General features: G+C 46.5%; 7 protein-coding genes and 1 pseudogene across 14 annotated transcripts; 2 read left to right on the plus strand and 6 right to left on the minus strand.

Annotated features, from left to right (window-relative positions):
• Positions 1–1347: 1347 nt before the first annotated feature.
• GALP (galanin like peptide) lies at positions 1348–6504 on the minus strand. Its single transcript, XM_058707521.1, has 5 exons — positions 6348–6504; positions 4856–4904; positions 4054–4134; positions 3020–3097; positions 1348–1682 (listed from the first exon to the last, which is right to left on the minus strand). Exons 1-5 carry the CDS (start codon positions 6429–6431, stop codon positions 1627–1629), a joined length of 348 nt encoding a protein of 115 aa, XP_058563504.1. The 5' UTR covers positions 6432–6504; the 3' UTR covers positions 1348–1626.
• Positions 6505–20221: 13717 nt separating this feature from the next.
• ZNF444 (zinc finger protein 444) lies at positions 20222–36319 on the minus strand. Of its 4 annotated transcripts, none has more exons than XM_058707510.1 (4): positions 36221–36319; positions 31576–31917; positions 22763–22847; positions 20222–21300 (listed from the first exon to the last, which is right to left on the minus strand). In XM_058707510.1, the coding sequence occupies exons 2-4, from the start codon at positions 31885–31887 to the stop codon at positions 20714–20716; spliced, it is 984 nt and encodes a 327-aa protein (XP_058563493.1). In that variant the 5' UTR covers positions 31888–31917; positions 36221–36319; the 3' UTR covers positions 20222–20713. The 4 variants fall into 4 exon arrangements, with proteins under 4 accessions (XP_058563493.1, XP_058563491.1, XP_058563492.1 ...); XM_058707508.1 differs by lacking the exon at positions 36221–36319 and adding an exon at positions 36082–36214; XM_058707509.1 differs by lacking the exon at positions 36221–36319 and adding an exon at positions 36045–36156.
• A 21861-nt stretch (positions 36320–58180) lies between these two features.
• On the plus strand, positions 58181–73594 carry ZNF787 (zinc finger protein 787). The gene is given in 4 exon segments (XM_058707517.1): positions 58181–58472; positions 62151–62239; positions 72383–73410; positions 73412–73594. Coding segments are annotated over 3 exon segments (1149 nt in total). The 5' UTR covers positions 58181–58472; positions 62151–62160; the 3' UTR covers positions 73454–73594.
• Positions 73595–87374: 13780 nt separating this feature from the next.
• On the minus strand, positions 87375–119790 carry NLRP5 (NLR family pyrin domain containing 5). Its single transcript, XM_058708825.1, has 11 exons — positions 119487–119790; positions 116562–116640; positions 107241–108896; positions 106029–106199; positions 103647–103814; positions 101619–101789; positions 99487–99657; positions 96473–96643; positions 94477–94647; positions 92736–92906; positions 87375–87917 (listed from the first exon to the last, which is right to left on the minus strand). The coding sequence occupies exons 1-11, from the start codon at positions 119773–119775 to the stop codon at positions 87785–87787; spliced, it is 3351 nt and encodes a 1116-aa protein (XP_058564808.1). The 5' UTR covers positions 119776–119790; the 3' UTR covers positions 87375–87784.
• NLRP13 (NLR family pyrin domain containing 13) lies at positions 90598–200050 on the plus strand. 5 transcript variants are annotated; one of them, XR_009255610.1, is made up of 16 exons: positions 90598–91185; positions 106050–106294; positions 169212–169577; positions 175151–175219; positions 180199–181786; positions 183198–183362; positions 184807–184974; positions 185425–185595; positions 186176–186346; positions 188461–188631; positions 189252–189422; positions 191596–191766; positions 192777–192856; positions 195041–195129; positions 198236–198352; positions 199578–200050. XR_009255610.1 is itself a non-coding variant. In XM_058706255.1 (13 exons), exons 3-13 carry the CDS (start codon positions 169277–169279, stop codon positions 192898–192900), a joined length of 3213 nt encoding a protein of 1070 aa, XP_058562238.1. In that variant the 5' UTR covers positions 90598–91185; positions 106050–106294; positions 169212–169276; the 3' UTR covers positions 192901–193875. The 5 variants fall into 5 exon arrangements, 4 of the variants coding, with proteins under 4 accessions (XP_058562238.1, XP_058562237.1, XP_058562239.1 ...); XM_058706255.1 differs by lacking the exons at positions 195041–195129; positions 198236–198352; positions 199578–200050 and having other exon boundaries at positions 191653–191766; positions 192777–193875; XM_058706254.1 differs by lacking the exons at positions 195041–195129; positions 198236–198352; positions 199578–200050 and having other exon boundaries at positions 192777–193874.
• On the minus strand, positions 128894–155323 carry NLRP8 (NLR family pyrin domain containing 8). The gene is given in 12 exon segments (XM_058708826.1): positions 128894–129499; positions 132759–132933; positions 141025–141135; positions 142676–142825; positions 145457–145624; positions 147511–147681; positions 148497–148516; positions 149260–149289; positions 150036–151370; positions 151373–151589; positions 153791–153866; positions 155032–155323. Coding segments are annotated over 12 exon segments (2919 nt in total). The 3' UTR covers positions 128894–129325.
• Positions 198170–234312, minus strand: NLRP4 (NLR family pyrin domain containing 4). Its single transcript, XM_058706258.1, is given in 10 exon segments — positions 198170–198349; positions 201144–201314; positions 202202–202372; positions 208067–208237; positions 211230–211397; positions 216409–216576; positions 218178–218339; positions 219394–219601; positions 219604–220962; positions 234033–234312. Coding segments are annotated over 10 exon segments (2952 nt in total). The 3' UTR covers positions 198170–198255.
• Positions 234313–251570: 17258 nt separating this feature from the next.
• LOC131500089 (probable mitochondrial glutathione transporter SLC25A39) lies at positions 251571–257761 on the minus strand (annotated as a pseudogene).
• Positions 257762–288358: the final 30597 nt, after the last annotated feature.

A 288358-nucleotide genomic window follows, 5' to 3' on the forward strand; every position in this document is an offset into this window, starting at 1 on the left:
GCCATGAATAATTTTCAGCAGAAGTATGTCCCATGCAATGGGGATTATCCGAGTATACAATCTATTGCACGCAATACAAGCCCATGTGCTCAACATTAGGACAAGCCCTCTGCGGGGTTCCGAGCCCCTGTCAGTGTGGGTAAATCCCCAGCACCTGGGCAGGACCCCTACCCTTTCTCTCTCACCTTAGAGCTCACAGACTTACCATTCTCTGCCTTGGGGCCATCAGGTCTCATCTCAATCTATCCTTTACTTGTGTTTTTATCTGGTTCCCAAACAAGGCTCATTGTCCCCTGGCCACCCCTCAGCCCCCCGGGCCCCAGATGAACCTGACTCCAGGTATCCCCTATTGTCCCCCACTTCCTGAAGCGTCTTCTCTGAGGAGAACCCTTCACCCTCAGCCTCCTCTCTGAATGTACTTCAGGGCTCTCACCCAATGGGTCCCTGTGCTACTGTCCCCACACCACCTCTGTCCCCCAATTTCTGTGGTTTCTCCCCCCCATGAGATCTTTGAAGGCAGGGCCTGAGTGCCTTTTTCGTGCCTGGGGCTTGAGGCTGTCTCTTGATTCTGCAATTTAAAGTTGCTAAGGGCTTACACTGAGATTTCTGATAGTGCATTGCATCCGGCCAGAGATCCAGGAACCCCGTGTGAGTGATCCCAGCCACAGGGCGCTGCTGAGGAAGGGGCGAATTCAAAGGACAACAGCGACTCAGAACGTGTGACCGAGTGCCTACCTCCGCCTCTTCCTTTATGCTGTGTTCTTACGGGGACACGTGCCCCCAGCTCAAGAGGACCGTTCCCCACCTCCTGCAGGACTCAGAATAGCCACGCACAGGTGTGTGAGCCAACACAACAGGTGCTGTGCAGGGACTTTTCTTTAAAAGAAGTGGGTGGGCCGGGGCGCCTGGGTGGCTCAGTCGGTTAAAGTGCCAACTTCGGCTCGGGTCGTGATTTCACGGTTCGTGGGTTCCGGCCCCACATCAGGCTCTGTGCTGACAGCCTGGAGCCTGCTTGGGATTCTGTGTCTCCCTCTCTCTCTGCCCCTCCCCCGCTCACACTCTGTTTCTCTCTCCTTCAAAAATAAACAAACATTAAAAGAAGTGGGTGGGCCAGGGCGCCTGGGTGGCTCAGTTGGTTGAGCATGGGACTCCTGATTTTGGCTCAGGTCGTGACCCTGGGGTTCATGAGGGGATTGAGCCCCACATCGGACTCTGCGCTAGGCACGGAGCCTGCTTGGGACTCTCTCTTACTTCTCTCTCTCTTTCTGTCTCTGCAACCCCCACCTCATATGGGCTCTCTCTAAAAAAACAAAACAAAACAAAAAAACGCACCAAAATGAAAACAAATGAAAGAATACAATCACTTTACACGGACTACGGAAATATTCCCTGATTACATTAACCAAATGGTTCCAGAATTATTCTTGAGCTTGTTAACAATGCCCAGGAAAAATCAGTGAAACCCGAGACAGTCTGGGAACTTTTGAGGGAAATTCTGCCAACACTCCAAATTTTCGACATAGGATTTGGGGACTTAATTTCAAGATCCTAGTCTCAGTGGAGGGAGCTAGAGGGGGGCTCAGGAGGAGCTGGAGAGAAGGATGCAGAGGAGAGGTGTGGAGACGTCTAAGACTGCAGGACCTCTCCCTCCCTGGGAGCTTTCTTGCTGAGCTCGCCCGGGTCTGTGGGAGAGAAAGAGGCAAATTTTTAATAGTTCTGTTCACTGCCACCACCCAAACCAGGTCCTCGAGGCTGGGGATGAGGAGTTTGGCTGCGGTTCGTTCCATATCCCATCACCTTCCCTGTTCGCTCTCCCTCGATCCTTTTTGCTCTGCCCTCCTTTCTTTGCATCTACCCACATATTTCCCTTTTCCTCCCCATTTAAGATGGCACGTGATGGTGGCGGGTGTTTTCGAGAGCCAGAGGGCTGTGAAGGTTGGCGTGGGGCTTAGAGGGTTGAGGAGGTCTGTCACGAGCAACACCGGTAAGATGTGCAGTGCTTTCCAGAGGGGCTAGCACAGCTGGGATGAAAGTATGCTGTTCGTTTCCAGAAACAGGGCTGGGGTTGAAGGAACTGGGGCGAAGTCCAGCCGGAGGAAGGCAGGAGAAAGCGAGCCTTGATCATTGACTTGGGTTGTGGTTGGGTGGGAAGCCAGCACTTGGATAATTTAATCCATTCCTTTAACAAATATCTCCCAAGAGCCTACCACATATCATCCATCATCGTCCCCTGCACTAGGCAGCGAGCAAGACAGAGAAGGTCCCTGCTCACGTGGAGCTTAGATTTTATCGGGAGACGACAGAGAACAAGCAGAGAAATGTGCAAACCAAAGACGAGGTGCATCCTGGCAAATATTACTATGAAAATAAGAGAAGATGACAAAAATGGAGGGAAGGTAGGTTTACATCAGATACAAAGGTCAGGGGCAGGCCCTACAGTGGAGGAGTTGGCTCAAACGGTTTCTGTGTGAGGCGAAGGACGCAGCCATGCAAAGCTCTACAGACAGAACATTCCAGACTGAGGCAGCAGCTGGGGCAAAGGTCCTCCAGGGAAATGGACCCTGTGTTCTGAGGAAACCGGGATTCAGAACGGGAGTCGAAGGACATGCCTGATCGTGAATGCAGATGAGCACAGGGTCCAGAGGGAGTTGAAAGGCCGGAAATAAAGATCTTACTCCAGACACAGGTCAGAGCCAGAGGTGACCCATGGGGTCCAAGTGAGGGCTTGAGGTGAGTGTTGCAGCAAAGGCCTGGGGGTGGTTTTAGGGCAGATCAAAGTTTGGGAGTGGGGTCATGCCTGGAAAAGCGCCAGGTTGTGGGGAAATATCTGGTGTTGGCTGGGAAATTCGTGTTGGGCCGAGAGGCAGGGAGGGAGGCAAAGGAGCACAGAGGGAGGGAACCGTCATGGCCGCGATGGGTGTTCAGAGTTGACCCTCAAAGCTCCTTTGGCCATTTCTCCTGTCCCTGTTTCCTGTTCCCGTCTGTATCTCTTTCTCTCCTTCATATCTCCCATGCTTACCTGCCGTCTCTGGTTTGGCCAAGGTCTCCCTCGGACTCTTCTTGGTGGCCTGCTGAGGGTGGGGATTGGGGAGCCCGTCTAGGAACAAAACCAGTTCAGGGGTTTGTACCAAGTGACTTATTTCCTGGGAATTTCCTGCAGCTCTCTTATTCCCTGGGAATCTCTCGGTACTTTGTGGTACCCGTACAGGGTCATTTTCTCCAGCCCGGGGATACTTGGGAATGTGTGGGGACACCTGTGGCCCGAACACCGAACCATCGGCACCAAATACCAACAGGGCCACCGGCGAGGAACCAGCCCTTGATATGCCTCTATGGCCTGGCAGGTGACAACAATGAGACTCAGTTCAGGTCACAAGCTGCGTTCACAGTGTGCCTGTCCAGGTGTCTGAACCCCCGTGCACACCCGTGATTCTTTCCCTTCAGATGAGGGTGGGACAGAGCGGGGAGTCTCAGAGACGAGATGCGGCCCAGTGAGCAGACGAGGTAACAGCACCAGGGATGTGCAAGGACAAAGTGAATGTGGATCTTGCAGGGAGAGAATATTAAAAATGGCAACCATAGGGGCCCCCCGGCTGGCTCAGTCGGTTAAGCGTCCGACTCTTGGTTTCGGCTCAGGTTATGATCTCATGGTTCGTGATACTGAACCCCGAATCAAGCTCCGCACTGACAGTGTGGAGCCTGCCTGGGATTCTCTCTCTTCCTCTCTCTCTCAAAAATATTTAAAATAAATAAATAAAAATTTAAAAATAGATAGATAATTAAACCAACATGGCAACTGTGACTCCTTTAGTCTCCATCACATGCCAGACTGTTACCTGCCTTCTGTCGGCGAGCCACACAACAGAGCCGTTGGGCCTTTCCACTGATACGTTCTGCAGGTGGACGTATTTGAGGCTGGAAAGAATCGCCCTTCCCTGAGCTCCCCCAACCCGTAGGTGGCAGAGCGAGGGACGGAGCCCACACCTGCCAGTTTCCAAAGCCAGCCGCGGGCAGGCAAGGGGGGTGGTGGAGACAAATGCCCCACGCGCTCACCAATGGCCTTCCACAGGTCCAGGACCTCCAGGGCTGTCTTCTTCCCGTTGCCGTGGTCCCTGCTCTGAAGAAGGTGGAGCTCTGGGGAGGGGAGGGGGGAGGAGGACGGGGGGGAACAGGACCCATGGATCTGTGAAATGGCAACATAACGGGGAATCCAGCAATCCTGTTACGCTACTCCCTTGATGGAGCACCGCCACCAAATCCGCGGGACGGCGTGCATTTGGCCCGTCCCGACAGGCAGGTGAGAAGTGGAGATGGCTGCCCGGAGTTACTACACTGCTAAGTGGCAGAACTGGGTTCTGAACCCGCCTGTGTCTGGATCCAAACCTCAAGTCCTTCCTGCTTTCATACGGTCCCGGGAGCCTGGGTTTTCCTGGACCACCGAGCGGCCCTGCCTTGAGCATCACAGGGACGCAGTGGCTGGAATTGTCCCCGAGCCCGGTACACAAGTGCACAGTGAGGAAGAACCAGGGGAGACCGGGAGCCAGCGATGGAGGAACATAAGTATGCACTGGGGATCGTTCCCGTTCGTCTAATCCGCACAACATCCGCGTGAGGCAGGGGACCAGCACGATGCCCACTGTCACAGGTGAGGAAACCAAGGCGTCCAGAGAATTAGGCGGGGATGTGAACACAATGCCATGGCTCCGTGGCCCACACGCCCCTCCCTCTGCTACACTAACTCTCGAGACGGGTCTGGAAATAAAACCCGTGGACCCCAGTGAATGTGAGTCGAGGGTCTTCCCGGGCTCGCTGAGCCTGGCCGCTGGCGGGGACAGCCCTCAGCAGGCTCACTCACCGGGACCCAGGAGGTAGCCGGCACTGTTGAGGGTCCAGCCTCCTCGGCCCTAGACAGAGACGGAGAGAGCGAGACTCAGACGGGCAGAAAGGGTGGCAGGCAGCCCTCAGCTCTGGGGTCGCGTGCACCAGCCGCCACGGTCCCGCGAGCCTGGCAAGCGGGTTCACGGAACCCACATTTCACGAGCGCGGAAATCGGAGTCTTCCTGAAGCACGGCAACTCGGAATGGGAAGGGGCTTTAAAGAGCACTGCCGTAAACCTTTCCACGCCGTCACAAACCTCACAACACGCGCGTGTGCGCACGAGTGCGGGATCGAACCAGGCTGCGTCACTGGGTGGTTTTAGCCACGTTGCTGCGTCCCTCTGATAATTACAACGGCCGACATTAATTGTGGGTTTACTACCTGCCAGCGTCCGTTCCAAGCAGGACTGGATACACGATTTAGGGGGCCCAGAACAACGTGAAAACATGGGGCCCTCTTGCTCAGAGGCAATTAAGCGTTTTGAGACGGCCGCAGCGAGCGTGGGCACCTCCTGGGTGGCGCACGCCCGCATCCCGTCCTGGTTCCAAGTCCTTGACGTGGTTACCACCTGGTGCCCACGACTCCCCGAGTCGGGCTGAAACTCTGGTTTGCTTCATTTAATGAAAGTTGCGTGAAGAGGTCTGTCAGCTTGCTTAAATCAAGCCAGGAAGCAGCTAGAGCTGGCCGGCAAACCCAGGCGGATTTCAGACTTCACGGCCACGTGTACCCAATACTCACGCCTCCCTTTTCCCTCGTGCAAAATGGGGAGTAACGAGGCCGAATTGCCGGACGGAAGTGGTGTAGCCCGGGTTCTCGGGGCCGAGAGAACACGCACACCCACCGACCCTCATCAGACCTGCCTGGCACCTCGGTCAGAGGGTCACCGTCGGCCCCCTCGTGACACAAGAGCCAGGGACGCTCCAAGACACTGGAGCGCCAAGCCTGGGCCCTCTGGACTGGGCAGTGCACTAGCTAATGAGCCTGAGACCCAGGAGCTCAGTTAGCCCTCGCGGTGCTGGCATCTCACAAAGCACTTGGGGGACAGAGATCAACTAGGCACCTTGTCAGGAGGCGTGCAGCTAAAAGGAGAGAGCCAGGATTCCAAACGCCACAGGGGTCTACGGTCTCCGCAGCCCCTACTCCCAGTCAGGACCTGGACCAGGGACTGGCATCAGGCTCCTCAAGAAACCGGAGGGGCGGGACGCAGCCCCTGCTGACAACTTGGAATGGCAGGGAGCTGTGCCTTTGAAGGCATCTTTTTGTACCTCTGGGCCATGCTAATCCTCAGGACGTTTGTGCTTCCTGACTTCTGGGTCGTGGGTGGGTTCGACAGACCCCCCCACCCAGGGCCAAGGCGCCCCCACAGCCCGTGGCTCGTGGCTGGGCTGGGAAAATTAGAAAACTCTTCTAGGAGGGCAGTGACGGGGGTGGGGGTGCCGTAGGTGCAGACGGCTGCCGCGGGGTCCCACCTGGTGGACGGGTGCAGAGGCGGGGGTCACCGCCAGGCTGAGCAAGACGGCCAGGAGGAGGACCAGACAGACAGAGGGAGCCATCTGAGGGCCGGAAGGGTGGGCGCTCGGACCTCCAGGACACTGTCAAGAGAGAGTGGTGAGTGTATTTGTTCACGTCTAGTTTCATTAGGTATAATTGCTGTTCAAGAAATTTCCTGTCTTTGGGGCGCCTGGGTGGCTCAGTGGGTTAAACGTCCGACTTCAGCTCAGGTCATGATCTCACGGTTCGTGAGTTCGAGCCCTGCATCGGGCTCTGTGACAACAGCTCAGAGCCTGGAGCTGCTTCGGATTCTGTGTCTCCCTCTCTCTCTGTCCCTCCCCTGCTCATGCTCTGTCTCTCTCTCAAAAATAAGTAAACATTAAAAAAAATTTTAATTAAAAAAAATTCCCTGCCTTTAACATGCACATCTGGAGGCATTCGTACACAGGCATACACCCAAGATATGCGGGAGTCATATCCATCACCCTCAAAAATGTCTTTGCATTTTTTTGATTGTTCGTTTCAGTTTCTTGTTTGTTTCGTTAACACGAGATCTGTCCCGACATACTTTTTTTTTCTCTCAGTCTTACTGAGATACAACGGACATCCAGCACCGCAAGTAAGGTGTGCAATAGCAGCTTCACACATATACACCGCCAAGAGGGTCACCTCGTAAGTCTGGTTAACAGCATCTGGTACCTCGTACAGGTGGGGAAAAAATGACGTTCCCTTCGTGGTGAGAATTTTCAGCATCTACTCTCTCTCTCTCTGGGCACCTTTCAAATACACCACACGGCCGCGTTCACGACAGCCGGGAGCCGTCCATCACGTCCCCAGGACTACGGGTCCTACAGGGGGTCCTACACGGGCCCCAGCCCCGCCTCTGGTGAGCCACCCATCTGATCTCTTTCCCCGAGTGGGTTTGGGTGTTTTTCTCCCCGTCCACACATAAGTGAGATCATATTCATCTTCCTCTGTCTGACTTTTAACAAACTATAAAGTGCCTAACACTGTCGAAGGTTAACCTCTGTGTCTTTCTGCCTTAAATATACGACAGAAAAATAAAACCAAGGCTTCTGAGTTCATCGCTGGTTTTTCTGGTGGGGCTCCATTTTGGAACGCTTTTGTTTAAGTAAAAAAAAAGCCATAAAAAACGAGAGAGTTGGTTGAGGGAAAGGGCCGAAGGAGGCAGGTAAACAGTAGGATACTGGGTGCATAACCACAGAGCCCCACGGTGCAGGAGTGACCAAACTTTAAGAGTCACAGAGGCGGGGGGCGCCTGGGTGGCGCAGTCGGTTGAGCGTCCGACTTCAGCCAGGTCACGATCTCGCGGTCCGTGAGTTCGAGCCCCGCGTCGGGCTCTGGGCTGACGGCTCGGAGCCTGGAGCCTGTTTCCGATTCTGTGTCTCCCTCTCTCTCTGCCCCTCCCCCGTTCATGCTCTGTCTCTCTCTCTGTCCCAAAAATAAATAAAAAACGTTGAAAAAAAAAAAAAAAGAGTCACAGAGGCGTTAGCCCCTCTCCATCCTTCCGGACCCCTGGTTGCCATCCCCCCTCCCCCCTCCGCTTACCTCACTGGTGTTGGCAGGTGCCCCCAGCTCTCTTGGGGTCCAGCTCCTCCACCTCCTCCACAGCAGCTTTTATGCCTCCCGAGGAGAAAGGAGGCGGGCAGGGCAGGGGAGAGGGAGGGAGTCAGCAATTAGGGGGGAAGACGGGAGAGAGTGCCAAGGCTGGAGGAGGGGTGAGGCTTCACGGACACCAGGGGCTTTTATGAGCTGAGCTCAGAACCGGGTGCTTCCCGCAGGGAAGTGTTTCTGTGCCTCACCTCAGTTTCCCCTGCAGACCCTCTAATCCGACATGTACATGACCCTTCCTCCTCCCCTCCTGCCCCTCTCAGGTGTGATTTGCGCTTCAAGCTCTGTGTTTACTCGAGCAATCCCCCGGCCTGGATCTGCCCAGGCCAGGCCTGTCTGGGCCCCTGCACCCCACCTCTACCCACGGCCCCGCAGCGCTGGACTCCCTTCAGTCCCTCCTGCTCGTCTGCTTCTCCCTTGTATCATGCACCTTGTCCGTATGTTTCCTTCATTGTTATGTGTCTCCTGCTCCCTGGAAAATAGGCTTGGTGAGGGGTGGGAAGGTGCCTTGCTCACTGGGGGGCATTTGCCCACAGGCTTTCTTTTTTTTTTTTTTTTTTTTTTTTTTTTTGCTCATCATGACTTGGGGGTGGGTACTTCTGTGTGATCTCCCTCTCTGTTTCTGTTTCTGTTTTTTTTTTTTTTTTTTTTTTTTTTGGGACAGAGAGAGACAGAGCATGAACGGGGGAGGGGCAGAGAGAGAGGGAGACACAGAATCGGAAACAGGCTCCAGGCTCCGAGCCATCGGCCCAGAGCCCGACGCGGGGCTCGAACTCACGGACCGCGAGATCGTGACCTGGCTGAAGTCGGACGCTTAGCCGACTGCGCCACCCAGGCGCCCCTCTGTTCTTTTTTTAAACCTGTCTTTTTGTTTCTCTCCCTCTTTGCCCCAGAGATCAGCAGGTTTCCAGGGAAAGGAGCCCTGGCATCAGGGAAGGGCATGCACCCCTGGCTTTGCCCTCTGCCCCCTGGAAGTCCTGGTCCTCACCAGACACGGTTTCCCCGTCTGTACCATGCAGAGCTGGGGCCCATCGGTACCTTCTTTCCATCTCACATCAACCCCACCCCCACAGAAGGGACCTTCCTCATCTCAGTTATAAAATGAAGTCCCTGGGGGACGCCGGGGTGGCTCAGTCAGTTGAGCATCCGACTTCAGCTCAGGTCATGGTTTGTGAGTTTGAGCCCCACGTCCAGCTCTGTGCTGACAGCTCAGAGCCTGGAGCCTGCTTCGGACTGTGTCTCCCTCTCTCTCTGCCCCTGCCCCACTCACGCTCTGTCTCCCTCTCTCTCAAAAATAAAAATAAACCTTAAAAAAAAAAAGAACGTTAAAAATAAATAAATAAAATGAAAACCCTGGACCATGGGTAGAATGAGAACAAGAAAGAGGACCACTGGACCACATGGACTGTTTGCTCCCATTTTCATTTCCGGGCATCCAGGCATCCGTGGGTCTCTTCTGGAGGAGGAGGGGAGGAAGTGACAGGAAGGTGTAAATGGCTTTGCTGGGAAAGAGGGTGAAGAAGGAGGGGTGTTGCTCACAGAGGAGGGAGAGAAGGACAGACGTTGCTGGAAACCCAGATGTGGTTACCTGGAGACCGATGAAGAGTCAGAGGACAGAGACCTCGCTTCCTCATTAACCAGGTCTGGAGAAATAAATGGACTCCAAATCTCATGCAAAACAAAACCAAGGTGTGTGGGAGGAATGTCACTTTCTTTGCACTTCTGTGGCTGAGCCTGCTGTCGTGAGTCTGCATCCCTCTTAGCAACTTGGAAACGTTGCAGTTTCCCGTCCGACCTTTCTTTGCTGCTATTGGTGATGAGTCTTCTGGGTTTTATCTGAACATCCACAGCCTCGCTAAGTGTCCCAGTGCTGTGGAGAATGCTAACACATGCCTGCCCCTAGCAGGTGACGGGAGACTGGGGTCGAAACTTATCCTTCCTTCCAAAGATGGGTATTGGGTGCCTAACTGTACTCTGTCCCTGCCCACAACCCAGTGAGCCAATGACCCAATTACTCCGGCTAGCAAAAGCAGAAAAGATACTTGCTGGAGCTTCTGGGAACAAAACAAAACAAAACAAAAATCTTCCTTTTTTAATGTTTTATTTTGAAATAATTTTAGACTTCCAGGAAAGTTGTCCAAATCATTCCCCAGTACTCAGACTCTCCAAATGTTTACATTTTTCTGCATTTGATTTCTCTGGTACACCCTCCCCCACCCCGTCTGCCTCTCTCCTCTACGCATATGCACATACAAATATTCTGAACTGTTTGAGAATAAGTCACAAACATTATATTCTCTCAGTACTAAATTCTTCCACACGTCTTCCTAAAAACAAGGACATTCTTGGGGCGCCTGGGTGGCTCAGTTGGTTAAGCGTCCAACTCTTAATTTCAGCTCAGATCCCGATCTCATGGTTCATGACTTCAAGCCCCGCATCGGGCTCAGTGCTGACAGCATGGAGCCTGCTTGGGATTTTCTCTCTCCCTCTCTCTCTGCCCATCCTCTGCTCACTCGCCCTCTCTCAAAAATAAATAAGCTTAAAAAACTATTTAAAAATTTTTTTTTTTCCAACGCTTTTTATTTATCTTTGGGACAGAGAGAGACAGAGCATGAACAGGGGAGGGGCAGAGAGAGAGGGAGACACGGAATCGGAAACAGGCTCCAGGCTCTGAGCTGTCAGCACAGAGCCCGACGCGGGGCTCGAACTCACAGGCCGTGAGATCGTGACCTGGCTGAAGTCGGACGCTTAACCGACTGCGCCACCCAGGCGCCCCAAAACTATTTTAAAAAAGAACATTCTTTAACATAACCACAGTAAGATTGTCAACATTGTAGAATGAATGTTGACACCCCACTAGTACCTAAGCTACAGACCTTACTAATATTTCACCAATTGTCCTAATGGCTTTTATAGCAAAACAAACAAAGAAAAAACAAAACAAAAAAAAGCAAAAGAAACACCTCCACCCCATGCCCTTTGTTGGTCTCCTTTACAGCTAAAGATTGTCTCTACTTTATCTTTCATGACCTTGATGTTTTCCTTGAAATTTTGGTGAGAGTACCAGTGAAATATTTTGTGGAATGCTTCTCAATTTGGGTTTGTCTGACACTTTCTCGTGTTTGGGTTGTGCATGTTGTGCAGGAAAGTCACAGAAGTGATTGGGGTGGTGTTGTATAAATTATGTCCTCCTGGGTGCATCTGGCCATGGGAGCTTGGGACATCAGTTCATCCTGCTCCTGGTCAATTGCCTAGTTAAGGCGATGTTGGCCAGATCTCTCCACTGCGAAGTTACTTTTTGTCCCTTTGTAATTGATCACTGTCTTGTGGGGAGATACTTGGAGATGACGTAAGTGTGTTTCCTCAGTCTTTTGAGAGAATTTCTGGAAGCATATCTCTAGATAGATATGTATTCCTCTGTATCTCTTCCTTGAAAAGAAGCCCAAAGCCCCAGGAGATGTTTGGTGACCCGGTCACCATGAGGGGGAACAAAACACAGGATTGGAACTGCAACACAGAAGGCAGGATGGGAAGACAGAGAAACTGAATCAGGACAACACTGAGAAATCGAGTCACCCAGATCTGAAAACTCACCCCATTCCTGCATTTCCAATTACGTGCTCCTATGCTGTCATTAAGCCAATTTGAGTTGATTTTTTTTTAGAGAAACAGAGACGGTGTGAATGTGGAAGAGGGGGAGAGAGATGAGAGAGAGAGAGGGAGAGAGAGAGAGAGAGAGAGAGGGAGAGAATCACAAGCAGGCTCCGTGCTCAGTGTGGAGCCTGACACAGGGCTTGATCCCATGACTCTGGGATCATGATCTGAGATGAAACCAAGAGTCAGACACTCGACTGACTGAGCCACCCAAGCTCCCGAGTTGGATTTTTAAAAGAACAGCTTTATTGAGGTATACAGATGTACAAAGAACTGCGCATATTGCTAAATTTAGACACAGACCAAGGCCCATGGCGCCATCACCACAATCCAGGTAACAGACACACCAGCACCTCCCGGAGTCTCCTGTGTCCCTTTGTGTTGGGACTTGCGCACGCGCATGTGTGTGTATGTGTAAGAACACTTAACATGAAGTCTGCCCCCCTAGCAAATCTTGACGTGGGCAAGGCAGTTGTATGGCAGATCTCACAGCGTCTAGAGCAACTGAGAGTCTTCCCCGACCGCAAGTTACTGTTACTACAGAAGGTAAATGGGAGAGTTCACAAGCATGTGAACAGCCAACAGGGCCGAGAAAAAATTGGAAGGGAAATCAAAAAGTGTCTTGAGGGGCTCCTGGATGGCTCAGCTGGTTGAGCGTCAGACTTCGGCTCAGGTCACGATCTCAGGGTTCATGAGTTCGAGCCCTACATCGGGCGCTGTGCTGTGCTTGGGATTCTCTCCCCGTCTCTCTGCCCCTCTCCCACTCACACACACTCATTCTCTCTCCTTCTCTCTCTCAAAATAAATAAATTAAAAAAAAATGTCTTGAGTTAGGCTAGATGACTTGGATTTCTAGAACTTGTGGGGAACACTTCCCAAGAGACCAAACCTCCCATCTCCACCATTGCGTCCCAGTTTTCTTGGGGTGGGCGTGTGAGGTCAAGATGTCAACGGTGGCTCGTCCTCAGTGCTCTGAAGGGTGGAAGAACACGGACACTGGCGACTATGAGCTGCAGGCACTTGAATCCTTACTCCCACCCCTACTCTCTACACACACATTCTGCTTCTGCTGGGAACACTCATCAACATCCAAATAACTGACTGCACACTCCATTTCTTTTCCATCAAGTACTAGAGAAACGAGGGAGGAAGATTCAGCCTGCCCCCAACTAAAAGTATATTTGAGGGTCTAAAGGATGAAGGTTGTGAACTGAGAGAGTTGAGAAAAAATAGGGAATTAGAGATGATAGATAGATAGATAGACAAAACAGACAGAAGAAAAAGATGCAGAGGGTCAGTGAGAATATTTGCATCTAAGATTAGATCCACGCTGTTCCTCAGAGCTAAGGGAATGGAACAAACATTTGCAGAACAATGCTAAGTGGATGATAAAAATAATAGCTTCTGATTCAGACCTTTACTCTGCCAGGGATAGAGTGTCTTTATATGGGTTATCTCATTGAATCTGAAAAACAGCCCTATAAAATGGGTAGTACTGTGATCTCATGTATTTTAATTTATTTTTTAATGTTTGTTTATTTCGAGAGAGAGAGAGAGGGAGAATCCCAAGCAGGCTCCACAATCAGCACAGAGCCCAACTTAGTGCTCGATCCCACAACCCTGGGATCATGACTTGAGTCGAAGTCAAGAGTCGGACACTCAACTCACTGAGCTACCCAAGTGCTCCTGCCTTGCGTTTTCATTTTAGAGGGGGAGATGTAGGTTCTGAGAGTGGAAACAACATGGCCAAGATCACACACCTCCCAGGGGACAGGGGCAAGCTTGCTCTTTGGCCGGCACTCCTCACCACTGCATTAGGCATGTGTTCAATCACATGAAGCAGGCAGTGACCATCGCAGTACATCAATGCTCCCACACACGTCCAATTCTTGAGTCTCAAACCCTACAAGGCAACTCAGTCAAAAGCTGTGTACGTTTTGAGATTCTGGACGTATGTTTCCAAGTTGTCCTTTAGCAAGAGTGTACCAGTTTCTGGTTCCACAGAGCCACAGAAAGGTACCATGTCGTCGGAGAGAGTGACAACGGTCAGGAGAAGTTACCGGGAGGGCTGGGAAGCACTAGGCCCTGTTGGTGCGGGAGAAAGACCTACCTGAGTTACTGAACCAGAATTCATTGAATTCTCAGATTTTTAAAGGGGGTTGGGCTGGTGAAGCTGTAATCGTGATGTCAGAAGGATCAAGCACAGCACCTGTGGCCAGAGCGGACTCCCCCAACAATGTTTCTGTGCAAAGCTGAGGAGAGCCAGAATGGAGTGGGGCCAGTGGCCGTCAGGTGGGGGTGGTGCGGCTGACTCATGGGCCAGAGTCACCAGAAGTGGAAGGGCGTCCTGGGGTTGGGCGGATGACAAAGGTGGTGATGGGGAAAGACAGAACGAGTGGATATCAAATGGTGAAAATTTGAAGAGTGAAGAGGCGGCAACCTGTCTGGATTCCGAATCCGAGGGCGCGTGGAGAATGGTACAGAGATGGTTATGTGGGCGGCGATGGGCTCCTTCATGTTGGTGGGGTGGGCCGTATCTTTCTAGTTTCTGCTTTCCTCGTAGGTGCACAGGTAATATTAGTAGAATATTGAAAAGGGGGTAGTGTCCCGCCAAGGATGGACAGAAAGGGCGAGCATTCTGCTGTTGGCTCTGCCTGGAATGTCGCCGCCACATATTGCGTGGGTGAGTCTGCAACACAGCAGACTGAAAGAGGGTAAATAAAATAAAATGAAAGAAAAGATCATAATGAAGAGACAGGGTGAGACCTTGGCACAAGCACGGCAGGCTACTCTTTCCTGTTGGTTAACTCTGGCTACCATGAGGTTCGGGGAGGTGCTGTAATGTGGAGGGATTGTTATGCATCATCACGGAGACAGGTACACGTGAATGTCTTTGGATTTTACCCCTGTGGAGTGAGGCAGGCTCTAAAAACCCATAAAACCACTCACAAAAGTCTCCTAAGGTTTACAAATTTAGACCCATATTTTTTTCAATCTTACCAAAGAAATCCCCTCACAGACGTACAATAAAAGTGAAAAGGGGGTCCTTGTACAGTTCAAAAACAATTTTGCACGGAAGCTTTATTTCTCCTTCCCATCCAAGGAGGTAAAAACGAGCTTGGGGGAGTTGGGTGCATGCTTCCTTCCTCCTGCAGGTCAGCTTTGAGCACCCACCTCTGTCCATTGTGCCAAATTTTCAAAATACTCTTCACTTCTTTATTATCTTGGATCCAAATTAGGGAATTGCAATTAATCCTCTAAAGGACATAGGCATGCTATTGTTTGGGGTTGGGAACCTGGGTTAGGATTAAGACCCCCCTCCCTTTACTGTCCATAACCCCAAGATCAGTGTTGTTCCAACACCCCTGGGTTCTCCACTCGTGTGTCCACTTAACCCCCGGGAAAAGAAGGACTCAGTCAGTCGCCTTGAGTCTCTCAGACGTCTTCACGTCTCACTGACCTGCCATGCAGTTGTGGGAGAGTCACGACAGATCTCTGGATCTCCATTGCTTTACTGGTAAACTGAGGGATCAGGTCAGATGTCGTAAAGGGGTAACCCCGATCAGACCCTCTTCGGGTTCCTCTGCAGTGTTTCTGACAAATCGCCAAGCCGAGCCACCCGCGTGTAGAGTTCAGGAATTTCAAGTACAGACCTGATCTCTGGCTTCTCTCGATGTGTCAGTGGGTCTGTACATCCCCAGATGGCAGCCACCGGCCAGGGCTGAGTGGCAGCTCTTGACAAGGTGTGTTCTTTCCAGTTCACTGCAGACCTCACCAACCCCTACTGTGTGCCCCTCGCTCCTTCACCTGTTTCTGCAGTATCTCTGGTTCCCATTATGTCACTTGGGACCTCCTGCCCTAGAAACCCTCCGATGTCCTGGATTAAAAAGATGAATCTGGGGCGCCTGGGTGGCTCAGTCGGTTGAGCGTCCGGCTTCGGCTCAGGTCATGATCTCACGGTCCGTGAGTTCGAGCCCCGCGTCAGGCTCTGTGCTGATGGCTCAGAGCCTGGAGCCTGTTTCGGATTCTTTGTCTCCCTCTCTCTCTGCCCCTCCCCTGTTCATGCTCTGCCTCTGTCTCAAAAATAAACGTTAAAAAAAAAAAAAAAGATTAAAAAAAAAAAAAAAGATGAATCTGAGACTTTTCCTTGGGCTCTGTGATGGGAAGGGGATATGTGCAGAGGCTTTGAACTGGCTCCCCGCCCTGGAACTCAGCACTTCCCGATATCTTCGTGTCCTGGCATCTCTCATTCCCTGGGCTGCTCTGTGTTTCTTCGGAGGAAGAAAGGGACGTGGAAAGAGAGCTTTGGAACCGGACGTACCTGGGTTTGAATCCCAGCTCTGCTGCTTCCTAATTAGCCTACTGTCGGCTTCTTCATCTTTAGAAATGATTGTTTTTATTATAAAAATAATAATATCTCCACGGAGTTGTTATTTTATTTTATTTTATTTTATTATTATTTTTTTTTCAACGTTTTTGATTTATTTTTGGGACAGAGAGAGACAGAGCATGAACGGGGGAGGGGCAGAGAGAGAGGGAGACACAGAATCGGAAACAGGCTCCAGGCTCCGAGCCATCAGCCCAGAGCCCGACGCGGGGCTCGAACTCACGGACCGCGAGATCGTGACCTGGCTGAAGTCGGACGCTTAACCGACTGCGCCACCCAGGCGCCCCTTATTTTATTTTTTTTTAACGTTTATTTATTTTTGGGACAGAGAGAGACAGAGCATGAACGGGGGAGGGGCAGAGAGAGAGGGAGACACAGAATCGGAAGCAGGCTCCAGGCTCTGAGCCATCAGCCCAGAGCCCGACGTGGGGCTCGAACTCACGGACCGCGAGATCGTGACCTGAGCTGAAGTCGGACGCTTAACCGACTGAGCCACCCAGGTGCCCCTCCACGGAGTTGTTATGAGAACAATTAAGTATTGAGGACTCTGCATATAAGGCAGGCTGGGAAGGGACCCACTGTGGAAAGGAGCCTTCGTCAAACATCATGGTCAGGGGCGTATGCACAGCTCAGTTGGTTAAGTGTCTGACTCTTGGGTTCAGCTTAGGTCATGATCTTGTGGCTTCGTGGGTTCGAGCCCTGCATTAGGCTCTCTGCTGACAGCAATGCAGAGCCTGCTTGGGATTCTCTCTCCCTCTCTCTGCCCCTTCCCCACTCATGCTGTCTCTGTCTCTCTCAAAATACATAAACTTTAAAAATAACAATCATATTTACAGTAATCACACGCACTAACTGGGCTCTAAGTGATGTGCTAAGGACATTGTGCATCTGACCTCACTGAACCCTCCTGATAACCCTGTGAGATAGGTATAAACTTCACTGAACCAGTGACAAACACAAAGGCTCAGAGAGGTTAAGTAACTTCCCCAAGATTGCACAGACAATAAATAACCAGATCCAAACCCAGGTGTTGCGACCCCGGAGCCTATTTGCTTACCCATCATGCAGCCATGCCTGCAAGTGAGAGTCTCCCCTGTTTGTGTGACTGCAGAATAGGGGACGTGGTAGGATCCAAGGTCACGAGTGAGGAAGCGGAGGGCGCTTTCTTCTCTCCTGGACCGCACTCACCCCCTCCTGCATGTTGTCTGCACTGAGCAATGCCTCTGAGTTGCCTGCTCTCACCTTCTCCCCACCCCCACCCCCCAACCTGTTTCCCACACGACGGCCAAAACAGTGCCCTTAAAATACAAGCAGGATAACGCGGGGCTTGCCCAAAACCTTGCAGCGGCTTCCCAGCGTCCCGAATTTATAATTAACCTCTCACGGCAGCCCGGACGCTCATGGCTCATCCTCCCTTCCTTCCTCGCTCCGGCCACTCTGGCCTCCTGCCCACACCAGGCTCTCTCTGCCCCCGGGGCCGTGGCCTGGCTGTGTCCTCTCTCCATAAGGTCTTCCCCAGGCCTCACCCGAGCCCCTCCTCAGACCTTCCCGACTCTTCCATCTCCACTGTCTGCCCCCAAACGTGCCCTGGACCATCTGAGCGTAAACTCAGCCAGGCAGGGACTCCACCTGGGCTCTCCTCCTTCCATGGGCCACTTGACGTGGTACCCGGCCACTGTGCGTGCTCAGTGAGCACAACAGTCTCCCTCCCTGTCGCTGAAGAAGGAAGCAGGGAAGCCTCCAGAACCACAGCCCAGGCTCTCTCCGGGCTGTGGTGCCCATGGGTGAGTAAAAGCTTGCAGATAAGGCGGCCTGTGGTAGGACGGCTCTAACGTCGCCCAGCCTCATCACGGCGGCCTCTGGGGGGGCGCAGTGCTGGCTTTTACCTGCTCCCTTCTCTTGAGACCAAGTCTGCGACCCTCACGCCCTCCCTTCTGGGATCCCCATCACTGTTGGTTTGTGCAAAACCATTTTATTTAGCTCATTTGTGGCTAATGCCAGAGATCGTAGGGAAGAGGCATTCGAGGGCCAGACTGCGTGGTTAGCGGGGAGCCAGGCTGCTGCGTCCAGACGGGTGATGGACCGCAGGACAGTGAACCGTAACACCCTGGGCTTAAACCTGGTCTACCACACTCAAGAAAGACCTCGCAGGAACCAGCTTGGAGCACGTTAACCTGGAAACGGCGCGAGTGGCAGACAGCAGCCTCCAAACGATGGTTGGTCAAACATGGTTTCGTTACAAGATGACCCTCAGAGAGGATTTATTTTTGAATGCTCTAGCGTGATTTTATAAGGAGGCACCGTTGAATTTTGTCCCTATTTCCAAGCCTTGGGCTTTTCCCAACAATGTGGGTGCACCCCTCCCCCACTCTCCAGGGGATGGACATTTACGCGCCCCCCCCCCCCACTCGGTGCCGCCCCAGCCACATGGAGTGGGTGTGTCTGGTGACCCCCCGGTGACCCCGTCTGCAGCGCTCTGCACCACCAGCAGCTGGCACGAAGCTTGTTTCAGCCTTCCAGCATGTCCTTCCGGTCGGGGGGCGGCCCCCAGGCCCACCTAGGGCTGTGGAAGCTGAGGTCAGACGCATGTGCCCCCTGGCGGGCACTGAGGGGAGAACACCTGGGTGCCCATCTCCCCATCTCCTTAGTTGTCTCCTAGGGCGTTCTTCAGTGGCCCCTCCAACCCTAACCAGGACGGAGGCTCACGAGGACACGGGGGGAAGCGGGGGTCCACACCGATGGACACAGTGTGTGTGAGTGGGGGAGGAGTGGTTCCCGGAGCAAACCAGGGTATAGGGGAGCTTGTCCGAAGGGACGGAGCAGTGTCCGCGCTGCTGGCAGAGGCGGGGAGCCGAGTGACACAGGAGCCTGTCAACGGTCACTGCGTGATGAGTGGGCGCAAGGCACTGGGGTCAGACCGCCCGGTTCACACCCACGGCCATGACCCAGTCGCTTCCCCTTTCGGAGCCTCAGTTTCTCCATCTGTGAACGGGGGTGGCAGCAGCGCTTGCCTCGTTGGGTGCGGTGGTAAGTGAGACGGTGGATGTCAGCACGGGACACAGGACTTGCTGTTCTCACAGGAACCCCGTCCTCAGGCCCCGCCCCCACTCCTCAGCTCCCCCTACTCCCTGCGGAGGTCCTCAGAACCCCCCTCTCCTCCCCCTCCCCCTCCCTCCCTGCTGAGGTCCTGCAGCTGCAGACGCTGTTTCTCCAGGCCTCTTTCCTCAGGAGGACAGCGGGCACAGGGACACGGCGCCCTGGCCGTGAGGAGGGCACCGTGACAAAGGCGTGTGCGGGCCGCTCACGCTGACAGTGCTCTGTGTCCGCGTTCACTGACCACTGGACTTCCGACTCACAGGCGTGGGCGGAGACCTCGGAGTACACGCTGGACATTCCCAGACGCTGCCAGCCACCCAGACCTGCCTCAGTTGTGGGGACGGTCCTGCCTCACAGGTCTCGGAAGGTGGAGCCAGCCTCTGGCTACAGATGCCCCACAGTCTAGCTGGCCACTTTCCTAGACCCGCTTGCAGCTAGGGCACGGAGTGTGGCCTGGGTCTTGTTGGTCAGATGCACCAGCACCTTCCTAGGGAAGGCACCAGGGTTTGGACCCCAGGACTCTGCACTGAGATGAGGACAAGGGGTAGGGGAGACAGCACCCTGACGAGGCTGCCCAGGGACTGCATTCAACAGTGAGCCGCACCCAGGCCCCTCCTCAACCACCTCTGCAAGGTCCCAGACCCATGGCCCCCGAGCTCATACCCCATCCTCAGCCACAGACTGGATTCCTCTCTTCGCAAACTGGGTTACCCCAGACCTATTGAAACCGGTATTCGGGGGTCCCCATGAATGGGTGGCCTCCCACAATTAACACTCTAGCAATGCCCATTTAAATCTGCTGCTTACAGATGTGAACACGGGAGCCCAGAGCGGGTGAGATCTAAGATCACGCGGCCAGGAAGCCACAGACTGACTTCAGAACCCCAGCCTCCAAGGCTCCTCCAAGGCCGGCCTCCGTAAGAGAGCAGTGCGCGAGCCACACCCAGGCCCTTAGGTGGGCCGGATGGAACCCACCTCCCCCTGGTCTCCAGGCGCAAGGATGAGGAAATGGTGCCCACGGCCTCCTGGCGATGGTGGGCGTCCAAGTCGGGCCTGGCCACAACAGAACCTGGGACTGCGGGGTGCACAACTCAATGACTTTATTACTCTCCATATGCCGAATTGTCTCCGCAGCGCCTCCCAGGAGCAGCCATCTGTCCATCAAACGCCTCCAGCCGCAGAGAGGAGCAAGGCCAAGAAGCCAACTAGCAGAGCCCGACCGTCCTGTGGGAACCACTGGCCCCTTCCCGTCCTCTCCCCCCTCCCCCAGACGGGGAGGGGTCTCCCTCCTTCAGCCCTTCTCCGGATCCAGGCTCCACTTCTGGGCTCCTGGGCCTCGGGCGTCCTTCCCGCCAGGGCGGGGAGGCAGGTGCGGAGGGAAGGGGAGGCGGGGCCTGTGGGCGCACCGAGTAGGGTGGGAGGGGCTGGGAGGGCTCTGAAGCCGTAACACGAGAGTGGGGAGGGGACAGAAAGAGCAAAAGAACAACGTGAGAGCCCGGGCCAGCAGAGGAGCCGGCGCAGGCACCGGAGGGGGCTGCGGGCCCGGGCAGCACCGAGGGCAGAGGGAGGCGGGCACTACCCCAGGGGCCAGGCCGGGAACGCGCCCCCGCCCCCGCCCCCCGGGCCCGCCGCCGCGCCAGCGCCGCCCGCCGCCCGGCCGTGGATGCGCTGGTGGCGCAGCACGTGCTCGCGGCGCCCGAAGCCCTTGCCGCACTGCCAGCAGGCGAACGGCCGCGCCCCCGAGTGCGTCTTGCGGTGGCGCACCAGGTGCTCGCGCCAATAGAACGTCTTGCCGCACTCGCAGCAGGCGTGCGGCTTCTCGCGCGCAGGCAGCGGGCGCAGGGCCGGCCCCGGGCCGCCGGGGTGCGTGCCGCGGTGGCGCCTCAGGTGCTCCTTGCGCCGGAAGGCCTTGCCGCACTCGGGGCAGGCGTGCGGCTTCTCGCCCGAGTGGCTCTGCCGGTGGCGCAGCAGGTGCGCAGGCTTCAGGGCGGCCTTGCCGCACTCGGGGCAGGAGGCGGTGCCCGGGGCCGCCGGCAAGACGGGCGGGCCGGGCGCAGGTGGGGCCGCCGGGGCCGGCGGAGGGCTGCCGGGCTCCTGCTTGTAGGGGCGCGCGGCCTGGGGGTCCCCCGTCGCCAGCACCTCAGCCCCGGGGACGGCATCTCCTGCCGGGCAGAGGCACAGGGTGAGGGCAGGTGGCTCCGCAGACGGCGGGGGCGGGGAGGGCAGGGGCAGGCCGGGGATGAAGGGCCCCCTGCTGGAGCGGGTGGGGAATGCTTAATGCCTGGAAACCAAGGGGCGGGAGAAGGGCTGACTGCAGGCTGCTTATTCACCCCCAGGAGCCCTGTACCCAGCACGGTGCTTGGTACACACCGCAGAGTCATCGCCAAATAAATGCACGGATGCATGGATATGAGGGAGGATGGGTGAATGGATGTGAAATTCGTGGTGTACAGAGGAGGGGCTTGATGGGTGAAGGCAGGTCAGCAGGTGGGTGGACGGAGGAGGAGGAGATGGGCAGATGAATGAATCCAAAGTACCAGGGTGTAGATGGATGGGTGGGGGGATGGATGGGAGGGGAAGTAAGGAGACAGATGAATGAATGAGCAGGGAGGCAGACTGATGGGTGAACAGTGGGTGAGGAGGGAGTAGACGGCTAGGTTAGTGGGGGGTGGTGGGGGGGATGGGGGGGTTGGTTGAGCGAGTTAGTGGGTGAGTGGGCAGGCTGACTGCTTGCCCCGGGAAGGGGGTGGGCAGCAGGCAGCGTCCGAATGGGTATCTGGGTGGACAGACAGATGGGTAAGTAAGCAGGTAAGTCAGGTGGACGAATGAACCTCATTTCCTTTCTCCCGGCTTTCAAACTGCTCTATGGTGTTCCAGGTAGATACGCAACCCGTTTCTATCCGACTTGCCTCACAAGCTTCCAGCTCACGACTCAACTTACAAAAAACAGTTCCAGCACAACTGAAGAGTCTGGTCCCCCTGTCCCACCCTTCCACGCCAACCACCAGGTCCCAAGTCGTGCTGTCCTGGCCTCCCCCCAGCCTGTGGAGTGGGTGCAGAGACACCTACTATCGGGCAGAAGCCCCAATCCCTATCTGGCTCTGGCCCTGACTTGTTGTGTGGCTTCAGGCAAGCTGCTTGAGTTCTCCTGGCCTCGGGTTGCTGCTGTTAGATCTCGGCTTCTGGAGAGCCGAGTGTGCCAGCTGGGCAGCCAAAGGTGACGTGGGCTTGGTGCACGGCAGTGTATTTAAAAATACAAAAAACGTTTAAAAATCAGGCAACATCCTAGAAATCTACACTTCTGTCTTCTCTTGAGGAAAAACCGTAGACGTTCCGTGCCCACGTTCCCATGTGGCAACGCAGGCTGCAGGAGACTGGCAGGACAGTGCCTATCACTCGCCAACAGCTGGTGCATGTCACCGGGCACCTGCTATCCTGACCCCCCACTCACTGTGCCCTCCATGGGGGCGTGTCTGACCCATCTCCAGCCCTGGTGCCCAGCTCAGGGCCTGGCACACGGCAGGGACACCACGAATGTTCACTGAACGAATAAATGGCAGGCAGGAGGAGAACACCTTCAGGGTAAGAGGGGAGCACAGTGTGAAAGGGGGGTAAGCTACTCACCTAAAGGCATCATCACACCATCTTCCTTTCCGACAGCCACCCCAGAGCCTTCCATCACATCCTGAGGTGCCCTCATTGCTGGTCCCTGAAACGAGAGATACGACACTCAGAACTGAGAGACCACAGCGATAGCCTCTACTTTTCTCCCCTGTGACCCCTGCTACATTCAGACAGTCATCAGGTCCTATCACAAGCTCCGGGGGAAGACGGCCACCAGGTCTCCTGCTGGCCACCATGTGAGGGACCCATCTGGGGAGTGGACCCTCCAGGCTCAGCCACAACCTGAGACACTTGTGCCAGATGTGCCCCAAATTCCTGACCCGTGGAAACTGTGTGGACAACAAATGTTTGTTGTTGCAAGCTGCCAAGTTTGGGGTGACTTGTATGTAGCAACAGACAACTGATGCACCTTCTTTAAATCCTGCCTTAGCTTTTTACTGCCCTTCGGGTAAAGTGCAAACTCCTTGACAAAATACACAAGAGAAACACATAAGCTACCTTTAAGTCAAGAAAAAAATAAAGTTTTTTTTTTCCATCAGAAGTGGATTTTTTTCCCAGCACAAGTGGTGGACTGCTTCTGAGCACGATGGTGCCAGCCAGGAACACCAAGGTTACCGAAAATGTCTCAGACTAATTTAGGTTCCTTTACGCTATTGTCAATGTTTCTCAAGCCCTTGCCCCCCAAGGAACAGATCAGAATCCTGGTGCTGATGCAGTTGACTACTGAGTTCCACACATCCAACCCTACCTCTCACGTTTTACTTCTTTCAAGTGTAACGCTTAGGATGGAAGTCAGCAATGCCTAAAATCTTTTTTTTTTTTTTTTTAAGTTTATTTTCAGAGAGAAACACAGAGAGTGAGAGAGCAAGCGGGGGAGGGGGAGAAAGAGAGAGGGAGAGAAAGAATTCCAAGCAGGCGCCAGTGTCAACACGGAGCCTGACGTGGGGCTCAAACACACCAACCATGAGATCACGACCTGGGCCAAAACCAAGAGCCGGCTGCTTCACTGACTGAGACACCCAGGTGCCCTAGTAATGTCTAAAATTCTCTCACCTAGCAAGAAGAGTCTTCAGGAAGCTTCTGAAGCCTTTCTCAAACGTGCGTGGTTTGGAATCTGTGACGCCTACGTTGCCTGGTGGTGGCAGGATGAATACTTTGTGTGGTCGCCTTTCTGCTCCGGCAGACTGAACTGGTTCCCGGCCACTGGTGCAGCTCAGGGTGTCATGGTGCTGCCATCCCGCTGCTTGCTGCTACTGTGGCCCATGAGGCCCGCACGCCCGGCCCCGCCTCTCGCCAGGGTCCTGCCTGGAACCCCACAGTAGAACGCTTTCGGTGCCGAGTGTGCCAGGCTCTCTCAAACCTCTACTCTTCGTTGTTCTCTGCCTGGAACCCACTCTTCGTCCCCTTTCCCCTGTCTACCTTCTACATGTCCTTCAGGACCTGGCGGAGCCCACATCCCTGCCATTACACGCAGGCTTAGGACCCTGTGTGACTTGGGAACAGGCCCTACCCTGGTCCCCAGCACACTGCACTTCACAACAGCTTTACTGAGACAGAACAGACGTACAATAAATGCACACGTTTAAAGCATACGATCAAGTGAGTTTCAACACGTGTACACGCGTGAAACCACCATCACAATCGGAATGGCGGACACATCTAGCAGCCCCTAAAAGTCTCCTTGTGCACATCTGTGATCTCTCCGCCTCCTCCCCATTACGCCTCAGCACCTGCTGGTGCGCTTCTCACCGCTACCAGGCAGTTTTCACGTTCTAGAACTTGACACAGAACCACACGATAATTAGGTACTTTTCTGGGGTGGGGGGGGAGTGGGCGGTTCCTGAAATATAATTATTTTGAGATTGGGGATACTGGCCCACAGTTTTCTTATCTTGTAAGCTCTTTGGTTTTGCATGTCAAGGTAATGCTGGCCCCGTAGAAGGAGCTGGGAAAGTTTTCGGAATGTTCTGGATGCTGCATTAATGGAATCTTGCAACACACGGTCCCTTTCGACCGACTTCTTCCCTTTCCCACGTTGTGTGTGTGACGGTCGCCCCAGCTGCATGGCTGCTTCCACTGCGCGTGGCTGAGTATTGCTCCATTGTGAAGCTGGATCACATGTGTTTATCTGTTCGGTGGGTCCCCACAGGGGTCGTTTCCGCTTTCTGGCTGTCACAGATGCCGCTGTCCTGCCATTGTTGACCACACAGAAGGGACGAGTTCCATGTGGACGACTCCCAGGAAGGGCACTCGTGGCTCACAGGGCGGCCCCGTGTCTAACCATCATGGGAACTGCAGACACCACGCCAAGCGAGTGAACAACGGACGTATCAAAGGGCAAAACCGTCTGCCTTCGCTCTGATAAAGGAGGGTTTCCTAAAAGGGGATGTTCTGACATAAGGGGGAACCGAAGCGTGGGGTCAGGGTTTGGCCCGTGACCGACTACGTCCATAGGTGCCTCCAGCCACACACCCACTTGTGGGACCCCGAGCAAGTTCCTGCCCCTCCAGGGTCGGTGCACAGGGGCTGAGGTGCACTCGGTCTCCCCGAGTCCGAGGGCACAATCTGGGGTACCACCTGCTCCCTGGCCCCCAGCGGGGCTCCTGCGGAGGTGCCCGCCCTCACTGGCCTCCACTGCGGCCGGGTCAGCACTGCCAGCAGGCTCCCCTGGCGGTTCTGGGGCCCGCACAGGCTGAACGCCCTTGCTTCCTCTGGAGGACCCTACGGATGTCCTGCGGCTCTGCTCTGGGCTCCCAGACAGCGGATGCTAGACCGTGCGGAGACCAAGCACCGTCCACAAGAAGATACCCAGGCAGACTAGCAGTGGGGATAAGGCTGACGCCCTGGGCCAGGCGTCGGGGGCTCAGTATCCGGCGTACAGCAGGGGTCAGAGCAGAATCTAAGCGAGGGCCTGCGGGTTCTTTTCCTCCCGCTGCCCCCTAACTGGCCATGTGGCCTCAGGCAGGTTGCTTGGCCTCTGTGGGACTCATACCTTCATCTGTGACAGAGGATACTGAGGCCCCAGGGCCACATGCAGAGACAGGGAGGCCGTGCTGACACTGGGATGTACGGGGACTTGTAGCCTCCAGAGAGGTGGAGATGAGGAGGAGCCATGAGGTGGTCAGCTGTGTCTATACGGCTGACCCCCAATAAAAACCGTGGATGGCAGTCTGGGGAGCCTCCCTGGTTGGCACGAGCAGGCGTCGTCCACACGGCGCCCCTGGGCGAGGAGCTTCACGGGCCCCGCCCGCGGGCCTCTCGCCTTTGCTAACTGGACTCCACGTCCTTCACTGAAACGCATCTGAAGTCCTGAGTCCTTCTCAGGAATTACGGAACCCAGGCTGGTCCTGGGGATCCCCAGACTTGCAGGTGGTGTCACAGCGAGGGCATCCTTGGGGGAACCCCTGAGGGCTGTGCACTGAGCCGCCTGGCAGTCAGGACCCCGGGGTGCACGTCCACACTTCCCATCCTGGCGCTCGTTCGTGTACTTACTTGAGCTCTACCGGGCGAAGGGTGGGGGGTGAGGGCCACGGGCCCTGCAGGCCACAGCAAGAAGGCAGGACGTCCGTCTCGCACGGATTTGGGGTCTGGCCCAAGTCCTGCTAAGCACTCAGATGCGTCGCCTCAGTGAGCCCCGCCAGCCACCCTGAGCCACGGCCACGACGCCCCCTCACCTTCCTGCCAGCCCCACAGGTCCATCTGCCGACCTTGGCTTTCACATCTGACAGTGGACCTGTGCTCTCTTCTCTGAAGCCTCAGGACTCCCCTGAGTGCTGACCTCTGAGGCACAGACTGGCGGGTGTTTCCTGTTGTGCTGATCACAGCTGGGCCTCCCCGCTCCTGCCCGCCCACCAGCTTTCCTCCGGGCTTCCCAGGCTGGCGGACGCCCAGCCCCTTGGCTACGGTGTGCCTGGACCGGACTCGGGTGACTGACAGCAGACAAGTCGGTCCAGCCCCATCCACCTCCGCATCACCTGCAGAATAGACCAGGCTCTCCCTCAACAGAGGTGACAGGAGACCTCACACCGCTGCCCACGTCAAATCTTCTCTCCCAGGACAGACGAGGGAGGCCGGGGAGGCTACTCATCCACTTGCTGGCAAGCACCTTTTGGAGCACCTACTATGCACCAGGCACTACTGAAAGCAGGGAAGCACTGGTAAACGAGACAAAGGCCCCTGCACCCTGGAGTCTATGTTCTGGCCATCAGACAAACCATAAAGAAGTAACGAGTTCCATAAGGCTGGCTTAGCCAGGTAGGGATTTCTTTCAGCCCCCGGAATGGGGGGGGGGGGGGCAGGCAGTCCTTAGAAGCGTGGAGTCTCGTACGTGGTTGCGGGGACGCCAAGTGAGAAGCCACTCAGGAAGCATTTTGGCAACTTGTTCTAAAATTACACACACTTGGGGCACATGCACCCCGATGTTTACAGAGCACTATCAACAAAAGCCAAATTATAGAAGGAGCCCAAATGTCCATCGGCGGATGAATAGATAAAGAGGATGTGGTGTATATACGCAATGGGATACTACTCGGAGATGAAAAAGAATGAAATCTTGCCATTTGCAACTATCTGGATAGAACTAGAGAGTATTATGCTAAGTGAAATAAGTCACAGAAAAACATATGGTATCACTCATATGTGTAATTTAAGAAACAAAAACCAGAACATATGGGAAGGGAAGGAAAATAAAATAAAAACAGAAACAGACCATAAAAGACTCTGAAATATAGAGAACAAGCTAGGGGTTGCTAGAGGGGAGGTGGGTGGGGGATGGGCTAAATGAGTGATGGGCACACAGGGCCCCAGGGTGACGGGGCCGTGAGGGCAGCACTTGGGGCCCTGGGGTGACTGCACGGCTCTGTGTCCTGACTGTGGCTGTGGTTACGATTAGCCACCGCGTGTTAACAGCAGAAAGAACCATATGCCCCCTGGAAATGTTAGAAACACACAGCGAAGGGGCGCCTGGGTGGCTCAGTCGGTTAGGCCTCCGACTTCAGCTCAGGTCGTGATCTCGCGGTCCGTGGGTTCGAGACCCGCGTCGGGCTCTGTGCCGACAGCTCAGAGCCTGGAGCCTGTTTCGGATTCTGTGTCTCCCTCTCTCTCTGACCCTCCCCCATTCATGCTCTGTCTCTCTCTGTCTCAAGAATAAATAAACGTTTAAAAAAAAAAAAAAAAAAAAGAAACACACAGCCAAAGCCACAGCCCCTCGCACTGTCACAACCGATTCAGCACCTGAGCGTGAGACCCTCCAAGAGTGTTTCTTGAAGATTCCACGTGCTCTAATGAGCGGCCAGGTCTGGAGACACAGCCGGACACCCGAGCACACACAACTCGTCCCGGCAGGCTCCGCCGAGGATGGGCACGGACCCACAGACCAGAGCAGCCCTAGTCCTGGGGGGGTTTCCCAGATGCCAGCTCTCCCTGCACCTCCCACAGCGTCACCGCAATGGCCTAACACCCTAGCGATAACCACTGTCCACAACTTTCACCTAAATGGTCGTGAGTCACACCGGAAGTGGGGCAAGGGCATCACAGGGACACTGTGGACAATTCAGCGCGATCATGTAAAATGGCATCACCCCAGAGCCCTGAGCCCTGGACGGCTCTGAGCCCGAGTCCTGCTGTCCTACCAGAACGGGAGAGAACACACAGAAGGGGCGGTGAAGACACCTGGGCACACAGGGAGGCCTCCTCCAAGCGGAGGCCTCCTCCAAGTGGAGGGTCATCAGGAACCACGACTCCACGAGAATCGAGGACCCCCCACTTCCTTGTGCACACACCTGCCTCTGGCCAGGCACAGCAGTGCCCCTGACGACGTCCACACCCTGATCCTAATCCCAGAGCTCGTGACTCTGTGACTTCACGTGTCAAAAGGGCTGGGACACTGAGGATGTGACTGACTTAAGGATCCTGATGTGTGGGGACAACCCCAGATCATCCCGACGGGCCCCATGTCATCATGGGAGTGTTCTGTGTGAAAGTGGGATAGCTTAGGGTCAGGAGGGGATGTGACCTTGGAAGCAAAGGTCAAGTGAGGCACTCTGCAGACAGAGGAAGGGGAAGAAGGCCACGAGCCACAGCACGTGGGCGCCCCGGAAGCTGGGAGAGGCAGGAGACGGATGCCCTCCTGGGGCCTCCTTCTGGGGGCGGACCCCTCCCGCCCCGGACTCCCCCGGGACCTCCCTCTGGGGCTTCTGGGGATGGATTCCACCCCACTCCTCCACCTGCTTCTGGGGGCGGATCCCCCCTCCCCCTGGGCCTCCTTTTGGGGACAGATCCCCACCCCTGGGCCTCCTTCTGGGGACGGATGCCCCCAGCCTCCTTATGGGGACGGATCCCCACCCCCCCCGCCCTGGAGCCTCCTTCTGGGGACAGATCCCCCCCACTTCCTTCTGGGAATGGACCCCCCCCACCCGCCGGAGCCTCCTTCTGGGGGCGGATCCCTTCCCCCCACCCACCCAGCCTCCTTCTGGGGACAGATCCCCCCCACCCTGAAGCCTCCTTCTGGGGATGGATTCCCCCCGGAGCCTCCTTCTCGAAGGAGCACAGCCCACACCCTGGTTTCAACCAGCGAGATCCGAGTCAGACCGCTGACCTCCAGAACCCTGAGTGGGTAAGTCTGCATCGTCTTTAAGGCACGGGGTCTGCAGGAATTTGTTACGGAGGCAGCAAGAAGAAACACACAAGCAACCCTGGGACACAATGACCCAGAGAAGCCGCCTGAGGGGAGGAAACGGAGGGGTGAGGCTCGTCCCAGGGAAGGGTGGACAGGGTATCAGAGATGCAGGAAGACACAAAGGACCACAACTGCGTCCCTGGCAGCCGACAGTGCCCCACAGACGCTCGCCACGACATCCTGCCATCTTTCCAACTCTTCATTCCCCCTGTCCACCGGCCTCTGACCCGCCAGCCTCTGTGCCGGCCTGGGCTGGGCTCCAGCTGCTCCCTCGTCTTGGCTGCTCTCCTCCTGGTCTCTGCACGGCGGGTCGCTGCGCACCACGCGGCCACATGTGGCTGCTGAGCACCCGGAAAGGTGCCAAGTGCCACGTGCCCAGAGGGTCACAACCTGGCTATGCTAAGCTCAACCAAGTCACCTATCAGGATTAAACCGACTGGTTTCTCTTCAGCTCTCCCAACCTGCTCCTAGAAGGCGCTCTTAGGCCCTCCCAACGTGCTCCTAGAAGGCTCTCTTCGGCCCTCCCGATGTGCTCCTAGAAGGCTCTCTTCGGCCCTCCCGATGTGCTCCTAGAAGGCTCTCTTCGGCTCTCCCAACCTGCTCCTAGAAGGCTCTCTTTGGCCCTCCCGACGTGCTCCTAGAAGGCTCTCTTTGGTCCTCCCGACGTGCTCCTAGAAGGCTCTCTTTGGCCCTCCCGATGTGCTCCTAGAAGGCTCTCTTCGGCTCTCCCAACCTGCTCCTAGAAGGCTCTCTTCGGCTCTCCCAACCTGCTCCTAGAAGGCTCTCTTTGGCCCTCCCGATGTGCTCCTAGAAGGCTCTCTTCGGCTCTCCCAACCTGCTCCTAGAAGGCTCTCTTTGGCCCTCCCAACGTGCTCCTAGAAGGGTCTCTTCAGCTCTCCCAACCTGCTCCTAGAAGGCTCTCTTTGGCCCTCCCGATGTGCTCCTAGAAGGCTCTCTTTGGCCCTCCCGATGTGCTACTAAAAGGCTCAGGATCCCAGAACTGGCCTGAGTCCTACTTCTCACTGGACAGCACTGCTCTGAACCAGGAACTGGCAGGCTTTTCCTGCAGTGGCCGGAGTAGTGGATCTTGGCTGTGCTGGCCCCCCGGCCTGTGTCCCCACTGCCTCACCTTGCCCTTGTGGTGAAGGCGGCCACTGGCAATGCGCAGGACAGGCAGGGCTGTGCGTCCAGAGAGGTCCAGGATGGGTGGGGGCAGGGCTGGCCCACTGGCCAGTTGGGCGACCCCTGCATTTACTAAAGGGTGCAGCCTCACCCAAAGGGATGGCTGACCTTTGTCCTCAACCACCACCAGGAAGTGACCTCCAAGCCCCTGGGGCATCCTACCTGCCTGGGGGCCTGGGCCACACCAGCGGGTCCAACAATACGAGGTACAACGGTGACTTTCAGACGGTGACTTTCAGACGCTGCACCTGCTCCCTGCAGGGGGGCTGGAGAGCGAGGTGGGTCGTGCCTGTAGCCCCAGTAAGCACTGGGGGCACCACCATGGCTCAGGGAGCCACCCCCCACTCCAGCCAGCCAGACTGCACACACGTGGTCATATAATGTTGCCGGTAGGAGTCAGCTGCCCTCATGCCGTGTGAGGGGGCGGTGGGAGGCTCCTTGTGAGTGGGGCTCCTCCAGACCCCACCCCTGCATCTCTCCTCACCTGGACCCACCCCTGCATCCTCCCACTGCCCAGACCCCGCCCTTGCGCCTCCCGCCTCTGCTGAAGCTGCATCCTGTCCTCCTGCCAACGTGAGCAGCATCACCACCACGGTAAACAAGACGGCTTTCACGGAGTCCTCCTCCTGACTCACTCCACATGGGTCTCTGGGAGACCCCAAAGCGGCACGACGGTCCGCCGGCAGGGTGGTCTCAGGGACCACCCCCCTGCACTGCTCTCCACGCCGGACTCTCTCTGCCCCACGGCCAGCCGCCCCGGTGCTTGCCTGGTGTGCTTGCTGACGCATGAAGCGTCACTCCTACCCGCTGAGACCAGCCTCCTTCTGTAGGTCTGCAGGGGCGAGGCGGGAGGGAGGCCAGTCTCTGAGCCAGCCGGCGCGCGCAGAGGTGGCGGCCGAGGGGCGCGCGTGCGAGCAGCCCCCCCCCCCCCCCCCCCTTCCCGCCCGTGGCTCACCCAGAGCTCCTCCAGCAGGGCCACGGCGTCCTCCCCGCTCTGGGGCCGGCGGCTGCACACCCAGGCCTGGATGTCGGCGGGCAGGGCGCTCAGGAACTGCTCCAGCACCAGCAGCTCCAGCATCTGCTCCTTGGTGTGCACCTCGGGCCGCAGCCAGTCCCGGCACAGTGCTCGCAGCAGGCCCAGCGCCTCGCGGGGGCCCGGCGCGTCTCCCAGGTGGAAGTGGCGGAAGCGGTGCCACGGGGAGTCCAGGGCCAGGCCCTCGGCAGCCTGGCCTTCCTGCTTCACGGGCTGGGGACACGGGCCCTCCATGGGGTCGCGAGCCCCGCAGGGACAGCGGGCCTGTGGGGAGGGAAGTGCGCGCGGTGAGAGCTGGGCCCACGATGCTAGAAACCGCCGCCTCCTCCCACCGTCACCGTGAGGGGGGCACCCCCAGGAGCCCAGTGACCTGCAGTGAGGGGCGGCGTCTCTCTGTGACTCAGTCTCCCCTATCTTGCTCGGCGGAGGGCCTGCGGGGGAAGGTGCCTGGGGGCTGTGGCACCCAGTGCCCCGCACACAACAGGTGCCCAAGGAATGGACATTCGGGTCCCGGTCCTGGGACACAACAGGCTCAGACCCTGGCTCTGCCCTCCCTGCGGGGTGACCGTGGGCACTGCGGTCTCTTCCCCCCAGTTCAAGTGAGCAGAGCGGGGCACCATCGAGAGCGCCACCATCATCATAACGGCTCGCCCGCATGACGCACAAACCCCACCATCCCCAGCGTCCCCAACGGCAGCTGCTTCGGGACGCCTACTGCAAAGCCACCCCCAAATCGTCACGCTGAAGCTCTAACCCCAGCACAACATCCGGATGTGGGATGTGGGGAATGGGTCAGTCGTGGGGGGGGGGGGGTCTAATGTGTGCGGTGACCGTGCCTCCTGCTAGAAGCCGTGAGAGCCGCGATCCCCAGAGTTCTCGTCACAAGAAACAAGTCAGCCAACGAGAGGTGACGGACGTCAGCGGAACCGACTGTGGCGAGCGCATCGCAACGTCTACACACGTCATCGCATCACCACCTTGCGCGTCAATCACACCTCAATACAACTGGGGAAAGACAGGAAGTCACGAGGATGAGGTCCACATCCAACAGGATCGGTGGCCTTGGCGGAAGAGAAATCCCCACCACCTGCCCTGTGAGAACAAAACCAGGCTGCCGTCCGCAGTCAGGAAGAGGGTTCTCCCCAGACACCCAGTCTGCCAGCACCTGACCTTGGACTCTGGCCCCAGAACCGAGACAGACAGATGTCTGCTGTTAAAGCCCCCAGCCAGTGAGGGAGCGGAGGAATACACGGATGGGCCCCCAAGCACATCCACGAATTGGGAAACGTGGCAGACTGCAGGAGTTCACCCATGTCCATCGTCCCCTTCTCCTCTGTGTGGTCCCCCACTTCTGCTTTCCCCTTCCTGAGGGAGGGAACCCAGACGTGACCCCGGGAAACAGCTGGAAATGTCTGGAGAGTTTTCACTGTTGGTTGGGGGAGGGGAACAGTGCCTCTGGCGTCCAGCAGGCAGAGGCCAGGGATGCTGCTAGGTGTCCTAGAGCACACACGAGAGCCCCATGGCACAGAATGGTCCAGTGCCAAGGCCGAGAGACCCCGGCTAGGGAGAGAGGTCCTCGCCTGGTCCGGGGACCCCTGGGTCTTGGCAGGTCAGAAGGATTTCATCACAAAAGACACTGCCCGTTTTACTCCCGTTCTCTGGGTGTGCCGTGGGGTCTTCAGAGGCTGCATGGACACGGGCTGTGAGCGGCTGAGCTGAGGTAGTCCCCTGGATAGCCTGAGTGCAAAGCCCTGATGCTTAACCACTACACCACCGACCACAGGCATCATCTCATTGCTGGGTCGGCTGTCACAGCCCCCGCAGCATCTCCCTGCTCCTGAGAGTGTCGCTGTAGTTGCAAATCACCACAACACTCAGGAAGGGGTTTTTTCCTTAATAGAAATCACGTTGTGACACTTCCCCGCTCCAAACCTGCTGACTGCTTCCTCGCCTACTTTTCTGATTTCTTCCTTCTATCCCTGGCTCTCTATACTCAGCCACACTGCCTCCCTGATTATCTTCTTGGACCTAAGGCAAGTCCTATCCCAGGGCCTTTGTACCTATTTTCTCCTTCCTAACCCTTGCTCAGCCGGCTCCTTCTCATATTTGAGGCCTCCTTGTGATTCCCCCCCCCCCCCCACTGGAGAGTCTCCTCAAATCATCCGATTTGCACAGCATCCACACACCATTCCCTGCAGTTACCTTTCCCTTTAGTAATTCCCTTTTAGCGTTTAACAAGATGGGCTGTCGTGTTTGTATGCTGTTTTCCCTCACAAGAGTTGAGAGCAAGAGAGCCCAGGAGAGCCCAGCATGCTGGCTGGCACTCAAAGGAAATGTACAGGATGATCTTTCCTCTGAAAGGAGTATTATGGCCCCCGTTTCACAAGTGGAGAGAGTGAAGTTACTCAGCTAGTAAGAGGCAGAGCTCAGGCTCTGCAGGACCACCTCCTGCCTACCCATCCCTCCATCTAAGCACTGACTGGGCCTGGGAGAGGTAGGGTAGGGTTTCCAGAACACCTGGGCCAGAGCTGAGTCTCGAAGGGTGCACAGAAGCCTCTGTACTGTGACAAACACCCTCCCCCCCACCCCCAAAGGGAGTGGAATCTGACCTGAGGGAGCCAGGCCCCAGCACCAAGTGGCAGGGCCCTGCAGTCATAGGTCATGGGTAGCCACGTTCCCATAGCTGTCCACGCTGAGTTTCTCACAGCAGGGCCAGCGGGACCCTTCTCTGGGTCCCGGGGTCACCACCCTGAGAAAGCACATACTAAGTGCTAAGCAAGTTCATGCCACCCTGTAAACCAATCCTTACCACCCACTGAGGGTCCAGTGCCTCCTGCCACCGCTACAAAAGCATCTGTGACACTGTTGTCTGTGTCCAAGGAGTATCGTCCCGCCCGACCAGGCACCCTGGAGGCCTTGGGAGACAGCCACTGAGTGGCCTCTGTCTCACACTGCTCCCACCCCACCGTCCCAACAGCCCTGTGAGCTGGGTACCATGGTGAGCAGGAGAAATGAACACTTACAGGCAGTTTTCAAACCTGGAACCGTTCTGACTCCAGAGTCCCAGCACCTCTGCACAGCACGTTTGGCTAGCTGAATGCTGAAAAGATGGGCTCTGGACCTTGGCTGCGTGCCCCACTGTGTGACCTTGGACACATGGGCTTCACTTCTGCACCTGCACTTGGACACAGGACTCGTGTAACAGCTTCTTCCCCACAGGGGTTGCTGGGAACCTGAACTAGAAGCGGCCCAGCTCCTAGTACACTTGAGGGTTTCCAGACCTCAGCACCAGTCATATCCGGGGCCAGATAATTCCACGTTGTGGCAGCCGCCCCACGCAACGTAACGTGTTTATCGACATCCCTGGCCTCTTCCCCCAGATGCCAGTGGCTATCTCCCCAACTGCGACAACCAGAAATGTTTCCAGATATTGCCACATGTCCCTGGGAGGCAAACTCGACCCCGGTGGAGAGCCACAGGTCCACTGGACAAATATTTACTCAGAGCACAAGGGCCCTGCAGCAAATCCCAGTTCAGCCACCTACCAGCCATCTGCCCTTGGACGAGATACAACAGCACCTTTTACACGGACTCTCCACAGCCCAGGCTGTACAATGGGGAGAAAAATCAAACCAATCCCAGACCGCAGGAGGAATTCAAGATACAAGGACAACAAAGACGCTGAGAATAGCACAAGGCTCTATGCAAGTCCTCAACTGGAGTCAGAGCTGAAATTCCTGCTACTTTGTGGAGTGCTAGGGGGCACCGCTATTAACCAAACACGCATTAAAATCCAACTCTAAACGGGAACAGGAGACGCAAGAGGGCGACTGGAGGGGGGCGAGAAGGGGCAGTTTCAGGTGGCAACAGCAGCAAACGCAGCCTCGAGGCATCTTGCACCCACTAACCAACTTCCTCCCCTGAGCACTGCCACAGAGGTGGGCGCTCCAGTCCACAGGGAGCGCAGCGAGGGGACCCACCTTGTCCCGGGGACTCGCAGAACTCCTGGGAGCGCGTGTGCGCGCGCTCGAGGTCGAGGCAAAATGAACCACCTGCACCCCTCCAGAGGGGCGGGCCCCCGAGCCCCCGGCCCCACCCCTGGGGGGGCCCTCCCCCTTCCCGGCCCCTCCCCCCTCCCTCGGCGGCTCACTTGCCTCTGCGTTCCCCACCTCCAGGGGCCACAGCCCCCTCCCACTTCCCGGCCCTCCCCCAGCCCCTCCCCCCCGCCCGTGCCCTCTCCCATCCCCCTCGCCCACCTCCCGCTTTACTCGCTCCCCGTCTTCTCCCCTCCGCCCCCCCGCTCCCCATCCCTCCCTCCTCCGGCCTCCAGCCCCCCTCTCCCCAAAGCGCGTCCAACCACCCCTCCCAGCCCCCCTTCCCCCCTCGCTCACCTCACTCTCCCAGACGAGGCCCCCCAAGCCCCCTCACCTCTTCGCACATGCGCACAAAGCTCACGGGGACTCCATGCCCCGGCAGGCTTTGCGCCAACTCATCCGTTCCCCCCTCCCCCAACTCTCCGAGACCGAGTAGTCCGTTCCAGCCCACACCACCGCCTTACAGGCCTCACCCAGAACTACACTTCCCAGGAAGCATCGCGGCAAGGGACGCGTCCCGTTGGACCCTCGCAGTGGCGTCCCTCGCACGCGTGTCTCCGAATGGCTCTAACGGCACCAGAACTACACTTCCCAAGGTGCATTGAGCACCGCCAGCGGCCTATCAGCCCTCGCAAACAAGGCCTCTCAGCGCGCCGGGCTTTGGACTACATTTCCCAGAATGTACATAGGGCCTCCCATTGGCTCGCGCGCGAGCCCGTGCATGCGAAGACGTGCCGGCGGGGTAGGCGGTGGGAGGGAAAGGGAGGAGCGTTGGCGGCGCTGTCCTGAGTGGGGGAGGTTTTGTGCTGGGAGCTCGGGAGTGAAATCCTCTGGCGATCTGGGCGATAAGAGAGGAGGGCCCCCGCCAGAGTTCTGCGCCTGTCTGGCCTGCGGGTTGTCTCCTTGACAATGGGTCGCGTTTCCTCCCCTATAGTACCCGGCGGCGCTGACCAGGTTGGAGGTAGACGTGCTCGGCCCGGGGGCGCCCTGGGCCCTCTGGTTCGGCTCCTCTGGCGCAAGCCTCAGTGCTTCAGACTTCAGTGTCCTCTCCTGCGTGAGTCGGGAGAGGAGGCTTCCTGCCACACGTCCATGGCGTGCCCCCATCGGATAGGGCAACTGCCTCAGTTTCCCCATCTCGGAACCGGAAGAAAAAGTGGTTCTTGGAGCGGGAGGAAATCTTAAGAGATGGGTCGAAGCTTCGTATCCAGACGGATCCAGGCCTGGGGACGCTCACACGAGCCTTGGGGGCCCTGGGACCAGAGCCAGACGCCATCCCCTACCTCGAACAGTAACTTTCCCCCCGGGTTTCACAAGTGGTCAGTGGCTGGATCAGAACTTGCCCAAGACCGGTGAAAACCATCGCCCTCTTTGTGGCCCACCCTCCCCCAGCCCAGCCCTCTGCCCCCTCTTCACTCTTGCTTCTTGTGTTCCAGCCACGAGGGCCTGCTTATGCCCCCAGGAACTTGCTGATCCCACTCTCATCAGATTGCCCAGTTGACATCCCCCATCCGGTGGGGGGGGGGGGGGGGGGGCGGCAGAAGTTTTTGCACCCCCGCCTCGCAAGGACACACATCTTCCCTCCTACTCACCGTCTTACAGAATGAATCCTTTGTCCACCCAAATGTCCAGACCAGCCATGGAAGGGTCGTCTTTGGCCCTGCCTTCAAGGTGGTCACAGTTGTACATTTCTCTCCTTCCACAGCTGTCACCTGGCCTCCTCCCACTGTTGCACCCCACCCAGTCCCTTCACACGGCAGCCAGAGCGATCATTTTTGTGTGTAAGAAAACACATAAAATTTGCCATTTTAACCACGTTCAAGTGCACATTTCGGTGGCATTGAGTACATTCACATTGTTGTGCAACTATCATTACCATCCATCTCCAGGACTCTTTTCCTCTTGCAAAATCGAAAGTGTGTCCAGTAAACAACTCCCCATTCTCCCTATCCACCCCACACACACACACACCAGCCCCTGGTGCCCCATAGGAGTGGAATCATACAGTATTTGTGTCCTTGTGACTGACTTATTTCATGTAACATAACGTCCTCAGGGTTCATCCATGATGTGGCATCTGCCAGAATTTCCTTCCTTTTTAAGACTGGTTAATACTTCATTATATCACATTTTGTTTTCCCACTTATCACAGGGCTCTTAAATCTTAAACAGGAACACATCAGGACTGTTTGGCTTTTAAACAGGACTTTTGCTTAAAAGTCTCCATTGCAAACTCTTGATTCTGGCCTGCCAAGTCCCATATAATCAGACCCCTTCAGATCCAGAATTACTCTAACTTATATGGTGCCTTGGTGCAAATCAGAAAAGAGTGCTCTTGAAGGACGGTGGGCCTGAGCCAGGGCATGGGTCCCACAAGTATGTCAAGAGGAGGATTCGGCCACGTCTTCCCACCTGGCCAGGTACTTGTAGGTAGGATACAAGGTTCAGCCCAGCCCTCAGCCCAACACCACTTTCCTTCATTCACGACCACTGTTGCTGCCACATTGGCCTAACCCTCCTCTAACAGAAGGGTTCTCAAAGTCGGGTCTCAGACCAGCTACAGAGCATCACCTGGGGGCTTGTTAGAAATGCAAATTCTTGGGGCGCCTGGGTGGCTCAGTCCGTTAAGCGTCAGACTTCGGCTGAGGTCATGATCTCACAGTTTGTGGGTTTGGGCCCTGTGTTGGTCTCTGTGCTGACAGTGTCTGGTGCTGAGCCACCCAAGCGCCCCAACCCCTTCATTTAAACACGTGGCTGTGCATTTTCATTCTGCCCTGGGCCTCACAAATTAAGCAGCCATTCACGTAACACCACCTCAGTGACCTGTGCAATGTCCACACAGTGCTGTTTCTCTAGCACTGGAGGGCACCATAAATACTGGTGAGCATTGGAAGGGACGACTCCCTGGATGTCCTTCTTCCACCTCTTCACCTGGTAACATCATACATCCCTCAGTGAGTTACCTGTTCAGATGCTGCCTCCTCCAGGAAGCCTTCCCCCACTCCCAATAAATCTGGACGAAGCACCTCATCTGAACTTCCACGGGGCCCCTTTGCTCTCCATCTCAGCCTTGGACTTTTTTTTTTTTTTTTGTAACTGCCCTGCCTCTCCTCCTCCAGCGAGCAAATCAACTTGGGGCCTGCCTGTGAACCAGTAAATAAGGATTGAGGGAAAGTGTTTCTTCCCTTACTTCCCACACCTGAGGGCAAAAATTCCTTTGGCAGGAAATTTGGCCCACAATCCTCCCAAAGCTTCTAGGCTCCTTTGTAGCACCGCTATAATTATTACTCAAAATAATAATTAACGTTTTCTCTTTTGTATGGGGCTTTAAAGCAGGGAGATCCTCCGGGGTGGGGAGGGGATTTGGTTCATCTCAGGGTGCCCAGCCCCTGCACCCGGAGGCTCAGGTGTTTATTGGATAAATGGGTGAAGGATGATTGGTCTGTGCCGCACAACAAGGGCTCCTGGGGGCTGGATGGCGAGTGTGAGTCATGGTCGCTGGGCCTCAGGAAACACCCGGGAATGAATAGTTAAATTATGAATGAATTGCTTAATGATGGGCACACACTGCCTATTATATTATTCCACCCTACGTGCTCTCGGTGAGGCTGCACAGCAGATCAAAGCATCAGCCCATTTTACAGTTGGGATGAGTGAGGCTTCCCCAAGAGACACAGCAAGAGAGCCAAATCCCACAACCAGCAGTGGGTGTGGGGAGCCTGCTCTTCTGTTCCAGGTCCTTCGTGCGACCCAGATGTTCCACTGGCCACGAGAGCCTAGAAACACAGACGGTGAGCGGGGCCGACAGCACGAGGGAGTCAGGCAGACCTTACCCTGCAAACACAGAGGATTCCCTGGCAAGTTCTCCCCGGCTCTACGTCCACACATCTGCCCAGCTTCTCAGAGGTGGAATCTTCTGAAAGCGTTTGGTTCCAAGGATCCAGGATCAGGGAAGTGGGGACCAGGTCTGTTGGATGGCATCAAGAAGTAGGGGCAACGCGCAGAGTGGGTTCCCCTGTGTTTGTCCTGGAGGCTCTAAGGTTAGTGCAGGGAAGGGTTGGTTCCCGGTGATGTGGGTCATTCGCGATTTCTGCTTGAGCTGACATAATAAAGCACCTCAGACCTGGTGGCTTAAACAGCACAAATTAATTTTCTCCAAGTTCTGGAGGCTGGAAGTCCAAGATCAGGCTGTCAGCAGGGCTGGTGTCTAACACGCACTGATGTGGGGGGTAACGAATTTCAGCAAGTAGGCAAATTCTCGGGTACAGAATCCAGATATAATGAGGATCGACGATTTTTTTTTTTAATAATTTTTAGTTTCATTTTTCAAGACAGAATTCCAACCAGGTTTTAAAATAGCATTCTTGGGGCACCTGGGTGGCTCAGTCCATTGAGTGTCTGACTTCAGCTCAGGTCGTATCTCACAGTTTATGAGTTCAAGCCCCACATCAGGCTCTGTGCTGACAGCTCAGAGCCTGGAGCCTGCTTTGAATTCTGTGTCTCCCTCTCTCTCTGCCCCTCCTCCACTCATGCTCTGCCCCCCCTCTCTCCGCCAACAATAAATAAACATTTCATGCTCAGTCGGCTGGGCATCCAACTTCAGCCCAGGTCACGATCTCACAGTTCATGAGTTTGAGCCCTGCGTCAGGCTCTGTGCTGACAGCTCAGAACCTGGAGCCTGCTTCAGATTCTGTGTCTCCCTCTCTCTCTGTGCACCCCCCCTCGCCCCCGCCACCCTGCTTGTGCTCTCTCTCTCTCTCTCTCTTTCAAACATGAATAAACATTAGGGGCATCTGGGTGGCTCAGTCAGTTAAACGTCTGACTTTGGCTCAGGTCATGATCTCGGGGTTTAAGAGTTTAAGTCCCACGTGGGACTCCGTGCTGATGGCTCAGAGCCTGGAGCCTGCTTCGGATTCCGTGTCTCCCTCTCTCTCTCTGCCCCTTCCCTGCTCGTTCTCTCTCTCTCTCTCTCTCTCAGTCAAAAATAAATCATTAAAAATTAAAAAAAATAAGCATTTAAAAAATAAAATAAAATAACATTCTTGTAGAAATATGAGATTCAGGTGGCTGTGTGAACTGGCCTTTCCCCAGTGACACTGAGTCTGGGATGCTGAGGCCCTCACGTGCCATTCAGGGCCTTCCACAGAGGCCTGCAGAAATTAAAAGGCTCCCTCCACCACTCTGGGCAGACTCGGGAGGGAGGGCTGATGATTATGCCCGCCTGGGCAGTCTGAGTCCAGGGCAGCGCCCTTCATCTTTACAGAGACGGGATGCCACCCCTCCTCTAGCTCTAGAAAGATGTGAGATCAGATGTGGAATCAGCAACTCCGAACATCCAACGTCCTGGGATAACACCAGGAAAAACTGCCTGAGATAAACACACCATTATGTTAAACGTGAATCCTGCAGCAGCGAGGACTGTCTCTCCTACCCTTACGCCCACTTAGAACGTATGCGGAACATTTACAGCTCGGAGAACAATTCGCTGCCAGAAGAGGAAAGTGAACAGGTTTTACAGTTTGTTTACACCAACCGAAACCACTTACCGCCTCTTGTTAATTTTCTCATGACATTTTATAGTTGCCAAATTAGGTTTCCCTTGAAATGAACATAGGAGGTCATAACATATGTTCGTTTTTAAACAATAAGATCATATATATATATATATATATATATATATATATATATATATTTACTTGTTTTTGAGAGAGAGAGAGAGAAGAAGAGAGAGCCAGTGGGAGGTTGGGCAGAGAGAGAGGGAGACACAGAATGGAAGCAGGCTCCAGGCTCTGAGTTGTCAGCACAGAGCCCGACGTGGGGCTCGGACCCACAAACCCGCGAACTGTGAGATCATGACCTGAGCCCAAGTCGGACGCTGAACCGACTGAGCCACCCAGGTGCCCTTTGACTTATTTTTTTTTTTACTGTGTATTTATTTTTGAGAGGTGGGGGAGGGGCAGAGACAGAGGGAGACGCAGAATCCGAAGCAGGCTCCAGGCTCTGAGTTGTCAGCACAGATCTGACATGGGGCTGGAACTCATGGACCGTGAGATAGATCATGACCTGAGCCCAAGTCGGAAGCTGAACTGACTGAACCACCCAGGTGCCCCAAGGCCATCATATAAATCAAGTTTATTAAAAGCGTTTTAGCTTTTGGCGCCTGGGTGGCTCAGTCGGTTAAACCTCTAACTGTTGGTTTCAGCTCAGGTCATTACCTCACGTTCTGTGTGATCGAGCCTTTTTTTTAGCTTTATGGACACCTTTGCCTTTTTGTTTTGTGTTTTTCTTGTTTTGTTTCTGGTAATCTTTTTCCTCTGTGGGTGTCAAGAGTTTTGGGAAACAGAGTCCAGTGTGTAGCCAGTTCCATCTGAGGGGGTGAAGCAGGTAAAGTCAGGGTGGACAGGACAGAGTCTGGAGCAGCGTCCAGGAGCTGCATTCAGATGCCAGTTCCCACTGACTGTGGGGTCTTGACAATATTATTCGACCTCTCTGAGTCTCAGCTTCTTTGTCTGGATTCAAACAAGAGTCTCTCCCACTTCAAGCAACATTGTGAGTTTGAAGATGAAAGTCTTTGAACACATGAGAGTCTTTTTTTTTTAAGTTTATTTATTTATTTTGAGAGAGAGAGAGAGAACATAAGCAGGGGAGGGGCAGAGAGAGGGAGAGAGAAAATCCCAAGCAGGCGCTGTGCTGACAGCACAGAGCCTGACTCAGGGCTCAATCCCACAAACCGTGAGATCATGACCTGAGCCGAAATCAAGAATCAGATGCCCAACCGACTGAGCCCCCCAGGTGCCCCTGAAAACATGAAAGTCTTGAGTGTCTCCATTGGCACAGAGCTTCCCCAAACTGGCTGAACAGGAGAATGGCTATCAGCATGGTCTTGGGTGTCAGACAAGCCTAGAATTAATAAGGCAGCAGGGTGACCTTGGGCACATAAGCTCCCCTCTCCTGTCACCAGTTTCCTCCAGTGTGAAATGGAAGCAACGATCGTTTCTATCCATATTAGTTGACATGCGTTCAGCTACGGCTCCTGGAAACTTGTTTCCAACTTGCTCAAACTCCAGGGAGAATTTATCAGCCAGTAGGAAAGTCCCGAGAAAGGGACCAGCTCCAGAGTCAATAGGATTCAGTGACTCAAAAATGTCACCAGGGGTTCGTCTTCTTTCCTACCCTCTGCTCTGTTGTCCTCAAACCTGCATCCCTTGATGTGGGGCCTCGAGCAGACCATCAAGAAAGAATTCTTGAGACGGGGCTATTTGTATAGTGTGGGGGCAGGACCCACGGGCAGAAAGAGCTGCACTTTTGCTGTGTGAAGCCCACGGTTATACGCTTAGTGCTCGAGGCAGGAGGGGACGTGCAAGGGAGAACTAGATCATAAATGACTCCTTCAAATTTCTACTCGTAAGACTACTTTCGCAAGATTTCTCTGGTCCTTATCATTCAGCTCGGTATTAACTACCTGTGAGATGTCCAGGCAGTCATGAGACCCTTCGGGAATGTATCAGCCAGCGTGCATTTCGTACTTATCGGAACCGTGAGGGCTGTAGGTCAGCTTTCGGGGCGAAAGGTGAACATTTCTCTGCTTCTGGGTCTCACCCTGTCACTCATGGGACAGCAAGCCGTTTTTGTCACCATTCCAAATATCACATCCCGTATTCCGCCATCCAGGAAGAGAACCAGGGTCAGCTTCTTTGTTAAAATCCCACTGAACGAGGGCACCCTGTACACCCTGTGTGTTAGCCAGTTTGACAATATATTTAAAAAAAAAATAAGAATGCCACTGAAAACACTTCTTTATCATATGGGCATGAATTGGGTTACATCCTACCCAGAGACAGAGAGGCCACAGGGTATGATTTTGCTTGGATTAGCTTGGCCCCAAGGCACCTGTCACTCCCACTTTTTAAAGTGCAGGGGATGGAACTCTGTCCTTCCCGTGCACCCCCTCCCTGCACCTGAGATACATGGAGTGTGGAAATCTGGGGAAACCAGTGACGAAGAGGGCGTATGGTGTCATAAAAGCACCCACAATGTCCTCTACACAGGGCGACCAGATTTAGCAAATGAAAGTGTAGGATGTGGGGCACCTGCATGGCTCAGTCGGTTAAGCGTCTGACTCGATTTTGGCTCAGGTCATGATGTCACTGTCATGAGTTCAAGTCCTGTACTGGGCTCTGCACTGTCAGATTCTGTCTCTCCTTCTCTCTCTCTGCCCCTCCCTTGTGTGCTCTCTCTCAAAATAAATAAATACACTTAAAAATATGTATACACATGTTTATATACATATATATGTGTGTATATATATGATGCACAGTTCCATTTGTATTTGAATTTTTTTTAGTATTTATTTATTTTTGAGAGATACAGAGACAGAGCACGAGTGGGGAGGGGCAGAGAGGGAGGGAGACACAGAATCCAAAGCAGGCTCCAGGCTCTGAGCTGTCAGCACAGAGCCTGATAAGGGGCTCGAACTCATGGACTGCAAGATCATGACCTGAGCTGAAGTTGGACACTTAACCGACTGAGCCACCCAGGGCCCCTGATTCCTTTTGTGTTTAAAATAAACCAGATGTAATTTTTTTCGATAAGGATCAGTACGTTTTTATACTAAAAAATAAGTCATCATTTACCTGGAACTCAAATTTAACTAAATTAAACTAGTTAATTTAATTTGGCACTCACTCTTTGCAGACTTTCTCGTGGGTAGGAACTGCTTGAGGACCGGGTTAAAATGCACAGTCTGCCCCCGTAGGTTGGAGCGAGGCCCGGGATCCTGCATTTCTTATGGGGTCCTGGGTGTCGGGGACTAGGCGTGTGCGAGGCCCACACTTTGAGCGAGGGTCTGCGCTACGTCACGGGGTGGAAGTGAGCAGGAAGCACGTTGATTGGAACAGAACACTCAGCTCTGTGTCCAGCCCAGGATGAAAACTCTCCAAGATTGCTCATTATCATAATAATGAACATCGGAGGGGTGTGTGTGTGTGTGTGTGTGTGTGTGTGTGTGTGTGTGTGTATGTTCTCCTCTGTGTCTCAGGGATTGGAAGGACAGCTGCAAACTCTCCACGTGCACCCTGCTCTCTGCAGCTGTTCTGGCCGCTCCGCGTAGGAGGGAGCATCAGGGGGGACATGTGAGGGGGTTGTCAAGGGTGCCAGAGTGGCAGCTGCTGCTTGCCCCACGCACCCTGGCGTTTTTGTGAGGACAGCCACGCTGGAGGCTTACACAGCACCTCGTCTAGCCCTCCTTCAATCCCTCATTTCAACCCTGAATGAGGCTCGCGTGTGCGCAGTGCTTTGGTGACAGTGACGCGAACCCAAATGGCCAAAATAGGGATTTCCTGGAAGGAGTCTGGAGGGACTCACTTGAGCGGAAGGGGGAGAGCTGAGGTTTAGGGGATGCTGGGGGCACCTGAGCTCAGCCAGGTCATTTGACCCCCACCTCTTTCTTTTTTTGATATTTATTTTTGAGAGAAACACAGAGTGCAAGTAGGGGAGGGGCAGAGAGAGAGGGAGACACAGAACCCGAAGATGCTCCAGGCTCTGAGCTGTTAGCACAGAGCCCGACCCGGGACTCGAACCCATGAATTGCGAGATCACAACTTGAGCCCATCAGACGCTTAACTAACTGAGCCACCTGGGTGCCCCTGCTTATTTATTTTAAACCACATTTTGCTTATTTATTTGTCAATGGCCATTTGTTTCCATCTTTTGTGAATAATGCTGCTGTAAACATGGGTGTACAAACTGGACATTGATTTCTTTTTTTTTTTAAGGGCGAAAGATTATTTATTTATTTATTTATTTATAAATATTTCTTTTTGAGAGAGCGAGTGAGAGAGCGAGAAGGGCAGAGAGAGGGACAGATGATCCAAAGCAGGCTCCGTGCTGACAGGCTGACAGCATAGAACCCAATGTGGGGCTAGAACTCAAGAACCACTTGGTCATGACCTGAGCCAAAGTCAGATGCTCGACCCACTGAGCCACCGAAGCGTCCCTAGACATCTATTTCTTGATGAGGTAACAGCCTTGGGTGGGTGTTGTGTACTGGTGGTGGAGAATGTCTCCAGAAGGTGGCTGTTGAGAGGCCCAGTTTTCTTGGAGTTCCACTATGCCCTAGGACCTGGTTATTTTCTGTATCCAGCCAGCAGGAGCAAAAAGAGCACAGAAGCATGCCTTTTTTTTTTTTTTTTTAATGTTTTATTTTTGAAAGAGAGAGAGAGAGCATGGGAGGGGCAGAGAGAGAGGGAGACACAGAATCTGAAGCAGGCTCCAGGCTCTGAGCTGTTAGCACAGAGCCTGACACGGGGCTTGAACCCATGAACTGTGAGATCATGACCTGAGCCGAAGTCGGATGCTTAACTGACTGACCGTGACCCAGGCACTCCAAGCATGCTTGTTTTTTTTTTTTTTTTTTTTTTTTTTTTTTTTTAACATTTTTTATTTATTTTTGGGACAGAGAGAGACAGAGCATGAACGGGGGAGAGGCAGAGAGAGAGGGAGACACAGAATCGGAAACAGGCTCCAGGCTCCGAGCCATCAGCCCGGAGCCTGACGCGGGGCTCGAACTCACGGACCGCGAGATCGTGACCTGGCTGAAGTCGGACGCTTAACCGACTGCGCCACCCAGGCGCCCCAAAGCATGCTTGTTTTTAAGAGCTGTGGCCTGGAAATGGCCTGTGTCCCTTCTGCCCCCATCCTCGTGTTTGGAGCCAATCACAAGGCCACACACAGATGTCAAGCTGTAGTCCCTGGATGGGAAATAGCATTTCCAGGGATAATTCTATACTCTGAAAGGGAAGGGCAGGTTTTTGTGATCAATGAGCCATTTTGACTACAACCCCATCCTATGACTTGGAAATACCCGTTATTGGTTTGACAGTCTTAAGAGAGACACTCAGAATTATGAATAGTTTAAAATCAGATAGAAGGGGGTTGCTTGGGTGGCTCAGTCGGTTAAGCATCGGACTTTGGCTCAGGTCATGGTCTCACAGTTGGTGAGTTTGGGCCCCGCATTGGGCTCTGTGCTCACAGCTTGGAACCTGGAGCCTGCTTGGGATTCTGTGTCTCCCTCTCTCTGCCCCTCCCCTGCTTGTGCTCTGTCCCACTTTCTCAAAAATAAATGAACATTAAAAAAAATTTAAATCCGATAGAAGGTAGCTTTTCTCATGTCATAGCTCTGCTGGCACAGAACCTCTTTCTCGTAAAGCCACCAAGTGTTGACCTGGCCCCTTCTAGCTGTTGCCTCACCATCCTCAATACATGGCTTCCGTCTGGCGATCAAGAGAGCTCTCCAGATCTCATCATTGGGTTCTCAATTTGGTCTGCTGGGAGGGTGGAAAGGGAGAGGGAGGAAGCTGTGCCTTCCACTTTGCCCCCCTCCAGGCCACTGCAGACACACAACAAGTGATCTGATTCAGAGGAGCACTGATGAGTCTTATACTCAGGTTTCATGATGTAAAGTTCTTACTCATAGTAATAATAATTAGTATTTAAAAATTTACTTTTGCGATATTTCTGAAGGTGAGACACAGGCATATCTTACTATTTACATATACGTTTAATACAGTACTATTTTTTTTTTAATGTTTTTTATTTATTTTTGGGACAGACAGAGACAGAGCATGAACGGGGGAGGGGCAGAGAGAGAGGGAGACACAGAATCGGAAACAGGCTCCAGGCTCCGAGCCATCAGCCCAGAGCCTGACGCGGGGCTCGAACTCACGGACCGCGAGATCGTGACCTGGCTGAAGTCGGACGCTTAACCGACTGCGCCACCCAGGCGCCCCTATACAGTACTATTTTTTATCCTGAAAAGATGTCATTAGATCAACAACACACATCTTATGATTGATGCAGATTGAGATATGAGGGTATTCAGCGGCCACAGCAGAAATAATAGCACTAATAAGTCCTGCTAATCACTGGCATTTTCACTGAGACTTTGCTAGGATCAGGTCCTAAATTAAGCAATTTTGTACAGATTCTTGAGGCTGTGAGAGGTGTTATTCAACAAGGGAATTGTATATCCCCATCTTCCTGACTCCCAAGCTCCGTAACTGTTTCTCTTTTCTTAATCCGTCATTTATGTTTATTTATTTATTATTGGTGACTGTTTCAGTGATGATGATAATAAAACACTTATAAATAATTACGGTAAGTCATCTGCCACTGACGTGAGAGCCAGCCAAGTGTGTGGGGTGGGGAGCGTTGGGGGTAGGGGGGTGGGCAATGACTTGGCCTGCCAGCACACTGTGGTGTAAACAATAATTTTAAAACATCTACTTATATGAGAACACTGAAATAACAGTTGACATTCAGTGAGTGCTTCCTAAGTGCCTGCCTCACATGAGGAAAGTAGGTGAATCCTCAGCTACTGGGATCAATGGTCCATTATGGGAGGCAGTTTAGGCACGGTCAAATACAGGAATCGGGAGCGAGCCCACGGTTGGAGCCCAGTCTCTGAATTCTCTGCATGAGACTTTCGGCAGGTGCCTTGAGCTCTCTGTCCCTTGTTATCTGCAAAAGAGGAATAGGTTATTAACGGATCCTAATGTATGCAAAGACCTCGCAGGAGCATAACGTGTTATTACCCCCTTAAAAGGGAGGGCACTGAGGCCGGTGGGGGGGGGGGGGGCGGTGAGCCCTCTCAGCTCCAGGGTTGGCTTCAGGTGAAACCTGAGACCAGCATTCCCCTCTCCCACCAGAGGGCAGGGACCCAGGGAAGGAAGGGGCTGGCTGGTCGCCCGGCTTGGCAGGTGGCAGGTGCACTAAACGAGGGCACTGGTGGGTCTTGCCTTGGGGGCAGCAGGTTCCCCCGCCGCCAGCCCCACCCTAGAGATTCGCTCCGGGACCCTAACTGGGCTCAGTCGCGGACACTGGGCAGGGCTCGTCAGGGCTGTGCCCCGGAGCTGCCTACACAAGCGGACGCTGCCACCGCCTCGAGCCCCGGCACGGAAGGGGTTACGATGATAGAGACGACAGGAGGACCTGGGGTGGCACGAACGGCCCTAGCCGCCACTCTCTCCCACACCTTTCCGCCCCAGGCTGGCGCGGGGCGCCGACCGCGCAGGCGCGAGCGCCGGGAGCCGGGTTGGGGGGGGGGGTACCTCCCGAGCACCCGGAAGTCTCCGCCTAACGGGCCGGGCCCGCGCCTCCTGTCCTGGAAGGGGGCGGGGCCCGAAGCCCCTCGGCGCGCGGCGCCATAGAGCGGGGACGGAGGACCCGTGTCCTAGACGTGTCCGGAAGTGGCTCCCAGGGGCGTCCGCTCCGTACCATAGAGCTTGGGGGGCGGCGGCTAGGGGGTCGCCGGGCTCGCCTTCCTAGAGCGGCGAGGACGGGGTGGAGGCTGGAGGGGGAGTGGGAAGGGGAGGGGGAGCAGCGCGGGCGGAAGCGGCCAGGAAGGTCACTTCCGGCCTGGGCGCCCGTCCCCCTGACCCCAGGGTCTGAGTCGCCGCTGCCGCCGCTGCCACCATCCGCGAGGGAGCAGAGAGGAGGAGTGCGGCGCGGCGGCCCCGGGACCGAGGAGGTGAGGGGAGGGCGCGGGGGCGGGGGGCGTGAACCCAGGGCCGGGTGGGCGCGCGCCTCGGGAGCCGGGCTGCGGGCGGGGGGCGGGCGGGGAGGCGGGCGGGCGAGCGCGACTGGGCGGGAGAGTGCGCGTGCGCGTGCTGGGGGGGCGTGAGTGGGCGCGCGGCCGGTGACGCGGGCGGGCGAGGGCGCGCCAGGCGGAGCCGCGGGGAGCGCGCGTGCGCGGCGCCGCGCCGGGGCCGCGCCGGGGAGGGAGCGCGCCTGCGCAGCGCCGGGGCTCGGGCTGGGGGCTCGGGGGTGGGGCCGCCGCAGCTTCTCCGGCGGGTCGTGGCCGGAAGTGGTGGCGATTCCCGGGGGAAGTTGAGGCCCCGGTGGGGGAAGGGGACGCGCGGGCTGGGCTGGCCTGACCGGAAACGGCGGCCCGGGGGGCGCGTCTGGGTCCCCGGCTTGTCACCCCACCTCCTTCCCCTTTTCAGAGAAGCCCGGGTTCCGCTGCTGCCCTGGGCGGGCTGCGTGCGGCCTTTGATCCGGCCGGTGATTAGGGCATTCGCCCGGCGGGAGGCTCATTCATTCGCTCCGGCGCGGGCGGCGGGCAGGAAGCGCGTGCGCCGCAGGGGAAGTGACTGGGCCAAGGTCAGGCACCGCGTGGCCCGCGGGACAGGGGCGGACGGTGGCCCGGCCCGAAGCCGACCCCGAGGCCTCCCGGGCGTCTAGCTGTGCTGTTTTATACTCCAGACCCTGTCCCGGCCTCAAGGGGGGGACACCCCAGTTCCTGGAGATACGTGCCACTGGCCCCGTGGGGTTAGGCCAGCCCAGGATGGCGGCATCACGCGATGGAAAAGTGACCCACAGGCTCCTCCAGGGCCGGCCCCGTACTGGGCGCCAGGGCAGAGAGATGAGCAAGGTCCTGGAGCAGGAGGGCAGAGTCCCCACCCAGATCCCTTATTGGGAGGTGGGGAGGGCTGTGGGAGCCCAGGGCTGGCATCCCTGCACAGCCCAGTCCCGGGGGCTTTCAGGAAGGGAGTGACTCGGTGTGTGGTTTCCTGGTGCCAGGCCCCGCGTCGGGCAATGCCGAGGATCCAGTTGGGAGTCAGAGCTGGCTTCTGCTCTGGGGACGCACTGTTGCCATTGATCCTGGCTTATCTCCTCTGTAAGGCTGTAAGCCTCTTTGGCTAAATGCAGCTGGCATTCACCTGCCTGCCTTTGCTGTAGTCCCCTCTGGCCCTCCGGCCTTCTGCCTCAGCCCTGACGACACTCAGATCGGATTCCGACTTGTGTTATCTCATGTCTTAGTTTTTTCCTTGGAAGCCTTCCAGATCTATCCCCACCCCCACCCCAGCCCAGCTGAGGAGCTGGAGCAGGGCTAGGGCTTGTCACCCTGCCTGGCCCATGAGGAGCACTGTGACCAATTAATTAAGAACTCTGGGGTCAGACAGACCTGCGTTCACATCCCAGCTCCACACCTCATACTTTGTGATTTTACAGCATGGATGAATGTTAACATCTCAATTTCTGTCCAGGTGAAATGGAATGTTAATAATAGTATTGATCTTGGTAGGGAAGCTCTTAATGCTTTCCGTTTAAAGTGAGAACAAACCTCAGAGAGGTGACCGTAAACTATGTGGGAATGGCTCTGGGGCCAGGCCTTCCTAGGCCAGGCCTTGTCTCCTGTCTCTTCCATCTTGGTGACCTTGGATCTGTCACTTCCCTTTTTCATGCTCCGTTTCCTCCTTTCCCCTAAGATAGCACAGCCTAGCGTTCCCTGGACAACTCGGCTGTGTGCTGGGCCCACGGGTGCATTGCTCTGCTGTGGGGTGGGAGAAGAGGCTCCCCTGGCCCAGAGTCAGAGCCGGGCGGCACTGGCAGTTCCTGTCCTGTAGCAGCTTGGAGACCTTTTGGGGAGACACAGAAGCAGCAAAGGACTGGGGGAATTTCCCAGAACAGCTCCCAGGAACTCTAGAAGCATGTCCTGGGGAAGGTGGTGTGTCCGAGTCTTGAAGGACAGGGAGGGATTGGCCAAGAGGACCCTGGGACTCCGCGGAGGAGGACGGTGAGCTCCTTTGGTTGTCCTCCATGCTGCCCAAGGCCTTGTGTGTGCTGGGAGCTGGGGCCTTGGGAGTCAGCTATGGCCCTGCCCTCTTGGTGGAGACAGACTAAATTTGCCGGCACTTGGCTTTCTGAGCGCCTGGCGGGCGTCTGGTCCTGCCTGCGCTTAGTACTCGCTGTTCTGAGCTCTGAGAGGCCCTGGGATGGGGGTGACTACCCCCAGTTTAGGGGTGGGGGATCAAACCCCAGGCCCCACAGCTGCATAGGAGCACCAGTGTGTGCGAGAGTCCAGGACCTGGCCCTTCACCATCATGCCGCCGCCTGGGGTCTGGGGAGATACAGGCCGTCATGAAGGCCTCTTAGGTATCAATCGTAGGGTTGGGGACTCTGGTGTCCCTCTGCCATGGGTGCGTTGTCACGAAGGTACCTGCAGGGTCACTGGCTGATTCAGGGTACTCTGAGACCCAGCCCCTCATTTCACGTGTGACTCTGACGCTCGTAGTGTCGGTGGTTTTGTTGTAGTAGCACAGAGAGCTGTTGCCTCATGACTGCTGAGGAGCCAGCCACGCCGAGCCTGGGTGGGTGGACCAGGGCCTTGTGCTGCTCTGCCAGGCCACCCGGGGAAGTTAAGGAAGCCGGGGCTGGCGTCCTAAGAGCGAGGAGAAAAGAAACGGCCTTGGAGGCTGGCCGACCCGGCTGGAGTCTGTGCTCCTCGACTTCATGGTTTTGTGATGACAGGTCAGCCACCGAAGTTGTCTGAACCCAAGTTTGAACAGTCCTCTCAGGGGTCACAAGGCACGTACTGGGCATCTGGCTCCCTGTTGAGCTCTTCACTCACGAAGAGCTCTGCTTTGATCTTGATGCAGGACTCACGAGGGTGAGGAGGCTCACAGGCTGAAGCACCTTGTCCAAGGTCACATGGCTGGGGGGTGGTGGGGCCGATTCTGACTCTGGCAGCCTGCCCAGAGTGCCTGTCCTCTCTTCCGCCTGGGGTTGTGGGGATTAGGATTATGAACCCACAGCACCCTGTACCCAGGTCTGAGATGTAGTTGTGCTTGGTGAGTGGGATTTGTTACTATTATTTGAAAAGAGGACAGTTGAGCTAAGGGAAGGGAGAAGTCTGGGAAGGCTTCCTGGGGAGGTGCTACTTTTGCTGGGCCCTGGCAGCCCGTCTGCAGGTAGAATGTGGACAAACAGGCCCACTAGAGAATGGGGGTCTGGCCCACTGGTCTGATTGACCAGTGACACATAGGCGGTCTGTAGGTGTGCTTGCGTCTTTTTTTTTCTGTCCTGGAGAATATTTTTGTTTGTGTAAGCAATGTTTAGTTACTGGCGAAGATTTAAGAATCAGGAGTGTTCACAGACATCTCTAGATCTGAATGCTGAGCATTCCCGGATGGTGGCAGGTGGCCTCCACACTCCCCACCCGCCTGCCGCCATAACAGCACAGCGAGGTTCTGGGAATTCTAGAAACTTTTCTCTGGGACGTAGTGGGGAGTGGTGACTAGGGCCTCTGGAGTGTGCCTCCTGCCGGGGCCCCTGGGGTGGGCTGCACCCTGGGTGGGCCACGAAGGATTGGAGGCAGGGGTGCGTGGTGCCCCTGAGGATGGTGGCCAGTCTAGACGGGAGGTGGACGGAAGCGACCAAGCCATGAGGTAGACTCCCTGGGAGGCAGTCCAGGAAAAGGGGAAGACAGCGGGTGGGGGTGGGGGTGGGGAGGGGACAGAAGAGCAGGATCGAAAGGGACTGCTTTGCTCAGCTCTTTCTGAGAGCACTGGACATCCCGGATGGGGTGCGGGTTACATTCTGGGGAAGTAGGGTCTACTCAGCCGACCCAGGTAAGGTGGAAAGAGTCTGAGCAGACCAATCGTTGTGGAAGGAATGGGACGGGAGAGGTTGACAGAGAGCTCCCTGTCCCCACAGTAAAGGGCTTGCATTTCCCATGGTGCTGCAGACTATCCCTCAGTGTTCAAACCACAGGGGAGTCTGACAGGCCCAGCTGTGGGGGTCGGAGGTGATCCAGGTCGGGGCAGAGGAGGGAGCGCATGGATTTTCAGGCCTGGAGTGAGGGGTGAAGCTGCCCACAGAAAAGGGAAGTGGGTAGGAGCTGGTGAGGAGAGTGGAGGGGTTTGTGGGCATCACCATCCTGGCCGAAAAGGTGCCTGTGGTCCGAGTGGCCCCTGCTGAGCGAGGGACGTGTGCACCAGGCTGCTTGCCGTCAGTGAGCTCTGTGCACAAGACAGGGTTCCAGGTGGTGGTGCCCAGCCAGGGGAACCGGGGCGGGGCCTAGGCGGCCTGGGCGGTGACACATGAGTGGACCCTGGAAAGGTAAGAAGGTGACAGGTGGGTGGAGGACAGGCCATGGGCGGGAGGTGGGGGTGGGATTGAGGGGCTGGGTGAAGCGCAGTGGGCACGTGCAGCAGGGTAGTCGAGGCAGGGCAGTGGCGTGAGTCCTGTTCCACCCGGGTCCCCCGCTTACAGTGCACAATTCGGTGGTGGGTGATGTGCTCACAGATAGGTACGCCCATTGCCCCAGAATGTCATCGTCATCCCAGAAAGAGGCTGCACCCACTCCCCTTCTCTGCCCCCCGTCCTCTGGAATCCCTAATCCACGTCCCATCTCTGCATTTGCTGTTCTGGGTATTTCATGTGAACGGGCTCTCCATGTGTGGCCTCTTCACACAGCGTGAGGTTTTCTGGGTTCATCCATGAGGCGGCATGTGACAGGATAGCGTTCTGTCGTGTGATCGAACCACAGTTTGTGTATCAGTTCGTCTGTCGATGGGCAGTTGGCTTGTCTCCGTGTCTGGGCGTCATGGTTTATGCCTCTGTGACCGCACGTGTGCACACTTAGTGCGGACCTGTTCCTGTCTCTGTTGGGTGTCTAGTCAAAGCCGGTGTGACGCGATCCCGCGGTGGTTCTGTGCTTTACCTTCCGGGGCTGCCAGTCCCTTCAGAGCCGCTGCCCCATTTCCCAGCCCAGCCAGCAGCCTGTGCGGGTTCCAGGGTGTGCTCCTCCTCGCCAGCTCTTGATGTCTTCTGCTTTCTGTCACCTGTGTTCTGACACCATGGGACCCTGTTGTGATGGCGAATGAGGCTGAGAGTCTTGTTACGTTCTCCTCAGCCCTTTAGAGGACGTCTGTTCTGGCCCATTGCTCATCTTTAGTTGGGCGGTTTGAGTTGAGTGGCTTAGAAAGATGAGTGGGTTGGTGTGGGGAGCAGACTTTGAAGGGGTGTTGGGAGGGAGTGGGCATGGGGAGGCAGGGGGAGGGTGGATGGGGTGGGAAGGAGGAGGCGGGAGGACTGTGTCCTAGGCGGCTGGGCCATGGAGCCCTGTGAGGGGAGGGGAACGTGTGCTCGCTGCCAGCACAGGGGTTAAATAGCCCTTGGATTTGGTGACCCAGAGGCTGGGGGAGTGGTTGGGAGTGGGTGGGAGGTAAGGCAGGAGGTGGAAGTCACAGCCCAGCTCTGAGGGGGGAGGAGAGGGGAGGGCTGGGAGGTGAGGGAGGAAGGCAGGCAGGGGGGTGTCCTGGAGGGAAGGGCCCTGCCAGGCACGGGTTCCGAAGGGGTGGTTTGGAGCTGCTTGGCGCGGGGGAGGGGAGGCAATGAGATTGGCAGCAGAAGAAAGAGAGGGGCTAATTGGTGGGCTGGCATCCAGAGCAGGTGGGCGGGATCTCATAACAACAATAATAACAATAATTTGTCTGAGCTTCATAGCGGCTGGGCCCTGTCTGCCCCTGTGCTAATTGGATCGCTCAAGGGCCCGGCTCCGGCGGGCTGGGGGAGGCCCGTTCTTCATCTTCAGGAATGGGCGAGATCACACAGAGGCTGTGGGGAGAAACTGGGGGGCTGGGAGGGAGCATGGGGGGTAGGCGGGTCTCCGAAGGTGTCACAGTGCAGAGTCTGGCTTCCTCCACAGCAAGTGGGAGGTGGGTCGGGGGCTGCAGCCCTTCCCCCACGCCTCTGAGATCCTGGGTGTAGGACCCGTAAGCCACAGGCCCCCAGGGTCTGTCTGGAGGGCTCAGCAGCTCCTTGAGTGGGTGAGTGAGTGAGTGAGTGAGCGGATGAGTGAGCTAGTGAATGAATGAATGAATGAGCCAGCGAGTGAATGAGTGAGTGAGCAAGTGAATGAGCGAGTAATGAGTGAGTGAGTGAGTGGATGGGAGAGGAAGGGCCTGGGTACGTGTAGTGAACACCCTTCCTAACTCTTCACAAGGACCCCTGGCTCCTCCCTGCCTTGTGTGCTCACCCCTGGGGCACCTGCTGGTCATCCCAGGGAGGATCACAGTGCAGGGCAGTGGCCGGCAGGGCCCAGCTTCCAGGCCAGGGTAGCACCACTGTGGGCCGTGGCCTCACCCCGATAGTTTGCTTAAATCCCCTGGGAGGTGGTGTAACCCGGGAGTGTGCCCTGCTCCTGGCTCACCCCTGACTGGCAGGTCCAGCGGGAAACCTCCTGACCCCTCAAAAGTCAGAACAAGAAGGTGAGTCATTTTTTGAGAGCACGAGTGAGCACACACAAGCTGGGGGAGGGGCACAGAGAAAGAGGGGGAGAGAGAGAGAATCCCAGGCAGGCTCTGTGCTGTCAGCAGAGAGCCTGCCTCGGGGCTCGAACCCACGAACTGTGAAATCATGACCTGAGCTGAAACCAAGAGTCGGCGCTCAACAGACTGAGCCTCCCAGGTGCCCCAGAAGATGCATCTTTGTCTTTCCGAGGCCTCTGCAAATCCTCTGTGAAAACATGGTTTCCTGCTGTGTTTGGATTAACGTGCAGACTCCTGGCCAGGGCCTGTGTGACCTGTATGCGCTCGCCCTCATTGCCCCCAGGGCAGGCTCCATAATTTTTGGGACTCTGCAAAATGAAGAGGTGAGCCCCTTGCTCGTGCAAAAAGCAGGAAAAAAGCTTTTTCCTTTCTTCTGGGGTCTCGTGATCTGTCAGGGCGATTTCACTTGGTATTTGCCGTTGAGCTCCCTCCACGTGGAGATGCCCACGGGAGCCCACACACTCTCTGCCCGGGTTTCTCAGGCACAGGGCCTGGCCCGGCTCCAAGTGCCCGGTGCACACTTCCTTGTCCTGTCACACTTGATGTGCCAAACACAGATGCAGAGAAAATTACTGGGGTTTCGGGACAGTGCCGGAGCTCAGGGCCTCTTTCCGACTGGCATCCCTGCTGAGGCCCCTCAGGCACACTCCTCTAGCCCTCTCTGCTTCCCGCGGGAGGCAGAGCACCTCCAGGCCTGGCCAGGGAGTCTGGGTGGCCCTCGTTCCTTTATATCAGGGTTGGCACACATTTTCTGTAATGAGCCAGAAGGTAAATATTTTGGGCTTTACGGGCCAAGGGGCATGATTGAGGATGTGGCGTAGCTACTTAGATATGTTTTAAAGGGTGACCATTAAAACACTCAGGTGAAACCCATTGATAGCAGGGGGTAGCTGATGGGCGGGCGGACCATGACTATGACTCCCTCTCAGTCCGGTCTGTCCCACAAAGAGGCCTTTCCCAGTGGTCTGTGGGGGAGGTAAGAGTTTCCCCTGCCCTCTTAGGGTTTCCTGCTGTGACTAAAACACATCAATGGGAGAAAAGCACGCGGATTGTGTTTCCACAAACACGGGAGCCCAAGCAAGAGAAGTGAACACCCAGAGAAGTTCGGAGGCCAAGGTGCTGCAGCCCCTGGAGGACAGAAGGGTCCCCCTGGAGGGGACTGGAGGATAGAAGGGTATGTTAGGAGGTCCGTTTATACACACTTCCTTCTCTGGGGTCTGGAGGGAAGGATGGTCTTTCCTCCTGGTCCAGGGAGGGCACTTTGCTGTGCGGGTTTCATTTCCTGCTTCCAGGAAGCAAAGTGGCCTATTTGGGGTAGATGGCCGTGGTGGTGGCCCTGATGGAGCCCTGCCTCTGCTCTGTTCACGGGGAGCCCCATGTGTCGCTGCACTGGCTCCCTCACTGCCTCCATGTGGGCACCAGGCTCCTGGCTCTGGGTGACCATCTGCTGGCTGCCCGGGAACCTCATCGGGCCGTGGGGCAGCCGCTGACACCTCGCTGTCCGGCACAGCGAGAAGGGGTTCCTGTCCCTGCCGCCCGGCCCAGGTGCCCCAGAGCCCAAAGGTTCCCTGGGGGGCGGGGCAGGACAGGGACAGGAAGGGGACGGAGTGAAGGCCGAGGCCTTCTTGCTGCAGGAAGCTGGCCTGCGGTGGAGGCCTGGGGCCGGGAAGTCCCTGCTGTCAGCGACTTACACATTAATTCAGGGGAAGCACAGCATGCGCACTTGGCAAACAAGTTTCCGTGCACAGAGGAGGGAGCCGAGCCGGCTGTCCGGGCCCACCTCCTTCACCCCAACCCCGCAAGCCACAACCCTGTGGGCACTTACCGGCTCTTTCCTGTGGCTTACCTCGCTTTTCTTGAGGACACAATTGGCTTTGTTAAGCGGTTCATGAATGGGGCAATGTTTCATTTAGCAAGTAGAGATGCTCCCTTCTTGCCTCATTTTTAGCATTTGTGGCCTTGTTATCAGGGGGCCCTTACGTTTTTTGAAGTCTGTCTTCTTTGTTTTTTTTATTTTTTGAAGTTTTATTTATTTATTTATTTATTTATTTTTTGAGAGAGAGAACACTAGAGAACATAAAGGGCAGAGACAGAGAGAGAGGATCCCAAGCAGGCTCTGCCCTGCCAGCGGGCGAGGAGCCTGATGTGGAGCTGGAATTCGTGAACCGTGAGATCATGACCTGAGCCAATTGAGAGTTGGATGCTCAACCGACTGAGCCCCCCAGGCAGGTGCCCCAAGTCTTTGTTTTTAATTGAGGTGTAACTTACATGTGGTGAAATTCACCCTTTGACACGTACAGTTTAGCGGCTTCTAATATATTCACAAAACGTTGCGCAACCGTCACCATGGTCTGATTCCAGAATTTTCTCATTCCGTAAAAAGCGCATTAGCGGTCCCTCTCCGTCTCCACCCCCCAAGCCCCTGGCAGCCGCTCCTGTCTGTCCTGGCCATCCGCATAGATGCAATCTGCTGTCCGCATCCTTTGTGGCTGGTTTCTTCCTCTGGTGTTTATGCTGCGAAGGGCACTGCCGTGAGTGTTTGTGGGCTGGTCTGCGTGTGGACACGTGCTTTATGTCTCGTGGGTGTATGCCTAGGAGCGGAGTCGCCGGTCACAAGGTAAGTCTGTTTACCACGTGAGGAGCCGCCAGACTATTGCCCACGGCGGCCGCCCCGTCCTGCACGCCCACCAGCCCAGCATGAGGGTTTTTGTGGGTTCGCGGTTACCCTGTGTGACCCGAGGGCCATCCGGCTGTGTCCACTTAGCCCCCTCAACACCCAGCGAGTTTCCCGTTGCCATACGCGACGGCTGTCCCAGAAAGGAATCAATTTTTAGTCTTTCCCCTGTTACAGAAGTAATTACCCGTTAACGTAAAAAGAAAAAATAGAGAAAATGAAGATAAACAAAAAAAAAAAAGTTAAAATCACTTGTCTGCTATCATCAGGGGGCATCAGGACCATTGTCTGTGAGGCTGTGACATCTGTGGGATTTACTTTTTCTTAAAAAAAGTTTGTTTTTAATGTTTATGTTTGAGAGAGAGAGACAGAGAGAGTGCAAGCAGGGAAAGGGCAGAGAGAGGGAGACACAGAATCCGAAGCAGGCTCTAGGCTCTGAGGTGTCCGTGCAGAGTCCGACGCGGGGCTCAAACCCACAGACCGTGAGATTGTGACCTGAGCTGAAGTTGGACGCTTCACTGACTGCCCAGGCAGCCCTCTGTGGGATTTTCTTAAGCTCTCCCACCGGTGCTGATGGCTTCTTTCCAGTTTTTCCCTGCTCTAAATCTGGCTGTGATGAACTCTTGTTCCCCTGCAAGCAGCGTTTTCCCAGGTTCGGGTTTTCCTCTCTAGTTAGTTTCTGGAGAAGGGGGTTATCTGGTCAGGGTCAGAGCGTTTGCGGCTCCACAGCCGAGTGGCCGGACTGTGCCAGCCTGGTTTCATCCGAACCGTGTGTGGCACTCGCTCTTGGCTGGGGCTCACTGGGCTCTGGGGTGCAGTCCGTCCTCCCTGTGGGGTGTGAGCGGGTGGGTGGGCAAGGGGGACACCGTTGCAGGGCATTTGTTCCTGCAGCCTCTGTTCTGTTCATGCCCATTCAGGCGTGTGCCACGCGCCTATCCTCAGCCCCCATCGGCACCTGGTGCTGTTGTGGGTGCCGGGCACCTCGTGGGTCCCAGGGTGGGGCAGATTGGGGGCTGGGAGGCCTCTGGGGAGGTGATGGCTCGGGCAGACAGGGTGGAACATTGCTCGGGGGGCCTCCCTCCCTCATCTCCACACCCTCCTGGACCTTGGGGGACCCTGTGGCACTGCACGTGGCACTGTGCGTGCCGAGTGAGTCCTGGCTGCCCACCATCGGTGCTCCTTCCATTGCTGCAAGGGACCTCCAGGACCTGGCGCCCCTACATCAGTGACCCCCAGTGTTGTGACGGTGCCCAGCTCAAAGGGATCAGCTTTGGCCTTCGTTTGGCCTTCTGGGCTCTGCAAGAGAATCCTCCTAGCCCTGCATCTCCAGCCTCGGGGCCTTTGTACCTGCTGTTCCTGCCACCAGCATCCCTCCCAGTCCACGCTTCTCCTGCGGCCCCTCCACCTGCGAGATCCTCTTCTGATGCCTTGGTGCAGCTGCCTGTCTCTCCCCTCCCCTCCCTTCCCCTTCCCTCCATGAACTTCACTGTCTCACTCACCTGCTTGTTCATCACTGGCAGGGACCTCCCGTGAGGCTGGGCTGTGGCCTGTTCACCACCCCGTGCCCGTGGGGTGGGGGTGGCAGGGACAGGTAGGCAGGAAGGGACTGTGCCACCGAGCACATGCCGGCCCCTGCAGAATTGCTGGCGCTCCCGCCTTGTCTTCTGGTTAGTCCCATAAGTGCCCTGTGTGGAGGGGGAGCCTGTGATCAGTCAGGCAGGTGCCTCTGGGTCACAGTGGGCGCTCTGACCACGTGTGGGGGTGAGAGCCTCCACAGGGCACCGTCTCCTGACCTGGCCCCACTTCATGGTAGTTCCCTGTTGTGGTCGGTGGCACGGTGACCATGAGAAGGCCTGGGCTGGGGGCTCCGACCAGGGGCTCCTCACTGCCTCCCCGCAGCGCCTCCGAGTCAGCTGCTTTCCATCTCTTGGCCAGTGTCCTTTGCCCCCCGCCCCCCCACCTTGGTCTTTGGTTACGTCCTGTGCTCTTACAGGTCCTTGTGACGACTGGTTGGGTGTCAGGAAGGCAGAGCGGTTGGGGCTGGGGGCTCTGTGGCCACACTGTTGGCATCTTGTCCCTGCTCCCTGGTGATCTCACCTCTGCTGCGATGGGATGGTGGTTGTTCAGAGCGTGTCTGTGCAGAGTGATGTGGAGCCGGGGCTGGGGGGCGGGAAGCTCTTGGGAGGCGTGGGGGGACAGCAGCATCTGTCTTCCTGCTGCTTCGCAAGCCCTGCGGGGCGGGGCCGGCTGGGCCAGGCTGTCCTGTTTGCTCGGACCTGGCCTGCGTGTTTGCGGTTCTCTGCATGCCATGTGCCTTTGGATCGCTGCCGCTCCTGCCTCAGTTTCCTCATCTGATGGTGGGGCAGCGGTGCTGCCTGCTCAGAGTTAATGGTGTCCGTACCATGTAGAACAGGGCCCAGACCCAGGAGACGTGTCTGCGTGTGTCTGTTAGCGGGACGGCCGGTTGCCTGGCTTCCTCTCAGATGTCAGTAGAGGCCACTGTGGGGCGGAACGGGTTTGGAACGGTTGGTTCCTTTGGTGCCTGGGTGGTGGTGAGCCCCTTGTCGGTGGGGGATTCAAGAGAAATGGGTCAGGCCGGTTGCGAGGAGGTGTGTGGTGCTGGGGGGCCAATGGCTGCTGTTCCCAGATGCTGGGCAGCAGGTGCTGCCCTGTGAGGTCCTGTGGCGGGCGGAGGACCCCGGGGCGGTTTTCTCAGAGCTGCGTGTGCTCACCTTAAGGCAGCAGCTCCCTTGGTTTGGGGCCTGAGGGCCTGACAGTGCAGAGGAGCCCCTTGCGGTCTAGTCGATTGCTCCTGGCCTGCTACAGCCTCCTGCCAGAGGTCCTGCCCGCTGCAGGCTTCCTGCCAGGGAGTGAGGCCACACCAAGGAGCGGGTCCCGAGGGGCCGAACGCCTGGGGCTGGGTGCCGCCTAGGTCTCCCACCCTGCCCGAGTCTAAGACACAGGGTAGACGCCTGCCCAGCTCTGCTCAGTGCATCATGGAGGCCGGAGGGGGCAGGAAGAGGTGGGGGGCTGTCTGCCCCAGGAGCCAGGCCTTGGCCCTTGGGGCCAGTAAGGAGGTAAGGGGTTAAGAGGGCGTCGGGGGCTGTCTGGCTGCCCCTCTGAGTGCAGGTGTCCTGAGGACTCAGCTACCTCCCCCAGGACCCTGATGTGGACTCTGTCTTAGTTCATGCACGTTTGAGACCACAGAACGTGACCCCGTGGGTGACCTGTGTGCCTGCGTTGGTCTGCTTCCCCGTGACGTTGGGCGTGGGCCTGGCATGCCAGCCCTTCAACCCTGTGACTGGCGGGGCGTCGTGGATGGAGGGCTTCCTCGCTCCTGGGTCCCCGGCAGGTCCAAGGTGGCAATCATGTGTGGGGCGGCCATGGAGGCCCAGGCGGGAGGCGGTGTCTCACCCTGGCGGTTCTGGGACATGAGCCTGGTGGCAGCCGCTCCTCCCCAGATCGGGTGTGGCCTTGGGCTGGTCCCCCATGCAGGGTCCCTCAGGTACCTGCTGCCACATGCCTTCTGTCTGCCGGGGCCGTGCTTGAGCGCGGATTGGAGCCAATGCGGCGCCTGGCATCCTGTAAACTCTGTCCTTCCGTCTCATCCTCTCTTAACAGGGACCCAGACATGGAGCTTCGGGAAGAGGCCTGGTCTCCGGGGCCGCTGGATTCCGAGGACCAGCAGATGGCCAGTCATGAGAACCCAGGTGAGGTGGCCTTGGGCGGTTCTTGGCCGATCCTGCCCCCTTCCTGGACCCCGGCTCCCTGCACCTCTCCTCCTGTGGCTCTGGGAGCCCTTGGGGGCTGCTGCTGTCCATCCCTCCTCCTGCCCTCATGGCCCGGCCCCCTCACCCCCCAGCGGCCTGGCCACGCTGCCCTGTTTCTAGGTGGCCTGTGCTTCTCCCAAGCAAGAGACTGTAGACCAGGGGGCGGGTGTGACAGGGTTGGGGTGGGACTGTGACCTGAGCTGACAGGACTACAGGGGCGGCTGTCTGCTTGGTTTTTGGGGAAAGCTGGGTATCTGGGTTTTTATGGGAAATGTTTCACTTTTTAAATACTGGTACCTTGTTTTATTTAATAAAGCATTATTTGGGTTGAGTAAAACTCCTTTTTGAGCTCGTGGGGCCTGGGGTTTGCTTGTGGGGGGCTTTCCCGTAGGGCAGCCGGGAAATAAAGCACGGACGTTCTTCTCGTGCTGCTGATGAAGTGTTTTCGGCCGGGCCGGCACCGAGTTGGCAAATGGCTTTTACCGTAAAGGGCCAGAAGGGAGATACTTCTGGTTTTCTGACCCTGTGCCCTGCCCTTGCAGCAGGAAAGCAGCCGGACCATCTGGAAGTGAATGAATGTGACCATGTGCCAATAAAACTTTATTTACAAAACAGGCACTGAGTTCACAACCTTGTGCCAGTGTACCATAGTTGCCAAGAGAAGGGTTATGAGGGCCCGGACCACACGTGGGGGTAGATGTTATTATGAAGCCCCGGGCTCCTCCCGCTTCTTTATTCTAAGATCGTCTGGAGGAGAATGAAGAGAAACTCCCTGCCGGGAGGTCCCCAGCAGCCTTGGGTACAGAGCAGGAAACCGAGTCATGGGGGCTCTGTGCTTACTCTGACCCAGCTGCCCCCACAGGGAGGACCCATGCCTGTCCTTCCCCGGTGCGCCCCTGGGCCTGCTCCCCCTCCTTCTCCTGATCCATGTTCTTGCCCTTCTAGCCCTCCCTCCCTTTTTTTTTTTTTTTTTTAAAGTTTATTTATTTTGAGAGAGAGAGTGAGTAAGAGAGCACAAGCAGGGGAGGGGCAGAGAGGGAGGGAGAGAATCCGTGCTGTCAGCATGAAGCCTGACACAGGGCTCGAATTCATGAACTGTGAGATCATGACCTGAGCTGAGATCAAGAATCAGACACTCAACAGACGGAGTCACCAGGTGCCCCAACCTTCTAGCCCTCTTAAAATTAACTTAAAAGCCTGTTTTGTTGTGGAAATTTGAAACATAAGTGGTGTAATGACTGTTTATTTCTTCTGAACTCTGGCGATCAGAGACCCTTCACCACTCTTAATGTCCCCACTTGTGCCCTCTTCTCCCCCTGGAGCAGTTACAGAAAATTCTAGATGTTGTATCATTACACCTGTAAGTTCCCAGAGGTGCAGGCTCTATAAGAGCACGACCAAAACAACAAGGACACAGTGCTGACCCCACCTAATGAAACACCCAGTCCCTGTCCAAACACCCCGTTTTCTCCAGAGTGTACGTCTGCCTTTGAGTAAGTTAGTTTTAGTTTTATGAGGCCTCCGTGAACTTATTCTCCTTATAAAACCTTGAAAGTGTACAGGTGGGTTGTCTCATCCCCCTTGTCCAGCCGGCTGTCCTGAGCCTGTGCTCCCCATCCCCCACTGCGGTGTCACCACATTGTGACCTTCCCTTTGCTCAGCTCAGCTAGTGAGCCCCATGCCCGGATGCTTCCGAGCTGCTGGGCACTGCTGGGCGTCCCATTGTTGTGGACACCGAGCTGCTGGGCATCCCATCGTTGTGGGCCCGCCAGGTTCCTGCCTCCCTGTGCACAGAGCCTCCCGTGGTACCGTTACTGTGCCGGACTCCTGCCCTGATGTCCCGAGGCCCCGGCTGGCTGCCGCTGTGGTGTCTCTGGTGGTGTGATTCCCTGGGCCTGCCCGAGAGGGATGTTGGGCCTTCGGGGTGGGGAGGACACATGTGCACAGGCAGGCTGGGCTCCGCAGAGAGTGGAGAGGAACGGGGCCTGGTGAGTGGTGAGTGAGAGGGGTTGGTGTCTGCCGACCCCCGAGAGCGAGCTGGAGCCGGGAGAAGGCAGGTGGGGTGGGCCTGTTGTCCCGTCCCAGGGCCGGAAGATGAAGACTGGGAAGTGCTGTGACGGCCCCGAGTCGCAGCCACGTGGCCACAGGCATCCCTGGCAGTGGAGGCTGGGACTGCACCCTGGAGTCTCCCCGGTCCCCCCAGCTGACTGAGCTCCACGCAGTCCTGTGTCCACCCTTGTCCCCAGCTGCCAGCGGCAGCTCCTTGAGGTAACCTGCAGTGACCCCCACGCCCTGCCCTGCTCACCTGCCGGGGTCACCCGGGACACCATCTGTAGCTCGGGGGTGAGCTCTGCCCTCTGAGCCCGGGGCTGTCGTCCAGCGGCTGGAGGGGTCCCCGTGCACAGCTGGAGGCGGAACCACAGGGAACCGTCCTGGTGGCTTGGACAGGAAGGACGGGAAGGACGTGTGGTGTGGGATGGCAGGCTGCAGGCAGGGTGCTTTCAGGGGTGGTTAGCTCAGCCACTTCTTTGTGATTCCTCCACGAGCCGCCGCGTCCTGGCCCTGGGTGGCCTTCTGCGTGCTGTCCGGCTGCCCCCACGCTCCCGAGTGGGGCCTCAGCTCCATCAGGTCCACCCAGGCACCTGCCCGAAGTGAAGGACGGGAGAGGCACGGCAGATGCAGAGAGGGCCGCCCAGGCCTCTCTCCCCGTCAACCCCGTTTGGGTCTGGTTGGCCTGATCGGGGACGCGTGACGTAGGGGGTGGCTTCAGGGTCACCATGCCTGGCTTATCCCAGCTCAGCCCTGTGCTGGGGATTTTCTGGTGAGGAAGACAGGACTGACTGTGGGCAGCACCCAGCAGGGTCACCCCAGGGGGAAGGGCCTTCTCTGGGGCTCAGGAGTGGTGGGGAAGCTGTCTGGGCTGCTGTGGGAGCAGGGGTGCCTTGTACTTCCCTGGAGGCCGCCAGCCCCTCAGGAGCTATAGGTCATGGGCCTGAGGCTCGTTCAGGCCACGCATTGGGTGGTGGGGCCTCAAGGGGCAGACCAGGAGGTGGGCTTGGGCTCCAGCCCATGGTGTCTGCAGGACGTTCCAGCTCTCTGTCCCCACAAGTTTGAGCGTGCCCGCCCCACCTCTCACACGCCTGCACACTCGCCCCCAGCCCCTGTGTGTGTGTGTGTGTGTGTGTGTGTGTGTGTGTACGTGTGTGTGTGTGTGCCGAGTGTTGAGGTAAAAGTCTCGGATCAGTCCTCGCTGCTGGCGGCACCCAGGCTTTTCGTTTCCCCTGCTGCTCTATTTCGGGCGGAATGCCGCCATCTGGCCCCTGCTGCCGAGCTGGCCCCTGCTGCCAGGCCGTGACCCAGTTTGAAGCCCGCTGCTCCCAGGGCAGGCGGCCGGTCACCCGGGCGGTGCTTGTCAGGCAGCTCTGCACACACGAGAGAAAAGAGCCAGGGGGTCGCGTTTCCTTTCCCTGGGGTGCGCTTGCCCCAACCATCTGTGAAACCGCAGGAATTTCTGTTTTCCCCCTGTGTTGGGATATTTTGGGGAATGATGTGCAGGCTTAGCTGGTGCCATTGTCAACAGAGGCTGGTGTTTTAGAAGCACTTCTGCGTGTCCCGGGCTTGTCCGGCCACTGGCCGTCCTGGGAGGCTGGGATGCCAGAAACAGTGCTGGGCGGGGAGGCTGGGCCACCTCCAGGCAATTTGATGGTTCCCAGGAGTGCCCAGGAGAAGGGCGCCTCCTGATGGCCCCAAACTGGCCGTCCAGGGTGGAGTTGGCCAGTGGTGTGGGGTCAGGCAGTGGCAGGGCGGGAAGAGCTGTCCAGGCCTATCTGGGCTTTAGCTCCAGAGTAATCCAGAAAAATGGGTATGTGAGTAGAAAAGACCTCGTGATTCTGAGGAGGGCACCCTCCCAACAGGAAAGATGTCAGCTGGCATCCGGAAGTCACCTGCCGGAGGATGGGTTCTGACCGCCCTCTGCTGCGCCCTGGAGTCATTCCATAGAGCTGCCCTCAAATGCTGCTTCTGAGCCCAGCATGATGGCAGCCCTGGACTCCTCCCAGACCCACACATAAAAAGCCACATGCCCCAAGCCATGCTGATGACACACACCTTAGTGTGAAGGTGCCCCCGTGAGCCCCCAAATACGGTTGGGTGGGGACAAACCAACTGCCCCAGGCCTGTGTGCTGGTAGCATTGTGCTGGAGGGAAGAAAGGGAGGAAGAGCCCCAAATAGCCCTCAGGTTCACTGGAAGGCTTGGGGGTCCCACCGAGGCCAGCACCTGAGATTGGAGGTGTTCTGTCCAGACTGGAAGCAGGGAGCTCGGGGCCTCAGGAAGGTCTGAGGGGCTGGAGTGGCCTGGGGCCCACGCATGGGCTCTGGTGCCCACCAGGTCGAATGCCCTGCCAGGGCAGGACCCACGCAGGGTGGAACCTTCCAGGAGGGGACCCAAAACTGAGTGGGAACTGTTCTTGACCACAGATGAAAACAGGGGTGGCCGCAGAGCCAGGAATCCTGGGAGAGCGTGTCACAGACTCTCAGCCATGATGCGAGGATGTTAGAAGCCAAAACACTACCCGGAACCTTGCCCCCACCCCGAAAAGCTATTAGAATAAAAGGGTACATGGGCAGATAACACCTCCCCAGATAGGGTCAGAGGGCAAAAGTCATAACACTCAGAAGCAGGGGTGCACGGCCCAGCAGTGAGTTTGCAATATGAGAGATTTCACAGTGATGCCTGAAAGAGAAAAGTCAGGGCAGAATAAAACAACACATTCCCCAAGAAAAATTGGAGGTAAAAAGGAGGGACATTTTATTTTATTATTTTATTACTGTTATTAAAATTTTTTAAATCGTATTTAAATCCAAGTTAGCGAACATAATAGTGTAATAGTGATTTCAGGAGTAGAATTTAGCGTGATTCAGCACTTACATATAACCAGCGAGAAAGGACATTTTACGATAAAAAAGGGGGGCACCTGGGTGGCTCAGTCGTTAAGCGTCTGACTTCAACTCAGGTCATGATCTCATCGTTTGTGAGTTCGAGCCCCGCGTTGGGCTCTGTGCTGACAGCTCAGAGCCTGGAGCCTGCTTCGGATTCTGTGTCTCCCCTTCTCTCTGCCCCTACCCCACTCATGCTCTCTCTCTGTCGCTCTCAAGAGTAAATAAAACATTAAAAAATACCTTTTTTAAATAAAAGAGAAATGAAGAAAGATTAAAACGGACTAAAAACTGAAGCTAGCCAGAACCCCAGTGATTGGAGGGGGCAGTCCTGCAGAAACCCAAAGCAAAGACAGGGAGTAAATAGGGAACCTTCCTGGAATGCACAACTTAGGTGTTGAAAGAGCAAATCACAGATCTGAGTGTCGCGTCAGGAGAGCAGGCCCCGTTCTGTTTGGGTCACTGGCTGCTATGGAAAGCAGCAAACCTCGGGGCCTGTGGGCAGAGGGCGGGTGCTGGCAGTGTGTCAGCAGCCCTTTGTGCCCAAGAAAGTGGAGTCGTGTGTAGGATTCCTGGGGAAGGCAGAGGGAGCCAAGGGTCTTCTTAAAACTGACGGGGGCGCCTGGGGGGCTCAGTTGGTTAACATCTGACTTTGGCTCAGGTCATGATCTCGGGGTTCCTGAGTTGGAGCCCCTGCATCAGGCTCTGTGCTAACAGCTCAGAGCCTGGAGCCTGCTTTGGGTTCTGTGTCTCCCTCTTTGCCACTCTCCCATTCACACACTCACTCAAAAATAAATAAACATTAAAAAACAAAAAACTGACCCACAAGTTGGAGGCGCCTGGGTGGCTCTGTCCACTGCATTGTGGGCCCTCCTGAGGAGTCTTAGCAGGTGAGGCTCGGACAGACAGGCAGTGAGCCTGCTGGGCTTCGTGAGACCCCGGGAGGTAGGGTAGGTTGGGACCGCACACGTGGCTGGCAGAAGACCGGCTGTGAACAGGAGTTGCGCACCCAAAGCCACTCTTCGTTTGTGTTTTCAGGAATCGTAATTGGCAATGGTGGGATCTCTCTCCGATTCTGGGCCTGGCGTCCAGGTCTCTGGCCCGCACTGAGGCAGCTACTTGCTCCTCGGTGGTTATCTCGAACCTAACGTGGGGTCAGCAAGTAAGTAACTCTGGGGCATTCAGATTCTCTCCTCCCCTTTGAAGAGGGGAGATGCAGAGATCACAGAGAAGACTCTAGAAAAACCTGTAGGTCCGGATTTGTCTGGGAAGTGTCAGTGTGAACTCAGAGGAATTTTATTGTAAGGGAAGAAAACAAACAGTGATCCTCTCCTGATTTTGGTCTTGAAGTATTTTCCGCCAAAAGAGCCCAGGGCCTCCTGGAGAAACAGCGTGTTTCACGTCCGGGTGGGACACGTAGATGAGCCTGGAACTTCTCAGTAGGCTGGGTAGCAGGGAAGCTGCCAGAAGACCACCTGGGCCCCGTCTGGGGGGTGTGGAGCCCCCTCACCTTGCTGTGGATGGGACACTGGGAGGTCCACTAGCTGTAATGACGGCAGTGGAGTGAGACCCACCATATACGTTTACATCCAGAAGTTCATGGCGACGTTGAGAAAGGGAGCTCTGTTCTGCACACTCAGTGAGTTGGGCCACCTGAGTGTTGAGTGCCACTGGCTGCTGACCGCACAGACAGGCACTGCGGACGCCGATGGCACGGACAGACAGGCATGGCGACAGACATCTGTACCTTTGAGGCAGGGGCAGGGTCTTCAGACAGCAGGTCTGGGGACAGAGTCACCTGCTGAACCGCATGCAGCCTGCGCTCTTGGACAGCAAGACTGTGAGCAAAAGCAAGTCACAGGGGAGTCTGGATTGAAAGAGACTCTCAGACACTCTGAACTGAAAAGTAATGGACCACAGGGTCGCCTGGGTGGCTCAGTCGGTTGAGTGTCAGCCTTCAGCTCAGGTCATGATGTCGCCATCCGTGAGTTCAAGCCCCGTGTGGGGCTCTGCTGACAGCTCAGAGTCTGGAGCCTGCTTCCGATTCTGTGTCTCCCTCTCTCTCTCTGCCCCTCCCCTGCTCATGATCTCCCCCCCCCCCCTCAAAAATAAGTAAACATTAAAAAAAAAATTAAAAAAAAAGTAATGGAACAGGGCCACACTGCAGCTTCCAGGGATGCACATGGGCAACAGAGCCACCGAGAAATGCAGGGGCACATGGTGGGAGGGGTGAGTGCGGGAGGGGCTTCCCTGTGGGTGGCCAGGCCCTGTGTCTTGCTTGACCTGGGCACTTGTCTGTCTGTATTTCTGTGTTCAGCTCCGCAGTCCATTCTGGGGGCCTCAGAGTCCCTGGCTGTGTGTTTTACAACAGCAGGGCTAACGTCGAATTAAACCACCGGCTTCAGCCCCAGAGGGTGGTCCGCTTGAGGCCCTGAGCTGGGCCAGGTCGAGACAATATTTGCTGTGAGTGCTGGTGCCAGGAGACCCGTCTCGTCTCGTCTCGTCTCATCTCGTCTCCTCTCCTTCCCTCCCCTCCCCTCCCCTCCCCTCCCCTCCCGTCCCGTCCCGTCCCCTGAAGGGCAGCTACTTCTGCTATTTTTGTGGAGTGAGCTCTTTCTACTGGTCACTACACTCCTCTCTTTCCAGCAGTTCCTTGAATCCTCTCAGAGAAAAGCCCCTAGTGAGGAGGGGGGTCAGAGGGCGGCTGCTCACTTCCTGCCTGACCCCCAGGCTGGCCCTTCACCACCACCTCCGAGCCCAGAGCCAGCCGGTGCTTGGAAAGCAAACACCAGCATCCAGAGGTCCTCAGAGGGCCAGGAACCCGCAGGTTGGAAAAGAACCTGCCTCCCAGAGTGATGAAAACCCTCCCCCCTTAGCAATTTCTTTAACACCTGCTTGAAAAAGCAGTGGTGTGTGTGGGCAGCTGGACACAGGCAGAAAATTCACTCAGCCTGAGCTGAGGCATGTCACAAAACCCAGCCGCCCCATCGGCTGGAGGCCACAGCCCGTCCTCCTGGATCTCGTCCCACTCTGGCCCAGGTGCCCAGGTCTCTGGCCCGCACTCAGGCGACCACACTGCTCTGGGGTGAGGACGAGCCCTCGACCTGGGGACCAGCGTTTCACAAGCCTTGATTGTACTCAGAATGTGCGTGGTGGCTGCGTAAACACCCTTCGTAGCTGAAGATTTAGTGAACACAGCGTACTGTGAAACGTTCTCCACAACTTAAAAGGCAAAACGTCTTTTTTTTAAAGTTTATTTATTTTGAGAGAGAGAGAGCGCGCACCTGTGCACTCATGAGCAGGGGAGGGGCAGAGAGAGGCAGGGGAGGGGCAGAGAGAGGGAGTCCCAAGCAGGTTGCCCACTGTCAGCACAGAGCCCGATGTGCGGCTCCATCTCATAAACCATGAGATTGTGACCTGAGCTGAAATCAAGAGTCAAACACTTAACAAACTGAGCCACCCAGGTGCCCCTCCCACGTCCATTTTTGTTCTCTCTTTCTTTCCCTCCTTCTATCTCTCCCTTCCTCCCCCTCCCCCCCCCTCCCTCCCTCTCTCTGTCTCTGTCCCTGTGTCTCTGTGCATCTCCACCAGCCGTGCTAGTAACTCCATTTGTTGGTTGATGTTAACACCAAAATGGGCTCTACCCCGTTCTTCGGAAGCCCCACCCCTCCCGACTTCCTACCTGCACTTTTTTGCTCCAGATGATTCCGTATCCGGTACAGGCCAGATCCCAGGCTCCCTGCCGTGGAGTGGTGGGTCTTCAGAGCCAGGGTCACGCAGTGCTGGGCCCCCTGCCCTAGAGCTGCAGAAACGGCAGGCCAGGGGCAGCTGAGCGAGACCCTACCTTCCCTGCTCGTTCTGATGCCACTGTCGGGGGCGGGGGGGGGGGGGGGAGCCTTGGAGGAGCACTACCTTAGTGTGTGGTGCAGGGGCGCGGGGCGGCTCTGCCTCTTCCAGGTTTTGATTCGTCTGCGTGGTGCCTCGGGTTCTGTGCTGTAAAGACCCGATTCTTAGAGCCCTGCTCACAGGACCTAATCTCACTGAGGCTGGTTAAGTACGTAGTGCCGGCCTCGGTGCGTCCTCTTGCTTCTTTGTGTGTTTGCCAGTGTTCCCCCGGGTTGGTGTGTGAGCCTGTGGGCCCGGCCCGTGCCCGGTTGTTGGATGCAGGACCGGTCTGCCCTGGGCTGGAGCATGTGGTCTGGTGAGGGAAGGAGCGGGGAGAGCAGTGTTTGAAGGGAGCCTGCGGGCGCACCCGTGGAGGTCATGCTGATCCGAGCGGCACATGCGGGGTCCCGGGCTGAGGCCCTGCTGGCCGGGGAGAGCAACAGTCCTGGTCGCAGGTGCACAGGGGCCTTCTCTGAGCTGAGCCAGTTGTGGTGGGGCGGGTGGGGGCGCAGCTCCCTTACCGTGGGAGATGGCTCAGGGCCCCACACTTCTTTATTGTTTGTCTGTGCGGGGCAGACAGGGACCAGTGTGAGGGCTCTGTAACAGAGGCTCTGGTGTATGGGGTCACACTCCAGGGTAGCGGGACTCCCGTGCTGGCCTGTGGTCCCTGATTCCATTAACCAGGCCAGTTCCTCCTTCCTGTTTCCTCACCCGCACCAGGACAGTCTTCCTAGAGCCCAGGTGTAACACTCTCTCCCCCAGGCCTGCCTTTGCTTTTGGGCTGCGGTCTGAGCGCCCTAACTCTGGGACCTCCCTGCCCCAGCCTGGTGCTTGGGGTTTCAGGGTCATTTCCTGGACTTCCACTCATGTTCCTTCATGTTGACGCTGTTTGTTTCCAGACATTTCTGGAGTCCCTGCCGTGTCCCAGGCATTGTTCTGGGTGTGGGGGAAGCAGCTGGGAGGGAAGTCTTGAGTGTTCAGTAAAGTCATGAATGTTCAGTAAAATGGTAGGGACTGAGCGATGCTCGAGGAAAACAGGGCGGGTAAGGGAACGGAGACCGAGAGCGTCTGCTCAGGCGGGTCTGTGGGCAGGGCTTTGCGCTGACCGGGCCTAGCCGCCCTCTGCGATCACAGGGGGTCCCTAGGCCAGGCCCGGTGGAAGCCCCAGGTTCTCGGTCCTGGACAGCCCCTCTTCCCCCCCCCCCTCCCCCCCCCACCCCCAGCCGTGACTTCCCTGACTCTCCTCCCCTCTTGCCTTCTAGTGGACATCCTCATCATGGATGATGACGACGTCCCCAGCTGGCCCCCCACCAAGCTGTCCCCGCCCCAGTCGGCGCCCCCCGCCGGCCCCCCGCCCCGGCCGCGGCCCCCGGCCCCCTATATCTGCAACGAGTGCGGCAAGAGCTTCAGCCACTGGTCCAAGCTGACGAGGCACCAGCGCACGCACACGGGCGAGCGGCCCAACGCCTGCGCCGACTGCGGCAAGACCTTCTCGCAGAGCTCGCACCTGGTGCAGCACCGGCGCATCCACACGGGCGAGAAGCCGTACGCCTGCTCCGAGTGCGGCAAGCGCTTCAGCTGGAGCTCCAACCTCATGCAGCACCAGCGCATCCACACGGGCGAGAAGCCCTACGCCTGCCCCGACTGCGGCCGTAGCTTCACGCAGAGCAAGAGCCTGGCCAAGCACCGGCGCTCGCACAGCGGCCTCAAGCCCTTCGTGTGCCCGCGCTGCGGCCGCGGCTTCAGCCAGCCCAAGAGCCTGGCGCGCCACCTGCGGCTGCACCCGGAGCTGTCGGGGCCCGGCGTGGCGGCCAAGGTGCTGGCGGCCAGCGTGCGCCGGGCCAAGGCGCCCGAAGAGGCGGCGGCGGCGGACGGCGAGATCGCCATCCCGGTGGGCGACGGCGAGGGCATCATCGTGGTGGGCGCGCCCGGCGAGGGGGCCGCGGCGGCCGCCGCCATGGCGAGCGCGGGGGCCAAGGCGCCGGGGCCCCGCTCGCGGCGCGCCCCGGCCCCCAAGCCGTACGTGTGCGTGGAGTGCGGGAAGGGCTTCGGGCACGGGGCGGGGCTCCTGGCCCACCAGCGCGCCCAGCACGGGGACGGGCTCGGGGCGGCGGGGGGCGAGGAGCCCGCGCACATCTGCGTGGAGTGCGGCGAGGGCTTCGTGCAGGGCGCGGCGCTGCGGAGACACAAGAAGGTGCACGCCGTGGGCGCGCCGTCCGTCTGCAGCCGCTGCGGACAGAGCTACTACCGGGCGGGCGGGGACGACGACGACGACGACCACGAGGCGGCGGGGGGGGCGCTGCAGCGAGTGCCGCGGCGGGGAGGGCCGGTAGGGGCGGAAGCCCGGGGGGGGGGGGGCAGGGCCCCTCGGGCTTGGCGGGGACGACGGTCGGCGCAGGACCCGGAGGAGGCGGAGACATGGACAGAGGCGGCGGGGGGCGGTGGCCTCCTCGTCTCGCTCCCCTGCACCGCCCGGCGGTCGGCGCGGTGCATCGGGCGCCCCCGCCCTGCACTCTGCCCCCGGCCTGGCCCGCCGTCCCGGTTCTCTTCTCGGTGAGTCCGGGACAGAGCGTGCGGAGAACTGGAGACCGGAGACCGAGAGAGAGCGGCCCCTGGCCTCTCTTCCTCTTCCCCCGCCGCCTGGGGCGCTCGCGAGGGATGGAGAGCAGCCGGGCCCCTCCCGTGCAGGGGAGCCTGGGGAGGGAAGGGAGAGAGGGCCCTTTTCCCTTTAGAGTTTTCGTTTAATCGCGCCCACCCCCTGACTCCCCCCTCCCGTTGTTTTTTTCTCTTCTTCCCCGCGGGTCCTGTTTTTCTTGGCCCTCGTCCCTCCTCCCCTTCCTGGGTTTGGGGTCGTGGAGGAGCGCTGGAGCAGGACTAGCCCCTGTTCCCAGGGTAGCCCTCAGAGAATGGGGTCCCGTCTATTCCCGGGCCTGGACGGGGCTGAAGGAGGCGTGCGGGGGCAATAAATCGCACTATCTGATTGTCTTCGCTCTGCCTGGTTCTTGAGTTGGCAGGGAGGGGGGAGGTCTCTGCCCAGCAGTCACGGCGGGGGGGGGGGGGGGGGGGGGGACAGCAGCAGATGGCTGAGCAGCTGGTTCCCTCCCAGGCCTGAAGAGTGACCTGACCGGGTCACCTGCACTGGGCTGTGGGCCTTCCGGACCGAAGGTGGCTTGGCCGGCCTGGGAGGATCTGGGGCTGGTTCAGAGTAGGGCCTGCTGACTGCTGCCTTTAAAACGAAGGGACCCACGGTCCCTTCCGGTGGGTTAACACAAAGTGGGTCTTCACACGGGACAGAGGACAGGGGCAAAGGAAGCCCCCTGCTCCTGTCTGTGGTTCCTCCACTGGCCCCCGAAGCCCCTCCCTGCATCCAGCTTGTTGGATAACCTGGCCTGGAAATGACACATGTCTCCCCCCTGTTCACATCCCAGTTAGTGTGTGTGTGTGTGTGTGTGTGTGTGTGTGTGTGTGTGTTGGGGGGGAGGAGCAGTCACGGGGTCACATTTCCCTGCAGAGGAGGCTGGAGATGTCCTTGGTCAGGCCACTACTTCCCAGTGACAAAACTACATGGTGGAGGAGGGAGAGGGACTTTGGTGGGTAGTTGTCTCCCCTACAGGGCTCCAGGTGACGGGGCCAGCAGAGGGGCTGGGGGAAGAGGACAAGGACATTGATGGTAGTTTCAGGGTGCTTCCTGCCCTCGGCCTCGCGCGATGTGCCCGACCGACACGGTCCCGTGGAGTCACGCAGCATCCTGTGAGGTGAGGCCCACTAGTAGGTCGTTCCTCAGGACCAGGTCCCCCTGATGCCGATTCTGGTTTCCTGGTTGGTACCCGCAGCCAGAGTCCTGGGATTGTGGGAGGAGGGGACCCACCAAGGGGTATTTTCAGCCTGGCTGACCGGCCAAGGCCAGGCTCCTTGTTCCTTTGACCTCTGGGGAAGGAGGAGCTTGCTAGCAAAGGGGAGTGAGATTTCCAGCCTGAGCCCGGAATCCACTACCTGGTGTTCCGCTGGCCTAGGGCAGCGCATGCTTCCCACGTCCCCTGATGTCCCCTGGGCCTCATGTCCTCATCTGGAGGGCGAGGGGCTCAAAACCAAGGTCCTGGGTGGCCGTGGGGGGTGGGGGGGCGAGAGGCCGACCCCTGGGAGGATCTCTGAGACCCTCTTGGTCATGACTGTAGGCCAGAAAAGCATGTTCTCAAGTGACGTTGCCTTGTTTGGAGAATGGTGAAAGCAGTTCAATTTGTTTCGAGGTCTCGAGGTCTCGGTCGCTTTAAGGCGGGGAGGGGCAAAGTTGTTCGTCCAGAGAGCGTGTGTGTGTGTGTGTGTGTGTGTGTGTGTGTGAGCAAAGCCTTGAGAAAACATTGCCTAATGCCCTTGGGTCCCCTGTGTGGAGTGGTGACACCTTCGGGGGTGGGGGCGGGAAGGTGAGGAGCTGTGGACGCCCGCGTGGTGCCACGTGCCTGTCCCACGGGTGGGAGGAAGCAGTAGGGTCCTGGGACCAGTTCAGGGTGGATGTTGTGCCCTCAGCCCTGCCTCTTCCGCTCCCGACCCTGGGGGGTGGGGGTGGGTGGGAGCTGACACCCAGCGCAGGAGAGATCCTGCACCAGTCTCCACTCTGCCACCCTGGGCAAGTGAACCCTGACCCTCGAGTTCCTTCTCTGCAAAGAAGAGCCTGCCTGTCCCGCATGACTGTGTGTGCCTGGCGCCCACTCACGGACAGTTCATTCCTTTCCCGGGAGGGAGTGTCCTGCCGTGTCGGGGAGCCGAGGTTCACATCGGGCTCCACCTGCAGAACTCCCTGCCTTTCTCGGAGCCTCAGCTTACTTCACGTACCACAGGACCTCGACAGATGTCCCTTCGTCGTTACTAGCTAACATCCTCATCGTTGTTGCCACGATGCTTTCCAGAAAGCCGAGTCTCAGACTCAGGGGAGCGAGACTGCAGATTCGTTTCCCCACGATGTCCCAGTCGTACACAGCAAGAACTTATACCGTTGGTGCAGTTACTGTGATGTATCTGCCACCGTTCTCAGCCCTGCCCCTCCAGCCTGCTCTGCGACGCAGTCTACTCTGGCGTGGACGTGCCCATACGGAGGGCTAGTGCCCAGAGGGGGTCGGGCCCTGTCAGCTTCAGCACCGTTGGCATTTTCAGCTGGGTTATTCCTCGTGGTGGGTAACCGTCCTCGGCCTTGTGGGGTGTTGAACAGCATCCCTGGCCTCCACCCAGTAGAAGCCAGGAGGGCCCTGCAGACAGTCCACCACGTCTCCAGAGATTGCCAACATGTCCCCTGTGGGTGAGGAAAAATCACCCCGAGCTGAGAACCACCGAATGGCTCTTCGGCTCTTGGCAACTTTGTCCTCTCCTGGAGCGAACATTCCCCACCTTCCCTCCTACAGCACAGTCTGCTTCCATGCAGTTAATTTCTTGGCCTCAAGTCACGGTGGTGCCTGCGAGTTCCTGTTCCGGTCTCCTAAAACGGTCACCTGTGAGCTTCAAGCTTAGATTCTTGTGGGGACCAGGCAGGGGACAGGAATGGGCGAGGGCGTTGGGAGGTCAGGGAGGCCACCCCTGGTCTGAAGCGGGCTCCTGCTCAGCTCAGTGACACACGCCCCTGCATTGTCAGGGCTGGTTTTCCAGGAGAGAGCGGAATTAGGATGTTTTAAAATGGGAAATTCCCATGAAAAATTGTTAGCAACTAATTGAAAGAAATTTTTTTTAGGTTTATTTATTTTTGAGAGACAGATGCCAAGTGGGGAAGGGACACGGAGAGAGGGAGACAGAATCCCAAGCAGGCTCGGCGCTGACAGCACAGAGCCCAACTCGGGGTTCAAACTCACGAACGGAGAGATTGTAACCTGAACAGAAACCAAGAGCCAGAAGCTTAACTGACTGAGCCACCCAGGCGTCCCTACTTTTTAAAAATGTTTATTCATTTTTGAGAGCATGAGTCGGGGGTGGGGGGACAGGCAGAGAGAGAGGGGAAACAGAATCCGAAGCAGGCTCCAGGCTCTGAGCTGTCAGCATGGAGCCTGATGCAGGGCTTGAACTCACAAACTGTGAGATCATGACCTGAGCCAAAGTTGGATGCCTAACCGACTGAGCCACCCAGGCGCCCCCAGAATTCTATTTTATTTTTAAGAAATGTTTATATATTTTGAGAGAGAGCGAGTGGGGGAGGGGCAGAGAGAGAGAGAGAGAGAGAGAGAGAAAATCCCAAGCAGACTCCTTGCTGTCAGCACAGAGCCTGATGTAGGACTCCATCTCATGACCATGAGATCATGACCTGAGACGAAATCAAGAGTGAGACGCTTAACCCACGGATCCACCTGGGTGCCCAGACCCAGAATTTTAAATTGGAACATATCGCATAAAAACATATGGATTTCTGGCTTCTCTTAGAAGTTCTGGCAACATGGGGCATCTTGTTGCCTGGAGACCGTTGGCTGGGGTGCAGGTATATGTGTTAGTGTGTGTAAGATACTCACCTGTACACCCCAAGCCCAGGGGGAGGGACTTGTACTGTGCTTGGTCACAGGACCCTGAAGCAGGCCTTTACAATGTGCAGACCCAATATGTTTCGGGTTTCCATTTTATTTTATTTTATTTTTTTTTTATTTTTTTTTTTTTTTTTTGGGACAGAGAGAGACAGAGCATGAACAGGGGAGGGACAGAGAGAGAGGGAGACACAGAATCGGAAACAGGCTCCAGGCTCTGAGCCATCAGCCCAGAGCCTGACGCGGGGCTCGAACTCACGGACCGTGAGATCGTGACCTGGCTGAAGTCGGACACTTAACCGACTGCGCCACCCAGGCGCCCCAACGGGTTTCCATTTTAGATGGTAGAGTTGGTTCTGGAGGCCAAAGATTTTGACTCTGGGGTAAACCATCCTGCACGGCAACTGGGGAAGGTGGTGGTGGCCTTCGAGAGCCAGGACTCTGCCAGTGCCTCAGGTCAAAAACTAATATCCCCAGTCGTCCCCAAGAACTCACTGCAATGCGGGTTCCCGGGAAGGCTCTGTCCTTTGCATTCAGATTCTGGAAGTCGAGGCTGGGGTCTGATAATCTGCCTATTAATGAGCTTTTTGGGGGGCGCCTGGGTGGCTCCTTGGTTAAGCATCTGACTTCGCCTCAGGTCAGATCTCACACTCCGTGAGTTCGAGCCCTGCATCAGGCTCTGTGCTGACAGCTCAGAGCCTGGAGCCTGCTTCAGATTCTGTGTCTCCCTCTCTCTGACCCTCCCCCATTCACGCTCTGTCTCTTTCTGTCTCAAAAATAAACATTAAAAAAAATTAATTAATGAGCTTTTTGGGTGGTTTTGGTGGCTGCCGTAGTGGGGAAGCTGTCTGCTCCAGAATGAACTCAGACTTCTCCACTGGGAAGGAACACTTGCTCTGTGTTTGGGCCTGCTGTCCTCAAGGTTTGACGGACATACGGATGTGGAGGGGCATTGCTGGTCAGGCAGATACCTGGGTCCTGTCCCCAGCGGTTCTCATGCAGTGTGTCTGCAACAGGGCTCGATGGCCCTCGTGTCTAACCAGCCCCTGAATTCCGGCCAAACTGGTGGCCGGTGCGGGAGACATGTCAGCTTCCACAGGACCAGGCACCAGACCTGTGCTTTCATGCCACATTGTGCCATTTATCCATTTGTCCACACACACGCACATTCACTCAGCCCCTCACTTCCCCAGCAAGTCCTTATGGAATATGCCAGGAGTTGGTTTGGGCGCTCAGGTAAAAGAAAGAGATGTATGTTCTCTTACGGATCTCACCGTGTAGTCTTCATGGTGAGCCCACACCGTGGCCCTTCACCCACTGTGAAGATGGAGAAATCGGGGACATGGGAATTTGGACAAGTTTTCAATCCCATGAGCGCACAGTGGTGATAGTGCCAAGAGTCTTGTTTGCTGCCATGTATTCAGTGCCCGCTCTGGTGCAAGACTGACTTCCTGTTCCTCACTTAACCCAGTCCTCACAAAGGCCCGGGGGTGGGCATTACTCCTCCCTTGTTGGTGATGGAACTGCTACCAGATCACGGTCTGTAAAGCAGTAGCACTGACATCTGAACTCAAAGCCCCAAACCTCATACTCCTTCCACTGTGTCCACATCTACCCCCTTGTTCATGTTTATTGAGCACTTGCTACATGTCTGGGACCCTGCCAAGCACGGGGGATGCATTGATGAACATGACAGGCACAGTCTGCCCCCCTGGAGCTACCCGCTGGTGTCTGCGTGCATGTGTGTGGCATCAGGGAGTGACCCGTGGGTGAGGATTGATGTGGAGAAGGTCCTGGGGTGGGGGAAGTGGGGGAGGTGTTTGTCTGAAGAGGTGGGGTCTCAAGGGGTGGAAGCCAGACAGTCATGGGGTGACTGTCCAACTCCCTTCCCACGTCTCCCCACATCATGACCGTTAAGTGAACATGTATTAAGTTGAGCACAGATGGTGAGCTGTGGTTCAACAGCAGACAAGAGAAACTGAAACAGAGAAGTTTATTACTTACAGGTCATGGAGGAAGTATAACACACGTCTCAAGGGGCTGTGTGGGGAGGTCAAGGCAGAGTGCAGACAGAGGAAAGATGTGGGGTACATGCTTTTACTGGGGGGTGTTGGGTGGAGTGCTCTGGGCTTCCCAGGCTAGGGCTGGATTGGCCAATTCAAACCAAGAGAGTGGGGTTTTGGTGAGCCCCATAGCAGCCTCAACCAAGGAGAGTATAAGGCATATAGGCTCTGGAGTCAGGAGATACTCACTCATAAGGGTGCTTGTGTGAGTCACCAGGAGCCTGCTTTTGCTTGTGACTTGAGGGCACATGCTCAAAGGAGGGGTGGGTGTCAGGTTCAGGCTCCCACAGGCCACTTGGCCACACAGAAAGGATGCCAAGGCAACAATTCCCTGGAGTCACTTAGCTAAGCTCTGGACAACACCTTTCCCGAAGTGCGCCCTGGGGAATGTAGGGTCCAGGGAATGTTGATTAGATATTTGGAGAAAATAGGATCCTGTGTTCAAGTAACTTGGGAAAATGTTGTATTTGAATTTTTTTTTCAACACATAGAACAGTGCTGGGCACATGGTAGGTGTGGAGTTGAGATTTTGATCACCGAATAAATCATTAAACAAGTTTTTGTTTCTTTGTTTCCCTTCAGGAGCCTTTTAATTGCAGAGGTGGGAGTGGAGGGTAAGTTATAACAAGCAGTATTTCCTGAACTTGTTTGATCATGAAACCTTCCGCTAATAGAGCGTCTTGGGGACTGGTGTGCTCCAAGCCATCCTTAGAGGAGTGAATGTCGTGTGTGTGTATTTGTGTGTGTGTACACACACGTGTGTGTGTGTCCCTGTGTGTCTTTGTAGTCCCACATGTCTGTGTCCTTGTGTGTATGTATCATTGTAGGTGCCTGTGTCTGTGTATGTATCTGTGTCTCTGTGTATCATACACCTACTCATCTTTTCTCTTCCACTGACCTCCCAAAGAAATTATGGGTGGGGAGGGATTGTTTCTGGCCCCATCTATGTTGCCTTCTCTCCTGCATTGAGAGACAAAAAAAGTCTATTCCACAACCCCCCCACCTCGTCACTTGGCTAGATCCTTCAGCACCACGGACAGAGCCTCGCCGTTGGGTCTAGAGTGTTGGAAACCCGCTTAATCCACAGACATCATCTGAGGCTTCCTAACCATCTCATGAAGTGGTATTGTCCCCATTTTACAGATAAGAAAAGAGGCTCAGGGGAGGCTTTCCCCAGGCTATCCTAGCTAGTAAGTAGCAGAGCTTAAAAGTCCAAATCTAATACCCGTCCTCACAGTGGTCTCTACTCCATGCAATGCTTGTGAAATGGATGTGGCCCCCAGCTAGCAGAGCAAAAACACTATCTCGATATGGCTGCTGGGGGCTATGCCAAGGGAACTTGTGTCAGGAATTGATACGTGATCACAAATAAGATCTTAAAAAAAAAAAAAGATACTTGGAGGAAAAACACCAACTCTCTTTTATCTCAATTCCCAGGTTCCTTATCCCTCTTTCTACATTATCCTTTAAGAGACTCCGTGAATAAAGTCTTAAATAAATACTTAAAAAATAATTTATCAATGGGAGCACATCATGCATATCATACTGCCACTTGTTATGGATGTATGTATGGACGTATGTATATATGATGTTTCTATGTATCTGTGTACCTACGCATCTATGTATATCTATGTATGTATCTATGTTTCTATCATCTATGTGTGTATTCTTGCACCTGTATGTCTATGTGTCTATGTATGTGTCTGTTGTCTACCTACCTGCCTACCTACTTGTGTATCCAAGATTGTTCCAGAGAGGCCCATATACATTATCTTATTTAATATTTTAAAAAACCATTTTATCATGGATGTAGCATTTTATTACCCAGTCTCAGTCAGATGCACACTGAGATGCTTTCTCATCTTCTGCTATGAAAAAATACTCCACCAAAATTCACTCTTCCTCTCCTGGCATGAGGGGGAATGTGCATTTGAATTCTGACAGACACAACCTCTCCCCAGAGGTTAGACTGATTGTGTCCCCAACAGTGCATGAAGTGACTCTTTTTGCCTGCTCTCCCCAGTGAGGGGACACACAAGTGAGGCTTGTTATCGAGATGGCTGTTATCTAAGAGACTCTCCGGAGATACAATTTAATGTGAATCTACTGTGTGTCTGGGGCTCCATAGGTCTCATTTTGCCTAATATTCACACTAACACCAGGAATCAGGAACTATTTCCTCCATTTGGCAGAGGGAGAAGCAGCCTCAGAGAGGTGAGGCAACACACCCAAAAATATACAAGGAGACACAGTAACACCGGGTTCCAGTCATTAGGTTCTGCCACACACTGCAGAGACATGGCTACATTTTGTTAAGTGAGGCCACTCACTCAAGATCTGGTGATGTTCTGATACACTATCATTCCCAATGGGATGGAAATACTGCCCAGAATGCCATCTAGTTTGGCAGCTTCCTTCATCCTCCCCCTTGCCCCTCATCCTGGACCTCAGAGGCTCCTGTCTGTCCTTAGCTGCATTCACTGCTGTGGATAAATCCAGAAAAATTCGGCAGTAGCCTTCTACGATGCAGAAATGCTCCATGCAACCAGGCAAGGTGGATGTTCCCATTCTGCAGCCTCCTAGGGTCCTCTAGGAAAATGCTGGTCTCTGCTGCCACTGTGTGGATTCTTGAGAGTAGCACAGTGTTTGTGAAATCATGAAAAGATGGCTCCAGGGTGAAGAGCAGTAGGGGATATTATATGTCATATCATTTATTTTTTTTTTAATTTTTTTTTTCAACGTTTTTAATTTATTTTTGGGACAGAGAGAGACAGAGCATGAACGGGGGAGGGGCAGAGAGAGAGGGAGACACAGAATCGGAAACAGGCTCCAGGCTCCGAGCTATCAGCCCAGAGCCTGACGCGGGGCTCGAACTCACGGACCGCGAGATCGTGACCTGGCTGAAGTCGGACGCTTAACCGACTGCGCCACCCAGGCGCCCCTATGTCATATCATTTAAATGCGTGGGTCTGGGTTCGTGAGTTCGAGCCCCACATCGGGCTCTGTGCTGACAGATCAGAGCCTGGATCCTGCTTCAGATTCTGCGTCTCCCTCTCTCTCTGCTCCTCCCTTGCTCACACACACACTCTCTCTCCTAAAAATAAATACACATTAAAAACATTTAAAAAATTAGCTTTCTAGGGGCTCCTGGGTGGCTCAGTCAGTTGAGCATCTGACTTCAGCTCAGGTCATCATCTCACGGTCTATGAGTTCAAGCCCCGTGTTGGGTTCTGTGCTGATAGCTCAGAGCCTGGAGCCTGCTCTGGATTCTGTGTCTGCCTCTCTCTCTGCCCCTCCCCTGCTCATGCTCTATCTCTCTATGTCAAAAATAAAAATAAAACATTAAAAAAATGAAAAAAATTAGCTTTCTGGATTTTTTTTTTTTAATTTTTTTTTTCAACATTTTTTATTTTATTTTTTGGGACAGAGAGAGACAGAGCATGAACGGGGGAGGGGCAGAGAGAGAGGGAGACACAGAATCGGAAACAGGCTCCAGGCTCCGAGCCATCAGCCCAGAGCCTGACGCGGGGCTCGAACTCACGGACCGCGAGATCGTGACCTGGCTGAAGTCGGACGCTTAACCAACTGCGCCACCCAGGCGCCCCATAGCTTTCTGGATTTTTGTCTCTCCTCTCCCCCTTCAATTTTTGATCATGGTCCCCAGTGATCTGTGGCAAAAAGATGAAGAAAAACCATTTGACTGACACAGGTATTTCCAGACTATAGAAGGACCTGAGTTGGTTTTCACTAAGAATTTAAAAACTCTGCAACCAGACTCTTTCTTTAAAAAAAAAAAAAGGCATTTTAGGGCAGTTCTGTGTTCACAGAATGCTAAGTGGTAGGTACACAGATTTCCCACATACCGCCTGACCCACCTGTGCACAGCCTCCCTCCCTATCCACATCCTCCCCCAGAGTAGTGCATTTGTTAATTGATGAACCTGTACCAACACATCATTATCATACAAAGCCTACAAGTTACATTAGGGTTCATTCTCTGTGTTGTATATTCTATGGATCGGGACACGTGTATGTTGTATCATACAATGTCACTGTCCTGACCTGTTCATCCTTCCCGCCTCCCCCCACCCTCTGGCAAGCCCCGATCTTTTTATTGTCTCCGTGGTTTTGTCTTTTCTGGAATGTCACATGGTTGGAATCCTACAGCACGCACTCTTTTCAGATTGGCTTCTTTCATTTAGTAATGCGCATTTAAGGCTCCTCTGTGTCATGGCTTGATAGCTCGTTTCTTTTCAGTGCTGAATGATGTTTCATTATCTGGCCGGACCACAGGGTATTTATTTATCCATTTGCCTCCTGAAGGGCATCTTGACTGCTTCCGGGTTTGGGGCAGCTACTGGGGCAGGTACTCGGGTGCCCAGTACACAAATGTCCTGAAGCGGTGGTACCCTCAGCACTGCATACTGATATGGGATTGCCTGCGAATCGATCCAGTCCACTGGGGTAGAGGCAAAGCCACTGAGGATGCTTCTGAGGGAGGTGTTCCGGCTTAATAGAGAGCGGTGGTCTTCAGGCGAGGGCGACTGTGTCCCCGGGTGACATCTGGCCGTGATTGGAGTCAGTTTCAGTGGTCACGACTGGAGGCAGGCGGGTGCTCCCCCTTAGCGGGAGGAAGCCAGGGATACTGCTCAATATCCCGTCTCGCACAGCCCCTCCCCCACAACAAGGCTGACTTGAAAACCTCGCTACTGGGAGGCGTGAGCACATCTTTCTGCAGTTTTAGCTTTAGAAATTAAAGTGCTCCACTGCCATCTCGTGCACATCCGGGGACGTTCAAGGGAATTGTGGAGCCATGGAAAGGCGGGCTCGGGATCCTGACCTGAAGCCCCTATCTGTGCTACACCCAGAAACAATTCCACGGGCGGCCAGTTCCAGGTTTAGTTAACTCAGCAGCACAGGGAGGTTGTGGGGAATAAATGTGGGGTACAAACGGGCATGAGGGACTTTTTGGGAAGATGAACTGTTCCGTACATCTTGGTGAAGGCTATCCAGTGTTTGTCAAAGCTCAGAACAGCACACTAAATGGAGAAAAGCATATCCCAAAGCCAGCTTTAAAAAATACAAACAGAAGAAGAAGACACATGGCCTTCTCAGGCTCCAAAGTCAAAACGGCTGGCCCACTCTTGCCAACATGCCACTACTGTCTGATTCTTTGTAGGATGTTTGATTGGACATTTGCAGCTTGTACTGGTCTCCTCGCTATAATGTTAGAGAGAGGAGAGACATTGCTGGCCTTGCGTGCTGCTGAACGGTCAGCCCTGGCCCAGCGGCCAGCACATAGGGGCTGGGCATTTCCCCTTCTTTTGGAACTTGGAATTAAATGAGAAATCACGAATCAGATATAGATCATGATGTCGCTTCTAGTGCTCAAAACGCCACTGGTCGGATGGCCTGTACTTGCAGATTCCTAATACTTTCCCTTAGAGTCCTCCAGCCCCTGGAGGCTTGCTAAGGACAGGCTGCTTGGAAGGAGTGCCCAGAGGGGCTAAGCCACACAGGTCCGGTGTCTTCCTTCTGGCCTTACCAACTAAATAACTTCTTCTCTACCCTTGGAGATGGCTGGGGGAAACAAGACAGAAGCTGCCCTTTCCAACACACAGAAGTGAGTTGAGAGTGGCTTCCCTCTAGAGCATACAGCAGAGCATTGGGCAGACTATAAGGTGGCCCCATGCTCCCTTCATCCCGATGTTCATGTCCTTGTGGGGTCTCCTTCCCTTGAGTGTGAGCAGGACTTGTGACTTATAGCCAAATAGAATAGGGCAAAGTTGATGGGACCTTGCTTCTGTGGCGACATGAATTTATAAGTCTGTTTTGCAGAGGGACTCTCTCTCTTGCTAGCTTTGAAGAAGCAACCTGCCATATAGAGGGGGCGATATGGCAAGTAGCTGGGAATGCCCTCTGACAACCAGCAAGAAAAAAACTGAAGTCCTCCGTCCAACAGCCTGCAAACATATGAACACTTCTGGGAACCACTTGAATTTGGGAGAGGTTCCTTCCCCAGTTGAGTCCCAGATTAGACCACAGACCCACTGGACACATTCATTGTGGCTTCGTGAGACCCTGAGGCAGGGGATCCAGCTAAGCCACTCCTGGACTCTTAACCCATAGAAACTGTGTAGATAATGTGTTTTAAGCTGTTAAGTTTGTGAACAATATCGTGAACTGCCATAGATAACACAGGTAGGTACTTAATATTTGTGGAATGAATGTTCTAGCTGCTGGTGAGCTTTTCCAAAATTCTTCTTCTCAAACTGATCCTAAGAGGCAGGTACTATTTTCCTTATTTTACAGATAAGGGAACAAAGGCTGATGGAGGGTGACATTTGTCTAGTGTCATTTAGCAGAGTCAGGATTTCAACACGGATCTGAATAAAAAAGTTGTTGCCTTCACTCTTTGACCTCCCTTTTTGGTGGGAATTTTCCAAAGTGGGACATATCTACTGTCAGGAGAGACAGGGACAAGCAGTGCTCAAGAAACTCCCATTAAACACAGAAGGCGGGCATTAGGTATTTTTAGCTATAAATAACATGATAGTCTTTAAAAAGACTGAAAGAGTAATGCTTTATTAGCTTTAACACACGCATTAGTGGTACTGCCTCACTGGGTCTGTAGGTCAGATAGTCATGTGTCCCATGTGATGTTCTGAAGACTCCAGTTTAGAAGGTGTCTCTGTGACACCCCTCCCCCATTCGTATCCCACAAACCCTGTCCCACTGGCCCAATATACAGCATGATGTACTGTGAACACTCCCAGAATGTGTTTAAAAAGTATTCCTGGGGCAGCTAGGTGGCTCAGTTGGTTGAGCGTCCAACTCTTGATTTTGGCTCAGGTCATGATCCCAGGGTCATGAGATGGAGCCGCTTGGAATTCTCTCTCTGCTCCTTGCTCTCTGCCCCTCTCCCCTCGCATGGACTCTTTCTCTCTCAAAATAAACATTAAAAAAAGTATTCCTGCAAAGACACCACAGATTGAAGATAATGCTAACTGCATAAACCCAAGGAAACCACAGGGCTGACGTTTCTCCTATGCCTGGCAAAAACTTTTCGTCAGCCATATTACAGGGGTGAGAGGAGGCAGGCCAATCACCATCTGATTTGAGCTGACAGGGAACAAGCCTAAAACATTTCCAGGTTTGAAAAATCATCCTTGGATTTGAAGACCAAATGGGTTGTAGATTGTGCTTAGGATAGAGCCTGACACACAATAAGGACTATGTGTGTTAGGTATCATCATCATAGACTAGATAAATATGAGGAATAATAAAAAGAAGTACATATTGGTGAGAATCCCAAGAATTTCCCACTTGCCTAGGAAGAGACTGATTGTTCTGTAGCCATGGCAACAAGTAGCTACCCAACCAGGTGTAAACCCGTTAAATGGATCCAAGACAACTTGCCTCGGTGAACATGCTTTGACGAGCCATCCAAGGACTCCCCTTAGCTTCTGAAATCCAGCCAATCAGGAAGGATTCACTCTGGTAAACACACCTGTGAATGCTACATGTCAACTCACCCCAAAGGTCCACCAATCCCTGAACCCCATGCTCCCCCACATCCCTGCCTACATGAGATCAGCAGTGTGCTCTTCTCAGAGAGATGGTGGTAGGCCAGTTCTTCACTACACTAAGCAATGCGCTCGGCTTTGTGTTTAAGTTTAGATATTGATAGTCACACCTTCGTTGACTTTTGGATTGTGCTTCAATATTTTATTTTAACTCCAGCAGAATTGTATCACTAACATTTGGGGGCCACTTTGGGGACCTGTTTCCCCACTCTTCTCCTGGATCATATCTCCACTGCACAAGGCCACATGGTACTTATTCCCCAAATGCTCTCAATGTTTGATTTTCTCCATATGCTCTGAGTAGGACAGACATTTCATAGATACAGAAATCCTAGGACTTGAAGGTCACAGGCTATGTCAGAGGCAAATCCAACAGCCAAGATATATTGGACACACAAGAATAACTACCAGTGAGGGCTTTGTGAGAAACAGAAATCATATTCCATCTCCGAGAGGGAAGTCCTGGGCACAGCTTTCAATGTTCCTCCATCAGAATGCGTGTGGGTGGGGAGGGTTTTCGCATCTTCAGTTTTTCCACCAATACCGGTCATCTTCATCAAAAGAATACCAACCATCCCCAATTACAATGTGTGGCTTGAGTAGCTGCACCTCCTTCAGTATCTTCCTTATTTGAGGAGGATATTGCCATTTCCACAGCCTGGTGAGGCAGAAGGGGGACATGTTACTCTGGGAATTTGCTTTTTTTTTTTTTTTTTAAGTTTATTTTCAGAGAGACAGAGACAGTATGAATGGGGGAAAGGGCTGAGAGAGATGGGGAGAATCCCAAGAACCCACAGCCGGCAGTGCAGACCCTGACATGGGGCTCAACCTCATGAACCCTCAGATCGTGACCTGAAGTGAAACCAAGAGTCAGTCACTTAACTGACTGAGCCATTCAGGCACTCCAGGGAATTTGTTTCTGACGCTTCTTTCTTTAAAGTTCCCGGAAACCCCACCAAGGATTTGAAACCTCTTTTTGTACTCTTGAGGAGAAACAGAAGGTTCCCCATAGAACAAGAGTAAATCCCTACGTGGAAAGGCACTCTTCAATGTGTTAGATGCTACACTGAGCTTTTAGAGGCATCTGCCCTTTGCCATGATCCTAAGAGTCAGGCATGATTATTCATCCATCCACAAACTCCTTGAGAACCTATTATGAGCCAGGTCCTATTATAGGGCTTGGGGACATAAGTAATGAACAAAGCAAAGTCCCCACCCTTGTGAAGCTTGTATCTTCTAGGACAGGAGAGAGAAATAGGTGTTCAAATAGATACAGAGCAGCTTCCCCATTTTGCAGATAGGGAAACAGGTTCCTGAAATGTCCACTAGGAAAATCTAGGTCTGGCTCTTTTATGCTAAGTCCCAAGGTCACAAGCTGAGCTTGTCCAAGCCTACACTACTACTATTTATTTTTTTCCTTAAGTTTATTTATTTGTTTAATTTTGATTGGAGCATTGAGTCCATTGACGTTTAGAGTGAGTACTGAAAGATATGAATTTATTGCCATTATGTTGCCGTAGAGTTGGAGTTTCTGGTGGTGTTTTCTGATCCTTTCTAGTCTTTGTTGCTTTTGGTCTTTTACTCTTTCCCTCTTTCTCGCTCTCTCTCTCTCTCTCTCTCATCTTTTTTCCCTTCAGAGAGTCCCCCTTAAAATTTCTTGCAAGGCTGGTTTAGTGCTCATGAACTCCTTTAATTTTTGTTTGTCTGGGAAACTTTAACTCTCCTTCTATTTTGAATGACAGCCTTTCTGGATAAACAATTCTTGGCTGCATATTTTTCTGATTCAGCACGTTGAATATATCCTGCCACTCTTTTCTGACCTGCCAAGTTTCTGTGGATAGGTCTGCTGCAAGCCTGATCTGTCTTCCTTGCAGGTTAAGGACTTTTTTTTCCCTTGCTGCTTTCACGATTCTATCCTTAACTGAGTATTTTGTGAATTTGACTATGATATGCCTTGTGGATGGTTGGTTTTTGTTCAGTCTAATGGGAGTCCTCTGTGCTTCCTGGATTTTGATGTCTGTGTCTTTCCCCAGGTTAGGAAAGTCTTCTGCTATGATTTGCTCACATAACCCTTCTACCCCTATTTCTCTCTCTTCCTCTTCTGGGACCCCTATGATTCTGATGTTGTTCCTTTTTAATGAGTAACTGATTTATCTAATTCTTAAATTCTGCTCTTTTGCCTTAATCTCCATCTTTCTTTCTGCTCCCTTATTCTTCCTAAGTTTGTCCTCTGTTGCTGATTTTCTGTTCTGCCTCATCCATCCTGGCCGCTGTGACACCCATTCAAGATTGCAGCTCAGTTATAGCATTTTTTATTTCATCCTGACTAGGTTTTACCTCTGCAGAAAGGGATTTTAATGTGTTTTCAACCCAGCTAGTATTCTTACTATTGTGATTCTAAATTCTGGTTCAGACATCTTGCTTGTATCTGTGTTAAACTTCTGGCTGTCATTTCTTCCTCTTCTTTCTTTTGGTGAATTCCTTTATTTCATCATTTTGAAGAAAGAAAAGGAATTAATAAGGTAAAAAAAATTAAAAACAACACACAAAAAAATAAAATAAAGGATGCTTAGATCCTAGGTGTGTTCTGGTCTGGTTGTTGAAAGGAGCTTGATATATTAGAGAAAAAAGGGAAAGATAAGAAAAAAAAGAAAATATTTGAAAATTTGAAAAAATGTATACAATGGGGAGTGCCTGGGTGGCTCAGTTAAGCATCCGACTTCGGCTGAGGTCATGATCTCACGGTTTGTATGTTCGAGCCCCGCATCAGGCTCTGTGCTGACAGCTCGGAGTCTGGAGCCTGCTTCGGATTCTGTGACTCCCTCTCTCTCTCTCTCTGCCCCTCCCCTGCTCATGCTCTGTCTCTGTCTCTCAAAAATAAATGTGAAAAAAAATTTTTAAAAATGTATACAATGAAAGAGAAAAAAATAAAATGATGGAAGTAAAAAAACAATTTGAAAATTTTACAAAAAAGTAAAAATATAGTAGAAAAAAGTTAAAGAAAAACTATTTTTAATAGAAATAGAAAATAAAAATAAATTTTTTCTTTCTGTATTGAAGAATAAGAAAAGAAAAAAAAATTGAATAGATGGACCAGCAAACAGACTGAAATACGATTGAAATTACATCAGTTTCCCCTAGATGTTGAACTATGAAGCACTTTGTAGTCCATAAACTAAGCAGGTGGAGAGACTCATGTTGTTCCTGAAGAGCGTGGCTGGCAGTTGGGTGGGGCTTAGTGTAACAGCCCGGTTCTCCCCTAGATGGCGCTGCTTAGCTTACTGGGGTGGATGTTGCCGCGCACCTAGGCGTGTGCCCGCATGCGCGGAGGGGCAAAAATGGCGTCACCCAGGTAGCGGGTCTCTAGTATGGAAGTTCTGTTCTCTCTGGCCAGTGATCGCGCACTCATCCTCTGTGTCCGGCTTCCGTCCACCCCCCACTTCCACACTGTCCGTGAGCAAGCTGTCAGGTTGCCAGGCGGCTCCTCCCTCCTGAATTTTATCTCAGACGCGGCTGTTTCCCGCCGGTCACTTCTGAGGGACTGCGGCTTTGTCCCCGCTCAGACCTTCTGCAGGAGGGTCTCACCGAGCAATGGCTGGTGCCTGCCGCCCCCAGGAACGTTCTCGAGACCGTGCTGCTGCCGACGCCCAGAGACCGCGGCCGGGTGCCAGCCCGCCCCAGAAAAAGTTCACGCGGGCGTGTAGCAGCAGCATTTTGGGGATTCTGGAAAATCACAACTCACATCTGGCGCCAGGCTTCACCCCCAACGGCCCTGTTCCAGCACCAGCGAATGTGGTTGTTTTCCAGGATCCGCTGGGACCTTTGCCCGTGGGGATTCCTCCCAGAAGGGGAACAGCCTCCCATGTGGCCTGAGGACCTCGCTCTCTGCTCCTGGGGATTCGCCCCTCCCATCAGAGCCCCACCAGGTATGCAGCTGCGGAGCTTCGGACTCTGAGCTTCCCCTGTTTACAGAGTTTAATGGAATTTAAACCCTCTCCTTCTCCTTTCTCCCTTTTTTGTTCAGTCCCTTGCATACACTTTCTTTTCTCTCCAGCTGCTTTCGGGCATTGGGGGTGGGGGGAAGCGTCCTGTACTCTCCCCTAACTCCATCCTCTCTCTGCAAGCACAAACAGCTCCCTGCCCTCGGTGACTTTCTCCCCCAGTTCAGCTCTCCGCGCCATGTACCTGCTGAATTCTGTGATTCAGGCTGTGCAGATTGTTGTGTTAATCCTCAGATCAGTTTTCTAGGTGTGCAGGATGGTTCAGTGTTGATCTGGCTGTATTTCAGGGTTGCACAAAAACCTTCCATGCTGTTCCGCCATCTTGGCCCCCTCCAAGGCCACACTGCTTTTTGAGTAACTGATACAAGTATGCTCTTTTCCAACCCAGTCTTCAGCCTTTTCTGCTCATTTGCTGAAAAGATCCCTGTAACAGTTCCTGGCCACGTGGAGATTTCCAAATCCACTCAGCCAAGCCTCTCAATCTTCCCCCTCAGATCCCACACGATAAGCCTTGTGTTCTTTCTGGTTACACCCATATGCCAACACGTGACCCCTGCATAAACCCAGCTGCTGCAATCTGGGCCATTACAGCCACCGACAGGTTCTCAGTTGGGCAGTTTTCTACCGATATAAATACAGGACAACCAGCCTCAATGGGTTGTCCATCTTAACCGTTTTTCAGTGTACATTTCAGTGGCATTAAACTACACCCACACTGTTGTGCAGCCATCTCCACGTGTAGCTTCGTAACTTTTCATCTTCCCCAGCTACAACCCCATGCCCGTTAAACACCAACTTCCCATCCATCTCCCCCAGCCTCTGGCAGCAGCCCCTACTTTTTGTCTCTATGGATTTGACTCCTCTCGGGACCTCACTTAAGTAGAGTCACGCAGTGTTTGTCTTTTTGCATCGGACTTATTTCATTCAGCATAATGTCCTTAAGGTTCGTCCATGCGGTAACGTGTGTCACAATTTCCTTACACTTTAATGCTGAATTTTATTCCATTGTGTGGCTATACCACAGTTCATTTGCTCATTCACCTGTCAACGGATGCCTGGGTTGCTTCTGCCCTTTGACTGTTGTGAATAATGCTGCTATAAATGCGGGTGTACAAATAATTCTTCTAGATCCTGGTTTCAATTCTTTTGGATATGTACCCAGAGCTATAATTGTTGGCTCATCTAGCAATTATATTGTTAGTTTTTTAAGGATAAACATCTTATTCATATGTTGTCTCTCCACTGTTTCTAAACCCATCCAAAAGTAAGCCCTGTGAAATCAGGCACCTTGCCTCTATGTCTGTGTCCCTGTATCCCCAGCACAGTGCCTGGAACACAGTGGGCACTTAGTGGTTGAATAAGTATCTGGTTTCTGAGCCACAATCTCAACTTCTGGGGTAAAGTGTTTGTCCACCAACTAGCATGCCTGTAGTACAAGGAGGTTTGTATCTCAGAAGACAATGCCAGGGACTTACCCAATTATTTGTAGATTAGATGTGGGTTGTGCAAAGGCTGGACATAACTTCATCATTCCTGCAGGGCTGAAATTGTTCCGCATCAGATTTAGGCTGGTCAGGCGCTGGCTGCAGAGGAGGGCCGAAGCGAGTGCCTCACAGCAGTCTGAAGTCAGTCCACATGCCTCCAACCTGCAAAGCCAACATGCCAAGAAATGCCTCCAAAGATTAGTGACTGATCCTTCAACCCATCTGACTTTCACATCAATGTTTAAAACTGAGTTGTGGGCACTACCTGTAGAAGTTTCTGGTTTAGCAGTTCTGGGCAGGAACCTGAACATTTGCTTAGTTTTTTTTTTCTTAATTTTAATTTTTTATTTTAAGGAAAGAGAGCAGAAGAGAGGGGCAGATGGACAGAGAGGGGGGAGAGAGAGAGAGAGAGAGAGAGAGAGAGAGAGAAGAGAAGAGAAGAGAAGAGAAGAGAAGAGAAGAGAGAATATGAATGAATGGATCTCAAGCAGGCACCATGGAGCCCAAAGTGGGACTTGATCCCACAACCCTGGGATCATGACCTGAGCCAAAATCAAGAGTCAGATGCTCAATCAGCTGAGCCACCCAAGGGCCCCAACCTGTCCCAATGTTTGCATTTCTAATGAGTTCCCAGGTGATGATGCTGCCATTGCTGCTGGTTGTGGTGGTAAGAATCCCTGAGTGACTTAATTATAGTTGTGGAAAGAATGAAAGATAAAGGTTGAGAGCATCTGTCACCAGGGAACCAAACAAGACACATGGAGAAAGACTTGCTGAGGAACTGACATTTCATGTGAGACTCAAGAGACAAGAAGTAAGCCCAGTGAATGGGGGCAGGAAGCAGCAACAGAGCTTAGGACACTGCACAGCCCTTGTGGAAGGAAGGGGTGGGACATGTCTGAGACATGGAGAGTCGACCAGATGGCCAGAGGGGAGCCAGAGGCAGTGGCGTGAGAGGAGGCTGGACATTTTAGGTCATATTAAGGATTTAGGATTTTATCCTAAGAGCAGTGGAGAGCCAAATGGCATTGTTGGATGTAAATATGGTATGGTGACCATGTTCTCACATGTTGGAGATGTATATTGAGGTTTTTAGAGGTACAATGACAAACCCTGTAACTCGCCAGAGCAAAATATTGATGATTGTTTAAATTGGATGGTGAGCATACAGTTTTTCATGTCCCAATCATTCTAGGTTTGGTGTGTTTGGGAATTTTTTGTGATAGAGTAAAAAGTCTGTGGCATGGAGCTCAAGTAGTTTTAGCTGCCTGTAGTTAGATGGTGAGGTGGGATTGAATAAGGCTTATTATTGGTTTTGCTTCTGAAATTATATCTAAGCATTTATGAAAACAAAATCTCTAGTGGGGTGTCTGTGGAAGGAGACAAGGGGAGGTAATTCTGTGATAGTATAAGGCACTTTGTAGATGCTTCTTGGATTCCCAATGTGAGCAAAGTTACCCTCTGATAGAGGTAGGGATTCCTCCTTTACTGTTTATAAAGAAGGGAATGTGGGTGCAGATATTAACTGCTTTCATGGTGCAGAGTCTAGGACTTTCCTATGAAGTAGCTTTATGCTGATTTGAAGGGGGTGATGTCATCTCTTAAGCACCAGGAAGAACAAAGCAAATTCAAGTGGAATCAAGAGAGAACACCGTCTTTGTTCAAGCAACTTCAGGCTCAGGTCCCCATTTCTCTTCACCCAGCCCTCAAACAGGTGGCCCCAGGAGCTCACCCAAGCCTCCTCAGAGAAGCCTTCTTGTGCTTTAGTCCCTCGCACAGCTCTACGATGCCATGATCACCCAGGGCGTTGGCGGCAAGATCCAGGCTCTTCAGGTATTTGCTCCTTGAGATCACCTGGGACAGATTCTTGCAGCAGGTGGCAGTGAGATGACACTTAACCAGTCTGCAAGAAGACAGTCCGTGTAATTTGAGGAGAGAGTGCTTCAAGGGGATGATGCCCAGAAACATCAGTGGGGCGTTTCCTTTACTGTTTCCTAACTGGTAACCTTTCTGTTCATCCCTGGTAATGTTTTAGACTGTGCAAAATCCACTAGCTCATGTGCAGAGGGATGATAGTGGCAGGTGGGGAAAGTATGTGATGTGGCTGGAGGTATCTTTGGAAAAAAGAAACAAGCACATCAGAGCTTGCTTCCCACCTGGAGATGGGTAAGGATTCTCCCTGGTGGATGAGAAGAAAGAGACAGAAAAAAAAAAAAACCACAAGAGGGAAGTTGGTAGAGTCCGTGACAAAGGACAGAGCCCTGAGGGAGCGAGAAAAGATGACAGAGGACAGAAGCTACTGAAATGCGAGTTAGGTTTGGGGTCTGAAAGGAGAGGCGTCTTGTGCTTGTGTTCCCAGTAGGAATGATGAAGGTGGGAGTCGAGAGAGCCCCTGTAGTAAGGACCGGCTGACTCATCTGAGTAGAAATGATGGGAACAGCTTCACTGTCTCCTATTTTCATTTTAAAATGAACGATCCCATCGGGGATGAGAGAGTCCTTCTTCATGAGGCATTCACACCAAGAATGAGCAAGAACATGGTTGTTAGGGCCCACACCTGCAGATCAGGTGGGAATGACCAGGTCTTGGATGTCAGCATGGATAAATGATGAGGTGAGGACCAGATAACCCCCCAGCACATAAATGTAATCCCAAAGAGATGTCATCTCCAATTGATTAAGCTTTAGTTTCTACTCCATACAAAAGTAGGGCTTGATATGCCAATTTCATGAAAACAAACATAAGAATTAATGCTTGGGGGGGGAGCGGAACTCTGATTTGTGGGCTATGATCTCTATCCAATTCCTCTCTATTATGTATTATTGGAGAGGAAGAGGTCTTAAAATGGTCTTACTTTTTGGTTCATTAATTCTATTTTTGTAATTGAAGAGAAGGTGCTACCAATTACATAAAGATTTGCAAGGTACATATGACTAAAACATTGGCCATAAGCTCAGTGTCTAGCTTTAGGGTATTTTTTTTAAAGGTATCATGCCTCCTTAAATGGAATACTTAGTTACTACTATGGTCTGCAGATCCTTGGGGGACAGAATGTGAGACCAAAGGCAAGATTTTGGCTCCTTGGGAGTTCTGGTTTCCCCTGGGAATGATTGGTAGGGGAGCTACATGAGACTTCACATGCAAAATATATAGAGCCCTGTGCCTGCCACGTGGGCAAGAAAGCCTCCAGTGGTAACTGCTGAGATCCTTTCTTTGTAACACTAAATGCTATTTATGCATCTGGGAGGAATTTGCCAAAGGAGTAACAGCGCTTACTGCTTGGTTATGAATTGGGGATTTATCTCCTCTCATTGAGACCTTTTAACTTTCCTGTCGTCTGTTTAAGGATGGAATAGTCTTATTAAATAGAAACGTTCCAGTAAAAGGGAGTGAAAAGGTATTGAGAGAGAGAGCCCCTCCGTTTTCGCCCTACATACAGAACGAACAGCAGAAGAGTAACTTAGGACAAAAAGAAGTCCTCTGAGAAGTGAACAGGTTTTAGAAACCAAGGGCGACCTAAGCTGCAAAGATCCTGTCTTGGGGCTTCTGTTTGGACTCATCTCTCCGTCCTTCCCACACTCACTGTAGTGTACCCCGGAACACATAAGCATCTGGTTGACCCCAGAACTGATTTTTGGTATCAGTCTTCCTGCTCACATCTCTTGACTTTCTAGGAACCCCAGGCCCCAATATGGTAGAGTTGGCCCCCAACAACCATTGAAACTTACTCCAGGTCCTGGAGGCGACAAGATGGCTCCATCATGACCTCACACAGAAGGTTCACCCCGTCATCTTCCAAGGGGTTCATGCTGAGGCTCAGGTGTGTCAGATGTCTGTTGCCCATAAGTGCAAATGCAAGAAAGCCACAGCCAGCGACATCCAGGTTACATTCTTTTAGTCTGCAGGGAACACACAAGGGAGAAAGGAAGGCGTACTCAGGACTTGGGGTAACCTTGGGGAAGCAACTTCTGTTGGCCCCAATTTATTCCTGCTTTGGGAGGGGGATATTTATGGGGGTACTTACGAACCTTTCAGCTTGCTCTGGAAAACAGTATGGAGGTTCCTTGGAAAGTTAAAAATAGGACTACCCTACAACCCAGAAATTGTACCTCTGGGTATTTACCCAAAGGATACAAAAATATAGATTTGAAGGGGCACATACACCCCAATGTTTATAGAAGCTCTATCAACAATAGACAAAGTACAGAAAGGGCCTAAATGTCCATTGACTAATGAATGGATAAAGAAGATGTGGTATATACATACAATGGAATATTAGCCACTAAAAGGATGAAATCTTGCCATTTGTAACAACGTGGATGGAACAACATATTATGCTAAGTGAAATACGTCAGTCAGAGAAAGACAAATTCATATAATCTCACTCATATGTGGAATTTAGGAAACAAAACAGATAAGCATATGGGAAGGGGACAAAAGGGAAATAAACCACAAAAGACTAACGATAGCCAAGAAACAGGGTTGATGGAGGGGTATTGGTTGGGGGGATGGGCTAGATGGGTGTGATGGGGATTAAAGAGGGCACTTGTGATGAGCCCTGGGTGTTGTATGTAAGTGATGAATCACTGAATTCTATTGCTGAAAACAAAATTATGCTGCATGTTAAGGGACTAGAATTTAAGTAAAAGCTTGATGCCCGGTATGATGCACGTTCTGGATGCCGTTCAAGATCCCCTGTTTTTAATTTTCCTTCACGCTCAATGTGTTAGTTTCCTATTGCTGTTATAACAAATCAGCACAGTCTTAGTGGCTTAAAACACACATTTATGATAATGTGGTTCTGGAGTTCAGAGTCTCACGGGAGCAAACTCAAGGTGTCCGCAGAGCTGTGTGCCTTCTGGAGGCTCGAGGGGATAATCTTTGCTCCTTGCCTTTTCTAACCTCTATAGGCTGCCCGTATTCTTTACTCCCAGTCTCCAGTCAGCAGTTATATCCTCTGGCCTTTGTTACCACATCTCTTCTCCTCTTCTCTCTTATAAAATCCCCTTTGAGGGGCACCTGGGTGGCTTAGTCAGTTGAGCATCTGACTTCAGCTTGGGTCATGATCTCGCGGTTCGTGGGTTCTAGCCCTGCGTCGGGCTCTGTGTTGACAGCTCAGAGCCTAGATCATGCTTTGGATTCTGTGTCTCCCTCTCTGTCTGCCCACCCCCGCCCCTGACACTTGTGCTCTGTCTCTGTCTCTCAAAAATAAATAAATGTAAAAATATTTTTTTTAAAACCTCTTTGATAATATTAGGGCTGCACAGAGAATCCTAGACCATTCCCCATCTCGAGATCCTTAACTTAATTGCACCTGCAAAGTCCTTTTTGCCATGTGAGTTTATGCATTTACAGGGGTTAGGACACCAACATCTGGGGGGGGGAGGGGCACTATTCTGTCTACTATACTCCATACCCCATCACTACTTAGAACTCACTCTAAGAGACATGAACATTAAAGTTATATTCTTTAACAGAATTTATGGCTACAGGTACACCATCAGCCTAGATCAGTTTTTTGCTTTTACAGAGTTATTGGTGAACTGATTGGTCAATGGGGTGAGATGGCGTAAAGCAAAATGACCCCAGCAAGGCAAACTGATGGTATGGAACAGGTGTAACAAAACCCTTTCGTTCTCACTCCCACACCAAAGATGGAGGCTAGAAGAGTAATTTGGCAACATGGGGTGGCAGTTTTTAAAGCAGTTACTGAGACATCTTCTTGTAACCCAGCTAGAGTACACAGCATCGTCTGACTGTGTGCGGGTCCCTCCCTGGAGCCGAGGAACGCTGCCTCTGTGGCTCTCAACCCTGTGCCACCATTACCATCGTCTAAACATCTCCCTTATCCAGCTCTCCCTACCAGAATCTAAGCTCTGTGAACCTAGAGAACACATTTATCATCTCTGCATCTCTAGCAACTAAGAGAGTTTATGAATGTGGCCGATCCTCATTATTCTTGGATTCTGTGTTTGCAAATTTGCCTGCTCAAAGTTATTTGCTACCCTGAAAACCCCTAAGCACGGTGCTCACGGTCCTTCACGGACACGCGTGCACGTGCAGAGCAGAGAAAGTTTTGAGCTGCCCAAGGCACCCGCTCCCAGCTGAGGCTGAACTCATTTCAAATTCATCATAAACAAGTATCCTTTTCACTCAGTGCCATGTTTTTTCGTGTTTTTGTGGCTTTTGTTGTTTAAAATGCAGTGGTAATGTCTAGTGCTGAAATGCTGCCCACTGTGTCCACGCACAAGAAGGCTGTGCTTATGAGTGGAGAAAATAGCTTCCTCCAGGCATGAGTTATGGCCCTGTTGGCCCTGAGCTCAATGCTAACGAATCAACAATATGCATTAAATAAGGGGTCTTTAAACAGAAACGCACAAAGCAAGGTTAGGCACTGATCGACTGGTAGAGGAAAACGTGACCAGAGGCACCCAGGAACCTAACCCCATGTTTCCCATGGGAGCAACGGTTCTGTGTTTATGGTGACTTTTCAGAACGTGACTGTGGTGACAGTAAGGAGAATTGCCTGCCTTTGGGTGAATGATGATTTCCCACTGAAAGAAAACAGAGGCAGAAATGGAATGTTCCACGGAAGGAGGAAATCGGGGTGCGGGACAGGACACAGCCCTTATAAGTTCCTTTCATCATGACAACAGTGTTCCCCTCTGCTTTGTGTTCGGCAGGTGATACATGCTGCTTGTAATAAAACAGTGCACCTCCCAGGGAAGGGAGTCGGACTCACATCAGCCTCTGTAGCCCACAGTTGGGGGATTTGATGGCTCGACACAACAGATTCATGCCTGCGCTCCCCAGGCTGTTGCTGGACAGGCACAGGTGTGTCAAACTCTGGCCGCTGGTGAGGCATGAGGCCAGGTCCTGGCAGTCGGCAGCTGTGAGGCCACAGTTCCCCAGTCTGCAAGGAGAGAGCCCCCCAGAAGGGAATGGTGAGGTTGTTCTTCAAGTTCCATCCCTCCCTCCCTGGCAAGGAGGGGAAGGAGAGGTCACCCCGGTGGCCGGCATGCCCCTGCCGCTATAGGGCGACATCACATTATATCTGCATTTAACTTGCAAAGTCAACGCCACTTAAATGATGTGGGTGACTAGATCTACCGTGAGCCCCAACAGGAAACACACGGGCGATGCCAGCCGCTCTCCGTCCAGTTGTTTTGCTCCTCGCACGTACTGCGGTGGGAGGTGTTGCTGGATTAGTGACCTTCCTGTTTGGAAGCTGACCTTCCTATCCCATTGGTTTCTCAAAGCTTCATAGGCAGGAATACTTGCAGAGAAGAGTTTAATGGTGCTTCTGGCAGGGGCTCGTGATCAAGTTAGATGAGTTAACCCCTCTCAGGTGCTCAGAGCTGTGCATACAGCAAGCACTTCCTCCATATTATTGACAGTGATTTATTTCGATGAAGAAATGCTATGTGGGTTGGATTAGAAGGGGGTCAGGATATGTAAGCCTGAAATATGCCACTTTGGCATAAGGATGATCTTGAACTGAGAGCACCTGAGAAAAAGCAGAGACAGGAAGAGCTCTCTGCTCTCCCTCACCTGCCTAAAAACAGGGCACGAATTTCCCTTGTGCATGCGTCCCTCCTCTTCGATTCCAGAAAGAGAAGGACACTTGTCACCAAAGATGGGCATGACATTGAGGTGACTTATCCCATAAACTTTATCTACCGTTAGGTCCCCCCATATACTTCTTAGTCACCTACCCACAATTTAGCAGTTCCTAGAAGCTCCATACCCCTTTTATCTAGTTACTCTTCCACTATTTATCATATGTTATTATAATGATATATAAGCTCAAGTCTGCCCGCTCCTTTGGGTTCCTCACATCTTTTCTGTGAAGCCCCCAGGCACATTCAAAAAGAAGTACCACCAATAAAACTGGTCGGTACTTTCCCCTGTCAATCATCAGTTTAATTTGCAGACCTCAGACATTGCACCCAAGAGGATAGAGGTAAAGTTTTTTCCCCCTCCCTTACAGACCGAGGAAGAGAAGACGTGTTGGCTTCTCATGTGATTCTCTTCCCCCCCACCCCCCCACCCCGAATCCCACTCAGGACTTTGAAGGGTAGTTTGTGCCACTTAGTTTTCCTTTTTTGGTACGACTTTAGCCACCAAACTCCCCATGAAAGAGGGAGGTTATTGCCACGGCATGCTTTGAGAGTGGTGAGGGAAACAACTTTGCCCAGATGGCAGGTCTTCGAGGGGGAAATTTCCAAGTAATAGATTAGTCCCTTAGGTATCCAACCAGAGCTCATGTTCTGGCTTTGCCTTTTATTCCCCACGTGACCTTAGACAAGAGATTTCCCTTCTTCTGGATTCTCTTTTCCTTATCAGCAAACGGGATGAAAATAATTCCTCCCTGGCAGTTGTTTGTGAAGATGGGATTAATGAGAAGAGAACATGCAGCACAGAGGCTGGTGTTCAAAGACACCGTAGATGGTGGCTCCAGCCACAAGCCTAAGACTCTCCAGGATTTCGGCATGGGTGAAACTTGCCAGTAGGTAACAGCATTGCTAACTCTAAGCTGAACACTGTATGTTAGTTCCCCAGAACTTACTTGTGTTTAACCAGCCTCTCCCCTTTGGTCCCCAGCCAACAGCCCCTGGCAACCACCGTTCCACTCGCTGGTCCTATGAGCTTGGCCTCTCCCCTAGACTTTCATATTGGTTCAGAGTTTAGTGGCGAAGGCACGGATGTTATTTACTGGGTGTTTTTTTTTTTTTATCCTCAGTATTGGGGCACTCCCATGGGGTCACAACTACCATTCCAACCCTTGGCTTAGGCATCAGCTAATTCCTTCCCCATCGCTTGGACCGTCTCAGTTAAGAGGAAACAGCCTGGGTGAAAAGAAGTTCAACTCACATCAGCTTCTGCAGGGTGCACTGTGAGGCAATCAGGGCATGACAGAGGGGCTTTATGCCCTGGGCTGTCATCTTATTTCCTACCAGGCTCAGAGATTTTAGGCTGATGGACGTAAGAAGGATTTGGGAGATCACCATGCAACAGGTGGGGGTTAATCCACAGTGATCCAACCTGCAGAAACAGGCAACACGAAACACAGTCTCGTCTCTGCCCATAAAGCAACCCGTTTCCCTGCATGCCAGCCACGCTGGCCTTTTTGCTGATTTTTGGACACTGTTTGCTCCAGACTCAGGGTCTGAGCATTTGCTATTTCTTCTGCTTGCAACATCGCCCCACCCCCACCTCCAACCCCACGTCTTTATGTGGTTCAGTTTTTCCATTCGGGTCTCTTGAATGTCACCTCTTCTGAGTAAGCCAGTCTCCCAACTTTACTTACCTGTGCCTGCCCCACCCCGCCCAACCTGGCCACCCCTCTCTCCAGCATTCTTTTAATGCAGATCAATGATCGCCAGCCAATGTTTTATATGTTTGCACTTAAAAAAAAGTTGAAATACATCTGACACGTAACATTGTGTACGTTTAAGGCATAAACATGCTGATTTGAAACATTTATATACTGCAGTAGGATTGCCATTGTAAGCATTAGTGAGCACCATTATTTCTTTTTTGGGGGTGGGAATGATTCAGATCTAGTATCTTCGCAGTTTTGATGTTTGTAATACAATCTTGCTGTCTATGATTATTATACTGTGCGTTAGGTCTATAGGACCTATTTGTGTACAGGTTTGCAAGTTTGCTCCCTCAGCATCTCATAAGCATCCCAAGTAGCGGTGTCTTTTGACCAAGTTAATCTAATCCACAAAACACACGCCCAGGATTTACAAAACTGTGGTACCAGCCCCCAAACTGGAAATGAACAGAACGTCCCCGGGTAGTTGAATGGTTACCTAACTGTTCTGTACCGTGCTACCAGATAGGAAGTACTCAGCACTAAAAAGGAACCAGCATGGATGCTGGATCGGGAAGAATTGGCTGATTGAAAACAGTCCAGTCACAGGGCAGTGACATACTGTACGATTACGGATGGTGTGGTTGGAAAAGGGAACGGGGTTGATGGCACTTCTGGATCTTGGGTACGGCGTGGTTTTACAAATCTGCACGTTTCACAAATTGACACAAAACGACATACACACGTTGGTCACTGTGTCAGCATCCTGGGTTTGACATCACACTGTTAGTTATGGAAGATACAACAATGAGAAATTGGCTCAAGGGTTCCTGTCATCTAATTAATTTTTTTAAAGTTTATTTATTTATTTTGAGGGAGACGGACACAGTGCACAAGCAGGGGAGGGTCAGAGAGAGGGAGACAAAGAATCCCAAGCAGGTTCCGCACTGTCAGCGCAGGGTCTGACTTGGGGCTTGGCCTCAACAATCACAGGATCGTGACCTGAGCTCAAGTTGAGCGCTCAACCAACCGAGTCATCCAGTTGCCCCAAATTGGATTATCTTTATGAAGCACTGAAAGTTACCTTTTTATTGTGGGGAAATATGCCTCACAAAGTTTGTACAGGTGTGTGGCATTAAGTACATCCACGGTGCTACACAAGCATCCACACCATCCACCTCCAGATCGTGCAGTCTTCCTACTAGTTTTGCAACTTGCTGTGAACAATTATTTAAAAAAAAAAAAAAAAAAAAAAGCAGGGGCACCCGGATGGCTGTCAGTTCAGCGAACGACTCTTGGTTTCGGTTCAGGTCATGATCTCATGATTTGTGAGATCGAGCCCCACGGTGGGCCCTGTGCTAATGGCATGGAGCCTGCTTGGGATGTTCTCTCTCTCTCTCTCTCTCTCTCTCTCTCTCTCTCTCCCTGCCTCCCTCCCTCTCTCTCTCTCCCTCTCGCTGCCCCTCCCCTGCTCACACTGTCTCTCTCAAAATAAATAAACATTAAAAAAAAAAAAAAAAGGTAAAGACAACATTGGCAAAACCAAAATGAAAAAAGCAAAAGCCATCCCCAGAACTTACCTCAAAGACTCCAGCAAACAGTTTGGGTGTCTTAACGCTTTGCACGCCATCATGAGATCTTCTTCCCTCAGGTGGGTGCTTTCCAAGCTCAAGTATTTAATATTACGGTTGGAAATGAGAGTCGTCCAGAGATGACAAAGACCAAGGGTAACCTGTGTACCTTTAAATCTACCGAAGAGAGAAAAGACAACGATGCATCAGACATAAGTGACAGTTATAGCTCAATTTTCCCTTGTTCCTCTTCTTGCATTACAACTCTCTTATCTCTCACTATTTGCATTATTTTTTAATGTTTATTTTTGAAGAGAGAGACAGAGCGTGAGCAGGGGAGGGGCAGAGAAAGAGGGAGACAGAGAATCGGAAGCAGGCTCCAGGCTCCAAGCTGTCAGCACAGAGCCTGACATGGGGCTCGAACTCACGGACCACGGGATCATGACCTGAGCCGAAGTCGGACGCTCAACCGACTGAGCCACCCGGCTGCCCCTAATTTTAAAGATCAAAAAAAAATTTAATCTCTCCACCCCATGTGGGGCATAAATCCATAACCCTGAGATTAAGAGTCACACACTCCACTGACTGAGCCAGCCAGGTGCCCCTAATTTATTCAATTTTAAAGCAACAAATACTTGAGCGCCTGGGTAGCTCAGTTGGTTAGGTGACCGACTTTGGCTCAGGTCATGATCTTGAGGTTTGTGAGTTTGAGCCCTGCATTGGTCTCTGTGCTGACAGCTCAGAGCCTGGAGCCTGCTTCAGATTCTGTGTCTCCCCCTCTGTCTACCCCTCCCCTGCTCATGCTCTGTGTCTCTCTGTCTCTCAATAATAAATAAGCGTTAAAAATTTTTTTAAAGCAACAAATACTTGAACCTCTATGATGCAGCAGGCAGTGGGCACAGTATTAAATGATGCTAATATTGCACGTTCTCACGGAGCTTAATCTCGTGGGGGGACACTCAGTGAAGAGCTGAACAAGACAGCTATGCTGAAGAATGAAATTCAGGACGGTCCATTGAGAACAGAGCTACAGGGGCACCTGGCTGACTCAGTAGCCGGGAACACGTGACTCTTGATCTTGGGGTTGTGCGTTCAAGGCCCACGCTGAGTGTAGAGGGCACTTAAAAATAAAATCTTAAAAAAAAAACCCAACAGAACTGCAAACAGATACGATCGAGTTCAAGCTGAACAGAGAAGTTATATGTCGCAAAAAGGAGTCTAAGGTGATAACTTTGGTTTTATTTTTTTTTTATTTTTTTATTTTTTTAAATTTTTTTTTCAACGTTTTTTATTTATTTTTGGGACAGAGAGGGACAGAGCATGAACGGGGGAGGGGCAGAGAGAGAGAGGGAGACACAGAATCGGAAACAGGCTCCAGGCTCCGAGCCATCAGCCCAGAGCCTGACGCGGGGCTCGAACTCACGGACCGCGAGATCGTGACCTGGCTGAAGTCGGACGCTTAACCGACTGCGCCACCCAGGTGCCCCATAACTTTGGTTTTAAAAAAAAAGTCATTTGCCAATATATGCATATAGTTGCATGGAAAGTTCAGGAGATGTGAAAGTAGTTAATTAGAGAAATAGGAGAGGAGGCAAAGGATTTACCTAAGACCCTTGTAGTGCCCGAATCCCGTTACCATTTCGATGTATTCCTGCTGAATTGCAGATACCGTGATGACAGGAACTCTAGGACATCACGGGCAAGAGCGGAGAGCAGGGACTGCTTAGCGGGAAGGGGTGTCCAGTGAAAATGCTAAGATAAAGCTGGCAGAAGAGTCTGGCATAGGACGGAGGTGAACAGGGCACTGCCAGTACTCTGGCATTGCCTGCCTCCCTGGCACAGCCCAGCTCAAGGAAACTACTTAGGGAGGGGATAGAGGCAAGAAGGGGAAAATGTTTGCGTGGAGAAGTTGACTTGCTCCGGTCTGGGGGTCACCTGTGCTTTGCTTGGAGGGAAGAGTCTGGAATAGACTCTGTCCGCAGTAGAACTAGCATTGTCGTCTCGTGCCCCAGGTGCTTGGTGAGCACCCTGGGGTCTACCACAGACCCAGGAACCTACGAGCTGTTCAAATATCTGTTACCTTATTAACAAACGTAAAAGCATTAAGAACTGACGGAAAGCCTCTCTGATCTTCCTCTACCCACTTGCCTGAAATGAGCTCCCCTCACCTTTGCCCCTAGTAACCAGCTCCTATTCATCCTTCAATACCCAGGCTGAGTGAATCTGCCTGACAGGGTCTCTAGTTACACCCCCCTTGTGTGCTTCTGGTGACCCGGTTCCTGTAACTTCTGCAGGACTTATCCTCTCTGATTACATTCTTAGATTGGTCTTTTCTCATAGGTGGGAGAGGAGAGCTGTGACACAGCCACGCCAAGGGGCACGGACCCTTACATCAGATTCTGTATTTTACAGGTTGGCTGCCTCAGCGTGGCACAGAGGGTCTTCATGGCCCCTTCGCTCGGGATGCTGCCACTCAGGTCGAGCTGCCGCAGGCTCGGGTGGGTGCTGAGCACGAAGCAGAGGTCTCCCCACCACTCATCAGCAAGGCGCCTCACCGGCTTCCTACGTTGGAGAAGGAAAGAAACATTTGCTTCCACGGGATGGAGTTTAGCGCGAGCAGGTGTCACAACAGGGTCAGAAGAGACCCGTCCATCACGGTAAGACTCGGATGGATGGCTTCCGAGGGTCTGAGGCCCATTTAGCGTTGTCGCCTTGTGCTTTGCGTGAGTGCTCGCCTACCCACCCTGCTTCCGGAACATTCCGACACCCCAGGGGGGTGTGCGGAGGGGACCTGGAGCCACCAGCTCTATGGTCAGATATGCCCTTAGATCCCAACTCCCCCTGGAACGGGAAAAGGTGCGGTTCACAAGGATGTTCCTCAGAAAGTTAGAAGCAGAACTACTCAATGCTCCAGGAGGCCCACTTACACTCAGGAATTGAAGGCAGCACCCTGAAGAGGGATTTGTGCTATCTTCACAGCAGCCGAGATACGGAAACGGCCTAAATGTCTGCTGACGGATGAACGGATTAGGAAAATGTGACACACCCACACGCACGCACGCACACCAAGGAATATTACTCAGCTTTAAAAACAGGAAATCCAGGGGCGCCTGGGCGGCTCAGTCGGTTAAGCGTCCGACTTCGGCTCAGGTCACGATCTCACGGTCCGTGAGTCCGAGCCCCGCGTCAGGCTCTGGGCTGATGGCTCGGAGCCTGGAGCCTGCTTCCGATTCTGTGTCTCCCTCTCTCTCTGACCCTCCCCCGCTTCCACTCTGTCTCTCTCTCTCTTTCTCAAAAGTAAATAACAAATGGGGCGCCTGGGTGGCGCAGTCGGTTAAGCGTCCGACTTCAGCCAGGTCACGATCTCGCGGTCCGTGAGTTCGAGCCCCGCGTCGGGCTCTGTGCTGACAGCTCGGAGCCTGGAGCCTGTTTCCAATTCTGTGTCTCCCTCTCTCTCTGCCCCTCCCCTGTTCATGCTCTGTGTCTCTCTGTCCCAAAAATAAATAAAAAACATTGAAAAAAAATTAAAAAAAAAAAAAAAGTAAATAACAAACATTAACAATAATAACAAGAAGAATAAAATGGCACAAGTGAAGGACTCACCCTTGGGGACTCAGGGGCTGTGCCTCAGTGAACTCATCCTTTGAGAGGCTCTCCTGCACATCCATCCGAAGTTTCCGCAAATACTGGCAATGTGGGAGGCAGAAGGAGGACACCAGTACATCCATTCTCCGGTTCATTGGAAGCCACACTTCTTGGAAGCTGTTCAATGCCAAGCAAACAAAGTCTTCATCTTGAGTCTCAAAAAGACAGTAGAAGGAGTCCAGGAAGTCCAGAGGGGAGGGGGTGCTGGGCTGCTGACCCAGCAGGGAAATCCAGCCCAGAAGCCCCTGCCTCACCACCAGGGGGACTGGACATCCAAGCAGGACTTCCAGGGTCCCCATCACCTCTTTGCTCATGAGGCCAAACAAGAAACGCTTCATCTGGAGCAAGTGAGCATTGGAGCTGATTTGTCTGAGCTCCATCAAGCTCCTTATGTTCTCCATGAACACAGGGTAGGGATCCCACTCCATTTCCAGTCCTTCTAGAACGTAGTGCAGGGCAGCACAGAACTCCTGGATGCTGGGGTGCAGGAACGTGTAGCACCTTTCGTGGCCATTGTCTCGGAGGAGGACATTCATGTGAAACAGAGCAGAGAGCTCGGACTCCCTGAGTCCGTGAACACTCAGGTCATCTCCGTAAAACACAAACTTCATGTTCCACACTCCCTGCACCGCCATGCGGCACAGGCTCTTCAAGGTGGCTCTCTCTTCCCGGCTGAGACAGCGCTGGGATGGGTCTCGGGGAGTGAGATGATGGAACAGAAAGGTGGTGTACAAGCCCGTGAGGGTCTGGCAGGAAGGAGGAAGGCTCTTTCCCGACGCCTCATGCAGATTCAGAGCCTCGCAGGTGAGCCACCCCAAGATGGGGACCTGGCACTCATTAAACAGCGGGTGGTTGTCCACCACCGAGTTCAAGACTTTTGTCTTCTGATGCTCATTCTTCATGTGCTTAAGGAGCAACTGAACCCTTTTCTCCACGGAGATGCCCCTGACTAACAGGTAACGGGGTGACAGGACCATGGATTTGAGCTTTTCTATGCCTGTGTCTCTGACGGTGATCATCAGGGAGGCCTCAGGGAGCAGGACTTTCTTCAGCAGACTGTGCATCAGAACGGACATGGGTTGCTTGTCTCCCCAGTCTTCACAGAGACCCAAGTCAGCATCTTTGAAGGCAAATTCCAGGTCATTGAAACCATCAACAACAAACAAAAGCCTTTCTGGTTGGGACATGATCTCCGTCACCGGAACCTGTGAGTGTGGCCACTCCCTGCAAATTAGCTCTGCAAAACTGACCTCCCTCATCCACGGCATTTCTCTGGCATGGAGGAAGAAGACATAGGAGAACATTTCCTGGTAGAGTTCACCTCGCGCCCAGTACAGCAGGACCTTTCTGGCCAAAGCTGATTTCCCAATTCCTGATTTCCCATGCAAAACCACAGTGTGAGGCCGGAAGCCCCTCTGGTCTGGATTAAAAGCATCAAACAGTATTTGCATTTCTGGACAGTCAAAGGCAAAGTTGTCAACACCATGGTGTGCGTCCAGCTTCATAGCAAATTTTGTCATCATGTGACTCTTGTAGTCCTCTGTATTACCTCCACAGCCCAAGTTGGACAGGGGAAGGGAGAAGAAAAAACAGGAAACAAAGTTAGAAGAAAGTCTGGATTTCAGGAAAAAGCAAAACACAAGTCCCCAAACCCCTGGACCTAGAATCAATGGATCCTAAGTTAGAGCATGTATGTGTACATGGTTCTTTTGTTTCTTCCTAGCAATGGGCTGATAACAGCCTCCATCCTTCATGCAAAGGTCAATTCCTTAAAGCGTATGAACGCCCTACAAAATACCTCTACTTGTCCCTTTAGTCCCGTCTTTTTTTTCAGCACTTAATACCTGACACATTACATTTTTGTTTGTTTCTTGTCTGTCTCCCCTCAGTAGACTCTGTGCCCCTGCACTTTGTTATTTACTGTTGTATCTTTATTAGAATGATGCCTGACACCCTGTAGACACTCAAGTATTTGTTAAACGAATAATCTATGCCAAACACTACTATGCAGTCTATGAAAGGCAGAGAAGCTTAGGGGAGCTGAGGCTGTGTGTGCATCGGCACTGATTTCTGGGCTTGCAACAGGCATGGATCTCCGGCAGCTCCAGGCTGCTGTGGAGAAATACCTCCATGCAATGGGAAAACCTGCTCTGCCACAAAGAGGCAGACATGGCCCTGAAGTCAGACAGATCCTGCTTGAAATTCCAGGCTCTCTTGTATGGTGTCAATTTCTGAGCCTCAGTTTCCCCACCTCTGAGAGGAGATTAACATCCTCTTGAAGTGTTGGAATAAATATTTAAGAGAGAATGTGCCTTCAAAATTTATTGGCACAGGGCCTGGCAAAAACAATCAGTGGTCACTATTGTTACAAGCCATAGTTCTTTCGCATTATCTGATTTTATTTTTATCCCAGCACTTGTCACAAATGGCAGTTATTTTATGCATCTGGTTTTTGCCTAGTCCCTAGCTTGTGATGGAAGTTCCATGAAAGCACTTTATCTGCATACCTCCAGACTCTTCAACAGCCTCTGACGTCTGACAGGTACTCAATAACATGGAAAAAAAAAAAAAAAAAAAAAAACCTCCTCTAAGCCGGGGTCCTTACATTTGCTGGTAATACTATTATATATTTTTTAAAAAGATGACAAGATCCGGGGTGCCTGGGTGGCTCAGTCGGTTAAGCATCCGACTTCGGCGCAGGTCATGATCTTGGGATCCGTGAGTTTGAGCCCCGCATAGGGCTCTGTGCTGACAGCTCAGTGCCTGGAGCCTGTTTCAGATTCTGGGTCTCCCTCTTTCTCTGACCCTCCCCCATTCATGCTGTGTCTCTGTCTCAAAAATAAATAAACATTAAACAAAAATTTTTTTTTAAAAAGATGACAAGATCCTCTCTGTACAAGTGTATAAGGCAATGACTATCTTTACATAAAATATCTACCCAGAAGTTCTAAATCTTAAGCTCCCTTATTCTGTATAGGGAAAGGTATTAAGACACCTATATTAAAACTATAGGAAGCAGGGGTGCCTGGATGGCTCAGTTGGTTAGGTGTCCGACTTCGGCTCAGGTCATGATCTCATGGCTCATGAGTTCGAGCCCCATATCGGCCTCTATGCTGAAAGCGCAGAGCTTGGAGCCTGCTTTGGATTCTGTGTCTTCCTCTCTTTCTGCCCTTCCTCTGCTCATGCTGTCTCTCTTTCAAAAATAAACAAACATTAAAAAAATTAAAAAAAAAACTGCAGGAAGCAGATCTTGAGGTCTGAACAACCTCTATTTGCTGAGCTCAGACTGATGCATTATCCTCAAAGCACAGACTATGCTCCTGGGCTATAGGTTTTCAAAGAGAGAAGGAAGCCCCAAGGAGGTACGTCTGCGTTGAATTTGGGTCGCCCTTGGCCACCTCTTCTCCCATGGACTCAAGTATTGCATCTGTGACCAATAGTTCCAAATCTCTTTCAATGGTGCTGACTTCTTCCCTGAGATCCTAGGCTCATGTGTCCAACTCACCACCTCAGAGGGTCACAGGGACCTCAAACTCAGTGCGTCAAAAACTCATGTTTTACCTCCAACAAGAAACTCCTCATAAGTTTCCTATAAGTGGCAATTAGACAAAAACTTCTGTTTGTGGACTTACTTTGGAACAGATGTTTGCCTCAATGCTTTCTCCATAAACCTAATTTTAGCCCCATCTCACTCTTATGGTGGTTTGTTCATCTGCAAAATGGGGATATTAATACCTCCCTTAAGAGACTTGTGTAGGATGCTATGACATAATCATAAGACATGGAGAATAGCACCTGGCCCGTGGCAAGTATTCTAGAGAGGTCGTCAATATTGGCATTTATTGCCACTCATCTCAACTGAAAATGGACAACACTGGCAACTTCTGGGTCTTCAAGCATTTGTCTAGTGAAAGATTAAGGCTAACATAGGTTACGTCACAGAGGTGGAATAAAAGTCCAGCTTGAAAGTCAAATAAATCACTGATTCCTGGCATCACCATCCATCAGGCTGTCTAGTGGAAAGACAGGAACTACACCTGACACTTTTTCCCCAGAAATCCCCAACACCAACTTTTATCAAATACCTCATAAGTCAAATCACTTCTGTCCATCAACACTTCCTTGTACACGAATATTCATAGTGGCTTTATTCACAATAGCTAAGAAGTAGAGACAACCCAATGTCCATTGTCTGATGAACAGATAAAGAAAAGGTGGTCTATCTACACAACAGGATATTAGTCAGCAGTAGAAACGAGCTAAGTGCTGGTATGCGCTACAACATGAATATAGAAAACATTATGCTAAATGAAAGAGGCCAGTCATGAAAGACCACACTTGTAGGATACCATTTATATGTATGGTATACATACATAGAAGTCCAGAATAGGCCAATTCATAGAGGCAGAAAGTATATTAGTGGTTTCATAGGACTTGGAGAAGAAGAGATATAGAGTGATAATGGGTTTGGGGTTTCTTTTGGGAAGAGGAAAATGCTCTGGAATAACATAATGGTGATTATTTGCACAACATCGTGAACATGCAAAGAAACACTGAATCGTACACTTTAAAAGGGTGAGCTTTTTGGTACATTGATTATAGCTCAACAAAAAGTCTCAAGTGGAGTGCCTGGTAGCTCAGTTGGTTGGGCAACTGACTCTTGATTTTGCCTCAGATCATGATGTCAGGCTTTGTGAGGTCAAGCCCCAAATCGGGCTCTGTGCTGGCAGCGAGGAGCCTGTTTGGGATTCTCTCATTCCTTCTCTCTCTGCCCCTCCCGTGATTTCTCTCTCTCACTCTCAAAATAAACTTGAAAAGAAAAGAAAAGAAAAAAGAAAAGAAAAGAGAAAAGAAAAGAGAAAAGAAAAGAAAAGAAAAAAGCCTCAAGTAATATTCCTCAGAGAAGTCTGCTGTCACTTCCTTGACTGGTCAATTGCTGTTTCATACAAACATGGCACCTGGGATCTCATCGTTTTGTATTTTGTTTGGTTTAGTTAACATATAACTCTATATATCCATATGTATATGTATTTTACCACTATGTTCCTATCAGTTCTTCAAATGGTAGGTATTCACAAAATAAAGGTTGACAGAAGGACTTGGGAAAAGAGGTCACCACTAGCCAAGTACTTCTGAACAAAGTGCTTGATTACTCTTGTCTATATTTAGCACCTGTCAAACGAGCTTATGCTTCATGCCCAACTTCCCCAGAATCCCAGGTCTTTGGAATGTGTCTTCATACAAAGTAACTGTAGATGATCACAGCAGACATATGTGATGCCTTTGATGATGATTCATTCTAGGAGCTCTTGGGGGAGGAGACTGATGTACCAGAGACAAATGCAGATGAGCAATGGGAAAGTGGACTCTTCTGCCAGCCAAATTCCATTCCAGGATGGCCAAAAAAAAAAAAAAAAAAAAAAAAAACCCACAGCGAATCAGATTTCTTTACCTTGTTCTTTCATCTCTGCTGCTGTGGCACCATCTTGTTCTATAGCTTGTGAAATTTCTGCAAAAGAGAGAAGGAAGAATAAACTCCCCCATTCTTTTATTTTTAAATATAATTGTCAAATTGGTTTCCATACAACACCTAGTGCTCATCCCAACAGGTGTCTTCCTCAATCCCCATCACCCACTTTCCCCTTCCTCCCACACACCCTCAGTTTATTCTCAGTTTTTAAGAATCTCTTATGGTTTGCCTCCTTCCCTCTCTGTAACTTTTTTTCCCCCCTTCCCCTCCCCCATGGTCTTCTGTTAAGTTTCTCAATATCCACATATGAGTGAAAAACATATGGTATGTGCATTTCTCTGCCTGGCTTATTTCACTTAGCATATCCTCCAGTTCCATCCACGTTGCTGCAAACGGCCAGATTTCATTCTTTCTCATTGCCAAGTAGTATTTCATTGTATGTGTAAACCACATCTTCTTTATCCATCAGTTGATGGACATTTAGGCTCTTTCCATAGTTTGGCTATTGTTGAAAGAGCTGCTATAAACGTTGGGGTACAAGTGCCCCTCTGCATCAGCACTCCTGTATCCCTTGGGTAAATTCCTCGTAGTGCTATTGCCAGGTCATAGGGTAGATCTATTTTTAATTTTTTGAGGAACCTCCACACTGTTTTCCAGAGTGGCTGCACCAGTTTGCATTCCCACCAACAGTGCAAGAGGGTTCCCATTTCTCCACATCCTCTTCAGCATCTATAGTCTCCTGATTTGTTCATTTTAGCCACTCTGACTGGCGTGAGGTGGTATCTCATTGTATAAATTCCCCCATTGTTATGTGAATATCTGAATTAGAGAGGGCACAGACCCACATCCCAGGACCAGTTTGGAACATGGCAGCCACTGGCTCAGCTAGAGATGCTAAGTGTATGTAAAATGAGCACTTGATTCAAAATCAGGAGATAGGAAGTTCTGGTCTCAATTCTGCTTTTAATTCTTTGGAGACCTTTTGGCAAGTCATTAAAATGGTGGATAAAATCTGGTGGATAAGAACCAAGGGTCTGGAGTCAGACATAGGATTTAAATGGGAATTCTGTCCCTTCCTGCTTATGAGGTCTTAGTCAACTTGCTGGTCTAACATGCTTCTGTGGGTTCATCTGTAGAGCTAGGATAATACCTCCTACGTTGTGGAGTTGCTCTGAAAATTAAATCAGGTGTTTTGGTAGAGGAATAGCACAGTCTCTGGTGTATAATAGCTACTACTTGCTGAGAATAACCATTATATCTACTTATTAAAAATAGTTTCCTAATGTGGCTAAGTACATATTTGACATAGGTGATATGGGAATGACTTACGGTATTTAAGGAATAGTCAAAAGGGTGGTGTTAATCTTGCAAATTATAAAAAAAAACATGCAATAAATTATCACAAATGTAACAGAAAACCATTTGAGCATTTTAAAGCAGACGAGTCAAGTTTTCAGATGTAAATTTCTAAAAGATCACCTTGGTTATTATTGTATGGAAAATGGATTGCATACAACCAGAGTGGAAACGGATAAGAAATTCGAAGAAAATGATTCTCATATACAGGGTATGGGTAGAAAAACATAGAAATGGATTATACTCTAGATGTGCATCTCATAGGATTTTGATTCATTGGATGAAGGTGGAGAAAGAAAAGAAGCAGTCAGTCAGACTAAAAAGCGAGTAGGCTTTTGGAATGAATAAGCAGGTGGATAGCAGTCCCATTTACTGAAATAAAAAAACAGAGGAGGCAGATATATAGAACACCAAGAACACCAATAACAGCAGATTACATGGTCTTCTGAAGCATGCATAGAACTTTCTCTAAGACACGCCACATGTTAGCCCATAAGACACAACGTGAAAATGGAACAACAAACTAAAACTTACAGCATGGAGATAGAGCAGTGGTTAGAGTGTCGACATGTGTAGGGTTTAAGTATACAGCTTAGCCTCTGGATCTTCAGTTTTGTTACCAGATGATTGGAATTACAGTTACTACCACACGAAGTCCTGTGGAGATCTAGGAGATTGAAGCACGTGGCACCATGCTTAACAAGTGGTCTCAACAGGTCTCAACAAGTGGTAGTTCTTGTGCACAATGGTAATTTAGAGGGGTTTCCCAATGTGGCTTAGAAGACCCCAGCTTTTGTCCATTTTGATCCTACTGCCAAGATTAGTCAGTCGGTGTCTCTATTTCATATCACTAAATCACTACTTAGTAATCTTTAAACCCAGTAAGATACGATTTTATCCCTCGAAAGAGAATATGTGGGACTCCCCCTGTTAAGCCTAGATTTACATTAAAATTGGGATAATTTATGCCCTCTGGGATCCTGAAACTCTGTGACTCATCAGTTCCTCAGACTTTAGTTTTGAAAGGGATTTTCCTGCCCACAGTCTGAACAAAGCTGCTTCAACAGGAGGTTGGTCCTGATTCTTTTGAGGTGTTAGACTTCATGGTCAATGCTGACTGCTGGAAGATTACCAATATATAAGTGGTAGTGTGGGTAACAGTGGGGGAAAGCATGCTGTCTATATAAGCCTACATCTTTCCCTGTATGTTTTGGCATCACTGCTTTGAGTCCTTTTGTTGGTCTCCTTTTTCCTCCACTGAAGTGTAAACTTCATGAATGCCGGGGATTTGCATGTACTTTGTCCATGGATGTATCATAAGTCACAGAGCGGTGCCTGGCATATCACCAGTACTCAAATATTTGGGGACTTGTATTGAACATGGTTTCATGTTATCTGGTTCTCCTCACCAAAGCCTCCAAAACAGATTATTAGGTGAAGCTTGTCCTGGTGGGGTCATGGAGTTATCCAAACTGAAGATGGAAACTCAAATAGTTGTAAGAAAGCTTTAAGATCACAGAGCTCTTTGGACTCAGAATAAGAAAGACCATGATGGGAATGCAAGCTGGTGCAGCCACTCTGGAAAACAGTATGGAGGTTCCTCAAAAAACTGAAAATAAAACTACCCTACGACCCAGCAATTGCACTACTAGGCATTTATCCACAGGATCCAGGTGTGCTGTTTCAAAGGGACACATGCACCCCCATGTTTATAGCAGCACTATCAACAATAGCCAAAGTATGGAAAGAGCCCAAATGTCCATCGATGGATGAATGGATAAAGAAGATGTGGTGTGTGTGTACACACACACACACACACACACTCACACACACACACACACACACAACACACACACTGGAGTATTACTCGGCAATCAAAAAGAGTGAAATCTTGCCATTTGCAACTATGTGGATGGAACTGGAGGGTGTCATGCTAAGTGAAATTAGTCAGTCAGAGAAAGACAAAAATCATATGACTTCACTCATATGAGGACGTTAAGAGACAAAACAGAGGAACATAAGGGAAGGGAAACAAAGATAATATAAAAACAGGGAGGGGGACAAAACAGAAGAGACTCATAAATAAGGAGAACAAACTAAGGGTTGCTGGAGGGGTTGTGGGAGGGGGGATGGGCTAAATGGGCAAGGGGCATTAAGGAATCTACTCCTGAAATCATTGTTTCACTATATGCTAACTAATTTGGATGTAAATTTAAAAGAATAAAACTTAAAAAATAGATTAAAAAACTAAAAAAATAAATCTTTTGAAAATTAAAAAAAAAAAAAAAGAAAGAAAGAAAGACCATGATTACCAGATCCTCAGAACCCATACAACCACCTGACAGAACAGAAAGAACACTGGACTATCAGGAGTAATGGTTCAAGTCCCAGATGTGCCACTAACTCATCACCATGTGGCTTGAGACGTATCCATTTTCCCACCATGCCCATACTGACCTGGTACTTCTTTCATGCTCAGTTCTTGGTCATTCTTCATTGTAGAATTTTCTGGCATTTCAGCCAGTGAATATCCTGCAACGGAGAGTAGATGAAATAATAGTCCCTAATAAAGTCAGCAATTTCCAAGACTAGGGATGAGATTTCCCATTACTGAATACTGAGGGGAGCCAAGACAAGTCTCAGATCTCAGTTTGTTCTCTGGTATCAGAGACAATGGAGTCAGATCCTCAAGTGCCACCAGCACAGCAAAGCAACAGAGACTTGTTGCAAAGACAGCTCTGATTTTGAATTTGTAAATTCCAGTCCCAGTTTTCCTGTAAGGCCTTGGGTAATTAACATAACAAGGCAGTTTATGGTGGCTATCAAGAATTTATCTTCAAGAGTCATCCTGAACACCTCTCTTGAACTTCAAACTAGTTAGTTAACTACTCACTAGGGACCTGTGAATTATCCAAATAGAGGTGTCCAGCTCATCAGTTCTAACATTGTTTACTCATTCTCCTGTCTACTTGCTGCAAAACAACTCTTCCAATGTTTCTTGGGATGAGGTAATGGAACCCCATGCACCCAGTCTCATGCCAGAAACATGGGTGTCATCCATGATAGCATATTCTCTCTGCATTTAGTCCTACAAAACTGTTGTGTCTGCTTTTGAAACATCTTCAGTTGAATTTCTACTTTCTCTAATGGCCACTGCCACCCTGGCCCAAGACACCTTTATTTCTCCCAGGGGATGCCAGAATGGCCTCTTAACTGGTCTCCCCACACCTATTCATTTATTCTGTCTGGACCACAAAACACTTCAGCAACAATGATGAAATGTCAATTGGATTATTTTTACTCCATCCCCTTTCAAACGAATGGCTTATTCTTTGCTATTAAAATTATTTTCAAGATGCTGTGTTGTCCAACTTGTAGTCCACTTCCCCATATTTATCTCTTGTCTTGTTCCCTCAAGTTCTTCATGCTCTAGCCAAGCTCTTTGTTAAAGGCTTCATGATGCTCCTGTCTTCTGCTCATCATGTGCTATGTGCTTCTCTAATTATGCCCAGTTGGCTTGGCTAGCTTCTTTTCTTCATATTTGTTTCAGCCTGAACTTCACTTCTTCTAGGAAGTGATTCTGTCCTTCACTTTCCTCTGGTCTGGAATAGGAAACTCTCCTTTTTCTACACCATTAAAAAAATCACCCGTTTATTCCTCTTCCTTGCTGCACTGGAAACTATGAATTCTCATGGGTCACATGCCAGAGATTTAAAGATATGTTAAATAATGAGTCCTGTCTTTGTCACCTGTAAGCTCATGAACTGGGTCATGTTGTAGAACTTGGTAGAAACTCTATTTTATTTTATTTTTTATATAGAGAGGGAGGGAGCCAAAACATAAGAGACTCTTAAAAACTGAGAACAAACTGAGGGTGGTTGGGGGGTAGGAGGGAGGAGGGGGTGGGTGATGGGTATTGAGGAGGGCACCTGTTGGGATGAGCACTTAGTGTTGTATGGAAACCAATTTGACAATAAATTATATTTATTTAATATGAAATTTATTGTCAAATTGGTTTCCATACAACACCCAGTGCTCAACAGGTGCCCTCCTCAGTGTCCATCAACAAGTTTCCCCTCTCCTCCACCCCCCATCAACCCTCAGTTTGTTCTCAGTATTTAAGAGAATCTAATGGTTTGCCTCCCTCCCTCTCTGTAACTTTTCCCCCCTTTACCTCCGCCATGGTCTTCTGTTAAGTTTCTCAGGATCCACCTATGAGTGCAAACATATGGTATCTGTCTTTCTCTGACTGACTTATTTCACTTAGCATAATACCCTCCAGTTCCATCCACGTTGCTACAAATGGCCAGGATTTCATTCTTTCTCATTGCCAAGAAATATTCCATGGTATATATAAACCACATCTTCTTCATCCATTAGTCATAGAACCTCTATTTTAGCTTCTTCAATGGGGAACCTATTTCATGGAGTGGGTTTGAGACTCAATGACAGGGCAGTTTCAACATAGTGCCTCATCTAGAGTACTGACTCAGTAAACATCACCCATCATTTTAATTTTAGATAGAGCCCTAATTTCCTGTGAATCAATTAGGGCTTTTTTTGTTTTCCACACAGGGCTTTTTTGAAGCTCTGAAAGGATAGCTTCTCTTAAAGTCCTTTGAACTTCAGATAGATGCAGAGTTACATCTAGGCATTTAGGGCCAATCTGACTGCTCACCCTTGGGACTCTTTTCTAAGTTTTCTGTCCACAGTTGAAGAAGAGAATTCCTCTTGAGAAAGGAGGGCTATTATTTTTTTCTACCTTTCTCCTAAATACCCTAAGATAGTCACACAATATGATCTGAATACATTGCTATAATATGGACACCAAGAGTCTGACAAGATCAATCCTTAGAGTTCCTTGAGCCTTAGTCCTTCAGCTTGGGGCAAGAAATATGGGATACACCCACTGTACATCCACCATAGTGTTCTCAATAAGTGAATGAAGCTTTGTTGATCCCTTTCTATATTTTCTGTTGTTGAAACTTTGCAATAGCACATGTAAGCATTAGTGTTCCAAGATGTGGAATCCAAGGGTCAGAGTAAAAGGGGATTTGCTCAAAGTCACACAGAACAAGTAGAAGGTCCAGAGCTCAAGCTTAGCACTTAGGACTCCAAATCCTATCTACTAACTTCAACCAAATTCTGTCCAGGTAGAGGGTCTATCTACTCAATTCTTCTCTTCCACTGTTTCACAGGGGAGAGACTACTCTAATTTCCAGCCAGGTAGGATGACCATTGAGTGACTTCTCACAGTTCAGACTCATGCTGTGGAGATGGACCCAATTAGACATCAAGGATACCTTCCCCATTCCCATGGGGGCTTGATGTCATCTCCTTTCTCTCCTACTCCCTGATTTGCCCCAAGTCTTACTCACTTTTCATCTCTTTCCTTGCCTTCTCAGAGAGTATGGACAGGTTCATCTTTTCAAAGATGTGAATAGATATTTTCCAGGCAAGAGATTCTCTATAATGCTCATGCAACAGGGAGGCTAGATGTTCCACATTGGCACTGTTTACTTCAACCCACGGAAAAGAGCACATTGCCAGTTCTGAAGCATTTTCCATGAGCAATTCCTTAAATGTCTGAAATTCTTCCTTTCCTAGCTGCTTGAAACACCACTGCAGTCCATAGTTGGAAAAGGAGGGTAGTTTGGCTTCCCGCATCTTAGTGCAAGGCTGAGAGCTCAGGTTTTGATGGAAAAGTGGATTCTTTGGTAATATGGAGCAAGTGATACCTGTGGAAGAGTAGTAAGATTCAAAAGAGGATCTTGCATCAAATTCTCAAGTTCATACAACCAACCTCAGTTAACTCACTAGAAACAACATTCTCTGTTCCTTTTGTGAAACACACAGAAAAGCCCCATTCATGGGTAACAATTCTTTATAGACTTAAAATTACTTGACTTCATATCTGTTTATCTCATTACAAGAATATAAGCTCTGGGATGTTTTGCTGCCCTTATCCCTAGTTCCCAAAACACCACCCAGCATAGGGTCAGATTCAAAACACTTAAAAGAATACATAAACACTAATTTGAAAGGATATGTGCACCGTATGTTTATTGTAGCATTACCTACAATAACCAAATTATGGAAGCAACTCAACTGTTCATCGATAGATGAATGAGTAAAGAAGGTGTGTGTATATGTACACACACACACACACACACACACACACACACACACACACGGATATTATTCAGCCATGACAAAGGACGAAATCTTGAGATATGCAACACCATGGATGGAGCTAGAGTATTATGCTAAATGAAATATGTCAGACTGAGAAAAACAAATAACATATGATTTCAGTTTTATGTGGAATTTAAGGAACAAAAAACAAATGAGCAATTGAAAAGGAAAAAAAGAGAAAGAGGCAAACCAAGAAACAGAGTCTTAAGGATATTAAGAGAACACACTGATGGCTACAAGAGAGGAGATGGGTGGGGGTGATGGGCAAACAGGTGATGGGTATTAAGGAGGGCACTTATGTGATAAGCACTAGGTGTTGTATGAAATTGTTGAATCACTATATGATACACCGGAAACTAGTATTACACTTATATTAACTATACTGGAATTAAAATAATTAAAATCAACAATAAAAAACCCCAAAACACTTATCAGTGATGCTCTTGGCTAATGTACCTATACTCATGAAAACTGGCAAATAAGTTACCACCACTTACTGAAAATTAGTCACACTGTTTATTACTATTATTGTGTTTATTTTTGAGAGAGAGAGAGAGAGAGAGAGACAGACAGAGAGACAGAGAGAGACAGAGAGACAGAGACAGCATGAGCAGGGGAGGGGCAGAGAGAGAGGGAGACACAGAATCTGAAGCAGGTTCCAGGCTCTGAGCTGTCAGCACAGAGTCCAATACGGGGCTCGAACCCACCACGATCTCATAGTTCGAAATCATGATGAAATCAGACCCTCAACTGAGCCACCCAGGCTCCCCTATTATTATTTTTTTTAAGTAGGCTCTACATCCAATGTGGTGCTTGAACTCATGGCCCTGAGATCAAGAGTTGCACGCTCTACCAACTGAGCCAGGCAGGTGCCCCAGTCACACAGTTTTTAGAGCAGTTGATTCCTTCTGTGTCTGTTAACATAATATGAAGTTACATAAACATAGTAAAGAGTTGTGGTATAAAAATAAATGGGTAAACATTTGAAAATCTTATTTGACAAGGATATTCTATCTAGAAAATATAATAAAAAGATAAACAACCTGATTAAAAATGGGTAAATGGTCTGAATAGACATTTCTCCAAAGAAGATCTACCATTGGCAAATAAGCACATGACAAGATGCTCAACCTCCTTGGCCATCAGAACAGATTCTACACCCCTGACCCCCTCCATCAGCTTGTTCTGTACATGGACGTCCATGACCTGTGCCATGCATTTCTCCTCAGAATCGTCTAGGCTGGTCGGTGGTGACAAACATTTTGTACTTGTTAGGAATGCTCCAGGAAGAATTCTTAAATCTAGGAAATCTCCTCTTTCATTATTATATGGCCTCTATAAACAGGGACAACCAATACCAGTTGGGCATTTTGGGAATGTTCTGGTCTTGCCCAGCCATTGGTTTGTGGTGGAAAATAAAGCAATCAAAGGGATATCATGTAATAAAAAACTTTAAGGGCTCAAGTAGACGGCAACTTGATTTTTTCCCCATGAGCCATAGTAGAGTGGAGGTTAGTTGTGCTGGATATTCCTATACTTGCTGTGCTTCTAGGTCTGATTTGTAGATACCCAGTGAGGTCCTCTCGAGCTCCTTCCTGGTACTGGAAGCATGTCACCAAGGTGTAACCAGATTGTAAGGTACATGTCTGGTCAAACTCGGAGTTTTGTTGTTGCTGCCTAGGTAGACAGGGCATCTACTCTCTGTGCCCTTAACTTACACACTGGATTCTGGTAGTTTCTCTCTGCTGCTCCCCTGCCATTCTCTACATGCAGTTTTAAGGAGGGGGTGGTGACTAATATTACTTCAATTTACAATGAGAGAGCTGGAGGATAAAGAAATTGAAGATTATAAAATACAGTTAAAACCTTGGATTGCGAGGAACTTCTTCTGTGAGTGTGTCACAAGATGAGCAAGCATTTCTTTTTTTTTTTTAATTTTTTTTAACATTTATTTATTTTTGAGACAGAGAGCATGAACAGGGGAGGGTCAGAGAAAGAGGGAGACACAGAATCTGAAACAGGCTCCAGGCTCTGAGCTGTCAGCACAGAGCCTGACGCAGGGCTTGAACCCACGGACCGTGAGATCATGACCTGAGCCGAAGTCAGACGCTTAACCAGCTGAGCCACCCAGTCGCCCCAGAGCAACCATTTCTAATAAATTTTAACTTAACAAGCAATGTCTTGCAGTATGAGTAGTACGTGATGCTGAAGGTCACATGGTCACAACTGAGCCAATGCTTCTTGAAATTCACCTTGATATACAAGTGCTTTGGATTACAGACATATTTCTGGAATGAATTAAGCTCACAAACCAAGGTTTTACTGTACATGGAAGGAAACGTGGAAGGAAGGGCTCTGGGTTGGTGAAAGAGGGGGACACAGATGCCACTGTGACAAAATGGTAGTTTTCCTAAGCTAGAGTATTTCAAACACTGCTTTCAGAGATGAAGCGGTCTACATGGGCACAAGTTTTCCCCCTAGGATATAGGACACAGGGGATCACAAATGTCTGGTTTATGAGAATTACATCTTAAAACAGTTCAGAGATGGTAGTCAGACCATTATCATGGACTGACCAGCTGCCTGGAGAAGCAAATAGAGTGGTTGGGACAGAGTGCTAATGGCCCACAAAACTGAAAACAATCAGCCCTTTGGATTGAAAACAATCCACTGACTTATGCTCTTAAAAAAAAAAAAGCTTCAACATTGGGGTGCCTGGGTGACTCAGTTGGTTAAGCATCTGACTCTTGGTTTTGGCTCCATTCATGATCTCACAGTTTGTGGGCTCTGTGCCAACAGTACAGAGCCTGCTTGGGATTCTCTCTTTCTCCCTCTCTCTGCCCCTCCCCAACTTGCTCTTTCTCTTTCAAAATAAATAAACCTAAAAAAATTTAAAACTAAAATTTCCTATTTTTCCCCCTCCAACATAAAACAACCTGGATACGTGGAGATGGAAAACAAAACACCCCTCCCCCCCCCCACCCCAGTCTCCCAACTATTTGGTTAAGTGGTGACTAAATGAATATGGGAAGCTCATTTAAAGGAGAATAAATTTCAGATGGCCACACATGCACACGGGTGTAGACATGATTTGAATTGAACGTTTGCCTTATCGTGCAAAGCAATCAAAGGAACAAGCGGAGGAGAACCGTGGCTGTAAAAAGTCACAAAAGTCTCAGTGGCCTCAGGAAGGTTATTTTTAGGATGGGATGCTTGACAAAGTTTATATGCTCAGAGGGAAGAGTAAGTAAAAGTAGAGGCAGGAAACAAAACAATTAAATGAGCACTTACTCTTTTCTAAATCCCTTCTTAGGCAATTTACAGCAACTCATTAATACTTTCCATCAGTAATGTGGATACACAAAGAGTGTTACTGTCTTCACTTTACAGAGTGTTTTAGGAAAAAGCATTTGAACGCACATCTGATTATAATGCTCCACCTCTTCCAACACATCCCAGGAGGGAGCTGATAATCAAACCCAACAGAGTAGGAGGAAAGCACAGGTGGAGGGACTGGCCTGGGGAAGGCAGATGGACCCCTTCCCCTGGAAGGCTGAAGAGGGATTGGGGAGAAGGTAAGGACATTATTCCCACAAAGGGCAGAGTTGTAGGTTGGAAAGATGTAGAGTAAGACTGGTGGTTAATATTATTTTCTGGAAATAAATGACTAGCCAAGCTTCCCCTTTGTCTTTATCCTTTATTCTATGTCTTGCAATAGCTTTCTGCACCGGGTCTTGAATGATCCCATAGAAGTGGTCAAGATCACAGGGCTTGAGATCTATCACATGCAGTTTTGAATGTTCATTCAGCCCTTGCTACTCCAGGCAAAGCCATTTATTCCTCTGTGACTCAGTTTCCCCATGTGACAACACCCTCAGGACTGTATAGCGCTTCAATAACTGTAACCCTTCCCTGTGTGGTTAACATATAATTAGCACCTTAATTATAATTAACATATAATTAACACAGTGAAAACCCTGAGCTCCCACAAGACCTGGTCCAGACATCAGCTGATCTTGAACTTAGAGTCACAGCACCACCCACTCTGTCCTCTATTTTAGACCTAGAGACTGGGAAGGATTAAAGGAACGTACTGAAGGAACCCAAACAAACGTGAAAAATATTCTTTTATCAAAATGGGGAAATGGGACGCCTCATTCTTTCAAAGCATATCTTTGGTTCTTGGGCTCTGGCTAGTCTAAATGGAGAGCGTGGGCACACAGAGCCAAGCTCAAGGAATAAGTCCTAACCAGTGCCAGAGAAAGAAAGGAGACGAAATCTAGGAACAAGAGAAAATACTCACCAACTCGCCTCCAAAATCAGAGCCCGCTCCCCGGCCAATGGGCAACCACACGGTGAGGGTCTTTGGGGAATCCTGGGTCAGTGACGTTGTTGCTTCCCATTGGTTGTCCTGGGCTCTGAATGGCCAGCTCCAGGGTAGATGTGGAGCAGCTGTCTTCTGCACCTGTCCTTGCACTATTGAAGATGCTGCCTCATCCTTAGCACACCTGTGCTCAGCCCTCACCTGGTTGTCCCAGGGCAATGTTCTTATTTTACACAACCTGCATTTACTGACCAGTGTCTAATGCCACTGCTGTTGTCTGTTCAGTTGACTTTCTCCATAAACTCTTTTTTAAATGTTTATTTATTTATTTTGAGAGAGAGAGAGAGAGAGAGAGAGAGTAAGGGAGGGATGGGGAGAGAGAGAGAGAGAGAGAGAGAGAATCCCAGACTCCATGATGTCAGCGTAGAGCCCAATGTGCGGCTCGAATTCACAAACTACGAGATCATGACCTGAGCCGAAGTCAGACACTCAACTAACTGAGCCACCTAGGCACCTCTCTCCATAAAACTCTTATCTGGATTCCCTGTGAACTCATCATAAGCATTCCTGTTTGTTATCAAAAGAACAGTCTCCGAAATTCTCCCCTTCTGAAGTGTCCATCTTGGGCAGTAGAAGTACTCGCCATTTTGTGCCTTGAGTCTCCACGTTAATCGTTGTCTCCTGGAATTCTCCCATCCTTCCCCCTGCCCTCCTCGCTTTACTGAAATATAACTGACAACACTATGTAAGTTCAAGCTACACAATGTATTGCTTTGACACACTGATTCACTGAAAAGTGATTGCCAGCAATGCTAACGGATACCTCCTATTCCAGTAGTTCCCAAACTTCACCCCAGGTTAGAATCATCTGGGAGAATTTTAAAACCCCTGATGCCCAGGCCACACCCTACTCCAATTAAGTCTGGATGTCTGGGGCTGGCAGCCAGGCAACAGTGCTTTTATTAAAGATTCCCAGGTAAGACCCTGTGCCACAAAGACTGGGGACATTGTCACACTTTCAAGCCCGGCTATTTTCAAGGCACATTCCCCTACTGCTTTAGCAAAGGGGTGTCTCCTGGGCCCTTGTGGGGAACCTGTAAGTGGGTGGATTCTCTGGCTTTCTGTTGCCCCCAGGCAAGGCAGTTCAGGGCAGCCCCACCTCATTCACTGTGGATCCTAGTGGTGGTACATTATGATCAGCTCCAGCTGTTAAATTCTGGGCTCTGGAGAACAAATCAAAGCAAATGAAATTTGCAAATGACATATTGGATAAAGGGTTAGTATCCAAAATCTATAAAGAACTTATCAAACTCAACACCCCAAAAGCAAATAATCCAGTGAAGAAATGGGCAAAATACATGAACATTTTCCAAAGAAGACATCCAGATGGTTAACAGACACGTGCAAAGATGCTCAACATCACTCATCATCAGGGAAATACAAATCAAAACCACAATGAGATGTTACCTCACACCTGTCAGAATGGCTAACATTAACAACTCAGGAAACAACAGATGTTGGCAATGATGTGGAGAAAGGAGAACCCTTTTTCACTGCTGGCGGGAATACAAACTGGGGCAGCCACTCTGGAAAACAATATGGAGGTTCCTCAAAAAACTACAAATAGAACTACTCTATGACCCAGCAATTGCACTACTAAGTATTTATCCAAAGGTTACAAAAACACTAATTCAAAGGGGCACATGGACCCCAGTGTCTATAGCAGTGCTATCAACAATAGCCAAACTATGGAAAGAACCCAAATGTCCATTGACTGATGAATGAATAAAGAAGATGTGGTACATATATACAATGGAATATTACTCGTCGATGAAAAAGAATGAAATCTTGCCATTTGCAACAATGTGGTTGGAACTGGAAGGTATTACGCTAAGCGAAATTAGAGAAAGACAAGTATCATATGATTTCACTCATCTATGGAATTTAAGAAACACAACAGATCAACATAAGGGAAAGAAAAATAAGATAAAAACAGAGAGGGAGGCAAACCATAAGACGGTTAAATACAGAGAACAACCTGAGGGTTGCTGTAGGAGAGGTGGATGGGGGGGATGGGCTAAATGGGTGATGGGCACTAAGGAGGGTACTTGTTGGGGTGAACACTGGGTGTTATAAGTAAGTGATGAATCAATGTGTTCTACTCCTGAAGCCAATATTATACTATATGTTAACCAACTTGAATTTAAATAAATAAATTTTAAAAACCAAAAAAAAAAAAAGCAAATTTTAAATGGAAGATTTGATTACCTTTATTTCTCTCTATGCTTTAAGGATGGGGTGGAGGTGGGGTTGAGGATTCCAACTGCTCTGACTTTTGTAATGAAACCCTTCTGGAGACCAGAGAACCAATGCAGATAATACCTGATCATTACTTTGTATAGAAAAACATGAGTTTTTATTTAAAAAAAAAATTTTTTTTTAAGGTTTATTTTTTTGAGACAGAGAGAGACAGAGCATGAACGGGGGGGGGGTCAGAGAGTGAGGGAGACACAGAATCCGAAATGGGCTCCAGGCTCCGAGCTGCCAGCACAGAGCCTGAAGTGGGGCTCGAACTCACCGTGAGATCATGACCCGAGCCAAAGTCGGACGCTCAACCGACTGAGCCACCCAGGCGCCCCAAAACATGAGTTTTTCAAAAGAAAAATATCGTATGGCTGCCTCTATATCTTTGAGTTCCAAATGCTGTCCTAACTCCTTCATTCATGTACAACATGATTTAGACCTGGAAAGTTCAGACTGCCCTGTGATGTATAGTCCCTTCCTGTGAGGTTGGAGGGGAGGTCATCTGCATATTACTAGAGTTTCTCAAAGTTCTGTGGACCACGAGGAGACAGAGCATGTAGGGAACCACTCTCTAGAGCAAGGATCTAGTTCAGCCTGCTATGTGTCCAAGAAACATTTGCCTTAATTTGTTTTATTGTATTAATACACTAAAATCACTTTTAGAAGTTCAGTTTTTAAAAAGTTTATTAATTTTTGAGAGAACGAGAGAGAGAGAGAAAGAATCCCAAGCAGGCTCCACACCCAGCACGGGGCTTGAACTCACAACTGTGAGATCATGACCTGAGCTGAAACCAAGAGTTGGATGCTCAGCCAACTTAGCCACCCCAGTGCCCCTGAGGTTTCTTCCATTGATCTACTAGTCTACTGGTAAATAAATAACACTTGAAAAGCTTTCACATTGCATTTATGTATACATTTTTAATTAAATTCTTCTGATATCCTCATAGGCAATTCAGATACTTCCCAGAGACAATATTAACATGACAAATTCAAGGACTTCCAGAAGCCAGGGGTGGAAGAGGGCTGGTTTCCCCAACTCAGTGACTAATCCATGTCTAACACATGACCGTCAACATCTCCAAGGGAGCTGTTTAGAGGTCATGCCCCACACCATTTTCCAGAAACAATTGGGCCATTCCAGACTCAGAATGGCCCACAGAATAGGCCAAAATTCCCCAAGTTTTCTCTAGGAAAAAAATACCCAGGGTGGGGTCGCCAGATCACTCCATCCATCTTGCCTCCTTCCAGTACTCAATGCTCCAGTCCTGTATGATCCTCAGGACTTCATTCTTCACAGCTGGGCCCTCCAGCCTTGTCATTGTCTCTGCTGCGTAGTTCTGCTTCGTCTCCCTGTGAAGGACAAGAATCAGGCTTTGTCGTCTCACATTTGGTGTGCGTGTGTGTGTGTGTTCCTAGAAACGTACACAGAACCTTGAAGACAGAAGTGCGCCACCCTGTAGACCACTCTGGTCCCATGCTGCAAACCAAGACCAGACTACTGCTCTGGGGAGTCAGGGATGGTGGCCGAGGTCCTCCATCCAACCACTTACTAAGTGTGGTCAGCAGCCTCAGATGGCCCAGTGATTCTGCCCTGTTATTCTCACTCTGGTGGAGTCTCCTCCCTTCTTGGGCTATGGTTGGTCTGTGTCACCAGCAGAATAGGGCAGGAATGATGGATGCCACTTTCAACTGAAGAGATCAAAGACTGAGGTCTGTTTTTGGGTGTCCTCTCTCTGTCTCTCACTTGTTCTGGAGGAAGCCAGCTGCATCGTCATGAGCAGCCGTACAGAGAGTAATCAAGGCCTCCTGCCAACAGCCATATGGGTGAGCATAGAAATCACTCTTCTAAGTCTCCATCATACCCCGTCAGTGAAGATCATGAGCTAGAACTACCCAGCCAAAACGCTCCCATTGTTCTGACCCTTGGAAATGTTACAAGAAAATTAACGTGTGTTGCCTTAAGGGATTAAGCTTTGCAGTAATTTGTTACGGAGCAATGGATAATGAAAACTCCAGATACCCTTACAACCTCCACCCAGAATCCACCGCTGACTGAGAACGCTGTGGCGTCACATCTCCATGGAGGAAGCTGCCATCCCAGTTCACAGATGGGGAAACTGAGACTCAGAGAGGTAAAGGAACTTGTTCACAGTCATACTGGTAAGTGGTGACTAACTCAGTTAACACAAGGAGGGAAGGTGAAGGACAGAAGGAAGTTAAAATCCGACAGGAGAGTGCAGGCCAATGTTCCCAACAGGCACCAGGAAAATATAAATCCCCAGGAAATAAGAGGAAAATCAACAGCTGCAATAGCTTTTTAGGTCCAGAGTTTCCCTCTTGTCCAGGAGCTTTGCTTGGGCTGTTGTTTTTCTGCACAGGGAACCCAACAGAGACTTACAAAACAGCCCTCGCTTTCCACTTGCGCTGCTGAAAAGCCTCCTGCAGGAGCAGTATACCCCTGCACCCGATGTCATTCTTGCTCACGTCCAGGTATCTCAGGCTCTGGTTGTGGAGGAACATGGAGGCCATAGCCTGGCAACAGACATAGGTGAACAGGCACCTTTCCAACTTGTGGGGTGGAACCAGACAGTAGACAAGTGGCCACGCCCCACATCGGAGAGCTCAGCCAATCCGAATCCTGGAAATCACACCCCCCTGGAATGAGGCATTTCCTTCCAAACATGGGTTAAGTACGTGCTACAGATGCGTCAGTTTTTTCTTGTAGTTTAGGATGGCTGTCCAGGGTAGGCTATAAAAGTCTTAACTCCAAGAAGTGAGGAGCCACACAATCTCTTTTAGAAATTGATTGTCACTGTGCATTAGCTTTGTTCATTCAAAAAATATTTATTTAGCACCACCTGTGTACCAAGGCACACAACCATGAAGAAAACAGCATCCCTGGCTTCCTGGAACTCATAGTTGATTGGGGGTGGTGGGGGGCAGGCAGGTCACCAGATAAATATATGCAAAGAGCATGGTTTCAGTATTCTAGAAAGATACCTTTGCCCTCACAGGCAGTGTTCATGGCAAAAGGGAGAGACAGGTCCAGAAAGGAGCTGAGTCACAGAAGTGCTGTGTATCATAAATTCAGAACAGGCATATAAGAGGAAGTGGTGCGTGGGTGAGCGAAAGGTACAAGAAGGGGGTGGTTTTGGCTTCCATCTTTGAACAAGGAGTACAGTCTCCCCAGGAGCAAGGCTATTATAAACAGTGCAGAGCAGACATAACAGAGGAGGCCTTGGGATCCCTGTGTCTCCTACTTGTGGACTGTTTGCTTTCATTCTGAGTGCTTGCCTCCCCTGCCCTGTGCATCTCTGCTAGCCCATAAATGACAAGCTGGGAGCTGCTGCCCAAGCCAAAACTACAAGGGCATCACTCAGCTTTGCCTTAGTTTACAAAGGCCCTGACTTTCTTTCTGTCAGGTAGGTCCCCGGTCCTCCCTGTGCACACCAGCCAAAAAGTTCCCTAACCTCATTTAGAGTCACTTAAATCATTTCCTTTTGACAGAAGGAGGCAAGTCATTCTAAATTAATTATTTTTTAAAAGCTTTTATTTTTTATTAAATAAAAAAATGTTTATTTCTTTTTGAGAGAGTGTGTGGGAGCAGGGGAGGGGCAGAGAGAGAGTGAGACACAGAGTCTGAAGCAGGCTCTAGGCTCTGAGCTGTCAGCACAGAGCCGGACGTGGGGCTTGAACTCACAAACTGTGAGATCATGGCCTGAGCTGAAGTCGGATGCTAAACCGACTGAGCCACCCAGATGCCCCCAGATTGTATTTTTAACTAATCTCCACACCCAACGTTGGGCTCTAACATACAATCCTGAGATCAAGAGCTGCAAAGCATCCCTAAAATAATTCTAATTATAAATAAGACGCACAGGTATGTGAGGACTGTTTTTAAAATGAAAAGAATAAGCAATAGAAGTCTGGGTTCTTCTTGGGAAAAATAAAGATGTCGATGGCTTTTCTACAAGACTAGAATTCTATAGAATGAAATCTAGGGGATTTTTAGATCAAGAAGAGGGAGGGAGGGGAGGGTGGGTGATGGGTATTGAGGAGGGCACCTTTTGGGAGGAGCACTGGGTGTTGTATGGAAACCAATTTGACAGTAAATTTCATATATTAAAAAAAAAAGAAGTTTGGGATACAGAGGGGTCTATGAATTTCATACTCAGCCAGGTTACTGCTCATCAGTGAAAAGTAGTAGATTTTGAAAAGTAGTCTCACACAAGCAAAGGCTTAGAGAACACTACATAAATGCTCATCTGGAAATTTATTTCATTCTTTTTGTTTGTTCAATTGTTTTTCAAGTTTGTTTGTTTATTTATTTATTTATTATTGTTTTTAATACGAAATTTATTGCCAAATTGGTTTCCATACAACAGCCAGTGCTCATCCCAACAGGTGCCCTCCTCAATGCCCATCAGCCACTATTTCATCCTTGAAAATGTATTTCACTCAATTTAAGAGATAAATCAGTATTTAAAACCCAAGATTAAATTTCTGGAGAAAAACAATCATGAGCTGGGGCACCTGGCTGGCTCAGTTGGTGGAGCATGCAACTCTTGATCTTGAGGTTGTGAGTTTGAGCCCCACATTGGATGTAGAGATTACTTAAAATAAAAAATCTTTAAAAAATGAAAAAGAATCATGAGCTGCAATGAACAATGAAATTTTTTTTTTTACTGGATAATTATCAACAAAAGTGAAATCCATGATCAGGATATCCTAAGAAATTAGAGATGTAGGGGAAGCTGGGTGGGATAGTTGATTAAGCGTCTGACTCTTGATTTTGGCCCAGGTCATGATCTCATGGTTTGTGAGATAGAGACCCAAGTCAGGCTCCATGCTGAACATGGATCCTGCTTAAGATTCTCTCTCTCCCTCTCTCTACTCCTCCCCCTCTCTCTCTAAAATCAAAAGAAAGAAAGAAATTAGAGATGTAACATAAAACAATGATTTTAATGATCTAGACTTAAAACCTAAATTATACTAATAGAGAACAGATTATGTGGGCAGAAAAGAGGCAAAGCACTTTCACCCATATCCACTGATCACCAGAGAAGAGACGTTTCCAAATCTTTTCCAAATACTTAATTTAACCACAATCCTCATTAAAAATAGGACGAATCTTGCCAAATCTTTGGCTAGTGTGCATGTTAGCATAGAGACCATTTAGGAGAAGAAGAAGAAAAAATATATATGTAAAGAAAAGAATTTATAAGTACAAAAGTTGATTTCAGAAGGCCAGCTATCTCAGGCATCAGTCCACAGCCAACAAATACACTTTCTTTTACTGGATGGAAGACTGTTTCCTAGAACATTGGTACTCCAAGTGTACCAAGCCAGGGAACCACTTGGGCATGCTGGTCAAAGAGAGCCCGCCTCCAGAGCACCTACTTCTGTGTACTCAACCAAAGGAGCTGACCAGGATCTCCAAGAGATACCTGCACCTCATTCCCTGCAGCATTACTCACGATAGCTACCCTCCGGAAACAGCCTGCATGCCCACCAGCAGATGAATGGATAAAGAAAACATGGTGTTTACACACAATGGTATATTACTCAGCTGCAAGAAAGAAGGAAATCCCACCATTTGTGATGTCAGAGATGCACCTTGCCGTAGTTATGCTGAACAAAACAAAACAGACCAAGAAAGACCAACACTGCAATAATTTCTAATGACTCCCCAGATGAACAAGTTCCCCGTCTGAGGAACCACCTTCAGAACCACTGCACACAAGCTTCCTGGAAGACCTGGATCCTGCATTCCACTAAGAATTTTACAGACCATTGTCCTCATTGCAAAGGAGGGGATGGGGGTAACTTACTCCAGAATCTGGAGGACAGACTCAGGATTCTCGAGGGCCTCAAAGAGCAGGATAACACCATCGTCCTTCAGACTGTTAAAACCCAGGTCCAGGCTTCTCAAATTTTTATTTTTATCCAGAGCAGAGGCCATTTCCTGACAGCACTCGGAGGTCAGGTTACAGTTTCTCAGCCTGCGAAGGAACACATGTCAAGAAAACCAATGAGATGGAGTTCCGGAAGATGGCGGCGTAGGAGGACGCTGGGCTCACCGCGCGTCCTGCTGATCACTTAGATTCCACCTACACCTGCCTAAAGAACCCAGAAAATCACCAGAGGATTAGCAGAACGGAGTCTCCGGAGCCAAGCGCAGACGAGAGGCCCACGGAAGAGGGTAGGAAGGGCGGCGAGGCGGTGCGCGCTCCACGGACTGGCGGGAGGGAGCTGGGGCGGAGGGGCGGCTCGCCGGCCAAGCAGAGACCCCGAGTCGGGCTGGCAAAAGCGGAGGGGCCGGACGGACTGTGTTCCGACAGCAAGCGCGACTTAGCGTCTGGGAGGTCATAAGTTAACAGCTCTGCTCAGAAAGCGGGAAGGCTGGAGGACAAAGGGAGGGAGAGCTGCTGAGCCCCCGGACGGCAGAGCTCAGCTTGGCGGGGAACAAAGGCGCTCGCCAGCGCCATCTCCCCCGCCCATCCCCCAGCCAAAATCCCAAAGGGAACCAGTTCCTGCCAGGGAACTTGCTCGCTCCGCGCAAACACCCAACTCTGTGCTTCTGCGGAGCCAAACCTCCGGCAGCGGATCTGACTCCCTCCCGCTGCCACAGGGCCCCTCCTGAAGTGGATCACCTAAGGAGAAGCGAGCTAAGCCTGCCCCTCCCGCCCCGTGCACCTTGCCTACCCACCCCAGCTAATACGCCAGCTCCCCAGCACCACAAGCCTGGCAGTGTGCAAGTAGACCAGACGGGCCACACCACCCCACGGTGAATCCCGCCCCTAGGAGAGGGGAAGAGAAGGCACACACCAGTCTGACTGTGGCCCCAGCGGTGGGCTGGGGGCAGACATCAGGGCGGACTGCGGCCCCGCCCACCAACTCCAGTTATACACCACAGCACGGGGGAAGTGCCCTGCAGGTCCTCGGCGCTCCAGGGACTATCCAAAATGACCAAACGGAAGAATTCCCCTCAGAGGAATCTCCAGGAAATAACAACAGCTAATGAACTGATCAAAAAGGATTTAAATAATATAACAGAAAGTGAATTTAGAATAATAGTCATAAAATTAATCGCTGGGCTTGAAAACAGTATACAGAACAGCAGAGAATCTCTTGCCACAGAGATCAAGGGACTAAGGAACAGTCACGAGGAGCTGAAAAACGCTTTAAACGAAATGCAAAACAAAATGGAAACCACGACAGCTCGGATTGAAGAGGCAGAGGAGAGAATAGGTGAACTAGAAGATAAAGTTATGGAGAAAGAGGAAGCTGAGAGAAAGAGAGATAAAAAAATCCAGGAGTATGAGGGGAAAATTAGGGAACTAAGTGATACACTAAAAAGAAATAATATACGCATAATTGGTATCCCAGAGGAGGAAGAGAGAGGGAAAGGTGCTGAAGGGGTACTTGAAGAAATTATAGCTGAGAACTTCCCTGAACTGGGGAAGGAAAAAGGCATTGAAATCCAAGAGGCACAGAGAACTCCCTTCAGACGTAACGTGAATCGATCTTCTGCACGACATATCATAGTGAAACTGGCAAAATACAAGGATAAAGAGAAAATTCTGAAAGCAGCAAGGGATAAACGTGCCCTCACATATAAAGGGAGACCTATAAGACTCGTGACTGATCTCTCCTTTGAAACTTGGCAGGCCAGAAAGGCTTGGCACGATATCTTCAGTGTGCTAAACAGAAAAAATATGCAGCCGAGAATCCTTTATCCAGCAAGTCTGTCATTTAGAATAGAAGGAGAGATAAAGGTCTTCCCAAACAAACAAAAACTGAAGGAATTTGTCACCACGAAACCAGCCCTACAAGAGATCCTAAGGGGGATCCTGTGAGACAAAGTACCAGAGTCATCACTACAAGCATAAAAAAATACAGACATCACAATGACTCTAAACCTGTATCTTTCTATACTAACACTGAATGTAAATGGATTAAATGCACCAACCAAAAGACATAGGGTATCAGAATGGATAAAAAAACAAGACCCATCTATTTGCTGTCTACAAGAGACTCATTTTAGATCTGAGGACACCTTTAGATTGAGAGTGAGGGGATGGAGAACTATTTATCATGCTACTGGAAGCCAAAAGAAAGCTGGAGTAGCCATACTTATATCAGACAAACTAGACTTTAAATTAAAGGCTGTAACAAGAGATGAAGAAGGGCATTATATAATAATTACAGGGTCTATCCATCAGGAAGAGCTAACAATTATAAATGTGTATGCACCAAATACCGGAGCCCCCAGATATATAAAACAGTTACTCATAAACATAAGCAACCTTATTGATAAGAATGTGGTCATTGCAGGGGACTTTAACACCCCACTTACAGAAATGGATAGATCATCTAGACACACAGTCAATAAAGAAACAAAGGCCCTGAATGATACATTGGATCAGATGGACTTGACAGATATATTTAGAACTCTGCATCCCAAAGCAACAGAATATACTTTCTTCTCGAGTGCACATGGAACATTCTCCAAGATAGATCATATACTGGGTCACAAAACAGCCCTTCATAAGTTTACAAGAATTGAAATTATACCATGCATACTTTCAGACCACAATGCTATGAAGCTTGAAATCAACCACAGGAAAAAGTCTGGAAAACCTCCAAAAGCATGGAGGTTAAAGAACACCCTACTAACGAATGAGTGGGTCAACCAGGCAATTAGAGAAGAAATTAAAAAATATATGGAAACAAATGAAAATGAAAATACAACAATCCAAACACTTTGGGACGCAGCGAAGGCAGTCCTGAGAGGAAAATACATTGCAATCCAGGCCTATCTCAAGAAACAAGAAAAATCCCAAATACAAAATCTAACAGCACACCTAAAGGAAATAGAAGCAGAACAGCAAAGGCAGCCTAAACCCAGCAGAAGAAGAGAAATCATAAAGATCAGAGCAGAAATAAACAATATAGAATCTAAAAAAACTGTAGAGCAGATCAACGAAACCAAGAGTTGGTTTTTTGAAAAAATAAACAAAATTGACAAACCTCTAGCCAGGCTTCTCAAAAAGAAAAGGGAGATGACCCAAATAGATAAAATCATGAATGAAAATGGAATGATTACAACCAATCCCTCAGAGATACAAACAATTATCAGGGAATACTATGAAAAATTATATGCCAACAAATTGGACAACCTTGAAGAAATGGACAAATTCCTAAACACCCACACTCTTCCAAAACTCAATCAGGAGGAAATAGAAAGCTTGAACAGATCCATAACCAGCGAAGAAATTGAATCGGTTATCAAAAATCTCCCAACAAATAAGAGTCCAGGACCAGATGGCTTCCCAGGGGAGTTCTACCAGACGTTTAAAGCAGAGATAATACCTATCCTTCTCAAGCTATTCCAAGAAATAGAAAGGGAAGGAAAACTTCCAGACTCATTCTATGAAGCCAGTATTACTTTGATTCCTAAACCAGACAGAGACCCAGTAAAAAAAGAGAACTACAGGCCAATATCCCTGATGAATATGGATGCAAAAATTCTCAATAAGATACTAACAAATCGAATTCAACAGCATATAAAAAGAATTATTCACCATGATCAAGTGGGATTCATTCCTGGGATGCAGGGCTGGTTCAACATTCGCAAATCGATCAATGTGATACATCACATTAACAAAAAAAAAGAGAAGAACCATATGATCCTGTCAATCGATGCAGAAAAGGCCTTTGACAAAATCCAGCACCCTTTCTTAATAAAAACCCTGGAGAAAGTCGGGATAGAAGGAACATACTTAAAGATCATAAAAGCCATTTATGAAAAGCCCACAGCTAACATCATCCTCAATGGGGAAAAACTGAGAGCTTTTTCCCTGAGATCAGGAACACGACAGGGATGCCCACTCTCACCGCTGTTGTTTAATATAGTGCTGGAAGTTCTAGCATCAGCAATCAGACAACAAAAGGAAATCAAAGGCATCAAAATTGGCAAAGATGAAGTCAAGCTTTCGCTTTTTGCAGATGACATGATATTATACATGGAAAATCCGATAGACTCCACCAAAAGTCTGCTAGAACTGATACATGAATTCAGCAAAGTTGCAGGATACAAAATCAATGTACAGAAATCAGTTGCATTCTTATACACTAACAATGAAGCAACAGAAAGACAAATAAAGAAACTGATCCCATTCACAATTGCACCAAGAAGCATAAAATACCTAGGAATAAATCTAACCAAAGATGTAAAAGATCTGTATGCTGAAAACTATAGAAAGCTTATGCAGGTAATTGAAGAAGATATAAAGAAATGGAAAGACATTCCCTGCTCATGGATTGGAAGAATAAATATTGCCAAAATGTCAATACTACCCAAAGCTATCTACACATTCAATGCAATCCCAATCAAAATTGCACCAGCATTCTTCTCGAAACTAGAACAAGCAATCCTAAAATTCATATGGAACCACAAAAGGCCCCGAATAGCCAAAGTAATTTTGAAGAAGAAGACCAAAGCAGGAGGCATCACAATCCCAGACTTTAGCCTCTACTACAAAGCTGTCATCATCAAGACAGCATGGTATTGGCATAAAAACAGACACATAGACCAATGGAATCGAATAGAAACCCCAGAACTAGACCCACAAACGTATGGCCAACTCATTTTTGACAAAGCAGGAAAGAACATCCAATGGAAAAAAGACAGTCTCTTTAACAAATGGTGCTGGGAGAACTGGACAGCAACATGCAGAAGGTTGAAACTAGACCACTTTCTCACACCATTCACAAAAATAAACTCAAAATGGATAAAGGACCTGAATGTGAGACAGGAAACCATCAAAACCTTAGAGGAGAAAGCAGGAAAAGACCTCTCTGACCTCAGCCGTAGCAATCTCTTACTTGGCACATCCCCAAAGGCAAGGGAATTAAAAGCAAAAGTGAATTACTGGGACCTTATGAAGATAAAAAGCTTCTGCACAGCAAAGGAAACAACCAACAAAACTAAAAGGCAACCAACGGAATGGGAAAAGATATTTGCAAATGACACATCGGACAAAGGGCTAGTATCCAAAATCTATAAAGAGCTCATCAAACTCCACACCCGAAAAACAAATAACCCAGTGAATAAATGGGCAGAAAACATGAATAGACACTTCTCTAAAGAAGACATCCGGATGGCCAACAGGCACATGAAAAGATGTTCAACGTCGCTCCTCATCAGGGAAATACAAATCAAAACCACACTCAGATATCACCTCACGCCAGTCAGAGTGGCCAAAATGAAGAAATCAGGAGACTATAGATGCTGGAGAGGATGTGGAGAGACGGGAACCCTCTTGCACTGTTGGTGGGAATGCAAATTGGTGCAGCCGCTCTGGAAAGCAGTGTGAAGGTTCCTCAGAAAATTAAAAATAGACCTACCCTATGACCCAGCAATAGCACTGCTAGGAATTTATCCAAGGGATACAGGAGTACTGATGCATAGGGGCACTTGTACCCCAATGTTTATAGCAGCACTCTCAACAATAGCCAAATTATGGAAAGAGCCTAAATGTCCATCAACTGATGAATGGATAAAGAAATTGTGGTTTATATACACAATGGAATACTACGTGGCAATGAGAAAGAATGAAATATGGCCTTTTGTAGCAACGTGGGTGGAACTGGAGAGTGTGATGCTAAGTGAAATAAGCCATACAGAGAAAGACAGATACCATATGGTTTCACTCTTATGTGGATCCTGAAAAACGTAACAGAAACCCATGGGGGAGGGGAAGGGAAAAAAAAAAAAAAAAGAGGTTAGAGTGGGAGAGAGCCAAAGCATAAGAGACTGTTAAAAACTGAGAACAAACTGAGGGTTGATGGGGGGTGGGAGGGAGGGCAGGGTGGGTGATGGGTATTGAGGAGGGCACCTTTTGGGATGAGCACTGGGTGTTGTATGGAAACCAATTTGACAGTAAATTTCATATATTAAAAAATAAAAAAATAAAAAAATAAATAAAATAAAATAAAATAAAATAAAATAAAAAGAAAAGAAAACCAATGAAACACCCTTAGATTTTATTCCTTTCTTGCCTCCCACCCTGCTTTTTTTTGGATATAACATCAAGATATTATTATCATGCTGTATCATTCACCAATTTAGATTGTACAAATCAACGTCATTTAGTATATTTACAAAGGTGCACGTTTGCCACAATTTTAGGATATTTTCAGTACCCCAAAAAGGAACACCCTGTACCCTTTTAATTCCCAGATTCTTCCCCCAGCCACCCCCCAGTCTAGCAACTGCTGTCTGGATATTAATCTGAAGGAAGTGAGATCAGCATCTCAAAAAGAAATATGACATCTTTCATTTGCCATAATATTTTCACGATTCATCCATATTGTAGCATGTGTCAATACGTCATTCCTTTTTACGGTTGAATAATATTCCATCATATGGATGCACTGACCCTTCTTCATTCACACATCAGCTTATAAACACTAAGGTTGTTTCCACTTTTTGGCTATTGTAAATAATGCCCCTATGAGCATCGGTGTACAAGTTTTGGTGCGGATGTACGTTTTTTATTTCTGTCGTGTGTGTACCTGTGAGTGGAATTGCTGACTCCTGTGTTAGGTCTAGATTTAACTTTTTGAGGAGCAGCTAGACCATTTTCCAAAGCAGCTGCACCATTTTCTGCTTCTTTTTGGGGAAGCTGAAAGTGTAATGGGTTCAGGGGGTATTTTGTGCCACTCTCTCATTTCTGGTTTTATGAGCTAGAAAATTTATGGTTGAAGACCATCTGAGTTTGTTTTCTATTAATAACAGACAAAAGCACTGTGCATTGGTGCTCTGAGACTAATTTCAACATGTGTGGGGTGGTCTCCCACACTAATAAACAATTCTTAGACGTCAATAGGGTCCAAGAATTCAACTCACTTCTGATACTGTCTACAGATCATCAGATTGTACACGTTAAGGGCTCAGTCCTACAAGACTGCTTCCCCTACATCATCCCCTCCCTAGATACCAGGCACGAGCCCAGACTATTACCTGTGCTTCTGAACAGTGGGTTATAAACTGAAGGTTCCAGTGCCTTCTTCCAACCTAGGAGGCCAATCACCTGTTACCCGTGCTTCTGATCGACTGACTATAGATCAGAGGTTCCTATGACCCCCTCCTTGGGATTTGATTAATTTGCCAGAGCAGCTCACATAACTCAGGAAACCCATTTACTCATTTTATTATAAAAGGTTAGAACTCAAGAACAGCAGACGGGAGAGATGTGTAGGGCCAGGCATGGAGAAAGGATGTGGGGGGGTTCCATGTCCTCTCCAGGTGTGCCTTTCTTCCCACATCTGAACGTGTTCATCCACCCAGAAGCTCTCAGATCCCATCCTTTGGGGTTTTTATGAGGCTTCATTATGTAGGCATGATTAATTAAATCATTGGCTATGGGTGGCTGGTTCCACCTGCCTCTCCTCTCCTCTCTTCTCCCCAGAGGCCAGGGCATAGGACTTAAAGTTCTAACCCACTCATCACAAGGCTGGTCCTTGGGGCAGCAAGCCTCCATCCTTAGGAACTTTCCACAAGCCACCTCATTAACATAATAAAAGATGCCTTTATGGCTCTCACCACTTAGGTATTTCCAAGGGCTTGGGGACCTCTGTGCCAGAAACAGGGACGAAGACCAAATACATATTTTTTATGTTATAAGTCACAGTATCATACATCCTGACACAAGGGAAATCATTTAAAGAATTCATGATGGGGCACCTGGGTGGCTGAGTCAGTTAAGCATCCAACCTCAGCTCAGATCATGTTCTCACGGTTCGTGAGTTCGAGCCCCATGTCAGGCTCTATGCTGACAGCTCAGAGCCTGGAGCCTGCTTCTGATTCTGTGTCTCCCTCTCTCTCTGCCCCTCCTCTGCTCATGCCTCTGTCTCTCTCTGTCTCTTAAAAATAAATAAACATAAAAATTTTTTAAAAAGAATTTATGATAGAGATCAGTGCACACGCACACACACACACACACACACGCATGCACACATGCACGGCTACCTCAATCACTCTGTTATACTCCAGGCAGTCTCAAACAAGACATTCTGGGACTCACACCAGCCTCTGTAGAGGGCACGAAGAGTGCTGTAAGGCACTGCAAAGCTGTTTTGTTCCTTCGTCTTTCAAAGCATTTTCTGCCAAGCTCAGATGGGTCAGGTTCTCGTTTCTCTTGAGGGAAGAAGTAAGACTTGTACAAGAAAGCAGTGTGAGGTCACAATTCTCCAACCTGTTGGGCAGAAAGACACAGATGGGATGCAATTTCATTCATGTGCATGTCCCAAACTGAGAGAGGAACATGGCCATCTGGGGTGTCCTTTTCAGTGTGAAAGTGTCATCACACCTCTGTAACCACCCCTTAGGGCTTCCAAGTCCTAAAGGAGAGGTTATCAGCCTTCCTGTGAGGCTAGGGGAGTGGAGGAGATGTGGGTCAGGAAAACAGCAATAGGGATTTACAAGGATGGGAAAGAGACCACCAATGACTAAACAATACATAATGGGCACCGGGGTGGCCCGGGAGAGACAGCCCTTCACAAGCTTCAAAAATGTATGCTTAAAAGAGATGCATTTTAAAATTTATTATTTTATTTTTTTTATTTTTGGGACAGAGAGAGACAGAGCATGAACGGGGGAGGGGCAGAGAGAGAGGGAGACACAGAATCGGAAACAGGCTCCAGGCTCCGAGCCATCAGCCCAGAGCCTGACGCGGGGCTCGAACTCACGGACCGCGAGATCGTGACCTGGCTGAAGTCGGACGCTTAACCGACTGCGCCACCCAGGCGCCCCAAGAGATGCATTTTAAAGACATGAGCAGGCATTCATAGTCTGCTGTGAATAGTAAGGTCATGAAAACATTCTCATAGTAATAAAGGAAATACAAGTGAGAACAATGAGGTGCCACCTCCTGTTTGACAGACTGGCAAAAAACAGTAAGGAGAAGACAGATGGACGGTAACAGCAGTGGACGAGGGACTGGAGTTCTGGGAACTGGTGGCTACCTGCTGGAGAGGGTGCAAACGGGTTCAGAGATGCTGGAAACAAGCAGGTAAAATGGAACACGGATGCTGTCCATGACCCAGAGATCCTACTGCTGGAGCATTCATCACAGTGTGTGTGTGTGTGTGTGTGTGTGTGTGTGTGTGTGTGTGTGTACAGCCCAAACCTCAGTGGCCAGTAGATGGTGCATATTCACACACACATGATCATCCAGTAGTGAAGGTGAATAGATTTCCAAAACCACGGAGCACGAAAGTGTCGGTTGATCAGAAAAAGAACACATACTAAGCTGAGGCCACTTATGTGAAATTCAAAGCAATGAAAAACTGTGTGGTGCTCAGTTTAAGAATACATGTGGGGGGGGCCTGATCAGCCCAATTCGAGGTGGCTATCATGAGGTGGGGGAGGGGGGCAGGAATCAATACAATTAGTGAGGAAGGAAAATAATACTGGTGAGCCTCTAGTTCATAAACTAGATGACAGATATATCAGGCTCACTATAATTATGTATTCCAGGGTCTTGGGTATAAATGTGTACTTTTATGGAGACATTCTTGGTCTGTCCTCAGCTTTTCATGGACCCGTCTATGTAATTATATCAGTCACCAGACTTAAGTTGGCACACATTCCCCCATGACTGCTTTTCTCCCAGAAGCACTCAGTTCACCACACAAATGAACAGCAGTCATGACAATAACAGAAAGATTTATGACAGCCTCTCCAGCTGGGCCACGGACAGGTAATATTCCCCAAATGTCTCCAGGTAGCTACTTCCTAATATTAGTGTCTTTGAGTGTATGTTACTTCTGAGATGCCTGGCAATATCAATCCAACTTTTAGGGTTAAGTGAGCAGTCTTCCAGGCTACGGAGGCCACAGAAAAATGCCCAGCCTGAACCCCTGGGGAAAATGGTACCTGTGTAGACACATAGATCCCATGAGCCGTCTCACATCCTTGTTTTTCACACAGAGTGACTCCAGGGGTTACTTCCATCCTTTCCAGTAGGAAAGCTTCAGCACTTGGGGTCAGACCCAACTGGCATGGTCTTGCAACTGGGCTCTAACTATGAAGCAGGGACTCAATTCAGCCCTTGAAATACAGCTTCTTTTTACATTCATCCAACAAACAATCTTCAAGATGAAGGACTGAGATTTCAGTCACGTGAGACAAGTCTTCCCATGTCACCCACCTGCCATCTTGCCAAGCTAGGTTTCCATCTCAAGTTGATCGCTAGCAAACTACTGTGCTGCCCTACCTCCAGTCTGGCCACCTGAGCCTGGTTCCGTTAAATGTCGAGATTATCCACTCAGCTCTGACGGGTGTGAAGGAGCAGAGCTGGCAGATGGAAACAAGAGACTGCTCAAGCTGTGTCGGTTCAGCGTCACACACGGAGAGACTGGTCGGGATGCTGAGCACTTGAGTGCTGGTAGATGTTCAGCCACTGACTCTGGAGAACAAAAGCCCTGATGTGCAATGTTTACCAATGTCTAGTGTGAATGCTCCCACAGTGGCTGATTTCAAGCTACCAATGTCAAGTTGTTGGACGCACAGTTGGGGAGAGACATGCAGGAGCACCCCACCACACAAATGCAACAACCTCAGAAACACATACTGGGAGTTGGCAAACTATGGCCATGGGCTAAGTCTGGCTGGCCACCTGGTTTCGTACAGCCTGTGAACTAAGAATTTAGAAAACTTTTTAGGGGCGCCTGGGTGGTTCAGTTGTTAAGTGTCTGACTCTTGATTTTGGCTCAGGTCATGATCTCACATCATGAGTTTGAGACCCATGTCAGGCTCTGCGTTGGCAGCTTGGAGCCTGCTTAGGATTCTCTCTCTCTACCCCTCTCCCTGCCTCAAAATACATAAACATTAAAAAAAAATTTTTAATGGTGAAAAAAGATCAAAGAACAATACTTTGTGACACATGGAAATTAAATGAAATTCAAATCCTGTGCCCACAATAAATATTAGTAAATTATATAGTGAATAGAGTTATTAATAAATTTTTAATAAATTATTAATAATAGCTATTAATAACTTGTATTAGTCACAGATGCTTAACAAATTAATAATAATACAGTTTTATTGAACATAGCCATACCTATTCATTTACATATTGGCCATGGAAACTTTAGACCTATAACGGCAGAGTTGAAAAGTCATGACAAAAGACTGTATGGCCCACAAAGCTGAAAATACTTATCTGGACCTTTATAGAAAAAGTTTGCTGAATGCTGGCATCAATAATAGTATAGTAAAGAAATTAGGAGGTGATGAATTTTGATAATCTATTATTCTTTTTTCTTTTTTTGGTGGGCTCTATGCCCAGTATGGGGCTTGAACTCACCCCACATGCTTTACTGACTGAACCAGCCAGGTGCCCCTAAATTTGTTTTTTTCATATAGTTTATTTAATTGTAAGTCTGTATAACTTTGTAATAATGGCGTTTGAAAATCATGCATAGAAACTAGAGCCCAGCTGGTTTTTCTTTTCTAGTGCCATGCTAGCTGCTCTTGACAAGGTAACATTCGTCGTAAGGTGTATGTAACCCAATGTGAACTGCATCGTCTAAAGTGTTAGCCATCAAGTAAGACCAAATGTTTCTGTCACTGAAGTGTTCTGAACTATACCTTGATGTTTAAAAGCAAAATCTTGGTTAGAACAACCTTCACCTCCTAGGATCTATTTTTTAAATCTTCTGTCCCCTGTGGTTATCAACTGCATGTACCAGGCCTCTAGAAACTAGTGTGTTAAACTGAACCAACTTGATGGGAGTGACTATAGGGCTTGTTTTCCAAAGAAGAGCATCGTTTAGAGTAGCGAAATTAGAAGCCTGCTTTAGGCATGTTGTAAAGCTGTTGGAGAAGTAACTCCTCAAGTTTTGTGAGTGGAAATGTAGTTCTCAAGTCACACTATGCTTTAAGAGGTTGTAACAAATATAAACAAATTAAAAAAAAGAAAGAAAGAAAATCAGCTCACAAAACTCCTGTGTTCTTAGAAATCACCTCTTGCAAGCCAGTATGAGGGGAGTCAAGCTCACCACCGGAGGCTCTAGTCTTGTATCTTAGACATATCTAGGATATGGTCAGGTTGTAGAGTGTGAAAAGTTGAGTGAAAGTTAGAACCAGGGAGTAGAATGGTGGTTGCCAAGGTCAGGAGTGTAGCGGTAAGGGGAAGAAGATGGTCTTTGGGTTGTAAGATGTGTGAATTGTGGGGATCTAACATACAGCTGTAGTTAACAGCACCATATTATATACTTGAAATTTGCCAAGAGAGGAGATCTTAAATGTTCCTTCCCCCAAATGGTAACTAGGTGAGGTTGATGGTGATGATTATTTCTCAACGTGTGTGTATATCAAATCATCATGTTGTACACCTTGGAAAAAAAAACCAAAAACAACTAGATCGAAAGAAAGATGGCAGGCAGACCACACATGTAATCCCACCTCCGGAAAACCAGTCTGGGTCTCTCTCAATCCCAGGCTTGTCTTACCTGAGATGCTGTAGATAACACTGTGGGTACTTCAAGGCTGTGCACAGAAACTCCATGGTCTCACATCTCACTTCTGTGCCTTGTATTTCCAAGTGTCTCATATACCGGTTTTCAATCAAAACTTGGAAGAAGTCTTCATTCAACATGGAAGGATTCACGTGTCTAAAGCTGGAGAAGTACACAGCGCCTAGTTACAAGATCTTATCGGCTAATTAGTTCTTTTTACAAAAACAGCTTTACTGAGGTATAAATGATATATCAGTAAACACATCTATTATGTATTTAAGGATTATCATTTGGTGTTGGATATATATATATATATATATATATATATATATATATATATATATATAATACACTCATGAAATCATTACCACAGTCAAGGTGGCTAATTAGTCCTTCTTATCCTCCAGCTTTATTGAGATGTGATCGACACATAACAATGTATGAGTTAAGGTGCACAATGTGTTGATTTAATACACTAATATATTGCAGAATGGTTGCTGCCTTGGCATTGGCTAACACCCTCATCCCATTACAAAATTATCATTACTTGTTTTATGATGGGAACGTTGAAGATCAACTCTTGGCAACTTTGGAGTTTACAATACGGTATTGTTGACTACAGTCACAATGCTGTCTTATCAGATCCCCAGAACTTATCTTCTAACTGGAAGTTTGTACTTTTTGACCAACACATGCCCATTTGCTAATCAGTTCTACATTCAATTAGTCTATACACATGTGAGAGCCTTTCTGTGTGGTCCAGGGCTCTGAACCAGGTTGTTCTCAGCTCAGCTTGGTCTCCCTGGTTGGGCGAACTTACATACATCCCTTACCTTCCAAACTTCAGTTTTGAGTCCATGAGAGAGTGAAGGATGCCTTCTCCTTCAGATGGGTATGGGAATTAACATACACGATACCTGTAATTGGTATTGCACGGTGCTTGATGTACAGTAGGCACTCGATAAGTGGGAGCTAATAATAATCGTTATAGTAACAGCAGAGAAAATAGGTCAGATGCTGGCTAGGGGCAGTCCCATGATGTCTGGTGGGCTATTTCAAGGAATTTTGAGGAGCTACTGGGTTTCTAGGTATTAAAAAGCACAGGGAGCAAGAACATGGGGTATTGGCTATCAGAACAGACTCTGGAGACAAGATGTCCAGTTTAAATCCATATTTTAAGTACATATCAGCTGTATCATCTTGTGCCTCAGTTCGTTCATCTGTGAAATGGGGAAGCCTACTCCATTTGTATGTTTTTTTAAACAAAAAAAAATTTTTTTTTACTATTTATTTTTTGAGTGACAGAGCATGAGCAAGGGAGAGGCAGAGAGAGAGAAGGAGAGACAGAATCGGAAGCAGGCTCCAGGCTTTGAGCTGTCAGCGCCGAGCCTGACACGGGGCTTGAACCCACAAACTATGAGATCATGTCCTGAGCTGAAGTTGGACCCTTAACTTACTGAGCCACCCAGGTGCCCTTCCATTTGTATGTCTTAACGGAAAAGTGATCTCACTGATATGTGGACCTAAAACATCAACAACAACAACAACAACAACAAACCCTAAAGCTCAGGAAGAGATCTGTTTTTGTGGTTGTCAGAGGCAGGAGGTAGAGGAATTGGGTGAGGGTGGTCAAAAGGTATAAGCTTCCCGGTACTGGGGACGTGACGTACAGCCTGATGACTGTGGTTAACACCACTGTCTGGTCTATTTGAAAGTTGCCAAGAGAGCAGATCCTTCTTATCACAAAGAAGAAAAAAATTTGGTAACTCTAGAAGGTGATGTGTGTATTTTTTTTAATTTTTAAAAATATTTATTTTTGAGAGAGCGCACATGGGTAGGGGAGAGGCAGAGAGAGAGGGAGCATTAGTCTGCACACCTTAAACTTACACAGAGCTGTTTGTTCTGCCTCATTACAACTAGAAGGGGGAAAAATATAAACATGGGTGGTTTCTGCAAGTCTATGTGAGCAGAGAAGGGGAAGAAAAACGGGATGGGAAGCAGACTGTTTCCATGGAATTCCCTCCAACCAGGGTCCGTGTTATACGCACATTAGTTTTTGCAGTGGACATCGAGGGTGTCTCAGAGCTGCATGAAGAGCCCTCGCTGAATCAGTCTCCATAAAAGTGTTTGTCACAGCCAGGACTTCCAAACTCTCATGTGTCCGAAACACGGAGCAGAAGTCTCGCCACCAGAGAAAACACTGATCGCTGCTTTCCGGTCTGTGTGCAAGAGACAAAAAACCCCGTGGCTTGTCGTCAGAGATTAAACTTGAGCAAACCCACTTGTAAACCCAGGGCTGGTGTTCCCTTACCTTGGTTGTGATCCACAGACCCCTTTATGACTCCAGTAAGACTCCCTCACTTAAAAAAAAATGCCCAGAAGAACCATTACAAGATTTTGCATTTTATTCCAGGAAGACTTGTAGCCTTAGGTAAAGAAAGGTACCTGTATTTCCCCATGACTTAGAAAGAAAGAGAGTTGCTGTTTTAACCACTTAGGATTTATATGGAGGCAGAGATTAAATTATATCTGCATTCTCTAGTCTTACTCTTTGCTTATAAAACTGTTATTAAAAATAAAAAACCTGTGTAGGAGAATAAAGGAATATTAGTCTCTTTTGGCATGGTGAGTGCAGGAGAGGAAAATGCATAGCTAGACTCACATGTAATGTAGTGTGGCTCTGGAAACACCTGCTCATTTCCCCCTTCATTTCCCCCCATGCAATCTTTTTCAGAAAGGCTGACCAAGAGATGCCTATGAGGAATTTTGTTTCATGCTGTTTGTATTAAATAGTTGGAAATAACCCACAAGCATACGAAGGGGGAACTGCTATAATTATCTCCAGTACACCTATTTTGGGGAGACTTTAGTACACCTCGTTGAAGAAGAACCATTAAAGAAAGTGTGCACAAATATTAAAATATTTCTAAGACCAGAGCGCCTGGGTGGCTCGGTGGGTTGACCGTCCGACTTCAGCTCAAGTCATGATCTCACAGCTCGTGGGTTCGAGCCCCGCGTTGGGCTCTGTGCTGACAGCTCGGAGCCTGGAGTCTGCTTCGGATTCTGTGTCTCCCTCTCTCTCTGCCCGTAACCCACTCACATTCTGTCTCTGTCTCTCTCAAAAATAAATAAACATTAAAATTTTTTAAAAAATATTTCTAAGACCTGTTAGATGAAAAAAAAGAAAAGTTTGGAATACTTACACTAGCATGTAATTTTTGTTTAAAATAAAATCCCATTAAATAAAGCCATGTACGTTTCATATCCATTTTAAATACAAATACATCAAAATAATACCAACTCCGTGTATGGGAGTGGGGAGAGGAATGGATACAGGTAGTCAAAGCATGCAAACCGTTTACCATGTTATATATTTGAAAGTCACTAAGAGAGTAGATTGTAAAAGTTCACACACACACACACACACACACACACACACAAATTGTAACTATGTGAGATGAGCGATATGTTAAGTAACCTTATCGTGGTAATCATTTTGCAATGTGTACATATATAAAATCACTACGTTGTATACCTAAAACATATATCAATGTTATATATCAATTATAGCTCCAAAAAAGCTGGGATAAATATACCAACTCCCTTCAAGAACTCCTGCAAATGTTATCAACAGACTCACCAACACAAAGGAAATTTCTCACCTTAAAAAAAATTTTTTTTAGTGTTTCTTTCTTTTTGACAGACACAGAGAGACAGAGTGTGAGCAGGGGAGGGGCAGAGAGAGAGAGGGTGACACAGAATCAGAAGCAGGCTCCAGGCTCTTGAGTTGTCAGCACAGAGCCCGACGTGGGGCTCAAACTCATGAACTGTGAGATCATGACCTGAGCCAAAATCGGATGCTTAACCGACTGAGCCACCTAGGTGCCCCAAAATGAAATAAAATTGAAAAATGCCATGTCAGGGGGGCACCTGGGTGGCTTGGTAGGTTGAGCCTCTAATTTCAGCTCAGGTCATGATCTCATAGTTTGTGAGTTTGAGCCCTGTGTTGGGCTCTGTGCTGACAGCTGGGAGCCTGGAGCCTGCTTCGCATTCTATGTCTTCTTTTCTTTCTTACCCTTCCCCCCCAAAAAAACCCCCAAATAAACATTAAAAACATTTTTTTTTAAATGCAGTGCTCAGTAGTCACACGTAGCTAGCGGTTCACTTATTGGATGGTGCATTTCCACTCTCACAGAAAACTTCCATTGGACAGCACCTCCCTACAGACTAATGAGCTGGAGACACACAGACGTAGGGGGGACAGATGCAATGTCCCCATGTAGAGGGGGGGCGGGGATGCAGACTAGAGATAAAGAAGGTAAACAAATCACTTTGCTTCTCCGGGATTCTCCTGGTTTTAGCATGCAAATCTGCATCCTGGGAGCACCTCCTGTCCTGGTTTTAAAATGGAAAGTCCCTTGTGTAAGGGACCGCCTCAGGACAGGTGGTCACCCTGGACGCTGGGAGGACCGCAGGCAAGGTCCCTGGACAGGTCAGGCTGCCCAAGCAGAGAGGAGAGCACTCACTCAGTGGAACGGAGGGATTCTGGGTGGGGTGTGGACACTTGGGTGACGGTCAGGGTGATGGTCAGTTTTAGACACCGCAGGTGTCTACAGTGCTTCAGACAAAAAGCAGACACCTGCATGTCTTTGACCTTGCTGATGGTCAAAGCAGCTTTCTGACAATCATTTAGGATCTGGCTCACAAATGCCTCCCCCTGGATTTCATGCAGACAGTACAATAGCTGTAGGACGCCATGGTGTGGGGTTGGGGGGCCAAATTCATGTGACAGGGCTGCAACTTTCAACAACTTCTTTCTATTACTCAAGGTCAGCTTGCATCGGAATGACTTCTCCACGGCTAAAGTGCACGTTTCATTTAAAAGGCCAAATAGGAAAAGCCCCATCTGAGCGAGATAGTTTTTCTTTCTTCCAGGGTAGGCTATCAGGCGTGTGACGTGAACGCTGTCCAACACCTGGAAGTTTCTGAGTCTTTGCGGGGAGGAGAGGACGTACCACAAGGCAGCAAAGAATTCCTGGAAGCTCATGAAGGCAAAAATGTAACGGTCTTGGTTACCTGCAACCCTTTGAAAAATATTCACACGGAGAAAAGTGGCAACGGTGGTCTCCTCCAGCTTGGCGTGCTCCAGGTCTTTTGGGTCAAACACCCATTTCATGTTCCACATACCCTCTGCAGCCAAGTAACACAGACCTCTCAGCTGTTCTTGGTGAGTGTTGCCGGGAAGTCCTCCAGCCTTGGTGGGAAATAATCTAGACAGATACTGGACGAATAGAGCCGTGGCATTTGGATACATCCGCCTGAGATCTGCTCCTCTCTCCATCTGCTGCCTCAGACAAGAGCACACCATCCAGCAAACCACAGGGACCTGGCACATGGACAAGAGAATCGTGTTTCCCATGACGAAACTCAAGGCTTCATCAGCTTCCCTCTTGTTTCCGAAATAGGTCCTGAAATACTTGCCTCTTTCTGCCATACCAAACCCTGTAAGGGTTATAAAAGAGGGCTGTTTTAGGAAGGGCTTAAGTTTCCTCCGAGACGTGAACCTCAGAGTGATCAGTATAGTGGCTTCAGGAAGCATTCTTTTGCTCAGCAAACTGGACAGCAGGATAGACCCAGGCAATTTCTGGCTCCAGTCCTCACTCAGGTCAGTTGGTCTATCTGTGAGGGTTAATGTTACCTCCTCAAAGCCATCAAAGAGGAGCAGAAGTTGGTCTGGTTTGGACATAATCTTGGACATGAGAGCTTTTGACCCTGGCCACTTATGGGCAATCAGCTCCGAGAAGCTCTGCTTGTCCACCTGGGCCACTTCCCGGCAATGGATGTAGAAAGCACACCAGAACTTATGGGGGTAGAACTTGTTTTGTGCCCACTCCAACATCACCTTTTTTTGGCTAGGGTTGTTTTTCCAACCCCAGCAACTCCCTGTAGGACCACAGTCATGGGCTGTCTCCCTTGAGGTCTTCTGGGAAGAAACAGACATGGTAAGAACCTCTTGTGTCTCTCTATTTCTTGGTAGAAGAAGTCTACATGGTTCCCAGGCCAAGTAGTCTTGCTACATGTTGTGGAACACTCATCGATCACGTGCAGTTTGTACTCTTGTATTTTTTTTTTTAAATTTTTTTTTCAACGTTTTTTATTTATTTTTGGGACAGAGAGAGACAGAGCATGAACGGGGGAGGGGCAGAGAGAGAGGGAGACACAGAATCGGAAACAGGCTCCAGGCTCCGAGCCATCAGCCCAGAGCCTGACGCGGGGCTCGAACTCACGGACCGCGAGATCGTGACCTGGCTGAAGTCGGACGCTTAACCGACTGCGCCACCCAGGCGCCCCTGTACTCTTGTATTTTATCTAGATGAGCAAGATGGGAGAAATACAGATACAACATCAGGGTTATCTGCGAGAACTAATTGAACAAAAAGAAAACTGACCTTGATGCCTACATCAAGCCCCACAACACATCTGCACACGCCATGCACTTTTCTGGAGAGCACTGCACAATGTTAGAAGCTGCGAGTAAACAGGAGAGTCCACTTGAAGTGGCTTAAACAGAACAAGGGTTGCTTTTTATTAAAGAAATATGGGGAGGGTGGTGTAGAGATGTTGAAATCGGTTTCGTGGTTCTGAAGATTCAGGGCCAAGTAACATCACATTTCTATGAGCCCATTCTTCATATTTCTTGCCTCATGAATAAGACACTGCTATTGTAGCTATGTTATTGTTATGTAGTGGGTTATGGCATTTGTATTCAAAGCAGAAATAGTGGGGAGGAGGGACATACTAACAGCTCATGTCTACTTTTATCAGTACAAATTCATGAACTCAGGAGATTTTTAATTATATCTTATGGCCTAGAGTTGTCAGATAGTTAACCCCAATTTTAAGGGAGTCTGGAAAAAATATTTCCCTTAGGGCTGGTCACATTTTACCCCTAATTGAAACTGGATTCTGTTAGCACATGAGATATGGGGTCAGGAGTTAACAGGATCTGTCACAACCTTCATCCCAACATGTGATTCTCTTTCTTTCTTTCTTTCTTTCTTTCTTTCTTTCTTTCTTTCTTTCTTTCTTTCTTTCTTTCTTTCTTTCTTTCTTTCTTTCTTCCTTCCTTCCTTCCTTCCTTCCTTCCTTCCTTCCTTCCTTCCTTCCTTTCTTTCTCACTCTCACTCTCACTCTCACTCTCACTCTCACTCTCACTCTCACTCTCTCTCCCCTCTCCTCAACAGGAAACTTTACAAATTAGACATGATGTCTGGTACAATTGCATTCCCCCCCCCCCAGCCCCAGCTGATGGGTAGAAGGAAGCTTACTATAAGTCCAAGATCTATGGACCTGTTAGCTCTATGAGGGTACTCCAGTCACAGAATCTCAGCCTCCAGCCTGCCATCTCCAAAATAAAGTAGGGTTTATGACTCTGTCTCAGACTGTGGTGTCAGAACTATAAGCCCTCCAGTGTTTGTTGAACAGGTGAAATCTAACTGTGCTAAGGCTGGAGTTGGGAAACCCACATCCCACTTACTACATGCTTTCATGGCAGATAAGAATGCTGGCCTTGGGTTCTTGGTTCCTTTTGACCTCGTCTCTTCACACAACCTGACTGAGAAGCACAAACTCACTTCGCACAAAAATAATTTGGGTTCTTTGTAGAATCTGACTTCTGATGGCCCAGGATGGTGGAATGAAGAAGAGGACGGAATAAGAGATGCACTGTATTTGTCTGCCTACCAACCGTTCCCATTCTGGCAAGAGCACTACCATGATTCTTTAGGGAAACCTCCTCTTGCAGCCCTCAGTTTGTTAAATTGGGCTGTGGGCTGGTCCTATTACCAAGCTCTCTCTGAAGTTCATGAACCAGTCTTAACCAACCAGAGCATTTCATCACATCATTCATTCATGAGCTTGGGACCTCAGTTCATTAGATGAGTCAGTTCTAGGATGAATGCTGGAGAAATGAGAAAATACTCCTCTTTCTGCTGATGCTAAGTGGGTACAATGTATGTGTAGGGTAGCTGGTGGTCAAGATGGCCACCATGGCAGGAGACACTACTTGAAACTGGGTCCCACAAAAGAAGAGGGAGCTAGAAGGACAGAGCGATGTCTCAAGGATGTAGCTGGGGCCCCTGCCTCCATCTGGGCTGGTGGCTGGACTTTGAGTTATGTGTGTCCCCAACTACTCTTTTATCTTAAGTTCTGATTCATAGAAGAGATGCTGACTTACTCATTTATAATCTGCCCTGCTTCAGGAACTGAGCTTCTCACCCTAACCCACAGCCTATTTTCCTCCAGGCTTTGTCACGATGCCAGCACATACCAGATTCTCTTTCCTCCATATTCACTGGCATTTCTCTTGGGTTTGCATCTGCTGGCTCCAGTCTGGGTAGAATGTCTGGAACAGACAGGGAAGGAGAATATTCCACTGGAATGACTGACAGGACAGGGAAAGCCATGTGGAGGGGATGGGATCTTTCAGGATGGGGGCAACAATTCACCACCTTAGTCCAGGGAGAAGAACATTGTCTTGACCCCCTCATGACATTAGGAAGTGAGAAAATGGTGCTGTTTTAGGATGTACTAAGGTGTTCAAAAACAAATTTATAGCCTAGCCAAACACAGAGGGAGAAATAAATACAAAAACACACACACACGTGTATATGTATATAAAATATATACAGACTTTAATATATATGTATGTTCACATATAGATGTATTTGTATAAATCTATGTGCAGATTTATATGTATATGAACATAATCATATATATACACATATACACGTATAGTCATTGATTCTTCTTATTCATGCCATTTATGTTCTATAAAATTACTGTGAACATTCAATTAGCCAATACTGCTCCCATGTGAATACAGAGATAACTTCCTATAGCCTCTGTCTACATTTTTGACTCTTCAATCCATATGTTTGTTTTTGTTTAAAGACATCATATTCGACCGTGCTGTAACTCATGCCTGAATGAAGCTTACCCAACACATGTATTTTCTCTGTAAGGCATGTCCCGACCCTTTTGTGCTTAGGACACCAAATAGCACTCCACCACTATGCTTTGGGGATCAGGTTCAACAGCAATGGCACCAACAAAATACGCAAAAACACACAAAAAGTGGCACTAAACAGATGATGGAAAAGACACTCGTTTGCAGGATAGGAACACAGGTAAGAAGGCAGAATATTGCTTTGTTCGTCTGCACTTGGAAACATGTGCATTCAATTGTCCTCCATCCTGCATGTCTGTAAATGAGCATCAAAGTACCACCATTATTGATTTCAGAGTTACAAATAAATTTTAGTGAGTAGTCAGATTCACAAACATGGCATCTATAAGTAACGAAGATGGGCTACAGATAGGTCCTAAATAAGCAGTATCTGGTTAAGTTTGTTGTTGTTGTTGTTGTTAATATGCTCATATGATGGTCTTTGCCTTTGCACTCAGTCATCAGCTTACTCCACCTTCTGATTCAGTATGGTTGGCCAGTTAAGTATTTGTTTCTTTAGCACTGAAACCCATCCCCATTTTTATACCAGATTATTACTTACCATTTAGCTCCATCTGTACCTGAAGACACAGTTATGTCTGGTTCATCTTGGCAAAGATGTCACGAGTTACATCCCAAGCCAGTCATCCAGGGAAGTACTCCATCAAGAGATGAACCACCTCCCCCCATCTGGCTGTCTTCACCTTGTCCCAGGTGATCTGGACAGAGCCAGGTCTGGGGTTCTCATCCACTAAAAGCTGCTTGAACCTTTGTAGTTCCTCCTTGCTTAAATAGACCATGTACAGCATGACCCCATTTTCAAAAGGGGAGGAGGAGGAGGAGGCAGAGGACATCAAGGATGAGAACAAATAACAAGGAGAGGAAGAAGACAGAGCAGGAGGAAGAGCAGGAAAAAGGGCTAGAATTCTGATTCACATCGCTTATTTTCTCTCGACACCTAGAACCTCAGTGCCAGTGACAAAGACAACCAATTGGAAGAGAGAACAGACCAGACCTGTGGAGATATGAAAATAGAAGAAAATGAAAACTCACCCAAGAGGATAGATTTATCAAATCCATATTTTATAGAGCATACTGTGTACCAGATACTGTCTTTACCTCCTTCCCCCCAAGTTTCTCTGTCCTGTGGAAAAACCCGGGGGCACATCCAGTGCTCAGGCTTAGTGTTTAGACTCAAATCCACTTGGTTGTTTTTATTCTCAATGCCACATATTGGCAAAATTACAGGATCTCTCTGTGCCTCTTTTCTCACCTTTGATCTTGGGATCAGAGCCTACCTGCTCATGGGGTTGTGAGGATTCTCAAAGAGACAGAGCTACAGGTACATTTGGGATAGTGCCTGGCACATCATAGCCAACCCTTATTTGGGGCTTCTATATGTACCTCAGTTATTTTAGAGACTCAATGGGAATGCATAAAAAGCACCTGGAATCAAAGGTGTGTTGTTCCTCTCCATTCATTTCCTCCACTGTCTCATCCTTTTCTTGTCTTCCATCATGGTTATCATGGGAAAGAAATGGAATGTGGAGAAGAAAGAAAACAATGAAGTCACTGTTGGGAGAGGGGCTTACTTCTTGGTCTACCTGCTGCTCACATACCATTACTTCTCTGAGTTATTTTTGTCACCACATTTTAATTCTCATCCCCATCACCTGAGAACTTCCTGCATATGTCCTTTAAGTCATTATGTATTTAAGTCACCAAAGTTTTATCACCTTCAATTAATTCACTGCAATGGTTCTGGATAATTGTAAGTTCCCTGTGGATGACAACTTCCCTTTAAATTAGCACTCAACCTTCACCTCCACTCTTGGATTCTGTCAATTCCTGATATGCGAGCAAAAACGCCTACATTAAGAAAAAAAAAAAAGATTTCAAGCAACCCAACTTTACACTTCAAGGAACTAGAAAGAACAAACTAAGCCCAAAGTTAGCAGAAGGAAGGAAATAGTAAAGTTCAGAGAAGAAATAAATGAAACAAAGACCAAAAAGACAGCAGAAAAGATCAATGAAACTAGAGTTGTTGTTTTCTTTAAAATTTTTAAAATGTTTATTCATTTTTGAGAGAGAGATAGAGTGTGAGTGGGGGAGGGGGCAGAGAGAGAGGGAGAGACAGAATCCGAAGCAGGCTCCAGGCTCTGAGCTGACAGCACAGAGCCTGACGTGGGGCTTGAACCCATGAACCGTGAGATCATGACCTGCGCCAAAGTTGGACACTTAACTGACTGAGCCCCCCAGGCACTCCAAAAGTTTTCGTTTTCTTTGAAAAGATCAACAAAATTGACAACCTTTAGCTAGACTAACCATGAAAAGAAAAAGAGAGGGACTCAACATCAGAAACAAAAGAGGAGACATCACAACTGATACCACAGAAATACAAAGGTTCATGAGAGACCACTATCAACAATTACAACTCAAGAAATTGGATAACTAAGAAGAGATGAATACATTTCTAGAAACATACGAACTACCAAGATTGAATCACAAAGAAACAGAAAATATATGAACAGATTATTAACAAGTAAGGAGATCAAATCAGCAACTGAAAACCTTCTGCAGAAGAAAAGCCCAGGACCAGATGGTCTCCCTGGTGAATCCCACCAAACACTGAAAGAAGAATTAACACCAATCTCAAATTCTTCCAAAAATTGAAGAGGAGGGAACACTTCCAAACCCATTTTACAAGACCAGCATTACTCTATTACTTAAACTAGACACCACAAGAAAATTACAGGCCAGTATCTGATGAACATAGATGTAAAAATCCTCAAAAATATGGCAAATTGAATTTAACATCATGGTAAAATGATCATATACCACGATCAAAGGGGATTTATCCCTAGGATGCAATAAAGGTTCAACCTAAATCAATAAACGTGATAAAACACATCCACAGAATGAAGTGTAAAACCCATATGATTATTCCAAAAGATGCAGAAAAGGCATTTGGAAAGATTCAGTATCATTTCCCAATTAAAAAACTCTTAACAAATTAGGCGTGGATGGAAATTACCTCAACATAATAAAGGCCATACATTAAAAGGCACAGCTAACACCACATGCCACCATGAAAAGATAAAATCTTCTCCTTTAAGATCAGGAACAAGACAAAAATGCTGACTCTCCCACTTCTGTTCAACATAGTACTGGAAGTCCCAGCCAGGAGCAAGAAAAAGCAAGCAAAAGGTATCCAAATGAGGAAGAAGTAAAATTATCTCTGTTTGCAGACAACATGATCTTACAAATAGAAAATTCTGAAGACTCCACCAAAAAACTACTAGAACTAACAGACAAATTGAGTTAAGGTGCAGAGTACAAAACAAATACACAAAAATCAGTTGTGTTTCTATATATTAAGAATGAAATACCTGGAAAAGAAATTCAATAAACAATTCTGTTAACAATAGCATCATAAGGAATAAAATATGTGGATACAGATTTCATCCAACAGGTACAAGATCTGTATGCTGAAAACTGTATGACATTGATAGAAAAAATCGAAGACACAAATACATGAAAGGACATCCCATGCCCTTGGATTGGAAGAATTAATATTGTTAAATGTCCACACTGCCCAAATGCATTGCAATCCCTATCATAATTCCAATGGCATTTTCTGCAGAAATAGAAATAGCAATCCTAAAATTTGTGTGGAGCCACACAAAATACCCTGGATAGCTAATACATTCTTGACAAAGAAAAACAAAGTTGGAGGCATCACACTTCTCAATTTCAAGCCATATTACAAAGCTATAGTAATCAAAACAGTATGGTACTCGTGTAAAAACAGATACAGAGACCAATGGAACAGAATCAGGAGTCTAGAAATAAATCCATGCATATATGGTCAACTGATAATTGAAAATGGAGCCAAGAATATTCCATGGGGAAAGAATAATCCCTTCAATAAATGTTGGGAAAACTGGATACCCACATGCAAAACAATGAAGTTGGACCCTTATCTTACACCATATGCAAAAATTAACTCTATATGGATCAAAGATGTAAATGTATTACCTGAAACTGTAAAGCTCTGAGAAGACAACATATGAGAAATTCTCCTTAATATTAATCTTGGCAATGATTTTTGGGGTGTAACACCAAAAACCTAGGCAACAAAACAAAAATAAACAAGTGGGACTATATCAAACCCAAAGGCTTCTGTGCAGTAAAGGAAACAATTGACAAAAAGAAAAGGCAGCCTATGGAATGGGTGAAAATATTTGAAGATAAGGATTAATATCCAAAATATATAAAGAACTCATAAAACTCAAAAACGAGACACCAAAACCAAAACAAACCACCAAACAGCAACAACAACAAAAACCAAAACCCCATTAAAATGGGCAATGGACCTAAGTACACATTTTTTTCCAAAAAAAATGTACCAATGGCCAAAAAGTATGTGAAAAGATCCTCAACATCACTACTCACTAGGGAAATGCTAACAAACCATGAGATAGTCTCTCACACCTGTGAAGATGATTATTCTCAGAAAGATAAAAGACAGCATGGGTTGGTGAGGAGGTGGAGAAAAGGGAACCCCAGTGCCCTGCTGGTGAGAATGTCAACCTGATGCAGCCACTGTGGAGAACAGTATGGAGGCTCCTCAAAAAATTAAAAATAGAACTACTTTATGATCCAGCAATCCCACTTGTGGGTATACATCCAAAGAAAATGAAATCAGTATCTCAAAGACCTATTTGTACCCACATGTTCGCCTTTGCCAAGATACGGAAAAAATCCAAGTGCCTATGGATGGGCAAATGGATGAAGAAAATGTGGTAAATGCACAATGGATTAGTATTCGACCATTAAAAAGAAGGAAGTCCTGCCATTTGCAATTTGCAACAATATGAATGAATCTGGAGGACATTCTACTAAGTAAAATAAACCAGAAACAGAAAGGTAAAGACTATGATCTCACTTATCTGTGGAATCTAGAGTGTTGAACTCATAAAACCAGAGAGTATAGAATGGGAGGGGGGTTGCCTGGGTTTGGGCTTAGAGAAAATGGGGAGACGTTGGTCAAAGGGAACGAACTTTCAGTTACAAGATGAATACGTTCTGGGGAATCTAATGCACAGCATGGTGACCACAGTCAATCACATACATCCTGTCTCCTCCATTTTACAAAGGAGAAAAAGGAGATTTATGTGGGTTAACTAAATTCAGCCAAAGCCATGACAGAAACCAGCGATTGGAGCCATGTGTCATTCCCAGCCCCATACGCCGAGCCACGTGGCTGAACTGACAAATATCTTTATCAATAAGGAATATTTGGGGAGAGGTGGGGTCAAAGAATTCCTTAATCTTAGCTGCCTCCTGTACTTCTCTGTGTCTCATTCTTTCTCCTTTGTGATGACAGCTTTCTCGATTTTTTAGAAAAATTGTATCAACTAATGGCTGCTGTGGACCTCTGAGCTCCGGATGACCCATTGATATTTCCTTCAGGCTCAGCATTGTGCTAGCTCTCAGATACTGAGAGCTGGGGAAAGAAAGGCTGGGAATTTAGGACTTTACTTCAGGAGCAGGAAGACTGGGTTACTGAGATTGGTAAGGATTTTTATCAATGAAGCAGAGCTGGTCATTTTCAAAGGTGAATCTCTAGCTTTGCTTTACATCTTTAATACTGGCCAGCTGGACTTGGTGAGCTCAAGTGTCTGTCACTGTAACTCTAAGAACGTGAGATGATGCAGAAAATAGGGGAAGAGGGGAAAAAAAAGATGACACTCACCCCAAAGGGAAATAGGTTCCCTAGCTCCTTCCTGTCAAATACATCTCCCAAAGCAGAAAGAAAAGTGCTTGGTCTGCCCTGCCCCCAACCCTAATAGGTTCCGGGTGGGGGGAGATCAGGGGAATTAACATCATTCCTCCCACTTGCCAGGCTCCTGCATTATCATTGTGCTGCAATGCACCACCTTGCAAGCAGTTAGCATCCCTGGTCTGTCCCAGGTAGTGGGCTACCCAGCTTGTTCCCTGCAGGTGCTTTCAACTTGAGGAGAGACTCCCCTACCTCCTCAATTCAGAAGGACAAACAACTTTAGAAAGTTATTGTTTTGGAGAGCTCAGACTCAGAGAGGGCTGACACCTTAGACTGTCCATTCATATGTTGTTTCCCGTTTGCAAGAATCTAGAACAACTTATGCCATGATCTTGTTCACCTGTCCACCCCCACCCCCACCCCCACCCCCACCTGGAGTGTAATTGTACCAAGCAAAGGGAGGATCTTGGTATCACCAGGACCCAATCAAACAAGCCCCATCAAAGACAGACCCAGGGCCAGAGGCTGTAGGAAAATGACATAAATATACATGTTGGTGGTAGCTTTCCCGTTGAGTTGTTTAGGTTTTCTGATATGCGATCAGGTCCCCTGCACATACAGTTTTACGTGTTCCTTTCCAGTTATTATACCTTTCTCCAAGTGCTTCCTGATTTCCAGTTTAAAATTGCTAGTGTAATTTGAAACAATTAGCTAAAATCTTTAACTTAATCCACTAATACCTCCAAGAACGATATTAAATCACGGCATTAAAACTATCCTGTCTTGTTCCTGACTTCAATGGAAAAGGCTTCCCGTGGAGGATGGAATCGTGTCATCCACGATTCTGGACGCCAGGAGAGGAAATGGTCTCCAGATGTGGCTGCTTCTGTGGTCTCATTCTTCTTCCTCTTTCACTGTCCTACACGACCTTGCAGATGGCGGGAGAGGTACCTCAATGGCCTTGGCTGGAGTGGAAGACTGTGTTCGCACCAGGAGAGCATGGTTTTTAATTAGAAACGCACCTGTGCCTCCCTTTCCCAGCTAGTGATGATTTACACCTGGAAGGGAAGGGGTCCGAGATTATGTGTGGCAGCTGGGTCCTGGGTGGCATCTTGACCCCATAAACTAGGAGCTTGGAGAGAGACCTGATAGGCTGTGGAGGGGCCTGAGGGCCAATCACAGAGTGGGGAGGAAATACAGCTGGCTACTTGTTTGAGCTTCCCTGACTCGGGGCCCTGGGAAGTTGCATGAGATTAGAAGTCTGATAGGTAAGTGCTGTCCCCTTTCTCTGTTGCTCCAAACCTTTCCTTCTCTAGCGTCCCTTCCCCTCTTGGCTCCCGCTGGTCTTTATAAAGATCTGCTTCACTAAGGTACGGTTGATGAAAAAAAAAAAAAAACAACCTGCAAATATTAAATATGTGCAATTTTATGAGTGTGGACACAGGCATACGCTCTCAGAATAATCACCACTGGGGTAATAGATCTGTCCATGACCTCTAAAAGTTGGTGTCCTGTGTGTGTGTGTGCCTGCAAGTTGAGAGCATTTAATGTGAGATGTACCCTCTTGGCAAAACTGCTGCTGACTGTGTGCACTTTGGGGTACAGCAGACCTTTAGAACTAATTCCACACGTCACTGACACGTGGAATATACGTGCAACAGAATTTTACTCAGTCTTAAAAAACAAAACAAAACAAGAAAAGGGCTAAACCCTGCCATTTGCGACGACGTAGATGAACCCGGGGGACGTTATGCTAAATGAAGGTAGGAGTCCCAGAAGGGCAAACACTGAATGATCCCACTTGTCAGCAGGACCCAAAAGAGTCAAGTCTACGCAAGCAGAGGCTAGGACGGTGGTTTACCCGGGGATGGGCAGAGTTTGCTGCTGGCGCTTTGTTCATCAGCAGCAGGAATGGGCTGCATCTCTGACCTCTGATTTGAAGCTTCTCTCTTTCTAGACAGGGAGATTCCATAGTTGTTGGAGAACTCTGTCTTCTTCCACTCGCCGTGATTCAATCTGGTGGACCCTTCAAGCCTCACACAATTCCCTTTCCTCTCTCGCTTGCCTGTTGTATCGGCTGTGTGATCTCCTGGCGCCCTGTAGGATTCTGTCTCAGACTCAGCACACTGTAATACTAATTACCGTCAGTTCTCATTATTTGCGGATTCCGTATTTGTTAACTCACCTACTCGCTAAAGTGTTTTTGTTTTTGTTTTTGTTTTTTTTTTTTAATTTTTTTTTTCAACGTTTTTTATTTATTTTTGGGACAGAGAGAGACAGAGCACGAACGGGGGAGGGGCAGAGAGAGAGGGAGACACAGAATCGGAAACAGGCTCCAGGCTCCGAGCCATCAGCCCAGAGCCCGACGCGGGGCTCGAACTCACAGACCGCGAGATCGTGACCTGGCTGAAGTCGGACGCTTAACCGACTGCGCCACCCAGGCGCCCCAAGTGTTTTTTTTTTTAATCTCCGTGTTCCCGCCCCCAAATCATTACCTGCCTTGCTTTCCCTGGTCATTCTTGGACATGCGCAAAACGGTGAAAGATTGGAGAAACGTTCCCAGCTGGGGTTTGACAAGGAAGCAGTCTGCCTTCTTGTCGGATCTCTTGCATTTTGTGTGTTTTTTTTTTTTGGGGGGGGGGGGGTAACATGAGTATTTAATATGACCTCCATGGGTATTTCTCAAGTGCTGTTTAGTGTTCTTAAGCTCAAGAAGGCTCTGATGCACCCTGCAGAGCAACGCCTGCGTTAGATGAGGCCCCTTCAGGCGTAATGGTACCACCGGCTGTGAGGTCAGTATAAATGAACCACCCATATGTATTGAGTAAGGCGTCCTAAACCGAGAGGCACATAAAACAAGGTTAGGTGTTGTTGGGTTGGCAAAAATGCTGTGACCAGAGGCTTACAGGATGCTAACCCTGTATCTCCTGTAGGAGGAAATGTGTAGCATTTGCTAATTCAGTGTTTCTGGTGACTTAATAGCACGTAACGACTGTACTTAACAACAAATGATACACGTTTAATGAGCAAGTTGGCACAGAACTGGACCGGACCAAGACTTTGCAAACATGCATTTTCACTGTAAGCTCGTGCAATCTGCTCATCCAAGGCTGTGTCCCCAGTCTTAGGGCAGCGCCTCGCCTGGCTTCTGGTGGGTGTTTAATGATTGTTTGATGCCATTCAAAGCTCAGACTTCCTCTTGATCTTTATTCTCCCTGTTAATGCCTCCTAGGGCTTTTCCCCACGAGCTTCCCCCTCCTTCCCAATGTTCCCTCTCTCTCTTTTCCCCCAACCACCTCCAGTGCTAGTCCTGTGAACCTGGACTGCTGGGATGGGCTTTAACAGCTGTCTGTTCTGAAGGAGCTCCTTACGGGAGAGGCAAGTCAGCAGACCAGTAGCCCCAAGCCTCTTCTCTGTTGGTTTTAGTGCTCCCTGGGATTTGAGATGAGCGGTGTCCTGGCTGGACCAAGCTCTGAGGGGAGTAAGGGTAGATCTTTCTTTTTTTTTCCCCCTTTGTCATAAATATTGCCTATAAACCTCAAGATATTTTTAATTTTTTAATGTTTATTTTTGAGAGAGGGACAACAGAGTATGAGCAGAGGAGGGGCAGAGAGAGAGGGAGACACAGAATCTGCAGCAGGCTTCAGGCTCTGAGCTGTCAGCACAGAGCCCGATGTGTGACTTGAACCTGTGAACCATGGGATCATGACCTGAACTGAAGTTGGACACTTAAGACTGAGCCACTCAGGTTCCCCCAGTTAATCATTTTAATGTGTACATTTCAGTGTATGTAGTACATTCACAGTGTTGTGCAACTGTCCCCGTTGGTCCCCTAAATATTCATCACCCCAAATGAAATGTGAACCTATTAGACCATCACCCCACATTCTCCTACCCTGGTAACCTCCTACTTTCCTTGACTCTTTGGTCCAAGTGACTTGGTTGAATATTTTCCACTTTCGCGTTAGCCATTTGTTCAATAAGTATTTGGGTGCCTGCAATGTGTTCGGCACTTTTGGAATAAAATGGTGAGCAGGACGAAAGCTTGGGGTCCCCCTTGTGAGACCTGAGAGCTTGCACCATGACTACATCTTGCCTCCAGTGACTGACACGAAGTAGGCACTCAAATATTAAACCTTACAGACTTGCTACCTTTTGTAGATGTGAAATTGTGGGAGTCTTGGCAACCTTTACACGATTCAACCTGGTGGCAACTGAGGTAAGTCTGCAAGGCAGAGACCCATGCACAGGCTGTTGCTGATTTTGTGGTTTTTTTTTAACAGGGATCTTGCACAGGGATCTTGTGGTGGGTTTCTTTGGTTCTTTGTTGAAATGTAATCCACATAAAGCACAGATCATCTTAAGTGTATGGTGTTGGGGCAACCATTAAAAACAAAATCTCCTGCCGACCCAGAACACATCTGCACAAAATGAAGAGAAAGACATTTTATTATTGTGGTCTGGCTTCATGCTTATTCAAAGCACATCACAGGTGATTCACTGAAAGAGGATACAAAGGCAGATACAAAATTTGCCCTTTTTATAGAGCCCAGGGGATACAGCCAGTTACATACATGTTCTCAAGATAAATAACTTGTCTTGCAGTATGAGGACGTGTACAGGAGCTGACAGCAACATTTGATACATGTATTTTATCCTAAGTTTACCTGGTAACTGGGGCGACCATTTGTATGAACTAATTGTCTTTCACCAAAAAAGTAATGAAACTTGTAGCTTCTCTGGGACCAGCAGGTAATCACAGCTTGGAACCAGGACCTCAATTAAAGTGTCCTGGAGACCGAGGGATGGGGGCGCTGTCTTCCTTGCTGTTTATGGCTCAGAGTAACACCAGCAAGAGACAATTTAGACTTTTAAGATTTGTATCTCAAAGGGGAAGAGAAAACATTTGCAATGACAAGTTTGCTAAAGAAATGCCCTTAAGGAAGGGGCAACCTTTTGTCTACTTTCTGTTTCTGTGTGTGTGTGTGTGTGTGTGTGTGTGTGTGTGTGTGTGTGTTTAATTTAAGATGACCCATAAGTGACACCATGAAGTATTTTCCTGTCTGGCTTAGTTCACTGAGCAAAACATTTTCCAGGGTCATCCTTGTGGCAGGGGATGGGGGAAGGAGGGACAGGTTGGTGAGAAGGCAAAACTTTTAGCTCTAAGATAAGGTCTGAGGATCTAATGTAAAACATGGTAACTCTAGTCAATAACACTGTAGTGCATAATTGAAATTTGCTGAGGGGTGTCTGGGTGGCTCTGTCTGCTGAGCGTCCAGCTTCAGGTCAGGTCATGATCTCATGGTTCATGAGTTTGAGCCCCACTTTGGGCTTTGCGTGGACAGCGCAGAGCCTGCTTGGGATTCTCTATCTCTCTCTCTCTCTCTCTCTCTCTCCCACACGAGGGGGAAGGGGGTCTCTCAAAGAAATAAAACCTTTTTTTTTTTTTTTTTAGCTTTTTTTCTCCCAACGTTTATTTATTTTTGAGAGACAGAGGCAGAGTGTGAGCAGGAGAGGGGCAGAGAGAGGGAGACACAGAATCCAAAGCAGGCTCCAGGCTCTGAGCTGTCAGCACAAAGCCCAATGTGGGGCTCAAACCCATGGACCATGAGATCATGACCTGAATTGAAGTTGGCACTCAACCGACTGAGCCACCCAAGGGCACCAAGGAAGAAAACCTTTTACAAAATGATGAGGAGAAAAGTCTTTTCTCCCTTTTACATGAGGACAATTAATAATTTTTAACTTGATTCATATTTGCACTTAGAGCAGCTTAAGGCCTTTTACATATACTGCAATGCCTCCTCTCCCTGTTCAAGACATTAAATATGTCCAGTACCCTAGAATGCCCCCAAGTGCCCCCTCCCAGGCTCCCCTGGAGCTAACCGTTACTCTAAAGTCTATCATGGTAGCTGATTTATGAGCTTCATATAAAGCTACTATGCAGTGTGGGGCACCTGGGTGACTCAGTCGGCTCAGGTCATGATCTCACGGTCTGTGAGTTCAAGCCCCACATTGGGCTCTGTGCTGACAGTTCAGAGCCTGCTTTGGACTCTGTGTGTCTATCTCTGCCCACCCCCCCCCCACTTGTGCTCTGCCCCTCTCTCTCTCTCTCTCTCTCTCTCTCTCTCTCTCTCTCTCTCTCTTAAAAATAAACATTTGGGGCACCTGGGTGGCTCAGTCAGTTGAGTGTCCGACTTGGGCTCAGGTCATGATCTCCTGGTTTATGGGTTTGAGCCCCGCATCGGGCTCTGTGCTGACAGCTCAGGGCCTGGAGCCTGGTTCGGATTCTGTGTCTCCTTCTCTCTCTGCTCCTCTCCTGCTCACACTCTGTCTCTCTCTCAAAAATATTAAAAAACAAACCCCCTCAAAAACCCAACCCCCCCCAAGCCCTCTGAAATCCTCCAAAACAAAAAAAAAACCCACAAAAAACCCCAACCCCCCAAAAACAAAAAAAACCCAACCAACCCAACCAACCCAAACAAAAAAAACCCCAAACCCCCCAAAAAACAACAAAAAACCATTAAAAAAAGTTACCATGCAGCGTGTACCTTTTTGTTACCTGTTCCCTTCTCCATGTAATAATTGTGAGAGGTGCGTGTGGTTTTATGTATTGCTGTACAGAATGACACTGTATGCGTGTAACACATTTGGTTCCTTCCAAGTGTGTGATAACCCTTGAGTAGAGCCTCTGTAGACACTCTTGTTCATGTCTGTAGGACATGCGCCTGGAAGGGGAATTGAAGAACCTGTGTGCATGTAGCTCAGGGACATGTCACCAGGCAGTTGTACACAATGGCCGTATCTTTTGTTTTTCTTTCTTTTTTTAAAGTTTATTTATTTTGAGACCAAGAGGAAGTGCGAGCAGGGGAGGGGCAGAGAGAGAATCCCAACCAGGTTCCACACCGTAAGCAAAGAGCCCGTTGTGGGGCTCGATCCCACAAACCTGAGCTGAAATCAAGAGTCAGACACTCAACTGACTGAGCCGCCCAGGCAGCCCCCACAGTGACTGTATCTTTTCACATGGGTGTCCTGGATTCACGTCAGTGACCACACTGGAGGTCAGCCCTTACCATTCTAGCTCCTCCAGTTGGGGTCTAGAATTATCTCATTGTGTATTTAATTATCTGATGAGTTCTATTCATGGGTCATTTGGATAACTTCCTCTGTGAGATGCCTCTTGAAGTGTTCTATTAGTAAAAGTAGGATGTTGTTACCGCAGTTGTTGGGGACAGTGTTCTGTACATACATATCAGGTCAAGTTGGTTAATGATGTTCAAATATTCTATACCTTATGCTTTTTTTCCTGTCTTTTCCCTTATGATGGAGATCTGTGTTGAAATCTCAAATTATTTCCCTTTTTCCTTTATGGATTTTGAAGCTGTATTATCAGGTACATAAAAATTTAGACCTGCTCTATCTTCCTGCTGGACTGGTCCTATTATAAAATGTCCTCTGCGTTCAGTGATAATTTTGCCTTTAATGTATTTAGGTAATGTTATCGTTAAACTTGTTTCCTTATGGTTAGGGTGTGCACACTGTACTTTTTCACATTAATTTAAATGTTATGTGCTCTGATACTTGTCATGTGCCTTTTATTTTTATCCAGTTTGACATAGTTTTCTTGAGTCACTATCGCATGTATGTTTCTGTAGTTGCCAGCACATTTGGGTTTTGGTCTATCTTCTTGGTACTTTTTGTTTTTAATTTTTTAAATTTTTACTCATTTTTGAGAGAGAGTGAATGGGGGGGGGGGGCAGAGAGAGGAAGACACAGAATCCGAAGAAGGCTCTAGGTTCTGAGCTGGCAGCACAGACCCCAATGCAGGGCTTGAACCCATGAACCGTGAGATCATGACCTGAACTGAAGTTGGACACTCAACTATCTGAGCCACCTAGGCGTCCCAGTGTGTGTGTGTGTGTGTGTGTGTGTGTGTGTGTGTGTGTGTGTGTGTGTGTGTGTTTTAAGTAGGCTTCATGCCCCACATTGGGCTCTCTGCTCTCAGTGCAGAACCCACTTCAGATCCTCTGTCTCCCTCTCTCTCTGCTCCTCCCCCATGCACATGTGTGTTTTCTTTCTCTCAAAAATATTTTAAAAATAGCAGGTAACATACAGTGTAGTGTTAGTTTCAGCTGCACAATATAGTGATTCAACACTTCATACATCACCTGGTACTCATTACAACAGGTACACACCTTCATCCCATCACTTATTTCCCTCATCCTTCACCCCCTCCCTTCAGGTGACCATCAGTGTGTTCTCTATAGTTAAGTCTGTATTTTACCTTCATTTGTAAAGGACATTTTCATGAGACATAGAATCTAGGTGGGTGGTATATTTCTTTTCTTCACAGCAATTTATTTTTTTTATTTTTAGTTTTTTAAAAAATGTTTATTTAATTTTGAGAGACTAAGACAGAGCACAAGTGGGGAAGGTGCAGAGAGAGAGAGGGAGACTCAGAATCCAAAGCAGGCTCTAGGCTCTGAGCTGTCAGCCCAGAGCCCGAACCATGGCTTGAATTCACAAGCCACGAGATTGTGATCTGAGCTGAAGTCGGATGCTTAACCAACTGAGCCACCCAGGCACCCCTTTTTACAGCAATTCAAAGATGTCCTTTCATTTTCTCTTTTATAAAATAGAGCTAATTGATGTACCTGTGTGTCAATGGTGGTTTAGAGAATGAAATGAGAGTCAGCGACCACGGTGTGGAATAAGTGTTTGGTATTGCTTATTCCTTCTCGTGTGCCAGGTGCTGCTCTAGGCACTGGTCATGCAGCCAAGAACAGACAACGTCTCTGTCCAGAGGGCATGCACGGTCTTACAGAGGAGAGCTAGAGAAGTACACAAACACAGATAGCAGGAAGTGCTCCTGGGAGAAGATAGAATAAGCGTGTCGATGGGTTCTGGAGGAGGTGCAAGTCCTGGCTTAAGGTTTCAACTCCCTTTCTTCTCTACAGGTCCTGTTTGTGCTGTGGATGTAACACTTGTTGGCCAGAGCTAGAAATCCTGCGTGTTCAGCAAGATGACCTCCTCGGCGAACATCTATGTCGACGATGGTTCCTATAATAAGCTTCTGTCCTACCTGATGGGCCTGGATCAGTCTCAGCTGGAGGAATTCAAGATCTGCCTCCAGTCCTCACAGCTGCTGCTTGGGAACTTCCAGCAGATACCCTGGGCAAACTTGAAAGCCATCGATCCCACTAACCTGTTGTGTCTGTTGAGTGAATACTTTTCAGAAAGGCAGATCTGGGAAGTGACCCTCAGCATCTTTGACAACATGAACCTGACTTCACAGTGTACAGAAGTTCGAGCGATGATGAATGGTGAGTGGGTCCGTAGGAAGGATGGATAGATGGGGGCAGGGATGCAGATGGGCATTGACCTGCTGCTCCTGGGAGCTGCTGGATTTTTATGGGGTCCTGCCAAAGTGCTAGTCTATTCCATAACAAAGAATCTCCCTGCTGGGCTATGAAAGTTTCAGGTAAAGGGATAACAGCTACAAAGACTTGGAGCTCTAGCCTGGGAGGGAACGGGAGTTGACCATCCGAAGCAAAAAGAGGAAAGTGAGAGGCACACTCAGTTGTGTCGCAAGCCTTCTTTTCAAAATATAAATTTGTTCCCATGCTGCTGTAGTATTAGGCAGTGATTTGAGCATAACAGGCATTTCACGTTTGCGTATGCAGATATTTTTTTCCTGCAAGGAAAACCCTAGGTACATGCAAATGAAACAAAAAACTGCACCTAGCTGAGTGGAGCTGTGAAGCAATATACCAAATGCACATGCACATATACACACCTCAAGTATCTACCGGCTTCCTAAGTTTTGGGTACATGTGACTCATGCTTACTGCCCGATTTCATTTTTTAAAAAAAACTTATTGCCAAACTGGCTTCCATACAACACCCAGTGCTCCTCCCAACAGGTCCTCTGCTCAATGCCCATCACCCACTTTCCCCTCTCCCCCACTCCCATCAACCCTCAGTTCTCAGTATCCAAAAGTCTCTTAAGGTTTGCCTCCCTCCTTCTCAGTAACTCCCCACCCCCCCCTTCTCCCTCCATGGTTTTCTGTTAGGTTTCTCAGGATCCACGTATGAGTGAAAACATATGGTATCCGTCTTTCTCTGCCTGACTTATTTCACTCAGCATAATACCCCCCAGTTCCATCCCCATTGCTGCAAATGGCAAGATTTCATTTTTTTTTTCCATCTTACTGCCTGATTTCAGATCACTCTCTTTCCACTTCACAAAACCTCACAAACTACAACACTTTCCACACCTGCAAGCAAACGTCAGGCTCCCCCACCCCTAAAGTGCATGCTGTGTTTATGGTGGTGTTGCAGTAGTTAGCTAGCTACCTAGTGTGGCATTGTATCATGCAGTATTTATAATAGTTGTGATGTGTTTCATAACCAGTTAGCAAGTGTAAAACTGTGCTGTTTTTGTTTGTTTGTTTGTTTTTTTAATGAACGTATTCCTGATCCCATTGTCCTATGAAAATAAAAACCCGTGTGGTTTTTATCCAGTTTTCTCTCTGCGGTGAGTCTTAAGAGTTCTGTTTTTTGTTTTTTTTTTTTCTTTTCCCAACGTTTTTTATTTATTTTTGGGACAGAGAGAGACAGAGCATGAATGGGGGAGGGGCAGAGAGAGAGGGAGACACAGAATGAAACAGGCTCCAGGCTCCCAGCCATCGGCCCAGAGCCTAATGCGGGGCTCAAACTCACGGACCGCGAGATCGTGACCTGACTGAAGTCGGACGCTTAACCGACTGCGCCACCCAGGCGCCCCGGTGAGTCTTAAGAGTTCTTGATGGCAGACCTGGCTGCCTCTGAGACCTGTAAAAAAAACAAAAACCCAAAATTACTGGGGCGCCTGGGTCACTCAGTCAGTTGGGTGTCCGTCTGACTCTTGATCTTGGCTCAGGTCATGATCTCCTGGTTGGTGGGATCGAGCCCCACATTGGACTCTTTGCTGACAGCATGAAGCCTACTTGGGATTCTCTTTCTCTCCCTCTCTGCCCCTACCCTCCTTCCTCTCTCTCTCTCTAAACATTAAAAAAAAAAAATAATAATCCTGACGTTTGCCAGTACTCGTTATGAGCCAGGCATTGACCCCAATGCCTCCTGTGAATTTGTACTTAGGGCTTCCTTCTAAGGAGTGTGGTAACAACTGTCATTTCAGTTTTATAGACAGGCAACAGGCCCAGAGCTCAAGTGAGTTGCCCAAGGTCACAGAGCTGGTGACTTGAACCCAGGTAGCGGGTCTCAGAGGCTCTGTGCCTGACCATACACTGCTTCTCTTGACCCACAACGAGAGCATGGGTTCGCAGGAGTAGGGATGGGAGCTGGCAACATGATGTCTTCTATCTCTGAGCTTTTGGCATTGGACATCCTGAGCCTGGAAATTCAGGCTCTGTATCTTCGGTGAGCAGGAGGATGGGGTGGGACTAGGTTTCCCTGTCCATACCTGCCCCTCCTCCCACCTCCCCCTTCATTTAAAATTCCTCATTTAGTCTTGTCTAGAATAGGCAGGTGTTGAGCAGAGAGCTAGAGAATGGGACCTTGTCTCCTTAAATCCTGTTGTAGACTGGCAACCCCAGAGGGAGGCATTTGCACAGAGGAGGACGCCCTTAAAGGAAGGATCTCCTTTCTGGTCACTGGTCCTGCGTGAAGGCTGTAGAGCCAGACCTGGCATGAAGAAGGGACCCCTTCTTCCTGGTCCTTCTTTCGGTCCCACTTGGCCTTCCAACCGGGTGTGGAGGATATGTCTGCAGCAGGGAAAAGGCCTAGACCACATCCAGCAATGTGGGAGACAATGAAAGGTCCTGTGGGCCAGGATAGCTTCTACTGCCCCTTGGCTCCCTCTTCTAGGAACTACGGCATAACAAGGTCTCTGTGCTTGAACAATGCTGTGGACTAGGAGTATGTGAATGCCTCTGTGTTGATGGGCACACACATGTGTACTGTCTTTTGGGGGCTCTGGGTTTAGGAGCTCAGGTTCTAGAGTCAGATTGCCTGGATTCAAAGACTGGTCCACGTAAGCAACTATAACCCTGGGCAAATTAGTTACCACTGGGCCCCTGTTCTCTCTTCTTGAAAACCAGACCCCACATAAGAGTGAAAACATATGGCATCTGTCTTTCTCTGTATGACTTATTTCACTTAGCATAACACTCTCCAGTTCCATCACGTTGCTACAAAGGGCCATATTTTGTTCTTTCTCATTGCCACATAGTACTCCATTGTGCATATAAACCACAATTTCTTTATCCATTCATCAGTTGATGGACATTTAGGCTCTTTCCATAACTTGGCTATTGTTGAAAGTGATGCTATAAACATTGGAGTACAAGTGCCCCTATGCATCAGCACTCCTGTATCCCTTGGGTAAATTACTAGCAGTGCTATTGCTGGGTCATAGGGTAGATCTACGTGGATCCTTAATGGAAGACCATGGGGGAGGGGAAGGGAAAAAAAAAGTTAGAGAGGGAGACAGCCAAACCATAAGAGACTGTTAAAAACTGAGAATAAACTGAGGGTTGATGGGGAGTGGGAGGGAGGGGAGGGTGGGTGATGGGCATGGAGGAGGGCACCTGTTGGGAGGAGCACTGGGTGTTGTATGGAAACCAATTTGACAATAAATTTTATATTTAAAAATAAATATATATAAAGAGAAAACCAGGCCAACTGTACCCACCTCTGAGTTTCTAGGATGAAATTCTTAGAAGGCACTGGGCTCAGAGAAAGTTCTCCCACATCTATTTATCTTTGGGGTAGTTTTTTCTAGATTCCAGGTCCTAGTTTTTTTTTTTTTTTTTTTTTTTTTTTTTTTTTTAACGTTTATTTATTTTTGAGACAGAGACCGAGCATGAACGGGGGAGGGTCAGAGAGAGGGAGACACAGAATCCGAAACAGGCTCCAGGCTCTGAGCTGTCAGCACAGAGCCGGATGCAGGGCTCGAACTCATGGACCGTGAAATCATGACCTGAGCCCAAGTCGGCCGCTTAACAGACTGAGCCACCCAGGTGCCCCTAGGTCCTAGTTTTGAGGACGGTGCTGGATGGGCAGTATCAGAACCAGGAATATCTTTGCCCTCTCCCTGAACATCCCTTCTGTCCTACCCAAGACTATCTCAACAGATTTTGGGTAGGTGAATCTGTAGTACAACAGGCTTTCCTAGAGAGGCAAAAGGAAGTCCAATGGGTGTGTGTGTGTGTGTGTGTGTGTGTGTGTGTGTGTGTGTGTTCTTTATACAAAGGAATTGGACTCAAATTCTAGGCTGTTTTCTTGGAACAGCCTGCCTCTTTTGACAGGTGGCCCCAGCAAGATCTAGAGCCTTGAATTTAATGTGTCAAAATATAGATTGTGGCAGCAAAGCTATAACCTACAAGGATTCCATCACTGGGTTTATGTGCAAGAGAAGAAGGGCAATATGGCATGTAGTTGGTGTACAAATAAATGGAGCCAGTGGTGAGGGATGATCTTAGACTACTGAGCTATGCTCCATGAGACTCAAATTCAGGTTCCCATTGCTAGGAGAGCTGGTCTAACCCTGGACAGACCCTACAGGCAGGCTCTATGGGGCTCCACAGAACTGGGACTTTTTTGGCCAAGACCTCCTTGGTGGAGAGTGATGGGTTGTAGTTCTTCAAAGCAACATGGGAGCATGAGGAGGAAGCCAGGACCCAGCTGGCTACCCAGACCAAGTCCTGCAAAACTTGACAACCAATAAAATTATAAATATTGGATCCATGTTCTCTTTAGAGGCACATCCTTTTCAGGGCATTGGCTCATAACTAAGCACCGGGCAATGGAATCTGAATTACTACTGTGTGACTTAGACACAGAAGGGCCCTTTAGCTCATGAGGAATGGGCCATTCAGAGTGGTTTTGTGAAACCCATGGAGGGAGGTTTAGGTTAAAGCCCAATTCTTTGTGTCTTTTTTTCTTAACAATATTTAATCAACAGAAAGCTTTTAAGAATTTGGTATAGTTAATGATCGTACATAGAAGCAGTCAGGATACCAGTTTATATTACATTTTTTAATGTTTATTTTTGAGAGAGAGTGTGAGCAGGGGAGGGGCAGAGAGAACGGGAGACACAGAATCTGAAGCAGGATCCAGGCTCTGAGCTGTCAGCACAGAGCCCTATGTGGGGCTTGAACTCTTGAACTGCAAGATCATGACCTGAGCCAAACTCAGATGCTTAACTGACTGAGCCACCAGGTGCCCCTACATTTTTAATATTTGAAAATACTAGAATTCTTTTCTTTTAAAGTAGGTTCCAAGCCCAATGTGGGGCTTGAACTCACGCTACAATGTGGGGCTGAGATTAAGAGTCACATGCTCTACTGACTGAGCCAGCCAGGCACCCCTTGGTACTTTTATTTCTGTAGTACTCTGGAATCCAGAAATATTGGAGTGGCTTTTCTGTGCTGGGTCTTGTTCTACATACTTGGGATAAATCGGTGAACAGAGGCTAGCCACCCGTGTCCCTCCAGTGGGGGAGGTGGGGAGAGAGGTTCTGAATATGAGAAATGTGTACACCACACGGCATGTTAGGAGTTGACGAAATTGGAAGAGAGAAAGGTGAATGAGGAGAGCCTTGGGTGTGGGCTGTAGAGATCAGTTGCAGTACTAATCAGGACTGTCCAGCACTGTTGAGCTAAAATTTGAGCAAAAACTCAGGTGAGGTAGTGATCCATGTGGGTGTGGGGAGGACAGCATTCCTGACAGGGGATGACTGCGTCCAAAGTACTTGAGTGGATGGAGCTGGAGGATGAGATTCCTTTGGTCTCTTCAGTCCCAGGCTTACCAGTTGGCCCTGTGGAGACAGCATCTGTCACTGGTCATTTACAGCCTGGGTATCTCAATATCCCACCATCACTGTTTATTGCAGAGCTAGCACAGACACAAGGATCCCAAGATCCAAGCCAAGAAGAACCAGAGGTGCCAGAAGAAGAAAAAGGTTTGTATGCTACTTGGTGGTGATGATGGACAAATTGCTTGATGGGGCATCCATTTTACTGGGTCTATAATTGCCACTTTCTCTCAATTGTTCATCACTTTACAACATGCGAGAAATTCACCCCTCCCAACCTAGTCTTCCACTACTGCTTTTTTCCCCCCTCATGTTTATCTATTTTGAGAGCAAGAGAGTGTGCATGAGCAGGGGAGGGGCAGAGAGAGAGAGAGAGGAGGGAGAATCCCACGCAGGTTCTACACTGTCAGCACAGAGTCTGATGCGGTGTCTGATGTCATGAACCGTAAGATCATGACCTGAGCTGAGATCAAGTGTTGGATGCTCAACCAACTGAACCACCCAGGCGCCCCCACTGCTGTTGATTGAATGATAAGTTAGCATAAACTGGATAACTTCTCTGACTCCGCTCTCCAGTTCTTAGATACCAGTGTCTGTTTCTGGACTTTTCATTAATAGGTAACTGTGTTTCATTTCGTTTTGTACCCATTGATTGTGGGAGACTTCGATGTTGAAAAAGTAATATACGCAGTTAAGGAACAGGCGAGGTTTTACCAAATAGATGTACCAGTATATGATCCAGAAAGAATCATGGAAACTTAACACTTGTAATGAGAAACATCAACCTTTTGCACATCGCTTGAGTTCTATTCTGTACAAGCCACCCTCTGCCACTCTGGGTTGCCACTTTCATTATTTCTCTGCTCAAACAGGATTAACATACACTGCAACCTCTTAGTTTTTCAATCAATTATCATGGTAGGTAAATATCTCCCTTCTCCAATTACTTATTTTTGTGGAGGAAAAGATTTTCAGTGTTGGGGATATAAACCAATGCTGAGCCACATAATCCATCAGGATCATGTGCTGTATTTGTCTTTCAGAGCTGCTGTAATAAATTTTCACAAACTGGGTGGCTTAAGTAACGGAAGTTAACTCCCTCACGGTTCTGGATTAGTCCAAAATCAAGGTGTCACCAGGGCACCTTGAGGGGACCATCCAGCTTCTGGTGGCATTCCTGGGCTTGGGGCTGCATCCCACCAATCTCTGCCTCTGTGGGCACATGGCCACCTCCTCTTTTGTGTCACAAATCTCTCTGTCTCTTGTGAGAATACATTTGATTGCATTTAGGGCCATCCAGGATAAATTCCTCCCCTCAAAGTTGTTCTTCTTTTTTTTAATATTTATTTATTTTTGAGACAGAGAGAGACAGAGCATGAATGGGGGAGGGTCAGAGAGAGAGGGAGACACAGAATCCAGAGCAGGCTCCAGGCTCCAAGCTGTCAGCACAGAGCTCGACGCGGGGCTTGAACGCATGGACCGTGAGATCATGACCTGAGCCAAAGTCGGACGCTTAACCGACTGAGCCACCCAGGCGCCCCTCAAGGTTCTTAATCACATTTGCCACATAGGTTCTAGGGATTAGGATGTAGACATAGCTGTGTGTGTGTGTGTGTGTGTGTGTGTGTGTGTGTGTGTGTGAGAGAGAGAGAGAGAGAGAGAGAGGAGGGGGAGAGACATGGTTCATCCCATTACACCTAGCTTTTGGAGAGAACCATTTCCTGTTTTTGTTTGAGCTAATAATTCCTTTTTAAACTTTCCATGCAATTATTATAATCATCCCCAAATTCTTTGGGGAGTATAATGCAATCGGATGTAACAAGGAACCCATCAGCTCTGTCATCACCATTTCTAGACAATTCCTGAAGCCGTCCATCTTTCCCTAGTCTGTATCCACTAGCACCTACCTCCCATCCTGGGACTTCATTTAATCTCCGTTTCCATTTTCTATTCTCAAAAGGTGCCATCCCCTTTTCCCTGGGTTCCACATCTGTCTTTCTCATGGCTATTCCAGGGGACCCATTTTATAATAACTTAGAAAAGTCCGTATGAGGTAATATCTTTGAGAGTTTGCCTGATTGGAAATTTCTCTAGTACGCTACTTGATGAATTGCTTGGGTGTAATTGTCCAGTTCAAGAGCCTTTCTCTCTGTGTTTCTGGTGTTCTAATGTCCTCTAGTGTCCGCTGTTGATAAATCTTGATTTTTTTTTTACATTGTTTGTATATGACCTATCTTTTACACTATGAAAGCTTAGGGGGTCCTCCACCCCTGTGTTCTGAAATGTCATGGGGTAACTAGGTTTTGGGTTCTTTTTTTTTTTTTTAATATTTATTTATTTTTGAGACAGAGAGCATGAGCAGAGGAGGGTCAGAGAGAGAGGGAGACACAGAATCCGAAACAGGTTCCAGGCTCTGAGCTGTCAGCCCAGAGCCTGATGCGGGGCTCGAACTCACGGACTGCGAGAACATGACCCGAGCCGAACTCGGACGCCCAACCGACTGAGCCACCCCTAGGTTTTGGGTTCTTATCCCCTCAATTGGATTGGATACCAAGCAGGACATGTAAATGTAAAAAAACCTGTGCTCTTCTCTCAAATATTCTTGAGTTAGCTCTTTGGCATTAGTTGTTCCTTCTCTGTTCTTTTTCTGAAACTCTAATTAGGTGTTGTGTTTCCTGGGAGTAACCTTTAGATGGTAACTTTTTAAAACAAAACTCATTTTACTGTTTTTTTACTTAAGTGTAGTTGACGCACAATGTTACATGAGTTTCAGATGTACAACATAGTGATTCGACAAGTTTATACATTATCCTGTGTTCACAAGAGTAGCTACCATCTGTCCGAATACATCGCTATTACCATTGACTTTATTCCCTGTGCTCTGCCTGTTATATCCCCCACTCCTTTACCTATTTTGCCCATCCTCCAAATGTAACGTTTTGATCTCAAGCAACTATCTTTGTTCTTGTTAAACTCATCTGAAAGATTACTTCAACTTTCTATCATACCTTCCATGAAATCTATTTCATCAATAATATTTTTTTAACGTTTTATTTATTTTTGAGCACAAGCAGGGGCGGGGAAGAGAGAGGAGGACAGAGGATCTGAAGCAGGCTCTGCACTGTCAGCACAGAGCCTAATGTGGGGCTCGAGCTTATGAACCTGGAGATCATGACCTGAGCTGAAGTCAGATGCTCAACTGACTGAGCCGCCGAGGTGCTCCATCAATATTTTTAATGTCAAAACTCTTAACTCTATTTCCCCTTATTGGTGTCTTTTTAAAATAGATGTAGTATGGGATGCTTGGGTGGCTTAGTTTGTTAAGCATCCGGCTCTTGATTTTGGCTCAGGTTGTGATCTCATGTTTTGTGAGTTCGAGCCCCACATCTGGCTCCGTGCTGGTGGTGTGGAGCCTGCTTGGGATTCATTCTCATTCTCTCTCTCTCTCTCTCTCTCTCTCTCTCTCTCTCTCAAAACAAATAAACTTAAAAAAATAAAATAGATGTAATATCTTTTAAAATATATTTTTTACAACTTTTGGGGAAGTTTTTGGTTCCTAGATTTGTTTTCTGGTTTGAGTAAAGTGGTTATACAAACAAATATAAATGGTACAGAGTGCTTAATATTCTAAATTTTTTCCTATATAACCAATTCTACAAAGGTAACCAACTTAGAAACTATGTGTTTATGGGGCACCTGGGTGCCTCAGTCGGGTAAGCATCAGTCTCGATCTCGGCTCAGGTCATGATCTCACAGTTCATGAGTTCCAGCCCTGCATTGGGCTCTGCACTGACAGTGTGGAGCCTGCTTGGGATTCTCTCTCTCTGCCCTACCTCCGGAAGATGACCTTTCCCTTCTGATGGGGGAAAGAAAAATGTTTTTCCATTCTTTACTGCTTACTTTGAACTCCTACCAAGGGAACCGAGGTTCAAAGAAGTGGAGTGTCCACAGAGCATCGCAGTCCTAAGTATTCTAAATCTTGAAGAAAATGCGAAGGTGGGTCTTTGGTATTCCTACTCTGTGTTCTTTCCACCAGGAACATGTGTGTGCATATAGTAAATGGAATCTTCCTCCACTGAGCTAATTAAGCCACAAACATAGCATGCAGGTACAACTATTTTCCTTAGCAGTCCCCACCCCCACGTGAGAAATCCATTGGTAATGCTGTTGGCTCTACTCTCCAGATATACCCTGGATCCATTCATTTTATTTTATTTTTAAAACATTTTTTAAACGTTTATTTTAGAGAGACATGGAGTGTGAGCAGGGGAGGGGCAGAGAGAGAGAGGGAGACACAGAATTCAAAGCAGGCTCCAGGCTCTGAGCTGTCAGCACAGAGCCTGACACGGGACTCAAACTCACAAACTGTGAGATCATGACCTGACCTGAAGTGTGGTGCTCAACCAACTGAGCCACCCAGGTGCCCCCCACCCCACCCCATTCATTTTATATACATATGCTTTAGTTCTTCACAGGCTGTGCCAAGTGCTTCCACAGGGAACCAGAGACCTGTTGTTGCTGTTAGGTTATCAATGGGTATGTTTGACCAAACCTGCCGACTTTCACTTAGACGATCGAAGTAGCTTCATGAGTGGGTTTCTTGCACCATAATCCCCTCTCCAAACAACAGTGACCTTTGAAAACTGTAGACAATCTCTGGGCCTTTAGAATGAAGATACTCATGACCAGCCCCTCCCAAGAGTCGAGCTCACCTATTGGGCCTCTTGCTGTGTTCTAGAATGTTCTTCCTGTCTGAAGGTGTTTGCAGTAGCTTTTCACTCTGCCTGGCAACCTCTCCTTCTACATCTTGGACTGGTGGCTTCTCATGATTATGGCACTAACTCTCATCCAGAAGCCTCTGCAGATCCCTTCCCCACCTCAGAGGGCATTCTCAGTCTCTCTTGTGTCCTCTTGTGTTTTTTTTTTTATTTGTGTATATCCTTAAACTATTTACTTCTACCTTGGCTCCTCTCGATCACCACACGGCCCTCCTCCAAAAGTTAGACTCTCAAAGGCAGAACTTGTTTGTCTTGTTCAAGGCTTTATATAAGGACTTAGTATTCCTGAGGCTGAACCTCCTTCTGACCATTATTGTGTTGTGTTTTGCCTCACTTCTCTGTTTTTAGACCACAGAAGAAGATACAGAGAGAGAATGAAGGCTAAAATTCTGATGATGTGGGACAACATCCCTTGGCCTGAAGACCATATATACCTGCGCAATGTGACTGAAAAGGAACATGAAGGACTGAAGAGCCTCCTGTATCCTAACAGGACTGGAGCCCAGCCACAGACAATCGTCTTAGAGGGTCTAGCAGGGGTCGGGAAGACCACCCTGGCAATGAAGGTTGTGCTGCATTGGGCAGAGGGCTTTCTCTTTCATCAGAGATTCTCCTATGTTTTCTTTATCAGCTGCCATAAAGTTAGAGACATGAAGGATACCACATTAGCTGGCCTGCTTTCCTGGGACTGGCCTGACTCCCAGGCCCCCATTGAAGCTCTCATGAGTCGCCCTGAGAGCCTCCTGTTTGTCATCGATGGCTTTGAAGAAATGGACGTGCCCTCCACTTTGGACGAGAGTCCACCATGTAAAGACTGGTACCAGCAACTCCCAGTCAACAGAATCCTGTTCTACTTGTTGAAGAAAGAGTTGGTTCCCCTGGCTACCTTACTGATCACGACCAAGGAGTATAGAACCACCGATCTTAAAAAGTTGTTACTGAATCCATGGTTTGTACAAATCGTAGGGTTCACAGAAGGAGACCGGGAGGAGTATTTCATCAGGTACTTTGGTGACCAAAACAAAGCTAAGAAAATCTTGAATTGGGTAAGAAAGAATGAATCTCTCTTTCACTTCTGCTCTGCCCCCATGGTGTGCTGGACCGTGTGTTCCTGCCTGAAGCGGCAAATGGCGAGAAATCCTCACTTCCAGCTAAGCACCCAGACCACCACCAGCCTGTATGTCTACTTTTTCTCCAGCTTGCTCGCCACAGCAGAGGTGAGTTTGTCAGACCAGAGCTGGCCAGATCAATGGAGAGCCCTGTGCTCTCTGGCTGCAGAGGGGATGTGGTTTTGGAAGTTCACATTTGCAAAGAAGGACCTCAAACACAGGCACCTGGAAGCACCTGTCATTGGTTCTCTCCTCAGGTTGAATATTCTTCGAAAGGTCAGCAACTGTGAAGATTGTGTTACTTTCACTCACCAGAGTTTCCAGGTGTTTTTGGGAGCCATGTTCTATGTGCTCAGGGGGGTGAGAGGATCCATTGGTGGTCCTCCAAAGCACCAGGAGATGAAGGTGCTTCTGAACGATGCTTTGGCTGACACAAACTTCTACTGGAACCAGATGGCTCTGTTTTTCTTTGGCCTTTTAAAAAGAAACCTCGCAGAAGAACTGGAAGATACTTTGCGTTGTAAAATGAGTCATAGGACAACAGATGAATTACTGGAATGGGCAGATGAATTAGAAAGCTATGACCTCGTCTCCAGCTGTTTTGAATTCCTACACTTCTTTGAGTGCTTATACGAGACTCGGGAGGAAAACTTTGTAAGGCAGATTTTGAGTCATCTCCTTGAAGCTGACATCGATATCTTTGGGAGTCTACAACTACAAGTGTCTTCGTTTTGCCTAAAACACTGTCAAAGGCTAAGTAAGCTAAGGCTTTCTGTCAGCAGTGCTATCCCTCAGACGGAACTGACTTTCAACTTGGAAACTCTGGAGTGAGTAATGCAAGACTGTTTCCCCTCCCAGATTTCTTCTTTCCAGGCTCTGTCCAAGTTCTTCCATGAAAAACTGGGGATGTGTTGTTGGGTTGTCAGTGGTTAGGGTTGACCAAACATATCTTCTGGTGTCAAGGTTAGTCCGTGCTTCCCTACAGCACAGCTTCTTTTTGTCTTTCCTCAGTGGTTTTTAATTGTAGATCAGAATTAACCGGGATGTTAAACACAAATACACGGGCACATGTACACATACAAATACAAATACACTAAGATTGGAACAACTACTCTAACCAACACTGTAATAATTCTGGGCTCCGCGTGTAGAACTTTATATCCTTCAGGTGCTATAATGTGTTCTCTGTTTTTACTTTCTTCATCTAAGATAAAAAGTTTAATTCATGACTTGAATGCTCTTTTACTCTTATAAACATTGAGAGGCTACTGCAGTAAGAAAATAGTAAAGAGTTAGAATTCCAATTATCCTAAGTTCTAAATATCACATGAGCCTTTTTTTTTTTTTTAGATTTTTTTTTAAGTTTATTTTTGAGAGAGCGGGAGAGACCATCCATCCCAAACAGGCTCTGTGCTGTCAGTGCAAAGCCCCACATGGGGCTCCAACTCACAAACTGGGAGATCATGGCCTGAGCCAAAATTAAGAGTCCTATGCTATGTGGATGGAACTGGAGGGTATTTGCTACGTGAAATTAGAGAAAGACAAATATCATATGCCTTCAATCATAGGAATTTAAGACACAGAACAGATGAACACAAGGGAAGGGAAGTAAAAATAATATAAAAATGGGGACAAAACATAAGAGACTTAAATACAGAGAACAAACAGAGGGTTACTGGAGGGGTTGGAGGAGGAGGGATGGGCTAAATAAGAAAGGGGCATTAAGGAATCTACTCCTGAAATCATTGTTGCACTATATGCTAACTAACTTGGATATAAATTTTAAAAAATAAATTAAAAAAGAGATTCTTAACCAACCAAGCCACCCAGGCACCCCCCTTTTTTTTTTAATCACAAAACTCTATTAGGGTAAGTTTTATTATCTACATTGAGGGAGAGAAAATTGGAGCACAGAGATTAAATCATATCATAGGTGACACAGCTCTGAATTTATCTTACGTCCTTTTGACTTAAAGTCTGAACTCGTAAGGAGTATCCAATGGCCACCTCACCTCACTTACATGGTTGCCTTCCTCCGAAAAGAGTGGTTGAGGATTGTTGGAATAAACCATCTGGGACTTTGAGAGCTATGCTTCCGGGGGTCACGATTTTCCTGCCCTGAACTCCAGTAAATTCCTGCACTTTGACTGGGTCTGTTTGCATCTCCAGTAGACCACACTCTGGGTGTTGGTTGAAGATCACTTACTCTAGTAACCCTTCTTTGCCTCCCTCGTAAAGGACAAGGCCACACTCCAAGATACGTCAGTGGCAGGATGTTTGCTCCGTGTTTTCCAATGGGAATCTGACTGAGCTGGACTTCAGTAACAGCAAGCTTAACGCTTTTTCAATGAAGAAACTCTGTTACGAACTGAGAAATCCAAGGTGCAAACTCCAAAAACTGACGTAAGTGTGAGACCCTCACAGTGTGAAAAATTCCATCGGAAGATAATCCAATGTCTTCCTTGGGATTATCGCATTGAGTGTCTGTTTTCCAGAAAGTAAGTTCAGGTGCTCGGGAGAATAAAACAAGTGCCCTTTATGAGCAAAACTGCTCCTTGGGCAAAGACCCAACACCCTGCCGTGTGTGGTCTTGCACGAGAGAAACGCGTAGGCCAACTAGTTTTTCCATAAGACCTCTGCATGACGCTGCTGTCTTGAGCTGGATATGAAGGAGTAGAAGACGTGTAGGATGTGGTGGAGAACAAGCGCTTGAGGAGAGCCAGAGTTCATGTGGAGTCTAGGTGAAGTGTTGTGTCTTAAGGAAAGGTGGATAGTTTGCAGTGAAGCCTTTGTTCATTCAGTGAGTACCTAGCATCTCTTCTCTGTTCTGAGGTTATAGCAGTGAACAGAACAGTTAATTCCTGCCTTCCTGGAGCTCACAGTGTTGGAGAAACAGACGTAAATGATAAGAGTAGTGTAGGAGACCGTGACCTCTCCCAAAGCGGGGGGAAATCCGTTCAAGGACTCAGGAGAGGTCCTTCTTCTATCTAAAAATGCCAAGCCTCCTCTTTCACACCCTATCTAAAAGGTACTTGAGTAAAAAAAATAAAATAAAAGATACTTGAGTAAAGACCGAGTTGTGGAGCTGAAGCATCATTCTGGACTGAAGCCTCTCGCACATGATGTAAGTAGAGATCACAGGGCCTTAAATCTGGCTTGAAGGTGGCGAAGAATGGAGGTGGCTCTTGAAGGGGGAGCCAGGGAAGAGCTACCTGACCAAGGACAGAGTGAGTGGCTCTTGTTGGAGAAGGCATTGGGTTGGATGCTCTCGAGTTCAGGCCAACTGATTCTGTCCTGCTGTCCCTCTGCAATTCGGTGCTACCTCAAGGTCTGAGGATCAGAAGCATGTGTTGACTCAGTGAGTTAAGAGGCAAGGATTTGGCAGTAATGACTCCCCTCAAACCTGAGGGCGCTGGCTCCAACACCTGGGAGGCAGCCTTAAACATCCTGCTTGATGATCTGCTTTTTCATCCTTCCCCCTTTCCCTCGCTCTTGGTCTTCTCACTTAGTACTAAAGATGAGGAGAAATAAATTTAAGAGAAAACAAGAGGAGAGACGTGTTCTCACTAGGCAGTACTGGGTTGGTGTGGGGGACGTCCACCCCAAGGAAGAGTGGGGGGGTTGATTTCTGATTTAATACATCCAACTGTGCTTTGGATGTATCCAAATTTGGATGAATCCAAATCAGGTTTTGGACTCCTCTTGTATATGCACGTCCTTGAGGGAGGGTGTGCATATGCACATGTGTGTGTGTGCAAGCATGCATATGCATGGGTGTGGTAGAAAAGCGAGATGAGGAAGCACTCCCCTCCATGAGGCTACCCTCCTCCCCGCCTCTCTTCCCCAGGTGCAAATCAATAACTCCTGTGAGGATTCTGAAGGAACTTGTCCTTGTCCTGTATGGTAATCACAGGCTGACACACCTGAACTTGAGCTCGAACAACCTGGGAATTCCCGTGTCCACGATGATCTTTAAAACCTTGAGGCACTCAGCCTGCAACATCCAGTATCTGTGGTAAGTCTCTGGTTTTCTGGCTTGGTCCCCAAGGTCACCCCACAGTTCAGGGCTGCATTGGGAGGATGGGACTCAGCACGGCAGCGAAAGGCTGTAGAGAAAGATGAGCAAAGGGAATGCGCATATGGGTACAGAGCAGTGCTTTGCAAAATTCTTGCCTGCCAGAGCCACCTGAGGGGGCGCGTTAAAAGGCAGGGGCCTGGAACCCACCCCCTGAGCCCCAGCAGGGCTTCTGGGTGGGTGGTGGGGGTTGGCAGCATTTCTAACAGGCTCCAAAGTGGCGCTGGACCTTGGACCACACTCTGAGTAGCACTGACTTGGAGACCATCCTGCCAGGAGAAAGGGTGAAGAACAAGGAGAAATTGGCCTTTGGTTGTGAAGCAAGGGGGACTCCAAATGAAGATCCCTCTTCGCCGGGAGTAACTCCCTGTGTTGGGGCCTCTCTGGTAGGTTGGAATCCTGTGGCCTCACCCCTCTAGCCTGTCGTCATCTCTTTCTGGAGCTCAGCAAGAACTCGAGTGTGCGCTTCCTCAGCCTGGGGGACAATGATCTCTCTGGGGTTGAGGTGAAAAGTCTTCAGGGGCCCTCGGAAATGCCCGAGTCCTCCCTGAAGGAGTTGTCGTAAGCCTTCCTGCCTTGTCTAAATAGCATCTTTGGGGAGTCTTGGGGAACATCCCATTGTAGTTACCCATCCCACGGACACATTCCCCGTCTTCACTCTTTCCACCTTCCTCCTTAGGGCTCTGTCTTGACCAGTTTTGCCCTCACCTTGACTGTGGTGTCTCTCCTGCCAGTCTCCCCTAAACCCAGTGGTTTTAAACTGGTGGTGATCTTGTCCTCCAGGGGACAGTGTCTGGACATTGACTTGGTCCTCACAATTTGGAGGGGAAGTTGCTACTGGCATGTAGTGGGTGAAGACTAGGTGTGATCAATATCCTTCAATGCACTCGAGAATCCCCACACACAAGCCCCCACCTCCACACCAGCACCACAAAGAATGTTCTTGACCAAAGGTCAGTAGGGTTGAGAATGAGAAACCTTACCTTGACCCACTTTTTTCTCCTGGGAGCTTTTGTTCTTTATACAGTTTAATCTTTCACGATGTCTGGGTCCCAGATGTGTGGCCTAAGGGACTGAGAGTTTGAGAAAGAAAACGTGGGCATGTCTGAGGCTCACCCTGTACCTGTGCCTTCCTCTGCAGCCTGGAGAAATGCAACCTGTCGGCAGCCAGCTATCAGGATCTAGCTTTGTACCTCACCAGTACCCAGAGAACAAGTCGACTGTGCCTGGGATTTAATCCGCTCAGAGACGATGGCGTGAGGCTCTTGTGTGCTTCCCTGACTCAGCGCGAGTGTGCCTTAGAGAGATTGGTGTGAGTGTCTCCTGGCTCTGTTTCTAGAAATGACTCTGCTTGGGGGTGGGCATGGAGGAAAACAATGGGCCCTTCATTTGGGACCCGTTTCTTTTTTCTTTTTTTAATTTTTAAAAATGTTTTATTTATTTTTGAAGGAGAGACAGAGCATGAGCAGGGGAGGAGCAGAGAGAGAGGGAGACACAGAATCCGAAGCAGGCTCCAGGCTCTAAGCTGTCAGTGCAGAGCCTGATGCAGGGCTCGAACTCACAAACTGTGAGATCATGACCTGAGCCGAAGTTGGATACTTAACCAACTGAGCCACCCAGGCGCCCCCATTTGGGACCCATTTCTATCACTGAACACTAACACACGTCGAGCAAATACTCCATGTGCCTGGCACCGTTCTAAACACAGATTCTGAGTAGCACCCTCAATTTGTTGAATCAATCTCTGGGGGTTGTGCCAAGGAATTCAGTTTTAACAAGGATACCAGGAAATTACGATTTAGTCAACCTATATCTGAGCTGCTTTATCCCAACACAGCTGGGCACCAAGGTTGGGGTGGTGGATAAGACAGAGAAGCTTCCTGCCTGTGAGGAGGGTGTAGATTGATGAGTGAGATACCAAAAAAACAAAACTAGTAGTTCAGCGAGGAAGACAAAGTGGAATGAGTAGACAAGGCATGGTGTGTTGGTTTCCTGGTAAGGTCTCCCACCGACCTGAGGAGGTGACACTGAAGCAGAGACTGAAGGAACCAGACACAGAGAAGGAAGAGGAAGGAAAGGTCCCAAGACTGGAGTGTTGTAGGAACATCCAGAGGACTCGTAAGGCTAGAGTAATGTGAGCGAGGAGGATAATGGGAATATGCCCTGGCCATGTACGAATCTGTTTTGTTTGGAGCAAGGTTTTCCAAAAACTGGATATTGTTCAGGTGAGCATAAAAGGATAAAAAGGCCAAGGGTCTTGAGGCACATCCAAGGGGGTGTATGGTGAAAGACGACAGAATCTGAGCTAGGGACTAAGAGGTTAGCACTCTCAGCACAGAGTTTCAAAGAACCAGAATATTAGTAAGTAATTCATTCATAGGTAATATGAACTAATATAACATATGACAGTTATAGGTTACATTATATTTATCCCATTTATAATTACACCTATATAAGATACTTTAATATATATACATATTAATACATAATATATGGAATATATAAAAATCTTATATAACTGCACATTACATGTGATATGTTACATGATAACATATGTACACCATGTATGTATCTGTTATATACCTAGATATCTAATATATGCCATATATTTCAAACATGTATACTATATATATCTAATGCATAAATAATCTGTTACATATCTCCTATATAACTATATATCATATGTAACATATATAATTCACATGACATATGCTACACAGTAGCATTATCATATGTACACCATGTATAAATGTCTGTTATACCTATATGTCTAATATATACAAATGTCTAACATGTATCTGTATTCTAGATCTCCTACAACTTGTATTGCATACTGTACTTTTTTTGACATGTGAAAAGTCGTACATATTTAATATATACAAATCGGTGAGTTAGGGGAGAAGGACACACCCATGAGACCATCATGGCCATATGGTGGCCGTATGGCCACCGTTAAGGACATAAACATATCCATCTCCTTCCAAAGTTTCCTTCTGTACCCTTTTTTATTAACTGTTTTTTGTGGCTAAGATTTAACATAGAAAATATAAGCACGTAAAAAATCTGAATCTTGGAGAACTTTACACAATACAGTATTGTTAGCTATAAGCACAACACTCTGTGGTACCTCTCCAGAACTTACTCCTTTTGCATTACGCAAACTTGGCATGCTTTGAGCATCCCTTTGTTGTTGTTATTCTTTTTAAACCAAACACTAAGGACCGGCATGTTCATGGTGTGCTCATTGCAGAAGTCTGGGGAAGGATAAGTAAGCACAGATACTCAGCATTTCCTGGGTGGGGGTTCAGGGGGACACCATGGCTGAACTCAACACCACAGTTGAGGTGGGGCTTGAGGCTTTGTCCCCAGTGGTCTTGGTTTGGGCTGCTTTCCTGAGCATCTGTCTCCATGGCTCTTGCCCCACAGGCTCTGGTTCTGCCAGCTCGGTACACCCAGTTGCAAGTACTTGTCAGATGCTCTCCTCAAGAACAAGAGTTTGACCCATCTGAACCTGAGGAAGAATAACCTGAGAGATGAGGGAGTGAAGTTTCTGTGTAAGGCCCTGAGTCATCCGGACTGCAGCCTCCAGAACCTGGAGTAAGTTCCATTGCCTCCCTGCCCTTCGGACGATGAGAAGAGACCATGTGAATTGACCTGCAGATGCCTGCGTTCCAAACGGGGCTGAAGTCCTGGGTGTAGATGTGATGGCTCACACAGAGAAGCTTCGGGCTCTATTGGAAGGGCGTGAGGGGATGGGTTACTGGGATGATTGTTAAGGACCAACCACAATGTGTGCTGGGAGTCCCCAAGACCACCCCAGGAGCTTGATGACTCACAGAGGACTCCACTCTGTGTGCAGTCCAGATTAGTGGCTGTGGTTTATTACAACGAAGGGAGGAAAAGCAAAATTAAGGTTTAGTAAAGGGGAAAGATGCATGGGGTGAAATCCAGAGGAAACCAGGTGCAAGCTCCCTATAGATGGCATGGGGAGAGGGTTATGCTGTTGTCCTGTCTACTTAATTTCCACCAAGGGTAGATAGAGTACCTGGGGTGTCTCAGACCTCCTGACCAGCACCCTTTTCTTCCCAGGGCTCTGGATGAGAAGTCTCACTTTGGCATCTCTCCTTTCCTTGGGAGACTGTGAGATGGGCTTGGTATATAGAGCAAAGTCTAAGGACTCCAGGATTGTTCTTTTTCCCTTTGTGTTTGTTTTGCAGTTTGTCAGATTGTTCTTTCACAGCGGAAGGCTGTCAGGAGCTTGCTAATGCCCTCCAGCATAATTGTAACATGAAAATTTTGGATATCGGGAGCAATGACATTCAGGATGATGGAGTGAAACACCTGTGTGAGGTCCTAAAACATCCGAAGTGTGCATTGAACACGCTTGGGTGAGTTGACCCTGTTCTCTTTGTAGGAAGCCCCCATCTCTACTTTTGGGGTAGGAAGGAATAGATGGGGTCACCTGGGGGTTCAAGAAGGTGGGGAACAAAAGACTAAATTCTCCTGTTAAAAATCTCTTCTCAACAATAAGACTCCAGTTCAGAGACAGAAGTTCATACCACTCACCCCCTCCTTGGAATATTAATACTCTTTTCAATCGGTACCTTTTGGATAGTAGGTGGGGGGCAGGTACAGCCTGTTTCCTGGCCCCAGAGTCTTTTCTGTCTGAGAGGAAGTCTGATTTTAACTATAAGACGATGTGTTTGTTTAGCAAACTAAGATGGTTTAGACTCCAGGAATAAAAGTTTGGGTTAAGTGTGGCTTACATGTTAGCTATTTTTCACATAGGCAGTGATTCTACTCACTCTCAAAAAATGTTAAGAGATTCTACAGTATTTCTTTCTCTGTGGAGACCACCCCCCCATGTGTGTTTAATGGATGCACCTTGAGGGCATTATGCCCATAAGTAAGTCACCAGTTGCTGCTTCTTAGTACATCCTTATCCTCCAAGGAGTATCTTCAGGTGCACAATTCTTTATCCTTCAGGTGAAGGAGAAGCCCTGGGATTTATGCAAGTAATTCAGGGTCCTCTTTGTGCCTTAAAAAAGAATGATGGTCTGGTTTTAAGCCCTCACTCTCTAGCTGCTTCTCCCTGGATGCAGAAATGAGTAAAATGTTTGCAACAGCTCTCCTGTTGTCTTTAATGACGAACGCCTGCCTGATACTCAGTTCACTTCCATCTGGTTTCATTCTCCAAAGTAGTAGCCTTAAAGCAGGCACCTGCATGACTAATTTGTGCTCACAAGGTCCCATCTTTACCATCAAACCAGGGTTTCTCAACCTCAGCACTGTGGACACCTTGGGGTGAGTAATCCTTTGCTGTGGGTGGTCCTTCATTCTGTATGATGCTGAGCAGCATCTCTGGCTCCCACCCACCAGATGAAATAGCACCTCCCTGCTCTGCAGACTTTGTCCCGTCTCCCCTGTGGGGGAGGGGGGAATCACCTTTCATTGAGAAACACTGACCTAGATGACCATGGAAATGTTAAAGGTTCACAATCAAGGTCAACAATATACAGTATAAGGTACCGGTAAAAGCCCTGCAGGTGGCGCTAGACTGGAGACAGGGTGCACTTGTGTGATCTTGGCGTGGGTCTTTCTCCTGTCATTCTCTTCCTATCCACCAAGTAGTACCTTTATCTTGAAGCATTCTCTGGATCTTACCCAACCCCTTCCACCCTAAGAAAACCTATCCTTTCTCTCCACTCTTCATGCATCGCAACTTTTTTTTGGAAGGCATTTTTTAAACTTAAGTTCAAGTTAGTCAACATACAGTGTAGTGTTGGCTTCAGGAGTAGAACCCAGTGATTCACCTCAAAATTTTCATGTATGGACACCTGCCACATATCTTTATAGACTTGGTGGAAATTTCCACTCTGTTAAACTGAGGTAACACTTTGTCACTTTCGTCTTTGAACATATGGTTGGCCAGCTACTAGGCATACAGATTTTTGTTTTGTTGAATTTAGGAACAAGATGAAAGTGTAGTGAAGAGGTTGTAATCTTTTTTTTTTTTTTTTAATTTTTTTTTTTCAACGTTTTTTATTTATTTTTGGGACAGAGAGAGACAGAGCATGAACGGGGGAGGGGCAGAGAGAGAGGGAGACACAGAATCGGAAACAGGCTCCAGGCTCTGAGCCATCGGCCCAGAGCCCGACGCGGGGCTCGAACTCACGGACCGCGAGATCGTGACCTGGCTGAAGTCGGACGCTTAACCGACTATGCCACCCAGGCGCCCCTAGAGGTTGTAATCTTATTTTAGTCCTTTCAAGGATCTTCCAAACTCACATCTACTTTTTACAAACATGGTTTCTTTCACAGTTGGGCAGACTAACGTTCTGTTGGCTCATCTGGCAAATGGAGTTTAAGACATTGGCCACCTCTTTATAGGATTGGTATATGAGTAAATGAGTTATGTGTAAGCATTTGGAGAAGTGTCTGGTGTGTGGCAGGCTCTTCACTGCTTAACCACAGACTTTTTCCTAGATGTGTATCATTTCTGTTTCTAACTTCTCAATCCTAGTGGACCATCTTTCACACTTCCTTCTCACCCACTCCTAGGTTGGAGAAATGCAATCTGACACCTGCTTGCTGCCAGTATCTCTCCTCTGTTCTCAGAAGCAGTAAAAGCCTGTTTAACCTGAACCTTTTGGGGAATGACTTGGAGCCCAGAGGAGTCAGCACACTGTGGAAGGCCTTGAAAAAATCAACCTGCAAACTACAGAAGCTTGGGTAATCCCCACCACCTTTAATGCTGGGAGGCACCTGATGAGGGGGGATGGATGGGCCGATGTTTTATAGCAAGCATCAGATTCACCCTGCATTGGATTTCCTGGAGCAGTGCTGGCCAGCAGAGCCTTTAGTAATGACGGAAACAGTCTATATCTACTGCCCGACAGAATAGCCAGTAGCAGCATGTGGTAACTGGGCACTTGAAATGTGGTTAATGCAACCAAGGAGCTGAATTACTGAAATGGCCACATGTGGATAGTGGCAAGCATGCTGGGCAGCACCGTCCTGCAGACATTTGTGTAGTTGAGGAGTCCCCTCACTTTTTGGATTTTTGTACCTACTCAATAATTCAACAACATTTCACTCAATGATACCTTTTTTTAATGCTGACTATGGGCCAAGCATGCCATAGCAGATAGCAGTAAATAAATGGTCATGAGCCTTGCCGTCATGGGTCTGCATTCTCCTCAGGGAGAGGACAAATCTGAAATGTATAAAAGCAGTGTTGTCACGAATGCTGGGAAGGAAACCTGGGATTGTGGTAGAAAAACAAGGGTGATCAGAGTGGTACCAGAAGGCATGTCAGAGGTGGTGATGTTGATGCTGAATCCCAAGGAGGCTGGAAGGAGGAATCCACATATCAGGAGGCGAACATGGACAGTGACAAAGGACCAAGAGTGTTTGAAGGAAGCTGGAGTAGCATGTTCAAAGGCTGAGGTTAGACTACCAAGCTCTGTATTGCCCTTTCCAGGCAGTGAAATAAGAGTGTTTAATTAGAACACTCTCTACCTTATTCAGTATTCTGGACATGAGGTCAGAAAGGTAAGCAGAATTTTCTTTTCCCCTGGAGAAAGACCTTAAACTAGGCACGTTTTTGCAGAAACCTTCTCAGATACCAAAGAATCTTGCCTACTTGAGGAAGTTGTTCAAAATCTACACATTCAGGACTTTACATTACCAACTTCACATCTAAGTAATGCATTATTAAAAACATTCTCTCTTTCTTGCAGGCTTGAAAAAGAGTTGTACAACATAGTGAAGGGGGAGCTCGAGGAATTGCAGGAGAGGGGGTCCTTTCTGAGAGTCAAGTGTAAGTGGGATTTCAATGACCTTGAGGACAAATGGTGGTGGTGATCCAATGGCTACACTATGGGATGTTCTTGGAGTAGAATCACCAGGAGATTTATCAGGTGTTGCTGCTCTTGAGGACAAATGAGCAGTTACCTCCAGAGTGCTTTCCCGCAATTTGTTGTAAGCACCATATTTAAATACCCAATCTCCAGAATCCTAATCTAATACTACATTTGGCCCCAAGAGCCTACATTGGCTTTGCCTTAACTTTCCTTTTGTCTTTCTTGGTGTAATGTCTTTAACTCTCACATGTTAAGAGAATTCAATAAAGCAAAGGATATAAAGAAAATACCTTGAGAAAGCCTAAAGCCTCATTTCCTATGGATCGAGAGATGGGATAGATGTGACTGTAATTCCGCAGTTATTATACTGTGGATAAACCAGCCAGATGGAGATGAAGAATCATTCCTACAATGCAGATAGACCCAATTTTGGCTTTTGCGTGTACCTTTGAATGATCCATGGCTGTGTTATGTCTAAAATGTATTTTACTCACCTGAAAATGCTGGGGAACATGGATCCTACCCAAGGATGTAATGTGAAATTGATGTTGTACATGGGAAATACATATGAAGATAGGATCTGATCACAATTTTATCTCCTTTGCCCTATTATTTAATAGGCAAAAGCTATCAGAAGTAGTCTGAGGGAATAGTGGGACATTCATTGCATTTTGCATTTCGTAGCTTATAAAACCCATCATAGTGTGTCTAAATCCACATCAGAGCCCTGTAGGTAGGGACATCCCTACTTGACTGATTTTTGAAAACAAAGATTATGAGGGTAAATAAATGTTCTACAACAAATTACAGAAATAGTAAGTCAAATAATGGAACTTAGAATCCGAGTCTTCTATTTTAAGAGCCAACATGCCTTATGAGACCCAGTGGGGTCTTGGAGTAAGTCCATGATCCTTCTATCCATCATGTTCCCTCACCATTAAATATAAGGGAAACCCAGAGTCCTTGAAATAAATCCTTCCTTCTCTTTCTTGTGCATTTTGGTCATTCATCATAGATAAAAGCTGGGATAGTGGGGGGGGGGGAGGTTTATGAACTAAGAAAATCTTGTCAAGAAAGAGAGATTTTAAAATCAAAGGTTTAGATACACCTCAGTCTCCATGTCTTTAGTTACTGTAGGTTAAAATAGCATTGTGTTAGTTCTGATAATCTGACAAACTGTTAACCCCAAATCCAAGAGGATCCCAAAATTTCTTCATTGTGTCTTTGGAAACAAAACATGGGCATATTCTTCTGTGAACATTAGATCTACAAATTCTCTATCAATATTTTCATAATATTTTAGGATTTATTCTAGAATTTCTGGATGTGCCATGGAATTATTTCAATTACAGCAAAGGTTCTTCACCTTTGGGTCTTCTAACAATGTTGTTTTATTTCAAAGCCACGTAACGCCAAAGTGGCTTTCTAGGGAAATCAAGGATAGGTCTACCCCCATCCCCAGAAGGGAAATGGGATGGGACTGAATGGATTTGGATGAGGTGACAGCTGAGCTACTTCCCCAGGCTCACTGCAGTTTAGGAAGCCCACCACCCAACAAACACTGATTAGCTTGTGACCAATTGTACTCTAACTTCAAGTCCATGATTATGTGGAAGACCACCTACCCCCCCCCCCCCGCCTCCTTTTTCACACCTGATACTTGGCCATCTTAAAAGTGTGGGTAGATGTGGCCAGGACTATGGTATGCCCAAGGGGGAGGGTTAGGCAGGGGTAGTGTAGAGTTATCTAGAAGAAGCAGAGAGAATCCCTCTTGTGATGTAATGGAGGGGATGTAGTTGAATAAAGGATCCCCTGCATTGAATCTGGCAAGACAAACAGGTTCTATGGAATGGAAACATTCACAGTGGCTTTTGATGATAAAACCACTGCTTCTCAGCTAATGATTTTATACCCTTTAAGCCAATTTTCTCATTACAACTTGGGTCTGATAGCATCAATCTCAGGTTTTGCAAAAATTACACAGAATGATGTGTGAAATGGTCAGTTGTGATAAGCACTTGTAAATGATGCTCTTAGGTTAATAATCTCCTTCAATCCTATCATCTCAAGGTCCTCTCTTGCTAACTAGATGCTTCATGGCTCAGTTTTTTTGTCTTATTTTTTTATCACCTCTGTTGCAGAAACCCTGGCAGGATGCCTTCCCTCTTCTCCACAGATGAGAGATGAAGTGACTTTCTCAGTCTCTTTCTCTTGTGATTTTTATTGTATGGTAAGATGGGCATAACAAAAATTCACTGCTTAGCCATTTTATTTTTTTATTTTAAAAAAAATTTGTTTTAACATTTATTTTTGAGACAGGGAGAGATAGCATGAACGGGGGAGGGTCAGAGAGAGAGGGAGACACATAGAATGTGAAACAGGCTCCAGGCTCTGAGCTGTCAGCCCAGAGCCTGATGCGGGGCTTGAACTCATGGACTGCGAGATCATGACCTGAGCCGAAGTCGGATGCTTAACCGACTGAGCCACCCAGACACCCCACTTAGCCATTTTAAAGTGAACAGTTCATTGACATTAAGTAGCTTCACACTGTTGTGTAACCATCACCACCATCCATCCCTGGAACTTTATGTCCCCAAACTGAAACTCTGTCCCCATTAAACACGAATTCCCCATTTCTCCCTCCCTCAGCCCCTGGCAACCACTATTCTTTATGTCTCTATGAATTTGACCACCCGAGGAACCTCGAAAAACTGGGATCATACAGTATTTCTTTTTGTTGGCTGACTTACCTCACTTAGCATAATGCCCTCAAGGTTCATCCATGTTGCAGTAGGTGTCAGAACTTCCTTGCTCTTTAGGAATCCTATTTCACTATGGGTATGGACCACATTGTGTTCATTCCTTTGTCAACAGACATTTGAGTTGCTGACTTTACAAAATCTAACTCCTAAGTTGATGGCAGGGGAGTCCAGAAGTGAAATACTTGTATCCTTAAGCTTTCCTTCCAGTTACCACCCCCTCTCTTCAGTTGGAGGTCCTCAGTTGGAAGAGGGGAAAAGAAGAGAGTCTTGAAAGCCATAAGGTTCAGCAGGAAGAGGAGGATGGGAGTAGAGTTTGGGGAAGGATGGGAGATGCAATGAGTCATGCAGGGAAATGAGATGAGCAAGGACAGAGAGATGACCCAAAACTTGGAAGGAGGCAGAAGAGAATGACTTCGGTATCGTTTTGGGGACCCTGCTGGGCTTGCAGCTTTGGTTGATGGAGTGACTTTACAACCCTGCAGAGGCTGACTTGTGGTGTCTTCTCTGGTGTTTCTGTACTCGTTAATGTTTTGCTTCGACTTTGACAATTTATTCCACTGAACAAGCACGACTCAAGAGACCGAATCACAAAGCATTCTTTTTGCCTGACTGTTGAAATTTACTCTCAGATGTGAACTCTTCTCCTGTACCTGGTTAAATACTTGTCCTGGGCCATTTCTTTTTCTTTTTTTAATCATTTAATAGTCTCAATGGCGATAACTTAACAACCTAGTCCCATGCCACAAAATTCAATTTAAACTTTAGGCTCTCCTGAACCATGATATGGAAGCCCTGTGTCCCAAGAATGGATGCACTCAGAAAGGTGGAAGGCAAGGGAGCAGGGAACATAGTTACTTGATTGACACAGTGACAGATTCAGCATCTGACTACCGAAGCTGGGTCTTTAAAGCCAGCATTCTTGGAATCAGCAGAACCTTCCCATCAATGGAGAAATACCCATTGGACCATCTACTGGTGAAGACAGATCCATGCTTAGCTCATCTGGTGGCTTATTCCTCCCTGAACCCCTACACATCCCATGAGACCAGTAGCTTATGTTGCTTATATTTGTTATATTGGTTTCACACATTATCTACTGTGTAAAATGCCTTACCGTCCTTGGATTGAGCTCTTTTCTTCATCCACAATCTACCTACCTCCCTTGTTATAATTATCATCCTTCTCTTGGTGTCTTATAACCATACGCACTACATGCACATCTCTAGGTGGCTGCCTTAAATATTCCTGTACAAGAGGAGATTTTTAAGGTCATAGGTTGTAGTGATACATGATGTCAAATATTAGGATTTTAGGTGGTTTCTATCAATAGATCATTCAAATGACATACATACACACAAGACAATTCTATCCCGCTAAAGAAACCACTTTTAGATATATAGAGACCTATGGTTTACAAACCTATATCTCAACCTTTTGGCATGTGTGTACATACGTATACATGCATACGCCTTTTTAAACCTGACACAGAAGGCATTGTATATATGCACTCCATTGTGTTTATATGGTGTTAATCTATCCGTGTTGAACTATACACACATTTCTGTGTATACGTATATATCATGAGTGATCTGTTTTCAGTCTATCCACGTTAGTTTACACACACCTATCAATATGGATAGCCTAACAATGAAAAAACAATGCATTTGGAGTGGGATCTTCATGTAATTTAAAAAATCAAGGCTATTTTGTTAATGGATGCATTTGCATATATGGAAGTATAGAAAGGGTATGGTACTTAGTTTCCTGCCAGATTGCCTGTGGGGTGTTGGAAGAAGGGAATGAGACAGGTTGGTGGTCAAAAGGATCTTCACTTTTAGCCGTACATGTAGGTGGAAGGCTATGGATGACTTATAGCACTTTTCTGGGTGCCTGGGGGGTACAGTCTGTTAAACATCGAACTCTTCATTTCAGCTCAGGTCATGATCTCCTGGTTCATGGGTTCGAGCTCCACATCAGGCTCTGTGTTGACAGCACAGAGCCTGCTTGAGATTCTCTCTCTCCCCCTCTTTCTGCCCCTTCCCTGTTCATTCCTGAGTGCATGCTCTCTCCCTGAAACATTTAATAAAATAGTACTTTTCAAATCCCATCATGAGGCAAGAGAAGAGAAAGAGCCTGAGTTGGGACACCAGCAGCACAAGCAGAAAAGGGGGACCAGGTTATACCTCAGGTCCAATGCTCACAGTACGGGCAGCACCTGTCCAAGCCATGTAGGGAAAAGACTACAATTTCTACAACCCGCATACTTGCTCTGGGCATGCACTGGGAACACAATCTTTTTGGAGATTTGACAAACTGTTTTAAGATCTAAGATTTTATTGAGTGTCTAAAATGTCCTTGTGAGACAGGATAAGAACTTGACCTTGACAGCCTTTCAGGGCTTGCCCAAGGCCACAAAGCAAATAAAAACCATATACACACTCAGTATATGAAGTATCCAAAGTGGGGGGAGGGGGAGGCCATGCAGAAAGATCAGGGTTTACATCTGTGTCTGGAACTGTAATTCTTGGGGACAGAGTAGGCATGAGTAAGGGCTCCAATAACTTTTCTTTGTAGGTCACTTGGGTCAGGAGGAGTCACCAGTCACCTATAACTGTCAAGGAGGGATTTTCTTCTTCTGCAACTGTCAGAAGTCTCTGGGTTTCCTCATCAAATTCAGTTTTTTGTAGCCTGGTAAGATATAAAAAGGAATCTGTTGAATTGCTACCTCTTTTGTTTCTTCTCTGCAGCTCTTCTCTAACATTTCTTCCCTGGTCAAGCCTAGGAGAACCTGGTGATGCCTCCCTCCCCACCCCCATGGGACAGACATACCTGTCAGGCAGTGGTGCACTGATAAATGTTTAACACCTGGCTCTTGGCAGGGGGCAGGGGCCTGGAGGGGTTGGGGGGGGGGAGAAAAGCCCTGATTTATAGCACTGCACGTTTCTGAGGTGTAAATTCTCCTACCATGGCCAATACCAATTTTTTTTCCAATTTTTTAATATTTGTTTTTGAGAGACAGAGGGTGAGTGGGGGAGGAGCAGAGAGAGGGAAACACAGAATCTGAAGCAGGCTCCAGGCTCTGAGCCATCAGCACAGAACCCAATGCGGGGCTTGAACTCATGAACCGTGAGATCACAACCTGAGCTGAAGTCGGACGCCTAACTGACTGAGCCACCCAGGTTCTCCTATCATGGCCAATTTAAAGCTGCCAACTTGATGTCGCTAAACACAAGAGTAGGAAAAACTGTACACACAGGGTTATCACCATCTGGTGGCAGCGGTCTCCAGCACATCGCTGGACAGAACAGATGTCCTATCTGATAGAAAGCCCTGACTCCACCTGAACATTGGGGTTTGAAGATGGGAATTCAGGAAGCTAAGGAGCAAGACCAACTACTTTTATTGTTAAAAAGATAAAACAGTACTAGCTTCCGTTATCTGAGTGCCTGGTCCTAGCCTTCTGCTGAGGGCTTTAGGTGCAGCTTTCATTAAAATTTCTCAACCGTGGGAGATAGCATTATTGACCCGATTTGTGATGAAGACAGGCAAAGCAAATTGGCTCAAGGTCACACAGCCATCGAGTGGTAGAGTCAGGATACAGATGCCAGTACTGTGGCCCTGGAGCCCCTGCACTTAACATGAGGCAGTCCATTGTGGCTCTGAACTAAATGGGAGGGTTAAGGATCACTGTGTGTGTGTTCCTCTGTGGGTACAAATATCTGTGGTGTCTGCTGGTATCTGTTGGCAACCGTCCTGAGCACCTTCACCTCCCTGTTGGAGTGAAGGACATTCTTTCAGGCATCTGTTCGTCTTGACACACAGATCTGTGGGACTGTCCACGGTTGGGGAGGGTGCACGGGATATGGAAACTCACTTATGTGTTTCCAGCATTTTTATTACATCTGTATTTTCACAGTACCTGTGTCAAATCATTTCCCTCGTCTGGCAGAGAACAATCAGGAGAAATGCCTTGCCTGGGGCTACAAGACTCAGCATGGAAAAGCTGGCATAACATGATTTGGAAAAACTATGGAAAATCCAAGTCTTCCCACTGCCTCAAGCACCACCCTTGGAACCTCTCACAAAAGGTAAGAGGAGGATGAACTTTCCAGATGGCAGGCACCTGAAGTTTCTAGACATAGGTTTACAAGGATGGACTTTGAGGAAATGGACTCATAGCTTCACAAGTTGGAAAAGACATTAATGGTCTTAGTGTTGGAGTTATACCAGTTTTAACCCAACATCTCCTAGTCCTTTCTAGAAATGAGTGACCATGTAAATACCTATGATTGCCCTGGATTTCAGATACGTTTGAAGAGAGTAGGAGAAATAAATGAGAAAGCGATGCTTAAGGTTCATTATATTGTAACCTAATAGAACAGTCTTTGATAAAATAACCTAATACATACATTTTGTATTATATGTATAATTATAGTTTTATAAATATAATTATATGAATAATATATATTACATGTGTATAATTTAAATATTTAAATCTATAATTATAAATGTGTGGGTGCCTGGGTGGCTCCGTCAGTTAAGCATCCGACTTTAGCTCAGGTCATGATCTCATGGTTTGTGGGTTTGAGCCCCATGTCAGCCTCTGTGGTGACAGTTCAGAGCCTGAAGCCTGCTTCCGATTCTGTGTCTCCCTCTCTCTTTGCCCCTCCCCTGCTCACACTGTTTTTCTCTCTCTCAAAAACAAATATACATTAAAAAATGAAAATACATAATTATATACATGTATAATTATACATATAAATTATAACTATGAAATCTAATATGAAATAATACACAACTATCTACTTAAATTTTAATATAAGTCTATAACATAACATGTAGAAGTCTACTTTATACTTTAATTTTATAGCTATAAATATGTTTATGTCTATACAAATATACAAATTATATGTTTTACATTAGATTTTAGTTATAATTTATAAATGTATATTATGTAAGTCATAGGGGTCTATATAAGTATAAATGTAAGTCTGATATATCAATAATTATAAATGTAAAATTTTTATATAAGCTTTAATTTTTTTTAATGTCTGTTTATTTTTGAGAGAGTGTGTGTGAGCAGGGGAGGGGCAGAGAGAGGGAGACACAGAATCCAAAGCAGGCTCCAGGCTCTGAGCTGTCAGCACAGAGCCTGATGTGGGGCTCGAACCCATGAACTGTGAAATCATGACCTGAGCCAAAGTTGGATGCTCAACTGACTGAGACACTCAGGTGCCTGATAGATAAGCTTTAATATAGCAAGCTATAGTTTATAATTGTACTGGAACAATAGCAAGTGCCCCTGTTCATAGGGTATCACCACCCACCAGGTACTGTGCTGAGTTGACGTATCTTTCACTCCCACAATCCCAAGGCAAGGAGCACCATTTGCATTTTGACTGTGGCAGCACCACACCTCGGGTTCCAGTGAATCCCCCCTCACCCGGGTGTGTCCTCACCAGGAGAGCAAACCCCAGCTCACCCTAGAATCTGCAGGGTGCACACTGGGTGTCTCAGGGCTTCACATAGCACTGCCACTCCCATGTGGTCCAGGGCGTTTCCTTGCAGGTTCAGACTCTGCAGGGTTTTACTGCTGGTGAGGGCACTAGAGAGGTCCTCACAGCAGGCACTTGTTAACTTGCATGTAGCCAGCCTGCAACCAAGCACACAGGGTGAGAGGTGGTTCATCCAAGTGAGTGGGATGGGAGTGTCACACTTAGCCAAGGTCACCCCTAGCCTCTGAGTACAGTGTGTGACATCTGGTCCCTGACTGGGGGGAGATCATAGAGGGCCACACTGTGTGTTCCTCTTTGATCCCATGCCTGTACAGGGCTTGTGTCTTGGCAGCTCCTTCCAGTCATGGAAGGACCTGTTTCCCTACCCCTGAAAGAGGCTGGCCTCCTGCATGGTGTTGGCTCGTAGGACCCCATGGAAGCAAGGTTACGGGAGTTCTGAGCCACCACGTTGTACATTTCTTGCTGTCTAGAACCCGAGATGCTGATTGTGTCCCTCCAAAAACTCACGTTGAAGTCCCAACCCTCAGAACCCCCAAATGTGGCTACAGTTGGAGACAGAGTCTCCACAGAGGCCAAGAGGTCCAAATGAAGTTATTAGTTCCTCCTAATCCACTATGCCTAGTGTCCTTAAAAGATGACAAAATTAGGACCACACACAAGGAGAAGACAGCTGTCTACAAGCCAGGGAGAAAGACCTTAGGAGAAACCAGCCCTGCCCAATCCTGGATCTGGGACTTCTGGTCTCCAGATCCATGAGGTGACACATCTCTGTGAAGTGGCCTAGTCCATGGGGCTGTGTTATGGCAGCCCCAGCACACTGTCAAAATGATTGAGAGGACCACCTACATGAGCCAGTCCCCAGGGAACCTTGGACCCCTGAGCCATCACCAGTGCTCCTTACTTTACGTCTCTAAGTTAGGAGTCATTACTCCAGGACAGCTCATGACTCCGTGTCCCCGTCTGGTTTCCACTTTCCTCCACCTTCCACCCACCGAGACCCAGCCTTGACATTGGGGTCACCCACCCAAGAATCTCTAAGTGACAGCTGGGATGTGCTAGACCTTGACACAGCAGCTTCACACCAGCATCTTCTATGTCATTGTAGCTGATTTGTAGACTTGCCAAGTTCTGATTGCCAGTGAGGACTGAGGCGAGGTCTCGACAGCCATCAGCGGTGATGGAACATTTCACCAAACTGCAAGAGAACAGTGCTGATGTCACTCTTAAGGGTTACTGCCTCCACACTTGAGATCAGAAAAAAGATACCAAAGCATTACATGTTCATCCATGCACAATGGGCGTAATGCAGCAGCTCTGCTAAGGCGGTGTCCACTCCCTGCCCCCCCCCCACTGCCCCCATGATGTACTTGTCCTCAGGCAATATCTGAACACACGTGGATGGGTCTTTTGGGGCTCCCTATGCTGGTTGTTCATACCTCTGGATTCTGCTAGGCTTTTAATTTCTAAGACCTTATAACAAGTTATCTTTTTAAAGGTTTAATGTTTATTTTTGAGAGAGAGAGACACACACAAAGCACAAGCAGGGCAGGGGCAGAGAGAGAAGGCGACACAGAATCCAAAGCAGGCTCCAGGCTCTGAGCTGTGTGCACAGAGCCTGATGTGGGGCTCAAACTCACGAGCTGTGAGATCATGACCTGAGTGGAAGTTGCACACTTAACCAACTGAGCCACCCAGGCGCCCCTATAACACCTTATCTTTAGAGCAAGACCTTCCCACTTCTTATTCATTAGGTGTTTCTGAGGTATCTTTGGCCCCTTGCAAATTCCACATACATTTGGAAATTGGCTTTTCAAGTTCACCACCACCACCACAAGTATTGCACTTTGGGATTTCATTAAAACTAAAAATCATTCTGTGTAGAATTGACTTTGGATAGTGAGTATTTCAATCCTTGAACATGGACTCTATCTCACATTTCCTGAATTACACTAGCATCTCATGATATTCACTGCAAAGGTTTCACACATACTATATTAGCTTAATTCCCAGATGATTCCTTTTTGATGCTACTGTAAATGGTACTTCTATTTAATTCCATTGGTGTATTGCTTCTTGTTGGCCTACAAGAAATCTTTTTTTGGTAGATTATTTAAAAGAAGCTTGTTACACTCAATTCTGATTATTTAGTTACAGATTTTTAAAAGATCTATAATATTCTGTCTGCATAGAATTAGGGGCTTGGGGGCACCTGGGTAGCTCAGTTGGTTAAACGTCCAACTTCAGGTCACAGTCTTGCAGTTTGTGGGTTTGAGCCCCACCTCAGGCTCTGTGCTGACAGCTCAGAGCTTGGATCCTGCTTCAGATTCTGTGTCTCCCTCTCTCTCTGCCCCTCCCCCACTTGCACTCTGTCTCTCTCATTCAAAAATAAACATTAAAGAAAAAGGAATCAGGTGTTTTTTCCCTTCTAAAATTTTTAAGGATTTACAGTTTTATATTTTTTACCTTATTGCTTTTGCTGACATTTATAGGACAATGTAGATTAGAAGTGATTATAGCCAGCCTCCTTACCTTTTTCTTGATACTAAAGAGAAAGATTTTGTGTCTCCATCGCTAAGCGGATGTTTGCTTCAGATTTCTTGAATGTTTTACCAAGGAAAGTCCCAATTATTAATTTTCCAAGAGTTATAATAGGTGGATATTGTTTTAACTCAAAGCTTTTTCTGTAGTTTAGAGGATAGTGACCTTATTTTAATCAGTTAGTATGGTAAGTTACACTGATCTTTTTAATGCTTAACTACCTTCTCTGGATAAACCCAAACTTAGTCCTTATATTTATTCTTTTATTTTTTAATTTTTAAAAAAATTTTTTGGAGAGAGAGCATGTGAGCAGGGGAGGAGCAGAGAGAGGGGGAGACACAGAATCCGAAGCAGGCTCTGAGCTGTCAGGACAGAGCCTGACGCGGGGCTCGAACCCACGAACCGCGAGATCATGACCTGAGCCAAAGTCGGACGCTCAACCGACTGAGGCACCCAGGCGCCCCTATATTTATTCTTTTAATACATTTCTGGAATCTGTTTGCTCATGTACCTTTTAGTGCTTTTGCGTTTCATGAATAACATTGGTATATACTTTGAGTTTGACGTTATTCTAGCCTTGAAAAATAGTAGGAAGTATTTCTTCTTTTTCCAGTCTTGAAAGAATTTGTGTTAAGACTGGAATTATTTCTCCCTTGAGTATCTGGCAGCAGCTATTGATGAAAACTTTCAAGCCTGATTTAATTTCTTCAGTGGTTTAAAACTATTCATTTTTCGGGGAGCCTGAGTGGCTCAGTTGGTTAAGCGTTAGACTCTTGATTTCAGCTCAGGTCATGATCTCACAGTTCATTGAGATTGAGCCCTGCTTAGGGCTCTGCATTAATGGCACAGTGCCTGCTTGGGATGCTCGCTCTCTTCCTTGCTCGCTCTCTGCCCCTCCCCCACTTTCATGCATGCTCTTTCTCTCTCAAAATAACATTAAAATTTTTCCATTTTTCTAAGTTTGGTCATCCTTAGTATTTTTACTGATATTTGAAAAAATCTAAATTTTCAAGTTTACTGTATACAGTTGCTCATAATAATCTGATATCTGTATCATCTGTAGTAATGTCTTTTCCCATTCTTGATACAGACCAGTGCTGTTCAATATGGTAGCCACCAGGGATGTGTTTTTTATTCAGGGTGTATCCTAATTTCTACTCTGATCTCTTCTTTGTTTTATGGATGATGAATGTGAACTAATTACATTCACCTCCTAAGAATTTGAGTTCAATGGAATAGGACATTAGTTAAAAAAAAACAGCAGGATGCAAATAATGGATTGATGCTTTCTTTTTCAAATTCTGTTTTGTCTGTTGGATACAGCTACAACATGTTCATGGCATATTGTTTGTCTTTTCCGTCTTCCAAATTTTTCTCATTAAACTTGAGATGAAATTTCCATAACAGAAAATCATCTTAAAGTGAATATTTAGTGGCATTTTCAGTGTAATGTGCCATCACAGCTTCCTTGTATTTTAATAGGTCACTTAAAAACATCACTTTTTTAAAAAATCCAGTATGACAAGGGTACCTGGGTGGCTCAGGTGGTTAAGTGTCTGACTTCAGCTCAGGTCATGATCCCACGGTTTGTGAGTTCTTGTGAGTTTGAGCCCTGGGTTGGGCTCTGTGCTGACAGCTCAGAGTCTGGAGCCTGCTTCAGATTCTGTGGCTCCCTCTCTCCCTGTGCCTCCCCCACTAGGGCTCTGTCATTCTCTCTCTCAAAAATAGACATTAAAAAAAACTTTTTAAAATAAAAATCCTGTATGACAACCTTTCTTGTGGCCAAAATACTTAATTTTTTATATTTACTTATATTTTATTAAAACATTTTTTTAAATGTTTGTTTATTTTTGAGAGAGAGCGAGCTCAAGCGTGAGCGGGGGAGGGGCAGGGAGACAGGGAGACACAGAATCCGAAGCAGGTTCCAGGCTCCGAGCTGTCAGCACAGAGCCTGACATGGGGCTCAAACTCAGGAACTGTGAGATCATGACCTGAGCTGAAATCGGACACTAAGCCGACTGAGCCACCCAGGCGCCCCTATTTACTTAGATTTTAGATCTACATCTTACATTTTATATTAGTCTCTTGATTAGGTATTTTTTTTATCATTCCATCTTCTCTGCTTATTTGGGAGTCAGCAATACTTTGTTTTTTTTCTAACGTTCTATAGAAATTTCTGTGTCCACATTTAACCCATCAACATATTAAGTTAATCAACACCTTTACCCTCTTTGTGGACTTTACGACATTAACTTACATTTTATATTACTGCTGTTATACACTTAAATTGTTCTTTAGGATTTAATAATTGTATCTCTTTTGTTAGTCCATATTTTGCTTGGATTGATCTACAGATTTACCACTTTTTCTCTCCATTTTTCTATCTGGAATATCTTACCTTCTCTTTGAGGGATGTTCTTTACAATTGCCTTGAATGAGACTTAGGTTTTATAACAAACAAAAATCATTAGGAAAGAGAACAAAAACCTAAGGTTGACAATTTCTCCCCAGCATGGCAAAGATTCCCCCTGCACTGCCTTTTTCCATGGTTAGTCTTCATCTACTCTTTGTGCTTCCTTTAGATATGATGGCTTCCCCCAGCCCCAAGCATTGAGGTTTTAAGACTACTACCTGCATATTTGGTGTTCTGCAGATTCTCCAGTATTTATCCTACTAGAGGCTGATATGGATGATTGGATCTGTAGATCAGAACCTTTCATCAATTTCTTTTCCATCGGGAAAACTGTGAGCCATTACTTCATAAAATAGGTTGTCTGTCTGGGATTCCCATTACTTGGGCTAGAACATCTTGTTCTTCTAGGCCCCCAGTCTCTCCTATTTTACATCTTTTTCTCCTCTTCACACAGTCTTAATTATGACCTGGCTTCTGTTTTACTAATTCTCTTCAATTATGTCTAACCTATTAAATGTCTTAAGCTTTTGGTATTTACGATTTCTAGATGTTTATGGCTTTCCCCCCTCTAAGATATTGCAACTTTTTAAAAAGTTGGTTATTTTGAGAGAGAGAGAGAGAGCACGTGTGAATGGGGGCAAGGGAGAGAGAGAATCCCAAGCAGGCTCCTTGCTGTTGGCACATAGCCTGATGCAAGTCTTGTTCTCACAAACCGTGAGATCATGACCTGAGCCGAAATCAAGAGTCGGATGCTTAATGGACTGAGTCACCCAGGTTCCCCCCTTGTTCTTTTTCTCAAAACATAGTAAATGCAGTTATTTTATATGTAAGTCTGATTTGAAGGGGTATATGCACCCTAATGTTTATGGCAGCATTGTCAACAAACTGTGGATAGAGTTCAAGTATCCATCAAGTAATGAATAGATAAAGAACACACACACACACACACACACACACACACACACACACACACACACAGGAATATTGCTTAGGCATCAAAAAGAATGAAATCTTGTCATTTGCAATGACTTGGATGGAGTTAGAAGGTATTATGTTAAATGAGATAAGGCAGGCAGAGAATGACAAATAACATGTGATTTCACTCACATGTGGAATTTAAGAAAACAGATGAACATATGGAAGGCAGGCGGAAGAGAGGGGAACAAACCATAAGAGACTCTTAACAATAGAGAACATACTGAGGGTTGATGGAGGGAGGTGGTAGGGGATGGGCTAGATGGGCGATGGGTATTTATGAAGGCAGGTGTTGTGATAAGCATTGGGTGTTATAGGACTCCTTTCTCCCATTAACCATCTGAACAATTAACAAAATTCTGAACTGAGATATCTTGATGTATTAGGTAAAAAGAATTGTGTCTAATCCACATCTCTTGATTTCTCAGGGAAAGAGACATTTGATGAGGTAATGCTGTCCCTCTTGGTAACTCCACCACCACAAGGTTACCCAAATATTTCTCCATTTTATAACATCAAATTAAATCTTTTCATTATTTCCTTTACTATTAAATTTACTGCCATGATTCCTTCCTCAGGTGTTCCTTGTGTTATCCATGTGTGTCCCACTCCTGTTATCAGGCCTCCTATTGCCATGTTAGATATACCTACCTGTGATTTCCACCCCAAGACCCCTATTCATCTGGTGGAACTCATGTCAAACATCCAACCCAAGACCATCCCTCAGCCCCCAGTCATAATTAGGTTATTTCCCTCAGCCTATATGTCTACCCTGCTGAATGACTAGCTACAACACCCTTAATCTGTGACACAAGAAGGAGGTAAGGTTTGCTCACCTCAACATTTCCACAAGAGTCTGAGTCAGGTCATTTCTAACCTTTACATTCTGAGGAACAGACTCTATGGCTCTCCTCAATTCCCGATAGATTCTGAGCAATCCAAGCCTTCCTCAAGAACACCTACCACAGTGACCACAGGTGGCAGCCTGGCTGCTTCAAGGCCTCACAGAGAAGTTTCAAGTTTTCATATTTCAGGACGTTGGCACTGAGGTCTAGATGGGTCAAGCTTTTGTTATACAGAGGAACGTTGTAGAGGTATTTCCAGGAGTGTTCAGTGAGGTAACAGTAACCTAATCTGTGGAGACAAACATGGGAGAAAAGGAGGGAAGGACTGACACCTCACAGAACTTTAACTCCACGTTAAAAGTAGGAGTCCTGTAATTTTCCATATACAGTCCTTAATGAAGCAATGAACCTGTGACTTATCTGAAAATACCTCTCTTTGAGTTTTCTTCCTCAAATGATACACGAATTAGAAAATAAAACTGATAAAGTAATGCTGAGGGAAAACTATGGCACGATGAATGCTCGAGAAGAATGTAGAAAATGTTGGTTTTAACTCTACATCTGATATTGTCCTTGGACAAGGCATTTACCTTATGACACTGTTCTCTGTGGACTGAGGAAGTGCATTGAATTATCTTATGTATAAAATCCTCTTTCTTTTTCAATTCTGTTACTCTTTAAAATCCTAAGTTCATGGCTTTCAACAAGATGCATGTTAACTTGGGAAATATTCTAAGGTATCGCAAAGTAAAGCGGGGGTTGCAAACTCGTGTCGACTGAACCACACATAGCCAATAGACTTAAATTTTCTGGCACTTTTATATTTAAATTTTAGTTGCTAACCTTTAAACATGAACAAAATTTTATGTAAAAAAATCCAGGTTTTCGGGGCGCCTGGGTGGCGCAGTCGGTTAAGCGTCCGACTTCAGCCAGGTCACGATCTCGCAGTCCGTGAGTTCGAGCCCCGCGTCAGGCTCTGGGCCGATGGCTCGGAGCCTGGAGCCTGTTTCCGATTCTGTGTCTCCCTCTCTCTCTGCCCCTCCCCCGTTCATGCTCTGTCTCTCTCTGTCCCAAAAATAAATAAAAAACGTTGAAAAAAAATTTAAAAATCCAGGTTTTCAACTTATGAATATCATTTTTTTCAATTAAAAAGTGAATTTTAGTTTTAAACTTTCACAATTTAGTGGCTGTACAATATTGTTACTATGGTAAAAATATTCTTTGATGAAGATTACTCTAAAATTTCATAGGATTTAAATACTTTGCTATGTTTAAGTGTCTTATTTTCAACCCTGGCAAACATTGACAACTAAAAATTTTCTACTTAGAGAAGTTGTCATGTTCTTTATTTACCAGGAATCAAAAAAAAAATGCAAGTTAATATGCTGATGCTGAATATACTTGTACTTTAGATACTTAACCCTATAAGTAAAATAACTCATTTTAAATCCAACAAATTCAGGAAAAATATGTAGCTTGTTTGTAAGATCTCACTCAATATTAATGTTGTATCAACTACTTCTAAGTTTTTTATATCCGTATATTTATTTCAATATAAGCAATCATTTCCATGTGGTCTTCTTCCCAAATGTTTCTATTTATATTTCATCCTGATTTCTTTTATTGAGGCATAATTCAAATACAGCCTAGTGTATTTTTACAGTATTATATATTTAAGGTGTATAGTTTAGGTACACCCATCACCATTGGATGATGGAACATATCCATCAACTCCAAAACTTTCCTCATGCCCCTCTGTCATCTGTCCCTCCTCATGACCCATCTGCCCCACACTTAGGCAGTCACTGATCTGCTTTGTGTCTCTATAGATTAGTTTGCATTTTTGAGTTTTATCGTATAATGTGTATTCTTCCTTTCTAGATTCCCCTGGATTTTCTACACCAACGTTCATGTTGCTTAAGAATAAAGACAGTTTTACTTTACTTTTTCCAGTCTGGATTCTTTAGCTATGTTCTGGGAAATTGTGAAACTACCTGAGAACAATTTTTCTAAGCATTTTCACCAAGACTAGGGTTTAGTTTACAGGTAATCATACCCACCTCCCAAGGGGAGACTATTCTGAACACTCTACCTGATGCCTTGTGAATGAGAACTATGCCCTAGTCTGTGTGAGGACCAGGCCCCGCACCCTCACATCCTCTCAGGGTGGCCCTTCCCTGAGAAAGGGAAAGGTAGTTTTCTCTCATGCTTATGTGAGCCAGAACCCTGCTGGGTGCTTGAGGGGGTGTCTTTCGGATTTTGACATTTTCTAGATGCTTTGGTGTGCTGTCCTGTGACCTCCCACAAACTTCCTAGACTCTCAGCCAACATCTCCCCAAACCCTGTAGTCTGCCATGCTCCATGTGAGTTCTCTCTTCCTGAACATTATCCTGGAAACTTTCTGCATAGTCAGCTGGGACAATTATAAGACTCCCCCTGTTTTTCTCCTCTCAGGAATCCATGTCCTTCATTGCCTGATGTCTAGAAAATGTTGTTTTACTTATTTGGTTATTTTTGGTTGTTTTCAGGGGGAGATTAAATCCAGTCCCTGTTTTTCCATTTTGACTAGAAGTGATGGCCTCTAACTGGCTTGATTTATTCTCAGAGTACTCTTATTCTCACATAGGTCACATTTTTACAAACCCAGAAGTGTAAACAGAGGAACGTTTCTCTCCCACCTTCCAGTTCTGTTCCCCACAGACAATCTATATCATATATCATATCACTAAGAATATTTGCGTATAAAAAAAAGACCCAAATGCATATGTATTTTCCCACCTCCCCTTTCTTACCAGTATTATCATAAACTGAAGATCGATGTGGAACTTGCTTCAATGAAGCTAATGCCCCCAAGGTCATCTTGCTCCGCTGTGGCCCTTAGCAAGGGCCATAGGTGAGAGCTCACTGTACATACTAGTAACAGGTAAACAGTAGGGAGTAAGGAAGTATCTGAGTGTTGTAGTTACTTTCACCCAGTCTAATACTGTGTATGCTCTGCATAACCTCAACTTTCCTAATACTTCTAGGACAGCATTTTTCCCTCCTCCTGTTTACAGAGGAACAATTTGAACCCAAGAGAAGTTAGGTAACTTGGCTCAAGATGACAAGGGCTAAGTGGTAAATCCAGGGGTAGAGCTCGAGTTCTCCTGAATCCTCAGCTTAGGCTTTCAAATCTCTGCAGTGGTGCCTCCATCACTGGGTAGGATTTTAGACAACCGGCCCAAGTTCAAACTAACCGCTGCCATGGTTCTCCACAGTGGACCCTCCCAATGTGCACTTACATCAAGCCCTCTAGACCACAGTCAGGGTGCTGCAAGGCCTCACACAGCAGGGGTACCCCTTGGTCCAGGTAGTTGTAGGATACATTAAGAAGCTTCAGCTTCTTGCTGCTGTTTAGGACGCAGGTAAAGGCTTCACAATCATCTGCTGAAAGGTGACAATTTGCCAGCCTGTAGGAAAAAGAAGAGGTCACATTTTGTTGGTTTCTTTCTCTGATCCATTCCCCTTGTTAATCCTGTACAAGTCAGAAATAACATATTTGCTCTGCTTTGGCACCTCATGGACCCCATTCTTGATCCTGGTAACTCTCGGGACTTGAGGAGTCACTAGAGACACAGGCTTATTATCCATGTACGACCTAGGGAACTGCTACAAACACATCACATGATCTATGAGGCCCCATCCTATTCCTATATCCTTGTGTCCAGCCATGTTGGCCATTTTCAGTTGCCTTACTCACATTAGGAGCTACTCAAGGTAGTCATTCATGTTTGCTGCTCTCCACATGTCCCCCCATATCTTCTGACCCACTTAGGGTTTTTGCACTTGTGCACCTTGTTGGAATGCTCTTTGCCTGGTCTTTAGTTTGATCTTCATCTTTCAGATGTCTGCTCGAGCAACACCTCTTCAGAGGACATTCTGTTGAAGATGCCTTCAACTGGAATTCTATAGCACTCATCAATTGGTAGCTTGAGTAGGTGGAGGCTGCCAGTAATTATGGTTTTCTATTACCTCAGCCACTCTCCCTCTGGCTGCCACAGAAAAGGTATAAACTAGGTCCAGAGGTGATAGAATAAAGATGTAAACAATTAGTTGTTAAGAAATGAAAATGTAATTGGCAAGTTACCAAGTCTGTGGCTCCTAAAATTTTTCTAAGATGATTCTGTGTCAAAGCTTGGTTTAAAAAAGTTGTTTCTAGCATTAGGGTATTATTTTCAAGGATTAAAAAAAAAGGGGGGGGTTGACTTACTGTACACTACCTACAAACAATAACTCAAAATGGATCATAGACTTAAATATAAGAGTTGAAACTCTTAGAAGAAAACATGGCAGTAAATTTTCATCGCCTTGGGTTAGGCAATGGTTTCTTAGATAGGACACCAAAAGCACAAGAGGCAGAAGAAAACTACCTTTCAACATAAAAAAAAATGGAACAGAATAAAAAGCCCAGAAGTAAACCAACACTTATATAGTCAATTAGTCTATGACAGAGGAGGCAAGAATACATAATGGGGATAATACAGTCTCTTCAACAAACAGAAAGTGGTCCAGTTTTTCCAGCATTAATACCATACACAAAACCAAAATGAATTAAATTCCTGATGTGAAACCATAAAACTCCTAGAAGAAAACATAGGCAGTAATCTCTTTGACATTGGCCTTAATGACATTTTTCTAGATAGGTCTTCCCAGGCAAGAGAAACAAAAGGAAAATTAAACTATTGAGACTACATCAAACCAAAAAGCTTTTGCATAGCAAGAAAACCAACAAAATGACAAGGCGACCTACTGAATGGGAGATACTTGCAAATGACAACCCCTTATGGGATAGAACATCCAAAATCTGTAAAAAACTCACACAACTCAACACCAAAGAAACGCTTCTCCAAAGAAGACATCCAGATGGCCAATAGACACATGAAAAGATGCTCATCACTCATCATCAGAGAAATACAAATCAAAACCACAATGAGGTACCACCCCTTACCTGTCAGAATGGCTAGTATCAAAACAACAAAAAATAAGTGTTGGTGAGGCTGTGGAGAAAAGGGAACATTTATCCACTATTAGTGGGAATGTAAACTGGTGCAGCCACTATGGAAAACAGTTTGGAGTTTCCTCAAAATATTAAAAATAGAATTTCCATACCACCCAGTAATTTCACTACTAGGTATTCAAATTAGAAACAAAACACTAATTTAAAAGATATGCAGCACCCCTAAAACATTATTTACAACAGCCAAGATATGGAAGCAACCCAATTATCCATACATAGATGAATGGATAAACAAGAGTGGTACACACACACACACACACACACACACACACAATGGAATATTACTTGGCCATAAAAAAGAAATCTTGCCATTTGCAACAACATGGACGGACCTGGAGGGTATAGTACTATGTGAAATAAGTCAGAGAAAGACAAATACCATATGATTTCACTAATATGTGGAACTTAAGACAAATGGACAAAGAAAAAGACACCACCACCACCACCAACACCAGACCTAAATACAGAGAACAGACTGGTTGCCAGAGGGGAAGTGGGGATGGAGGGATGAACAAAATAGATAAAGGGTCTTAAGAGGTATAAACTTCCAGTTATAAAATAAAGTCATGGAAATGTAAGTACAGCATAGGGAATATAGTCAATAATATTGTTGTAGCCTTGTAGTGTGATAGAGGGTAACTATACTTGTCATGGTGAGCATTTTGTAATGTATGTAATTGTTGAATCATTATGTTGTTCACCTGAAATTAAATATGTGAACTATGTATACTTCAATTAAATATAAAGACATATAGAAAAACTAAAAAATTTTTAAAAATTGTGTTTCAAAGGACACCATTAAAAAGGTGAAAAGAGGGGTGCCTGGGTGGCTCCGTTGGTTAAGCATCTGACTCTTGATCTCAGCTCAGGTCATGATCTCATGGTTGGTGGGATCAAACCCCTCATTGGGCTCTGAGCTGCCAGTGCATAGCCTGCTTGGGATTCTCTCTCCCCTTCTCTCTCTGCTCCTCCCTTGCTTGTGCTGGCATGCTCTCTCTTTCAAAATAAATAAACGTAGTTTTAAAATTCAAGTGAAAAGATAAATGAAATTAAGAGTACATTTATCTTAAGCACTGAGAAATGGATAGAATTGTTGAATCATTATATTGTACATATGAAACTAATATAACACTGATTATAAAAAATTGAAAAGACAATTCATAGAATGGGAGAAAAAATTTGTGAATTATGTATCTTGCACATAACTTGTATTACAACTCATCACATAAAAATACCAACAAACCAATTAAAAATGTGCAAAGGACTTGAATAGACACGTCTCCCAAGACATACAATTGCCAACAATCACATGAAAAGATTTAACATTAGTCATTCAGAAAATTCAAACCAAACCAGAATAAGATGCCACATCAAACCTGCTGGATGGCTACAATAAAAATAATGGAAAGTAAGTATTGGTAAGGATATGGAGAAATTAGAACCCTCATACATTTCTGGTAGGAATGTAAAATTGTCCAGCCACTGTAGAAAACACTGTGGTGGTTGCCCCAAAATGTTAACATCAAATTATGACTCATTTCCACTCCTAATTATATACCCAAGAAATTGAAAACAGGTGTTTAAACACTAATATTCATAGTAACACTATTCACAACAGCCAAAAGGTGTCAATAACCTAAACACACATCAACAGAAGGGTAAACAAAATGTAGTATATCCACACAATGGGATATCATTCAGCCATAAAAAGGAAAGAAATACTGGTACAGAACATGATTTAGATGAACTTGACAACATTTTACTAAGTAAAGAAAGCCACTCACAGAAGACCACATATTGTATGATTTAATTTAAATGAGAAGTCCAGAATAGGCAAATTCATTGAGACTGAAAAGTTAGTGGTTGCCAGGGCAACAAGGCAATGGGGAGTGAGTGCTAATAGGTATGGAGTTTGTTTTCAAGGTTCTAAAATCAGATCGTTGTGATGGTTGCATACTCTTGTCAGTATAGACTAAGACCACTTGGAATATTCTTAATATGGAAGGGGTGAGTTTTATCGTTATGTGGATTGTATCTTGATAAAGCTGTTATTAACAAATGGGTTTGGGTCTTTGTGTATTTGGTTGATGGGCAACTAGAGAAAGCATTTGAAAATGTGGGTACTATTTGTAGCAACATGGATGGAACTGGAGAGTGTTATGCTAAGTGAAATAAGCCATACAGAGAAAGACAGATACCATATGGTTTCACTCTTATGTGGATCCTGAGAAACTTAACAGAAACCCATGGGGGAGGGGAAGGGAAAAAAAAGAGGTTAGAGTGGAAGAGAGCCAAAGCATAAGTGACTCTTAAAAACTGAGAACAAACTGAGGGTTGATGGGGAATGGGAGGGAGGGGAGGGTGGGTGATGGGTATTGAGGAGGGCACCTTTTGGGATGAGCACTGTGTGTTGTATGGAAACCAATTTGACAATAAACTTCATATATTGAAAAAAAATAAATAGAAACACTAAAAAAATGTGGGTACTACAGAAGGTCAATAGAGGTTAAGTATTGGAATCATTACTTGATTGAAAACAATTCTTGAAGTGTCATATACACACAGAAAAGTACGTAAGTGCAAAGTGTTGGCCAATGAATGGTCACGAACTGAACACACTTGTGTTACTAGTAGCCAGGTCAAGAAACTGCATATCTATCACCGCCTGTCACTATCCTAACCTCTCATACCATGTCTTGCCCATCTTCTAACTTTGTATAAAATCATATAATCTACTCTCAAGTTTGGCTTGAGATTCATCCAAACTGTTGCTTATAGTTGTAGATTCATTCTCAGGGAATGAGAATTCTCTTATTTAACTTACTGTTAGTAGATATTTCCATTTTTCAGGTATTATGGATACTTGCCATGTATGTTTTTTAGTAGCTCTTTTTCAGCAAACTTATACATCAACTCTGTTGAATGTACACCTAGAAGTGGGATTTTAGTTATACAGAATGCCAGAACCTATGAAAGCCAAATACAGGCAAATGTTTTGCAAAGTGGTTGTACCATATTCTAACCTCCATATTCTTTTGTTTTTAACTTTTTTTCAACGTTTATTTATTTTTGAGACAGAGAGAGACAGAGCATGAACAGGGGAGGGACAGAGACAGAGGGAGACACAAAATCTGAAACAGGCTCCAGGCTCTGAGCCATCAGCACAGAGCCCGACGCGGGGCTTGAACTCACGGGCCGTGAGATCATGACCTGAGCCGAAGTCCGACGCTTAACCGACCAAGCCACCCAGGCGCCCCTCTAACCTCCATATTCTATCCTCAAATGCACAGGAGATTACGTTTGCGTATGAATAATAGAAAAGGGGATGAAAGTAGACAGGTAAAAAAAAGTATATAATCCCCTCTGGAATCACATCAGTGATCCTGGGGAGCATGAAAACTTACAGTAGTTCTTCTACATTGCACATTGGACTGTTGAGGGCATTACAGAGCAACTTCACATCATTGCGCGAGAGTGTTGTACCACTGAGGTTCAGGTATTTCAAATCTGGACTATGAGTGAGCACCTCAAAGAAAAGCCACCTGTCACCAGCGAAGGTAACATTATTCATCCTGCAAAAGTAAAGAAAATTTTGGGGACGTTTCATCCAACAAAACCGGAGAACACAGCCTGAGCACCTGTCTTTGAACTATGGGCTCTAATTAGCTCTCAGATCTCTAATTTCACAACTGAGTCATGTAGCTTAGTTGTTCTCAATCTGGCAACCAGCCCCTGTGAGGGCAAAATGGCCCAATGTCTGGAGACATCTCTGTTTTGCTGGGGTATGTGAATGTGTGCTGCTAGCAGCTAGTGAGTAGAAGTCAGGGATGTTACTAAACATCCTACGGTGTACAGGACAGTGCTCCACCACCAAGAATGAGACACCCTGATGAAATACCATCCATGTTAAAAACTCCCAAATTTAAATGGGTTAGCACAATGTTTATTTTTCCCTCGTGTAATGTTTCAACACAGGTATTACTGATGTTTGGAGGGGAGGGGTTTCTTTTAAGCTAATAGTTTTCTACCTTGGATGTACATTGAAATCCCATGGGAGATATTTTGATAAATTGGTTTTGAGGCTTGACTTGGGCACGAGGAACTTTTTAAAACATCCTTGGATCATTTTAACATGCAGAAAATATTACAAAGTCACTGCTCTACATCCTTCTCAAAGCATGGTTCCTGGACAAGCCACATCTCAGCATCATCTGGGGACTTGTTAGAAATGCAGTCTTATGCCCAACTCCAGACTTACTGAAGCAGGTGTTTCCATTTTGATGAAGTTCAATTTTAATGACCTGACACTCCACTGTGTAAGTACAGACCTGGCTGGTTTCCCTCTGTCTTGTGACTTCAACATTCCACTAGCAAATGGGGAATGCACGTATGGAAACTCTGGTCTCTTAAAGGCTTTTGTATAAAAGTCATACTTCTGCTCACATTTTATTGCCAAGAAAGAGTCACATACTCCTATTTAGATGCCAGAGATCCACAGACATGGACAAGACAACATCATACTACGGCAAGGGGAGCACACCTAGACACCTGTGCCAGACCAATTCTCAGACAATACCACTCTTGCATATCCTTCCTGTTCTCTGGAATCCGTAAGTTCCATGTCCTCTCAGAAGGTAGTCTAAACTCCTAGACTAGGAGGACTTTCCAGACAACCAGAATCTCGGATTGTCTCTCATCCTTTCATGTGCACCTCCCACTCAGAAATGTCTATACATTTCATGGCGAGGAAACAAGCCAAGTCACACCTGACCATAGTGTTCCTTGAGGTCAAGACTCTTTTGATTCTTACCCCTACTTTATCCTTGGGATTTAGTAAAAGTCTGACACCCAGCTGGATCCCAAATGTTGGTTGACATAATGCTCCTTAAGCATTTTTAGAAGCAGCAAGTGTGGTGGCCACCAGAAGAAGCTCTGCAGTTGACCAGCTCTGAAGTTAAGAACCCAGATTTTCCCTTTCATAGCTTTGTGACCTTGAGAAACACATTTTAATGTGATGAGTGCAGTAAAAGGTGACACGGCAAGAGAAATAGGCATGTGGAAATCTGCTCTGATTATAATTCTTTGATTATGCAGTTGGCCTCACCTAAAAGTGAGGTGGGACCAATTTGGTATCTACACGAGAGACTCAAGTCTAGGAGGATCCCCAACTTACTGAAGCTTTTAAAGGTGACAGCTGGGATGCCTCAGCTGATGACACAAAGTTGCATAGGTTGACTCACTGAGGATACTGTGACTCATTTGGAGTTCTCTGAGGTGCTCATTTGTAGTGAGCACAGAGCAGATATCATGCCAACAGAGGATATTGTAACTTGACCTGTAAGAAAGGAGAAAGGATGTGTTTTCCAGGATATTGTCAACCCAAGCAATTCATAACATAAGAAAAAATTATCTTCCTGGACATAAAAACTCTGACATAGCCCAACCTTTAACTAGACAGAATAACATCCATCAGGTAAGTTTTATATTCATTATTCTCAACCGAGGGGACTGTTGTCCCCTCTGCCCAGGCAACATTAGGCAATATCCGGAGACATTTTTTTGTTGCTACAACTTATGGGAGGGGTACTTTTGGCATCTAGTGGTAGAAACCAGGGATGCTGCTAAACATGCTACAATGCACAGGAAAGCTTCCCCTCACCCCCTGCCAACACAGAATTATCCCTCCCAAAATATCAATAGTGCCAAGGTTGAGGAACCTTGCCCTATATATGGACAGTTTTATACTTAAGACTGGGGCAGGACATCCCAGCTGTAAGTGAGTCTTGAGTAATATAGCCTAGGCTCAAACCTAGCCTTCACAACTTCCTAACTTGGCCAGCCTACAGGATCTTTTTGCCCCAGTTTCCCCATCTGTAACATGATAAGAATCTACCTCATATGATTGTCAGGAGCACTTAGTTAAAATTTATAAGATTTCTAGAATAAATTTTAAAAGGTAATTTTTTTTTCAATATATGAAATTTATTGTCAAATTGGTTTCCATTCAACACCCTAAAAGGTAATTTTTAACTGGGAATTCAAGAAAGGATGTGAGTGTGGTCCTTTGAGAATGATGCTAATTATAAGTACATACCAACCATATTGAAAAGTATAAGAAACACACATGGATTCTCATATTCAATCTCCACAATACCTCACAACGTAGTTAACATTATTGCCCTACATTTAGTGAGGCAACTTCAACAAAGAAGGGAAATCCCATGGGCAAGGTCATGTAGTTCATAAATAGTCACACCTGGACCTGAGCTAAGGTCTGTTTGACAGAAACAATGACTATCCTATAATAAAAATGTCATCAGCCAAGCCCACTTGGAAATGTGGACAAATGCTGAAAAGATAAGAGAAAGAAAGCAATTAGATGGACTCACACAGAGCTGTCTGCATTTCCCACTTGAAAGACATTCTGGATGGAGAAGCAAAGCTTCTGCAAATTGGAACAGTATTTTAAGCAGTAGGCAGAAACCCGCAAGTCCATGTGGTCTGTGATGGTAAAGTGAACATCTTGGAAGAAGTCCATTGCCCACTGCACAAAAACTTCATTCTGCATCTCAAACAGACAGTAACACAATGCCAAGAAATCTGTTTCTGAAGATGCTTGTTCTCACCTATGCGCTGCAAGCACTGGTGACATTCCTGCTGTATCTCCTGGGACAGGTGAAAGCCAAAAACTGTATCCAGCTTTTCTTGTTCCTTTTCATTTAAAAGGCCAAATATGAAACACCCCAAAGAAATCCAATGTACCTTTTCTTTCTTCAAATAGGTAAATAGCACAGCCTTTCTACATCCAATAGCTGGGTTAGGATGGTCCATGTGGCTCTTTAGAAAATAGAACATGGCGGCACAGAACTCCTGGACGCTTACATGGAGAAACATGTAGGAGTTCTCCTCCTCCTTGCACTTCTGAAGAGCCTTTATGTCCAGCAACGTAGAGATGTCAGAATCAACTAACCCATTTCTCCTGAGGTCCCCTTCACTGAACAAAAACATGTTGGTCCACATACCCTCTGCAGCCAGGGAACACAAGCCCTTCAACTGGCCTTGGCTTTGCTCATCTGGACAGCTAGCCCCCTTGGGCGTGAACAAGTTAAAGATGAAAGAGCTATAAAGAGAGGTGGTACGTCGGCAGGTCAGCGCCAGGTCTTTCCCCTTTTCCATTTCCTGCTTCAGACAAGTGCTCACAATCCAGCAAAGGATGGGGATTTGGCACATGATAAACAAATGCCCATTTTCTCTCATGAAACTGAAGGCTTCCATGGCTCTATTCCGGTCTTGAAACATAGAGCAGAAATAGATCTTCTTATCACTGTCACTGAATCCCAGGAGTGTTCTAATTTCTGGGCACTCCAACCTATCCTCAACTTCCTGGGGGTACACAGGTGCAGCAGTGATGAGCAGCGAAGACTCGGGGAGCAATTTCTTCCTCAGCAAGCTGCTCAGGAGCACCTGTACTGGCACCTGCTCCATACAGTCGCTGCACAGATCCGACTCAGGTTCACTCAGGCTACATTTCAGTTCTTCGAAGCTGTCTATGAGAAACAAGAGTCTCTCTGGTTGGGACAGGATCTCCACAAAAGGAGTGGAGGAGTCAGACCAGCCTCTAGAGAGGAGTGCAGCCAAACTGGTCTCTGTCAACTGCTTCATTTCCCGGCAGCAGAGGTAGAAAACATAGGAGAATCTCTCCTGGTAGAGGTTGCCCTCCACCCAGGCCAACATCAGCCTGATCAGGAATGTTGTCTTCCCAATCCCTTGTACTCCTTTGAGGAGCACCGTCCGTGTCTGTTTCCCAGTTTCCTTAGGAGCAAAAAACAGTTCCAAGCATTCACGTTCTCTCTGGGTGAGTTCAGGATGTAAGTGATCTTGAATCCTGGGGATAGATTCTCTGAGCCACATGTTGTTGAATTTCTCCTTCACGTGCATTTGGTACAACTTTGTGTGTCCTGAGTGAGAACAAGAGGAAAAAAGAAACATACAACATCTCCAAGTTAAACTCAATGCTCATCATATATTATATATCCTTTTTGACCCTGCAATTTTTCTTCTAAAAATGCGTCTTCTCGGGATCTGCAGGCTGCAGTCTTTGGGCCAAAGCTGGATAACAGCCTGTTTTATAAATACAATTTCAGTCGAACACCACCATGCTCTTTGTTTACATGTTGTCTATAGCTACCCTCCCACTACAAATGGCAGAGAGGGGTAGTTGTGGCAGAGACAGTATGAAAAAAACAACAGTGACAGGGGCGCCTGGGTGGCGCAGTCGGTTAAGCGTCCGACTTCAGCCAGGTCACGATCTCGCGGTCCGTGAGTTCGAGCCCCGCGTCGGGCTCTGGGCTGATGGCTCAGAGCCTGGAGCCTGTTTCCGATTCTGTGTCTCCCTCTCTCTCTGTCCCTCCCCCGTTCATGCTCTGTCTCTCTCTGTCCCAAAAAATAAAATAAACGTTGAAAAAAAAATTAAAAAAAAAAAAAAACAACAACAACAACAACAGTGACAAAGCTCTGCATATTGGGACACTTGAGAGATTTTGTATAGAAAGAACCCTGAACTGGGGCACCTGGGTGGCTCAGCTGGTTAAGTGTGTGACTCTTGGTTTTGACTCAGGTCATGATCTCACTGTTCAAGAATTTGAGTCCCGAGTTGGGCTCTGCGCTGATAGCTTGAAGCCTGCTTAGGATTCTCTCTCCTTCTTTCTGCTCCTCCTCTGCTTGTGCTCTCTCACTCTCGCTCTCAAAATAAGTACACATTAAAAATAAGAAGAAGAGGCCCTTCCAGGTGAGGAACTGGCTTAGAGCTGCGGCTTCTCTTCCTGGAAGGTGTCCCCAAGACATTGGCAGCCATTAGTTGAAACATTTTTCGATGCATTTCTGAGTGCACATATGTTTTCTGTCCTCACAACGCTGGCAGGGTGTGTTCATTGGCACCAGCTGCCTCTTCCCCCCAAGACCTCCAGGTCACGTGAGGGAGGAGGGAAGATGGCGGCATAGGAGGACGCTGGGCTCACCGCGCGTCCTGATGATCACTTAGATTCCACCTACACCTGCCTAAAGAACCCAGAAAACCGCCAGAGGGTTAGCAGAATGGAGTCTCCAGAGCCAAGCGCAGACGAGAGGCCCACGGAAGAGGGGAGGAAGGGCGGCGAGGCGGTGCGCGCTCCATGTACTGGCAGGAGGGAGCCGGGGCGGAGGGGCGGCCTGCCGGCCAAGCGGAGCCCCCGAGTCTGGCTGGCAAAAGCAGAGGGGCCGGACGGACTGTGTTCCGACAGCAAGCGCGACTTCGCGTCTGGGAGGTCATAAGTTAACAACTCTGCTCAGAAAGCAGGAAGGCTGGAGGACAAAGGGAGGGAGAGCTGCTGAGCCCCCAGACGACAGAGCTCAGCTTGGCGGGGAACAAAGGCGCTCGCCAGCGCCATCTCCCCCGCCCAGCCCCCAGCCAATATTCCAAAGGGAACCAGTTCCTGCCAGGGAACTTGCTCGCTCCGCGCAAACACCCAACTCTGTGCTTCTGCGGAGCCAAACCTCCGGCAGCGGATCTGACCCCCTCCCGCTGCCACAGGGCCCCTCCTGAAGTGGATCACCTAAGGAGAAGTGAGCTAATCCTGCCCCTCCCGCCCCCATGCACCTTGCCTACCCACCCCAGCTAATACGCCAGATCCCCAGCACCACAAGCCTGGCAGTGTGCAAGTAGCCCAGACGGGCCACGCCACCCCACAGTGAATCCCGCCCCTAGGAGAGGGGAAGAGAAGGCACACACCAGTCTGACTGTGGCCCCAGCGGTGGGCTGGGGGCAGACATCAGGTCTGACTGCGGCCCCGCCCACCAACTCCTGTTATACACCACAGCACAGGGGAAGTGCCCTGCAGGTCCTCACCACTCCAGGGACTATCCAAAATGACCAAACGGAAGAATTCCCCTCAGAAGAATCTCCAGGAAATAACAACAGCTAATGAACTGATCAAAAGGATTTAAATAATATAACAGAAAGTGAATTTAGAATAATAGTCATAAAATTAATCGCTGGGCTTGAAAACAGTATAGAGGACAGCAGAGAATCTCTTGCCACAGAGATCAAGGGACTAAGGAACAATCATGAGGAGCTGAAAAGCGCTTTAAACGAAATGCAAAACAAAATGGAAATGACGACAGCTCGGATTGAAGAGGCAGAGGAGAGAATAGGTGAACTAGAAGATAAAGTTATGGAAAAAGAGGAAGCTGAGAAAAAGAGAGATAAAAAAATCCAGGAGTATGAGGGAAAAATTAGAGAACTAAGTGATACACTAAAAAGAAATAATATACACATAATTGGTATCCCAGAGGAGGAAGAGAGAGGGAAAGGTGCTGAAGGGGTACTTGAAGAAATTATAGCTGAGAACTTCCCTGAACTGGGGAAGGAAAAAGGCATTGAAATCCAAGCGGCACAGAGAACTCCCTTCAGACGTAACTTGAATCGATCTTCTGCACGACATATCATAGTGAAACTGGCAAAATACAAGGATAAAGAGAAAATTCTGAAAGCAGCAAGGGATAAACGTGCCCTCACATATAAAGGGAGACCTATAAGACTCGTGACTGATCTCTCCTTTGAAACTTGGCAGGCCAGAAAGGCTTGGCATGATATCTTCAGTGTGCTAAACAGAAAAAATATGCAGCCGAGAATCCTTTATCCAGCAAGTCTGTCATTTAGAATAGAAGGAGAGATAAAGGTCTTCCCAAACAAACAAAAACTGAAGGAATTTGTCACCACTAAACCAGCCCTACAAGAGATCCTAAGGGGGATCCTGTGAGACAAAGTACCAGAGACATCACTACAAGCATGAAACCTACGGACATCACAATGACTCTAAACCCATATCTTTCTATACTAACACTGAATGTAAATGGATTAAATGCGCCAACCAAAAGACATAGGCTATCAGAATGGATAAAAAAACAAGACCCATCTATTTGCTGTCTACAAGAGACTCCTTTTAGATCTGAGGACACCTTTAGATTGAGAGTGAGAGGATGGAGAACTATTTATCATGCTACTCGAAGCCAAAAGAAAGCTGGAGTAGCCATACTTATATCAGACAAACTAGACTTTAAATTAAAGGCTGTAACAAGAAATGAAGAAGGGCATTATATAATAATTACAGGGTCTGTCCATCAGGAAGAGCTAACAATTATAAATGTCTATGCGCCGAATACCAGAGCCCCCAGATATATAAAACAATTACTCATAAACATAAGCAACCTTATTGATAAGAATGTGGTCATTGCAGGGGACTTTAACACCCCACTTACAGAAATGGATAGATCATCTAGACACACAGTCAATAAAGAAACAAGGGCCCTGAATGATACATTGGATCAGATGGACTTGACAGATATATTTAGAACTCTGCATCCCAAAGCAACAGAATATGCTTTCTTCTCGAGTGCACATGGAACATTCTCCAAGATAGATCATATACTGGGTCACAAAACAGCCCTTCATAAGTTTACAAGAATTGAAATTATACCATGCATACTTTCAGACCACAATGCTATGAAGCTTGAAATCAACCACAGGAAAAAGTCTGGAAAACCTCCAAAAGCATGGAGGTTAAAGAACACCCTACTAACGAATGAGTGGGTCAACCAGGCAATTAGAGAAGAAATTAAAAAATATATGGAAACAAACGAAAATGAAAATACAACAATCCAAACGCTTTGGGATGCAGCAAAGGCAGTCCTGAGAGGAAAATACATTGCAATCCAGGCCTATCTCAAGAAACAAGAAAAATCCCAAATACAAAATCTAACAGCACACCTAAAGGAAATAGAAGCAGAACAGCAAAGGCAGCCTAAACACAGCAGAAGAGAAATCATAAAGATCAGAGCAGAAATAAACAATATAGAATCTAAAAAAACTGTAGACCAGATCAACGAAACCAAGAGTTGGTTTTTTGAAAAAATAAACAAAATTGACAAACCTCTAGCCAGGCTTCTCAAAAAGAAAAGGGAGATGACCCAAATAGATAAAATCATGAATGAAAATGGAATTATTACAACCAATCCCTCAGAGATACAAACAATTATCAGGGAATACTATGAAAAATTATATGCCAACAAATTGGACAACCTGGAAGAAATGGACAAATTCCTAAACACCCACACTCTTCCAAAACTCAATCAGGAGGAAACAGAAAGCTTGAACAGACCCATAACCAGTGAAGAAATTGAATCGGTTATCAAAAATCTCCCAACAAATAAGAGTCCAGGACCAGATGACTTCCCAGGGGAGTTCTACCAGACATTTAAAGCAGAGATAATACCTATCCTTCTCAAGCTATTCCAAGAAATAGAAAGGGAAGGAAAACTTCCAGACTCATTCTATGAAGCCAGTATTACTTTGATTCCTAAACCAGACAGAGACCCAGTAAAAAAAGAGAACTACAGGCCAATATCTCAGATGAATATGGATGCAAAAATTCTCAATAAGATACTAGCAAATCGAATTCAACAGCATATAAAAAGAATTATTCACCATGATCAAGTGGGATTCATTCCTGGGATGCAGGGCTGGTTCAAAATTCGCAAATCGATCAACGTGATACATCACATTAACAAGAAAAAAGAGAAGAACCATATGATCCTGTCAATCGATGCAGAAAAGGCCTTTGACAAAATCCAGCACCCTTTCTTAATAAAAACCCTGGAGAAAGTCGGGATAGAAGGAACATACTTAAACATCATCAAAGCCATTTATGAAAAGCCCACAGCTAACATCATCCTCAATGGGGAAAAACTGAGAGCTTTTTCCCTGAGATCAGGAACACGACAGGGATGCCCACTCTCACCGCTGTTGTTTAACATAGTGCTGGAAGTTCTAGCATCAGCAATCAGACAACAAAAGGAAATCAAAGGCATCCAAATTGGCAAAGATGAAGTCAAGCTTTCGCTTTTTGCAGATGACATGATATTATACATGGAAAATCCGATAGACTCCACCAAAAGTCTGCTAGAACTGATACATGAATTCAGCAAAGTTGCAGGATACAAAATCAATGTACAGAAATCAGTTGCATTCTTATACACTAACAATGAAGCAACAGAAAGACAAATAAACTGATCCCGTTCACAATTACACCAAGAAGCATAAAATACCTAGGAATAAATCTAACCAAAGATGTAAAAGATCTGTATGCTGAAAACTATAGAAAGCTTATGCAGGTAATTGAAGAAGATATAAAGAAATGGAAAGACATTCCCTGCTCATGGATTGGAAGAATAAATATTGTCAAAATGTCAATACTACCCAAAGCTATCTACACATTCAATGCAATCCCAATCAAAATTGCACCAGCATTCTTCTCGAAACTAGAACAAGCAATCCTAAAATTCATATGGAACCACAAAAGGCCCCGAATAGCCAAAGTAATTTTGAAGAAGAAGACCAAAGCAGGAGGCATCACAATCCCAGACTTTAGCCTCTACTACAAAGCTGTCATCATCAAGACAGCATGGTATTGGCATAAAAACAGACACATAGACCAATGGAATAGAATAGAAACCCCAGAACTAGACCCACAAACGTATGGCCAACTCATCTTTGACAAAGCAGGAAAGAACATCCAATGGAAAAAAGACAGTCTCTTTAACAAATGGTGCTGGGAGAACTGGACAGCAACATGCAGAAGGTTGAAACTAGACCACTTTCTCACACCATTCACTAAAATAAACTCAAAATGGATAAAGGACCTGAATGTGAGGCAGGAAACCATCAAAACCTTAGAGGAGAAAGCAGGAAAAGACCTCTCTGACCTCAGCCGTAGCAATCTCTTACTCGGCACATCCCCAAAGGCAAGGGAATTAAAAGCAAAAGTGAATTACTGGGACCTTATGAAGATAAAAAGCTTCTGCACAGCAAAGGAAACAACCAACAAAACGAAAAGGCAACCAACGGAATGGGAAAAGATATTTGCAAATGACACATCGGACAAAGGGCTAGTATCCAAAATCTATAAAGAGCTCATCAAACTCCACACCCGAAAAACAAAGAACCCAGTGAAGAAATGGGCAGAAAACATGAATAGACACTTCTCTAAAGAAGACATCCGGATGGCCAACAGGCACATGAAAAGATGTTCAACGTCGCTCCTCATCAGGGAAATACAAATCAAAACCACACTCAGATACCACCTCACGCCAGTCAGAGTGGCCAAAATGAACAAATCAGGAGACTATAGATGCTGGAGAGGATGTGGAGAAATGGGAACCCTCTTGCACTGTTGGTGGGAATGCAAATTGGTGCAGCTGCTCTGGAAACAGTGTGGACGTTCCTCAGAAAATTAAAAATAGACCTACCCTATGACCCAGCAATAGCACTGCTAGGAATTTATCCAAGGGATACAGGAGTACTGATGCATAGGGGCACTTGTACCCCAATGTTTATAGCAGCACTCTCAACAATAGCCAAATTATGGAAAGAGCCTAAATGTCCATCAACTGATGAATGGATAAAGAAATTGTGGTTTATATACACAATGGAATACTACGTGGCAATGAGAAAGAATGAAATATGGCCTTTTGTAGCAACGTGGGTGGAACTGGAGAGTGTGATGCTAAGTGAAATAAGCCATACAGAGAAAGACAGATACCATATGGTTTCACTCTTATGTGGATCCTGAGAAACGTAACAGAAACCCATGGGGGAGGGGAAGGAAAAAAAAAAAAAAGAGGTTAGAGTGGGAGAGAGCCAAAGCATAAGAGACTGTTAAAAACTGAGAACAAACTGAGGGTTGATGGGGGGTGGGAGGGAGGGCAGGGTGGGTGATGGGTATTGAGGAGGGCACCTTTTGGGATGAGCACTGGGTGTTGTATGGAAACCAATTTGACAGTAAATTTCATATATTAAAAAATAAAAAATAAATAAATAAATAAATAATAAATAAATAAATAAATAAATAAATAAATAAATAGCAACCATTATCTGCCATGCCCTGGCAGGTCCAATCTGAAGGCCAATTCTGCCTTCTGTTCCAAAAAATATATTGGAATGACTCTTTCAACATGTTCTATGTCCAACAGCATGTTTAATGACCTGGATTAGGGAAGATCATGTTTCTGGTAAGGTTTGACATTCAACCCTCACTCTAGAAAACAAAAAAATTACAAAGAAGGAAACTGAGGAGAAACACACAAAGGGGAAATTCAGAAAGTCCTAAAACACTTCCAAGATGGCAAGAAACAAACGGAAATTGTTAAAACACAGAAACTATTAATAATTTCATTCACCACTACCAACCAAAAGCAGCACCAAAAATTTGGTTTTAGTGCCTATGATTCATGCCACAAGACATTTGTTTTGCCATATTTTTTTTGATAAGAAACCGAATCCTGTTGAATGTGTATTTTTAGTACTTTTTTGTTCCCTACTGAAAAATTTAGGTCTTCCACTAGCTACATGTACCTATTCAGCAACTTCAATGGGACTGGTGTAACTGAGGAATGAAATTTCTTATTCAATTTAAATTAATTCAAATGTATGCCAACTGGTGCAGCCACTCTGGAAAACAGTGTAGAGGTTCCTCAAAAAATTAAAAATAAATCTACCCTATGACCCAGCAATAGCACCGCTAGGAATTTACCCAAGGGATACAGGAGTGCTGATGCATAGGGGCACTTGTACCCCAATGTTTATATCAGCGCTTCCAACAATAGCCAAATTATGGAAAGAGCCTAAATGTCCATCAACTGATGAACGGATAAAGAAATTGTGGTTTATATACACAATGGAGTACTACGTGGCAATGAGAAAGAATGAAATATGGTCTTTCATAGCAACGTGGATGGAACTCAAGAGTGTTACGCTAAGTGAAATAAGTCATACAGAGAAAGACAGATACCATATGTTTTCACTCTTATGTGGATCCTGAGAAACTTAACAGAAGACCATGGGGGAGGGGAAGGAAAAAAAAAAGGTTAGAGAGGGAGGGAGCCAGAACATAAGAGACTGTTAAAAACTGAGAACAAACTGAGGCTTGATGGGGGGTGGGAGGGAGGGGAGGGTTAGTGATGGGTATTGAGGAGGTCATCTGTTGGGATGAGCACTGGGTGTTGTATGGAAACCAATTTGACAATAAATTTCATATATTAAAAATAATAATAATAAAAAAGTTATGTGAAGTCAGAGTGCGTGGGTGGCTTAATCAGTTGAGCATCTTACTCTTGATTTTGACTCAGATCATGATCCCAGGGTTGTGGGATAAAGCCCTGTGTTGAGCTCTACACTGAATATGGCGCCTGCTTAAGATTCTCTTTCCTTCTGCCCCTCCCACCCCCCACTCATGCACTTGCTCGCTCTTTCAAAAAAATTAAATGGTGCCTGTGTGGCTCAGTCGGTTAAGTGTCCAACTTTGGCTCAGGTCATGGTCTCACAGTTCATGAGTTCAAGCCCCACACAGGGCTTTCTGCTGTCAGCACAGAACCCACTTCAGATCCTCTCTCTCTCTGCCTCTTTTCCACCCTTGCTCATGCTGGCTGTCTCTCCAAAGTAAACATTTAAAAAGATTAAAAAAGGAAAAATTATGTGAGGTCACTAAAGAGCTATGAAAACAGAAAGTTCTTGAGAAGCCAAGATACAGGAGACAGAGGGAAAGGCCAAGAAGGAGAGCCTAACACTTGTCTGTTTTCCTTGGGGCATTTTCCTCTAAAGAGGCTGTGAACCTGAATAGACATTAAGGGCTAAGAGGCTAATAAGCCAAGTCAAACTCCTGCCAAGTTCAAGGGTTTGGGGGACAAATGATGGGTTCAGAAGTTCAGCACACCTCAGGCATGAGGAGATACTGGATGGACCATCTGGGAAGAAGGGGAAACTAGCAACAAAATATTCCTCACAAAACACAGCCTGGCTTTGAATTATTTCAATCTGTACTATTAAGGACATATTCGTCTCTTACCAGAAGCAATTCCACTTGATCTGGAAGAACATAATCTTGCAGAGCCTCAGTAGCCTCTGCAATGTATTGTATCGAAAGCCCAGTGCTCAAAATTTCCAGGCATGCTGGGAGACAAAAACCACAGGACCAAAACAAGGAGAGGTGGGAAACACATTAGAAAAATATTTACTTTAATATCTGTCTCAAAATGTACCTAACTTAAAGTGTTCAATAAAAAAGAAGATAGGAAGGAATGGAAAAACAAAGGGAAATTATATCCATAAAATAGCTGAGTTTATGAAATCAATAGATGAGTTTGTTAGCAGATTGGAAATAGCTGAAAAGGGGATTAAGGACTAAGAAAATTAGAAATAAACACACAGACTAAAACACAGAGAAGTGACTGAGGAGACACAGTGTAAAGGTCTAATATGTGTCAGCAGAGTCCCAGAAGGGAGCAAAGAATGGGACAGAAGCGTATTTTCATACAATGGCTGAGACTGAGGAATGAGGAATGCTACCAAGACACAGGTGCAAGCTTAGCACCTCAGACAGGTGCAAGCACCCCAAAAAGGGAGAACACAAAGCCTTATCTATGCACATCTTGGTGAGGAGTTGAATGTTGAAGATGAAAACATGATGGTAAGTCAGAATGGCTATCTCCTCCCACTGATACCTTAAATATGCAAAACAAAGGTAATGCCTGCTACCAGGATAAATGTACAAGTGACCCTTAAGGTGTGACGTACATTCAGCTGGCATTACAGAAGGAGAGAAGAGTCAGAAGAGACTCAAATGTAATGGGGCAGACTTTTCCGGAACTGGAGGAAGATACGAGTGTCCAGATCAAAAGCATCTTTCAAGAGTGGAGCAGCAGGAATTACATTCACATCCACACAACAAAATACGAGGCTCTGGTTACAAGTCCATGGCATGGATTAGAAGCAGACCAGAAACTGACGAATGTTACAGGTTGTATTGCCAGGATGGTTCAACATTACCCAATGGAGTGAGTGCTTATTCTTCAAAGCAACCCTCAGTCTCTCTTACACCAACAGGAGCAGAGGAGCAGAAGCATGGTGACAGGGATGACTGGTCTCCTGTTGTGATGAGGCCCTGGAGGTATCGAGAGGACAGTGCGTGAGGCTCAAACTTCTACACAGCCCTGAGGAGAAAGACCAGGGGTCTTTCTGGTCTACGACACAGCATGAAGGTGGGTAGTGGTGCAAAGGTGTGCATGGGAAGGCACATATTCCCACCTGGAAGATCCAGGGGAGGCTGACCTCATGCAACCCACTCTCTATGACCACAGCCTCTGGTGCCATGGCCATGGGCAAGAGGTCACCCACCCGTTTAACCCTTAGAGGGAGCACCTGCCTGGCATTTGCCTCTCCAGCATGGTCCTCCATCACTTGACAATTTTGTGCAAGGAGCTCAGGTGCCAGACCTTAAATTAAGATGCAGTATTATGTCTTGCCTTGATATGTAGTAAAGTTGTGGAGGAAGAGCCTGGAATGTCCTAAACTTAAGTCCCCCTCCCTACTTTGTGCCCACAGATATGGTCCCGTAGCTAAATAATCTGCTTATTAAGGAATCAGGCATAATTCATGTTTATCCCTGAGTAGTGGGTTTCAGTTCCTGTCGCGACCGGCGCGACAATCACCGAGGTCAGGGTCCTGAGGGTAGGGGAATGCAAGAAAAAAAGAGAAGAGAGAAAGTTTGGGAACAGGAGGGTCCCCGGGCTGATGGCCCAAGTGACGGCTTTATTGTTGCTGTACACAATCTTTTATAATATAAGACTCTTATGGATCAGGTCATTCTAAGAATAAACAGGTTTCACATGATCTCTGCCAGCCAAAACATTTAGTTCTGTATATCTTGTGAACTTTCTGAATGGGTCACAAGACCTTGTTGATAGATTGCTAGCAAAACACAGTTCCCATGTTTCTATCTGACTCGGGGTAGAAAAAGGGAGGTAGCATTACTGCCAACACCTGCAGACCACAGGCTTCAGGAATTAACTTTCTCAGCCTTGACAAGGCTTTCGTATGCCCTTGAAAGTGGGGGAATGGGAGGGGGAACCACCGGGTTGGCTAAGTCAACAGGGAACGTTGCTCGACCTGGTCTCAGCCTGGCGCCGGGACCGGCCTCCCACATGAATGGGAGGGGGAAACACTGGGTTGGCTTGAGTCAACAGGGAACATTGCTCGACCCGGTCTCAGCCTGGCACCGGGGCCCGGCCCCACACAGTTCCCTGAGAGTCATAGAATTATTCACATTCACATCCTCCAGGGATTCAGGGCACACCCACTCTTTCAATACCACAAACTGCCTGCCACACCCCTGGTTGTTCACTCTGTTTCTAAGTGCAGTCATCTTGGGGCCCCATGTGGTATGTTTTGACTATATGTGGCTGTGAGTCTATGTGCTGAAACACTGCTGTTGACTTCACCTGTACAGTGTTGGGGATTACGGGTTTAGTCATCTTCATAAACTAAAGGTGGGAATCCTTCCCCCACCAGCAGGGTATAAAAAGGAGGCAATTAAAACAGGAGTCCACAGGATCTCCAGAAGTGTTTTGCTTTATTCTACCCCCTCTGGTTTGGGTCCTGGGAGTGCATGGGATTGGCGGGCAGAAGATCTCAGGTGTGAACCTCTGTTGGTTCATGGACTCTGCTGTAGCTCCTCTCTCTGATATGGTTTGAGAATGGGTGTAGGATCGCCACATGGAGCCAAGTCAAGACTGTACCATCAGTGTCCCACTAGAAATTAAGTGGTTCTCCATCTTATTAGACCCAATGCCCTCCCTTTTGAGTAATCTTGTGTCATATCTTTTCTAATCTGAACGGACATGGTGAGCCTGATTGGCTTGGTTGGTTCAGTGTCTAACTCTTGATTTCGGCTCAGGTCATGATCCCAAGGTTGTGGGATCAAGCCTCACATTGAGCTCCGTGCTGAGTGCGGAGCCTGCTTAAGATTTTTTTTTTTTTGAAAATGAGAAAGAGGTTAGAGTGGGAGAGAGCCAAAGCATAAGAGGGAGGTGGGAGGGAGGTGGGAGGGAGGTGGGAGGGTAGGTGATGGGTATTGAGGAGGGCACCCTTTGGGATGAGCACTGGGTGTTGTATGGAAACCAATTTGACAATAAATTTCATATAGTGAAAAAAAAAAAGATTCTCATTTTCTCTCTCTCCCCCTTGCTCTCACAGCACACAGTGTGTGCTGTGTTCTGTCTCTCTAAAAACAAAACAAAACAAAACTAATCTGAAAGGACATTTGTGCCTCATTTAACTTTCCCACAAATGTAATTAAACAGTCAACATGATATCCTAACTGTAATTATAAAAATGAAGTAAAACTTACAGTAAAATGGAATGTATTGCAATATCTAAATGCTCCAATGGGGCTACTATAAAGATGTAATGAAGTTGCCAAGAGCCCACATCATATGTGAATAGGATACACACAAATACAGACGGTGGTAGTGGAAACTCAGAGGTCACAAGAAGGGCTGATATTTGGGCAGATGAGGGTGTAAAATGGTCCACAATTCAATAAAGTTCTGAACAAAAGACACGCTTCCCTCAAAAAAAAATATTGGCCCTTAAGATGATACTGCTTATAGGTCACAGATTTTCCGACATGAACTATTGCTTGCTAAATATTAAAACACACACGTATGTGGCAATGATTTCGAAATCTCACTGAACACTGGCACTCTATGCAGTCTTTAATAAACACACTACCACACCAGTTACCGTCAGCTCAGTGGACCACCCACAGCAGATGATGTCATTGCTAATGGGTCAAAGCTATAGTTCCTACAGTACAATATCATCTTGGAGTTTCTGCTTGGACACAAGTTCTCTGCTGAGGACAAAATTACAGGTAATCCAGACAGAAGAGCAGTACAGGTTAGGACAGAATATCCACCCACATTTTACCATGTCTAACCATGAGGTCCTAATTAAGTTACTTTCTATCTACAAGGGTAACACTGTCCCATCATAGATTCTGGCTCTGCTGTAGATAGACATGTAGAGAATGTTTATCAGCATCATGGCATAATCTTCATTATGAGGAACCTGTCCCCATCCCACAGCCCCAGACCCTCTCACCTGTGATCTCTTTCTTTGCCTTCTCACAGAGATCTTTTCTATTGATCTTGTTAAAGATGCTGAAAGTCACATTCCATGCTTGCTGTTCCTTGTAATGCCTCATCAGCAGGTTTGCAAGATCTTCCCGTGTTGCCTTCTTTACTTCAGTCCAGGGAATTATCTTGAGTCCAAGCTTCAGAGGCTCCTGTTTTAGGAACTCCTTAAATTTTCTGAACTCATCCTTTTTGAGCTCCTCCAGGTACCACATCAGGCCAAAATCAGAAAAGAAAGATGACGCCATCTTGACCAGGACAGAGATGTCAATCTTCAAAGAGAGAATTACCAGTAACAAGAAATATATGGAACCTGTGAAAAATTCAGGGCAGTACCAAGCTATAAGAAAAAAAAAATCAATTGTAACTAAGTTTTTGTATAGTACCTTGCTAGTTTTGGGGGGAATGGGGATGAGGGCAGAAGTTCTTTAGACCAGGCTCATCTCTTCTCACCTTTTTATTGAAACGATCATGAGAAGGGTGACAATAAAATTCAGCATGAGTAAGAAATAATCCTTGGAAGAATTTTTTCTAACCCTAATTCTGACAATGCCTGGTGGAGATACATAATAAAACATATCCAATATTAGTATCCAGGAAAGGACTCCTGATGAAGATATAGATACCTGGTATAAACCAGTTGAAAAAAATTAAATAAGCCAAATATGTCCCAATTAAGGCTTACATAGTTACAGTACCTGATGAGTTCAACTTTAAGGCAAAAATCAAGATGACAGGGGCGCCTGGGTGGCGCAGTCGGTTAAGCGTCCGACTTCAGCCAGGTCACGATCTCGCAGTCCGTGAGTTTGAGCTCCGCGTCGGGCTCTGGGCTGATGGCTCGGAGCCTGGAGCCTGTTTCCGATTCTGTGTCTCCCTCTCTCTCTCTCTGCCCCTCCCCCGTTCATGCTCTGTCTCTCTCTGTCCCAAAAATAAATAAAAAACGTTGAAAAAAAAATTAAAAAAAAAATCAAGATGACAGATAGTGATATCTTTACCTAATAAAAAATTGAACAATTATTTCATAAGATATGACAATCTTAACCTATATTCACCTGATATATCCTGAATTTCAATGCAAATAAAGACTTACAAGCAGTGAGAAATTACGTATCTCTCAGTAGATAGTAGAGAAGGCATGCCCACACAAAAACAGTCAGTTGATTTTTTGACAAAGGCACAGTGCAGAAAGGACTTTTTTTTTCAACAACTGGTGCTGGGACAACTGGAAGTCTATATGGAAAAAAAAAAACACGTAGATTCAGATCTCAGATCTTATACAGAAATCAAGTCCAAATGAATTACAGACCTAAATGTAAAATTCAAAACTATAAAATCCTGGAAGAAAAGATAGAAGAAAATCTATAGGACATTGCGTTTGATCAAGAGTTTTTCCAATACAGTATAAAAAGCCTGATCCACAAAAGAAAAATGATAAGCTGGACTTTCCTTTGTTCTGAGAAAATCTTGTTAAGGTAAGGAAAAGACAAGCTACAGACTGGAGAAAAATTATTAAAATTACGTACCTGATAAAATATGCCTATCGAGAATATACAAAGGGCTCTTAAAATTCAACAAGAAATTAAACTCAATTAAAAAAAGGTAGAAGATCTGAACAGATACTTCACCAAGGAGGATACACAAATGGCAGAGAAGATCAATGAAGCCAGGAGAAGGTACTTTGAAAAAACAAAACTGACAGACCTGTAGCCAGACTCATCAAGGAAAAAGAGGATCCAAATAAAATCAGAAATCAAAGAAGGGGCACCTGGGTGGCTCAGTCAGTTGAGTGTCTGACCTCAGCTCAGGTCATGATCTCATGATTTGTGGGTTTGATACCCATGTTGGGCTCTGTGCTAACAGCTCAGAGCCTGGAGCTTGCTTCAGATTCTGTGTCTCCCTCTCTCCCTGCCCCTCCCCTGTTCACACTTTGTCTCTGTCTCTCTCTCAAAAATAAACGTAAAAAAAAAAGACGTGAAAGAAGTAACAACTAACACATTATATGCCAACAAAGTTGGCAACATGGAAGAAATGGATAAATTCCTAGAAATATACAATCCTCCAAACCTGAATCAGGAATAGAAAATCTGAAGAGCTCAATGACTAGTAATGAAACTGAATCAGCAATAAAAAACTTCCAATGAACAGAAGTCCAGGACCAGATGGATTCGCAAGTGAATTCTACCAAACAATTAAGGAAAAGTTAACACCTATTCTCCTCAGACTATTCTAAAAAACAAAAGAGGAAGGAAAGCTTCCAAATACATTCTACAAGACCAGCATTACCCTGATGCCAAAAATCAAAGTGCCATACACACATACAAAAAAACCTATAATATAATATCCCTGATGAACATAGATGCAAAAATTCCCAACAAAATAATAGCAAACTGCATTCAACACTACATTAAAAAGGCTCACTCAGTACAACCAAGTGGGATTTATTCCAGGGATACAGGATGTTTCAATATTAGCAAATCAATGTGATACACCACACTAATAAAACAAAGGATAAAAATTATGATGATCTCAATAGGTGTAGAAAAAGCATCTGACAATCGAGCTCTGCGCTGACAGCTCAGAGCCTGGAACCTGCTTCAGATTCTGTCTCCCTCTGTCTGCCCCTCCCCTACTCACACTCTGTCTCTCTCAAAAATAAATAAACATTAAAAAAAAAAAAAGAGGGGCGCCTGGGTGGCTCAGTTGAGCGTCTGACTTCGGCTCAGGTCATGATCTCACCGTTGGTGGGTTTGAGCCCCGCACCGGGCTCTGTGCTGACAGCTCAGAGGCTGGAGCCTGCTTCAGATTCTGTGTCTTCCTCTCTTTCTCTGCCCCTCCTCTGCTCACACTCTGTCAATCTCTCTCGCAAAAAATAAACATTTAAAAAAATTAAAAGAAAAAAAAAAGAAAAATCATCTGACAAAATTCAACATCCATTTATGATAAAAACTCTCAACAAAGTGAGTTTAGAGGGGACATACCTCAACACAATAAAAACCATATATAAAAAACCCATAGCTAACACCACACTCAATAGTGAAAAACAGAGTTTTCCCTCTAAGATCAGGAACAAGACAAGGATGTCCACTCTCACCACTTTTATTCAACATAGTACTGGAAGTCCTAGCCATAGTAATCAGACATGAAATACAAGGCATTCAAATTGGTAGGGAAGAACTTAAACTGTCACTATTTGCAGAGGACATGATACTATGTATAGACAATTCTAAATTCTAATTCTAAAGACTCCACAAAGAAAAAAAAAGCCCTATTAGAATAAATGAATGCAGTAAAGTTGCAAGATACAAAATTAATGTACAGAAATCTGTTGCATTTCTGTATACTGCTAATGAAGTAGCAGAAAGAGAAATTAAGAAAACAATCCCATTTACAATTTCCCCAAAAAGAATAAAATACCTAGAAATCAACTTAACCCAAGAAGTGAAAGACCTGTACTCTGAAAACTAAAACATTGATGAAATAAATTGAAGATGACAAAAACAAATGGAAAGATATTCTATTCTCATTGATTGGAAGAATTATTATTAAAAATGTCTATACCACCCAAAGCAATCTACAGATTCAATGCAATCCCTATTAAAATACCAACATTTTTCATGGGACTAGATTAATCCTAAAATTTGTATGGAATCACAAAAGACCCCCAATAACCAAAGCAATCTTAAGAAAGAAGAACAGGGGCGCCTGGGTGGCTCAGTCGGTTGCGCGTCCGGCTTTGGCTCAGGTCATGATCTCACGGTTCATGGGTTTCAGTCCCGAGTTGGGCTCTGTGCTGACAGCTCGGAGCCTGGAGCCTGCTTCGGATTCTGTGTCTCCCTCTCTCACTGCCCCTCCCCTGCTCATGCTCTGTCTCTCTCTGTCTCAAAAATAAATAAAAAACATTAAAAAAAAAAAAAAAAAGAAAGAAGAACAAATCTGGAGGTATCACAATCCCAGATTTCAAGGTATATACTACAAAGCTGCAGTAACCAAAATTGTATGGTACTGGCACAAAAATAGATCAATAGAACAGAATAGACAGCCCAGAAATAAACCCACTTACATGGTCAATTGGTCTATTCAATGGGGAAAAGACAGTTTCTTCCACAAATGGTGCTGGCAAAACTTGACAGCTACATGCAAAAGAATGAAACTGGACCACTTACTTGCACCATATACAAAAATAAACTCAAAATGGATTAAAGACTTAAACGTAAGACTTTATACCATAAAACTCCTAGAAGAGCGTAGGCAATAATTTCTTTGATGTGGCCATAACAATATTTTTCTAGATAGGTCTCCTCAGGCATGGTAAACAAAGAGCAAAATTAAACTACTGGGACTACATCAAAATAAAAACCTTTTGCACAGTGAAGGAAACCATCAGCAAAACAAAAAGACAACCTACCGAATGGGAGAAGATATTTGCAAACAGTATATCCAATAAAGGGTTGATATCTAAAATATATTAAAAAACTTAGACAACTTAACACCAAAAACAATACAATTTAAAAAGTGAGCAGAGGAACTAGATAGACATTTTCCCCAAACATACAGATGGTCAACAGATTCATAAAAAGATACTCAAAATCCCTAATCATGAGAGAAATGTAAATCAAAACTACAATATCACGGGGCGCCTGGGTGGCTCAGTTGGTTAAGCGTCCAACTTCGGCTCAGGTCATGATCTCGCGGTCTGTGGGTTCGAGCCCCGCGTCGGGCTCTGTGCTGACAGCTCAGAGCCTGGAGCCTGTTTCAGATTCTATGCCTCCCTCTTCCTCTGACCCTCCCCTGTTCATGCTCTCTCTCTCTCTCTCTCTCTGTCTCAAAAATAAATAAATGTTAAAAAAAAAAAACTACAATATCACCTTACAACAGTCAGAATGGCTAGAATCAAAAAGACAAGAAATAATAAGGGTTGGCGAGGATGTGGAGGAAAAGGAACCCTTCGTGCATCGTTGGTGGGAATGTAAACTGGTGCAACCACTATGGAAAAGAGTATGGAGGTTCCTCAAAAAATTTTTTTAAAAATACCATATATTAGCACTTTTTAAAGATTCTACATAAATGATATCAGAGTATTTGTCTCTTTCTGATATATTTCACTTATAATGTACAGCATGGGGGCTATTGTTAACAAACATGGATTGTATATTTGAAAGGTGCTAAGAGAGTAAGTCTTAAAAATTCTCATCACAAGAAAAAAGTTGTAACTATGTTAGGTAAATGATGTTAACTAAACTTATTGTAATCATTTCATAATGTATACATATATCAAATTATTATGTTTTATATCTAAACATGTATGTTTTATATCTAAAACAACATTGTATGTCAATTATATCTCAATTTATGGATATCTAAATTATAAAAAAAAATCTAGCATATGATCCAGCAATTCTACTACCGGGTATTTACTCAAAGAAAACAAAAACAGGGGCGCCTGGGTGGCTCAGTCGGTTAAGCGTCCAACTTCGGCTCAGGTCATGATCTTGCGGTCCGTGAGTTCGAGCCCCGCGTCGGGCTCTGTGCTGACGGCTCAGAGCCTGGAGCCTGTTTCATATTCTGTATCTCCCTCTCTCTGACCCTCCCCCATTCATGCTCTGTCTCTCTCTGTCTCAAAAATAAACAAAGGTTAAAAAAAATTTTAAAAACCCCACTAATTTGAAAAGATATATGCACCTTTATGTTTATTGCAGCATTATTTACAATAGCCAAGATATGGAAGCAATCCAAGTATCCATCGGTAGATGAATAAAGATGTTGTATGTATGTGTATACACACACACACACACACATACATACAGTGTAATATATCAGCCATAAAAAAAAAATGAGATCTTGCCCTTTGCAAGGACATGGATAGACCCAGAGGGTATTAGCTAAGTGAAATAAGTCTGACAGAGAAAGACACACCATAGGATTTTACGCATAGGTGGAGTCTACAGAGACCCATAAACACAGAACAAACTGATAGCTGCTGGAGGGGAGGGTACGGGAGATTGGTGAAATGGGTGAAGAGGAGGGGCGCCTGGGTGGCGCAGTTGGTTAAGCGTCCGACTTCAGCCAGGTCACGATCTCGTGGTCCGTGAGTTCGAGCCCCGCGTCAGGCTCTGGGCTGATGGCTCGGAGCCTGGAGCCTGTTTCCGATTCTGTGTCTCCCTCTCTCTCTGCCCCTCCCCCGTTCATGCTCTGTCTCTCTCTGTCCCAAAAATAAATAAAAAACGTTGAAAAAAAAATTAAAAAAAAAAAAAAAGAAATGGGTGAAGAGGAGTGGTAGGAACAAGATTCCAGTTATGGAATGAGTAAGGCAGGGGAATGAAAGGTATAGCATAGGGAATTTAGTCAACAGGATTATAGTAACATTGTCTGGTGACAGATGGTAGCCAAACTTGGGGTGAGCATAGCATCACATGAGCTAATGTAACATGAGCTAGTTCACATGAAACTAATTTAACAGTGTGGGTCAACTACATGCCAACGTAAAAAAAAAAACAAAACAATATGAAGAGATGCTTAACATCATTTGTCATTAGGAAAATGAAATCAAAACACTGATGAGATGCCATTAGGCACTATTAAAATGGCTAAAATTAAAAAGACTGACCACATCAATTGATGTTGAGAATATGAAGTAATAGGGCCTCTCCTTTGTTGCTGGTATTGTGGACACTTTGGAAGACAGTTTGGCTAATACTCTTACCATACAGTTGAGCAAACATATTTCTAGATATTTACACAAGTGATTTGAAAAACTTTTTTCCACACCAAAGCTATATGCGAATACTTATACAGCCTTATTCATAATCACCCCAAACTGGAAGGAACCAAAATGTCCTTCAATAGACAAAGGGGTAAATAAACTGAGGTACGCCCATACAATAACACGCTATTCAGCAATAAGAATAAACTGTAATTCTATGCAAAAACATGGATAAGTCTTAGATGCATGTTGCTAAGTGAAATAAACTAGTCTGAGAAGGATATACATGTGTGATTCCATTTATAGGACATCCTGGAAAGGGCAAAATTAGAGAGATAGTAAGTAGATCAGTGGTTGCCACAGATTCAGGGGTGGGATTGAGGGTGAATACGTGCAGCACAGGACGTAGGGCTGGTTTTTTAGGGTTGGTTTAGGGTTGGTTTTTTAGGGCAGTGAAACTATTCTGTATAACACTATGATTGTGGATACATAACACTGTGCATCTGTAAAAACCTATAGAATCTGGGATGCTTAGGTGGCTTGGTTGGTTGAACATCCAACTTGATTCCAGCTCAGGTCATGATATCGAGCCCAGTGTCAGGTTCTGCACTGAGCACAGAGCCTGCTTAAGATTCTCTCTTTGGGGCGCCTGGGTGGCGCAGTCGGTTAAGCGTCCGACTTCAACCAGGTCATGATCTCGCGGTCCGTGAGTTCGAGCCCCACGTCAGGCTCTGGGCTGATGGCTCGGAGCCTGGAGCCTGTTTCCGATTCTGTGTCTCCCTCTCTCTCTGCCCCTCCCCCGTTCATGCTCTGTCTCTCTCTGTCCCAAAAATAAATTAAAAAAAAAAAAAAAGATTCTCTCTCCCTCTGCTCCTACGTGCTCTCTCTCTCTCTCTCCCTCTCTAAAAAAAAAAAAAAACAAAAACAACAACAACAACCCTATGGAATCCAACAGCATAAAGTGACCCTTAATGTGTTCAAACAAACAAAAAAAAATTAGGCTATCTACAGACTCAGGAGGGAAAGCCAACTGTTACAAACATTTTGTTGTATTACAAATGTATGATAGAACTTCACTGAAAGGGATGGGAGCACAGAGTGTTGATCTAAGTAACTTAGGAAATGAGACGGAATTGACAAAAGGAAGTGTACATAAGCACTGCTCTTGAGTTGTTCAGGTTGTTTGCCATGAGGGCACAGGTTAACAACCCAAAACTGCCACCATGAATCACAGGACTGCACAAATAAGCAAATAGAGGGCTGAATCCCTCCAAGCTAGAGGAGAATACTAGAGATAAGCCAAAGAGAGCTTATAATGATCCATGGGATACTGGATTCGAGCAGGAGACATCAGTGTGCACTTAAGGTTTAGCTTCTATAATGCAGATCAATATTTATAGAAAATTCTATACACACACAGGCTCTTATACACCCATACATTCACTTGCTCTGTCCACTGAGAGGACTGTTATGGACTGAATGTTTGTATCCCCCCCAAATTCATATGTTGAAGCCCAACCCCCCACCACTGTGACTATATTTAGACATAGGATCTTTATGGCAGTAATTTTGGTTAAATGAGGTCATAAGGTTGGGGACCTCATGCAATACAATTAGTGGCCATACTAGAAGGGACACCAGAGAGCCCCCCTCCCCTGAATATGTGAGGACACAGAGTGAAGATGGCCATCCACAAGCCAAGAACAGAGAGCTCACTAGAAACCACCCCTGCTGGACCTTGATCTGGACATTCTGGCATCCAGACTCTGAGAAAATAATTTATGTTGTTTAAGCTACCTGGTCTGTGGCACTTTGTGGCAGATACCCCAGCAGCAGTGAGCATACTCAGTGTCCAGAGTTTGGTTTCTAAGATCATTTTCTAATAAAAAGAACCAGGACTCCTTGGGGGAAGTGATTGATGCTGGGGCAGGGAATATAAAAGATGAGCTTGGGGCATTTGTAGCATCTAAACCTAAGGAATGCCAGAAATAAAAACAAAAATTATAGTGTAGGTCAAAGGACATGGAAGCCAACTTTAAGAGCTCTTAATATCTAAAGCTCGAACAGTTTCAGCAAAAAAAGTAGATAATGTTACTGGATTATAACCAACACACAAATAAGTGTTCATGAGTCCATACCAATAATTGAATAAATGGGAAGAAAAGACAAACATCCCATATAGAAGAATTTCAAATAATTTATATGAATCCTCCTTTAAGGAGATAGGAGGTAAAGCTCTACTTTTTAAAGTAGGCCTCATGCCCAGCACAGAGCCCAATATAGGGCTTGAACCCATCAATATTGGGTTATTAGTTGTGAGAAGTGTACCATATTAATGGAAGATGTTAACAAGAGGGAAACCGGGACACAGGATACATAGAAACCCTCTGTACTGTATTTACCATTTTCTTTTAAGTGTGAAACTATTCTAAAACAAAAAAAAAAAAGTAGTCAAGGTGGACCAGTAGTTATTGTTGATATAAATATATAAAAATTAGCACAAAAAATTCATGACTCCAAGATCAAGACCTGAGCTGAGATCCAGAGTTGGAGACTATCCAGGTACCCCCAAACCTGACTTTTTAAGTGCAGGATGTATGTATTGACTTTTTTAATTTTAAATTTAAGTTAGTTAACATACAGTGTTGTCATGGCTTCAGAATTAGAACCCAGTGATTCATCTCTTATATATGACACACAGTGCTCATCCCAAAAAGTGCCCTCCTTAGTGCCCATTACCCATTTAACCCATCCCTCCACCCACCTCTCTTTCAGCAACCCTGAGTTTGTTCTCTTTATTTAAGAGTCTCCTGGGGCTCCTGGGTGGCTCAGTCAGTTAAACGTCCAACTTCAGCTCAGGTCATGACCCTGTGATCCTATGCTGACAGCTCAGAGCCTGGAGCCTGCTTCAGATTCTCTGTCTCCCTCTCTCTCTTTCTCTGCCCCTCCCTGCCTCACACTCTGTCTCTCTTTCAAAAATAAATAAAAACATTAAATTAAAAAAAAGTCTCTTGGGGCGCCTGGGTGGCGCAGTCGGTTAAGCGGCCGACTTCAGCCAGGTCACGATCTCGCGTCTGTGAGTTCGAGCCCCGCGTCGGGCTCTGTGCTGACAGCTCGGAGCCTGGAGCCTGTTTCTAATTCTGTGTCTCCCTCTCTCTCTGCCCCTCCCCCGTTCATGCTCTGTGTCTCTCTGTCCCAAAAATAAAAAAAAAAATAAAAAAAAATAAAAAAAAAAAAAAGTCTCTTATGGTTTGTCTCCCTCTGTGTTTTTATCTGATTTTCCCTTACCTTCCCCTATGTTCATCTGTTGTGTTTCTCAAATTCTACATAGGAGTGAAATCATATAATACCTGTCTTTCTCTGACTGACTTATTTCACTTAGCATAATACCCTCTAGTTCTATCCATGATGTTGCAAATGGCAAGAGTTCATTTTTTTGATCACTGAGTAGTACTCCATTGTGTGTGTGTGTGTGTGTATCACATTTCTGACTTTTTAAAATCACTCATTGAAGGGTGCCTGGGTGACTCAGTTGGTTGAGCATCAGACTTTGGCTCAGGTCATGATCTTGCAGTTCATGAGTTCAAGCCCCACATCAGGCTCTGTGCTGACAGTGTGGAGCCTGGAGCCTGCTTCAGATTCTGTCTCCCTCTCTCTCTGTCCCTCCCCTGCTCAGACTCCGTCTCTCTCTCTCTCTCTCAAAAATAAACAAACATTAAAAATAAATTTTAAAGGGGCGCCTGGGTGGTGCAGTCGGTTGGGCGTCCGACTTCAGCCAGGTCACGATCTCGCGGTCCGTGAGTTCGAGCCCCGCGTCAGGCTCTGGGCTGATGGCTCAGAGCCTGGAGCCTGTTTCCGATTCTGTGTCTCCCTCTCTCTCTCTCTGCCCCTCCACCATTCATGCTCTGTCTCTGTCCCAAAAATAAATAAATGTTGAAAAAAAAATTAAAAAAAAATTTTTAAATCTCTCATTGTGTGTTATATGGAAGTTTTGAATCACTATATTGTACACCTGAAAATAATATTACATCGTATGTTAACTAACTGGAATTTAAATAACAACTTTTAAAAGTTCAATATAGAAAAGGCAGAGGGAGGTAATTTTACAGTGGAGAAAACTAACACACCTAAGGTAGGTTAACATCAGTGTAGATTATCACTAACATCAGTGTAGATTATCATTAACATCAGTGTAGATCAAGGTTAACATCAGTGTAGATTATGCTGATAGCATAGGATACGAGCATGGCACTACCTCTTGATTCTTCCTCAAACCCCAGTTTAATCATGAGATACACATCATGCAAACCCAATGGGAATGACATTCTACAACATATGTGACCTTATCAAAACTGTCAACATTATCAAAAACAAGGAGACTTTGGGGCGCCTGGGTGGCTCAGTCGGTTAAGCGTCCGACTTCAGCTCAGGTCACATCTCGCAGTCCGTGAGTTCGAGCCCTGCGTCGAGCTCTGTACTGACGGCTCAGAGCCTGGAGCCCGTTTCAGATTCTGTGTCTCCCTCTCTCTCTGACCCTTCCCCGTTCATGCTCTGTCTCCCTCTGTCTCAAAAATAAATAAATGTTAAAAAAAAATTTTTTTAAATAAAAATAAAAAAATAAAAACAAGGAGACTTTAAGAGAGTGTCATAGTTTAGAGGCACCTAAGGAGACATAACAGCTAAGCATCATGTAGTATCCTAGATGAGATCCTGGCACAGAAGAAGAAATTAGATAAAAACAAAGGAAATCCAAAGGAAGTATGGTCTTTAGTTAATGTTAATCCATCAATATTGGGTTATTAGTTGTGAGAAATGTACCATATTAATGGAAGATGTTAACAAGAGGGAAACCGGGACACAGGATCCATAGACACTCTCTGTACTCTATTTACAATTTTCTTGTAAGTGTGAAACTATTCTTTTTTTATATAAATTTTTTTTAACGTTTATTTATTTTTGAGACAGAGAGAGACAGAGCATGAACGGGGGAGGGTCAGAGAGAGAGGGAGACACAGAATCGGAAGCAGGCTCCAGGCTCTGAGCCATCAGCCCAGAGCCCGACGCGGGGCTCGAACTCACAGACCGCGAGATGGTGACCTGAGCTGAAGTCGGACGCTTAACCGACTGAGCCACCCAGGCGCCCCTGTGTGAAACTATTCTAAAATGAAAAAAAAAAAGTAGCCAAGGTGGACCAATAGTTAATGTTGATATAAATAGATAAAAATTAGCACATCATCTAATGGATATTTATAGAGTCCTCTACACAATGAGGAAACTTTTTTTTTTTTTTTTGAGAAAACATTCTCTTTAAGCACACACAGAATACTCACAATTGTTTATGCCCTGGGCTATAAAACAAGTCTTAATATAAAAAGAAAAAAAAAACAATAGCAGAGAGACCATCTACTCCATTCCTAGGACGACAAAATTGGATCTCATTAATAAAAAAATCAGCAAAAATCTCAAACTATACAATGGAAACTTAACAAAAAATAAAACCACTTTACTCATGAGTGGCCCTAAGATAGGATTTACCACCAAAATAGGTCAGGTGATTTGGATAAAAACTGAAATCTTAATAGCATTAAATATCTAAAAATTAGGATAAATTGTTTAGTACACAGAATGAGAATATAAGAACAAAAAGATGGCTTTCAAGGAGATTCAATGGCTTCTTCCTGGGGAGATTTTGCCCAATGGTGTTTTAAAAAGCCTGCTTTTGGTCAAATCTTGTTTTCCTTTCTTTTTTTTTTGTTTATTTATTTATTTTGAGGGGAAGAGGGGCAGAAAAAAATCAGAAGCAGGCCCCACACTGACAGTGTAGAACGAGACTCGGGTCTCAAACCCACAAACCATGAGATCATGACCCGAGCCGAAACCAAGAGCTGGATACTTGACTGAGCCACTTAGGTATTCCAACTTTTGGTCAAATCTCGAGTCACAGGCACATCTGAGTCCTGAAACCCACAGAGGAACAGACTCTAAAGCAGTGGTTCTCTAAATGACATCACCACCACCAGGCAATTTGTAGAAATGTAAATCCACAATGCCATCCCTACACCTAATAAATTGAGTGAAGTACAGACACCTGTTAAAGCCTCCAGTTGATTCTGATGCACCCAAATTTGAGAACCACTGACCTAAAGAGTGGCTTTGACTGGGCAAGAACCTTGCTGGCACTTGGCTCTGAGCTCTTCTACAGGAAGCAAGAAACTAGCTGGAATTTTCATGCCTGGAAGACAGAGCTTGTAAGATCAGAGGTCAGCCTCTTACCAAAGGCTGAAATCTTAACATGGGCAGAGACCATGAAAGTGAGGGGATTGATTGCATTCAAATTTGGTACAAGTCAGATTTTAAATGTCCACCCAGGGGGTGTCTGGGTGGCTCAGTCGGTTGGTGTTGGACTTTGGCTCAGGTCATGATCTCACAACTTAGTGAGTTCGAGCCCCATGTCAAGCTCTGTACTGACAGCCCACTTTGGATCTTCTGTCTCTCCCCTACTCAAACGCATGCGTGTGCTTTCTCTCTAAAATAAACATTAAAAAAATTAAGTATCCACCCAAATGCATGCACATGCACACACTTCTTTACCCCCAACATTAAGTCAACAGAGATAACTTTTCTGTCTCCAATGCAATAATACTAGATGCATTAGGAGTTAAATTGTATCCCCCTCACAGGTCATACGTTGAAGCCCCTGACCCCCAGCACCCCAGAAAATAGGGTCATTGCAGATGCAATTAGTTAAAAAGAGGTCATACTGGAGTGGAATGAGCTGTTAATCCAGTGGGTCTGGTGTCCTTACTAACAGGGGAAATTTGAACAGAGACATACATGGAGGGAGGATGACAGGGAACACAGGGGGAACACCGTCTCGATGCCTGGCTCTGTTGTGCATCAAGAGCCAGCAAGTGTTGGACACCTGGCACTTGAATAGAGCATGCTTAAAAACAGAGACGTCGAACATCATCACCACAACGGTCTTTTAACTGACCTTAAAGAGTCAAAATCCAGGACCATAGAGTAAAGACACTAGGAATCCTTTCTGGTTCATCAAGAAAAGAAACGGGACAAAGAGGAGAAAATGAAGACACTGTAACGCAAGAAATAAATGTTTAAAGAAGAGACACAGCAAGGAGTGCTGACTCACCCCTCTAGGCCTTCCTGGTTGGTCCTAATGAATAGCAGCTGAAACTGGCAGGAAAAAGGGTCTGGAGCCATTTGATTGGCCAGTGAATCATTCCCTTCCCATTGGCTCAAGAGGGTTTTCGATGACCAGGCCAGAAAATAGGTAAAACAAAATTCTTCAAAAAAAATTTTTCCCACCTTGGGTGCTGGTCTAGTTCTTTGCTGCTGGCGTCCTACAGAATGGTTCTGATTTAGGATTCGTGAGGAAGCTCCTCCAGTCTCTCCAAACTGGGTAACCTAGGGAATGAGGATTACTCTCTTTGCAATGCAAATGACTATGAAATTTAACAATCACTTCCTTCCTCCATTCTAATCTCCTTGAGGAACATCAGTGCGTCCTGATCACTTTTCTGTCACCACTATGTCTAACACCCAAAAGAAACCCAATGACCAGTGGCTAATGTAGTTTTGAGGATGTGGAACAGGTGTTAAGGTTTTCAGGTGTGAGGTCAGTATTTCATCATTGAGCATGATTTTCACTCTGCCCTGGGATTCCTTGTATTCATCACAACCATCTCTGAAGTTCACTGGAAACTTCAATATGCCAAAGCCTATCCTTTTTCTAATTGTAATTTGGGTTTCTCCTTTTAAGAACCCTATAAATTAAGTACTATTATTGGGAGTGTGTGAAATACATTATGCATATAAAGAAGTGTAGACAGTATAATGGAAAACTTGAGGAATAACCATAAACAGAACACAAATATCTGTGGTCTAGAACCTTGATTAAGAAATAGACATTATGGGAGCCCTGGGTGGCTGAGTCGGTTAAGCACCCAATTTCGGCTCAGGTCATGATCTCGCAGGTTCATGAGTTCGAGCCCTGCTTCAGGCTCTGTGCTGACAGCTCAGAGCTTGGAGCCTGCTTTGGATTCTGTATCTCCCTCTCTCTGCCCCTCCCCCACTCACTCTCTGTCTCTCTCGGTCCCTCAAAAATGAATAAATGTTAAAAAAATTGTTTTAAATTAAAAAAAAAAAGAAAGACATAGGGGCACCTGGGTGGCTCAGTCAGTTGAGTGTCCGACTTTGGCTCAGGTCATGATCTCACGGTTCATGATTTGGAGCCCCACATTGGGTTCTCTGCTGTCAGTGCAGAGCCCGCTTCGGATCTTGTGTCTTCCTCTCTCTGCCCCCTCCCCTGCTTGTGCGCTCTCTCTCTCTCTCTCAAAAATAAACATTAAAAAAAGAAATAGACATTATAAGGACCTTTGCAGGTTCTGTCTACCCAGCCCCAACTGCATGCCCTTTCCACCCTCAATAGTTGCCAAATGAAGTAATTTTGGTATCAATTACTCCCCTCAACCTTCTTTTTATTTTTCCCTCTGGTAGATGCTCCCCTAAGAGATATGTTTCGTTTTCCCTGATTTTGAATTAGGGAGCATTTGTCCTTCTATGACTTGTTTCTTTCACTTACCATTACGTTCTTGAAATTTACCAACATTAAATTCGTTTTAGCTGTGGTTTATTTATTTTTTTACTGCCTTAAAGTATCTATGTGATGAATATGTCACAGCTTATCCATTCTGTCGGTGATAGTTTTTGTTTCTCAATTGTTGCTAAGATGAATAACGCTGTGCTGAACATCCTTGACCGTATCCCCTGGTCCACATGTGTCAGAATGTAGAATTATTGAAGAGTGAAATTGCCAGGTTAATGTAAGATGCCCAGACCACTCCTGCCTATGCCTATTTCCAAGTGTTTTAACCAAGTTACATTACCATCCGACATAGATGAATGTCCCCATGGCTGCACATCTCTGCTCACTCCTGATGATGTCAAACTTTAAAAATACTTGCTAAATATTGGGTGTTTCGTTGTTGCTTCCCTTTGCCTTTGCATGATTACTAATAAAGGTCAGAAGTTTTCTCATGTCCAGGGGACATTTCTTGCCTTTTGTGTTGTGTGTGTGTGTGTGTGTGTGTGCGCGCGCGTGTGTGTGCGTGCGTGCATGAGAGAGAGAGAGAGAGAGAGAGAGAGAGAGAGAGAGAGAGAGAGAGAGAGAAATGCCTTTTTGTCACTTTGTTTCTACTTTCTTTGGTTATTTCCTGCTTTTGTTTGCACGCAAAAGTGCCTATGTTTTCTGATAATGGTGCTTGGCCAGTAACGTAGGATAATCTCCCAGTTTGTGGTTTGTACTTTTCTTTCTTTCTCATAGGATGATTTGCTGAACAGTTTTTACTTTTAATGAAGTCAAACTTATCCAGGTTTATTTTACAAGCCTTGTTTAAGAATAAATCATTCCATTCCCCCAAAATAAACATCCCCTAACCCAAATCAAATGGGTATCTTATATTGTCTTTGAAGATGATAGTTTCGCTTTTCACACAGAAGTATTCATCCACACGAATCCCATTCATCTAGGATAGGGAGAAGGGATCTTTTTTTTTTCCAATTAACATCAAAAAAAGTACTAGCTCCATTTATTTTATTTTATTTTATTTTTTAAATTTTTTTGCCTTTAATTTTTTTTAATTTTAATTTTAATTTTTTAAAATTTACATCCAAATTGGTTACCATATACTGAAACAATGATTTCAGGAGTAGATTCCTTAATGCCCCTTACCCATTTAGCCCATCCCCCCCCACAACCCCTCCAGCAGCCCTCAGTTTGTTCTCCATATTTATGAGTCTCTTCTGTTTCCCCCCCATTTTTATATTATTTTTGTTTCCCTTCCCTTATGTTCATCTGTTTTGTCTCGTAAAGTACCCATATGAGTGAAGTCATATGATATTTGTGTTTCTCTGACTAATTTCGCTTAGCATAATACCCTCCAGTTCCATCCATGTAGTTGCAAATGGCAAGATTTCATTCTTTTTGATTGCCGCGTGATACTCCATTGTATATATAAACCACATCTTCTTTATCCATTCATCCATTGATGGACATTTGGGCTCTTTCCATACTTTGGCTATTGTTGATAGTGCTGCTATAAATATGGGGGTGCATGTGTCCCTTCAAAACAGCACACCTGTATCCTGTGGATAAATGCCTAGTAGTGCAATTGCTGGGTCTAGGGTAGTTCTATTTTTAATTTTTTGAGGAACTTCCATACTATTTTCCAGAGTGGCTGCACCAGCTTGCACTGCCACCAACAATGCGAAAGATATCCTCTCTCTCCACATCCTTGCCAACATCTGTTGTTGCGTGAGGTGTTAATGTGAGCCATTCTGACAGGTGTAAGGTGGTACCTCATGGTGGTTTTGATTTGTGTTTCCCTGATGATGAGTGATGTTGAGCATTTTTTCATGTGTCAGTTGGCCATCTGGATGTCCATTTAATGAATAGTTTGCCTTTCCCGCTGCACAGCAATCTGTTAAGAAGCAACTTTTTATATTGATTGCCTTTGCTTCTGGGATCTTTTGTTCTATTGATTCACTTGTCCATCCATGTCCCAATAAGTCTTAATTACTATAGACTTTTTTTCCTTTTTTTGTTTTGTTTTGTTTTTGTTTGTGGAAGTTCATCATCTTTAGACTCAAGGAATAGACTCAAGTGATGGGTACAGACTACACCAGGCCCAGAGTTTTGTGGCTCCGGGTGGGGGGTGGCGGGGGTGGGGATATTGGCAGACCCAGCTACAGCAAACACACAGGAAACTTGTGAGAGGGGAGGGGGAAGTTAGCAGATTTGGTCTTGAACTTGGTGGGAGTGGGGGCGGAAATGTGATTATCTTTGGGGCTTGGGAATGAGGAACAGAAGGAAGAAAGCTGTTTTAGGGGGGTCAGAGCAGGCCTAGAGGGACAGCTCCCTACCCCAGGAGCTCATAGTTGAGAAGGAAGGGAAATGAGGCCCCTCCCCTCAGTGCTGAGGACAAGGCCCTTGGCTCAGTCTTCTTCTGCCCCACCCTCAACCATGGAAGAGATGTGGTCCTTGTCCTCTGGCTCCTTTTAAGAGTCCAGAGGCTGTTCTCTGTTGAGCCTCTGGAAGAAGCTTTTGCTAACCTGATAAGTGCTGATCATTATGGCACAGGAGGGGGTGGCCTTGATGACCGCTGGAACAGAGCCTGCAAAGAGTCCCGTGGCGCCTGGTTCAGCCAGGATCTTCCACAGCAGATGTCACTCACAGCCGCGACTGCTCCCAGTGTGAGGTGGCATGGAGTCAGGATGGCCACCACTATCCCTTAGAGGCTGCCAGCCACAAAACTGATGATTCCCACAGATGTCTGGTGTTTTGGCCAGAGCCCACTCATCCATCTGCTCACCAGCTGTAGTTGAACAAGGACAGGGTTGAGAAGGGTACATCCTAAAGGGTAGCAGGACCCTGGCCTCAGTGAGTGCCAGCCAACCTGAGCCATGGCAGCTGGGCACAGGCACCAAGCTCCCGGTGTGACACGGGCTGAGCCTACAGCTTGGTCTGCACCAGCTACAAGTGGGCTAGTGTGCCAGCCACCATGGGTGCAAAGAAGTCAGGAGTCAGGGCTTGACCACAAAGGAAGGCCTTCAGTTGGTCACAGGCAGTGAAGGAGATGGCAGTGGCTAACACGGGTGGCTGGGAGGCCAGTCCACAGGGTCCTCTTCTGTCCTACAGTCTTCACAGAGGTATCCACAATGCCAGTGAGGCAAGCACAGTCCTGAAACAAGGTGGCATGGAGTGCACCATTTGGGTACAAGTACAGGGGCTCCAGAACACCACTGCAGATAGGAGGCACCTCCCTGTGAACCAGAGAGAGGAGAGCAATTTGGCATAGCAGAGGCTCCAGAGTCTGGAGGGAGGCCTCAGCTATCTGGCCACTGAGGGACACAGCCTGCAAGTGTGCCTTCCCCACATCCAGGGGTGTCATGCAGAGGGAGGTGGCCACAGTCCCAGTGCCTGAGGCACCATTTGATGGAGGGAGCTGATGCCACCTTGTAGCTTCAGTTCTGGCTGGAGGCCAGTTCACGGTCTGTGCACCAATTACTAGAGCTTTTAAGTGAAATCTTTGTAAGGTCCACCCAATTCAATCAACATCCCCTCTCCCACACTCTGTTGTGCTCTGGGAGTAGCATGGTTTACACTAACTCCCTCTGTCTCCATACACTTCAGAATGGTTGCACAAAAATTTCTGTTGGGATTAGCAATTTACTGAATATAGAGGTGGATACGAAGAGTATTGACATCCTTATAATAATGATCATTCACATACAAGAACTTAGTGTAATTCTTCATTTGTCACAATTTTTATGTGTCTATCAATAAAACTTCATACTTTATCCATTAAGGCTTATAATATTGTATTAGGTTTATTTCTTGTGATTTTATATTTTTCTTGTCATTGAGTAGGACATCCTTTCTTAATTTTCAATTATAATTCGAGTACAATGAGTGCTTCCACAATTCTGTACCTTCCTCAGTGATCATCATGAGAAGTGTGCTCTTAATCCCCTTCCCCTATGTCACCCACTCCCCCACCGACCTCTCACCTGGCAAACACCAGTTTGCGCTCCGTATTTAAGAGTCTGTTTTTGGGTTTGTCTTCTTCCTTCTTTGTTCATTCGTCTCTTAAATTTTGAATGAGTGAAATCATATGGTGTTTGTCTTTAACTGACTTGTTTCACTTAGCATTATACTCCCTAATCCATCCATGTTGCTGCAGATAGGAAGATCTCATCCTTTCTATGGCCAAGTAACATTCCTGTGTGCATGTGCATGTGCGTGTGCGTGTGTGTGTGTGTGTGTGTGTACTACATCTTCTTTATCCATTCATCAATGGATGCTTGGATTGCTTCCATATCTTGGCAATAATAATAATAATAATACTGCAATAAACAGGGGTGCACATAATCTTTTTTTTTTTTTTTTTTTTTTTTTTTTTTTTTTTTAAATTTTTTTTCAACGTTTTTTATTTATTTTTGGGACAGAGAGAGACAGAGCATGAACGGGGGAGGGGCAGAGAGAGAGGGAGACACAGAATCAGAAACAGGCTCCAGGCTCCGAGCCATCAGCCCAGAGCCTGACGCGGGGCTCGAACTCACGGACCGCGAGATCGTGACCTGGCTGAAGTCGGACGCTTAACCGACTGCGCCACCCAGGCGCCCCAACATAATCTTTTCCAATTGGTGTTTTTCTTTTCTTTGGGTAAATATCAAATGGTATTATCATATGGTAATTCTACTTCTAATTTTTTGAGGAATCTCCATGCTGTTTTCCACAGTGCCTGCACCAGCTTGCATTCCCACCAATAGTGCACAAAGATTTCTTTTTCTCCACATCCTCACCAACACTTGTAATTCCTTACCTTTTGAGTCTAGCCCTCCTAACGGGTGTAAGGTGATATCTCATTGTGGTTTTGAGTTGCATTTCCCTGATGATGAGTGATGTTGAACATATTTTCATGTGTTTATTGGCCATCTGTATATCTTCTTCGGGAAAATGTCTATTCATGTCTTCTGTCCATTTTAATCTAGATTCTTTGGGAGTATTTTTGGTGTTGAGTTGTATAAGTTCTTTATATATTTCGGATATTAGCCCCTTATTAGATATATCATTTGCAAGCATCTTCTTCCAGTCAGTAGGTTGTCTTTTTGCTTTGTTGATGGTGTCCTGCGATGTGCAAAAACGTTTTATTTTGATGTCGTCCCAATGGTTTAATTTTGTTTTTATTTTCCTTGCCTGAGGAGACATATATAGAAAAATATTTCTATGGCTGATGTGAGAAAGAGTACTGTCTATATTTTCTCCTAGGAGTTTTATGGTTTTACATCTCATAGGTCTTGAATCCATTTTGAATTTACTTTTGTGTATGGTGTGAGAAAGTGGTCCAGTTTTCTTCTTTTGAATCTAGCTGTCTAGTTTTCCCAACGCCATTTTTTGAAGAGATTCTTTTCACATTATATATTGTTGCCTCCCTTGTGGAAGATTAATTGATGATATAATCATGAGTTTATTTCTGGGCTCTTTACACTGTTCTATTGATCAGAATTGATGTGTCTATTTTTGTGCCAGCACCATACTCTTTTAATTTTTATAATTTTGCAGTATATCCTGAAATCTGGGATTGTGACACTTCCTGTTTTGTTTTCTTTCTCAAGATTGCTTTGGTTATTGGGGGTCTTTTGTGTTTCTATCCAAATGTTAGTATTATTTGTTCTAGTTCTGTGAAAAAATGCTGTTGGTATTTTGATAAGGATTACATTGAATCTGTAGACTGCTTTGGGTCGTATGGACATTTTCACAATATTTTTCTTCCAATCCATGAACATGGAATGTTTTTCCATTTGTGTCCTCGTTAATTTCTTTCATAAGTGACTGACAGTTTTCAGAGTACAGGTCTTTCACCTCCTTGGTTAAGTTTATTCCTGGGTATTTTATTCTTTTTGATGCAATTGTTAATGGGATTGTTTTCTTGATTTCTCTTTCTGCTACTTCATTAACAGTGTATGCAAATGCAACAGATTTCTGCATATTGATTTTGTATCCTGCAACTTTACTGAATTCATTTACCCGTTCTACTAGTTTTTTTTTTTTCCGTTGAGTCTTTAGGGTTTTCTACATAGAGTAATATGTCATCTGCAAATAGTGAAAGTTTTACTTCTTCCTTGGATGCCTTTTATTGCGTATGACACCTTTTTTTTTCCAGGTTACTTCCAATGTGTCATTTTAAATATTATATACATTTCAAAAACACTTGACGTTCATAAGCCTTAGAAGAGTATCAAAGGGACATGTTTATAACATCCAATCTCAGTTGCAAAGACCAACAATAATAGTACCAACATATGAATATTATAGAGTTTACAAATGGTCAAAAAAAAGAAGAATACCTTTTAATGGTAGGCTGCTAACTAAAGTAGTTGGAGGATTATTAACTCAAGATAACAGTTTTCTATCTGATGAAAAAGCCATACTAGTTGTTAGAAGATAGTTCTTCAGATAGACAAATACAATCTTGGATCCTATCAAGATAGCTAAGAGGTGAAATGGAATTCAATAAAGCCAAGTTTTTTTTGTTCAGTGATATCCAATTTTTTAAAAAATGTAAATGCAAGTTAGTAAACATACAATTAGTATTGGTTTCAGGAGTAGAACCTAGTCATTCATCACTTACATATGATGCCCAGCACTCATTCCAACAAGTGTCCTCTTTAATGCCAATCACCTGTTTAACCCATCCCCCCACACACACCTCCCCTCCAGCAACCCTCAGTCCATTCTCTGTATTTAAGAGTCTTTTATGGTTTGCCTCCCTCTGTCTTTTTATCTTCTTTTTCCTACCCTTCCCCTATGTTCATCTGTTGTGTTTCTTAAATTTCAAATATGTGTGAAATCATATGATATTTATCTTTCTCTGACTGACTTATGATATCCTTTTAAATTTCAAATTCTAACTAGATTTATTTATAGAAATGCACATGAATTTTTATATTCATAAAAGTGCCATTTAAAAGCTTAGTAACATTTTTTTTCCAGCCTTATCGAGATATAATTGACATAGGACAATGTGTAAGTTGAAGGGCTTAGGATGTTGATCCGATACACTAATATATTGCAGAATGATTGCCACCATAAGATCAACTCACACCTCCACCATGTCTCATAATTACCTTTTGTGGGTGTTTGTGTGGTGAGAACACTTAAGAGCTACTCTCTTAACAACTTCCAAGTATACAATACAATATTAATTCAAACAGTTTTTCCATAGATTTGTGGGGAGGGAGTTTGTACAGATATACCAAATTATTTCATATAATCTCAAATTTGCCTCCTCTTTCCAAGTCCCTTTTCTTGTCCCACTGAATCAACTTCTGTTTCAGTACTACATTGAAATAAGATTGGGGACAGAGGGTATGTTTGTCTCATATCCTAAAAGGTATTCTGTCATCATTTTTCCGTTATGAGGTTTTGACTACTTTTTTTTTTTAATGTTCTTTTGGAATGGGTTAAGGAAATTCCTTTCTTTCCTAATTTACAAAGATACATCTAAGAGCACAAATAGACATGGAATCTTCTAGATTTACCTTTTTTTTCGTCTGTTAAGGTGATCATATTGTTTCCTTCTGTAATCTGTGAAATATGAAGAATTACATTTACTAGTCATACCCAGAGCACACCCTCTGCTGATGAAAGCAGGGCGCCTGCAGGTGGGAGCAAATCCTCAGTCAGCGTGAGAGATGTCAGGTGATTCCAGCTGTGCAGCAAATCTGGCAACCTCAGGGTTTGGGATCTAGGCAGGGCCTCTATGAATCTCATCACCTGTTAAATTTACCCATGATTGTACTGCTCCACAGTCTCTTATACTGGAAAGGCCCCTTGCCAGACCTTGATGCAGAATGCATGGAATATTCACCTTATGTGGATCATGGAACAGACAGTTATCTGAAGTTAAGATTATAAGCGGAGAAGTTCTTTTTCTTTGGCACTGCCCCAGTCAATTGTTTTGGGGGTTCTTTGCCAGATTCCCCAAGAGCGCCAACATCACAAGCTGGGTCTGTACTGTCTTGTTATCAGCAGACCTGAGAAGAAAGGTCTACGTGGAGAAAAACAGTTGAGGCACCAAAGCCCAGGTGAAGCAGTGTTTCCCTTCCATTGTGAACCTGGTTATCCAGAACCTACCTCAGTCAATAAAAAGGGGAGGAGTTAACCCGCCCACCCATCTCTGGGTGGGTGTAGACCTTCTCTTCCCACTTCCCTGGCTTGCTTGCTTTAGGAACTGGCCCAGGAGATTGGTGTCAGGGTTGGTGAGTTACCATTCTTGCCAATTTGTTCATTTTGATTTTTTAAATCCTGTTATTTATGTTGTTACTGAAATTTTCCAATTCTCTCAGGTTTTTTTTCCACGCTGTTTTTTTTATTAGCCGGAAACTCATGCTTGTGGCCTTACCATGGACACCATCCTTCTATTTAGTGACTGCAATGTTAGAAAGAGGATATTTTAAGGGTGAGCTATAGCTTCTCTACTCTGAGGGATCCTCAACTGTGTTCTAAGGCGCTGGTTCTCAATTTTGGCTGCGTGTGGAAGTTATTTGGGGGAATTGTAAGAAAAGATGGATTCCTGGGTCTAACTTTCAAAGCTTCTTGTTTAACAGGTCTGGATATTTCTGGGCATTGGGAGTGTTAAAAAAAAAAGAAGAAGAAGAAGAAGAGAAAAGAAACGCAGACATAGAAAAATTAAAACCACCAAATTAGTAAAATAGATTCAGAAAGAGCTTATTGTGCATTTAAGAATGGTTTTCGAACTGGGAGCTTTCAAATTCAAAACTCATGAAGCTCAGGTGAATGACGTTACAGCGTATAAAGCGAAAATGAGGAGTTAGTTAACCTTTACAATGGTTGGTTATTCTGGAGAGGATCTCCAGATGGCAGGGAATGGTTTCAAAGTGATTATCTTACACGTTTTTAGGTAGATGGCTTAAGTTTCTTAAAAAAAAAAGAAACTCTTGAATGTTTAAACTGATGTATGATTAACCTACAATGTTACATTAGTTTCAGGTGTACAACATAGTGATTCAACAACTCTATAACTCTGTGCTCTCCATAAGTGCTCACCATCGACGTTAAATTTCTTCTATGGTTATCAGAGGTGTTTGCAAGAAACAACTTCAGTTTCACTTACGTTCATGAAATAAGGTAGATTTAGTTTTGCTGATGTGGTTTAAGTGGTTTCTTCTGCCCAGGGAATTTTCTTCTTAAAAACATTTTTATTTTAAAACTTTTTACTCAAATTCCAGTTGATTAACATACAGCGTGATAAGTTTCAGGTGTACAATACAGTGATTTGACACTTGCCTCAGACACTCAGTGCTCATCATGGCAAGTGCTCTCCTTAGCCTCCATCAGCTATTTAACACATGCCCGCACCCTCTGGTACCCATCAGTTTGTTCTCTATAGTTAAGTATCTGTTATTTGGCTTGCCTCTCTCTCTTTTCCTTGGCTCCTTTGTTTTGTTAAATTCCACATATGAGTGAAATTGTATGGTATTTGACTTTCTCTGACTTATTTCACTTAGCATTATACTCTCGAGTTCCATTCATGTCCTTGCAAATGGAAAGACTTTCTTTCTGGCTGAGTAATATTCTATTATATACATCCATCATCTATAAACATCACATCTTCTTTATCCAGTAATTGGTTGATAGACACTTGGGTTCTTTCCATAATTTGGCTATTGCTGATGATGCTTCTATAAACATCAAGGTACATGTATCCCTTTGAATTAGTATTTTTGTATTCTTTGGGTAAGTACCTGGTAGTGCAATTGCTGGATCATTGGGTATTTTTAATTTCTTGAGGAATCTCCAAACTGTTCTCCACAGTGGCTGCACCAGGTTGCATTCCCACCAACCATGCAAGAGGGTTCCCCTTTCTCTGCATCCTTGCCAACACCTGTCTTCTTGTGTTGTAGAATTTGCCCCAGGGAATTTTCAAGTTTGGTCTCCATTTTCTATTTAACATTAACAGGTTTTTTTTGTTTTTTGTTTTTTGGTTTTTTTTGTTTGTTTGTTTTGTTTTTGTTTTTTGTGTGGTTTTTTTTTTTTGTTTTTTTTTTGTTTTTTTTTTTTTTATGAACTCAAGTGATTCTTCTGGGCAACAATTCTTGAGAAGGTCTGGTCTAAGGTGCTCAGTATGTAACTGTCGGGTCCTCAGTTATTCAGCCACATGATTCAGTCAGGATACTTGAATCCTTCTGCATTCATTTTCCTTGTTGAAACCTTGTGTGGGCATTGGACCCCATCTCACCTGTTAAAAAGAATCTAAACCCCAAGGAGGAAGTTCAATGACAGAGGATGGTGTAAAATAGAAGTCAAAGGAGGGAAATATGTTGGGATTCAGGGGGAAGAGTGGATTTCATGGGATTTAACTTTCTTCACTGCATAATAAACTTCTATTCATCGAAAAGCTCTTAGAACCAAGATTTAAAACCAGAAACAGTTATCCATGCTATACAAACATAACCAGTGTTAAGCAAATTTACTTCCTTCTAGTGATGTTTGTCTAAGAAAGGAGACAGACTTTATAAACACTAGTCTCTTACACAACTTTGATTTTCCTAAAACTGGAAGTAGGAGAACTTGTTAAGTATTCTTTGAAAGTCTGGGGGCGCCTGGGTGGCGCAGTCGGTTAAGCGTCCGACTTCAGCCAGGTCACGATCTCGCGGTCCGTGAGTTCGAGCCCCGCGTCAGGCTCTGGGCTGATGGCTCAGAGCCTGGAGTCTGTTTCCGATTCTGTGTCTCCCTCTCTCTCTGCCCCTCCCCCGTTCATGCTATGTCTCTCTCTGTCCCAAAAATAAATAAAAAACGTTGAAAAAAAAAAATTAAAAAAAAAAAAGAAAGTCTGAATTTGAGTTTATAGTGCACAACATTGATACACTAGGTATATTTAATCATGCTCTGTTGTCAATCTTCAGTTTCTGATTTTATACAATCCATTGGACAACTTAAAGAATTCTGTATTGGGGCGCCTGGGTGGCGCAGTCGGTTAAGCGTCCGACTTCAGCCAGGTCACGATCTCGCGGTCCGTGAGTTCGAGCCCCGCGTCAGGCTCTGGGCTGATGGCACAGAGCCTGGAGCCTGTTTCCGATTCTGTGTCTCCCTCTCTCTCTGCCCCTCCCCCGTTCATGCTATGTCTCTCTCTGTCCCAAAAATAAATAAAAAATGTTGAAAAAAAAAAAAATTTTAAAAAAAAAAGAATTCTGTATTACATAAGATTGACACCTAGTGGTTCTACTTGATAGGCTCCTAGAAGAGGAACTGAGTCCAAGATAGTTAAATTGAGGAAAAGCTTTTAATACTGTCTGCTTTCCTAAAGGGATATCACTGTTTGACACCAACAATCTATATGCCCATCTGACCACACTGCAATGCTTCTTTTCAGATTACTTGAATAAACGTCTTTTTCTGAACCATAAGGTACACTGCTCTGAATAGTTTAGCTATATCTTGCATATAACTATTTTTAATTTCTTATCTCTATTTCCAACTTGTATATATAATTGGCAGTGTTTTCCCACTGATTAACAGAGCTCCTGAAGTAAGGCTAATTTGGCTTACTTTGGTTGTTGGGTATTCTCTATTAGCTTATTGCTTCTATGTATACATTTTCCCCCTCAGAATACATGCCTGTGGGTTTTTTTTAAACTTTTATGCCTGTTTTTTAAAACTGCCAATCTTATTTTTTCTTTAGTGTGCACATCTTTATTATATTTGCCATCCACGAGCCTGGTGCTCACTCTGTCTTAGAACATTCTATGACAATACTGAATGAGGGACTCTTTACACTCAAAATCATAGGAAAACCTCAACAATAATTAAAATCTACAAAATAGAAGAACAATAACGTTTGTTGTTTTCTATTAAATTAATGTTGGGGCGCCTGGGTGGCTCAGTCGGTTGGGTGTCCGACTTCAGCTCAGGTAATGATCTCACAGTCCGTGAGTTCGAGCCCCACGTCAGGCTCTGTGCTGACAGCTCAGAGCCTGGAGCCATCTTCAGATTCTGTGTCTCCTTCTCTCTCTGCCCCTCCCCTGCTCATGCTCTGTCTCAAAAATAAATGAAAACATTTTAAATTTTTTAAAAATAAATTAATAAAGTGTTTAAAACATACTCATTGCTGGAGATGGTGTACTAAAACTGGTAAATGTGCATTTCTTTTTTTATACATTAAATGTAATTTATTGTCAGATTGGTTTCCATACAACACCCAGTGCTCATCCCAACATATGGAACTGGAGGGTATTATGCTAAGTGAAATAAGTCAGGCCTAGAAAGATGGGTACCTTTTTCTTACCTTTGTAAGTTTATTTGAGAGTGAGTGTGTGTATGTGGGCAGGCAAGTGGCAGAGAGAGAATCTTTTTTTTCACCTTTTAATTTATTTTTGAGAGACTGAACACAAGTGAAGGAAGGGCATAAAGAGAGGAAGACACAGAAGCCAAAGCAGGCTCCAGGCTGTCAGCACAGAGGCTGACGCAGGGCTCTAACTCATGAGCTGTGAGATCATGGCCTGAGCAGAAGTTGGACGCTTAACTGACTGAGCCACTAAGGTGCCCCAAGGGAGAGAGAGCATCTTAAGCACCCTCCACACTCAGCACGGAGCCAGTCACAGGACTTGATCCCATGAACCATGAGATCATCATCTGAACCAAAATCAAGAGTCTGATGTTGAACTGAGTCACCAAGGTGCCTCCCAATCCTATTTCTTAAAAATGCAGCTAACTAATTTGTTTACCTGGAGTTGGTGGTGGTGGTGGCTCCTATTTTCTCCTGAATGTTAGACAGCCTTATCAGCATCATTTAACGCATGCACCTTCATTTCAATATGAATTCATGATGGCATTGCAGATGGACACATGTCTACACCATGTACACAAAAACATTGGTGTTTTTATGGGCTATTAAGGACGATAGTCATAAAAGAAACACCATGTTACAGAAACTGATGTCTGTCTTCCCCCAGGAAGTGTTAGGACTGATACTCCACATTTATCTCAACTCAAAAGTTTACCAAATCTGTTGTTAAGATCATTGTTCCAGAAAGAGTTCAGACCTATGATTAACAGATTATCAAACTGCAGCTCCTATCAGACCACAGGAATCTTCTATGTCAACTTTTTTTTTTTTTTTTTTTTAAGAATCAGCTGGCTAGTTTATTTAAATTGTACTGCCCATTTCCCCCCACCCCAATTTATATTGAAAAGGTCTGGGTGGGGTCTGGGTTTCTTTTTTTTTTTTAATATATGAAATTTACTGTCAAATTGGTTTCCATACAACACCCAGTGCTCATCCCAAAAGGTGCCCTCCTCAATACCCATCACCCACCCTGCCCTCCCTTCCACCCCCCATCAACCCTCAGTTTGTTCTCAGTTTTTAACAGTCTCTTATGCTTTGGCTCTCTCCCACTCTAACCTCTTTTTTTTTTTTCCTTCCCCTCCCCCATGGGTTTCTGTTACGTTTCTCAGGATCCACATAAGAGTGAAACCATATGGTATCTGTCTTTCTCTGTATGGCTTATTTCACTTAGCATCACACTCTCCAGTTCCATCCACGTTGCTACAAAAGGCCATATTTCATTTTTTCTCATTGCCACGTAGTATTCCATTGTGTATATAAACCACAATTTCTTTATCCATTCATCAGTTGATGGACATTTAGGCTCTTTCCATAATTTGGCTATTGTTGAGAGTGCTGCTATAAACATTGGGGTACAAGTGCCCCTATGCATCAGTACTCCTGTATCCCTTGGATAAATTCCTAGCAGTGCTATTGCTGGGTCATAGGGTAGGTCTATTTTTAATTTTTTGAGGAACCTCCACACTGCTTTCCAGAGCAGCTGCACCAATTTGCATTCCCACCAACAGTGCAAGAGGGTTCCCGTTTCTCCACATCCTCTCCAGCATCTATAGTCTCCTGATTTCTTCATTTTGGCCACTCTGACTGGCGTGAGGTGGTATCTGAGTGTGGTTTTGATTTGTATTTCCCTGATAAGGAGCGACGTTGAACATCTTTTCATGTGCCTATTGGCCATCCGGATGTCTTCTTTAGAGAAGTGTCTATTCATGTTTTCTGCCCATTTCTTCACTGGGTTCTTTGTTTTTCGGGTGTGGAGTTTGATGAGCTCTTTATAGATTTTGGATACTAGCCCTTTGTCCGATGTGTCATTTGCAAATATCTTTTCCCATTCCGTTGGTTGCCTTTTCGTTTTGTTGGTTGTTTCCTTTGCTGTGCAGAAGGTTTTTATCTTCATAAGGTCCCAGTAATTCACTTTTGCTTTTAATTCCCTTGCCTTTGGGGATGTGCTGAGTAAGAGATTGCTACGGCTGAGGTCAGAGAGGTCTTTTCCTGCTTTCTCCTCTAAGGTTTTGATGGTTTCCTGCCTCACATTCAGGTCCTTTATCCATTTTGAGTTTATTTTTGTGAATGGTGTGAGAAAGTGGTCTAGTTTCAACCTTCTGCATGTTGCTGTCCAGTTCTCCCAGCACCATTTGTTAAAGAGACTGTCTTTTTTCCATTGGATGTTCTTTCCTGCTTTGTCAAAGATGAGTTGGCCATACGTTTGTGGGTCTAGTTCTGGGGTTTCTATTCTATTCCATTGGTCTATGTGTCTGTTTTTATGCCAATACCATGCTGTCTTGATGATGACAGCTTTGTAGTAGAGGCTAAAGTCTGGGATTGTGATGCCTCCTGCTTTGGTCTTCTTCTTCAAAATTACTTTGGCTATTCGGGGCCTTTTGTGGTTCCATATGAATTTTAGGATTGCTTGTTCTAGTTTCGAGAAGAATGCTGGTGCAATTTTGATTGGGATTGCATTGAATGTGTAGATAGCTTTGGGTAGTATTGACATTTTGACAATATTTATTCTTCCAATCCATGAGCAGGGAATGTCTTTCCATTTCTTTATATCTTCTTCAATTACCTGCATAAGCTTTCTATAGTTTTCAGCATACAGATCTTTTACATCTTTGGTTAGATTTATTCCTAAGTATTTTATGCTTCTTGGTGCAATTGTGAATGGGATCAGTTTCTTTGTCTTTCTGTTGCTTCATTGTTAGTGTATAAGAATGCAACTGATTTCTGTACATTGATTTTGTATCCTGCAACTTCGCTGAATTCATGTATCAGTTCTAGCAGACTTTTGGTGGAGTCTATCGGATTTTCCATGTATAATATCATGTCATCTGCAAAAAGCGAAAGCTTGACTTCATCTTTGTCAATTTGGATGCCTTTGATTTCCTTTTGTTGTCTGATTGCTGATGCTAGAACTTCCAGCACTATGTTAAACAACAGCGGTGAGAGTGGGCATCCCTGTCGTGTTCCTGATCTCAGGGAAAAAGCTCTCAGTTTTTCCCCGTTGAGGATGATGTTAGCTGTGGGCTTTTCATAAATGGCTTTTATGATCTTTAAGTATGTTCCTTCTATCCCGACTTTCTCCAGGGTTTTTATTAAGAAAGGGTGCTGGATTTTGTCAAAGGCCTTTTCTGCATCGATTGACAGGATCATATGGTTCTTCTCTTTTTTCTTGTTAATGTGATGTATCACGTTGATCGATTTGCGAATGTTGAACCACCCCTGCATCCCAGGAATGAATCCCACTTGATCATGGTGAATAATTCTTTTTATATGCTGTTGAATTCGATTTGCTAGTATCTTATTGAGAATTTTTGCATCCATATTCATCAGGGATATTGGCCTGTAGTTCTCTTTTTTTACTGGGTCTCTGTCTGGTTTAGGAATCAAAGTAATACTGGTTTCATAGAATGAGTCTGGAAGTTTTCCTTCCCTTTCTATTTCTTGGAATAGCTTGAGAAGGATAGGTATTATCTCTGCTTTAAACGTCTGGTAGAACTCCCCTGGGAAGCCATCTGGTCCTGGACTCTTATTTGTTGGGAGATTTTTGATAACCGATTCAATTTCTTCGCTGGTTATGGGTCTGTTCAAGCTTTCTATTTCCTCCTGATTGAGTTTTGGAAGAGTGTGGGTGTTTAGGAATTTGTCCATTTCTTCCAGGTTGTCCAGTTTGTTGGCATATAATTTTTCATAGTATTCCCTGATAATTGTTTGTATCTCTGAGGGATTGGTTGTAATAATTCCATTTTCATTCATAATTTTATCTATTTGGGTCATCTCCCTTTTCTTTTTGAGAAGCCTGGCTAGAGGTTTATCAGTTTTGTTTATTTTTTCAAAAAACCAACTCTTGGTTTCGTTGATCTGCTCTACAGTTTTTTTAGATTCTATATTGTTTATTTCTGCTCTGATCTTTATGATTTCTCTTCTTCTGCTGTGTTTAGGCTGCCTTTGCTGTTCTGCTTCTATTTCCTTTAGGTGTGCTGTTAGATTTTGTATTTGGGATTTTTCTTGTTTCTTGAGATAGGCCTGGATTGCAATGTATTTTCCTCTCAGGACTGCCTTTGCTGCGTCCCAAAGCGTTTGGATTGTTGTATTTTCATTTTCGTTTGTTTCCATATATTTTTTAATTTCTTCTCTAATTGCCTGGTTGACCCACTCATTCGTTAGTAGGGTGTTCTTTAACCTCCATGCTTTTGGAGGTTTTCCAGACTTTTTCCTGTGGTTGATTTCAAGCTTCATAGCATTGTGGTCTGAAAATATGCATGGTATAATTTCAATTCTTGTAAACTTATGAAGGGCTGTTTTGTGACCCAGTATATGATCTATCTTGGAGAATGTTCCATGTGCACTCGAGAAGAAAGCATATTCTGTTGCTTTGGGATGCAGAGTTCTAAATATATCTGTCAAGTCCATCTGATCCAATGTATCATTCAGGGCCTTTGTTTCTTTATTGACCGTGTGTCTAGATGATCTATCCATTTCTGTAAGTGGGGTGTTAAAGTCCCCTGCAATGACCACATTCTTATCAATAAGGTTGCTTATGTTTATGAGTAATTGTTTTATATATCTGGGGGCTCCAGTATTTGGCACATAGACATTTATAATTGTTAGCTCTTCCTGATGGATAGACCCTGTAATTATTATATAATGCCCTTCTTCATCTCTTGTTACAGCCTTTAATTTAAAGTCTAGTTTGTCTGATATAAGTATGGCTACTCCAGCTTTCTTTTGGCTTCCAGTAGCATGATAAATAGTTCTTCATCCCCTCACTCTCAATCTAAAGGTGTCCTCAGATCTAAAAGGAGTCTCTTGTAGACAGCAAATAGATGGGTCTTGTTTTTTTATCCATTCTGATAGCCTATGTCTTTTGGTTGGCGCATTTAATCCATTTACATTCAGTGTTAGTATAGAAAGATACGGGTTTAGAGTCATTGTGATGTCCGTAGGTTTCATGCTTGTAGTGATGTCTCTGGTACTTTGTCTCACAGGATCCCCCTTAGGATCTCTTGTAGGGCTGGTTTAGTGGTGACAAATTCCTTCAGTTTTTGTTTGTTTGGGAAGACCTTTATCTCTCCTTCTATTCTAAATGACAGACTTGCTGGATAAAGGATTCTCGGCTGCATATTTTTTCTGTTTAGCACACTGAAGATATCGTGCCAAGCCTTTCTGGCCTGCCAAGTTTCAAAGGACAGATCAGTCACGAGTCTTATAGGTCTCCCTTTATATGTGAGGGCACGTTTATCCCTTGCTGCTTTCAGAATTTTCTCTTTATCCTTGTATTTTGCCAGTTTCACTATGATATGTCGTGCAGAAGATCGATTCAAGTTACGTCTGAAGGGAGTTCTCTGTGCCTCCTGGATTTCAATGCCTTTTTCCTTCCCCAGTTCAGGGAAGTTCTCAGCTATAATTTCTTCAAGTACCCCTTCAGCACCTTTCCCTCTCTCTTCCTCCTCTGGGATACCAATTATGCGTATATTATTTCTTTTTAGTGTATCACTTAGTTCTCTAATTTTCCCCTCATACTCCTGGATTTTTTTATCTCTCTTTCTTTCAGCTTCTTCTTTCTCCATAACTTTATCTTCTAGTTCACCTATTCTCTCCTCTGCCTCTTCAATCCGAGCCGTCGTGGTTTCCATTTTGTTTTGCATTTCGTTTAAAGCGTTTTTCAGCTCCTCGTGACTGTTCCTTAGTCCCTTGATCTCTGTGGCAAGAGATTCTCTGCTGTCCTCTATACTGTTTTCAAGCCCAGCGATTAATTTTATGACTATTATTCTAAATTCACTTTCTGTTATATTATTTAAATCCTTTTTGATCAGTTCATTAGCTGTTGTTATTTCCTGGAGATTCTTCTGAGGGGAATTCTTCCGTTTGGTCATTTTGGATAGTCCCTGGAGTGGTGAGGACCCGCAGAGCACTTCCCCCGTGCTGTGGTGTATAACTGGAGTTGGTGGGCGGGGCCGCAGTCCGACCTGATGTCTGCCCACAGCCCACCGCTGGGGCCACAGTCAGACTGGTGTGTGCCTTCTCTTCCCCTCTCCTAGGGGCGGGATTCACTGTGGGGTGGCGTGGCCCGTCTGGGCTACTTGCACACTGCCAGGCTTGTGGTGCTGGGGATCTGGCGTATTAGCTGGGGTGGGTAGGCAAGGTGCACGGGGGCAGGAGGGGCAGGCTTAGCTCGCTTCTCCTTAGGTGATCCACTTCAGGAAGGGCCCTGTGGCAGCGGGAGGGAGTCAGATCCGCTGCCGGAGGTTTGGCTCTGCAGAAGCACAGAGTTGGGTGTTTGCGCGGAGCGAGCAAGTTCCCTGGCAGGAACTGGTTCTCTTTGGGATTTTGGCTGGGGGATGGGCGGGGGAGATGGCGCTGGCGAGCGCCTTTGTTCCCCGCCAAGCTGAGCTCTGCCGTCCGGGGGCTCAGCAGCTCTCCCTCCGTTTGTCCTCCAGCCTTCCCACTTTCTGAGCAGAGCTGTTAACTTATGACCTCCCAGACGCTAAGTCGCGCTTGCTGTCGGAACACAGTCCATCAGGCCCCTCCGCTTTTGCCAGCCAGACTCGGGGGCTCCGCTTGGCCGGCGAGCCGCCCCTCCGTCCCGGCTCCCTCCCGCCAGTCCGTGGAGCGTGCACCGCCTCACCGCCCTTCCTCCCCTCTTCCGTGGGCCTCTCGTCTGCGCTTGGCTCTGGAGACTCCATTCTGCTAATCCTCTGGCGGTTTTCTGGGTTCTTTAGGCAGGTGTAGGTGGAATCTAAGTGATCAGCAGGACGCGCGGTGAGCCCAATGTCCTCCTACGCCCCCATCTTCCGGAACTCCTGGGTATTCTCTTTTTAAGGAATGCTGCAGCTAATTCTAATGTGGCTGATCTCAGAACACTCTCTGAGAAAACCTCTTCTATGTCAACTTTGAATGAATAGATGGTTCTGTGTAGTTTTTTAATGTTTATTTTTGAGAGAGCTTAAGCAGAGGAGGGGTAGAGAGAGAGAGAGAGAGAAAGGAAGAGAGAATCCCAAGCAGGTTCCCCGCTGTCAGTGCAGAGCCTGATGCGGGGCTCAATGTCACTAACTCTAAGATCATAACCTGAGGTGAAATCAAGAGTTGGATGCTTAATAAAGTGAGCCACCCAGGTGCCCCGATGGTGCTGTGTAGTGTGAGTCCCTGATCCCATATTTATGTTCTAGATCCTATATTCCTTGATCCTAAGATCCTAAGTCTGACCCTCCCTGAGACACAAGATGGTAGAGTTGGGTCCTACTGACTTTGACCTACTGTGGTATCAAGATAAACTCAATAAAAAGGAATCTCTAGGGGCGCCTGGGTGGCTCAGTCAGTTAAGCGTCCGACTTCGGCTCAGGTCACGATCTCATGGTCTGTGAGTTGGAGCCCCTCATCGGGCTCTGTGCTGACAGCTCAGAGCCTGGAGCCTGCTTCGGATTCTGTGTGTGTCTCTCTCTGTTCCTCCCCCATTCATGCTCTGTCTCTCTCTGTCTCAAAAATAAACATTAAAAAAAAAAAAAGGAATCTGTAGACACTGAGTGGAGATTGGACTGCCACAGACCCCAAGGCTTGATCTATGGTAAGTCAAACAATATCTGGTTAACATGTTGACCACCTCTTATGAGGCACAGCACATCTGAAATAACAGAATCTTTCAAAAGCTCCATCACAAAGATCTGTGTGAGAAGACCGACATTAAATGAAACTGTGAGTAGTGGGTAAGAATGGGGGAAGTTTTTAGGAAGCCTGATTTTTCTAAGTGACTTCTCTATCCCCAAAGATCCAGTTTTCAGATCTGGAAGCTATAAGACCGGTGATGGATTGGATGTGGGTCTGGTCTTCTGACTTTGATTCTTCAATCCTCCTCCATTTTCCTCCATCCTACTAAGTCTTATGAAAGTAGCCACCCAAGGGGATTATACCCACCCAAAGAAAGGCTTAAACTAGACTAGATTATAAGCATGAAGCTTTATCATAAGATCTGGCCTAAGCAATCTGTAGACCAATGTAGATATTATGGGAAATTAACATACTAGGTATTCTGCTAGGCATATGTTCATTGACCCAGCTGATAACACACATCTCTGAAATGGATGTAATTATTGATACCGATTGAAAAAAATAGAATATAAAGGGACACCTGGGGGTGCCTGTATGACTGAGTTTGTTAAACATCTGACTTCAGGTCGTGATCTCACAGCTCATGAGTTAGAACCCCGCCTCAAGCTTTGTGCTGATAGCTCAGAGCCTGGATACTGCTTTGGATTCTGTCTCCCCCCTCTCTCTGCCCCTCCTTCTCTCATACTCTGTCTCTATCTCAAAAGTAAACATTAAAAAGAAAAGAAAGAAACCACCTGAGAGGATAAGAGAAATTACCAAGACCATGAATCTTGTCCCAAGTCCCTTAGGTAGGGTGAAGACTACACACCACGATCTTTTCCATAGCTTTTCCTTCCCTTGTATATTCTTCATTTGTCTGGAGAGATTCCCATATTTACAGGGACCAGTGAACCAGGTAATACAGATGTGTAAAGTAGTTGCCAATTCGAGATAAAATGTGTGTTCAGGTCGCTAGGATTCCTCAGCTCTTGTTACCTTCCAGATTTAACAAGTAGTCTCTGAAAGAGATTTCAGATCATCTTCGGTCTTAGTCCGAAATAAATTATTGGCCATCCTCTACTAAACTGATTTTTTAAAAATTAAAGTACGGTTGATATACAAGATTACTTTCAGGTGTTCAACATAGTGATTTGGTAATTCTATATGTTACACAATGCTCACCATGGTAAGAGTAGTTACCATCTATCACCATACAAAATTATTACAGTATTATTGACTATATTCTTGTAATTTTCATTCCCATAATTTATTTTTATAACTGGACATTCATACCTTGTAATTCCCTTCACCCAACTCCCCACTCCACCTCCCCTCTGGCAGCCAACAGTTTGTTCTCTGTATTTAGGAGTCTCCTTTTTTTTTTTTTTTTTTTTTAATTCAAGTTAGCTAACATACAGCATAGTCTTAGCTTCAGGACTAGAACCCAGTGATTCATCTCTTACATATGACACTCAGTGCTCATCTTGAAAAGTGCCCTCCTTAATGCCCAACATCGATTTCACCCATCCCCCCACCCACCTCCCTTCAAGCAACCCTCAGTTTGTTCTCTGTATTTAAGAGTCTCTTATGGTTTGCCTCACTCTGTTTTTATCTTCTTTTTCCCTCCCTTCCCCTATGTTCATCTATTTTGTTTCTTAAATTCCACATATGCGTGAAATCCTAGGATACTTGTCTTTCCCTGACTTATTTCGCTTAGCATAAAACACTCTAGTTCCATCCACATTATTGCAAATGGCAAGCTTTCATTCTTTTTGGTCGCCAAGTAATACTCCATTTTGTGTGTGTGTGTGTGTGTGTGTGTACACACACACACACACACACACAAACACTATGTCTTCTTGATCCATTCAACAGTCCGTGGACATTTGGGCTCTTTCCTTAATTTGGCTATTGTTGATAGTGCTGCTATAAACATTGGGGTGCCTGTGTCCCTTCGAATCCTTTAGGTAAATACCTAGTAGTGCAAATGCTGGGTCGTAGGATAGTTCTACTTTTAATTTTTTGAGAATTTTCTTTTTGTTTGTTTTGCAGAATGACTGCACCTGTTTTGCAGAATGTTTTGCAGAATGACTGCACCAGTTTGCATTCCCATCAGCAGTGCAAAAGGGTTTGCCTTTCTGCATATCCTTGCCAACATCTGTTGCCTGGGTTGTTCATTTTAGCCATTCTGACAGGTGTGCGGTGGTATCTCATTGTGGTTTTGATTAGTATTTCCCTGATGAGTGAAGTTGAGCATCTTTTCACGTGTCTGTTAGCCATATGGATGTCTTCTTTGGAAAAATGTCTATTCATGTCTTCTGCCTATTTTTTCACTGGACTATTTTGTCTGGGGGGTGTTGAGTTTGATAAGTTGGTAGATTTCAGATACTAACCCTTTATCTGATATGTCATTAGCAAATATCTTCTCCCATTCTGTTGGTTGCCTTTCAGTTTTGTTGATTATTTCATCCGCTGTGCAAAAGAATTTTTATTTGAGAGCAAGAAAGCACACAAGTGGGGGAAAGAGGCAGAGAGAGACAGAATATTTGGGGGGGGGTGTCCGTGTATGTATTATTTATTTTTCTTTATTTAGATTTTATTTAGTTAACATACATTGCAATCTTGGTTTCAGGAGTAGAACTCAGTGATTCATCACCTACAAACAACACCTACTGCTTATCCCAACATGTGCCCACCTTAGTACCCATCACCCATCTAGCCCATCTCCCACCCACCTTCTTCCATCAACCCTCAGTTTGTTCTCTATCCTTTAGAGTCTCTTGTGGTACGTTTCCCTCTCTCCTCCCCCCCATCCCACTTCCCATATGTTCATCTGTTTTGTTTCTTAAATTCTACATATTAGTGAAATTATATGGTATTTGTCTTTCTTTGATTAACTTATTTCACTTAGCATAGTACATTCTAACTCCATCCACATCGTTGCAAATGGAGATATTTTATTCTTTTTGATGACTGAGTAATATTTAATTGTGTATGTGTATGCCACATCTTCTTTATCCTTCATCAATTGATGGACATTTTTCAAAGTTTGGCTATTGTTGATAATGCTGCTATAAACATTGGTGTGCATGGACCCCTTCAAATCTGTATTTTTGTACCCTTTGGGTAAATACCTACCTAATAGTGTAATTGCTGGATAATAAGGTAGTCCTATTTTCAGTTTTTAAAGGAACCTCCATACTGTTCTCCAGAGGGGCCACACCAGATTTCATTTCCGCCAACAGTGCAAGAGGATTCCCCTTTCTCTGCATCCTCGCCAACACCTTTTTTTTTTCCCTTGCGTTGTTAATTTTAGCCATTCTGACAGATATGTTGTAGTATCTCCTTGTGGTTTTGATTTGTATTTTCCCGATGACGAGTGATGTTGAGCATCTTTTCACGTGTCTGTTGGCTATCTGGATGTCTTCTTTAGGAAAGTGTCTATCATGTATTCTGCCCAGTTCTTAACTGAGTTATTTATTTTTTGGCTGTTGGGTTTGGGAAGTTCTTTATAGATTTTGGATACTAACCCTTTATCAGATATGTTGCTTGCAAATATCTTCTCCCATTCAGGAGGTTGCCTTTTAGTTTTATTGATTGTTTCTTTTGCTGTGCAAAAGCTTTTTACCTTGATGAGGTCCCAATAGTTCATGCTTGGTTTTGTTTCTCTTGCTTTCAGCAACGTGTCTAATAAGAAGTGGCTGCAGCCAAGGTCAAAGAGGTTGCCCCCTGTGTTCTCCTCTAGAATTTTGATGGTTTCCTGTATCACATTTAGATCTTCCATTCATTTGAATTTATTTTTGTGCATTGTGTTAAAAAGTGTTCCAGGGGGCGCCTGGGTGGCGCAGTCGGTTAAGCGTCCGACTTCAGCCAGGTCACGATCTCGCGGTCCTTGAGTTCGAGCCCCGCGTCAGGCTCTGGGCTGATGGCTCGGAGCCTGGAGCCTGTTTCCGATTCTGTGTCTCCCTCTCTCTGCACCTCCCCCGTTCATGCTCTGTCTGTCTCTCTCTGTCCCAAAAATAAATAAAAAACGTTGGGAAAAAAAAAAAAGTGTTCCAGGTTCATTCTTCTGTGTTTAGTTGTCCAGGTTCCCAACATCATTTGTTGAAGATACTGCCTTTTTTTTCCATTGGATATTCTTCCCTGCTTTCTTGAAGATGAGTTTACCATATAGTTGTGGGTCCATTTATGGGCTTTCTATTATGTTTCATTGATCTATGCGTGTGTGTGTGTGTGTGTGTGTGTGTGTGTGTGTACACCATACTGTCTTGATGACTACAGCTTTGCAATATAGCTTGAAATCTGGAATCATGATGCATCCAGTTTTGCTTTTCTTTTTCAGGATTTCTGTGGATGTTTGGGGTCTTTTGTGGTTCCATGCGAATTTTAGGATTGTTTCTTCCAGCTTTGTGAAAAATGCTGGTAGTATTTTGATAGGGATTGCATTTAATGTGTAGATTGCTTTGGGTAGTATCGACATTTTAACAATGTTTGTTCTTCCAATCTATGAGCATGGAATGTTTTTCCATTTCTTCGTGTCTTCTTCAATTTCTTTCCTAAGTCTTCTATAGTTTTCAGAATACAGATATTTTACCTATTAGGTTTATTCCTTAGGTATCTTATTGTTTTTGGTGCACTTGCAAATAGGATCAAGTCCTTGATTTCTTTTTCTGCTGCTTCATCATTGGAATATTGAAATGTCACAGGTTTCTGCTGATTTTTTTATATCCTGTGACTTTACTGAATTCATGTATTCTAGAAATTTTTTGGTCGAGTCTCTGGGGTTTTGTACTAGAGTATCATGTCATCTGCAAATAGTGAAAGTTTGATTTCTTTGTTGCTGATTTGGATGCCTTTTATTTCTTATCTGATTGCTGAGCCTAAGACTTCCAGTACTATGTTAAATAGTAATGGTGATAGTGGGCATCTTCGTCTTGTTTCTGACCTTAGGGGAAAGGCTCTCAGTTTTTCCCCATTGAGAATAGTAGTCATGGGTCTTTTGTATGTGGCCTTTACAATGTTAAGGTACATTCTGTCTATCTCTAGTTTGTTGAGGGTGTTTATCAAGAATGAATGCTGTGTTTTGTCACATACTTTTCCTGCATATATTGACAGGATCCTATGGTTATTGTCCTTTCTTTTATTAATGTACTGTACAATACTGATTGATTTGCAAATACTGGACCAGCCCTGCAGCCCAGGAATAAATCCCACTTGATAATGGTGAATAATTCTTTTAAAATACTGTTGAATTCTATTTGCCAGTGTTTTATTGAGAATTTTTGCATCCATGTTCATCAGGGATATTGACCTGTAATTCTCCTTTTTAGTGGGGTTTTTGGTTTTGGAATAAAGGTCATGGTTTGTAGAATGAGTTTGGAAGCTTTTGTTCCATTTCTATTTGGGGGGAACAGTTTGAGAAGTACAGATATTAACTCTTCTTTAAATGTCTGGTAGGGGACACCTGGGTGGCTCAGTCGGTTAAGCGTCCAACTTCAGCTCAGGTCACGATCTCGCGGTCCGTGAGTTCGAGCCCCGCGTCAGGCTCTGGGCTGATGGCTCAGAGCCTGGAGCCTGCTTCTGATTCTGTGTCTTCCTCTCTCTCTGCCCCTCCCCCGTTCATGCTCTGTCTCTCTCTGTCCCAAAAATAAATAAACGTTAAAAAAAATAATAAATGTCTGGTAGCGTTTCCATTGGAAGCCATCTGGCCCAGGACTCTTGGTTTTTTGAGAGATTTTTGAATACTTACTGAATTTATTTGCTGTGACGGGTCTGATAAAATTTTCTATTTCTTCCTGTTTTAGTTTTGGTAGTTTGTGAGTTTCTAGGAAGTTCATTTCTTTGGGATTTCCCAGTTTGCTGGCATATAATTTTTCATAGTATTATTTGTGTTTCTGGGGTGTTGGTTGTGATCTCTCCTTTTTCATTCATGATTTTATCTATTTGGGTCCTCTCTCTTTTTTATAAATCTGGCTTAGGGGGTTATCAATGTTGTTAATTCTTGCAAAGAATGAGCTCTTAATTTCATCGATCTGTCCTACTGGTTTTTTGTTTCTATATCATTTATTTCTGCTCTAATCTTTTATTTTCCTTCTGCTGGCTTTGGGATTTATTTGCTGTTCCTCTTCTAGCTCTTCTAGGTGTAAGGTTAGCTTACGTATTTGGGAGCTTTCTTGCTTCTTGAGATAAGCCTGAATTGCAATATACTTTACTTTCCTCTTAGGACTGCCTTTGCTGCATCCCAAAGGGTTTGGGCTGTCAGGTTTTTGTGTTCATTTGCTTCCATGTATTTTTTAAATTTCTTCTTTAATTTCCTGGTTAACACCTTCATTCTTTAGTAGGATGTTCTTTAACCTCCATGTATTTGAGGGCTTTTCAAATTTTTTTCTTGTGGTAGATTTCAGGTTTCATAGCGTTGTGACCTAACAATACGCATAGTATGATCTCCATCTTTTTGTACATGTTTAGGGTTGATTTGTCACCTGTTGCAGACTATGAGTCTTGAGTTCTCTCTCCTCCAGCAAGATAGTGGATTCAGAATTGAATATGAGAAAGGCTAATATCTGCGAGGAGACCAGAGCCCCAAACAGGGGCTTCCTCTCCGCATCTACTGAGCTCTCAAGATCTTACACACTTAGTGAATGTGAAGATAATAATCATTAACTTGCATGTGTAAGAAGCAAAGGGTTTGGGGGCAAGTGGTGTTTGTGATCAAAGTATATTGGCGCCAGATGGAAAGTAATTTCCTCCAAGTGATATAACAAGTTACTCATGGCCCCATTATAATATCTTACTAGTAAACCCTGGGTGTTTTCGCCCTGTGGTGGGAGCTTTCTGCCCTAAGCTTTCTTAGCCCATTTATGTGAGTGTAAGGAATTCTTGAACCTATTTCCCCACAGTGACCCAATATACGACCTATTCTGGAGAATGTTCCATGTGCACTTGAGAAGAATGTGTATTCTGCTTTAGAATGAAATGGTCTGAATATACCTGTAAAATCTATCTGGTCCCATGTGTCATTCAAAGTCATTGTTTCCTTGTTGATTGTCTGCTTAGATGGTCTGCCCATTGTTTTAAGTGGGGTGTTGAAGTCCCCTACTATTATTATATTATTATTAATGAGTTTCTTTGTCATTAACCTCTATATTTGGCTTTCAAGTTGGGGGCATAAATATTTACAATTGTTAGCTCTTCTTCATGGATAGACCCCTTATTTATGATATAATGCCCTTCTTCACTTCTTGTTACAGTCTTTGTTTTAAAACCTAGTTTGTCGATATAAGTATGCCTTTCCCAACTTTCTTTTGACATCCATTACCATGATAGGTGGTTCTCAGTCCCCTCACTTTCAATCTGCAGGTGTCTTCAGGTTTAAAATGAGTCTCTTGTAGGGAGCATGTAGATGGATGTTGTTTTTTATCCATTCTGATACCCTCTGTCTCTTGACTGGAGCATTTAGTCCATTTACATTCAAAGTGATTGTTTTTGTTACAGAAAGAAAAATACAAACAAAAAACCAACAACAGTAACGAAGGGAGCTAGGCTTGGTATAGCAACTTCATTCTCCACTTGGTGGCACTGTTTAGTTCACTGGGGCCAATCAAGCTGGTGAGTGCAGAAAGAAAATGGCTTTCACCTATTCGCTTCTCTCCACAGGGGGAAATACGCACCATCCCTCCTCAGCAAGCCCTCAGACAAGCAGTGAGCGTGACTGTGTCCCTGGTTTCTGTTAGATCCCCAACTCCAACCTGTCTGCGTCTGAGCTGTCTGCCTGCCAAACAGAATAGTGCTCTATGTTTTAACTCGGGCAGAGCTGTGTTTCAAACCCTACGCTTGAGAGACCCCCCTCATTGTAGACACACACTGATTTTCTGGAAGAGAGTATCCCTGCCTTGTGGCTGGTGACAGCTTGTTGAAGAAGAGAGCCAGGCGACCACACAGCAGACCAGAGTTTATGGTAAATTGCAACACATGGGGTACTTTGTCCTGGGAGAGGACATATTACCTCCACCAAATATACTTCAAGCAAGGGTATCAATTCTCCCTATGTGACCTCAGGTTATCCACTTCTGGGCTCGGCTCTGCTCTCCCACCAGGTCAAAACTGGAAAAATGACAGATCTCCGAATCTTTAGAGTCCATCCTCTGCTGTTTATAGAAAAGTGGCAGTATTATAACCCTCTACTTTTTCCCTGTCAAAGGTTTTGGGGAATAGTTTTCTTGTGCAGTTCCCTGCCTGTGTTTTTGCTCTTTTTTTCCCTCACTTTTTCTCTCTCTCTTCTCTCCCCTTTGTCTGTCTCTGTCTCTCTCTCTTCCCCCTCCCTTCCATCCCTTTCTCCCTCCCTCCACCCACTGGTCAGGGCACCAACAGGTCTTTTCTCCCAAAAACTCTACCCAGTTCCTACCTTCCATGGGTTGTTTTTCTGGTTTGCTGACATGGAGCCTTGTTCTCCAAGACTTGAATTGATCTCTTGGGTGTTCAGAATGATTTGATATTTATCTAGCTGTTCTGAGGGAGGAGGCAAGCTTAGGGTTGCCCTACTCCTCCACCATCTTACCACCAACCACAAGAAAGAGAGAATCTTAATCAGGCTCCATGCTCCACTCATAGCCCAATGCCAGGCTTGATCCTACAACCCTAGGATCATGACCTGAGCCAAAATCAAGAGTCGAACACTCAACTTACCAAGCCATCCAGCTATCCCAAAGCTTCTTATTTACACATATACAATGGAATATTACTTAGCCAAGAAAAGAATAAAATCTTGCCATTTGCAATGATGTTGATAGAGCTAGAAAGTATTGTATGAACTAAAATAAGTCAGAGAAAGACAGATACTATATGATATCATTCATGTGGAATTTAAGAAACAAAACAAATGAACACAAGGTGGGGAAAGAGGCAAACCAAGAAACAGACTCTTAACTATAGAAAACAAAATGAGGGGTTGAGGGAGGGAGGTGGGTGGGAGATGGGCTAAATGGTAATGGGCACTACCCATTGTTGGGATGAGCCCTGGGTTACATGTAAGTAATGAATCCCTAAATCCTACACCTGAAACTAACTGTATGTTAACTAACTGGAATTTAAATAAAAGCTTGGAGAAAGAAAATGAAACTCTTATTACAATTCTCAAAAAAACAAAAACAAAAATACTGGCTTAATGACATTCAAGTAGGTATAATTTCATATCTAGAGATTTTTGGTTTCCTGTTGGATTTTTTAGACAGATTTTAGAAATAATATATCATAAAATCTATCCATTTAAAGTGTACATTCAGTGGTTTTTAGTATACTCAGAGTTGCTCAACCAACATCACCATCTAATTTGATGTTTTCATCACCTAGAAAGTTGTTGGCATGCTGCTGCTCATAGATCACATGCATATTTAATAATCCAGATTTGTCTCTATTTTTGTAGGGTTTTTTTTTTGTTTTTTTGTTTTTTTGTTTTTTTTTTTTTGGTTGTGTGTTTTTTTTTTTTTTTTGATGTGAAAAAGGAATTTTAAACCTAGGAGCTCTGCAGCAAGTAACACTAGCATAAAGAAAATACCAAGTACGGGGCGCCTGGGTGGTGCAGTCGGTTAAGCGTCCGACTTCAGCCAGGTCGCGATCTCGCGGTCTGTGAGTTCGAGCCCCGCGTCGGGCTCTGGGCTGATGGCTCGGAGCCTGGAGCCTGTTTCCGATTCTGTGTCTCCCTCTCTCTCTGCCCCTCCACCGTTCATGCTCTGTCTCTCTCTGTCCTAAAAATAAATAAAAAACGATGAAAAAAAAATTAAAAAAAAAAAAAAGAAAATACCAAGTTTATGGTCACATATCTGACCATAGTAAAGACAAAGTCTGATATCTGGGAAATAATTCCCAATGGGTTATTGGTGATAGTTTGAGTGGCTTTTACAAAGACAACAGAAAATTTCTTTAGCTTATGTTTTTCTTTTACATGCAATTAATCAATGCAAACTACTATGCCAATGAAAACCATCCATTTCACTAATATCAAGGAAAGCCAAATTAATATACCAACATGGTACCATTTTAAGAAATCTAATTAGTAAACATAAAAAATAATCTATGTCTGGAATCCAGTGAACAGAGATGGAAGCAGATATTTGATATCTCACACAAATTCAATATACCACAAAACATGCATGACCAAATCTGTATTAACAATTTTAGGTGTAATAAAAATATTACATTAAAAATAAACCTTTGTGTTGCCCTATATACTAACCAATTTGTATGTAAATTTAAAAAAATTAAAAATTAAAAAAATAAAAATAAAAAATGAAAAAAATGTTATGTGTAGTCAGAACAGACTAAGGTTAAAATAAATGCATTTTAAAAGTTAAAAAATAAAAATATACCTTAGGGCACCTGGGTGGCTCAGTCAGTTGGGTGTCCAACTTCAGCTCAGGTCATGATCTCATGGTTCACAAGTTTGAGCTCTACATGGGGCTCTGTGCTGACAGCTCAGAGCCTGGAGCCTACTTTGGATTCTGTGTCTCCCTCTCTCTCTGCCCCTCTCCCACTCACACTCTCTCTCTTTTTCTCAAAACTAAATAAAAGTTAAAAAAAAAATTAAGATACACCTTTTTAGAGAAATTCAGAAATATTAAAAAATGAAAAAAATGTGATGTCTGTTACTTGTTTCAAAATACAGCTGGGGCAGAGGTATGTGAGTTATGAAAAAATAAGTCCATGAATTCATAATTTTTAAGGCTTGGTGATGGGCACTTGGTACTCGTTACAGTATTGCCTGATTTTGTATATTTGAAATATTCTATCATGTTCACAATTATTTAAAACTCTTTCCCATGGCCAACAGGCATGTGAAAAGATGCTCAACGTCGCTCCTCATCAGGGAAATACAAATCAAAACCACACTCAGATATCACCTCACACCAGTCAGAGTGGCCAAAATGAACAAATCAGGAGACTATAGATGCTGGAGAGGATGTGGAGAAACGGGAACCCTCTTGCACTGTTGGTGGGAATGCAAATTGGTGCAGCCGCTCTGGAAAACAGTGTGGAGGTTCCTCAAAAAATTAAAAATAGACCTACCCTATGACCCAGCAGTAGCACTGCTAGGAATTTACCCAAGGGATACAGGAGTGCTGATGCATGGGGGCACTTGTACCCCAATGTTTACAGCAGCACTCTCAACAATAGCCAAATTATGGAAAGAGCCTAGATGTCCATCAACTGATGAATGGATAAAGAAATTGTGGTTTATATGCACAATGGAGTACTACGTGGCAATGATAAAGAATGAAATATGGCCCTTTGTAGCAACGTGGATGGAACTGGAGAGTGTTATGCTAAGTGAAATAAGCCATACAGAAAAAGACAGATACCATATGGTTTCACTCTTATGTGGATCCTGAGAAACTTAACAGAAACCCATGGGGGAGGGGAAGGGGAAAAAAAAGAGGTTAGAGTGGGAGAGAGCCAAAGCATAAGAGACTGTTAAAAACTGAGAACAAACTGAGGGTTGATGGGGGTTGGGAGGGAAGGGAGGATGGGTGATGGGTATTGAGGAGGGCACCTTTTGGGATGAGCACTGGGTGTTGTATGGAAACCAATTTGACGATAAACTTGGTATATTGAAAAAAAAATTAAACAAAAAAACAGAACAAACGGAGGGTTGATGGGGGGTGGGAGGGAGGGGAGGGTGGGTGATGGGTATTGAGGAGGGCACCTTTTGGGATGAGCACTGGATGTTGTATGGAAGCCAATTTGACAATAAACTTCATATATTGAAAAAATAAAAAAATAAATAAAAAACTCTTTCCCAGATAATCCATCATTAGGAAAATTTCCTAATAAGCAAATGGAAGAGCTTGATGACAAATATGGAATGCAACAGAAGTGAATATTATGTGTTGTTAACAGAAACATTAACAATGGGGTAAATGTCTATGACGTCTAGTGGGGCCATTTAGTCTAGTATTCAGAACAACTGAAGTGTTAATAGTTTCATAGATGTTATAAAACTGCATTGCTGTTTTTAAAATGTACAAAATCCTGATCTTCTGGTCTGACCAAAACTATGCATAGAAAAGTTTTAAAAAATGCATTAAAACAATAAGGGTAGTGAATTCAGGAGTGACTTGGATTTCTTTAAAAACACATGACGGGAAAGGTAGGGACTTCAGGGAACAGACAGGTAGAATGAATGAATGAATGAATGAATGAATGAATGACAGAGGTAAGTGGGAACTTGCAGCAGGATAGTATATGCCAGGCATAAAGGGAAAGGATGTGCCAACACTATAGCTGTTTGACATAGTTTTTCTCTATAAGATTAGATAGTAAATATTTTAGGTTTTATGGGCTCTGTGTTCCTGGTGTCTATAGAAGAGTCAACTCTGTTGTAGCAAGAAAACAAGCATAGACCATATGTAAATGAGCAGGTGTGGCTATGTGCCAGTGAAACTGAGAATTAAAAAATAAATTTCATCTAATGTATCATGAAATATTATTTCTCCTTAGATTTTTTTTCAACCAGCTGAAAGCATAAAAACCACTCAGGGCACCTGGGTGGCTCAGTTGGTTGAGTGTCGAACTTTGGCTTAGGTCATGATCTCATGGTTGGTGAGTTGGAGCCCCGCATAGGGCTGGCTGTTAGAGCAGAGCCATCCTCCTCACTCTCTGCCCCTCCACTGTCCATGCTCATGCTGGCTCTCCCTAAAAAATAAATATATTAAAAATATTTTTTCTATTTCTTCCCGTTTGAGTATTGGTAGTGTGTGGGTGTCTAGGAATTTGTCCATTTCTTCCATGTTGTCCAGTTTGTTGGCATTTAATTTTTCATAGTATGCTGATAATTGTTTGTATTTCTGAGGGATTGGTTGTGATCAGTCCAATTTCATTCATGTTTTTTTAATCTATTTGGGTCCTCTTTTCTTTTTGAGAAGTCTGGCTAGGGGTTTATCAATTGTGTTTGTGTTCAAAATGCCAGCTCTTAGTTCAATTGATCTCTTGTGGGTTTTTTAATTCTATATTGTCTCTTTCTGCTCTAATCTTTATTTTTCTCTCTTCAGAGATGTTGAGCTGTCCCTTGTCTGAAAAAAAATAACATTTTTATTCTTTGAAAGTTTTCTACCTTAAATGCCTATTATTTGGCTTATAAATAGGATACATATAGACCATAAGAGTGTCTTCTGTTCATAAAATGGCAAGACTATAGTCGTTGAGCTCCTGAACTGAAACAATTAATAGACTTGTATCAGAAAGTAGCCGACATTATTATATATAACTGTTTATCTCAAACTTCTTCCTGGCTTGCAGTTATAATTTGAATCCATGGTTCTATTGACTTTACTTGTGTGGGGGTGGACAAATCAAGGAAAACAGAAAATTCTGGGGAGAATATTTTATTGTAGAATCTTGTTTCCTCTGGCTCTGCAGGATATAAGAAAATGCCTTTGGGGAAATAACTTTTCTTTTTCTTTGACCCTTATTTTGCACTCAGTGGTTTGAGAAAATGAACTCAGTGTTGTAGACCAGGGGTCCAGCAAACTTCTTCAATAAAGGGTTAGAGAGTAAATACTTTGGGCTTTGTTGGCTGTTTGGTCTCTGTTGTAATACTCAGCCCAGCTTTATGTATCAAGGGCAGCTGTGGATGATACATAAACGAATGGATGTGGCCATGTTCTAACAAAACTTTATTTACAAGAGAAGGAAGTTGACTGGATTTGGCTGATATACTTTAGTTTGCTGTCCTCTGCTGTAGATTCCAAACATTGTTCAGTCATCCTTCAAAAATCACTTTGAGAATAACTTTCTATTTCTTCTATTGCCTACCCCAACCTGTGATGAGGCCTCTTCTCTGAGCACTTGTAGGGCATATAAAATACTGCATTGTTTATGTAATAAATTCTACTTTAAGCTTGAAAGCACAGGCATATATTATAATTAATCTACAATTATCACAGTTATTGTCAGCATTGTTAATGCTCCACAACTACTGAATGAATAAGCTTGATTTTCTAGTGTCTGCCTTAGTATCTAAGTATTCAACAGATGATTACTGAATGTATACTGTCAGGTACTCCTCTAGATGGTTAGGATATATCAGTCAATAAAAAAAATATTTATGTCCTAATGAATTTGCGTTGGCTTTGGGGAAAATAGGGGAAAAAAACCCAAACCAGGACATGAGTAAACTCATGGGTAAACGCATAGTGTTAGACCAGGTGCTAACAAACTATCTGGCCCTCTGCCTTTTTTTTTTTTTTTTTGTAAATTTTTATTGGGACATAACCGTTCATTTATATGTTGTCTATGAATACTTTTTTTAATTTTATTTTTTGTTTTTTAAAATTTACATCCAAATTAGTTAGCATATACTGAAACAATGATTTCAGGAGTAGATTCTTTAGTGCCCCTTACCCATTTAGCCCGTCCCCCCTCCCACAACCCCTCCAGCAACCCTCAGTTTGTTCTCCGTATTTAAGAGTCTCTTCTGTTTTGTCCCCCTCCCTGTTTTTATATTATTTTTGTTTTCCTTCCCTTATGTTCATCTGCTTTGTCTCTTAAAGTCCTCATATGTTTGTCTTTCTCTGACTAATTTCACTTAGCATAATACCCTCTGGTTCCATCCACGTAGTTGTAAATGGCAAGATTTCATTCTTTTTGATCGCCAAGTAATACTCCATTGTGTACACATACCACATCTTCTTTATCCATTCATCCATCAATGGACATTTAGGCTCTTTCCATACTTTGGCTATTGTTGATAGTGCTGCTATAAACATGGGGGTGCATGTGTCCCTTTGAAACAACACACCTGTATCCCTTGGATAAATGCCTAGTAGTGCAATTGCTGGGTCATAGGATAGTTCTATTTTTAGTTTTTTTGAGGAACCTCCATACTGTTTTCCAGAGTGGCTGCACCAGCTTGCATTCCCAGGACTTGTCTTTAATCATTAGAGAAGAAACAAAGGTCAATTCTCAGCCTGTCACTGTGTAGCTCCAAATCCTGGGTCCTTAAATTCCTTTTTGTAAAGCAAAGATTCTCTTCCTTTCTGTATTAGGTAACTATTCCTGCATGACAAATTACCACAGATGTAGGGCTTAAACAATACATGTTTATTAAGTTTATGTGGTGCAGGAGTCCAGCCATAAATTAACTGGTCGTCTTCAAGGTCTCTGACAAGGCTGCAGACAATGATGTCATCCATGGCTTGGGGACATATCTGAAGGCTCAACTGGGAAAGAATCTGCTTTGAAGCTCACATGGTTGTTGGAAAAATTCAGTTCCTGTTGGGCTGTGTTGGATATAGGATTTTAGTGTCTACAGTGCTGTTGGCTGGAATGATCCTAATTCCTTGTCTTATGGGGCTTTGAAGATGGCAGCTCTCTTTATCAAATTCTGCAAGGCAATAGAATTTGTTAGCAAGGCAGAAGTAACAGTCTTACCTAAACTCCTCAAGAAAGTGGCATCTCATCATTTTGTCTAGGAGCAAATCACAGGTCCCACTTAACACCGAAGGGTATGACTGTCACAGATGAGAATCATTGAAAACCATCTTTGGGGCTGTCAGTCACAATTTCCATTCACATTTTGTCCAGTATCTAGAAGCTTCTAACAACAGTTAGCATTCCATTTCCACCTACGTTGTTTTCTTTTTGTTTTCATTGGATCAAAATTACTTTTCTCAGATTTATGGAGATATAATATATAGAGATAGATAGATATAACATCGTGTAACTTTAGGGTATACAATATAATGACTTGATTCACCTTGTACCTGAATTAGAGGAAAGCAGTTAAAACACCACTGGTGATGATGTTAGCTGTGGGACTTTCATATATGTCCTTGATTGTGTGGATGTAAGTTCTTTCTACATTTTTAAAAACATTTTTTTTAAAGGAAAGGAACCAATTGGCAAGTGTGTATGAAGCAGTTGCTCCATGCCCAATACAGAGTAAGCATTTTTAAGAATGTTTATTTATTTCTTTTGAGAGGGGGGAGGGGCACAGAGAGAGGGAGAACGAGAATCCCAAGCAGGTCTGCACTGTCAATGCAGAGCCTGATGTGGGGCTCGATCTCATGAACCATGAGACCGTGACCTGGGCTGAAATTAAGAGTCAGACACTTAACTGACTGAGCCACCCAGGTGCCCCAAAAACATTTTTATCATTAATGAATGCTGAATTTCTTTTTTCTTTTTCAAGTGTATATATTGTAAATTATTTCCTCCCACTCTGTGGCTTGCTCTTTTATTTTTTAATTTATTTAAATCGGAGTTAGTTGACATACAGTATGGTATTGGTTTCAGGGGTAGAATCCAGTGATTCATCACTTACATATAATACCAAGTGCTCATCACAACAGGTGCTCTCCTTAATGTGTATCACCCATTTAGCCCATCCCCCCCACCTCTTCTCCAGAAACCCTCAGTTTGTTCTCTGTTTTTATGAGTCTATTATGGTGTGCCTCCCTCTCTGATTTTATTTTCTGGATAAAGGGTTAGCATCCAAAATCTATAAAGAACTTGTCAGACTCCACACCCACAAAACAAATAATCCATTGAAGAAATGGGCAGAATACACGAATAGACACTTTTCCCAAGAAGACATCCAGATGGCCAACCAACACATGAGAAGATGCTCAACATCACTCATCAGAGAAATAAAAACCAAAACCACAATGAGATACCACCTAACACTTGTCAGGGTGGATAAAATTAGCAACTGAGGCAACAACAGGTGTTGGCAAGGATGTAGAGAAGGGGAACTCTCTTGCACTGCTGGTGGGAATGCAAACTGATACAGCCACTCTGGAAAAGAGTATGGAGGTTCCTTGAAAAGTTAAAAACAGAAGTATCTTGGTGTGCCTGGGTGGCTCAGTCATTTAAGCATCTGACTTTTTTTTTTAATATGAAATTTATTATCAAATTGGTTTCCATACAACACCCAGTGCTCATCCCAACAAGTGCCCTCCTCAATGCGCATCACCCACCCTCTCCTCCCTCCCAACCCCTATCAACCCTCAGTTTGTTCTCAGTTTTTAAGAGTCTTTTATGTTTTGGATCCCTCCCTCTCTAACCTTTTTTGATCCTTCCCCTCCCCCATGGTCTTCTGTTAAGTTTCTCAGGATCCACATAAGAGTGAAAACGTATGGTATCTGTCTTTCTCTGTATGACTTATTTCACTTAGCATAACACTCCCCAGTTCCATCCACGTTGCTACAAAAGGCCATATTTCATTCTTTCTCATTGCCATGTAGTATTCCATTGTATATATAAACCACAATTTTTTAAAATCCATTCATCAGTTGATGGACATTTGGCTCTTTCCATAACTTGGCTATTGTTGAGAGTGCTGCTGTAAACATTGGGGTACAAGTGCCTCTATGCATCAGCACTCCTGTATCCCTTGGGTAAATTCCTAGCAGTGCTATTGCTGGGACATAGGATAGATTTATTTTTAATTTTTTGAGGAACCTCCTCACTGTTTTCCAGAGCGGCTGCACCAATTTGCATTCCCACCAACAGTGCAAGAGGGTTCTCATTTCTCCACATCCTCACCAGCATCTACAGTCTCCCGATTTGTTCATTTTAGCCACTCTGACTGACGTGAGGTGGTATCTCAGTGTGGTTTTGATTTGTATTTTCCTGATGAGGAGCTACAATGAGCACCTTTTCATGTGTCTGTTGGCCACCTGGATGTCTTCTTTAGAGAAGTGTCTATTCATGTTTTCTGCCCATTTCTTCACTGGATTATTTGTTTTTGGGGTGTGGAGTTTGGTGAGTTCTTTATAGATTTTGGATACTAGTCCTTTGTCTGATATGTCATTTGCAAATATCTTTTCCCATTCCATTGGTTGCCTTTTAGTTTTGTTGTTTGTTTCCTTTGCAGTGCAGAAGCTTTTTATCTTGATGAGGTCCCAATCGTTCATTTTTGCTTTTAATTCCCTTGCCTTTGGAGATGGGTCGAAAAAAAATGCTGCAGCTGAGGTCAAAGAAGTTGTTGCCTGCTTTCTCCTCTACAATTTATGATAGTTTCCTGTCTCACATTCAGGTCCTTCATCCATTTTGAGTTTATTTTTGTGAATGGTGTAAGAAAGTGGTCTAGTTTCATCCTTCTGCATGTTGCTGTCCAGTTCTCCCAGCACCATTTGTTAAAGAGAGAGTCTCTTTGCCATCCGATATTCTTTGCTGCTTTGTCAAAGATTAGTTGGCCATACTTTGGTGGGTCTAATTCTGGAGTCTCTATTCTATTCCATTGGTCTATCTGTCTGTTTTTGTGCCAATACCATGCTGTCTTAATGATTACAGCTTTGTAGTAGAGGCTAAAGTCTGGGATTGTGATGCCTCCCGCTTTGGTCTTCTTCTTCAATATTACTTTGGCTATTCAGGGTCTTTTGTGGTTCCATACAAATTTTAGGATTGCTTGTTCTAGCTTCGAGAAGAATGCTGATGTAATTTTGCTTGGGATTGCATTGAATGTGTAGATAGCTTTGGGTAGTATTGAAATTTTAACAATATTCTTCCAATCCATGAGCACGGAATGTTTTTACATTTCTTTATATCTTCTTCAATTTCCTTCATAAACTTTCTATAGTTTTCAGCATACAGATCTTTTACATATTTGGTTAGATTTATTCCTAAATATTTTATGATTCTTGGTGCAATTGTGAATGGGATCAGTTTCTTTATTCGTCTTTCTGTTGCTTCATTATTAGTGTATAAGAATGCAACTGATTTCTGTACATTGATTTTTGTATCCTGCGACTTTGCTGAATTCACGTATCAGTTCTAGTAGACTTTTGGTGGGGTCTATCGGGTTTTCCATGTATATCATGTCATCTGCAAAGAGTGAAAGCTTGACATCATCTTTGCCAATTTGGATGCCTTTGATTTCCTTTTGTTGTCTGATTGCTGATGCTAGCACTTCCAACACTATGTTAAACAACAGCGGTGAGAGTGGACATCCCTGTCGTGTTCCTGATCCCAGAGGGGAAAGCTCTCAGTTTTTCCCCATTGAGGATGATATTAGCTGTGGGATTTTCATAAATGGCTTTCATGATGTTTAAGTATGTTCCTTCTATCCTGACT

This window comes from Neofelis nebulosa, chromosome 17 (assembly GCF_028018385.1).
Source record: "Neofelis nebulosa isolate mNeoNeb1 chromosome 17, mNeoNeb1.pri, whole genome shotgun sequence".
Taxonomy (NCBI): Eukaryota; Metazoa; Chordata; class Mammalia; order Carnivora; family Felidae; genus Neofelis; species Neofelis nebulosa.

Coding starts and splice junctions, on each gene's coding strand:
- NLRP13 (XM_058706254.1), top strand. CDS start 169,277: ATGACCTCCTCGGCGAACATCTATGTCGACGATGGTTCCTATAATAAG. Junction 181,787..183,197: donor TTCAACTTGGAAACTCTGGA/GTGAGTAATGCA, acceptor TCCCTCGTAAAG/GACAAGGCCACACTCCAAGA. Junction 183,363..184,806: donor TGCAAACTCCAAAAACTGAC/GTAAGTGTGAGA, acceptor TCTCTTCCCCAG/GTGCAAATCAATAACTCCTG.
- ZNF444 (XM_058707508.1), bottom strand. Junction 22,848..31,575: donor CCCTGCTGGAGGAGCTCTGG/GTGAGCCACGGG, acceptor CTCTCGTTTCAG/GGACCAGCAATGAGGGCACC. Junction 21,301..22,762: donor TGGTGTGATGATGCCTTTAG/GTGAGTAGCTTA, acceptor TCTGCCCGGCAG/GAGATGCCGTCCCCGGGGCT.
- NLRP5 (XM_058708825.1), bottom strand. CDS start 119,775: ATGCGGGAAGCCAAACTACCCTCCTTTTCCAACTATGGACTGCAGTGG. Junction 108,897..116,561: donor ATGAAAGAAGTACCAGGTCA/GTATGGGCATGG, acceptor CCTGAAATCCAG/ACTTTCTTCTAACTTTGTTT. Junction 94,648..96,472: donor TGTCGCCTCCAGGACCTGGA/GTAAGTTTCAAT, acceptor GTCTTCTTGCAG/ACTGGTTAAGTGTCATCTCA.
- GALP (XM_058707521.1), bottom strand. CDS start 6,431: ATGGCTCCCTCTGTCTGTCTGGTCCTCCTCCTGGCCGTCTTGCTCAGC. Junction 4,135..4,855: donor CGGCTACCTCCTGGGTCCCG/GTGAGTGAGCCT, acceptor TCCCCTCCCCAG/AGCTCCACCTTCTTCAGAGC. Junction 3,098..4,053: donor GGACCTGTGGAAGGCCATTG/GTGAGCGCGTGG, acceptor TTTTGTTCCTAG/ACGGGCTCCCCAATCCCCAC.